At 38.4% G+C, this 259,943-nt stretch overlaps 5 protein-coding genes and 3 long non-coding RNA genes across 14 annotated transcripts; 5 read left to right on the top strand and 3 right to left on the bottom strand.

The window, feature by feature from the left end:
- Positions 1-21,092: 21,092 nt before the first annotated feature.
- On the bottom strand, positions 21,093-50,384 carry C15H8orf88 (chromosome 15 C8orf88 homolog). Of its 6 annotated transcripts, none has more exons than XM_070477420.1 (8): positions 50,275-50,381; positions 47,823-47,867; positions 42,809-42,883; positions 42,203-42,301; positions 38,879-38,952; positions 33,247-33,319; positions 29,297-29,403; positions 21,093-21,507 (listed from the first exon to the last, which is right to left on the bottom strand). In XM_070477420.1, the coding sequence occupies exons 4-8, from the start codon at positions 42,279-42,281 to the stop codon at positions 21,484-21,486; spliced, it is 357 nt and encodes a 118-aa protein (XP_070333521.1). In that variant the 5' UTR covers positions 42,282-42,301; positions 42,809-42,883; positions 47,823-47,867; positions 50,275-50,381; the 3' UTR covers positions 21,093-21,483. The 6 variants fall into 6 exon arrangements, with proteins under 6 accessions (XP_070333521.1, XP_070333519.1, XP_020725688.1 ...); XM_070477418.1 differs by having other exon boundaries at positions 42,814-42,883; XM_020870029.2 differs by lacking the exon at positions 42,809-42,883.
- Positions 50,385-50,561: 177 nt separating this feature from the next.
- On the top strand, positions 50,562-118,411 carry LOC110122491 (uncharacterized). The gene is made up of 4 exons (XR_002309244.2): positions 50,562-50,728; positions 58,511-58,659; positions 117,114-117,247; positions 117,962-118,411. It is a non-coding gene; the product is annotated as an uncharacterized lncRNA (long non-coding RNA).
- On the bottom strand, positions 63,739-128,148 carry PIP4P2 (phosphatidylinositol-4,5-bisphosphate 4-phosphatase 2). Its single transcript, XM_020870010.2, has 7 exons — positions 127,936-128,148; positions 98,370-98,518; positions 91,260-91,366; positions 89,899-90,022; positions 81,572-81,624; positions 66,333-66,423; positions 63,739-65,653 (listed from the first exon to the last, which is right to left on the bottom strand). The coding sequence occupies exons 1-7, from the start codon at positions 128,039-128,041 to the stop codon at positions 65,510-65,512; spliced, it is 774 nt and encodes a 257-aa protein (XP_020725669.2). The 5' UTR covers positions 128,042-128,148; the 3' UTR covers positions 63,739-65,509.
- Positions 128,149-150,266: 22,118 nt separating this feature from the next.
- On the top strand, positions 150,267-157,939 carry LOC139038499 (uncharacterized). Its single transcript, XR_011491538.1, has 2 exons — positions 150,267-154,239; positions 156,701-157,939. It is a non-coding gene; the product is annotated as an uncharacterized lncRNA (long non-coding RNA).
- Positions 157,940-159,472: 1,533 nt separating this feature from the next.
- On the bottom strand, positions 159,473-160,036 carry LOC110122498 (uncharacterized). Its single transcript, XR_002309245.2, has 2 exons — positions 159,866-160,036; positions 159,473-159,757 (listed from the first exon to the last, which is right to left on the bottom strand). It is a non-coding gene; the product is annotated as an uncharacterized lncRNA (long non-coding RNA).
- Positions 160,037-160,172: 136 nt separating this feature from the next.
- Positions 160,173-176,937, top strand: OTUD6B (OTU deubiquitinase 6B). 2 transcript variants are annotated; one of them, XM_020870012.2, is made up of 7 exons: positions 160,173-160,365; positions 161,008-161,159; positions 163,365-163,445; positions 168,938-169,250; positions 170,804-170,865; positions 173,521-173,627; positions 174,332-176,937. In XM_020870012.2, the coding sequence occupies exons 1-7, from the start codon at positions 160,284-160,286 to the stop codon at positions 174,414-174,416; spliced, it is 882 nt and encodes a 293-aa protein (XP_020725671.2). In that variant the 5' UTR covers positions 160,173-160,283; the 3' UTR covers positions 174,417-176,937. The 2 variants fall into 2 exon arrangements, with proteins under 2 accessions (XP_020725671.2, XP_070333518.1); XM_070477417.1 differs by lacking the exon at positions 160,173-160,365 and adding an exon at positions 160,416-160,671.
- A 103-nt stretch (positions 176,938-177,040) lies between these two features.
- On the top strand, positions 177,041-259,681 carry LRRC69 (leucine rich repeat containing 69). Its single transcript, XM_020870011.2, has 8 exons — positions 177,041-184,019; positions 212,805-212,931; positions 218,775-218,847; positions 221,705-221,900; positions 224,808-224,879; positions 240,946-241,047; positions 246,064-246,243; positions 259,392-259,681. Exons 1-8 carry the CDS (start codon positions 183,837-183,839, stop codon positions 259,500-259,502), a joined length of 1,044 nt encoding a protein of 347 aa, XP_020725670.2. The 5' UTR covers positions 177,041-183,836; the 3' UTR covers positions 259,503-259,681.
- On the top strand, positions 188,777-191,085 carry LOC110122494 (actin-like protein 6A). The gene has a single exon (XM_020870014.2). The coding sequence runs from the start codon at positions 190,210-190,212 to the stop codon at positions 190,876-190,878; it is 669 nt and encodes a 222-aa protein (XP_020725673.2). The 5' UTR covers positions 188,777-190,209; the 3' UTR covers positions 190,879-191,085.
- Positions 259,682-259,943: the final 262 nt, after the last annotated feature.

The following is a 259,943-nucleotide window of genomic DNA, read 5'->3' as shown; positions in this document are numbered from 1 at the left end:
GCAAATTTGGCCTTGCAGTACAGGATGAAGCAGGGCAAAGGCTAATAGAGTTCTGCCAAGAGAACGCACTGGTAATACCAAACACCCTCTTCCAACAACACAAGAGAAGACTCCGCACATGGACAACACCAGATGGTCAACACCCAAATCAGATTGATTATATTCTTTGCAGTCAAAGATGGAGAAGCTGTATACAATCAGCAAAAAACAAAACTGGGAGCTGACTGTGGCTCAGATCATGAACTTCTTATTGCCAAATTCAGACTTAAATTGAAGAAAGTGGGGAAAACCACTAGACCATTCAGGTATGACCTAAATCAAATACCTTATGACTATACAGTGGAGTGAGAAATAGATTTAAGGGACTAGATCTGATAAACAAGAGTGCCTGATGAATGATGGAGGAAGGTTCGTGACATTGTACAGAAGACAGGAATCAAGACCATCCCCAAGAAAAAGAAATGAAAAAAAGCAAAATGGCTATCTGAGGAGGCATTACAAATAGCTGTGAAAAGAAGAGAAGCCAAAAGCAAAGGAGAAAAGGAAAGATATACCCATTTGAATGCAGAGTTCCAAAGAATAGCAAGGAGAGATAAGAAAGCATTCCTCAGCAATCAATGCAAAGAAATAGAGGAAAATAGAATGAGAAAGACTAGAGATCTCTTCAAGAAAATTAGAGATACCTAGGGAACATTTCATGCAAAGATGGGCTCAATAAAGGACAGAAATGGTGTGGACATAACAGAAGCAGAAGCTATTAAGAAGAGGTGGCAAGAATACACAGAAGAACTGTACAAAAAATATCTTCACAACCCAGATAATCACGATGGCTTGATCACTCACACTCACCTAGACATCCTGGAATGTGAGGTCAAGTGGGCCTTAGGAAGCATCACTACAAACAAAGCTAGTGCAGGTGATGAAATTCCAGTTGAGCTATTTTAAATCCTAAAAGATGATGCTGTGAAAGTGCTGCACTCAATATGTCAGCAAATTTGGAAAACTCAGCAGTGGCCACAGGACTGGAAAAGGTCAGTTTTCATTCCAATCCCAAAGAAGGGCAGTGTTGAAGAATGTTCAAACTCCCCTACAGTTGCACTCATCTCCCACGCTAGTAAAGTAATGCTCAAAATTCTCCAAGCCAGGCTTCAGAAATACGTGAACCATGAACTTCCAGATGTTCAAGCTGGTTTTAGAAAAGGCAAAGGAACCAGAGATCAAACTGCCAACATCCACTGGATCATGGAAAAAGCAAGAGAGTTCCAGAAAAACATTTATTTCTGCTTTACTGACTCTGCCAAAGCCTTTGACTGTGTGGATCACAATAAACTGGAAAATTCTGAAAGAGATGGGAATACCAGACCACCTGACCTGCCTCTTGAGAAACCTGTATGCAGGTCAGAAAGCAACAGTTAGAACTGGACATGGAACAGTAGACTGGTTCCAAATAAGAAAAGGAGTATGTCAAGGCTGTATATTGTCACCCTGCGTATTTAACTTATATGCAGAGTACATCATGAGAAACACTGGACTGGAAGAAGCACAAGCTGGAATCAAGGTTGCCAGGAGAAATACCAATAACCTCAAATATGCAGATGACACCACCCTTATAGCAGAAAGTGAAGAACTAAAGAGCCTCTTGAGGAAAGTGAAAGAGGAGAGTGAAAAAGTTGGCTTAAAGCTCAACATTCAGAAAACTAAGATCATGGCATCTGGTCCCATCACTTCATGGGAAATAGATGGGGAAACAGTAGCTGACTTTTTTGGGGCTCCAAAATCCCTGCAGATGGTGACTGCAGCCATGAAATTAAAAGATGCTTACTCCTTGGAAGGAAAGTTATGACCAACCTAGACAACATATTAAAAAGCAGAGACATTACTTTGTCAACAAAGGGTCTGTCTATTCAAGGCTATTGTTTTTCCAGTAATCATGTATGGATGTGAGAATTGGACTATAAAGAAAGCTGAGCACAGAATTGATGCTTTTGAACTGTGGTATTGGAGAAGACTCTTGAGAGTCCCTTGGACAGCAAGGAGATCCAACCAGTCCATACTAAAAGAGATCAGTCCTGGGTGTTCATTGGAGGGACTGATGCTGAAGCTGAAATTCCAATATTTTGGCCACCTGATGCAAAGAGCTGACTCACTGGAAAAATCCCTGATGCTGGGAAAGATTGCAGGCAGGAGGAGAAGGGAAGGACAGAGGATGAGATGGTTAGATGACATCACTAACTCAATGGACATGGGTTTGGGTAGACTCTGGGAGTTGGTGATGGACAGGGAGGCCTCACATGCTGTGGTTAACAGGGTCACAGAGAGTAGGACATGACTAAGCGACTGAACTGAACTGAATATATCAATCGACAGATCTTTCAGACAGAGAAATAATATGGAAACAGAGATCCTAAGCGATATAAGAGAACAGTTAGATTTAATTGATATTTTCAGGATATTACATTTAAAAAAAAACAGAATAGAAATACTTTTCAAGGATATATGGAACATTCTCTAGGATTGACTACATACTTGGGCACAGAACTAACCTCAACAAATTTAAGAAATTATTTCAAGCCTCTCTTCTGACCATGCATGCATGCTAAGTCGCTTCAGTCGTGTCTGGCTCTGCCTGACCCCATGGACAGCAGCCCACCAGGCTCCTCTGTCCCTGGGATTCTGCAGGCAAGAATACTGGAGTCAGTTGCCATTTCCTTCTTCAATGCATGCATACATGCTAAGTCACTTCAGTAGTGTCCGACTCTGTGTGACCCCATGGGCAGCAACTCACCAGGCTCCTCTGTCCACAGGATTCTCCAGGCAAGAATACTGGAATGGGTTGCCATTTCCTTCTCCCCCCTGACCATAATGGTATTAAATTAGCAATTAACCACAGGAAATGAGAAAAAAAATGCATTTTTTGGACACTATTAACAACACGCTACTAAAATTCCAATGAGTCAAAAAGGAAATCAAAAAGGAAATTAAAAAATACCTGCAGAGAAATTACAATGAAAACACAACCATAAAAAATCTATGGCATGTAGCAAAAGAAATTCTTAGAGGGAAGTTCATAACAATACAGGCCTTCATGAAAAAAACAGAAAGGTCTCAAGTTAACAACCAAACCTACCATCTAAATGATTCAGAAAAAGAACAAACAGAACTTAAAGACAGTAGAATGAAGGAAATAATAAAGATCAGGGAGGGAAGAAATGAAATAGATTTAAAAATATAGAAAAAAAATCACTAAAACCAAGACCTGGTTCTTTGAAATGGTAAATAAATTTGGCAAACCTCAGACCAGGATCACCAACAAGAAAAGAGAGAACCCAAATCAAATAAGAATTTAAAAAGGAGAACTCTCAACTGATACCAAGACATACAAAAACCCTCAGAGCTTACTATGATCAATTATATGCCAACAAAATTGACAATCTAGAAGAAATGGACCACTTTCTAGAAAGATAAAGCCCATCAAAATTGAATCAAGAATACATAGATGATTTGAGCAGACTGATCACTATAAGTGAAATAGAATCTGTAGCAGTAAAAAAAAAAAAAAAAGCCCTTCAAACAAAAGTCCAGTTCCAGATGGCTTCAAAGGCAAATTCTACCAAACATAGAAGAAGTCATCCCAATACTTTTCAAACTCTTCCAAAAAACTGAAGAGGAGGGAACACTCCCAATGACATTCTATGAAGCCATCATCACTCTAACACCAAAACCAGAAAAAGACACCACTAAAAAAGAAAATTACATGTCAATATCTTTGATGAATATACATAAGGGAATACTACTCAGCCACAAAGAAGAATGAAATAATGCCAGTTGCAGCAACATAGAGATGTCAAGAGATTATCTTACTAGTGAAGTAAGTCAAAGAGAAAGACAAATACCATATATTACTTATATATGGAATCTAAAATTTGGCACAAATGAACATATCTACAAAACAGACTCATAGGGAACAAACTTTTGGTTGCCAAAGGGAAGAAGGGTAGGGGAAGAAAGGGCTTGGGAGTGTGGGATTAGCAGATTAAACTATTATATATAGGACAGATAAACAGCAAGGTCCTACTGTATAGCACAGGAACCTGTATTCAATATCCTGTGGTAGATCATAATGAATCATAAGGAATCATAATCATAATGAATCATAAGGAATCCGTATAACTATATGTGTATAACAGTCACTTTGATGTACAACAGAAATTGGCGCAACATTGTAAATCCACTATACTTCAATTTAAAAAATTATAACAAGAAGAAAAGAAGGGCAAACATTTTATATATGTTTTAACAATAACTATTATATTAAGTACCAAGAAATCATATGAACACTTTTAGTATATTTGTCAATTCTTCTGTTCTTTGGAAAACAGTTCTTCAATAATTGGTCAAATAAAGGTAAATAGGTCTTGAATTTAGTTAATAACCATCAATAAGTACAGGAACTAATACTGCCATGTATAAGAAAACCAATGTTTAAAATACTATGGTTAAATTTTTGTTGGTTTACACAAAATAATCTGACCTATCTCCTTTAAAATTGAATACAAAAGAATAGAAGTTAGGTTTATTGTGGATCTGGACTCCTGTTTTTGTATATTTGTTCTTACAAGTTGATGAAATACCATTCCCTTCTAACCAGTGAAAATATCCAATTTAAGGTTTAAAACTGTTTAACAAAGAGAATTTTTCTTAAGTGAAGGAATTATTGCTAATTCCTCCTCACATCCCAGTTTATAAAATCCACCTTTTAATATTTGGGCCTTCCCTCATGGCTCATATGGTAAAGAATCTGCCTGAAATGAAGGAGACCTGGGTTCGATCCCTGGGTTGGGAAGATACCCTGGAGAAGGAAGTGGCAACCCTCTCCAGTATTCTTGCCTGGAAAATCCCATGTACAGAGGAGCCTGGTGGACTACAGTCCATGGGGTGGCAGAGTTGGACACGACTAAGTGATTAACACTAACATATTTACTGGAGCCATTCTTCAGGTTAAAACAATGCAACAATTTGTCCTGTGGTTACAACTGGAAGAATGCTTTGAGCATTATACCTTGGGCTGCATTTAGACTTTTGTATGAGCAATCCAAGATTGTCCCCCATATTAGTTTCATGTCAGGGCAACAGGCTACACAGTACCCTAAAGAATGATTTCCTTCCTGGTATTACAGATAAACCACTAAACAATATGGAATCTATGTCAAAGTCACCTCTAAATTTTATTTTGGAACCTAAGATCACTACTAGGTTCTTTTATCGGGAAAGGCATTTTCCTTCAATACTCTCACTGTCTTCAATGTGGCATAGGTAATGTGAAGATCTAATTCTACCCCCTCACCACTCCCCTAGTATTTTAGTCTATTTAAAATTTTGACCCACCTTTAAGTTTTCCTTTAATGCTGAACTTGTACAATATTCTTTTCTTACGCTAGGCAGTCTTTAGTTCAGTTCAGTCACTCAGGCATGTCCAACTCTTTGTGACCCCATGGAATGCAGCATGCCAGGCCTCTCTGTCCATCACCAATCAACTTCCAGAATTTATTCAAACTCATGTCCATGAAGTCAGTGATGCATTCCAACCATCTCATCCTCTGTTGTCCCCTTCTCCCACCTTCAATCTTTCCCAGCATCAGGTCTTTTCAAATGAGTCAGATCTTCGCATCAGTGGCCAAAGTATTGGAGTTTCAGCTTCAGCATCAGTCCTTCCAAAGAATATTCAGGACTGATTTCCTTTAGGATGGACTGGTTGGATCTTCTTGCTGTCCAAGGGACTCTCAAGAGTCTTCTCCAGCACCACAGTTTGAAAGCATCAATTCTTCAGCGTTCAGCTTTCTTTATAGTCCAACTCTCACATCCATACATGCTGCTGCTGCTGCTGCTAAGTCGTGTCAGTCATGTCCGACTCCCTGCGACCCCATAGACGGCAGCCTACCAGTCTCTGTCGTCCCTGGGATTCTCTAGGCAAGAGTACTGGAGTGGGTTGCCATTGCCTTCTCCACACATCAATACATGACTACTGGAAAAATCATAGCTTTGACTAGACCTTTGTTGGCAAAGTGATGTCTCTGTTTACCATGACACCAAAATGAAGACATACTATGTAAGAAATAAATACTGAAAATAACTGTCATAAAAATACTAGAACAAAATACACGAAAATGCTCTCCTTTGGGTGTTGGTTGTGAGTGAATTTTAAAAATCTTAATGCTTTCTGCTGCTGCTGCTAAGTCACTTCAGTCGTGTCCGACTCTGTGCGACCCCATAGACAACAGCCCACCACGCTACCCCGTCCATGGGATTTTCCAGGCAAGAGGACTGGAGTGGGTTGCCATTGCCTTCTCCATAATGCTTTCTATCCTCTCAATTATAAAAATTTAATTGGTTTTGATGTTTGTGTTTATTTGCAATTTAAGGTATTGACCTTATTCTACACATGTGAATAGGCTTAAGGAGGTTGCAGTGGGGTTGCTAAAGTTCCTCCTCAAGTGAAGACGCTGAGACCACGGTTGTCTTCACCATGACCGGATGGAGAGACGGGAGGACCTTTTCTAGGGAATACATTCTAAGAAATTTATACTTAGATGTGTTCATAGGACAAAAGTAGCACTGAAGAGCTCCTTTTCTTCTTACCAATCCTAAGGCAAGCAGGCAAAAAGAAACCAACATTCTAAACATTTTTTACTCAATTCAAATTCATTTTAAGCAATAAATATTCACAAGGATGTTCAGAAACTGTAATCTCAATGGAAACAAGTAAAATGGTATCACTGACATATTCAACTTTAAGATGAATTTTAAAGATAGTGCTGAAATTATATTTTTATATACATGCCTAGGTATTTACTTAATGATCTTAGAAAGCCATAGAGTGGTTAGTAATTTATTAGGTAGAGACTTGGAGTGTATTTGTATACATTTGTAGATGAGTGTCACTTTTATTGTCTTTTGGCCACTAAATTTTGTATAGAGCTCATCTCAATAATAGGGCTTCCCTGCTGGCTCAGACAGTAAAATGTCTGCCTGCAATGCAGGAGACCTGGGTTCGATCCCTAGGTCAGGAGGATCCCCTAGAGAAGGGAATGGCAACCCACTGCAGTATTCTTGCCTAGAGAATCCCATGGGTGGAGGAGCCTGGCAGGCTACATGGGGTTGCAAAGAGTTGGCCATGATGAGCGACGAACACTTGCACTTGCATCTCTGTAATACTGGCATTTCATAATACAGTGTTTGATAAATTGTTAACCTCTTTGGAAAGGTAACATGAAATCCACATTCTATGAAATTAACACAGCTAGGAGTACTTTTTTTTTTTTAATAAAATTAAATTTTTTTTTTCCATTTATCTTTATTAGTTGGAGGCTAATTACTTTACATCATTGCAGTAGTTTTTGTCATACATTGAAATGAATTAGCCATGGATTTACATGTATTCCCCATCCCGGTCCCCCCTCCCACCTCCCTCTCCACCCCATCCCTCTGGGTCTTCCCAGTGCACCAGGCCCGAGCACTTGTCTCATGCACCCAACCTGGGCTGGTGATCTGTTTCACCCTAGATAATATACATGTTTCAATGCTGTTCTCTTGAAGCATCCCACCCTCGCCTTCTCGCAGAGTCCACAAGTATGTTCTATACGTCTGAGTCTCTTTTTCTGTTTTGCATATAGGGTTATCGTTACCATCTTTCTAAATTCCATATATATGTGTTAGTATACTGTAATGGTCTTTATCTTTCTGGCTTACTTCGCTCTGTATAATGGGCTCCAGTTTCATCCATCTCATTAGAACTTATTCAAATGAATTCTTTTTAATGACTGAGTAATATTCCATGGTGTATATGTACCACAGCTTCCTCATCCATTCGTCTGCTGATGGGCATCTAGGTTGCTTCCATGTCCTGGCTATTATAAACAGTGCTGCGATGAACATTGGGGTGCACGTGTCTCTTTCAGATCTGGTTTCCTCGGTGTGTATGCCCAGAAGTGGGATTGTACTTTTTAAACAGTACGCAGGTAATGAGAAACCACAAACTCGGTTTTGTGTTGATGTTTCTGTTTTTTCACTCTAAGATTTTTGTTGGAATAAAAACCATTTTGCTTCTTGGAATGAATTTTCTCACATTTTTTTCAGCCAACTTTTCATATGGATGATTTCAAATAAAATATATGACTAGAGAAATATGAAACTAGTAATATTGCTTTACAAACGTCAAGTTTCAAACTCAAAATACAAAAAAGAAAAATTCAAATGGGACAAAGAACAGAGTTTTTGTTTTTAAGACTTAAAACATCCACTTTAAAAACACTCATATTCTGAGACAAATTGAAAAAAATGCTTTACTAGGTGAAACAATGATTGCTATTATGATACATTGTTAAATGAAAATACGGGCAAGCATAGACAAATACTAAAGAAAAACTTTATTGTGCAAATACATATTTTCTTGAAAATAACCTTGGAAGATGTACCTCCCAGGTGAGTTTACACAAAAGTGTTGTCTATTGAAGCCAGTAGGAGTTATGATCATAAGATTTTGAAGGATTGTTAAAACCTCATAGAAAGGTCTATATGATTTTTTGTCTTACTTTAAACAGGAGTTCCTGTTTCCACATTCAGTTTTTTTGCTAATTAATTTTTGAAACACCAGTTACCTAAAAATTAGGGGATGATCATTATTTTGGTTGTAAACTATCAGTTACCCTGTTTGCTTTTGCACCTGCTTTGCAATTATTTTTTAACTATTTACACATTTTAGTATACCAGATAACCTCATGTCATGTTTTGGTAATGTCTATATAGATATTTCATCTATGGGAGGGTTACTGGCCATGGTGGATCAATCAGCTGGTAAACTGTGCTTATTTCAAGTTTTCTGTTTTTAGCCTCATGATTTATTTACCTGACTTTTGGGGACTGTTAAAGAAAAAAAATAACGGAATTAAAAACAATTCATAATACTTGGCACAAATAGAGGAAATATATTTTAAAGAATAAACTAGTTTTAGTGTATCATATTTGATGTAGGCCCTATGCTTTGCTGCCTGTATAAATTGCCTTCTTTAGCTTACTTATCTCCAGATGTTGCCAAAGAACCTCAACCTGTCAGACCAGCCCCATTTATACCTTAAGATAATATGAATCAAGCTGGCATTTCCCCCACCCAGAGAGTTGTTCAGCAAGCAAATGAAAATACCAGTTAGAAGATAAGAGAGAAATTCAGCAAGGGGATGCATACTTTAGAAGGCCATGCCAGTGAATGAGATCATCTAGGAAAAAGTAAAACAATTGTTAGCTAAATCCACGCTCTTTTTGAATAAATACAAAACCACCTCACCTCATTACCTGATCTTTATCATAGCCTCAATATCCATATGGTTCCAGCTTTAGTTTGTCTGGTCTATTTTATAAAACTAATATTTTTGCTTCACTTTCAAATTACTGTAAAATTTAAATGCATTTCCAGACTAGAAATGATAAATGAGAAAAGCAGCCAGCTGAGCATGGCAGCTTTACTAAAGGAATAGCCATGGCTTCCTACTCACCTCATAGGATTGCTAGGAGCAGCAAATAAAAACATATAGGTTGAGAGCTCTGAGATTCAGTATACAAAAGTCAGAATTTACAGGATGCTCTTGCTGGAAGCAACTATTTCTAAATATATGTGCAATGGATAATCTTTAGCATTTGTTTTGGGAAACCCTGGCATGTTATATTATAGCAATTGGTGGTTTTATTCATTATACGGTATCAATCATATGGCTGTGACATGACTCAAGATACATTTTATTACTGGTATTCAAATCATTTGCATCTAACTTAATGGGTAATAGTTCTCTAATTCTAAGCCTAGCGAAGCAGATGGAGTGGCTCATGAACAGTTGTGGGTAGTAGCATAGGTATCATCTGTTTGGTATGGGGAGTCTTAAGTTCATTATCAAGATTTTATTGAACTTTATGGACTGGTTTGTAAAAATTTTACTGTTCTGTATACTCTGCAGTTGAGGTCTTTACAGGGACCAGTATCAGTAAAATCCTGCAAACAAAAAGAGCATTTTAATGAATTTAGCTGCACCGCATCTTGGCTGTGGCACACGCGAACTTCAGTTGCGGTGTGAGAACTCTCTATTGCAGCGGGTGGGATCGAGTTTCTCAGAGAGGGATCAAGCCCAGGCCCCTTGCATTGGGAGCACAGAGTCTTAGCCACTGGACCACCAGGGAATTCCCACATTTTCACTTTTAAATCATTATTCATGCTTACTTTGTTTAGAAATTTGAATGAGATTGGCGTGCTAGATACCAATCATGAAGTTCAGGGGTACCGTGGAACTTAGCTCAACCAGTGAACTCCTTCCCTCATACTTCTGAGAGGTATCTTCTTATAAAGCAGATTTCAAGGGCAAAAATGACCAAACAATAGTAAAAAAAAAAAAATTATATTAGCTGGGAACTTGGCTTAGAACCAGAGTACAAAGCTCTAGTAAAATAAATTGGGCTGAACACATGAAAGGTCTCTATTTCTTTAGCTTATTAGGCCTAAATAACCTCAAGCTAAAGCAGGCTCCAAGGATTGCTCTCTCACTGTTAATGCTGCAAAGGGAATCCTAATACGCCAGTGGGCACTAATGTAAATGGCAAGAATGCCAAACAAGAGACCCCTGTTAGCTCTCCTATGCAATGCCAAGTTAACTTCTTGTGCTCCAAACTTAGGGAGAGTGAGGAGGGGGAGAGGACAGCCCCGAAGTGCCTCCACACCCCTTGCCCTGTCCTGCAAAAGAGGAGAGAACCCTGTGTGAATTGTAGTTCCTTGGAAAACTTTGACTCTTGAACAAAGCGGCTTAATCAATGTTCTGTGATATTATTCTCCTCCCTAAAGGGGAAAAAAAGAGGATGAATGTGGAGCAACAAAATTATTTCAAGTTATTTGGGTATATTTCTTGAAGAAACCAGCATGCTGTTGTTTTCTGTTAGATCTTTGATAAAAAGAGACTTTGGAGGGACCCTCAAGTCCCTGAAAAATCATCCATCTTCTTATTCCTCGGGGACTAGTAGGAAAGTCTAAGCACACACATGCATTCTTTACAATAAATGTTTTTGTCCCAGAGCCCTAGTGGGCAAGACTGAGTCATGGAGTTTTAAAAGGACTCCTTTTGTGCTGTTGGCCTAAAAGCCTAAATGAAAAGAAGGCAAGAGGCCTCTTTGACTCCTCTTCCCTAGGCCTGTACCTAAATTTTTGCTTTTGGGTTTTCTACTTCAATAAGAAGGGAGAAAAGACAATTTTGAGAAAGATAGCAACAAAGGTAAAAGAGTCTTTATGTTTAGAACTTTAGAACTGATCTTATCTGTTACTGTCTTTTAGGCCACTCAATATTTGACGGTGTATGTGTTGGGAAGCATTTTAATACCAAAGTCACGTGAAGGAACACATTGTATATGAGACAAAGAGGAGCAAAACTGAGATCCTCGTAGAACCCCAAAGATACCAAAGTCATAGCTACTGACGTACCTAAAAATCTCTTGGAAACCTTCAGCCAATGGCTGACTGGCTTTACTTCTTGATTTTATTTCCCTTAGCTCCAACTCTTGAGACACTTATCACATTTTGTTATTCTTTAACAGCCAAGACATGACTCTGTCTTCTATTCTCTTGCACCTAGCAGGCCTTCAATTGGTTTTTTACTGTTGAATGACATTTGTGCTCTTGACTAAAACTCTTTTTAGAACACCATTGGGGAAGGTATTTTGCGGAAGATTCTCTTCACCTCCCCCAAAGCACAGACTGCTTACCCAACATTAGCTCTAGAAGTGTTATTAGTTGATTAACTAATGATTTTAAGAAAATTAAATCTTATACTTAAAAAAAAATTGCTAACCCCTCAAGCCAGGTAGTATGTGTCCTTACTCCCATGGACATCCTTCTTTCATACACTCACTTCATAAAATCTGCATTTGTAAACTACAGGAGCATAGAAAACTGTGTCTAGCTCGGGCACTGTTGGATTCCTAGTTTATCACTTGGCCTAGCGTACATTAGGTGTTCAATTGCATTTGTTGAATGAATGAAACATTTAGAAATCTCTTTTGTAGATATTGATCATTAAGTGTGAAGTCACTTTGCTCATTTGATCACTTCCATGTTTTTAGTTCATTAGAAGTCTAATGTGTATGCTACCTATTGGATTTACTGCAGATATCCATGTTCAAGACAATTTTAGGGCTTATGCTTCAACAATCCTTACATTTCATTAGAAAGAAAAAGGAAAAAGTGTTACATCGATATTTACTATAGCTGAAATAAATTTTAGAAGACTTCTGAAACTCTAAAACACATCTCTAATTCTTAACGTTATAAATTGGTGTACAGATTTGTATAAATCTGGCAGTATAATATAGTTTTTACTGCATAAAAATTTGTCTATATGTATATAATTAAATTTTTTTAATTTTTTCATAATTAAATTTTTAATGATAGATAAAATTCATTTTTATATGTGGCCACAAATAACTGTTGGCTCAAAATGGTATTTGTATTTTAGATAATCCTCACTTATACCTTTATCAACACTATTTTTCAGTACTGAATCTAAACATAGATATGAAAAATGACTATTAGACTCTTGAACTATTGAATTTCCAGCAGATCATACCTTATGTTTAATCAAAAATGGTAAGTTAGAACTTGGAAAGTCAATTATAAAGCCAATTGCTTCCTCACACAAATTTTCCTATTTCTTTAAGTTGGAAAATGGAGACAGAAAAGATGGTGGTAAAATCAAATTTATAAACTACATTCTCTTTAAAAATTTTGCTTTCTATATTTCATGTTAAGTATGTTTTAATTAACACTGTCAAATTAATAAAGCCCTTAGAACTCAAAGCAATCCAGAAATATTTTTCTTCTGAGAAAAAGTTGTTAATGAAAGCATGTTGTTAACATTTAGTCTAGGAAACCTCAACTTTATTCAACAAATATTTAAAAATTAACTTATTTCCATAATAGGAACAGCAGTGTGGAGGAGGAATGATAAATAAAAAGCAGGAAAAAAAAGAAAGATATAGACAAAAAATAGTGAATTTCACACAGAAGCAAAGGAGCAGAGGGTGATTTGAGTAAAATACTTGTTATAACTTGTTAGTCACTTGAGCTGTAATATTCAAGATGTGACATAATTTCCTATGCATTTTGAAGTACTAATTGCATGACAAAGTACTTTTAACCTTGACCCTGGAAGTTCTATGGGCTTTCATTTATTACTCATTAATGGGTTCAGACTCTTCTGTATCTGGACATATAAAGATGACTCTTAGCCTTCAAGGAAAATGCAACCAATTAGAGCAGAGAAACAAGTAATTAAAGTGTGGGCTTTCCTGGTGGCTCAGAGGTTAAAGTGTCTGCCTGCAATGTGGGAGATACGGGTTCAATCCCTGGGTTGGGAAGATCCCCTGGAGAAGGAAATAGCAACCCACTCCAGTATTCTTGCCTGGAGAATCCCATGGATGGAGGAGCCCAGTAGGCTACAGTCCACGGTCCAAACAGTCGGACACGACTGAGCGACTTCACTTCAATATAGCTTAATTTATGCTATAATACCAGAAATGCTAGTTTTCGTCACAAAAACATGCTAGAGAAATGATGCAAAAACTCTTCCTCAGGTTTTCATATGCAGATCCGAAAACAGTAATCAGATCCATTTTTTTTAAAACTGCTGTTAGTTGTGCTTATAAGATATGCATTCTATAGCAATGATACTTAAAATTATTTTTATATCTTCTCCCATATAATAAAGGGCTTCCCAGGTGGTGCTAATGGTAAAGAACCTGCCTGCCAATGCAGGAGACTCAAGAGATGTGGGTTCAGTCTCTGTGTCAGGAAGATCCCCTGGAGAAGGGCATGGCAACCCACTCCAGTATTCTTGCCTGGAGAATCCCACGGACAGCGGAACCTGGCAGGCTACAGTCCATGGGGTCACAGAGAGTCATACGTGACTGAAGGAACTTTAACAGGCACACATGCATATAAGAAAAGTAATACTGCTTTAGTCAGATTTTACTTGAAGTTAGTGTAAAACTTGGTTCTTTTCCCAGAACTAACGTGTGACCAGCCTGTTTCGCAGTTGACATCTCAGAGTAATTGCACAAGAAAACAGGGAAACAGTTAATTTAGCACTTAATATTGTTGGGGGAGAGTAAACCAGCCAAGATGGCGTGTTCAGGCTCTCTTGTGCCATGTTTTGTGGTCCATGAGCTGGGCTTCAAAAGATAAGATTTGGACAAATAAAGATGGAGAAGAAGGGCCCTTAGAGGTGAATCGTAGACATGGACAACAATTCCAAGAAATGTTAAATGTGCTACATTAACTGGTGCAAAGATATGACTAAAGCATAAGGTTTATATATGGTACACGTGCAGGGAGAGGAGAGGAGGAAATGCGAATTGAAAATGTCATAATGTGGATTTGAACAACTTCTTGCAGTAATAAAATGGAGTCATTAAAGATTTTTGAGAGGGATAGTGAATGCTCTAATAGTGACTGTGACAGGAGGGGAAAAGGTGAATGTCACAGAGAGGAGAGAAATTAGGTAGGTAGGACAATCATCTAGGCATCTGAATCAAGAAGATACCTATAGAGTTCCCCTGCAGATAAAGGGGACTGAAGCCTGATGATGACTGAAGCCTGGGATTGGTGACAAAGTGTGTAGGTAAGAAGAAAATACCTAACAGAAGGCTGGGGAACTGCCTTTTCTTAAAGGGCTGGAAGAGAGAAGCCTCCTTTCATTTAGGAGACTGAGGAGGACCAGTCAGAGATAGGAGAGTCATACAACTGAGCCAGAAGGCAAGCCCAGCAGAGTACCAAGGAAACCACAAGAGGGTAACATGCAAGGTACAGGGCTTCTCAGGGGCCTCTATAGCAGAGCGTGACTGAAGAGTATGGGACTGCAAGTTGGACTTGACAAGAGAAGTTTTAATAAAACGGTAGCAATTTTAAAATTAGGGTGGATTTTGATGGATTGGGTAATAAATTGTAAGTGAAAAAGTCAATTCTTAAACTGAGGCTAGGTGAGGTGGTGGGGGAGATCAGGTGTGAATGCTTTCAAGTTATCTGACCCTGACAGTCTCAGCCTGAGCTTTAGTTATGTGTGTACTCTAGATCTAAAGGACATGCTGTGAGAGTTGGACCATAAAGAAGGCTGAAGAATTGATGCTTTGGGGGTTTTTTTGTTTTATGTTCTTTTAGAGGTGATGCTTTTGAACTGTGGCGTTGGAGAAGACTTTTGAGAGTCCCTTCGACTGCAAGGCAATCCAACCAGTCCATCCTAAAGGAGATCAGTCCTAAATATTCATTATAAGGACGATGCTAAAGCTGAAACTCCAATACTTTGGCCACCTGATGCGAAGAATTGATTCACTGGAACACACCCTGATGCTGCAAAAAATTGAAGGTGAGAAGGGGACGACAGAGGATAAGATGATTGGATGGCATCACCAACTCGATGGTTTTGAGTTTGAGGAAGCTCAAAGACTTTTGAGAGTCCCTTGGACTGCAAGGCAATACAACCAGTCCATCCTAAAAGAGATCAGTCCTAAATATTCATTATAAGGACTGATGCTAAAGCTGAAACTCCAATATTTTGACCACCTGATACGAAGAATTGACTCACTGGAACACACCTTGATGCTGCGAAGATTGAAGGTGGGAGAAGGGGACGACAGAGGATGAGATGATTGGATGGCATAACCAACTCGATGGTTGTGAGTTTGAGTAAGCTCTGGGAGTTGGTGATGGACAGGGAGGCCTGGCATGCTGCAGTCCATGGGGTCGCAGAGTTGGACATGACTGAGCAACTGAGCTGAACTGAACTGAAAGGACATGTTTATCTGGCCTAGAGATGGTAAACTTTTAGAATCTCTTTCTGTATATCTTAGATTTAACCATCAAATAAGAAAGCCAAGAATATGGTTGAAATTTCTCATGATTAACAATGTGACTCATGCAGTTTAAATTAGGATGCACCACAGCTTTAGGAAAGTTATGAGTTCGTAACAAAGGCTGTTAAGGAAGACCTCAGTGACTGCCTTAAAGTTACCCAAGAAAGTTTTAGCTTAACATCATGCCAGACTTGAACGGTCTGTTATAAATGAGATGAAAAGAACTAACTCAATAACCTCTGTAAATATGACTGCTACAGCTGTTGTGCATAGAAATGCAGAGAAACAAGAGGCACGTCTTATTTTCACATCCCCTATCCCAGTGCAGGCTCCTCTGTCTATGGAGTTTTCCAGGCAAGAATACTGGAGTGGATTGCCATGCCCTCCTCCAGGGAATCTTCCCCACCCAGGTACTGACCCAGGTCTCCCGCATCGCAAGTGGACTTTTTCCCAGCTGAGCTGCCAGGGAAGCCTGAGAACAGTGGAGTGGGCAGCCTATCCCTTCTCCAGGGGACCCTCCTGACCCAGGAATCAAACCAGGTCTCCTGCCTTGCAGGCGGATTCTTTACCAGCTGAGCCGCCAGGGAAGCCTGAGAACAGTGGAATGGGTAGCCTATCCCTTCTCCAGGGGACCCTCCTGACCCAGGAATCAAACCAGGGTCTCCTGCCTTGCAGGGGGATTCTTCACCAGCTGAGCCGCCAGTGAAGCCCCAGTCTACTCTCTACTTTTGTTTAAATATATTTACTCTTCTTAAATGTCTCCTATGACTTTATCTTTGATGTGTCTTTTAGCTCAACTTTCAAAGTTCACTATTACTCTCAGTATTTGCTGTTACATTGCTACATTGTAAACTAAAACCCTTTAGTCACAAAATCCTAATCTATGAAAAAGTATGCATGTATATGAAAATATATGAAAAAATATACATAAAGGAACAAAATTGAAAAAATATCTAAAGAGGTAACTTTTAGACTATTACTTCATAAGACAGCTTTTGTCAATGTCATAAGTTATAAAGGTTAAATAGGTGCTTTGTGATTTTTAAGTATCTGATTTTCCGTGAGTGGAATTTATTCTTCAGTAATACCTACTCCATTCCCAACTCATGATGCTGTAACTATTCACTTTATGTTACTTAAAAAGCTAATGTATGATCCAATATGGCTGAAATCCTTATAAACAGAGAGAGACAGCAGGGATGCGCGGGTGCATAGAGAAAAGGCCACAAGGCCACAGCAAGAAGGCAGCCAATAGCAAGCCAAGGAGGAAGGTCTCAAGGGAAGCCAACTCTGCTAGCACTCTTATTTTGGACTTCTGGTCTCTAAAACTGTGAGAAAATACGTTTCTGTGTATAAGCTTAGAAAAGTTAGTATAAATACATGAGCATATACCAGCCTTCACTATAACTGATAGACTCTTTATCCATCTGTCAAGTTATAAACTTTTTCAACAAGTGAAAAGTTTTGTGAAATGGTACCATTTAGTAATGCAACACCATTATACCATGCATTAGTATCACCATTCCATGCATGTAAGTTAAACATACCAAGAAAAGAGGGCAGCTTTAAGAAAATGTGGTTCAAAATTTTTGGCACATGACCCAGAAGTCTAAATTTTCTTATGAAAAATAGACATCTGCATTTAAGTAATAAACTCAGCAGTGGCCACAGGACTGGAAAAGGTCAATTTTCATTCCAATCCCAAAGAATGCTCAAAGTACCATACAATTGTACTTATTTCACATGCTAGCAAGGTTATGCTCCAAATCCCTTAGGCTAGGCCTCAGCAGTATGTGAACCTAGAACTTCCAGATGAACAAGCTGGGTTTCAAAGAGGCAGAGGAACCAGAGATCAAATAGCCAGCATATGCGGGACCAGAGAGGAAGCAGTGGAGCCCCAGAAAAACCTCTATTTCTGCTTCACTGACGACAGTAAAGCCCTGACTGCCCCTGGAGAAGGAAACAGCAGCCCACTCCAGTCTTCTTGCCTGGAGAATCCCAGGGACAGAGCCGCCTGGTGCGCTATAGAGTCGGACACGACTTAGCGACTAAACCACCACCAGCACAAAACCTTTGACTGTGTGGATCACAACAAACTATGCAAAATTCTTAAAGACATTCCCATCTCTTTAAGAGATCAGACCACATCACCTGTCTCCTGAGAAACATGTATACAGTACAAGAAGCAACAGTTGAAACCAGACATGGAACAACACACTGGTTCAAAACTGGGGAGGAGGAGGACAACGCTGTATGCTATCACCTGCTGTTTAGCTCCTATGCAGACCACATCATGGGGAACGCTGGGCTGGACGAGTCACAGGCTGGAATCAACACTGCCCGGAGAAACAATCAATAACCTAAGATGTGCAGATGATACTCTTCCAAAGGCAGAAAGTGAGCCACTTGATGAGGGTCAAAGTGCAGAGTGAAAAAGCTGGCTTAAAATTCAACATTCAAAAAACTAAGATCATGATCCCATCTGATCCCATCACTTCATGGCAAATAGAAGGAGAAAAAGTGGAAGCAGTGACAGACTTTCTTTCCTTGGGCTCGAAAATCACTGCAGATGGTGACTGCAGCCATGAAATTAAAAGACACTTGTTCCTTGGAAGGAAAGCTATGACAAACCTAGACAGCGTATTAAAAAGCAGAGACATCACTTTGCCAACAAAGGTCTGTATAGTCAAAGCTGTAGTTTTTCCAGGGGTCATGCACAGATCTGAGAGTTGGTCCATAAAGAAGGCTGAGTACTGAAGAATTGACGCCTTCAAACTGTGGTAGAGAAGACTCATGAGAGTCCCTTGGGCAGCAAGGAGAACAAACCAGTCAATACTAAAGGAAACCAACCCTGAATATTCATTGGAAGGACTGTTGCTGAAGCTCCAGTACTCTGGCCATCTGATGCAAAGCTCCGACTCATTGGAAAGACTGATGCTGGGAAAGATTGAAGGCAAAAGGAGAAGGGGGTGACAGAGGATGAGATGGTTAGATAGCAACACCGACTCAATGAATATGGTTTTGAGCAAACTCTTGAAGATAGTGGACAGAAGAAACTAGGATGCAGGTCCATGAGGTCTCAGAGAGTCAGACATGACTTAGTGACTAAACAACAACAATAATTTCAAATATTTTAAAACCAAAACTTTAAGCTAAGTGAACAAAGAATTATAAAATATGTATAAAACTTCAGGGAAATAATAAAATATGTAGTGGACAAAAAACATCTATTTTACAGTTTCAACCCTAGAATGACTATCTCAGCATCACTAGATCAACTAAGACTATGTACCTTATATACTCTGCTGTACAAGCTCATAAATGAAATATTTTAAATATAATTTCTTTATTCTGCTAAATAATGCTAATGAAAATTCAATGTATATAGAAATTTGTTACTATGTTATTCTCTAGTCCAAATTCCTTTGAAACTACAGGTCCTCTGGGAAGCAAATATAAAGTGAATTTTTCCTATTTTTTTAACTGTTAGATAACTCAGACAAAAAGAAAGGTTAAACTAAAATTTTACTTTTTAAATGTAAAAATTTATATAACATAAACTAATATAAAGTCTAACAAAGAACTTTATATACCCTCAATCAAACCAAATAAAATTAAAGAATTTTCCATAGCTTCTACTAGAAGTAGGTAGTGAATACTGACATACATAGTCATATTGTGTATGTGTGTGGCTATTTCTAAATGTGAAAACACTATGAAACAACACCTGGCTCAACTCTTTTAATTTATATACAAAGCAAAGAACAATATGAATAGAGATATACAATGATTATTTAAATACGCTATACATATGTACAAAGGCAAAGAGATAATAAAACAGTCTCTGCAGTCTCACTCTGATTATATACAGTAAGAAAGGATCAAAAGAGTTTGAAACCTTGGGGACTTCTGATATACAAACTCTTCTTGAAAATGTTGGTTATAAATGATTACAAAAGTACAAATTATAGCCAATCAATATATTGTTCTGGCTGGTCCATTTCAGTAGATTCAGAAAATCCATCAAATCCTTTGGATACTAGGTAGTTTCCAAGTGGAATGGTAGTATGACTTTAAAAGGGTTCTGCCCTCAGTAACAGTGCTAAGTAAAGGGCACTTTAGATTCCAAATTGGAATAGGTTCTATCACGTTTTTTAAGCAGAGTCAATAGCCTCTAAGAATAGGTAAATAATAAAGCAAACCAAGTTAATTATATGGTAAGTCTTTTTTATTACCATTTTTATTGAGATGACCCTAGCTCTTCTATAAATTACATGTAGTTTTGTGTATATATGTGACAGTGTGTGTGTATCATACACATATAAATACTAGAACCTATGATATAAACAGAAATAATAGGGCAAAAACAAGTGAAAAAAATTGGACCGTAGGTTTAAACTCATTTTTAAGTAAACCAATAAATTTATGGCTAGTAAAGGCTTTTTTTCCTATTTAAAGAGCAATCTTTTTCTGGGGAACAAAATAGTGAAAAGTAGTATAATAAAGACCAAGATGGGAAACCTTGGACTAAAGTTTGAATCCGGGTAACAAGCCCAAAGACATGAGAAGAAAAAGGTCATGGTTTTAGGAGTTCAGCATGCAGTTTATGATAAACTTTCTGACAAATGATGTCCTTGGATTCCTTGCCAATGGACCCAGGGATCCGAGAGATTCAAACCAGGGAGAGTTTACACTTACCTTTATATCAGCAATTTTCAGTATCTGTGACATTGCACTAGAACTTTTTTTTTAAAGAAGAGTAATATCCAGAATGACAAATTGCAGATTTATTGTATAAAATTTCTAGGAGCTTTAAGTTTAAACCCCCAGATTCTTCATCCATACATGTTCTTGCTATAAGAAATTACAGAATTGAAATTTAATGCACCTCAATTATTTGCAAATGCCTCAGTTATTCCTCTTTTGGAAATAAAAGAATCTTAGACAATGTTGTTATTATCACAAACCTAGAGATCAATCATATATTTGAAAAGAAATACCTCTTAAAATATTTTACCTCCTGTCACTGAGAACTGTTCATTGAACATCCTGAATTATTCTAAGCCTCTAGGGAGATTATAAAGATCCTTTCAAGTGCTAGTATGAAATCAGTGGGAAACAGAACAAAAGCAACTTTAAAGCAACAAGAAATTATGTATCATATATACATCGTAGCAAATACTTTATATTTGTGAATCTTTACAGCTTACATTTCCATTCCATTATTACAAGTGGTGAAAAACAAAAAATTGAAAGTAGCATTCAAATTATAAATACACAGTCTTCCCATTTCACTAACCAAATTCTTACTTTCCAGTGTTACTTCCCAATTTATTCAGGAAACTGCCTACAAAGCTGAAAATGATTAGAAAATTTTTAAGTTTTAAAATCTCTTTCTCATTTTAGGAGAAACCAAATACCCAACCATCAAAATTAAAAATAAATTGAATTGGCACAGTCCATTACAGTTATTGTTACTAGATCCACTTCATTTGCAGGTGTCCAAAATAGAAAATGAATAATTCTTTATCTTCAAATACGTATGTTCCTAAAATGCTACTTAAAGCTTTGGTTGTTTTCCTGTAATAAAGAAGAAAATGTTAATTTACCAATTAGGTTGAATGAATGTAGCTTTTAATAATTATTTTATTGAACAAGTTCTGTGGCTTACTGTTTGCAGATCTAAATGCATGTTTCTATAGAAACTATTAAAGTAACCGGCATTTGTCAAATAAAACAGTTTTTCATAGAAGAACATATGCAATTCATTTTAACACAGATTATATTCCAAACCAGCTCTGTTTCTGTAGTACCTAATTTTTTAACAATGTTATTAATGCAAAAAACAAAAGTAAACTCGATTTGAGTGTATATCATTTGTCCAAAATAAAGTGAACCCTGTAGGTTCCAAGGCTGGGTAGATTCAGGCCAAACAGCTAACAGTGAGGGACAACATCTCTCATGGGACAACAGCCCCAACCATCAGCAGAAAAGCAAATTAAAGCTTTAGTGAGCATGGCCCCTGCTAACCATACCAAGATCCAGTTCTAACCACCACCAGTCCCTCCCATCAGGAAGCTTGCACAGCCTCCTAAGTAGCCTCATTCACCAGAGGGCAGACAGCAGAGGCAAAAAGAACTACAATCCTGCAGCCTCTAAAACAAAAACCATAACCACAGAAAGTTAAAACAAGAAAGGGAGAGGATCATAAACAGATGAAGAACAAGATAAAACCTCTCCAAAAAAATCTAAATGCAGTGGAGATAGGCAACCTTCCAGAAAAAGGATTCAGAATAATGACAGTGAAAATGACCTGGGATCTGGGGAAAAGAATGGAGGCAAATTGAGAAGATGCAAGAAATGTTACACGAAAGCTCAGCCAATAAAGAATCTGCCTGCAATGCAGGAGACCTGGTTTGATCCCTGGGTCGGGCAGATCTCCTGGAGAAGGACATGGCAACCCACTCCAATATTCTTGCCTGGAGAATTCCATGGACAGAGGAGCCTGGTGGGCTACAGCCCCTGGGGTTGCAAAGAGTCAAACACAACTGAAGCAACTAAGCAAAAGCACTAAAGAACAAACAGAGATAAATACAATAACTGAAATATAAAATACACTAGAAGGAAACAACAGCAGAATAACTGAGGCAGAAGAATGGGTAAGTGAGTTGAAAGAATGGTGAAAATAACTGCTGATGAGCAGAATAAAAAAGGATGAAATAAATGAGGACAGTCTCAGAGACCTCTGTGACAATATGCAACACACCAACATTCAAATCACAGGGGTCCTAGAAGAAGAGAAAGGGAAAGGCCTGAAAAAATATTTGAAAAGATTACAGTCAAAAAATTGTGTAATATGGGAAAGGAGACAGTCAATCAAGTCAAGGAAGCACAGAGTCCCAGACAGAATAAACCTGAGGAAGAACACATTGAGACACATAGTAATGAAATTGACAAAAATCAAGGACAAACATAAAATATTAAAACAACAAGGGAAAAAGGACAAAAAATATACAAGAGGAACTCCCATAAGGTTATAGGTTCAATTCTCAGAAGAATCTCTGCAAGCAGAAGGGAGTGGCATGATATATTTTAAGTGGTAATAGGGAATAACCAAGAATAATCTACCAAGGAAAGCTCTCATTCAGAGTTGATGGAGAAATCAAAAGTTTTACAGGCCAACAAAAGCTAGGACAAATAAAATGATAAACAAAAGCACCAAAGCAGCTTTGCAACAAATGTTACAGGAATTCCTCTAAGGGGGAAAGAGAGTACCAACTTAAAAAAAAAAACCCAAACTTGTAGATATAGGTACTGTTATATCAAAACTTCCTTAAAAAACTAGGAATAAAACCAACATACGACCCAGCAATCCCACTACTAAACATATACCCTGAGGAAACCAAAATTGCAAAAGGACATATGTACGCCAATGTTCATTGCAGCACTATTCATAATAGCTAGCACATGAAAAGCAACCAAGATACCCATCAACAGATGAATGGATAAAGAAGCTGTGGTGCAAGTAAGCCAGAAAGAGAAATATAAATATCATATACTAACGCATATATATGGAATCTAGAAAGATGATACTGAAGAATTTATTTCCAGGGCAGCAATGGAGAAACAAGACATAGAGGAGAGACCTAAGGACATGGGGGCAGGGGAGGAGGGAGAGTGTGGGATGTATGGAGACACGAACATGGAAACTTACATGACCATGTGTAAAACAGACAGCCAACGGGAATTTGCTGTATGGTTCAGGGAACCCAAACAGGGGCTCTGCAACAGTCTAGAGGGTGAGATGGGGAGGGAGATGGGGGGAGGCTTAGGAGGGAGGGGACATGGGTGTACCTATGACTGATTCTTGTTGATGTTTGATAGAGAACAACAAAATTGTGTATAGAAATTATCCTTCAATTAATTAAAAACAAAATGAACTAAAAAAACTTCATGTGTGCTCAGTTGCTCAGCTGTTTTTGAGTCTCTGCAACCCCATGGACTGTAGCCTGCCAGGCTTCTCTGTCCATGGGATTTTCCAGGTAAGAATACTGGAGTGGGTTGTCATTTCCTATCCCAAGACCTTCTGGAAATCCGAAGACAGAAAGAAAAAGCTACCCAAACATAACAATAAAGATGGTCATCAAACTACAAGAGAACAAAAGAGGGGGGAAGAAAAAAGGCCTACAAAAACAAACCCAAAATAATTAAGAAAATGGCAATGGAAATATACATATTGATAATTATCCATAAATGTAAACAGATTAAGTGTGCCAGTGAAGAGACAAAGACTGGTAGGGTGGATACAAAAACAAGACAAGTATATATGCTGTCTATAAGAGACCAACCTCAGACCTAGAAACACAAACACAGGGGAAGTGAGGGGATAGAAGGTTTATCACACAAATGGAAATCAAAAGAAAATGGAATTATCAATACTCATATCAGAAAAATTGACTTTAAAACAAAGACTGTTATAATAGACAAAAAAAGATACTTCCTAATGATAAAGGGATCAATCTAAGAAGATGTAACAATTGTTAAATATATGCATCTAACACAGGGGCACCTCAATATATAATGGAAATACTAACATCCATAAAGGAAAAAAATTGACAGTAACACAATAATACTGGAGGACTTTAACTCCCCCACTTTCATCAATGGAGAGATCATCCAGACAGAAAATCAATAAACAAACACAGGGTTAATGACACGTTAGACCAGATACATTTAACTGATATTTATAAAACCTCCCTCCTAAAGCAGCAGAACACACAGAAGCAGAAGCTGAAGTGCACACAGAACATTCTCCAGGACTGACCACATGCTGAGCCATGTGAAGTGAGCCTTGATAAACTTAAGAAAATAAAGTCATATCAAGTATTTATCCAATCACAGATCACAGCACAATGAGATTAGAAGTGAACCACAAGAAAAAAAATTATAAAAATACAAACAGGAGGAAGCTAAGCCATATGTTACTAAACAATGGGTCACTGAATAAATCAAAAAAGAAATAAAATATGCCTAAAGACAAATGAAAGTGAAAGCACAATGATCTAAAGCATACGGGATCCTGCAAAAGCAGTTCTAACATAGAAGTTTATAGTAATACAATTTTACCTCAAGAAATAAGAAAAATGTCAAATAAACAACCTAACCTTACAACTAAAACAACTAGAGAAAGAACAAACAAAACCTAAAGTTAATAGAAGGAAAAAATCATAATGTTCAGAGCAGAAATAAATGGAGACAAAGAAAATAATAGCAAAGAATGATGAAACTAAATGCTGATTCTCTGAAAAGACAAACAAATTTGATAGACTTTTATCCATACTCATCAAGGAAAAAAAAAAAGGAGAAAACTCAAATCAATACAGTTGGAAAAGAAAATGAGAAGTGACAACTGTCACCACAGAAATACTAAGGATCATTAAGAGATTACTACAATCAACTACATGCCAATAAAATGGACAACCTGGAAGAAGTGGAAAAATTCTTAGAAAGGTAGAGCTTCTCAAGACTGAACCAGGAAAAAAACAAAAAATATGAACAGACCAATCAAAGAACTGTAACTGAAACTGTCATTAAAAAAAAACTTCTAACAAACAAAAGTCAAGGACTGGATGGCTTCAGAGGTGAATACTATTAAACATGTAGAGAAGAGCTAATCCCTATCCTTCTGAAACTGTTCCAAAAATTGCAGAGGAAAGAAAGCTCACAAACTCATTTTATGAGGCCAGCATCACCATAATACCAAAACCAGACAGACACCGTAAGAAAAGAAAATCACTGATGAACACAGATGCAAAAATCCTCAACAAATCCTAGCAAAAAGAATTCGACAACACATTAAAAGGATCATACATCATGACCTATAGTGGGATTTATTCCAGGAATGCAAGGATTCTTCAGTATACACAAATCAATCAATTTGATATACCATATAAGAATAAAAACCATACAATCATCTTAATAGATGCAGAAAAATCTTTTGACAAAATTCAGTACCCATTTATGATAAAAACTCTTCAGAGAGTGGGCATAGATTGAGTATACCTCAATATAATAAACACCATATACGTCAAATCTGCAACTAACATTGTACTCAATGGTGAAAAGTTGAAAACATTTCCTCTAAAACCACGAGTAAGACAAGGATGTCCACTCTCACCAAGTTTATTCAACACAGTATTGGAAGTCTGAGTTACAGCAATCAGACAAGAAAAATAAAGGGAATTCAAATTGGAAAAGAAGTTAAACTTCTCACTGTTTGCAGATGACATGACCCTATACATAGAATATCTTAAAGATTCTACCAAAAAACTACTGGAGCTCATAAATGAATGTGATAAACCTGCAGGTCACAAAATTAATACACAGAAATCCACTGCATTTCTATATCCTAACAATGAAAGATGAGAACTAGAAATTCAAGAAACAACCCAATTTATCACTGTAGAAAAATGAATGAAATACTTAGGAATAAACTTACCTAAAGAGACAGAGGCCTGTATTCTGAAAACTATAAGATGCCAGTGAAAGAAACTGAAGACACAAACAGAAGGGAAAACATACCATGTTCATGGAATGGGAATATCAATATTGTCAAAATGACTATACTACCCAAGGCAATCTACAAACTCAATGCAATCCCTATTAAATCACTAATGGCATTTTTCACAGAATTAGAACAAAAAATCTTACATTTTGTACAGAGACACAAAAGACCCCAGATGGCCAAAGCGACCTTGCGAAAGGGAAGCAGGGCTGGAGGTGTCAGGTGCTGACTTCAGACCGCATCGCAGACGCAGCAGTCACAGCAGCGCAGCACCGCACACAGGAAAACAGGTCAACGCCACAGGACAGAAAGCGGAAATAAACCCGCGCACCTACGGTCAATTCATCTGTGAGAAAGGGGATGACCACACACCGGGAAAAAGACAGTCTCTTCAACAAAGGATGCTGGAGAAACTGGACAGCTATATGTCAAAAAATGAAATTAGGTCATTCTTTAACACATACACAAAAAAAATCTCAAAATGCATTAAAGACCTAAATATGAGACCAGACAGAATAAAACTCCCAAAGGAAAATATTGGCAGAATACTCATAAATCTCAGTAATATCTTTTTCATTCCATCTCCCATAATAATGGAAATGAAAACAAATATAAACAAATGGGATCTAATTAAACTGAAAAGCTTTTGCACAGCAAAGAACACCAGAAAACAAAGTTAAAAGACAACCCCAGATTGGGATAAAATATTTGCAAATAATGTGACCAGCAAGGGTCTCTAAAATGTACAAACAGCTCACAAGGCTTAATGTCATCAAAACAAACAACCCAACAAAAAATGGGCAGAAGACCTAAATAGATGTTTCTCCAAAGAAGACATACAGATGGCCAACAAACACATGAAAAGATGTTCAACATCGCTTAGTTACTAGAGAAATGCAAACCAAAAATACAACGAGGTATTACCTCACACCCGTCAAAATGGCTATTATCAATAATCCACACTGAAATGTTGGTAGGAATATAAATTGGTACAGCCCTAATGGAGAACAGTATGGAGGTTCCTTAAAAGACTAAAAGTAGCATCTGGTCTCATCACTTCATGGCAAATAGATGGGGAAACAGTGACACATTTTATTTTCTTCAGCTCCAAAATCACTGCAGATGGGGACTGCAGCCATGAAATTAAAAGATGCTTGTTCCTTGGAAGAAAAAGCTATGACAAACCTAGACAGCATGTTAAAAAACAGAGACATTACTTTGCCAACAAAGGTCCATATAGTCAAAGCTATGGTTTTCCAGGAGTCACGTATGGATGTGAGAGTTGGACCATAAAGAAGGCTGAGTGCTGAAGAATTGATGCTTTTGAACTGTGGTGTTGGAGAAGACTCTTGACAGTCCCTTGGACTGCAAGGAGATTAAGCCAGTCAATCCTAAAGGAAGTCAACCCTGAATATTCATTGGAAGGACGGATGCTGAAGTTGAAGCTCCAATACTTGGGTCACCTGCTGCAAAGAGCCGATTCATTAGAAAAAACCCTGATGCTGGGAAAGACTGAAGGAAGGAGGAGAAGGGGATGACAGAGGATGAGACGGTTGGATGGCTGCCGTCCATGGGGTTGCAGAATCAGGCAGGACTGAGCGACCGGACAACAGCAACAAGAGCTGCCATGTGACCCTACAGTCTCACTCCTGGGCATACATTCAGAGAGAATCATGGTCTGAAAGGATGAATGCACCTCAACGTTCAGTGCAGCAGGGTTTACAACAGCCAAGACATGGACACAACCTAACTGTCTGGTGATAGAGGAGTGGGTAAAGATGATGTGGAACATATATACAATGGACTACTACTCAGCCATTAAAATAAAGAAACAATGTCATGTGCAGTAACATGGATGGACCTGGAGATTGTCAATAGTGAAGTAACTGACAGAGAAGAAGAAGAAATATCATATGACATCCTTTATATGAGAATCCAAAAAGAAATGATACAAATGAACTTTACAAAACAGAAACAGACTAACAAACTTAAAGAAAAATTTATGGCTGCCAGTGGGGTGAAGATGGGGTAAGGGGTGGTTAGGGAAGTTGGGATCGACATGTACACACTGCTATATTTACGATGGATAACCAACAAGGTCCTACTGTTTAGCACAGAGAACTCTTCTCAGTGCTATGTGGCAGCCTGGATGGGAGGGGAGTTTGTGGGAGAGTGAATATATGTATATGTATGGCTGAGTCCTTTTACTAGCCACTTAAAACTACCACAGCATTGTTAATTGACTATACACAACAAAATGTTTCAAAAAAATAAAGGCAAAGAAACAGCAAAGTCATGTTGCAGAACATGTTGTTCTACTGTATAAAAAAGTACCTGAACAGGACAGATAGCCTGTAAACAGACCACACATAAACATAAAACTAGATGGCAGATATTCTGCTAGATATTGCTAGGATGACTGGATATCCATGCAGTAAAAAATAAAACTTCATCTGTATCTCATAATATATAGTAAGATCACCTGTGTATCTCACAACCTATAGTAAAACCAATCATAAGTTAGTTGAAAAACAAAACAATAAGACTTTTAGAAGATAATGTAGGATCTCCTTCCATGACCTTTCAACAGAAAATTATTCCCTAAAATGTAATTCCATCCTATTTGTTGACAAGAGTGGTGATTAGTTACATAATTGGTCATATATTTAGATTTATGTACTTTTCTGAATTATATTTCACAATGAGAAAGATTAAAAATGTTTAAAAGGCAAATATTTTAGAATTAAAATAATATGGAAATCTCTGGTATATATTTAAAATGATACAAAATTAGAAAATGCTTACTGGTTTCTGAAGGACAATAGGATGATCAGGTAGAAAGTCTGGTTTTTTCCTGCAGATGGAAACACTTGAGAGCTTCAACAGGAAATCTCTGCTGTATTTGATTCTCTCTGTAGATAGGGAACATCAAACGTAATGTTATAAAGCACAGAGTCTCTCAGAGCACCTTTGACTCCTTTCTCACTAGATGTCCGTTATCAGTCCATTATTTTATAAAATGTAAGTAGTTTTTAACATAAAGGAGAAGGGAGGAGCATAAACTCTGACAAACATCTACTGCCTCCCATCTTCCTTTTACATGGAAACAAAGCCAATTAGCCATGGAAAAATTTCAGAACATTGGAAATGCATGGCTTCTTTAATATGGTTATTCACAAGCAGTAGAGAAATCTTATAAAATATAGCAGGTATAATACCTATTGGGCAATTCATATCCTGCCAAAGTGGAACTCTAATAAGCCTATCTTTATGTTTTTGAATTAACTTGTGAAAAATTTATACAATCAACATGAATTCAAGAAATATCTATTGTATACCTATTGTGAATCAAGGACTATTTGAGGTAATGGTGACAAAGCTCCAAGATAGGATCCCTAACTTTAAAGGGAACAATGATTCAAATACCTGCAGATTTCTCATTAGAGACTATCACTGTCTTGGTCTATACTGGACATTTTCTGGGCCAGAAATAGTGGAGCTGTAATTTTTAAAATGTAACAGAAAAGGACTGGCAACCGAGATTTCCATATTGTGAAATAAAGACTATATATTGCTCTGGTTCCTGGTACAGAGATTCTTTTCCTTTTAATTTCCTAAGTGATAAGAACACTAAGAGCATCTTTCATTCTAATATTTCTTTATTGACCCTGGACTCCTAACACAGAGCTCCTAAATTCCTTAAAAATTTCTGGGTGATTTGGTCTTCTGTTCTAGTGAGATGATTCTTGGTGGGATCCTGGGTAGTGGTTGGTCAGCTAAAAGACCAAGCAATGATGAGAAGCGTGGACCTTTCAGCCACAAAACTATATCCTCTGAAGGGGACAGGGGTTGCAGATTGAGTTAAAGATAGATTGTGCCTATGTGATGAAGCCCCCAAGAAAATCCCCAAATTACAAGGTTTGGGGGACTCCCTGGTGGCTCAGTGTTAAAGAATCCACCCATCAATGCAGCAGATGTGGGCTTAATTCTAACCCAGGAAGATCCCACAGCCCGTGGAGCAACTAAGCCCGTGCACAACTACTGAGTCTGTGCTCCGGAGACTGGGAGCCACAACTGCTGAAGCCCCTGCACCTCGGAGCCCGTGCTCAGCAACGACAGAATCCCCGCAACTAGAAGCCTACGCACTGCAACTCGAGAGCAGACCGAGCTTGCCGCAGAGAGAAAAGCCCATGCAGCAGTGAAGACCCAGCACAGTGAAAAATAAATAAACGAAAATTTTAAAACAAACCTGTTTAAGAAAAAAAGTTCAGGGTCTGGAAAGTTTCCGGGTGGGTGAACACATCCATCTACCAGAAGAGTGATATTATCAAATCTGTGGGGAAGAAACTCTTGCACTTCGGGTCCCTTCAAGACTTTGCTTCATGTATCTGCCTGCTTATTTGGCTATTCAGCTGTTTTCTTTTCTTTTTAAAATATTTTGTGGTTTTAAAACTGGAGGATATTTATGTTATAATATTGTGATGATTTCTGCCATATATCAACAGGAATCAGCCATAAATATACATATGTTCCCTCCCTCTTAAAACTCCTTCCCACCTCCATCCCCACCCCACACCTGCAGGCTGTCACTGATCACAGGCGTTGGGTTCCCTGCATCATACAGCACGTTCCCACTGGCTATCTATTTTACATATGGTAATGTATATGTTTCAATGCTACTCTCTCATATCATCCCACCCTCTCCCTCCCCGACTATGCCAAAAAGTCTGTCCTTAAAAAACTTGACTTAAAACTCAACTTCAAAAAACTAAGATCATGGCATCCAGTCCATGATGGCAGATAGATGGGGAAACAATGAAAACAGTGAGAGACTTTTTGGGGGGGGCTCCAAAATCACTACAGATGGTGACTGCAGCCATGAAATTAAAAGACACTTGCTCCTTGGAAGAAAAGCTATGACCAACCTAGACAGCATATTAAAAAGCAGAGACATTACTTTGCCAATAAAAGTCCGTCTAGTCAAGGCTATGGTTTTCCAGTAGTCATGTATGGATGTGAGAGTTGGACTATAAAGAAAGCTGAGCACTGAAGAATTGATGCTTTTGAACTGTGGTGTTGGAGAAGACTCTCGAGACTCCCTTGGACTTCAAGGAGATCCAACCAGTCCATCCTAAAGGAGATCAGTCCTGAATATTCATTGGAAGGACTGATGCTGAAGCTGGGAAGTTCCAATACTTTGGCCACCTGATACAAAGAACTGATTCATTTGAAAAGACCCTGATGCTGGGAAAGATTGAAAGCAGGAGGAGAAGGGGACAACAGAGGATGAGATGGTTAGATGGCATCACCAACTTGATGGGCATGAGTTTGAGTAAGCTCCGGGAGTTGATGGACAGGGAAGGCTGGAGTGCTGCAGTCCATACAGTCACAAAGAATCAGACACGACTGATCAACTGAACTGAACTGATGGTTACATGATACTGTACATTTATAATGGCTTAAATAATGAGTTTTACTTCAATAAAAGAGATGAAAAAAGAAACCTAAGGATTGTAAAGAGGATGTCTCCAGATAAAAACAGTAAAATTCATTCCAGGACAACAGTTTCAGAGCAGTACTGAAGAGGAATTAATCCGTACTGGAACCAGACAATGGAGCAGTCTAAAAGAAAAGTCATCTCCAGGGGAAAAAATACCAATTCATACATTTTACCATAAGGAAAATATAGATAAGTGTGGCAGAGTTGCTGGAGTTTGCCATCAGTTGATGGCAAAATTAACAACAGTTACATAGAAAAACAAGGTGAACATGAGCTCCAGAAAAAAGGATGGATTTTATGAATCAGGTATGTACCTTTCAGCTAGGCTACTGAAATTACACAGTTATATATAATATAAAGAGTGATGATACTCTAACTGAAACTTAAGTAACTATATGGTGGAGAGGGGGTAGATAGAAGAGCTGAAGAAATGAGGGGACTGATGTGGAAGATATAAGGCCTCATCTTCCAAAAGAGGTTTTCAAAATATAATATAGAAATGAAAAATATAGAAACAATTTAAATATTTTATTTAGAATACGGAGTTAAGTACTAGAAGAAAATGTTAACAGGGTTTAATTACATATAAATTACATATACAGACTGGTTGACAAAATTTGGAAACTACATTAATAAAAACCTTTATTTTACTAAAAAGTAGCTGGTGTGGGAGAGACTATGGGTTTTCCCCAAGAGCAGTTCTTCCTTTCTGCTTCTGTGATAAAGTGAGCTGGTTGCAAAGCTAAAGGTTACATTTTCCAGTCTGCTTTGTACAGCATGACTAAGTTCCAGCCAATGAGACATTAAGTGGAAGTTATATACGCAACTTCTGAGTCATAGTTTTAAGAATCTTCTTCCTCCCTACTTCCTTCCTGATGGCTAGAAAGAGAATGTGATGGCTGGAGCAGAGGCATTCATCTTGGGCAGTAAGATAGAAGCCATGTATTAAAGATGGTAAAACCGTAGGACAGTTTAATACTGGGGCTAGTAGCAACTTCACAGAACAGAATTAATATACCAGCTTAAAATTTTACATATTACAGAAGATATAGAAATCAACTTCTATCTTGTTTGTCACTGTAATGATAGTCTCCTCTTTAAAGCAGTCAAACCTATAATTTGTAATATACAGAAATCAACCAAAAGAATATAATAAAATTTCTAATGTACATAAGGTTTGCAGGTAAGCAAATATTAACTGTACATGAATGCTAAGAATCTCTTATGAAAATTGGTAATTATGGTAAAAATTTACCTTTTTTAACTGGAGAATGATGTTGTTGTTCATTAAGACCTTGAGAAAAGGCTTGCATTCCATTCGTCTTACACTATTTATAGAAGAAAAAAAATACACTTTTTAGCTAAGGTTTTAAAATTTTATATAACACTTTGTTTTTAATCCATTTTGAGTTTATTTTTGCACACGTTGTTAGGGAGTATTCTAATTTCATTCTTTTATGTGCAGCTGTCCAGTTTTCCCAGTACCATTTATTGAAAAGACTGTCTCTTCTCCACTGCATAGTCTTGCCTCCTTTGCCACAGATTCAGTGACTACAGGTGCCTGGGATTATCTCTGGGCTTTCTACCCTGTTCCATTGATTTATATGTCTGTTTTTGTGACAGTACAATACTGTTTTGATGACTATAGCTTTGTAGTATAGTCTGAAGTCAGGGTGCTTAATTCCTCCGACTCCATATTTCTTTCTCAAGGTTGCTTTGGCTATTTTGATCTCTTGTGTTTCCATAATACAAGTTAACTTGATTGTGGTAATCATATCACAATGCATATGTATATTAAATCATCAGGTTATATACCTTTAAAACAAACCATGTTGTATAGCCTAAGTGTATTCAATTTGTATTTGTCAACATATCTGAATAACACTGAAAAACAGTAAATTTATTCTATCATGCCTGCACATATTAGCCACTGAAAATGGAGATAATTTCAAATCTTTCATAGTATTTAAGAAAATGCACCTACTAAAATTTTCTAAAGTGTCTTACCTCATTTAATTGTCTTATCTCATTTAATTGTCATAGTCTTACAAGGAAATAAGGCAAGCATTACAATCACTGTACTACAGGCAAGGGAAATCAAGACAAAAAGTATTTAGTAACAAATCCCAAAGTACACAGGTAAGAGGTAGTTGAGATAGCTTTTGAAACTGATGGCTACTGCATATAGTTATTAAGGATGTGCATCTGAAGGGGTACCACTCACAGCATGGATATAGCAGATTTCCTACCAGCTGGCAGCAAATTATATTCTTTTAACAAAATCTGCACACTTTTGTATAATTTTCTGTTCCTCTTCTAATTCTTGTAAAGGCACCAAGTGGGCAGCAGTAGACTTTTTAAACCCACTCATTTATCAAAAACAAAGTGCTTGTTACATGACTGACAGTGTGCTTTGTATTGGGAAGACAAAGATGAACACAACAGCCCAGGATTCATTTTTGGAGGACTCATAAACTAAAAGGTAGGCAGAACAATAAAATACTAAATCATAATAAAACTTGAGAAGTTCTCTAAATAAAGATATGCAGAAAGTACAATGGGAGGAAGGGGCATCAAATCTGACTTAAAAATTTCAGGAAAGGCTTTACATGGGAAATGATGCAAAAACAATACTTATAGGGTTAACAGGAGGTAGAACTGGATGACGACTGAAAGATGTGTGTTTATTGAAGAAAAGCAGCCTTGAGTTGGAAAGCATGGTACTAAATAGCTAGCTCAGGGAATGAAAAAAGTTAAATAGGCTTGAGTAAATCAAAATAAACACCCGGCTTTTTTCCCCAAGGCAAGGCATGTTGCAATTTGCAGTAAAATACCCCATCTGCATGCCCAGGTATTCTATTGAGCCTCTTCAATTTTCTAGCAAAAATGTTTCCAGCCCCTCTCACTCATTTTACACAAATGCACACAAGAGACAAATTCATATCAACATCCATTTCAGGGTGAAAATTTAAACAGGAAGATTTATAAACAATATCAAAAGACAAAATCTAAACAGGAAAAATACTCTTAAAGAGCTAATTTCTGTAGTATGAAAGAGCTCCTAGAAAACAATGAAGCCTATAAAAAAGGAAAGGGCAAAGTCCTTAAATTGGTAAATACAGATGAAAGGAAATTCATATTACTCTTAAACAGATCAAAAATGGTCACAAATTCTTGACATTCTTTCATCTCTCCACTGAATCTGAGCAAGATCCGTGACTGCTCAAGACCAATCTAAAAATGACAGGCTAAAAATGACCATCTAAAAATGACAGGCTGGTTTCCAGGCCTCAGTCTTGAAGCCCAGACACTGTGCTGTGAAGAGCCCAAGGCCTTTGGGGAGGCCGTTTGTAGGGGCTGCCTCCAGTCTACAGGGCAGATAACTCTGAACCGAGAGCCAGCATCAACTACCAGCCGTGAGTGAGCCACCGGGCCATCCAATCCCGTCAAGACTTTAAAGCACTCCAGGCCTAGACGCTATCTGACTGCAGCCACATTACTGAGAAATGGCCACTGAAACCCACTAAGACCACAGACCCATGAAAGAGAGTAATAAGCAGTTGTTAAGTCAATGTTTTCCAGAGAAGGCCTGGAGGGCTGCCGTCTATGGGGTCACACAGAGTCGGACACGACTGAAGTGACTTAGCAGCAGCAACAGCAAGTCAATGTTTTCAAGTAATTTTTGTGAGGTAATAACAAAAAAGAACAGACTAAAAGAAGTCGTTCAGGCAGAAGGAAGGTAATGCCAGACATAAACATGGATTTACATAAAGAAATTAAGAGTGCTGGAAAAGGAATAAATGAAGGTAAAATAAAATTCATCCTTATATTTTAAAAAATTATTTTAAAAGATAGTATACAAAAGCAAAAATTAGTAACAATGTACTGTGTATTTATAGTACAAACCATAGTAAAATTCTGACAATAGAGGAAAATGGGAGGGAAAATGCTATAAAAAGGTTATGAGATCTAAGAAGTGAGTTTAACAAGGTCAATGTACAAAAATCAGTAGTATTTCCGTATTCTAACATCCAAAATGTGGAATTTGAAATTTATAAAAAAAATACCACTTACAATAGTATAAAAAAATACAAAATGCTTATAAGTTTGACAAGAGTTCAAGACCCCTATGCTGAAAAATACAAAGCACAGAGAGAAATGTTTTGCTTATGGATCAGAAGACAATATTAAGATGGTAATTCTTTTCAAACTAATTTTCAAACAATCAGAATTCCAATAAGCCTTTTTGGTAGAAATTTACGGGTTCATTTAAAACTTCTGTGGAAATGCAGAGGATCCAGAATAAGAGAAATAAGTCTCAAAAACTATAAAGTTAGTGAATTTTCATCATCTGACTTATCAGAAAGCTACAACAGTCTGTAAAATTTGATGTGGACCTAGAGATAGGTAATCTAGGTAATCTAGTGTACAGCAAGATGGCTATAGTTGACAGTATTGCAATGCATACTTGAAAGCTGCTAAAAGAACAAATCTCATACTGATGTCAACAAACTCTCATGATTCAGTGAAAGAAAGGTATACAACCCAAACAGTAAAAACATGCAAAAGATTTGAACAGACAATTCACCAGAAAGAAAAAAAGAAAAGAAAAAGACAGATGGCAAATAAACTCATGATAAAATGCTCAATCTCATTAATCATTAGGAGAATGCAAATATAAAATACAATGAGATACAACTACTCACACACTAAAATGGCTAAAAATTAAGACTGACTATACCAAGTGTCAATAAGGATGTGAAGTAACCAGGACACTCACACACTACTGGTGGTACAACCACTCTGGAAAACATTTTAGCAGTTTCTAAACTGATTTAACATGATTCATCAATTCCACTCCTGGTTATTGTGTGTATGTATACACAAAGACCTGAACACAACTATCTACAGAGCATTATTCATAATATTTATCATAATAAATAAACTATCCTATATTCATACAGCAGAATACTATTCCAAATTTAAAAGAAAATCACTACCAATATTTAATCTCAAAAACATTATGCTGAGCAAAAAAAAATCTAACACCAAAGAATATATTGTGTGATGTCATTTATATGAAGTTTTAGAGCAGCCAAAACTGATTTATAGCTAAAGAAAGCAGATGAGCAGTTGCCTGGAGCAGGAGGGAGCACTCGGACTAATGGAAGTGGAAACAGTAAGTGACTGAAAAGGAATAAAAGAGCACTTCCGGGGAAGCTGAAAATGTTCTATGGCTTCATTGTGGGGTTGGTTACATGAGGTATATATTGATATTTGTCAAAACCCATTAACGAATGGATTCATTTTACTGTATGTAAATTATGCCTTAACAAAGTTGGTTTAAAAAACACAAAGAGTTGGTAACAAGTGTCCTTCATTACAAATCATGTGATATCTCTGACATAGGTTCTGGTAGCTTTTGCATTACACTTGAAGAAGCAGACAAAATTTTAAGCTTAGAAGTAAATCTAATTAATTTATTTTTTATAAGGTTTTGCAATATTAACATACTCCTTTTTACTTACAAAGCTTTCAAAAGAAGGTCAAGGGCTCCAAAGAGAGTTGTTATACTATACAATATTCTTACTGTATTAAGAAGGTAAATTTTAACTGCTGGGACAGATTAAACAAAACATTACAATGGCTTAAAAATTTATATAAAACAAGAATAATTAAGATATCAAGGTACTGACACAGAGATACACAAATAGATCAATGGAAAAGTAAAGTCCAGAAGCAGTCCCTATTTATATAAAGATTTATACAGTAAAGGTGGCCTAAATCTATATGGAAGGAATATTCAATGAATTGTACTTTACAACTGACTATATGAAAAAAATTGACTCTATTTATATCATATAAAAATTAATTTCAGGTAGATTATACACCTAAATATTAAGGCAAAACTTTAAACTTTTTAGAAGAATATGTAGGGAAAATGTCTTTTGAGCTTAGGGAAGGGAAGACTACATAAACAATGACACAAAAAGTGAAATCATAAAAAAAGAATTGATAATATGCCTACATAAAGATTTTAAAATTTGAAAAAAGAAACACACAAAAGTAAACAATTCTTTCACAGACCAAGAAAAATTGGAAAACAATATGCAGTCATATATCACAAAAGAGAAAATCCAAATGGTCAAATTAAACATAAAAAAAGATGCTGCCTTTCAAAGTAATAAAGAATTAAAAATTAAAACCAAGAAAGATACATTTCTCACACATTAAACATGAAAAAAGTGAAAGTTTGCAATAATAAGGTAAGGCTGTAGAAAAATCAGAGTATTTAAATGCATTGTTTGTACAAATTATTCTGGAGAGTAATCTGACAGTATATAGCAAGTCTACTCCAGGTTTATATTGCAGAAGACCTTTCAAACATGTATAAAATATAACATATAGATGGATGTTTATTATATAATAGCATTTATTATAAAATATTTATATTTCTATTATAGAATATAAACAAGTATCATACCCCTCAACAAAAAAATGGAACAAGAAATGTGGTAGCTTTACACACACACACATACAAACAAGTCTGTTTGTTATAGCAAAAGTACTAATACATTCATGGAAACAATGACAAATTGAGGATACTTATCCTGGGGAAGTACAGGAAGAAAATGGATATACAGGGGTTTTTAACTATATATGTAGGATCTTTTAATTTTCTAAAATAAAACAAAATATTGAGATTTGAAAATGGTGAGCAATGGGCATAATGAGTCGTTGATTCTCTTAAGTGTATGCCTCAAGTATATCATAACTTTTTAAAGTATATGATGCATTTAATATAGTATCTGCCACACAAGAGCCATCTAACAACTGCTACTTTCCAGTCTGTAATGCTTCATTTTTTTAGAACTTCTAAGACTTACTCTGCTAACTCCACTTTGTAAGTACTGGGTGTTGCATGGATATTCATTCTGAAAGTTGAAAGGGAATACTGCTCCTGTTAGGAGAGAAAAAAAAAACTGTTTTAAATACTTATTACTTCAATAAATGGTATAATACCACCTAAAAAACCCTATGCATCTAGGATATGCTAGGCACTGTTTTGAAATGTTTTCTGAGAGTTCATTTACTCAACACAATGAAATGTCAGCTACTGTGTTAGGAGATGGGTTTATAAACATGAAAAAAGTTCAGAGATAAAAGAATTCATAGCCTATTTTTTAAAACAAGCTCATAAATAATGATTATAATAAAAATAAGTTATGTGACAGGTACAGAGAAGATACCAGGGGAGAGAAGATTGGGCTTTGGGCATATCAACTAAGGCTTAACAAAAGGAAATAATTCAGTTTGGGTCTTGAAGAAAAAGTAGATTTCTTTAGGGATGTGAGTTTCCCAGAGAATAGAGAAGTATGCTTTAATGCTAAAATTAATTTCTGATTTACCTAACCTTTCTGCTTAATAAACCCCTACTCCTGTCCACATCTTAAGAGGACATAGTGAAATGAGAGATGAGGGCTACCAGCTCACTCCTACCTACTGCTAAAATAGCCTTCGAGGGAAAGAATCCGTGAAAAATGGAATCTGTACAAATGAGGGAGGGAGGGATACTGTAAAAAGGCTAGTCACAGAAACAAGTAGCTGACAATGGTTTTATTTCCTTTGCTTTAGGACAAAATGAGACTTGGCCCTACACAACTGCTTCTTCAGTGTACCAGAAGAATGCTGAATCACATCAGCATTGCTAAACTATGGTCCAGAAGATCTCTTCATTTCATTTTGTCTGTCCTAAGTCATGGCCATCTTCAGAGGAAACATGACCCAAGTGTAGACAATCTTCTTTGTAGGAACCAAAGATGGAAGAACAAGTAGAGGACTGAGGAACCGTATCATTTCTATCTTTTCTGCTTCATCTTTGTGTTCAATAAAAGTGCTATGTTTTCCCTTTTCTAGGTAGCCAGTTACTCAGTTGAACATACGGACTAAGCAGAATTAAAGTAACTTTTATACACATATATGTAAAATATAAATATATATAGCTAGTAATGAAAAAATAAAAAATTATTATTCCAATTTGGAATTAAATACGAAGTATTTCAAGAATTTGTCCAAAAGTTTAGTATTATGACCAAGGGAAAATATTTTAACTTTAGAAAATTTCATTTTAGATTTCCTGAAAAATTAAGACTTTCTGTTCAGCTAAAGCACAGCCCTAATCTGTAAGTGTTGCTTTGCAATTAATTTTTTTAAATTAGGTATTTTATTAAAGGCTAATGCTCTCTCCAGCATGACTGTTCGGCAGTGATCAAAATCACAGGACATGGTTTGCATTAAGAGTATCATTCTGAGCATAAGCCAGTTGTTAACCATGAAAATGAGACATTAAAAAAAAAAATCCATGAGTTGCTCTTAAGCAAAAACTGTTCTTCCCATCTTTGCTGGTCTGGTAGACTATGGACTAGTAGACCATTAAGAATCCATTTCTTAACACAAGTCAAAATCACAATGAGGTACCACTTCACAGGTCAGAATAGCCATAATGAAAAAATCTACAAATAATAATTGCTGGTGAGAGCAATTCCAATCACTGTTGGTGGAAATGTAAATGGGTGCAGCCACTATGCAAAACAGTATGCTGCTGCTGCTGCTAAGTCACTTCAGTCATGTCCGACTCTGTGCAACCCCACAGATAGCAGCCCACCAGGCTCCTCCGTCCTGGGATTCTCCAGGCAAGAACACTGGAGTGGGTTGCCATTTCCTTCTTCAAGGCATGCATGCATGCTAAGTTGCTTCAGTCATGTCCAACTCTGTGCGACCCTATGGACAGCAGCCCACAAGGCTCCTCCATCCACAGGATTCTCAAGGCAAGAATACTGGAGTGGGTTGCCATTTCCTTCTTCAAGGCATGCACGCATGCTAAGTTGCTTCAGTCGTGTCCAACTCTGTGCGACCCTATGTATAGCAGCCCACAAGGCTCCTCCATCTACAGGATTCTCAAGGCAAGAATACTGGAGTGGGTTGCCATTTCCTTCTTCAAGGCATGCACGCATGCTAAGTTGCTTCAGTCGTGTCCAACTCTGTGCGACCCTATGTATAGCAGCCCACAAGGCTCCTCCATCTACAGGATTCTCAAGGCAAGAATACTGGAGTGGGCTGCCATTTCCTTCTCCAATGCAAAAGAGTATGGAGGTTCCTTAAAAAACTAGAGTTATCTTATGATCCAGCAATCCCCCTCCTGAGTATGTATCCAGAAAAGAGAAAAACTCTTTAATTTGAAAAGATACATGCATTCCAATGTTCACAGCAGCACTATTTATAATAGCCAAGACATGGAAACGACCCAAGTGCCCATTAACACATGACTGGCCTAAGAAGATGTGGTATATACATACAGTGGAATATTACTCAGCCATAAAAAGCATGAAACACTGCCATTTGCAGCAGTATGAATGGACCTAGAGAATAGTATACTTAGTGAAGTCAGTCAGATAAAGACAAATATTATGACACCATTTAAATGTGGAATCTAAAAAATAATACAAATGAATCTATAGACAAAACAGTAACAGACTCACAGACACAGAAAACAATCTATCTTATGGTTACCAAAGGGGAAAGGGAGGAGCTGAGGGATAAATTAGGAGTATGGGATTAACAAACTATTATACATAAAACAGATAAGCAATAAGGATTTGCTATATAGCACAATTAACTATACTCAATATCTTGTAATAACCTATAATGAAAAACAATCTAAAATATATATATATGTATATACATGTACATGTGAGTGACAGTCACTCAGTTGTGTCTGACTCTTTGTGACCCCATGGACTATACAGTCCACGGAATTCTCCAGGCCAGAAGACTGGAGTGGGTAGCCTTTCCCTTTTCCAGGGGATCTTCCCAACCCAGGAATTGAACCAGGTCTCCCACATTGCAGGCAGATTCTTTACCAACTGAGCTATCAGGGAAGCCCATACATAAATATATATAAAACTGAATCCTTGCTGTACACTTAAAACCAACACAGTATTATAAATCAATTATATACTTCAATAAAAAAAGAATCCCTTTTCATTGGTAATACTTCTAAATTCTTCAGAGATCATTGGTTTTCATTATCTTTAAATATCTACCATAAACTATTTATGTATTTTATACATATTTATGTATTATTTGGCCTTTCAAATACTAATGAACTATTAGCCAATTAATTTTTTAAATGTGGATACCAGATTACTCACCAGGGGGAGAACTCAGATGACGAACAGGTCTTGCTGGTTGAAGCGGTTTACCAATCAACTTTTTGGTTTCCATTTTCATAAAGATCTTGAGGTTCCATACTTTAGGAGGGAAAAATACAAATTGCTTTAACACATATACTAACAAAACAATGACATTACCACCATATGACCCAGCAATCCCACTCCGAGGCATATACCCTGAGGAAACCAAAACTGAAAAAGACACATGTATCCCACTGCTCACTGCAGCACTATTTATAATAGCTAGAAAAGGGAAGCAACCTAGATGTCCATCAACAGAAGAATGGATAAAGAAGTTGTGGTAAATAGACACAATGGAATATTACTCAGCCATAAAAAGGAACACATTTGAGTCAGTTCTAATGAGGTAGATGAACCTAGAACCTACTATACAGAGTGAAGGGAGTCAGAAAGAGAAAGATAAATATCATATTCTAACACATATATATGGAATCTAGAAAAATGGTACTGAAGAATTTATTTACAGGGCAGCAGTGGAGAAACAGACATAGAGAATAGATTCATGGACATGGGGAGAGGGGAGGAGAGGGTGAGATGTATGGAAAGAGTAACATGAAAACTTACATTACCGTGTAAAATAGACAGCCAAGGGAATTTTCTGTATGGCTCAGGAAACTCAAACAGGGGCTCTGTATCAATCTAGAGGGATGGAATGGGGCGGGAGATGGGAGGGAGGTTCAGAAGGGAGCGGATATATGTATACCTATGGCTGATTCATGTTGAGGTTTGACAGAAAACAACAAAACTCTGTAAAGTAATTATTCTTCAATAAAAAAATTAGTTAAAAGAAAAGAGGACTAAAAAAAATAGAACTTACAATTTAAAAAACCACGGCATTCATTTGAATATAACTATTTTATAAATTAAAGTGGAAAACACAAAACAAGAATTTAAAACAACCTGCAACCAGAGACCCATTTCAGCATCTGTCACAACTGAATATTCCCTCTTTAAAACATTTCCCTCCCTTAACTTCCCTCTTTTCTATAGGTTTTATTTCCTATTTCTTTGACTGCCTCTTTTAACTTCCTTAGATGATTCCTATTTTTCTCTAGTTAAATTTAGGGATTAGTCCAAATTTGGCTTTGATTCTCCTAGCTAATTTCATCTATTCTCATGACTGCAACTACCTATTTACATAAGTATGCCCTTATTTACACATTCAGCGTCTACCTCTCTTTTTAAATAATGTGACGATGATAAATGGTTTACTGTGCATGACACATGGATGTTGGCTTCTGTTTCTATTGTTAATAATTCGGGAGGTGATGAATCACCTCCTGAGTATATTATTATATTAACTATCTTTCTAATTGCCAAAAGATATTCCAATTTATATCTTACAGTATGTACCTCAAATTCAACATATCCAAAATTAAATTCATTACTTTGACTCCAAAGATGTCCCTCCTGTTGTATTCCTTAAATTTATCTAAATTAGAGCCCCTCACCATAATCAGTCTCTAATTCCATTCTACTACCAAAACCTCACTCAGATCTATTTTCTTCACTCCGACCACTACCCTTTTAGGCCCCCGGTAGTTCTTACTGTATCTCCCTGAACACCTGCTGCTGCTGCTAAGTCGCTTCAGTCGTGTCCGACTCTGTGCGACCCCATAGACGGCAGCCCACCAGGCCCTCCTGTCCCTCGGATCCTCCAGGCAAGAACACTGGAGTGGGTTGCCATTTCCTTCTCCAACGCATGAAAGTGAAAAATGAAAGTGAAGTCGCTCAGTCGTGTCCGACTCTTAGCGACCCCATGGACTACAGCCCACCAGGCTCCTCCGTCCATGGGATTTTCCAGGCAAGAGTACTGGAGTGGGGTGCCATTGCCTTCTCTGCCCTGAACACCTAGTCTGATTTAACTAAATACTGCCTTTCCCTATGTACCTATGTACCTGGGACAAAATGAATATGGCCACATCATGGCACTTAGAGAACACTGTACTATACTATATACTGAACTGTGATGGCTGATTTGTCTTCCATACTAGCAAAAGCGAGGGACAGATTCTTCTCAAAGTAAGGAACAATATTTTCATTCCTCCCGTGTCCCTTGCAACTAACTCAGTACTTGGACTGGATCCAAAGTAGGTCCAAAACAAGCATTTGCTGAACAAAAAGGAGAATATAGCTTCTTTTCTCTCCAAATTATGATCCCTTTACACACATATCTGCTTCAAAAACTTTAGTTCCCCATCACCTGCTGAATTATTAATAACAGAAACATGAGCCGACATCCACGTTTCATGCACAGTAAACCATTAACTATGCCACATTATTTAAAATTCAGAACAATTGTATAAATTAGGCACTATTAACAGTTAGAGCTCAGGTCTTGGGTCAACCTACCTGGGTTCTTATCACAGCTCTACCACCTAGTTATATAATTATGGAAAACAATAACCCCTACCTCCTAGGTTTGAGGACTACACAAGAACATCTGTATACATCATTAGCACAATGCCTGTTACATCGTAAGAGTTCAATAAATGTTAGTTTTATAATTTTTTAAACCTCATTTTCCAGATAATGCTTAGAGAAATTAGGTAACTTGTCCCAGGTCATGAGTCTAGAAAGTGGCATTTATGCTCATCCCCATGCTTCTAGAGTGAACACCCTACAGTCAAGCTAGCCCCTTCCTCTCTCTCCACCCCTGACATAGGCAGAACTGTCCAGGTTTCGTTACGTACCCTTCTTTTATGTTCACAAAACACCCTTGCAGCCTCTTCCAGTGTGGTATTTATTACATTAGCTGACTATAAAATCATAGCTCCATCACTCTCTCTAAGAGCCAGAACACTATCTAATATACAGCATCTCTCTAAGGGCCACCACAGTGTCTAATACACACTACATGTTCAATAAATTGCTGAATTCATAAATGTCATTATGCTTCACCATATATCTATAAACTCAGGTTTTCTGGAGTTCCCTCACTCTTTCTGCTGCTCTTCTTTCAACGCTAACATTAAATAAAATAGTTCATGTGAAGTTCTCTGTGTGAGCTTACTCGCTCAGTCCTGTCTGACTCTTTGCAATCCCATGGACTGTAGCTGCCAGGCTCTTTTTTCCATGGGGATTCTCCAGGCAAGAACAGTTGAGTGGGTTGCCAAGCCCTGTTCCAGGGGATCTTCCTAACCCATGGACCAAACCCAGGTCTCCTGTATTGCAGGCAGGTTCTTTACCACTGAGACACCAGGGACGCCCAAAGATATGTGCTGTGCTGAGTTGCTCAGTTGTGTTTGACTCTCTGTGACCCCATGGACTGTAGCTCGCCAGGCTCCTCTGTCCATGGGGTTCTCCAGGAAAGAATACTGGAGTGGGTTGCCATGCCCTCCTCCAGGGGATCTGCCCAACCCACGGATCAAACCCAGGTCTCTTGCATTGCAGGTGGATTCTTTACCATCTGAACCACGAGGGAAGCCCTCAAATACTGGAGTGGGTAGCCTATATCTTCTCCAGGGGAACTTCCTGACTCAGGAATCCAAATGGGGCCTCACATGTTGTAGGCAGATTCTTTACCAGCTGGGCTAACAGGGAAGCTCAGATGAAGCTCACAAGAAGTTCTCTAGTTTCTAACAAATGGTTAATAGTAAAATAACAAGAATAATAACAACAATAATGATTTTCTTTCTTCCTCCAGTGGCCCATATTGTATTCTGACTATTTTTCTAAACTATATCATACAAAAAATCTATCACAAGCCTAACAGATTAGACAGTTGAAGTAAAAAAAAAAACTGGTTTTGTGTATCTTAGTAGCTGCAACACAATCAGTTTTACTAAATACATCTATAAATTTAAATGTCTCTTATTTAATGAAAATTTACTGATGTTTGAATGAATCAAGTTTTCCAAATTTTGATGCCTATCAAGACGAAGTCAAAAGTAAAACTCTACCAGATTTTCATTTAATCTTCCAGAAACTGATTCTAACCATATGATCTTGAGCAGAAGTTGGTCTAAGTGACTGTTTCCCTAAGTATAAAATGGGGTCAATCACTTTCTTTACACACCAAAGAAATGCTTTCATCTAATTCTTTTGGACATAATTCAAGTGTTAAAATCATAAATTTATAAACAACCTCTCAAAGTTAGCAATGATAACTAAGCACAAAATAGTTACTTTTTTTTGAAGTTTGGAGATAAACAAATCTGACTCGAAGAGATGACTCACTGGAAAAGACCCTGATGCTGGGAAAGATTGAGGGCAGGAGGAGAAGGGGACGATACAGGATGAGATGGTTGGATGGCATTGCCAACTCAATGGACATGAGTTCGAGCAAACTCTGGGAAACAGAGGACAGGGAAGCCTGGCATGCTGCAGTCCATGGGGTCACAAAGAGTCAGCCACAACTGAGCAACAACATCCCAAGTTAGCACCCATCTAGATCTGTAACGGGGATGCTAACTAGTATTTCAGCATGGTGAGTAACAACCTTCTAAACGAAACAAATGCTGTATGTATTTGTTGACATTACACAAAAATAGGATATAACAGGAAACAAAAAAAGTATATGAAGAAAAAAAACCACTTTATTGACTGAATATTTTCATATGAAAGAGATATTTTAACATGGACCTAAAAGTAGTCTAGCATTTCATTATTTAATATGTATCCTAACCACTTTAATTAGGACCCTAATGTCAATACCAGTAGTAGTAACTTTCCACCCTGTTCCCCATGAAAAGAATACAATAGACTACTTTGGCACACACTTTTTTTCCATTGCTCAGCTGAAATTGAGTTGGTACGTTGTAAAGTGTATTCCAGTTGCTGAGCAAAGCAAATCCACAGTATTCAAACCAGGGATTTTCAAGAGTTTAGGAGTTACAGAACTATTATATCAGTTTGCAATACAAGTAAATAAACAAACAAACAAAAAAAACCCACCAAAGATATTTCTGTACCCTCCTACCCTTTCCCTTTTCAATCTGTAGTGGGAAAACTACTACAAATTGAGAGGCCTGGCGGGCTACAGTCCATAGCATTGCAAAGACTCAGACTACTGAAGCAATTTAGCAAGCACGCACTCTTTCAAAAATTTGTAGTAGGGAAACTACAGCAAAGGCTCCAGATATATAAATTCACATTTCATACAATATTCTATTCAATATGATTTTTTAAAAGTAAACTATGCCTGCATAGAGACTGTGATATTATAGGAAGTAAGTTTGGGATGCATACTACATAACAGCATCCTATCTTAAACAGTGTTATTAATGGAAAGGCAAGTACTTACCTTATATAATAATAAGCAATTATTATTGTAAAACTGATCAAGCACCATAATTTATGAAGGACAGGGCTCCACAAACCAAAGCTTAATTCTCTTAATTTAATTCTTAATTAAGAATTAATTATCTTAAAAATTAATTCTTAATTCTCTTAATTTTCATTGCGTTAAAAATAAAGACATCTGAACTATAAAGTCATTATGTAAAATAACTTCAGTCTTTAGCAAACTCTAATGTAGAACTCCAAAAGTTTCCTTTGAAGCTACTGGTCCTACCTAGTGTAGGCATTTATGATATCAAGTGTTACAAAGAACAGTTGTAAAAAAATATAATCCTACCTACACCACTGGGTAGCAAGTAGTGGGTCTGTCATACAGTTGTCTCTGAAATGTAAATATATAGTTTTGTGGTATAAATGTTTTTTAAAGGACATTTTGATCCAATATCTCAAAAATTAATAGTATTAACTAACACATGCTGAGAAATGGTTATTAAAGTTTTTTTCAAGTTCACACATATTTAACAAATCATCTTAAAAGGCCAAGTGATATGTTGAGGTAGGTCCCTTCTATGCCCATTTTTTTTTAAAAGAATTTTAGTCATAAATGGAAGCTGAGTTTTGTCAAAGGTTTTTTCTGGATCTATTGAGATTATCATATGGTTTTTATCTTTCAATTTGTTAATATGGTGTATCACATTGATTAAGGCCAAGTGATATGAATAGAACACTGGTTTGCAAGTCAGGAAATCTGTGTCACTGCTATTCTACATCTAGAATACTAACTATATCTTAGGTTATTTCTTTTTTTTAAAAAATGTTGAACTAAATATGAATCCTAAGGGCCCACTAACTCTGAAATTATAAGTTAACCTAAAATTTTCTAAAATATAGTACCATGCTATAATAAGCATATATACTGATCAGATGGGGACACAATTTCATTACCCAATATATGCTTTTCTTTTTTTAATTAAAACTTCATTTTTTTGAGATCTTACTACATATTAAATGCTTTACATATACTATCTCATTTAATTTTGAGCCATACATTAACTGTTGCAGAAACTCATTATTAAGTTACTTTACAGATGAGAAACCTGAAGCTAAGAAAAATAAGAGAACTGCACAAATTCACACAGTTAGTAATTGGTAGAAATGAGGTTTTGACTGTAAAGTTCATGCCATCGTCTCTAAACTTGTGTGCTTGGCAAGTAAAACACACTTGACTCTTCACTACTCCATGTGTATGGACAGTACTTGTATAGAAAAAAATTATGAGAAGGAACATTTATATGTATAAAACCTTCTGAATCAGTTGATGTGTGCTAATAATTTTCATTTCCTCAATTTTCAATTTTTCTTAGACTACTAAATATATCGTGGGATTAATATGCTTTCCTCATTCTGCAGACATGGTACACTGCCATTCTAATCCATTAGATACTATACTTACTATGTACTATACTTAGAAACAGCATTATACTTAAAATATACAACTTAAATGCTAGATTTCTTCAGAAATTGCTGATGGTTCTGCTGAACTTAAGAAATAAGAGCATATAAAATTTAATAAGCTGAAAGGAGAAGTGAAAAGACATGCTTTCATTTATCTCATGTATATTTCCCATATAGGATTATATCAGATAAGATTTAATCTCAGTTTTCAACTTCAAAATACCTCTTTTACTAAGTTATGATTCCTTAAAGCCAAATGCTGATGTAATTAAGCAGCATAAACTGATAAACTGATAGAGGAAAAATAAGGAAATATAGAGGACTAAAGGATAAACTAATTGTGACTTGAAAGACATTTTATATTCCACAAACTAGGTTGTCATATTTAGCAAAAATTAAATATTTAAACTGAAATATCAAAAAGTTATAAGCCAAGAGTATTCTGTTTTCTGTTTCATGCTTTCTGACCAAAAAAAATTTTTTCCCTGTGAAGCATCTTTTAACACAAATACAATTTAACATTTAAGTGGGATAAATTGTCCAGGTAATGAATGTTGGTCGTTGTTATAACTGATGTAACTGTCCTTTTTCAGCTTTTATTTTTACAGCTTGCGAAAATGTCAGCAACTATAAAGTTTTGATAAAATATTATGCTGTACATCTGAAACTAACAAAATGTTGTATGTCAACTTTCGTAAAAACGCGTATCCTAACATACAAGTTGCACAGAATATCTTCAAATACGGTTCATTAGCCATTCGATTTACTTCTGTGAAATGACCACGTATGTCTTTGGTTTCTTTATTCTTACTGGGTTTTCTTTTCTTACAGAATATAATTTCGTGTAATTAATTATTCGTTTGCTCTTCATTTTATTATTAACAAAAACAACTAAAGTAATCTCAAAAACAAACTGTCGGTCACAATTAGTACGGACGATGCCAGGATACGGGAAGCAGTCTTCAAACCATCCCACTTACCTACCACCAGGTCGTGGTGTCTATACACACTTAACTTCTGGGGGCATTTTGTTTTATTTTATCAACATTCCTTCAGCAGTGTAACTCCCCGGGCCACTTGCCTCTCGCCCGGTTTCCCCCGCCCCAGTCCCCGCGCCTTTCCTGCCGATCTGCTCGCCCACTTTGAGCCCTAAGAGCCGCATCTTGGGGACCCTGTGGAGGCCTTGCTCGACTCATCCCAGACCCCAGCCAGTTCTCTCCCCGACACCCCAACTTCCCCCACGTCCGTCCTCGGAGACGGCGCCCACTCGCCGCCTCACTCCCCGGAGTCCCGATTTCTGTTCGCCTCGCTGCCCGTCCTCCCCGGCAACCTACCGCCTGAAGATCCTGGAGGAATTCGGGGCCGGCAGCCGCGTCGCGGCGCTCAGTCCAGACACGACCGTGGAGCGCCGGGGGTGCCCGTCCGGGAACGGCTACGGCGGCTCTCTCGAGGCCCCGATTGGCAGCAGCGGGGTGGGGCAGACGGCGGCCCCCAGAGGCTCGGGGCGGGCGCGGGGCGCGCGGGGGGCGGAGCCTCGGGCGCCCGACCTACGGCGCTGCCGCAGTCGGGCGGGAACTGAACCGTTAAACTGGCGGCGCGCGTTTTCCTGGACGTATGGGGCGCGAGGGGCCGACGCTCCCCCTCTGGAGGTCGCGCCTGGCGAGGAGGAGGGCGCGGGAGGCCTCTCTGAGGTGCTCACGGGCTCTCGTTGGACGGGGCGTGCCCGCATGAACAGCCTTCAGGACCCCAGCCGGCGGTCCGACCTGCCTGAGACCCGGAGGGGGCGAGGTGAGCCGCCGGCTCGGGGGGCCGGGCGGGGGCTCCAGGCCGCCTCTGTGAGCCAGGCCTCGGGCGCGCTGAGGACTGCGCCCCTTCCGCGTCAGAGCCGCCGGTAGGCCCCGTCGGCGCTGCCCGCGCTGCCCCTGGCCTGGGCCTAAGCAGTGCTGAGATTTAGGGCGGTCAGGGAGTAAGGGACATGGTTAACTTCAGACAGGCGTACACAGCTCACACAGACCGCCATGTTGAACGAAACTGGTTGAAGCGACTTCATCTGAATCCCAGTCCTCTGTTTTTAATCGTCACCTTTAGTCTTTTCACTCATATTTTTTCACCGTTGTTTTTGAGAGTCCCCTCTTGGTCCTTTCACTCTACTAGGGGACGTGGAGGCAGAACACAGGTGAATAAGAAAATTCCTGTCATTACCCGGCTCACAGTCTGGTGGGCCATGGGCCATGTGTGCCAAGTGTTGGAATAGATTAAAGTTGGGAGCACAGTGCAAGGAATGCCTGAATTGACTCTTAGGCTTGGAATGTCAGCTGTTTTCTAAGCAGCTTATGCTTGGTTTGTTGTGGCTGGCTGCGGGAGGAAGGCGAGAAGAGATGGTTCAAAGGGAAAAGAAAACTTGCCTAGTAAGCAGTAGTTGGAGTTGGGGCAAACAGCAGTGAGGAAAGAAAACAAGCTTTCTGTTTGAATCTTTCATAGCTTACCTTTTTGAATACTTGGAAAGGTCATTCTCACAGCACAGTGAAGGGTAGATTTGGGAGGAGGGAGTGTAAGGTATAGCAATATTTGTTAATGAAAAACGCATAATATGAGAGTTGTGAGTGAAGTTTTATTTGGGGCAATAGGAGAACTACAGTCCAAGAGTCAGCACCTCAGATAGCTCTGAGAAACTAATCCAAAGAGGAAGGGAGGAAAGATAGTATATATGTGATATTGGTAAAGACTGGTAAAGGGGAAGTGCATGCTATCAAGCATATATTTTTTGTTTTTAGAAAGTTTCTGCTGGTCTCATGAGGCTTCTGCTAGTCACAAGAAACAATCATCACCATGAAGGATTTTAGTGCTTTTCTAGATCTGGGGAAATATAAGAATTGGGCTCGTAAGGTCAACTCCTGAGAATATCTGTCTAAAGACCTGTCCTGCCAGTTTCCTGGAGCATAAAGTGCCTCGTTTCTGCTTTCCACCCAAGCTTCTTCATAGGGTGTTGAAGGTCAGCAGCTGCAGCGGCACATGATTTAATCCCTGTAGAAGTAGATGGCAAGCACCCATGACAAGTGCCAACTTGTGGTTGACATATTAAACAGGCCACAGAAGTCTTCCTCCGGAGTGTCAGTTACTGTCAGCTTAAAAAATATTCACAATCCAAAAGTTGAGAGTTATGTTTTATTTGGTGGGATTTTTAGGACTTAAGCCCAGGAGACAGCATCTCAAGTTGCCCTGAGAGATCTGCTCTGAGGAGTTGGGGTCAGGGAGGAGTTATATAGAACTTTGCAATCAAGAGCAGGTAGTCTGAATGTCAGAAGTATTTTTATTAATTAAAGAAAATCAGATATCCCAAGTTAAGGAATTTAGTGCTTTTCTATGTATGGTAAGATGAGAGAGTCTGGGATCACTGAAGTCATTCCTTTCATATGCATCTCAGCTATCCGGGGCCAGTATCCTGTATTTTTCACATCCTGACTTCCTCTGAGCTCACTGTAGGGAGTGGCTACAGCCTGATGACTGCCAGATCACAGGTATTAGTCTTCTTGTGTATCCTTAGGGCTCAGGAATTTACATTTGGAAGGCCAGAACTGCTGATGACTGTGACATGGTTGGACTTCCCTCATGGCTCAATCTTTGTTTACTGTTATGGCAGGAAATACTCCATTTCTCAACTCCAATAGAAATAATGATATATGAGATAAGTAATGAAGTATAGGGGATAGATCTGAGAGATGTTGCTGAAGTGAAATCAACAGTTTTGTGACAGATTGGACAGAAGGATTGAGTGAAAAAGAAGAGAATCTATGGGGTTTCTGAGTTGGGTGAACAAGTGAATAGGTGGTGATGACATAAGATAGGGAACTCAAGAGGTAGAACAGTTTTGGGGAGGGAAATGATGAATTCAGATTGGAACTTGAAAATGTGAGATTATAAAAGGATATTTAAGTTGAGCTTTTTTATTTATGTACACACACACAAAATATATACCCATACAGAAATAATGTATACAACATGTCATAGATAAATTAGAACATTAAGAAAGGATGTTGATTAAGAAACATATCCATTCCAGAAAGAAGAATTTAGAAAGGGGATTCAGAAGGCCAGTCATCTCCAAAGGAGGCTGTGTAAAGGCAAGCAAAGAAAACTTGACTAGAATGGTACAACTGAAGATGGAATTCCTCTTTGAAAAGGAATCATCTAAGCTAGAGGTGGATGCTGATGTAGGATAGGAAAAAGGTATTTAGGGAAAAGGAAGTGTAGGTATTAATGTCCTGAGGTGAGAAAAAAATGAAGTTTAGCAGTAAGAAGAGAACAATAGTCTTAAGAGTATAAATCAATAAGTAAAATATAGGTAGTATATGTAGCAGAAGTATTTACATGGAATAGAAGTAGTATGAGGAAAGAAATAATGCTGCTTGTGGGTGGAAGGGAGGAAAATATCATGGAAGGGTTTACAGGGGAGGTAATGCCTTAGCAGGATTTTCAGGGATAAAAAGGAGGTTACCAAGTTAGACAGGGCTATTCCTTGCAGGCAGAAGGACCTGTCCAGAAGCATATAGAATTGAAATACCAAAAAAAATCAGTAATTCAGTACTGCAGAAACACAAACTACGAGATACTGCTATGGTAGTGGTTCAATATTAGGCAGAGAAAGGGAAGAGCCTTTTATCTCCTTTCTAAGGATGTGGAGAGAGCTGAAGGACTTTAGGGTATGATAAGATCCTATGTGTATATGAAAACTGATCACCTAAGAGACTAACGTGGAAAACGGAGTGAAGAGAGGTACAGGCAGGCAAGGCAGAAACAGAAGCAGAGTGACCAGTTCAAATAGGCTTTTACATGCACTGTTGATGAGAGCCACAAGATAGGGGAGGAGCCATGAAGAAAAGTGCACACACTTTAGAGAACAGGGAGAGCTAATGGATTGTAGAGGGTGTGAGAAAGAAAAATGAAGATGATGATGCCAGTTGTTGATTTAGGCAGCCAGATGGATCTCAGAAATAATGAAAAAATATTGTGAGTCCCCTGAGGAGGAATGGGATGAATCTAGAGGGCAGGTGGAGGGAAGGAACAAAGGGCAGAATAGATGAACTAAGGAAACAACCACTGTAAGAGGAAGGGGGTCCGCTGTGCAAAGTGTGGTAAGGGGCCTTAGGACTCAAGTTTTCAAGTGGTAAGTGTGGGAAATTTGCAGAGAGAACTGAAGACAGGTAAGCAACGTTGAAGAGTAATTGAAGGTAAAGATCAAAAATATGCAGTGGCATTTATCTTTGTGGTTATGGGATTCATTGCTAAATACAGATGACAGACTGGAATAATCAAGAAATTGGAAGTGTTAAAGGTGATATTTAGGAATGGCAGTACAAAGAGAATTTTGTAAGGACAGAGGACACATACAATCAGTGCCCATCTGAGGATTAGTTCGGAGATGGAGTAGTTCTAAGTATGGGCACCAACCGTGCAACTACAGTGGTAAGTAACAGACATGTAACGGAGATAAAGGTCACTGAACTTGAGGGAATCAAAGAACTGAGTCCAGACCGGAGTACTGGAGAGGCCATCCACACTGACATGTGATAAGAATGAAAATCAGGTACTGAAGTCTGCATTATGTGGGAGTAAAAGAAGACCTGTGGATGGCAGACAGTAGGCAGAAACTTTCAAAGAAAGGAATCATGTAGCAGATGTGTAGGAAGAGACCAGAAAACAATAAGGCATTGCATAACCTGAGGAGTTCTCTACAAATCTCCTGAGCTTACTCTTGATAAAGGCTGAATTACTAATAAAAATTTAATGCGTTTTCTTCAAGATTATTTAAATACCAAATACTTGAAGCCAATGATATATTTGGTGTAGAATATCAGACACTGTGGCAAGGTTTTTCAGAAATTATTTGAATACTGGGAACTTATAGTAGTTCTATATCCAGACGTTACACATATGCATAAGACACTTAAAAAGAGCAAAATCTGTGATCACTTCCTATTTTGTAAACTACCTTAAATGAGATTTATTTACACTTAAAAAACTGAAGACTGTCTCTGTGATAGATCAAAGACTTACTTGTTAATTGCAAACTGTACTCAGATCTTTAGCCTTATCTGAAAACTTAATAGGCTTTTTTCCCCCCCATTTTTCACATGGTATTCCAACTTAAGGTCAAATGTAGATACGTTTATCAAATATAAAGAATCTTAGTATGTATTTAAATTTGAAACTGAGTATGTAAAATAAATATAAAAATTAACTGTTTTTTTTTTAGCATTTGGTGCTATTTAACAATCATTTAAATAAACTGCCATTACAAGAAATAAGTTATTTTAATAAAAACTCATTGCAGGGACTTCCCTGGTGGTCCAGCAGCTAACATTCCATTTTCCCAATGCAAGGTGCCTGAGTTTGATTCCTGGTTAGGGAACTGGATTCCCACATGCCACAACTAAGTATTTGCATACCACAACTAAGTTAGCAGCTGCAACTGAAGATCCCAAGTGCTGCAACTAAGACTTAACAGAGCCAAATAAATATTTTTTTTAAAAAGCAACTATAAAAACCCATTGTATGTCAATTTCCATATATTTAATATGTAATATTCCTGTAATAATGGTTGTTACCCTATGTATTTATTTCATTTTTTATAATTGACAAAATCACAGAAAAATTAGCAGAATTATGCTGTAAAGAACAATACTGCATAACAACCAGGAATGTTAGATTTATGAACTAAGGTAAATTGGACATGGTCAAGCAGGAGATGGCAAGACTGAACATCAACATCTTAGGAATCAGTGAACTAAACTGGATGGGGATGGGTGAATTTAATTCAGATGACCACTACATCTACTACTGGGGGCAAGAATCACTTAGAAGAAATGGAGTAGGCTCATAGTCAACAAAAGAGATCAAAATGCAGTTCTTGGGCGCAACCTCAAAAATGACAGAATAACCTTAGTTTGTTTCCAAGGCAAACTATTCAATATCGTAGTATTCTAAGTCTATGCCCCAACCTCTAAGGTTGAAGAAGGTGAAGTTGACTAGTTCTATGAAGACCTACAACACCTTCTAGAACTAACACACAAAAAAGATATCTTTTTCATCATAGGAGATGGGAATGCAAAAGTAGGAAGTCATGAGAAACCTGCAGTAACTCGCAAGTTTGGCTTTGGAATACAAAATGAAGCAGGGCAAAGGCTAACAGTTTTGTTAAAAGAATACACTAATCATAACAAACACCTTTTTTCCAACAACCCAGGAGAAATCTACACATGGACATCACCAGATTGTCAATACTGAAAACATTGATTATCCTCTTTGCAACCAAAGATGGAGAGGCTCTATACAGTCAGCAAAAACAAGACTTGGAGCTGACTGTGGCTCAGATCATCAACTGCTTATTGGAATACTCAGGCTTAAAGAAAGTAGGAAAAACCACTAGGCCCTTTAGGTATGATTAAATCAAATCTCTTATGATTATATAGTGGAGGTGATGAATACATTCAAAGAATTAGGTCTGGTAGAGTGCCTGAAGAACTGTGGACAGAGGCTTGTAACATTTTACAGGAGGCAGTGACTAAAACCATCCCTAAGAAAAAGAAATGCATAAGGTGAAGTGGTTGTCTGAGAAGGCTTTACAAATAGCTGAGGAAAGCTGAGAAAGAAGGCAATGGAGAAAGAGAAGTATGAAATTGAATGCAGAGCTCCAGAGAACAGCAAGGAGAGAGATTTTCTTAAATGAACAATAGAAAGAAATAGAGGAAAACAAAAGAATAGTAAAGACTAGAGAGCTCAAGAAAATTGGAAATTTTAAGGGAACATTTCATGCAAGGATGGGCATGTTATGGGATAGAAATGGTAAGGACCTAACAGAAGCAGAAGAGATTAAGAAAAGGTGGCAAGAACATACAGAAGTATTATACAGAAAAGGTCTTAATGACCAGGATAATCATGGTGTGATAACTCACCTAGAGCCAGACATCCTGAAGTGTGAAGTCAAGTGGGCCTCAGGAAGCATTACTATGAACAAAGCTAGGGGAGGTTGATGGAATTCCAGCTGAGTTATTTCAAATCGTAAAAGACGATGCTGTTAAAGTGCTGCACTCAATTTGTCAGCAAATATGGAAAACTCAGCAGTGGCTACAGGACTGGAAAAGGTGTTTTCATTCCAATCCCAAAGAAGGACAAGCCAAAGAAAGTTCAAAGTACCATATAACTGCACTCATTTCACATGCTATCAAGGTTATGCTTAAAATCCTTCAAGTTATACTTCAGCAGTACATGAACCAAGAATTTCCAGGTGTGCAAGCTGGGTGTTGAACAGGCAGAGGAACCAGAGATCAAATTGCTGACATTATTGGATCATGGAGAAAGCAAAGGAGTTCCAGAAAAACATTTACTTCTTCTTCATTGACTATGCTAACACCTTTGTGTGGACCACAACAACTGTGGAAAATTCTTAAAGAGATGGGAGTATCAGACCACTTTACCTGTCCCCTGAGAAATCTGTATGCAGGTCAAGAAGGAACAGTTAGAACTGGACATGGAACAACTGACTGGTTCAACACTAAGAAAGAATAAAACACTTTATGTTGTCATCTTGCTTATTTAACTTACATGCATAGTACATCATGTGAAATGCCAGGCTGGATGAATCACAAGCTGGAATTAATATTGCCAGGAGAAATATTAACAGCCTCAGATATGCAGATGATACACCCTAATGGCAGAAAGTGAAGAGGAGCTAAAGAATCTCTTGATGAGGGTAAAAGAGGAGAGTGGAAAAGCTGGCTTCAAACTCAACATTTAAAAAAACTTAAGATCATGGCATATGGTCCTATCACTTCATGGCAAATAGATTGGGAAACAATGGAAACAGTGACAGACTATTTTCTTGGGCTCCATAATCACTGCAGATGGTGACAGCAGCCATGAAATTAAAAGATGCTTGCTCTTTGGAAGGAAAGCTCTGACAAACCTAGACTGCATATTAAAAAGCAGAGATATCACTTCACCAACATAGGTCCATGTAGTCAAAGCTATGTTTTTTCAGTAGTTATGAATAGATCTGAGAGTTGGACCATAAAGAAGTCTGAGTGCTTTTGAATTACAGTGCTGGAGAAGACTCTTGAGAGTCCCTTGAACTCCAAGGAAATCAAACCAGTCAATCCTAAAGGCAATCAACCCTGACTATTTCATTGGAAGGACTGATGCTGAAGTTCAGGCTCCAATATGTGGGCCACCTGATGTGAAGAGTCAACTCATCAGAAAAGACCCTAACGCTGGAAGAGATTGATGGCAAAAGGAGAAGGAGGTGATGGAGGATGAGATGGTTAGATATTATCACCTACTCAATGGACATGAATTTGAGTACTCTGGGCAATAGTGAAGGACAGTGAAGCCTGGGTCTCAAAAGGTCAGATACAAATTAGCAACTGAACAATAGCAACATGTATTGTTAAGATAAAATGAAATAAAATTAATAAAGTTTGATATAATAAAAAATAAAAGTAAAAAATACTTTTAAGCTATAGTATTCTATTCGTGAAATAAATATGTAGGACAAGTATTTTCTTTTCTTTCCAGACTTGAGTTACACACAGTGAACAGCAGGGGACACAAAATTCAGAAGTTATTCTCTACATAGCAATGCACAATGAAACCTCAAGTTGTAGTGGAAAGCAGATGAACTTTGGAGGCAGACAGACTGCTTGATTCACCTTACTCCATCACACGTAAGCTGTGTTTGTTGTGCTGTCTCTTAGCCATTTCTGACTTTTTGTGACCATTTGGACTGTAGCCTTCCAGGCACCTCTGTCCATCGGATTTTTCAGGTAAGAATACTGGAGTGAGTTGTCATTTCCTCCTCCAGGGGGTCTTCCAGACCCAGGGATGGGACTTGTGTCTCCTGCACTGAGAGCAGACTCTTCGCCACAAACCACTGGGGATGCCCACATATAAGCTGAGTGACCTTTAATTATTTAACCTCTCTGACTTCTTAGAATCATGATAACTATAACATGGAGATTAAGTCAGTATATGTAAGGCAGTTCAGTAAATATTAGGGTTTTTTCTTCAGTGCTTACTGTATAAATATGTGCATGTAAACTGAAATCACACTGAACAAATGCACATTTAGATCTTATAGTCAGTTTTCCAAACCATGAACATGGAAATGGCTATAGTTTCATGATAGAATAGAAACACAAGTATAGTGAGATCAAAAATAAAAGCTAAGCAAAAGAAATGGGTTGTGTATGAGTTGCTACTCACAGCCAATCAAGGTTTTTTCTATATTTGAAAATGTGAATGCTAGAGAAAGTGCACCTGAACATGTGCTGTGTACATTTTCAGCATGGTTTAGTAAGAGTATGTTTCTCAGAGTATGATCCAGGAAAAACCAACATCAGAGTTAACGGGGAGTGCTTGTTGTCTGCAGTTGCATGTTCTACACAAAATCTTTTTCAGATCTACGGGAATGGCACCTCAATATCCTCTGGCAAAGGAGAAACAAGAGTCCTTGCTTCTTAGGATTCCTGTGAATATTAAACAGCACGTGTTGTGAAACTAGCACCGTACTTGCCACATATCATTAGAATTCTTTCCTTTCTTCCACATTGACACATGTATACTCACAAATGACTTGCTCAAAAACACCTGATCATGGTTCCATCTTTTCCCTCTTTAATAAGAAATAAGGCTTTTTTTTTTTTTTTGCTACTTTGGTGCACAGGGGACAAATAAATCCTTCCTTTTCTGACCAGTGGCTATATTCTCTCCAATAATGCTTCCCCAGCACTTTGTGTTCCACTTCTGACTCGTCACCGGAAGACATGTTCTATTGTAAATAACACTAGTGTAAGGTGCCATAAACTTGGATGTAGTTAGTGAAACATACATGATAATTCATACAAGACTAAGCTTGAATACATAATGTGTTCATTTTAAACTTAAGGTTTTAGGAATGAAATTCATTGGCTTGGATTTTAATAAATTTAACTCTAAGAATTTAAATGACAATGTAACAAATATTGATGTGATCATCACTTAGCATTCTTATCTGTTTATCAAAAGGAAACTTATGACTTTCCAACTATTAATTTAGTACAGAAATAAAGTAAAAATCAGTTATCTTTTGTCACGCACAGAAAATGAATTCTTACATTTAGTGTTTAATTATTCTTAGTTTCTTCAACACATAATATGTAAAATTATTTTTAAGAAATGAATTATACTCTACATATTGTAACCTGATTTTGTCTCACAATATTTTGTAAACTATTCCAATTGGACAGGTGAAAACTTTAATTGCTGCCTGTTGTTTTACAGTATAGATACACCATAAATTATTCCACCTGTGCATGCTTAGTTACTAAGTCATGTTCATCTCTGTGCAACCCCATGGACTGTAACCCACTAGTCTCCACTGTCCATGGGATTTCCCAGGCAAGAATACTACACTGGGTTGTCATTTCCTCCTCTAGGGAATCTTCCTGCCCCAGAGATTGAACTGGGGTCTCCTGCATTGGCAGGCAGATTCTTTACCACTGAGCCACCTAGGAAACCCTAATTTATTTCACCTAGTCCACATGATTGAATTTTTAGACATTTTCTTCTTTTTAACCCTCATTATAAATAAAGATGTGATAAACATTGTTGTACATACACATTTAATATTTTATCCATAACACCTTTAGGATAAATTCTTAAGAGACAGAATTGCTAGGTCCAAGGATGTGTGTATTTTCCCATATCTTCAAAACTGCAGGAATATTCCAATATTTCTGCTTTATTTTACTTTTGTTATGGTAGGTTAAATTTTTTTCATATAGTTTTTAATATATAGCCTTTGAAAGCAAATTTTTAAAAGATGATGTATTTCTTCTTTTTTGAATGGCTTTAGCATATTAAAAAGCAGAGACATTACTTTGTAAACAAAGATCCATTTAGTCAAGGCTATGGTCTTTCCAGTAGTCATATATGGATGTGAGAGTTGGACTATAAAGAAAGCTGAGCACTGAAAAATTGATGCTTTTGAACTGTGGTGTTGGAGAAGACCCTTGAGAGTCCCTTGGACTGCAAGGAGATCCAACCATTCCATCCTAAAGGAGATCAGTCCTGGGTGTTCATTGGAAAGACTGATGTTGAAGCTGAAACTCCAATACTTTCTCCACCTGATGCGAAGAGCTGATTCACTTGAAAAGACCCTGATGATGGGAAAGATTGAAGGCAGGAGGAGAAGGGGGCGACAGAGGATGAGATGGCTGGATGGCATCACCAACTCAATGGACATGAGTTTGGGTGGACTCTGGGAGTTGGTGATGGACAGGGAGGCCTGGCATGTTGCTGTTCATGGGGTTGAAGAGAGTCGGACATGACTGAGCGACTGAACTGAACTGAACTGATGGTAGCTCTATTTTTAGTTTTTTGAGGAACCTAAATACTGTTTTCCATGTATCTGTACCTATTTGCATTCACACCAACAGTGATCAGTAATTCCCTATGATTCACATCCTCACCAATACTTATTATCTTTTTTATAATAAATATTCTGTGAGTTGGTATCTTGTAGTTCTGGTTTGCATTTCCCTGATATTAGCAATACTGAGCATCTCCTCATGTGTCTGTTGACAATTTATATGTCTTCTTTGAAAAATGTCTATTCAGATCCTCAGCCCACTTTTTAATTTTTTTTGATGTTGAGTAGTATGAGTTTTTTGTATATTTTGGATATTAACCCCGTATCAGATATATTGTTTGCAAAGATCTCCCATTCAATAGGTTGCCTTTTGTTCTGTTGATAGTTTCCTTTGCTGAGAAAAAGCTTTAGCTTGATGTGGTCCCATTTGTTCACTTTTGACTTTGTTTCCCTTGCCTGATGAGACATATCCATAAAAATATTGGTAAGACTCAACTCAAAGAACATACTGCCTATGTTTCTTCTAGGAGTTTTATGGTTTCAGGCCTTACATTTAAGTCTTTAATCCATTTTGAGTTTATTTCTGTATGTGGTATGAGAAAGTAGTCCAGTTTGATTCTTTTACATCTAACTGTTCACCATTTATTGAAGAGGTCGCCTTTACCCATTGTATGTTCTTGCCTTCCTTGTTGTAGATTAACTGACCATATATGTGTGGATTTATTTCTGGCTCTTGATTCTTGATTCCATTGATAATATGTTTGTTTTTTTTGCCAGCATCATACTGTTTTGATTACAGCAGCTTTGTAGTATAGCTTGAAATTGGGCAGTATATCTCCAGTTTTATTCATTTTTCTCACAATTATTTTGGCTATTCAAGGTCTTTTGTGTTTCTGTAAAATTTTAGAATTATTTGTCCTTAGTTCTGTGAAAAATGCCATTGGTGCTTTGATAGGGATTACACTGAATCTTATTTTAGCAGTATTAATTCTTCCAATATATGAGAATGGCATATCTTTTCATTTGTTTGAGTGGTCTTCAATTTCTGTCATTAATGTTAGTTTAATGAGTATAAGTCTTTCACCTCTTGTAAAAGATTGATTTGATTTAGTCCTAGGTATTTTATTCTTTTTGATACAATTGCAAATGGATCGTTTACAAATGATCCATTACAAAAATGGGGTTTTCTTTCTGATAGTGTATACAATTCAACAGATTTCTATATATTAATTTTTTGTCCTGCAATATACTGAATTCATTTATTAGTTTTAGTAGTTTTTCGGTGGTGTCTTTGGCACTTTCTGTATTTATATATATAGTATCATATAATTGGCAAACAGTGACAGTTTTACTTCTTCCTTTCCAGTTTGGATTCCTTTTATTTCTCTTCCTTATCTGATTGCTGTAGCTGTGTGTGTGTGTTCGCATCCGATTCATTGCCACTCCATTGACTGTAGCCTACCAGGGTCTTCAGTCCATGGAATGTTCCAGGCAAGAATACTGGAGCGGGTTGCCATTTACTACTCCAGGTGATCTTGGGAGCAAATCCACCTGGCCTGCATTTCCTGAATTGGCAAGCGGATTCTTTACCACTAGCACCACCTGGTGGCGGAAGCCCCGACTGCCATAGCTAGGACTTCCAATACCATGTTGAATAAAAGTGGCAAGAGTGGACACCTTGTCTTTTTCCGGACCTTTGAGGAAAGGCTCTCAGCTTTTCACTCTTGAGTATGATATTGCTGTAGGCTTGTCATATATTGCTTTTCTTATGTTGACGTGTGTTTCCTCTACACCCACACTATCGAGAGTTTTTTTTTTTTAATCACAAATGGATCTTGAATTTCTTATTAATATCTGCTTTGAGGTTCTACTTGGAAAGTCTTTCCTTAGCACAAGTCTACACAAATATTTACCTATACATAGTATATAAGAATTTAACATACCAATTCACTCAATCATTTACTCACTTGTGCAACAAGCATCTATTGAACACATACACACTAGGCATTGTTCTAAATGCTGGAAATAAAGCAACAAATAAGACCAAGTTTCTTGCTATCATGGAGTTATATTCCAAAAGAAATATGATCATATAGGATATAATTTAATGTGGTTTAAAGTTAATGGGGAAGGAATGTATTATTCAGTATACAATGCTGCTACTAACTAGTCAACCATTGAGAAAAAATAGATTATTTCATACCTAGGATCAAGTATATTACAAATAAATTAAAAATCTTTATGTTTAAATATTTAAAGCACAAAAATACTGGAAAAAATGTAAGTGAATATCATATAAAGGAACATCATATGCACTCTTGAACATGACAACTTTAGAGTAAGATCTCAAGGCAACTTTGCAAAGACCTCTTTTTTTTTAACGGAATAGACAAGGTAATTTTTGAACAATAATCTTTATTAGTGTATTTTCAAAGATACATATAATCCTGAGCTAGTGCATTTATACATTTATCATTTACTCCTTGAAGTTTATGAGCATTTTGCCCCAAACTCTCTGATGAGTACATTGTTATACTAATCAGGAACATAATTAAAAATATTATTCTTATCCCTGGAACAGCCAATTGATTTACTCAGATCACCTCATTCTCTAATTCTATTCAGTACTACTTCAAAAGCTTTACCTTTCAGCTAAGTGATTTCTTTTTAAAACTATAAAGATGGGCAGTGCAAGAGGTGATTCTCTAAATTCTAGTGAATTCCTAGAAAACGACATTGCTTTTTATCTTTGATCTGTATTTGGAATAAATTTGGCAATCATTTGACCAGCTATCTTTGAGAAGGATGACAAAAGTAACTACATCTAATTTTAATATTTTAGCCAGTGTAAAATGTCACAGGTTTCCTTCACATTTTAGTATTCCATGCGTGTGTGCTCAGTTGGGTCCGACTCTTTGTGACCCCATGGACTGTAGCCCTCCAGGCTCCTCTGTCCGTGGAATTTTCCAGGCAAGAGTACTGGAGTGGGTTGCCATTTCCTCCTCCAGGGGATCTTCTCGACCCAGGGATCAAACCCAAGTCTCTTGCATCTCCTGCATTGGCGAGCAGATTCTTTATCACTGTGCCACCTGGGAAGCCCCAAGTATTCCATAAATTAAGGGCATGGCAACCCACTCCAGTATTCCTGCCTGAAGAACTCCATGGACGGAGGAGCCTGGCAGGCTACAGTCCACGGGGTTGCAGAGTCAGACATGACTGAGCGACTAAAACACACACACGCGCCCCAATAAGAAAAATTAACCATGATCTAATGAAGGGGAGGACAACCTAATATAGACACATTTTTGTAAATGGTTGAATATTATGAAACATGTTATGTGAAACACTTTCTTCAATCCATAAAGGAATACATAGAGCTGGTTAATATTAAATTTCATAAATCTAGGCCAGAACTTTTATAATTAGTACATTTTCAAACAATGACAAAAATGAAAGACAAAAGTCCTGTGATCTTTGAGAACAAACATTTATCCGACATATCTCCAGCAGTGGACAAATAAATATTTTTATTCTTATATTTTAAATTACTACCAAAATATTATTTATTTCTACAAACAACATAAAACAAGCATACAGTATCTAGAAATGGTCTTTATCTGACAAGAATGTCAAGTCTTTGAAGGTACACTAAACATTTTTTTTCCTGAACAATATCACTATGATCTTAGGTTAAAGTTACTATAAGCACTTCAAGCAAAATGCATATTGCTTAGATTTTAAAGCAAGCAATTGTGACACTGTTTAATTAAAAAGTGAGTATAAATGTGAAGCTATTACATCAATATTTATAAACACTTCTTGGGAATACTCACAGACCAGCAAGTAATAGAATAATTGATTTAAAAATAATGAAAGCGTGGTGTTATGTGTAATGTTTGGGAACAAATCAAAAATATCTTTAAGAGATGTAAAAGAACATGAAGACCAAGCTTTATTATTTGGAGCTTGAAAACTTAGCAGCAAAACAAACTATTTGCCTATAATGTAGTACAATAAACATTTGTTCATATAAGGCTCCCAAAGTCTTAAAACTTCATACATAAATGAAAATGAAATCCATTAGGTAAGTGATCTAAAGATGTCCAGAGTAGCTTATCAAGAACTGCTAGATACCCTCAACTGCATCACACAGTCATAAAATAAGCTTATGCAAAACTATGTTCTGGATAACTCACTCTTATGGCTCCCCAGTAACAAGCTCGGATAAGGCAGACCAAACCTAAGAGATAAGCAATTGCCCAAGAAACATAGGTTGCATGAAATCGTCTTGCAAAATCTTGGGTGCCAACCTAAAATAAAAAGCAATATAAAAATAAAAGGTTAGAAACTGAGAATTTGTGTTGGCTTTTTTGGTGATTTTTATGAAACGTATTCCCGAGATGACAAAATATGACTTGCTGCATTTGTTGACTAATGCTGACAGAGCAAAATTTCATAAAATGACATAGCAGGTTATGTTAACTATAAATTTTATGAAATAAAAATTCCATTAAAACATTTATAAAGGAATTTAATTTATAATCCTGATGCCGTTCCCATATTGATAATAAATCTTTGTTTGACTTGAATAAAAAGAAGAATTTTTAAAATTTTATTTATTTTTAAAAGAAGAATTTTTTTTAGACCATCGTAGCTAAATGAGTATTGCTTCATCTCTGGCCATGGCAAAACTGGTTCTGGCACTAAATAAAAACAAATGGGGCTTTTTGTTAAATGGATGATAAAGTTCCCAGTATCAAGAACCTTCAGAGGGATACCAAGACACGACTTCACCTGGATGAGCAAATTCCACTGAGAACAAGCCCATGGATTGCCTTCAGATTGCTCAAAATTTTTCAGAAGCTTCTGGCCTGGTATGTCAGGGAGGCAGGTTCTTTAGGGGTCAATGAAAGTTGTTCCAAACCTCACCATTTACTACTGATCAAGTTAAGAGGAAAGAATTCTAACAATGAATAGAGTAATACTCACAGTTAATCCAATTCCAATGAAAATACATATCATTCCAATGGTAATATATACACAGCAGCGTCTTCGAGGAAGTGCACTACCCACTGAAGAACTGTAAATTCATGAGAACAAAAAAGAATATTAAGTATTTACATGAAGGTTCTCCATATCATCTTTGTACTAATCCATGGCTTTGGTAACACATATACTTCCATTTATTTCTTCAACTTGAGAGACAAGAATGTGCATAACAAGAATGATATTTTGGGGGACATTCCTGGTGGTCTGTTGGTTTAGAATTCACCTTTCAATGCAGGGGACGTGGATTCAATCTCTGGTCAGGGAACTAAGAACCCACATACCGCAGGGCAATTAAGCCCTCGAGCCAGAACTAGAGAAGCCTGCAAACTGCAACAAGAGAAGCCTACTCACTGGAACTAGAGAAAGCCCATGTGCCACAGCAAAGAGCTTGCAGGCCACAACAAAGACCCAGCGCAACAAAAATAAAAATAATAAAAAAGTGATATTTTTAATGAGTTATCTAAATCATAATTAGTGAGTTTGTGTGTGAATCATTGTGGCTTTAAACAAAATTCAAGTCTTGGTCATTGACAACATCCACAAAAACCCACAATAGTCAACGATGATTTTCCAAGATAAAGTTTTATTTCCAAAACACTCTATTTCAGAATGGCAAACAGGTGCTATCTTAAAAATAGCATTTGATTCTCCTACATTTATAACTGTTGGTATAAGTTTAGTGTAGAAAATTTGAATATAAGAATAAAGAATAAAAAGGAAAATTACCTATAATTCCACTACCATGAATACCACTGAACATTTTGGCCTATTTTTCTACAGCCATCTTTTCTAACTTAGTAATTTAGCATAAGCGTTTTTCTACATGATTAAGTATTCTCAAACTAGAATTCTGAAAGATGAATATAACATAACGAATTCCTTACTATTGGACACTTAGCATTTTCCTTCTTGTAAATGATGCCAGCCAAGCTTCCTGCAATGTGGGAGACCTGGGTTTGATCCCTGGGTTGTAAATATTCACTGGAGAAGGGAAAGGCTACCCACTACAGTATTCTGGCTGGAGAATTTCATGGACTGTATAGTTCATGGGGTAGCAAAGAGTCGGACATGACTGAGTTACTTTCACAAGCAACATCTAAAATCATTGTGCTTCTTAAAAAATGAAAGTAGAGGTGATTTACAATGTTTTTTTAAAATTTCTGCTGTCCAGCAAAGTGATTCAATTTTACATATATATATGTATATATATATATATATATACATATATATATATATACACATATAAATTCTCCAATATAAATATAAATTCTTCAATATAAATTCTTCTTTACATTCTTTTCCATTATGGTTTATCACAGGATATTGAATATAGTTCCCTGTGCTACATAGTTGGGCCTTATTGTTTATCCATTCTATATATACTAGTTTGCATATGCTGACCCCAAACTCCCAATCTATTTCTCCCCTACCCCACCACTATGGCAACCAACTTACACTCCCAATAACAGTGTAGGAGGGTTCCCTTTCCTCCACTCTTCTCCAGCATTTGTTATTTGCAGAATTTTTAATGATTTCCATTCTGACCAGTGTGAGGTGGTACCTCATTGTAGTGTTGTTTGCATTTCTCTAATAATTAGCCAAGCTGAACATCTTATAATGTGCTTTTTGGCCATTTGTATGTCTTTGGAAAATGCCTATTTAGGTCTTTTGCCCATTTTTCAATTGTGTTGTTTGTATTGTTGCTGTTGTTTCTATATTTTGGAAAATTTAGCTCTTGTCAGTCACATCATTTGCAAGTATTTTCTCCCAGCCACTAGTTTTTTTATCATTTTCTTCATGGTTTTTTTGCTGTACAAAACGTTATAAGTTTCATTAGTCCCATTTGTTTATTTTTGCTCTTATTTCTACTGTCTTGGGAGACTGACCTAAGAAAATATTGGTACAATTTATACCGGAGGATGTTTTGCCTATGTTTTCTTCTAGGAGTTTTATGGTGTCATGTCTAATGTTTAAGTCTTTAAGTCATTTTGAGGTTATTTTTGCATACGGTATGACAGTGTTTCTAATTTCATTAGAGATGTAGCTGGTCAACTTTCCCAACACCCCTTGCTGAAGAGACTGTTTTTTCCTATTGTATATTCTTGCCTCCTTTGTCGAAGATGAATTGACCATAGATGCATGGATTTATTTTGGGCTCTCTATTCTGTTTCATTGATCCACATATGTTTTTGTGTCAATGTCATGCTGTTTTGATTACTGTAATTTTGTAGTGTAGTCTGAAGTCTGGGAGCATTATGCCCTCAGCTTTGCTCTTTTTCTTTTCTGGGTCCTTTATGATTGCATATGAATATAAAATTATTTGTTCTGTGAAAAAGGTCATGGGTAATTTGATAGGGGTCTCTTTAAATCTGTATATTGCTTTGGGTAGTATGGCCATTTTAACAATACTAATTTTTTGCATTGTTAGAATTAGGATTAGAAAATTAAAGATATTAAACTTTAAAAAAATCTTAAATACATATGCAAGAAGCCTATGGAAAACTCATAAAATATATCTTTCAACTGAAATTCTAAATTCAATAGTTTTCAGTTCTCTCTACTTCTGATTTTTAAAAAAATTTCAGAAAAGTATAGCAAAGGTCAAAAAGCCAAACTAGTACTTTATCCTTTCCTAAACATACATACATTAACATATATCGTATATCACATATTGTGTTAGTGGATGATATTGTTGTTTGGTTGCCCTGTTGTGTCCGACTCTTTGGGACCCCACAGACTGCAACACACCAGGCTTCCCTGTCCCTCACCATCTCTCGAAGTTTGCCCAAGTTCATGTCCATTGCATCAGTGATGCCATCCAGGCGTCTCATCTTCTGATGCCCTCTTCTCCTTCTGCCCTCAATCTTTCCCAACATCAGGAACTTTTCCAATGAGTTGACTGTTTGCATCAGGTGACCAAAATACTAGAGTTTCAGCTTCAGCATCAGTCCTTCCAATGAGTATTCAGGGTTGATTTCTTTTGAAATTGACTTGTTTGATCTCCTTGCTGTCCCAGGGACTCTCAAGAGTCTTCTCCAGCACCACAGTTGGAAGGCATCAATTCTTTGGCTCTCTGCCTCCTTTATGGTCCAGCTCTCACAACTACACAAGGCCACTGGGAAGACTATAGCCTTGATTATATGGACATTTGTCGGCAGAGTAATGTCTCTGCTTTTCAGCACACTGCCTAGGTTTGTCATAGATTTCCTGCCAAGAAGCAATCGTCTTCTGATTTCATGACTGCAGTCACCATCTGCAATGATTTTAAAGCCCAACAGGAGAAACTCTGTTATTATTTCCACCTTTCCCCTTCTATTTGCCATGAAGTAATGCAGCCAGATGCCATGATCTTAGTTTTTTTAATATCTAGTTTTAATCTGGCGCTTTCACTCTCCTCCTTCACCCTCATCAAGAGGCTCTTTAGTTCCTCTTCACTTTCTGCCATTAGAGTGGTATCATCCATATATCTGAGGTTGTTGATGTTTCTCCCACCTATCTTGATTCCAGCTTGTAACTCATCCAGCTCAGCATTTCTCATTTTGTCCTCAGTGAACAGGTTAAACAGGGTGACAGCAGACAGCTATATATATATATATATATATATATATATATATATATATTATCTGATTTGTCTGTGTACAGCCAGTGTTAACATTATACCATGTGGTAAATTACTCATAGAATGTCTTTTGAATAAATGAAATATAGAAATGCATCACTTACTAGGCATAATTTAGGAGTGTGCTATTCCATAAAGGTTACTTTTGCATAACAGAAAAGTAACTTCCTTTAAGTCCCAAATATTTTTAACAATTGATGAATATTGTTGCAAATATGTATCATAAAAATTTCAGCATACTTGAACCAAAACAGAAACATCTGGATGATCTGGGGGTGGGGGGTGGTTATCATTAATTGCGGTAGTATACAGCCTATTATCTGGAGTTAATAGGGAATCTATGATTCACTGCCTGTATGTTATATTTAACCTTTGACTACTTTTAATAACCATGTGTGCATTTGGTGATTTCTCCTGTGTTATACCTCACAGCTGGCCATCATTTCTCATTTACCTACGTATCTGCCTCTGGCGGTCTAATGTACAATGGAAGTGAAAGTAAAAGTCGCTCAGTTATGTCTGACTCTTTGTGACCCTATGGGCTATACAGTCCATGGAATTCTCCTGGCCAGAATTCTGGAGTGGGCAGCCTTTCCCTTCTCCAGGGGATCTTCCCAACCCAGGGATTGAACCCAGATCTCCCGCATTGCAGACGGATTCTTTACCAGCTGAGCAACAAGGAAAGCCCAATCTACCATGGGTTAGAAGGCAACTAAATTAAGTCAAAAGTTTCTAAGTGAATACTGTAGCAGCTTTTCTACGAGCCAAAGGAACACACTTTTGTGTTTAAAGTGTGTTTAAAAACACACGTTAGTTTTCTAATACTTAGAAAACCCGTGCTCATTTTTCATCACTCAACGTAAAGTCTCTACCTCTGGAAAATCTCCACAGGAAAGAAAGAATTTACCGCTACTTTACAACCCAAGTGCCATCTTATCACAAGGAAAGGCAATGACCAAAAACAGCTATTGCATGGATAATAAAATCTCTTATACATTTAATACAAATGTGGTATTTGTATGTAACACATAATATTGTTTTGCAAGTGTTAAAATTTTTTACACAAGCGTGTTAAACTGTATGCTTCTGCGACTTGTTTTTCTCCCCTTGATACTCTACATGACTTTTCTGTATTCACATGCAGAAATTTACTTCATTCATTTTCACAACTATCTTCCATTACACACACACACACACACACGCACACGCACACACACACGCACAACTTGCTCATTCTTCTTGTTGATGGACAGTCAGGGACTTTTGAAAAAAATTTTTTTGCTATTATAACAAGACTGTTTCAAATACACTCTAAATGTTTCCTTATGTAAATATGCAGGAATTTGTCAAACATACACCTAGGAAGAGAATTGCTGGGTTGTACTGTAGACATATCTTTAGTTTTAACAAATGCCAAATTTATATCTCCACCAACACTATATGAGAACTTCTATTGTTCTACCTGTATCTTCATTAACACTTCAACACTTGGTAATGTTCTCAGGTTTGAGAATTTCATGAGTGTGAAAGGTATTTCATTGTGGATTTATTATGTATTAATATATAACTAATTTGTAGTGAGGTTGGACATCTTCTCATATGCAAGTTGACTACTGATTTTTTCTATTAATTGCTTGTTCATACCTGTCGCCTCTTTGTCTTGGGCTGTATTTAGATAATTCATAGATGATACTTATATAGTCTGCATACTATTCCATGCAGCTATATATAACACACATATCTCTTTTTTTAAAGCATCTTTTTATATGGACTATTTTTAAATTAAAAGTTTTTATTGAATCTGTTACAATAGTGCTTCTGTTTTGCGTTTTGGTTTCTTGGCCACGAGGCACGTGAGGTCTTAGCTCCCTGACCTGTGATTGAACCCACAGCCCCTGCACTGGAAGGCGAAGTCTTAGCCACTGGACAGCCAGAAAAGTCCCTATACATATCTTCTTATGGTCTGTTTTTACAAATTCATCTTTAATAATGCATTTTGATATGAGTATTTACTAGTGATACCAATGTAATACAAAGTACTTCCAGTATAGTCAAAATACCAATATACCAATCTTTTCCTTTAAGGTTTGTACTTTTTTAGGAAATTCTTTTCTACTTCTGTCATAAAAATATTTTTCTACCTTTTCTTCTAAAGGTATTACAATTTTGCTTTTGGCATCGCCAGCTACAAATTGGCACTTGCCAGCTACCTCTACAAGGGTTAAATCACAAGCCACTGCATCTTACTGACCTGCAACACTCCCTGAAAGGAGTTCAGGGCGGAGTTCAGGAATGAGACACTTCGTTCTCTGAGAAAATCTGGCAGACCAGGTCTTCAGATAAGATATTTTCAGGAGAAGATTTTATGGGCCCAATTCTTGCAGCTCCTCATTTCTAGAAAAGCACTCATGTCTACTCCTCTTACGTCTACTAGGGGTAGTAAGAGTCACTAGCAGCACCTAATGACTTCATAAGACCAGCAGCAACCTTCTGCAAAAATCGGTCCTTGATTGCATGTACTGCCCTTTTACCAAAATCACACATATACTGACCGTCCTCCCTACCCCTCTGGAGCAGTTGCTATTCTCGATAAAACTTAACTCCCAACTCACACTGTGCCTTTCTTTCTAGTTGACAGCATTTATGTTGATTGTCAAGAGCATAGTTCTTATAATTATTCATTTTTATTTTACATGTATCAAAGTTAGATTACTTCTTGCACACAAATTTATATTTCTGATGAAGTGACCATAATGATAATAATACCCTAAAGCAAATGAGATAATTAAGGTATATGCTAAAATGCTATGACAGAGAAATCTACAGTAGCTTTGTTTCTCTTGCACATAAGAATTCAAAGGTAAATGGACACCCAAGGGCTTGTAAACAGTTCTGTTCCATGACTGCCACTGACTCAGTGTGGTAACAAACGTCCTGCCGCAGTTGCCTTCTCCAGGCAGCTGGAAGAGGGGAGAAAAAGGCAGGACAAGTGGGTTTTGTCTTTAAAGAGAGGACCAGGAAGATGTGTTCAGCACTTTTGTTCATATCCCATGGTCCTCAACACAAACACATGCTCACAGCTATCTGCAAGAGAGGTTAGGAAGTGCAGTCTCTAGCTGAGCCGCCATTAAGACGGACAGTTGCACTGCAAGGAAGAAAAGAAGAGCAGTCTGCTGTTTCACCTGGTATCACTACTGCTTCTTTACTCTCGGGGAGCGTTCGCCTCGTATTCCTTTCCTTTCGGTTAGCGTTCACGGCTTCACCTTTTACTTTACTCTATGTTCTCATATTTTATGTGTTTCTTCTTCAAATTGCATATAGATGTACTTAAATCTAGTCTGATAATCTCTCACAAGTTTTATTAAGTTAATATATATTCTGACAGCTAATACACATTGATTATTTATTTTGGCTTTTCTACTCTCTGTTTTCTTTGCCCTCCCATCCCCTTTTCTAGATTTCTTTTGGATTGACTCTGATGCTCTTATTTCATTTGGTACCTCTCTTTTGAATTTTAATGATGTATATTTCTATTGAATTAGCAGTGGAGCTTAAATTTTAACATGCATACCTTTTAAAAACTAAAATCATTTGAAAAATCTATCTTCCCAACAAATGCAAGGATCTTAGAAAGCTTTAACTCCAAATACTCCACTCCCATGTTACGTGTTTTTGTTCTTCAATATGTCAGTTCAGTTCTATTTTTGTTTCTCTAAATTTGTTAGCATTGACACAGTATTACTGTTATTGTTTTCTTAAATTTATTAAACTAATAAATTTATTAAAATTTATAGTAAATTAAATTTATTAAAAATAAAACTTTCCTTTTTATTATTTATTTTATTTTTTATTTACTTTGGCTGCTCTGGGTCTTTGCTGCTGTGTGGGGTTTTTCTCCAGTTGTGGCAAGCCGGGGCCACTCTCCGGTGGCAGGGCGCAGCTTCTCACTGCGGGGGCCTGGCCTGTTACAGAGCAGGACTCCAGGGCATGTGGGTCTCAGTCCTTACAGCGCACGGGCTTACTTGCTCCATTCTCCCCGACCAGAGATCGAATCCACGTCTCCTGCAACTGACAGGTGGACTGTCTACCACTGAGCCACCAGGGAAGCCCGTTATTGTGTTTTTAATGTATTTTCTCTGGCTGCGCCAGGCCTTCGCTGCCACGCGCAGGCGGGCTCTCGCCGCAGTGAGCCGGATCCACGCTCTGGCTGCGCGGGGCAGACGTCTCACCGCCGGCTTGGGCTTCCCCTGCGCGGGAGGACAGTCTCTCGGGCGTGTGGGCTTCAGCATGTGCCCTGCGGGCGCTCAGAAGCTGGGGCTCACGGCCTCCAGAGCACAGGCTCAGCACCGTTAGCGCTCGGGCTTGTTTGCCTCCCGGCATGTGGAGAAGGAAACGGCAACCCACGCCAGTATTCTTGCCTGGAAAATCCCATGGACAGGGGAGCCTGGCAGGCTACAGACCATAGGGTCGCAGAGTCGGACACGACAAAGCGACTTCACTCACTCACTCATGTGGGACCTTCGCTCCCAGATCAGGGGTCAAAGCCGTGTCCCCTGCACTGGCAGTAGGGTTCTTAACCACTGGACCTCCCGGGAAGTCCCGCTGTTACTGTGTCTGCTACGTTACACTCAGTGCTTCTGAAATGTTCAGCATTTCTTGGTTTATACTTTCTTTACGCTTGTGCAGAAATTTCTTCAAGGATATTTTCCCTAAGTTCATCTTCCATCAGTTCCTTTGGTGAGGGTATCAGAATGGTAACCACTCTCTTTTGGGTTTTACTGGTGGTGAGCTAGGGTTTCCCTGGTGGCTCAGCTCGTAAGGAATCCGCCTGCAACGTGGGAGACCCGGATTTGAGCCCTGGGTTGGCAAGATAGTTCTGCATTTGCAAATATCTTTTTTTAAACGTCATTAGCCTGTGATGGTTTAGATAGGTCTACAACAGCAGTTTGACAATTGATTTCTCTTAGAAAGTTGAAGTATTTTCAAACTTTCTGGCTTCCCTTGTTGCTATTGAGAGGCTTGCTGCCAGAACTGCTATCTTTTTCATACTAAAAAATCTGCCTTTTCTGTCTCTGCTTTTAATATCTTCTATTTATCTTAGTTGTCTGCAATTTCCCTATAACTCATTTGTTTATTCTGCTTGGATTTCATTGTGCTTTCTGAATCTACAGGATCATATCTATCATATCTCTGAAAATCCTTAGGGATTCTCTCTTCAAAATACCTCTATTCCATTCTCTAGTTTTTCCTCCTAGATTAGAAATATATCAGATGTTCTTACATATATTCCTTTTAATTTTATTTTTATATTTCTCTCTGATGGATTCTGGGTAATTTACTTAATTCCGTCTTCCAATCCACAGCTTCAACTGTCAAATAAATCTCATCTGCTGTTTAGCTTGTTCTACTGTATTTTCACTTCTGTAATTCTTAATTTCTAGAAGTTTCATTGTGTTTTTAAAAACCTGCCTGCTTATTGTTTGGTTTAATTAATGTTTTTTGTTTTAGACAAATGTCGACTCAAAAGCAGTTATAAGAACCAATACAGAGAGATCTCATTTGTTCTCTACCCAGTTTCCCCAATGGTAACATTTATACAATATTATAACCAATGTTTGACAGTAATACAATCCACTGATATTCATATTTCCTGTTTTATTTATATTCATTTGTGTGTCAATACTGAAATCAGATTGATTATATTATATTCTTTGCAGTCAAATATGGAGGAGCTCTATAGAGTCAGCAAAAGCAAGTCCAGGAGCTGACTGTGGCTCAAATCATGAACTCCTGATTGCAAAATTCAGACAAAGTGAAGAAAGCAGGGAAAACCACTAGGCCATTCAAGTATAACCTAAATCAAATCCCTTATGATTATACAGTGGAAGTGACAAACAGATTCAAGGGATTAGATCTGATAGAGTGCTTGAAGAACTATGGACGGAGGTTCGTGACATGGTATAGGAGGCTGTGATCAAGACCATTCCAAGAAAAAGAAATGCAACAGGCAAAATGATTGTCTGAGGAGGCCTTACAAATAACTGAGAAAAGAAGAGAAGTGAAACGCAAAGGAGAAAAGGAAAGATATAGCCATCTGAATGCTGAATTCCAAAGAAGAGCAAGGAGAGATAAGAAAGCCTTCTTAAGTGAGCAATGCAAAGAAACAAAAAACAATAGAATGGGAAAGACTACGGACCTCTTCGGAGAAGGCGATGGCACCCGACTCCAGTACTGTTGCCTGGAAAATCCCATGGACGGAGGAGCCTGGTAGGCTGCAGTCCATGGGGTCGCTAAGAGTCAGACACGACTGAGGACTTCACTTTCACTTTTTACCTTCATGCACTGGAGAAGGAAATGGCAACCCACTCCAGTGTTCTTGCCTGGAGAATCCCAGGGATGGCGGAGCCTGGTGGGCTGCCATCTATGGGGTCGCACAGAATCAGACAGGACTGAGCGACTTAGCAGCAGCAGCACAGACCTCTTCAAAAAAATTAGAGATACCAAGGCAATATTTCATGCAAAGAAGGGCTCAATAAAAGACAGAAACAGTATGGACCTAACAGAAACAGAAGAGATTAAGAAGAATACGTGGAAAAACTGTACAAAAAAGGTCTTAATGACCCGGATAACCACGATGGTGTGATCACTCAGCTAAAGCCAGACATCCTGGAGTGTGAAGTCAAGGGGGCCTTCAGAAGCATCACTACGAACAAAGCTAGTGGAGGAGATGAAATACCAGTGGAGCTATTTCAAATCCTAAAAGATGATGCTGTTAAAGTGCTGCACTCAATAAACTGCTAATTTGTTCATTATAATCACATCTGGAACTTTTGAGAAAGTAACAGTACCTGGGCATTTGTATTTCTTAGAAAATTCCAAATAATTCTAATGTACATCTGGATTTTAAAGAGTGATTATAGGTTTTTGTATAAAATGGTAGTTATGATATATAATTCTGATATATAATTAGATACATATATAGTGATATATAATTCTATTATTTAATTCAACATATTAAAATGAATAATAGTTACATAATCACTATAGTAAGAGATATTCATCCATTTTCACAATCAATAGCCAAAGAAAAAACAAAAGATAATTACAATTGCAAGCCGTAATGGAAACATGATTAATCCAACAGCACTGAAACATGTACATTACCATGTGTAAAACAGATGGCCAGTGCGAGTTTGATGCATGAAGCAGGGCACCCAAACCCGGTGCTCTGGGACCACCCAGAGGGATGGGGTGGGGAGGGGGCTGTGCGCAGGGTTCAGGGTGAGGGGCACGTGTATACCTGTGGCTGACTCATGATGAAGTATGGCAACAAACACCACAATATGGTAAAGTAATTGTCCTCCAATTAAATAAAAATTTTAAATATTTAAATACAATTTGGGGGGGTAAGTAGAGTGATGTGGTAAGTGGAAGTGCATACATGTACATGTTTTCATCTACCCAGCCAGTCTATGTCTTTTGGTTAGTGTGTGCATGCTAAGTTGCTTCAGTTATGTCCAACTCTTTGTAACCAATGGACTGTAGCCCGCCAGGATCCTCTGTCCATGGAGAGTCTCCAGGCAAGAATACTGGAGTGGGTTCATGCTCTCCTCCAGGGGATCTTCCCAACCCAGGGATCGAACCGGTGTCTCACGGCTTCTGCATCGCAGGTGGATTCTTTTTCACTGAGCCACTGCGGAAGCCCTTGGTTAGTGCATTTAATCCATTTACATTAAGGTAATTATCAATATATATGATGCAATTTTCTTAATTGTTTTGGCTTTATTTTTTGTAGGTCTTTTCCTTCTCTTGTGTTTCCTGCTGAGAAAAGTTGCTTTAGCATTTGTTATAAAGCTGGTTTAAAGGGCTGAATTCTCTTAACTTTTGCTTGTCTAGAAAGCTTTTGTCTTCTCTGTCAAATCTGAACTAGAGTCTTTCTGGGTAGAGTATTCTGGGTTGTAGATTCTTCCCTTTCTTCACTTTAAGTATACTGCATCACCAGTCACCTTTAATATTCCTCTTTCCTGGAAGCTTCCTTTCATATTCCCTTTCCCTCCAGTCTGGATTAGGATTGCTTCAGAGCAGAAAATGCTAGGTATAACCTTCCAAAGCACTTTATCATACAACTTTATTGTAATTGTCTGTTCTCTTCCACACACCCACAAGACAAAGACTCTTGAAGGCAAGGTGATATCTTTATTTTGAGCAGCTAGTACCCAGCACCGGAGAAGGCAATGGCAGCCCCACTCCAGTGTTCTTGCCTGGAGAATCCCAGGGACGGGGAGCCTGGTGGGCTGCCGTCTACGGGGTCGCACAGAGTCGGACACGACTGAAGCGACTTAGCAGCAGCAGCAGCAGTACCCAGCACAGGACTGTTGAATTAATGAATAATTGTAAAGAAAGCGCTAATTTATGAGAATTTGTTGTTGTTCAGTTGCTAGGAGGTCTTTAAGTCCTTTGCAGCCCTGCAGATTGTAGCCTGCCAGGCTCCTTCATCCCTGGGATTTCCCAGGCAAGAACACTGAAGTGAGTTGCCATTCCTTCTCCAGGGGGTATCTCTGATCAGGGATCGAACCCATGTCTCCTGCACTAGCAGGCAGATTCTTTACTACTGAGGCACCAGGGAAGCCCCAGCTTATGAGAATAAGAAGTTTTAAATTGCTCTTGTTTAAAATGGCAGAAAGAGATTCCCATAAAAGTACCTCAGTGATGTAGAAGGAAAGATATTTATTGATAATTATCATGGATTAAGTCATCATATCACTAATTGTAAACCCATTAAAACATTTTCATGGAAAAATGGTCCAGGCTGTCATTTCAGAATGCTAGGACTACAACTCCTGTCCAGCATTAGTCACAAGTTGCCTAATCGAAAGAGAAACCTCACCATTAGCTGTAATAGCCTCAGTGATCGCATGAATAAGAAACAATGAGATTCAAAAATGTTTTACGGTCTCTGGAGCCCTGGGGGAAGGTATTTCCCCTACTTGTTTTGTGAGATATAAAAATAATGCTAGTTCTATAGCAATGATTTATTAATTTCTATAACAAAAAATAATTTTAGGATATTTGCTACTTGAGTTTAAAAAATAAAAATCTCAGAATCTTACTTCAATAGATGACTCATCATTTTGTTAAGAAAAATATTCAAAGAGAAAAGAAATCTAGACATGACCCATGAGTGTTCATGTGATAACATGATCTTTCCTCAAATAAGTAATGAATGTCCTAAGTCCTCTCGTGTTCAGCATGTGATTCCAATTCTATACACATTCCTCTAAGAATGACATTTAAGCTGATTTATTTCAAGTGAATTTCTAGGCAAATTGTTTCTTAAGAAAGAGATACAAATTCTTCTTACACTAAAACACAGTCTTGTGGTAGAGTATCTAAGCGTTCAATACTTCTTTCTTATTAGCAAAAAATGCTATTGTTCTAAATAATAAACCAACCAAACAAATCACTTGAGCAAAATCATCATCCTTTTTAACAGCTCCTCATTTATAAAATGAGGATAATAATTCCTGCTACCCAGGACTTGTAAAGATTACAGCTAATATATGTGCATACAAAGGAACGATCACCATGGTTAGCACACAATCTGCTAATCACCAGACGTCTCCGTTTTTTATCTTCTAAAAGATTTTTTTTAATCCAATTTAATCCTTCTGGTGACGATGCAATTTAATTGTCTTCATTTTAGGGAAAATATAGGTAACATACAGAAATATGGATTATTCACACACGTATTCACACACATGTGTGTTTGGTATGTCCCTGAAATATCCATTTTCTGTGCACTTATCTGGGGTTATCCACTTTGCTTCACCATGTGCAGACTTGTCCTAGATTCAGCTAAGTTACACATTCAGATGATTAATTTCACAAATAAATAAAAAATGAAATATCTGTTCCTTTGAAGCTAGAAATATGCTGTAAAGAAGTTATTCTCATAGGATTATATTTAGCTGGAATCATAGCAAGCACAAATAAAAGGAGATATCTCGTTACATATGTTCTACTTCTCAGACATTTTAAAATTCTTTCCTCCTATAAACCATTCTTAGAATTACCTTACTCTCAAAATAGATACAGTATTTACTTCATTCAAAGGATCACTAAAATTTAACTATGAGTTCATATTTTTCATTTTAAATATTGAATTACCAAAACATTCCAGTTTAATTTCCTTTGCTTACTTTCCACACATGTAAGTGGAAAACAGTAATTTTTGAATTGAAATTTTATTATCAAAATAAAATTTTGTTGTGTAGAAAACAGTTAATACAGCTGGCCAAAGATTGCTATCCTTAGACAAGCTGGCTGACTCCTGGGAACTTAGATTTCAAAAAAGTTCTAACTATTCCCTTTCTGATGAGTGGTTTGCTAGGCCTAAACTGCTTGTAGAAAGTAAACTATGGCTTATGTCGAATACCTGTTTTCCTTCTGGGAGTATGGAATTGTGGTATGTGCTATGCAACAGGGGCCTATGTGACCAGCTCCAATTATACCTTGGACACTGAGTCTCTAATAAGCTCTGGTCAAAAACACTTCACATGCATGTATGCTCAATCGTGCCCAACTCTAAAAGACCTCATGGACTGTATGCAGCCCACCAGGCTCTTCTGTCTATGGAATTTTCCAGGCAAGAATACTGGAGTGGGTTACCATTTCCTTCTCAGGGGATCTTCCCGACCCAGGGATATACAACGCACGTTTCCTGCATTGCAGGCAGATTCTTTACTGCTGAGCCAAGGGGAAGCCCCCCAAAACATTTCACGTGTTTTGTAACAGTTTACTGATGGAGGAATAAGTCCTATGTGACTCCACAGGGAGAGGACTCCTGAAAGCTTGCTCTTGGTTCCCTCCAGACTTTGCCGCATGTGCCTTTTCTCTTTCGCTGATTTTGCTTTGTATACGTTCACCATAAAGCTGTGAGTACAACTGTATACTAATTCCTACTAGTTCTCCTAAAATGTCAAAAACTCTTAGGGTGACTTGGGGACTCTCAACACAGATGGCGTAAAATGTTATTAATCAAAATATCTTCTACTTTTTCCCATTTTTACATTGCCTTTTGTTATTTCTCCTAGGTACACCATTTAGGAACACAGAGAAACTGAACAGTTAAGAGAGATAAATAATCATAAAAACGTTGCCATCCAACTACCTAATTATTAACCCCCCGAAATTTGGCTTTCTTCTAGATTACAGCCCACTTTAAAAATACAAATTTTAGATTATTTAAAATAAATTATAACTAATTAGAACATTTGAAAATTCTTAATAGGTTACAGTTAGTTTTTGTAATTTCCACCTTCTTAGAAACTGATTTACCTTTAGACAATAGGTTAAATCCAACCATTTTAATTGCAAAATGGAATATATTAATCAGTTCAAAGATGTCATTTTTTTTTAGTTTTGAAAAGCATAAACATGTTAATCATGCATACATTCTGAACTATATTTTAAAATCGAAATTGACGTCAGTGAAAATTTTGAACTGTTTAAATTGTTCTCAAGTATTTCCCAGTAGTATTTCCAGTGGTACAGAACTTACATTTTTTTGCAGTGTGGGCATTTTGCCAGAGTGTTGAACCTCAATTCCATCCACTGTAAAATAAATAAGAGAGGTTGAAAAGAAAAACAACTGAAAACTATCCAATCTAGTAAGCTGTTTCTTTCAGTTCAAATGTTCTCAGGGATCACAACAGAAGCCATCAATCTTTTCATGTTTATATGAGCTTTCCCCCTCCAACTCATCTCCCCCTCCCTTAAAATAAAGGTTACACTTCCCTTCTGAAACAGTTCCCAAAGTTTTCCCAATTTTCTGATGCAATCTAGGTTTGCTTTACAATGAAAACTGAATGTCATGTCGTAATTGGGGTCATTTTATTCAGTTTATGTCTCAGTCCACTGCCAGAAAATAAAAACATATTTCATGTATCTTCCAAATTGTTTTTTCTCTGAATATTAATGCCCAGCTTTTAAAAATACATGAATATTTAGACTCGATACTAAAATACAATTATCCTATTTATGTAGAAAATGCACAAGGTAAATAAATGAAACAAATTAGATACAAGTAGAACTAATGGCAACCTGATGTGAAGAACTGACTCATTTGAAAAGACCCTGATACTGGGAAAGACTGAAGGCAGGAGGAGAAGGGGATGACAGAGGATGAGATGGTTGGATGGCATCACCGACTTGATGGACATGAATTTGAGTAAACTCTGGGAGTTGGTGATGGACAGGGAGGCCTGGCTTGCTGCAGTCCATGGGGTCACAACGAGTCAGACATGACTGAGCGACTGAACTGAACTAAGAGAGTAACTCAAAATCCAAGTTTGAAGGCTAATACATTAGCAAAGAAATTCTAGAATTTTTAGAAGACCAACCTACAGGAGATTATTTAGTCAGGTTCTATCATTTTAGCACAGATTATGCATGATGAATTTGATTATAACTGACAAACAACCAAGACTCTGTTGTATAATTAGTAACTTATACAGGCGGCAACTTAGCATATCTGGTTTTGTTGTTATCTATAAGAATTCTTTTAAATGTAGCAAACTAAGACTAGAAAAACATGTATTAGTAGAAATAACTTTGTCATACTCTATCTGAATGAATGAAAATACCCGTCCTTTTGAAAAGATTTACCACTGTTCTCTTATCTAAAATGCAGCCTCTGTGCTCTTAAGTTTTATTGCCAAACCTTGAAGTATCAATAGAAAAAAAAGTCTAATTTTTCCTGTTTTTAACTGGATAAATTTGATAGGTAACATTGTATAAATGTAACGTGTACTGTCTACTTCTTTCATACATTGATATATTGTAACATAGTTGTCACTGTAGTGACATTTATCACATTTATAATTATAATACAATATTACTGTCTATATTCATTATACATTCCAGGAAATAGTGAAGGACAGGGAAGCCTGGCGTGCTGCACTCCATGGGGTCGCAGAGTCAGACACAACTGATCGACTGAACTACAACAACTATATTCATTATACTGTGCTTTATTTAGATCTCCACGACTTATTTACTAATTGCTACAAGTTTGTACCATGAGTCTTATCCCCCACCTCCCATATTCTGATATCTTCTGGTACCCACCATTTTCCTGCTTTTAGAGGTTTAATTTTTTTCAGTTCTATATATAAGGGATATCATGCAGTACTTCTCTTTCTCTGTCTGACTTACCTTGTTTAGCAAACGTGCTCAAGGTCCTCTGTGTGTCACAAATGTCAGAATATCCCCCATTTCTTGTAGGAGTAGTGTTAGTGGCTCAGTAGTATCCAACTCTTTGTGACCCCATGGACTATAGCCCACCAGGCTCCTCTGTCCATGGGATTCTCCAGGCAAGAATACTGGAGTGGGCTGCCATTCCCTTCTCCAGATCATTTCCTGTGGCTGAATAATATTCCACTGTGTATTTCTGCTTGTGTTCAGTCGCCCAGTCAGGTCCAACTCTTTGTGGCCCCAGGGACTGTAGCCCACCAGGCTCCTTTGTCCATGGAATTTTCCAGGCAAGAGTACTGGAGAGGGTTGCCATTTCCTATTCCAGGGGATCTTCCAGACCCAGGGATCAAACTCACGTCTCTTGCATCTCCTGCACTGGCAGGCAGGTTCTTTACCACTAACACCACCTGGAAAGCCCCACATCCTTTTTATCCATTCATCCATTGTGGGCATTTGCATTGTTGCCATATTTTGGCTATTACGAAAAGCATTTTCTTTCAGAAAGGTTAAAAGCAACTTCTCTAAAACCGAATTGTTTTAGTAGAGGTCTTCCAATATTTGGCTTATTTCTAACCATTCTATAATACATAATAGAAAAACTGAGTTTCCCCAAGGTATATTTTTAAATCGATCTTAAGAGGCACATAGAAAGTTACACTACTAAAAACTAGTCAGCTGATAGTACCCAAGTAGATTTTATTTTCTAATGGGTACAACAGATGACTGGGGTCATTCGATCCCTGGGTCGGAAAGATCCCCGAGAGTAGGAAAAGGCAACCCACTCCAGTATTCTGGCCTGGATAACTCTATGGACAGAGGTGCCTGGGAGGCTGCAGTCCATGGAGTCACAAAGAGTCAGGCCAGCTGGGCGACGCAGCCTGCACACACACGTCATCACTTTAAAGTGTGTTCACTGTTGTCACTCTCTGCTAAGCAATCAAACTACAGGACCCTATGAACAAGTGAAGAAAATCGGAACCTGTCTGAAGGTACTATATTGGCCCACTTGATGTTTGAACTATCATTTATGGTTCAGGCATGTATGATAGGTTGCATTAGATTTCACTGGGAAATGCCAACCCTACCCAGCATGTGGAACTGCCTTCCATCAGTAACAGAAAACACCTACCCAACACAGATGCAATATTAAACTCTCTGCTGTTTGTTTTAAGAAACCTCTTTACGTTCATGGAGAACTAGTCTGTAATGCTTTTATTCTTCTGGAAAATTATTTTCTAAACAAAGTCCCCCAAAACATTAGTCTGGTTAGACAATCCCCTCAAAACTGTTTCGACATCTTAAAATGTTTACACATACTACATAAAACTTCCTCTTGGATCTTAATGTTATTTAATTATTTATATGAAATTAAGTTTAATTAATTTAATTGTAATAATTATTTAATGGTTTAACATTAATTATTATTATTTTAACATTATATATTAAAAGTGCTGAAGAATATACCTATAAAAATTCTGCTTAATTTTTTTATCCTAGCAATTCCTTACAATTAAATGAGCATTCTAATGAATATGCTTTGGAAAACACAAATTTAGCTTTTCTCAACACTATCCACGGTTCCAGACAGGCTGTTAAACGAATACTGTGAATAGTGTGAATATTCACTAGTAAATATAATTTTAGCATTATGGCAGTGATACTACAGTATACTGTATTACATTATTTGTTATAAATGAAAAATATCATTGAGGACACAGTCCATTATACTTTTAATCCATGGGAATGATTTTCTGTTAGGTCTCAGTATTCCAGTAAAAGCTGGGAACTTTTCAGAAAATATCACAAATATCTTGTAATAGATCATGTTTTCCTCTTTTCATTAACCATACAAGTTCAGTTCAGTTCAGTCGCTCAGTCGTGTCCGACTCTTTGTGACCCCATGAACTGCAGCACGCCAGGCCTCCCTGTCCATCACCAACTCCTGGAGTCCACCAAGTCAATGATGCCATCTAACCATCTCATCCTATGTCGTCCCCTTCTCCTCCTGCCCTCAGTCTTTCCAACCATATAAGGCTCACTGCTGAAATCCAGTCTAATTTTAACAACTGCACAGGACTATTATGCATACTTATATTCTTATATATGACTTCATCATATTTCTGCCTTAGTTTTCATCTCCTTGATTTTGCATGTTTTATTTTCAAAGCTACTGGACTTTGTAACTTGTACTGGGCCTTGTAAACCAAGGCTGAAACAAGGTATGGAATAAGTAGATGAATTATCCTGTTAGATAAAAGTTTGAAGGACAAAGACTACTACAGAGAATCTAAGATTACTTGGATTGGCATAATAGTAAGGACGAGCTGAAGTTCTCAAGGGAGAATGGAGAGTTTATTCTTTGTAACCCTCAGCATCTCTCATTAGTCTGAAACTCTCAAAGGTTAATAGCCACCCTAAAGGTATGTACTGTGTTCTCTTAATCGCGAAAAACTTTGTTTTCTGGGAATTTTGAAATCATCTTTAAATACCATGGGTGTGAACCCAAAACACCCTTTCCTGCCAAAGACATAAAATTTTAAAATCATAATTACTATGCTAATAAGATTCACGTGCTTGCACTGAATGTTAAGTAAGTTAGAAGTTCATTTCTGGCTTACAGAAAATTTAGTGATTTTCTTCTGAGGGGAAAATATTTAAACCCCCAATTTTTTATGCATAAATGTATAAAGTCATGTCACCTACATCTATCTAACCTCTTAACTTAGATCATTTTCTAGAATTCATTTCTAGATGATTCCAAAAATTAAATATAAAGCTTTGTAACAGTTGCCTTTAATTTTATTTTTTTCTCATTCCCTTATCTATCATAATATCAGTTTGGCAAATTCTCTCTCAAATTTTTTATGCTATTCATAACCACTGTCATCATTTTTCTGAATAATAAAGCCTAAATATCTTATGTTTCTTCAGACTTGCCCATATGCAGTCAATTTTATAAATAACATCCACAAATACATCTTAATTATAAATCTCTGCTTTAGCTTTCCATTACTCTTAGGATAATGTCACTTCATCTAGCCTAGATGTTTCTGTATATACCCTGAGAACATTCTGTATTTCTCTGCCGTAGCCTAAATAGATTTCACATAATTCCTGTTTTAACTGTCTTTCTCCTGCTATTATTGGAAAATCCCATGAGGTCAGAGACAGCACTTTCCTGTTTCCCAAGCATGTAACCCAGTGTCTGGTACACACTCAATATTTATTTTTGAACAACTGAAGTCAGCTCACTTATAGTGTGGTTTATAAGGATTATCCATGTCAAGGATTTGGATAACCCAAGGAAGAACTATGGATGTAGGTTTGGGACACTGTACAGGAGGTGATGATCAAAACTATCACCAAGAAAAAGAAATGCAAAAAGGCAAAATGGCTGTCTGAGGAGGCCTTATAAGTAGTTGAGAAAAGAAGAGAAGGAAAAGGCAAAGGAGAAAGGGAAAGATATACCCATCTGAACGCAGAGTTCCAAAGAATAGCAAGGAGAGATAAGAAAGACTTCCTCAGGGATTAGTGCAAAGAAATAGAGGAGAACAATAGAATGGAAAAGACTAGAGATCTCTTCAAGAAAGTTAGAGATACCAAGGGAACATTTCATGCAAAGATGGGTTCGATAAAGGACAGAAATGGTATGGACCTAACAGAAGCAGAAGGTATTAAGAAGAGGTGGCAAGAATACACAGAAGAACTGTACCAAAAAGATCTTCATGACACAGATAATCATGATGGTGTGATCACTCACCTAGAGCCAGACATCCTGGAATGTGAAGTCAAATGGGCCTTATGAAGTATCACTATGAACAAAGCTAGAGGAGGTGATAGAATTCCAGTTGAGCTATTTCAAATCCTAAAAAGATGAAACTGTGAAAGTGCTGCACTCAATATGTCAGCAAACTTGGAAAACTCAGCAGTGGCCACAGGACTGGAAGAGATCAGTTTTCATTCCAATCCCAAAGAAAGGCAATGCCAAAGAATGCTCCAACTACCACACAACTGCACTCATTTCACATGCTAGCAGAGTATTGCTCAAAATTCTCTGAGAGGCTTCAACAGTATGTGTACCAAGAACTTACAGATGTTCAACCTGGATTTAGAAAAGACAGAGGAACCAGAGATCAAATTTCCAACATCCACTGGATCATAGAAAAAGCAAGAGAATTCCAGAAAAACATCACCTTCTGCTTCATTGACTACATTAAAGTCTTTAACTGTGTGGATCACAACAAACTGTGCAAAATTATTAAAGAGATGGGAATACCAGAGCATCTTACCTGCCTCCTATGAAACCTGTATGCAGGTCAAGAAGCAATAGTTAGAACCGGACATGGAACAACGGACTGGTTTAAAATGGGGAGAGAAATACATCAGGGCTGTATATTGTCAGCCTACTTATTTAATTTATATGCAGAGTACATCATGCAAAATGCAGGGCTGGATGAAGCACAAGCCGGAATCAAGATTGCTGGGAGAAATATCAGTAACCTCAGATATGCAGATGACACCACCCTTATGGCAGAAAGTGAAGAGGAACTAAAGAGCCTCAGTGAAGGTGAATTAGGAGAGTGAAAAAGCTAGCTAAAAACTCAACATTCAAAAAAGAAGATCATGGCATCCGGTCCCATCACTTCATGGCAAATAGATTTGGAAACAATGGAAACAGGACAGACTTTATTTTGGGGGACTCCAAAATCACTGAAGATGGTAAGTGCAGCCATGAAATTAAAAGATACTTGCTCCTTGGAAGAAAAGCTATGAGAAACCTAGATAGCATATTAAAAAGCAGAGACATTACTTTACCAATAAAGGTCCGTATACTCAAAGTTACGGTTTTTCCAGTAGTCATGTATAGAGGTGAGAATTGGATCATAAAGAAGGCTGAGTTCCAAAGAACTGATGCTTTTGAACTGTGGTGGTAGAGAAGACTCTTGAGAGTCCCTTGGACTGCAAGGAGATCAAACCAGTCAATCCTAAAGGAAATCAGTACTGAATACTCATTGGAGGGACTGATGCTGAAGCTGAAACTCCAATGTGAAGAACTGACTCACTGGAAAAGACCTTGATTCTGGGAAAGATTGAAGGCAGGAGGAGAAGGGGATGACAGAGGATGTGATGGTTAGATGGCATCACTGACTCAATGGACATGAGTTTGAGCAAGTTCTGGGCATTGGTGATGGACAGGGAAGCCTGGCATGCTGCAGCCCATGAGGTTGCAAAGAGTTGGACTGAGAGACTGAACTGAAACGAACTGAGTTTATTCCTTTAACTTCAAGTTTCATATTTAAAAATCAGAAAAATTTTGATAAATTATAATAAGAATATTTCTTGAATCTAGAATCAAGCAAGGCCACTGCCTGAGACTGTATGTTTTGTGCTCTACTAAGGAGGTGAGAAACGCTGGGCTGGATGAAGCACAAGCTGGAATCAAGATTGCCGGGAGAAATATCAATAACCTCAGATATGCAGATGACCCCACCCTTATGGCCGAAAGTGAAGACAAACTAAAAAGCCTCTTGATGAAAGTGAAAGAGGAGAGTGAAAAAGCTGGCTTAAAGCTCAACATTCAAAAAAGAAGATCATGGCATCTGGTCCTATCACTTCATGGGAAATAGATGGGGAAACAGTGGAAACAGTGTCAGACTTTTTTGGGGGCTCCCAAATCACTGCAGATGGTGATTGTAGCCATGAAATTAAAAGACGCTTACTCCTTGGAAGGAAAGTTATGATCAACCTAGAGAGTATATTAAAAAGCAGAGACATTACTTTGCCAAAAAAGGTCCATCTAGTCAAGGCTATGGTTTTTCCAGTGGTCATGTATGGATGTGAGAGTTGGACTGTGAAGAAAGCTTAGCACTGAAAAATTGATGCTTTTGAACTGTGGTGTTGGAGAAGACTCTTGAGAGTCCCTTGGACTGCAAGGAAATCCAACCAGTCCATCCTGGAGGAGATCAGTCCTGGGTGTTCACTGGAAGGAGTGATGGTGAGGCTGAAACTCCAATCCTTTGGCCACCTCATGCGAAGAGTTGACTCATTGGAAAAGACCCTGATGCTGGGAGGAATCGGGGGCAGGAGGAGAAGGGGATGACAGAGGATGAGATGGCTGGATGGCATCACCGACTCAATTGACATGAGTTTGAGTAAACTCCGGGAGTTGGTGATGGACAGGGAGGCCTGGTGTGCTGCGATTCATGGGGTTGTAAAGAGTTGGACACGACTGAGTGACTGAACTGAACTGAACTGAAGGAGGTGAGGGTAGGAGGTAGATTCAATTGTTCACTAAGCCAAGATACCCAAGTTGCTCTGCCTAGAGGACAAGGTGCTTGTTTATTATTGACCTATCCAGAGAGGCCCTTTTTGCAAATGAATAAGTCAGATAATATAAATTATCTTATATGTAATTAAGTCATATAAATTACCTTATATGTAATTTACAAATAATGCAGTATATTTTTAACTGCAGTTCTGATTAACTATCTTTCTTTAAAAAAGGCTTTATTTTAATCCTTTGGTCAATTCGCACTTGGACCAAACTATAAGACTTCAAGCAGTGGTCAAATCTGTGTGATCATGACCTACATTGAAGAGATCGATGCTTCTGACAAATGTCTTGTTACATACCAGGAATGTGTTTCCACAGTGCCCACACACGACCCTTGTACCTTCTGGTTGGACGGGCAATGCAGGTTGAGCGGGCTGCTCTTCAGAAATAAGCATTACTGGGCCAAGGTTAATTATGCGTCTACTGCGGAAAGAGAAAGGGAAAACCTCATTATCCCACAAATGGAGAGAGGGCAAAACCTACAATGTAGGGCCCAAACATGTGATATAGCATTGAAAATAAGATAAACTTGCTTATAAATTAATTAAGTTTCAGCTTTTAGGGCCAAAATCATAGAAAATAGCAATAGTCAGTATTTTTAAAGTAACAAAACAAGATGGAACTGGACCTAATCAAATCATCTTAGGAACCATTTAACTGCTCCATATAATTTCAAACTTATTCCTCATCTTACCTTATCTTATCTTATCCTATCTAGGAAGACAACTTGAGTTTGATAAAAGACTAAAGAAGTTAAAATATTTTACATTAACATTTATATGTGTGCCATGAAGATACCAAAGTGCTGAGTCAAACCAAAATTTTCTGGGTAGGCTGGTACTCCTTAATATCTATTTCATAAGAGTTGGACAGAAAAGAAAATGGTAGGCTCCTTTCCTTTCTGTTTCCCAAGTTACCGTTAGATAGGGTTTCAACTAACTAACATTCAAGACAACAGAAATCACAGGGAAAAAATACAGTTAAGGTTTTGATATACTCCTGTTTGGGCACTTCCATATGCATTTGGCAGGGGCAAATAACTACAGAATTTATTGTGTAGATTATACTTAGCAAGGACTTCCCTGGTGGCTCAGATGGTAAAGCATCTGCCTACGGTGGGGGAGATTTGGGTTCAATCCCTGGGTCAGGAAGATCTCCTGGAGAAGGAAACGGCAACCCTCTCCAGTATCCATGCCTGGAAAATCCCATGGACAGAGGAGCCTGGTGGGCTACAGTCCATGGGGTCGCACAGAGTTGGACACGACTTTACTCACTCACTCACACTTAGCACAGACTAGTATATGAACACGCAGTAAAGTACACATGATTACTAAAACACTTCCAAATTAAGATGAAATATGTCAAAGATTCAAAGATAAACTAATTGGTTATTTTTAATTAAATATAATGAGTCACTGATTTATTACAGTGTATTAGTTATATAACATTGTTCATTCAAGAATAGGAGTTTATGAATACCTGTAACCATTAATTTCAAACTAAGCAGTATCATTCCTTTAACAAAGAAAAAATACTGTAGGTCTTATAATTACTTTGAGGATAAAGACTCTGTTTAGAACAAAACCTGCCACATAATCAATCTTTAATAAGCACTTGTCAAATGAACAAATGAGTGAACAGATGGATCTTTATGTCTTACCAGTTGGGTCTTGGACATCCTATTCGCCGTGATGTGTCCTTACAAATGAGGAGACAGTTACAAGGGCATCTAACATATTTCTTCCCTGTTGGGGGATTTTTGATTGGCTAGATAAGAGAAGAAAATACAAAGCAAATAAACTGAAGCACAGATTGCCAAAGCTTGTTTGTGTATAAAAAGGAAATGAATCCTAAAAATCTAAGGCTCCACATAGTTCTACCAAAGTACAGATTAAGGAAAATTACATCATAAATGATTTATTTTATTGAAATATAGTTGATTTGCAACATTGCACTAACTTCCACTGTACAACAAAGTGACTCAGTCATACATATATATATTCTTTTTCATATTCTATTCCATCATGGTTTGTTGATGGAATGTTTCATATCTATTCCATCATGGTTTATTGACAGACTATTGAATACAATCCTTGTTGCTATACAGTAGTGCCTTGTGTATCCATCGTATATATCAGAGGTCCCCATCCTTTTTGGTACCAGGGACTCGTTTTGTGGAAGGCAACTACTCCACAGACCGGGCAGGGTGGGGGTCGGGGGGAGGTGCGCAGTGCCAGATGTTTCAGGTGTATTACATTTATTATCCTGCTGCTGATCTGACAAGGGGTGGGATTCAGGCAGTGATGTGAGCGACGGGGGGCAGCTGCAAATACCGACGGAACTGTGCTCACTCTGCCCCCACTCACCTCCTGCAGCCTGGCCCGGTGACCGGCCACAGACCAGCCCCGCCCATGGCCCAGGGGCTAGGGATGCTCGGGACCCCTGCTGGACCTAAGAGTTCGCATCTGCTAGTCCCAACCTGCCAGTCCGTCCCTCCCCGACCCCCTGCCCTCTGACAACCACAAGTCTGTCCTGGATGTCTGTGAGTCTATTTCTGCTTTGTAGGTAGCTTTGTCTGTATCATATCTTAGACTCTCCACATGTAAATGGTGTCATATGGTATTTGTCTTTGTCCTTCTGACTTACTTCCCTTAGTGTGATAATCTCTAGGTCTAGATATTTGTACATCTCACATCTTCTGCATCCATCCGTCAGTGGACATTTAGGCTGTTTCCGTGTCTTGGCTATGGTGAGCAGTGCTGCTGTTGAACCTTTCCAATTCAGATATGTGTGCAGATATTTGCCCAAGAGTAGAACTGCTCGATCATATGGCAACTCTGCTTTTAGTTTTTTTTTTGAGGAACCTCCCACACTCTTTTCCACAGTGGCTGCACCAGTTTCCATTCCTACTAACAGTGCATGCTGCTGCTGCTGCTAAGTCGCTTCAGTCGTGTCCAACTCTGTGTGACCCCATAGATGGCAGCCCACCAGGCTCCGCCATCCCTGGGATTCTCCAGGCAAGAACACCAGAGTGGGTTGCCATTTCCTTCTCCAGTGCATGAAAGGGAAAAGTGAAAGTGAAGTCGCTCAGTCGTGTCCGACTCCTAGCGACCCCATGGACTGCAGCCCACCAGGCTCCTCCGTCCATGGGATTGTCCAGGCAAGAGCACTGGAGTGGGTGACCATTGCCTTCTCCAAACAGTGCATGAGGGTCCCTTTTTCTCCATACCCTCTTCAGCAATTATTATTTGTAGTCTTTTTAATAATGGCCATTCTGACTGGTATGAAGTGGTACCTCATTGTAGTTTTGATGTGTATTTCTCTAATAATTAGTGATGAATCATAAGTGATTTTAAACAGCTCAAGTATTTGGAAACACTCTATAAAATCTGGGGGACTGCAGAGATTGAATTATGAAGGGCATGTTTCAAAATTAGTTTGTATTGGCCTGGAATTGTCTTCCATTTGAAGTTCACAAGACAGGGTCATCCATCTGCCTGGCCAGGGGTTTCTGCACATGTCTGAGGAAAGCCAGTTCAAGAATAATAGGGGAAGAGAAGCACATAACAAGTTTGAAACTTATTACAGCTCTTAATGCTAGTATTTCTTCACAGTGAAGTTAAAAGCTAGACTAAGTAACACTAAAGAAAACACTCCTTTCATTACTAGGATATAAGCTTGTTAAAGTAAATAAGCTATGCTGCAGTGAGAGGAACAGAACACCACTCCTGCGGCATACTTGCCAAAGGTGTATAACCTGCTTCTAATCATGAGAGAGCATCAGACAAACCCAAACAAGGAACATTCTACGGAATATCTTACCTATACTCTTCAAAACTGTCAAGGCAATAGAAGACAAAGACTAAATTTCTGATTAAGGAAGATTAAAGAAACATGATAACCAAATGCAATATATAATTTTTATATATTTTTATAATTTTAATAATATTAAATATATTTATATTTATTATATCTAGATGTTACATAATATGTTAAATACATTTAAAATTTTAAAATAATTTTTAATTGACTTCTGGATCCGATTTTCTTTTTTCACTGAAACAATTGGGCAAATATGAACTAACCTGGGATATTCCCAGCAGTCCAGTGGCTAAGACTCTGCACCCCCAATGCACAGAGCTGGGATTTGATAACTGGCCAGGGACCTAGATCCCACATGCACAACTAAAGGTCCTGTGTGTTACAACTGAGACCCAGTACAGCCAAATAAATAAATAAAAATAAATATTAAAAAAATCATGAATTAAGTCAAAAGATTAGATAACAGCATTATATCAATGTTTATCTCTGATTTTATAACTTACTATAATTATATAAGTGAAAGCTCTTTTTATTTTTTTAAGGAAATTCTCATTAAAATGTTCAGGGGTTGAAGTGCACCATGTCCACAATTACCTTAAAAGGTTCTGAAAAAATTATTTATTTATTTGGAGAGAGAAAGCTACTTTGTAAAATATCAATATTTACAGAATGTGGGTAAAGAGCCTACCCTATGGGGATGCTCCATACTATGTACTATTATTTTTCTAGCTTTCTGTAAGTCTGCAACATGTATTTTTTTTTAAGATTTAAAAATTTTAAGTAAATAACCTTGGTAGAAATATGTATAAGTTATCAATAAGTCAACTGTAATTTATTAAACTATAATAGAATCTGACAATCTAAAATATTCAGAATATATTGCTATACAATATAAAGTATCAAGAACCAGAATTTGTGTTAATTTCTCTAAATGCATATTTACCATTAAGTAAACATGTTGACAGAGCTTCCTTGGTGCCTCAGACAGTAAACAATCTCCCTGCAAGGCAGGAAATTCGGGTTCTATACTGGATTGAACCAGGGGTTCTCCATGTGTTGGGAAGATTCCCTGGAGAAGGGAATGGCAATCCACTCCAGTATTCTTGCCTGGAGAATTCCATGGACAGAGGAGCCTGGTGGGACATGACTGAGCAACTGACTGACTGACAATGGAATATTACCCAGTCATAAAAAAGAATAAATAGTGCCATATGCAGCCATATGGATGGCCCTAGACAACATTATCATTCTAAGTGAAATGTCAGGCAAAAAAAAAGACCCATATCATATATTATTGCTTGTACATGGAATCTGAAAAAAATGATACAAATGAAGTTATATGCAAAATGTAAATAGACCCATAGACATAGAAAGCAAACTTATGGTCATCAAAGTGGAAAAGGTGGAGGAATGAAGGGTAAATTAGGAGTTCTGGATTAAACACACATACATACCATATACAAAACAGATAAGCAATGAGTACCAACTGGATAGCACAGGGAATACACTCAATATTTTATAATAACCTATAAGGTAAATGAAGATGAAAAATTATATATATATATATGAATCACTTTGCTATACACTTCAAAGTAGCTCAGCTGGTAAAGAATCCCCCTGCAATGCCGGAGACCCCGGTTCGATTCCTGGGTCAGGAAGATCCCCTGGAGAAGGGAAAGGCTACCCACTCCACTATTGTGGCCTGGAGAATTCCATGGACTCTACAGTCCATAGGGTCACAAAGAGTTGGACACAACTGAGTGACTTTCACTTTCAAACTAACACAACATTGTAAATCATACTTCAGTAAAAAAAAAATTGCAAGCTAAAGTAACAAGTTCTGATGTAGAAACTGCAGCAAGCTATTCAGAAGATCTAGTTAAGCTAATTAATGAAAGCAGCTACACTAAACAACATAGTTTCAACATATTTTCTTCTTCCCTGTATAGGAGAAACATGTCATCTAGGATCTTCACAGACAAAAAAGAGAAATCAGTGCCTGATTCAAAGCTTCAAAGGACAGGCTGACTCTCTTGTTAGGGGCTAATGCAGCTGGTGACTTTAAGACGAAGCCAATGCTCATTTACCGTTCTGAAAATCCTAGGGCCCTTAAAGAATTATGCTAAAACTGCACTGCCACTAGAACAAAGTCTGGATGAGAGCACATCTATTTACAGTATGGTTTATTGAACATTTTAAGTCCATTGTTGATGCCTAATGCTGAAAAAAAAATTCCTTTCAAGATGTTACCTCCTATTGATAATGTACCTGGTCACCCAAGAGCTCTTACAAAGATGTACAATAAAATTAAGTTGTTTTTCACGCCTGCTAACACAACATCCATTCTGCAGCCTATGGATCAAGAAGCAATTTCGACTTTCAAGTTTCATTTTATAAGAAATAGATTTCATAAGGCTACAGCTGCCAGAGATAGCAATTCCTCTGATAGATGTGTCACTGTGGATTTAACCAACAGCCTAAATCTGGCTCTTTGAAGTGATGAGTTCATACTGGATCAATAAAATTCGGCTATAATAAGCTACTTCTGGACATAAAATTGGGCTGGAATTTTTATATGATTTGTTGTTGTTCAGTAACTCAGACGTGTCTGACTGTTTGTGACCCCTTGGACTGCAGCACACCAGGCTTCCCTGTCTTTTACTGTCTCCGAGTTTGCTCAAACTCAAGCCCATCGAATCAATGATGCCATCCAACCATCTCATCCTCTGTCTCATCCTCATCTCATTCCCTTCTCCTCCTGCCTTCAATCTTTCCCAGCATCAGGGTCTTTCCCAATGAGTCAGCTCTCAGCATCAGGTGGCCAAAATATTGGAGTTTAGGCTTTAGCATCAGTCCTTACAATGAAAATTCAGAGCTGATTTTCTTAAGGATGGACTGGTTTGATCCCCTTGCTGTCCAAGGGACTCTCAAGAGTTTTCTCCAACACCACAGTTCAAACGCACCAATTCTTTGGTGCTCAGACGTCTTTATGATCCAACTCTCACCTCCTTACATGAATACTGGAAAAACCACAGCTTTGACTAGAGGGACCTTTGTTGGCAAAGCGATGTGTCTGCTTTTTTAAATATGCTGTCTAGGTTTCTCATAGTTTTTCTTCCAAGAAGCAAGTGTCTTAATTACATGGCTGCAGTCACCATCCACAGTAATTTTGGAGCCCAAGAAAATCAAGTCTGTCACTGTTTCCATTTTTCCCCCATCTATTTGCCATGAAGTGATGGGACCAGATGCCATGATCTTAGTTTTTTGAATGGTGAATTTTAAGCCAGCTTTCTCACTCTCCTCTTTCACCTTCATCAAGAGGTTCTTTAATTCCTCTTCGCTTTCTCCCATTAAGACGGTAAAGGATCTGCCTGCAATGCAGGTAGACCCAGGTTTGATCGCTGTGTTGGAAAGATCCCCTGGAGAAGGGAATGGCAGCCCACTCTAGTGTTCTTGCCTAGAGTATTTTGTGGACAGAGGAGCCTGGCAGGCTACAGTCCTTGAGGTGGCAAAGAGTTGGACACGACTGAGCAACTAACACTTTATATGATTACTACCCCTAACAAGCAAAGAAATATAAATAATTGTGAATATTCTGGAGAAAATGAATAGTATTCAATTAGATTGCCTTGTATGGAATTAGTAATATTACAAGGGAGGAAAATAAGGTGGAAAGAAACGCGAACACTTTAAGGAATGTTCTCAGGCTTCCCAGGTAGCACTAGTGGTAAAGAACCTGCCTGCCAATCCAGGAGAGGTAAGAGATGCGGGTTCAAACCCTGGGCAGGGAAGATCCCCTGGTGGAGGGCATGGGAACCCACTCCAGTAGTCTTGCTTGGAGAACCCCATGGACAGAGGAGCCTGGTGGGCAACGAACAGTCCATAGGCTCCTCTGGAAAGAGTCAGACACAACTTAACATGTACATACATTCAGCTGAACACTGAAAAACAAAATAGCTAGTTTTGTAGGTATCATCTATTTATACAATAAAGTTCCCTAAATAATATCTCTTATGAAAATGAAATACATTGCTTCATGACTTAAGGTTTCATTTTATAAATGAAATACATTGCTTCATGACTTAAGGTTTTATTTTATAACTTTTCCACAAAACATATAAAGTCCCCCATATTCATCTTTTATGGTTCTTAGAGACACAATAATCATTGGTTGACTTTTTAAAGACTTTTTCTAAAGAGAAAAAAATGCAAATGCCCAAAATAAAATTATTAATTAATTTCAAATTTTGAGAGATTGAAAATTTAAAGCTAAAGCCTAACCATGAAAGCAGAAATATAATTAACCAGTATACACTTAACCAGTTTATTACTTAAAATCTTAAAAATCTTATTTAAAATTGAGCTGCTCTTCCCAAAGTTCAGTAAAAATTAAAAAAAAATAATTTAGTGATATTAATCACTAAATTAATATAAAAATGGAATAATATACAAGTTGTTAATAAGCACTTCAACACAAATGTCAGTAACAAACTCACAGTCACAAAGTCCCAGAAAAACCATACTTATATCCTACAGGTGTAAACAAGTTTAAATAATTTTCCACATAAGAAGTACAAAGTCCACATTCATAGGGAACTTCAGTATATTTCATTTTGGTAAAAACCAGAATAGATTCAGTTGAGATGTGGATAATACTAAAGATAATTATAAATGATTGCTCACATTCAGCCTCATTTTAGAAAATAGAGAGCCAAATGGCATTACATTTAAATTCATCATGAAATTTTCATAATGGAGCTAGCTTTAAACACTGGAGGCATCCTTGTATGATAAAAGAGAAACAGAGAGAAGAAAGAAACGTTAAAAAAAAAAAAGGCCATTTCTGTATCCAGCCCACATCTAATTTAAGTAACATTATTGATACACTCTCTTACGGAGAAGATTTTAAATAATAATTTGGGCTTTATTAATGAAAATATCCACTTACCGTAGCTTCATTGCAAACTGTGCACTTAACCACATGCTGGTGAAGCTTGCCATCCAAATTGATGAGAGACTGGCACACACGGCAGTTTATGACTGGAATACCGCTGGCATCTGGGCTGACGATGGCTGTATACGGAGGCGGGAGTTCCGCTAAAAAGATAGTAGCCACTGAATCAGTCTCAGAGTTATTACGACTGATTTGAGCATATGAGCAATAGAAGTAAAGCAGAAAACTATTAATAAGTATATCTCCTGTTCTTTATGTTTTTAAAGTTGGCCAACATTATATAGTTTTAGAACAGAAACACACATAGAACTATCACAAAGTAGGATAATTCCTAACTCCTAAAATCCAATTCATGCTTACCTATGTTCACATCTTTTATTAGCCTACACTCAAAAAATCCACTCCATTCCTATGTGCAAATGCCTAGAGTTTATAATAGGAAAGTGATGATTTATGCCTAAGGTAAAAAATCTTACACTAATGATCTGACTCCTATGAAACAGAAATAGTCAATGAAGACAGAGTTTTAAAATCACTTATATATATATGCATAAATTGTATAGTCGCTGAGGTCTGTTTATACTAGAACCAGTGTAATAACTGCTGAATATGATAAGAACGAAATCGAGGTTTGGTGGCAGTCAAGAAGAGACAAAAATGAACTTAGGAAAACTAAACTTACCAACAAGGAACATGTTCTAATTTAATGGAACTATGCTAGTTTCAGACAAAAACAAGAATGAAGTAAATTCAATAATTTTTGTCTCAAACTTTCACCTAACATTAAAATTCTAGGAAATGTTTCAAAGTATTTATGGGTAAAAATAGGTTACCTGGGATTTAGTAGAAATGCTGCAAGAAAAAAATGGGTTAATAGATGAAACAGAAGCAGCAAAATGATGATATTAAAGACACAAAAGATATTTTGTTATTACTACTTTGTGTGTGTTTGAAAATTCCCAGAATACAAAGATACACAAGCGCACACACACAAACATACATGCACACACACGGACACACTATTTTTTTTGAGAGTCCTTAAGATGACTCATTGGGTGATTGGGTAAAGGGTAGAAGCCCAACTTCAGAACTGTGTTCCTCAACCAGAAGTATTATTTGTTACAAAGATCAGAGAAAAGGAAGCTAAATATACTATACCAGGATGGAATTTCTAAAGGGGACTTGCCTAACCTCATTGTGTGGCTATCTTAACTACAGGCACAGGAGGCCCTTTCAAGGCAAAGTATTGTCACAGGCCACCTAGAAAAGTCTACACCTCAATACACGATTGAATCCCCACTAAAGAGAACTGATAGGTTCAGAGGCTTCTGTGACACTACAAAATACAATCACAGTAGCTAATCACGAAAAGAGATATTTTTGGAATAGAGATTTTTCTATCCAATGGATTAGATTCTGAACTCTGTGATACTTTGAGCTGATAGAACTGAATTAGAGAACAGCACATTATGGTATGTTCAAAAATACCACATATTACCACCTGGCAGGCTTGGGGTACATCATGGAGATATATTTAGACTTAAAAAGGATTAGTAACAAGTGATATTCATTCAAATATTCATAATAAGCCAAATTTCTGTAGCAGTTAAGTCTTTGAAAGAGGCCACATTGGAAATGATAATATGCGCACATCTCTGGGAGGCTTATACCAGGATGCTGCCAAACACTGAACTTAAAAAGAAGCTGTAGATGTCTAAATTATAAAAATAATTTTAAATCCTTGGAAGAATTTAAGGCTGATGCGGTGACCTGTAATGTATTAATCAAGAAGAAAAAATGAGTTAAAGGATCAATGTGTCAGCAGTACATTTGAGCCCCTTGCAATTTGCAGATTACTCTATCAGAACTCAATAAAGACAGTATTGTCCTGGGAAATAGAATACACACCTTACTAGAAATTCAAGACACACTGCCTGGTATGCAACAATAAATATTGCTTTAATAACAGTTAGCAATAGCATTATTAATAAAAGCTTCCTCTTTTGCCTTGAGGATGAGGGGGAAAGGCCACATATTAAAGCCACAAATAATGATGGTAAAATCCATCCATTTCAACAGGCAAAAGTTTTGCTCAATGGAATCTTGTAAAGATTTCAATGGTTGATCTCTGAAGCATTTGAAGTCTATCAGAACCAACAAAATCCTGTGAACTTTTCCTCTAAGATTTGCACTACATAATTTTTAACCTGTAAAAAAAGAAAAGCTTTCAATGACAAAATTATGATCAAACCTTCTGGAGGTTTGGGAAATTGAAGGAGAGGGGTAAAGAATGAGTGAGGATTAGAAGTCTAATGGGACTTATGGGAGAGACTAAAGCCTCCATGAGGCCAGGGCCATGTCTGACTTGCTCAGGTCAGATTCAGCGCTTGTCACAGTGCCTGATCTATGGCAGATGCTCACTACACATTTACGGAATGAATGGTGGGTGAGTAAGTGAATCGCTGAAATTTAATGGACTCGTCTATTTCTCTTGGGAAAATGACACCGAAGTATTTCACCACCACTCTCCTTAGAGAGGAGCTGGGACGCTAGCAGAGGAGCACAGCTTGACTGTGAAAAAGGCTTTCTCCTGTATGTAGACTAACCGCTCCAAAACACCCACAGGTGTTTTGACAGGGCGGGGATTAGGAGACATTGGCCTGGTCCGCCAGATAAGTGCAATCAACCCAAGAGATCAATAGAATGACAGATGTTACAGCCTAATCGCTCCACTAAACAGTGCTTTCAGGCCTACCGTTTCCATTTTCTGTCCATTACTTCAGCCCTAAACTGATTTAGAGATATATCTTGTACTTTTATCTCAAGGAAACCTTCACCTATAACTATAATCCCTCTTGAAAAGGACTTGTAATTCTAGAAGTTTGTTTCACAGTCAGTAAACCTGCAGTAATTAGCAACTTAGATTGTTCATTTTATTTCTTTTCACTTTAAAACAGCCAACAGATCACCACTATTATATCTATTTTAAATGTTTGCCCTGTGTCTAAAAAGTCCACTGCAATCTCAGAATGTGGGATCGCTGGATATTAAGAGACACAAAAGTTCTTCATTTTGGAAGAGTCTTACCTGTTATTTAAACAATAATCATTTTTTCTATGTGGGTTGCCTAAGTGAAAAATTTTTTTCCTCCATGTGAACAATATTTATTAAAGCGGTAGTCTTCAAACCTGAACCACTCTGCACAAAGTTCCAGAATTGTACAATGTTAGAAATTTATGCAATCTTAGCCTAATACATAGCCTAATTTATTCATTTTATGGAAGAGAAAACTGAAGCCCTAAAATTCTAACTTTTGGATAAACTTTTATATAGCACTTCAGCAAAACCAAGAGCTGAATCTTCCCCAGGGGTCTCTTCATGATGAAAGCTGCCTTTTTTAAAGAGTAATGATTTAATATATGGAAAAGATTTAAGGACTAGTTAAAGGGGACTGGGGGATAAGAAAGAATAGTCAGGGAAAATGAAGATTAGAATATAATATGAAGAAACAATTCGTTCATGATAAAAATTTCATAGAAAAACAGACTCATAAAATAGACAAGATAAAATAATATAGACCACAAGACACACATAATGGTCTTCCTTAAAGCACTCAAAAAGAGCCATTATTATTCTGTAAACCCAAAGTGATCAAATTACACTTTCCCATCATAAACACTGACCTGAAATTTATCTATTTCAAGCCAAAAAAGTCCCTATTTCCAGCTAAGTCATTCTGGTACAATAATCCATACTTCATTCTTTACCAGATGTACTCAGATATAGCATTTTAAAGGTTGAAAATGTTTTGCTGGATAACTCTGGTCTTTATTACCTCAGTTATCCCTTTATAAATCTCTGCAACGGCAATATTGTCCAGTTTAATCCACTTATTTCACTAATATACTCTTCATATGCATTTGTTCAGGCTCTTGACAAAGATACTGTATCAGAATTGAAAAGTGACATCAGATTAAACTAAGAGGTATTTTATAACACCATGATTATAAGATGAGCAAGAAAAGTATAAAGAACCAGCCTGCAAGGAAAACTCTGGCTTTTTCTCCTCCATAGGATCTTTGTAAACAGCATAGTCAGGGGCAGGGTGCACCCAGATGCTATGGAATATGTAGTTCCTGTATAAAATGTCTCCAGTCCAGCTCAACACAAAGAAAGAGAAGACCACCTTCTGTTCCTACCCTCTCTGAAACCAAAGGAATAAGATTATTCCAGGAGGCTCCTGGGTTCTTCTAGAACCATCATACCCTCAGAAGGATCCATCTGGCTGAAGCCAGTTTGCACGGTAAATGTGCTAGCTATTAGGTTACCAACTCTCAGCTCCAAATTCACATTCTATGCTTTGTCATACCGGAACTAAAACTCTGCAAACCACATTTTTTCTTTGCCAGTTGTCTGCAGGTTATATTCTGTTAATAGGAGGGGATAAAACAGAAACTGCAAGGTTGAAGAAAAAAGAAGGGACTTGCACTATTTTCCCCAGGTATATAAAATCTTTCTTCAGAGCTCAGAAAAACATCAGCACCAGCTGGTTGGTGCCTCTTGGAAGTCATGTTTCAATTATGTTCCACTAAATTACTAAATTTTATTTTTTTATTTTTTTAATTGGAGGAAAATTGCTTTACAACATTGTGTTGGTTTCCGCTATACAACAATGCAAATCAGTCATAATTATATACATACACACATATATATGTATATATATCCTCTCCATCCATCCCAGCTCCAGACAGGGCTCCCTGTATCATACAGCAGTTTCTCACTAGCTATCTATTTCACGCATGATCTTGTATATATGTCAATGCTATTTTCCCAGTTTGCCCCATCCTCTGCTTTCCTTGCCACAAGATCATTCTCTACATCTGTGTCTCCATTTCTTGCATGGAAATAGATTCAACAATTCAACAATACTCTATTTCTAGATTCCATATGTATGTTTTAATATACATTGTTTTTTTCTTTATTATTCATTTCACCCTAGGTTCATCCACCTCTCTACAACAGACTCAGATTTGTTCCATTTTATGGCTGAGCAGTATCCCAATCCTCTTCATCCATTCATCTGTTGATGGACATCTAGGTTGATTCTGTGTCCTGGCTCTTGTAAACAGTGCTGAAATGAACACTGGGGCACATGTGTCTTTTTGAATTGTGGTTTTCTCAGGGTATATGTGCAGTAGTAGGATTGCTTGGCTACATGGTGGATTTATTCTTAAGTTTTTTATGGAATTGCCATACTGTTCTCCACAATGAGTGGAGTTTGTATAAGTTTGTATTTCCACCTGCATTCCCTTTTCTCCACATCCTCTCCAGCATTTATTATTTGTAGAATTTTTAATGATGGCCATTCCAATTGATGTAAGGTGACACCTCATTTTAGTTTTGACTTGCATTTCTCTGATAATGAGTGATCTTGAGCATCATTTCACATGTTTTTTGGCCCTCTGTATGTCTTCCATGGAGAAATGTCTGTTAGTTCTTCTGACAATTTTTTAAATTGAATTATCTGTTTTTCTTATATTGAGCTGCATGCATGTGTATTTTGTATATATTTGGGGGATTAATCCATTGTCAGTGACTTTGTTTACAATTATTTGCTCCCAATCTGAAGGTTGTGTTTTCACCTTATTTATAGTCTCTTTTGCTGTGCAAAAGCTTTTAAGTATAATTAGGTCTCATTTGTTTATATTTGTTATTATTTACATTATTCTAGGAGGTGGCTCAGATAGGATTCTGCTGTGATTTATGTCAAAGAGTATACTGCCTATGAGCTTCATGTGGTGATTTAGTTGCTCAGTCACGTCCAACTCTTGCAACTCCCAGGCTCCTCTGTCCATGGGATTTCCCAGCAAGAATATTGGACTGGGTTTCCATTTCCTTCTTCAGGGGATCATTCTGACCCAGGTATTAAACCCAGGTTTTATACTTTATGGCATTACATTTAAGTCATTAATCCAATTTGAGTTTATTATTTGTACATGGTGTTTGGAAGTGTTCTAATTTCACTGTTTCATATGTAGCTCTCCAGTTTTCCCAGCACCACTTATTGAAGAGGCTGTCTTTCCGCCACTGTATATTCTTGCATCCTTTTTCAAAGATAAGGTACACACATATGTGTGGATTTATCTCCAGACTATATATATTGTTCCATTTGTCTATATTTTTGTTCTTGTGCCAGTACCATACTGCCTTGATGACCGTAGCTTTGTGGTATAGTCTGAAGTCAGGAGGGTTGATTCCTCCAATCTGTTTTTCTTTCAGAAAAATTGCTTTGGCTATTCGGGGTCTTTTGTGATTCTACACAAATTGTAAATTTTTTTCTTCTAGTTCTATGAAAAAACTCCATTAATAAATTGATAGGGATTGCATTGAATATGCAGAGGGCTTTGGGCAGTATAGTCATTTTCACAATATTGCTTCTTCCAACCTAAGAACATGTTATATCTCTCCATCTGTTTATTTTTTATTTCTTTCATCAGTGTCTTATAGTTTTCTGCATACAGGTCTTTTGTCTTTTTGAGTGAGTGAAGTCGCTCAGTCGTGTCCAACTGTTTGTGACCCCATGGACTATAGCCTACCAGGCTCCTCTCCAGGATTCTCCAGGTAAGAATACTGGAGTGGGTTGCCATTTCCTTCTCCAGGAGATCTTCCCAACCCAGGGAATGAACCCAGGTCTCCCGCATTGTAGGCAGATGCTTTACCGTCTGAGCCACCAGGGAAGGATTTTTTTTCTTTTTTTGTCTCTTCATATAGAATTATTCCAAGCTATTTTATTCTTTTTGTTACAATGGTGAATGGGATTATTTCCTTAATTTCCCTTTCTGATTTTTCATTGTTACTGTTTAAGATTACAAGGGATTTCTGTGTATTAATTTTATATCCTGAACCTTTGCTCTATTCATTGATTCATTCTACTAGTTTTCTGGTGGCCTCATTAGGGTTTTCTATGTATAGTATCATGTCATCTGCAAACAGTGACAGTTACATTTTTCTTTTCCAATCTGGATTCCTTTCTTTTTCTTCTCTGATTGCTGTGGCTAGGACTTTCAAAACTATGTGGAATAATAGTGGTGAAAGTGGGAAACTTTGTCTTGTTCCTGCTCTTAGAGGAAATGCTTTCAGCTTTTAACCATTGAGAATAATATTTGCAGTAGGTTTGTGGTATATGGCCTTTATTATGCTGAAGTAGATTCCTTCTATGTGGTTTTCTAGAGGGCTTTTCTTAAATCACAAATGAGTATTGAATTTTGTTGAAAGTTTCTCTGCATCTATTGAGATGATCATATGGTTTTTGCCTTTCAGTTTGTTAATATTGAGTATCACAAAGATTGACTTGGGTATATTGAAGAGTCCTTGCATCCCTGGGAATAACCCCACTTGATCATGCTGTATGATCCTTTTCATATGTTGTTAAGTTCTGTTTGCTAGAATTTTGTTCAGGATTCTTACATCTATGCTCATCAGTGATACTAGCTTATAAGTTTATTTTTTGTGATATCTTTATCTGGTTTTGCTATCAGGGTGATGGTGGCCTCATAGAATGAGTTTGAAGTTCTCTTCCATCTGTGATTTTTTGGAAGAGTTTAAGCAGGAAAGGTATTAGCTCTTCTCCAGTCATTTGATAGAATTCACCTGTGAAGCCATCTGGCCCTGGACTTTTGCTTGTTGGAAATTTTTTTTATCACAGTTTTGGTTTCAGTGCTTGTGACTGGTCTGTTAATATTTCCTATTTCTTCCTGGTTCAGTCCTGCAAGGTTGTAATTTTCTACAAATTTGTCTGCTTATTCCAAGAAGTCCATTTAGTGGCAGATAGTTGCTCATAGTAGTCTCTTATGATCCTTTGTATTTCTGCATTGTCTACTGTAACTTCTCCTTTTTCATTTCTGATTTTATTGATTTGAGTCTTCTCCCTTTTTTTTCTTGATGACTGTGGGTAATAGTTTGCCAAATTTGTTTATCTTCTCAAAATTCCAGTTTTCAGTCTTATTGATCTTTGCTATTGTTTCCTTCATTTCCTTTTGCTATGGTTTCCTTCATTTCATTTATTTCTGTTTCACCTTTATGATTTCTTTCTTTCTACAAACTTTGGGGGTTTTTTGTTCTTCTTTTTCTAATTGCATTAGGGGTAAGATTAGGTTATTTATTTGATGTATTTCTCATTTCTTGAGGAATGCTTGTATTGCTATAAACTTCCATGTTAACATTGCTTCTACTGCATCCTACAGGCTTTGAGTTGTTGTGTTTTATTGTCCTTGGTTTTTAGGTATTTTTTATTTCCTCTTTGATTTCTCAAAACACATAACTGGGCATGGCACTACCCTTCAGAGAGACAAGATCCAGCCCCACCCACTACAACACGGGCATCGTCCTCCCCACCAGGAAACCTTCACAAGGCACTTGTCCAACCCCACCTACTGGGGGCGGACCTCACGAACAAGAGGAAGTATGGCCTTGAAGCCTGCAGAAAGGAGACTTTAAACACAGTAAATTAAACAAAGTGAAAAGACAGAGAAATAAACAGCAGATGAAGGAGCATGGTAAGAATCCACAAAACAATGAAGAGGAAATAGGCAGTCTACCTGAAAAAGAATTAAGAGTAATGATGGTAAAGAGGATCCCAAATTGGAAATAAAATGGAGGCACAGATGAATGGAGGCACAGATCAAGAAGATACAGAAATGTTTAACAAGGACCTAGTAGAAATGAAGAACAGAAAATCAACAATGAACAACATAATAACTGAAATAAAAAATATACTAGAGTGAACCAAAAGCAGAATAACAGAGGCAAAAGAATGGATAAATGAGCTGGAAGATATGGTGGAAATAAATGAGGCAGAGCAGAATAAAGTATGAAAAGAAATGAGAACAGTGTCAGAGACCTCTGGAACAACATTAAGGGCACCATTATTTGAATTATAGGAATCCTAGAAGAAGAAGAGAAAAAGAAACTTGGGATGGGGCCATCTAATTATACCCAGACAGACCTGACAATGTTAAACTCCTGAGTCACTCTGAGCCTCCTCTGTGAGTGAAACACAACATTCCTTCTTATGTCTGAGAATATGAGCCTCCCTTAAAGGAAAACTGTAGTAATCTCACCTGAAGCAATTATCTTACAAGGAGACAACCACTGGCCTTGAGATCCATCTAAATACTTTGGTGCCTCAACACTTATAAACTAGGATCAGATCTCAACAAGCTTTAGGAGGACAGGTACAAAGTGTGACTCAGAAAGAAGCAACTTGTGCATCAAAAGAATTGCAATGTTTTGATAATATATATTGTTAGAAAGCTAGAGAATATATGTGGGAGTGAATCTTATAGGGGTTAAAGCAAAGATGATGGAATACAATACTGAATCAAACCAAACTTAATAATACAGAGTACCTGCCAGATATCTGGATTCAATGCATTTTTAAGCTGGAAGTGGCTCTATCAGTTTACTTGTTGATTGGTGAGACCTGGTCTTACATTTAATGAGGCTGAAATGTCAAAACAGCCCCAACATGATGCAGAAAAAGCAGTCAAAAGTTTTAAGAAGTCAGGAATGTTAGACTGAATTTATCATAGGATATCTGTACTCCACACCACACTGCATTCCTTGAGAGAAACCCAAAGTTAAAGTTATACCTTTAACTATGGTACTGATTTATACATTACTTAGGAGAACAAAAGTATTCTGCTGTGGTGGGTCTCCTACCACAGCATTCTCTAGGCCACGCATTCCAGTGCAGGGTGACTCCCACTGAGATGATGTAATTCCAGAGTGAAAGTGGTCAAAGGGCAGCATCTAAGAGTCAAAGACAAGGTGGGTGCATTTATTCTAATGGGAAAGAGTGGATATTATAAAATTTTGATCCACAAGGGCCTTTGGCTCATTAAAACAAGCTTAAGAATGAAATGGACTGGTAACCTAGACAAATGCTATTTTTTCGTTACATAAAATAGAAAAATTGAGGTCTTAAAACCAGCAACCTGACTTGAGTAGCCACAGTGGCGAGTCAGTCTTGCAACCAGTTTCCAACAAAGGCATGTTCACAGATCCAGAGAATCTTTATTGAGGGTTTGTTGATGTTTCTGAGAAATGAGCCAGCAACACTACTAAAAGTATGTATTAGAAGTCTCCGAGTCTTCCCTAAAGAGACCTGAGACCATTTACTAGAGTGACTGTTCACTGGGGAAAAAGAAAATACCCAGATATTTCCATTATTACTAGAAATTGGCTTGTAAATGGTGCTGATTCCTCAAGACTCAAAACTCCATTATGGCCCACCAGGTTATCGATGGCCATCGGGTTATAGATCAAGGGTCCCCTGGGCCACAGACTGGTATCATAACAGGCCCATAGCCTGTTAGGAACAGGGCCACACAGCAGGGGGTGAGCAGAGGGCAAGCAAGCGAAGTTTCATCTATAGTTATAGTCACTCCCCATTGCTTGCATGACCGCCTGAGCGGTAATCCAATGCTGCCACCTCCATCAAATCAGAGGCAGCATTAGATTCTCATGGGAGCATGAACCCTACTGTGAACTGTGCATGTGAGGGATCTAGACGCTGGAGAACAAGCTCAGGGCTCCCAGTGACTTGCGTCTCAGTGAGTTGTATAATTATTTCATTATATATCATAAAGCAGAAACACTGCACACATAATAGAAATAAAGCACACAATAAATGCAATGTGTTTGAAACATCCCAAAACCAATGTCCTGCCCCCCCCCCCAAGTCCATGGAAAGACTGTCTTCCAGGAAACTGGTCCCCGGTGCCAGAAAGGAAAAGGACTGCTATTATAAACGTAGTCTTACCCCAGATCCACCCCTACTGGTCAAGTGGATCTGGGCACCCACTTTGAAGTTATTTTCCTGGTTCCTGAATATATTATTGGGACAGACCTTGCTGTCAACCATCAAAATACCTAAATTGACTTTCTGGTCCATAGAGTAAGGCAGGAAGGGTCACAAAAAGCAACTACCAAAAGCAACTCCACATTCCTAGGAGGACTACAGAGAGAGTGCCACTCTGAAAGATACAGGAGTGGTGATAACTGTCACATCTTCGTCCAACTCATTTATTTACTAAGTTTGACTGTTGCTGCAAGGAAATTCTAGTTTTGGAACTTAGGAGAAATGATATAAGCCCCCTCGATGAGCTCTGATGCTAGAGAAAGTCAAGAGGGCTTCAGCTATAATTAGCCAAAAAGCAGCAGTAGCCAGCCAGGCCCTCTATGATGGATTTCCAGGAGTCAGTAAGCACTCAGTCACAAGTACTTAAGCATCTGTTCTGTATCTGGTACTGTACTGAATGTATTTCAGGGGTATCACCAGAAGAAGACATACTCCAGGGCTCAAAGAGCTCACATTCTTAACATGTAGAAAGACAGTTAAAATGGCAAGTAGATTTTGGTGTGGTAAATGCTCTAATTAGGATGCACACACAGGGGATGTGGGGGGGGGTGCTACAGAATAGGGCATATAAATCCAACGAAGGAACAGTATGTCAGGAGTGAGGAATAGAGGAAGGAAGAGTGGTGACAAAGTCACTTTAGCACAATCTAGCATTCAAGTATTGCAACTTTTCTATGTATTTAACCGTTAACTCCCTTCTTCAAACAAAAGCCCTGGAAAAACAGCTATACCTTATTAAGTTTGGTTGTGACATCAGCTTGGCATTAACGTCATCAATCTACATCCTAGTGCCTCAGGACTGTTTGTAGGTAGGTGTTCATGTGGGTCCATGGTAGACTCCGGACTTCTCCGGTAGCTCAGCGGGAAAGAATCTGCCTGCAATGCAGGAGCTGCACAAGACACAGGTTCAGTGCCTGGGTCGGGAAGATCCCCTGGAGGAGGGCATGGCAACCTACTCCAGTGTTGTTGTCCGGAGAATTCCATGGACAGAGGAGCCTGGTGGGCTACAATCCATAGGGTCGCAAAGAGTCAGACACAACTGAAGTGACTTAATACACACACACATGCACACGGCATAGACCCCATGGCAACAACAAACCAGGCATTCTTATACAGCCGGTGATGATGAGTACTGAATTCCACTATGGGCAATTGATCTGCTGTTTTCCCCTCCCTGAGTGTTCTTAGGCACTTGGGTTGTATCCTGCTATATAACTGGAGATACTGGCAAGAAATGCCCAATGATCTGCCAATGACCAATTCCTGGATGACAAAAGTTTCTGCTCCTTCTATTTCTCATTAAGCAATATTTTTACCTCATTCTAGTGTATTTCATCAGTGGCACTAGTACTTCCTTCCAGTATTGACAGTTGATAAATTACATATTCTTCTCTCATTTCATCAACTACTATGCTTATTTTTATTGAAAAAAGGAATTTTTTCTGACCCTATATATGTGAAATCATATTGTTTGTATGCATGGCTCCATTCTTAACTTGTTGTTTACAATATTGCTTCCAAGAAAGTATGTGTTTCAAGAAAAATAGAGAGATACTCTTTTTTAGTACAGAAAAATAGTTTCCAAGGCAAAAAAATACTTGCCGAGAAATTCAGACGCTTCTCCTACAGCATGAGAAAACAAATTCCTACTCTGCCACTCTTCCTAGACAGCTCATTTTCACTGTCACAGATTGTGCTCATTTTCTGAGAGAAAGCAAGCCACTCCTTTGCATATAACTAGGTATACACGCTAAATGATCACTTGCAGGTTACAAGTATTCATGAATCACAGCTTTAAAATACATTTAAATATAACTGAACCCAAAATTTGCTTTAAAACATTCTAGATGAGAAAATGTGGGGAGATCAACTCAGTGTATGTGGAAGGGAACAAGCTCAACTGGATTTGTGATGTGTTATTTGCTTAAATACATGACACAGCACAGCATAATGTTAAGCTCTGATAAAATTAGATGATACAATACATGAAGGATTATGTTACACTCAATAGTTTTCTATTTTGAAATACTTCACTCATTAAAAAAAAAATGACCTAAGGATTAATAGATTGTAGACAAAAGCTGTTGCTGTTGTTTAGTCACTAAGTGTTGTCCAACTCTTTGTGACCCCGTGGACCGCAGCACACCAGGCTTCCCTGTCCTTCACTATCTCCTGTAATTTGCTCAAACCCGTGTCCATTAAGATGCCATCCAACCATCTCATCCTGTCACGCTCTTATCCTTCTGCCCTCAATCTTTCCCAGAATCAAGATCTTTTCCAATGTGTCAGCTCTTTGCATCAGGCAGCCGAAGAATTAAAGCTTCAGCTTTAGTATCAGTCCTTCCAATGAATATTCAGGGCTGATTTCCTTTAGCATTACCTGGTCTGATCTCTTTGCTGTCCTAGGGACTCTCAAGAATCTTCTCCAGCACCACAGTTTGAAAGCATAAATTCTCTGGTGCTCAGCCTTCTTTGTGTTCCAACTCTCACATCCATACATGACTACTGGAAAAACCACAGCTTTGACTATACAGACCATTATCAGCAAAGTGATGTCTTTGCTTTCTAATATATTGTCTAGGTTTGTTGTAAATTTCCTTCCAAGGAGCAAGTAACTTTTAATTTCATGGCTGCAGTCACCGTCCGAAGTGATTCTGGAGCCCAAGAAAATAAAATGTTACTGCTTCCACTTTTCCCTTTCTATTAAAATATAAAAAATGAGAAACCACTGAGAAACAGTCCAGAAGTTAGTCCATTAAGGGGCAGGGGGTGGAGCTCCTCACTGTAGCCAGCTGGAAGCACAATGTGGAGCGCCCATCCAGCTCTTGTTCTCACGTCCTTCCAGCTCCTTATAAACCCTTCACTCCCTAAGTAACTTCAAAATCACCATCACGCATCCTTCTTTGTTTTCTCATTCATTCATTCATACAACTGATAACTTGATCAATGCCTAGAATTACACGATCCAGTGCAAAGGACCATGTAGAACTTGGAGAGGAAAGATACAAGAACCCTGTCTCCTTCCTTGTCTTCCTTGGTAAGGTCATGAACACAAATTAAGTTTTAAAATATATAGTAGAAATGTTGAGAGATACTGGTTTGTAAATAAATGTTGTCCAGTAAGAGATTAGAAAGGGTTAAATGGAAAGAAAGGACTTTTGATGAATGGATAGAATTTGAATGTTTCAGTTTCCAAAATCCCTTTCATACTAACCTACCCACAGGAAGCAAAAAGTAAATCTTTGTCTAGAGTAGATTAGTAGTGGCTAATAAATGCTAGTGGTATGAAGCAGTGAGTACGGTCTTAGGAAAAACATACACTTAGCGATACATGTGCGTCTGCATCATTTCCCATATGAAAACAGGATACTTCCTATTAAAGTCTTGACAGTTGGAGTAATGGACCAAATCAAACACAAAAAAATGCAAGGTTCTGCTCCAGGGACCTGTACAGAGATGTAGGGATAGGGTCTAAAAAATAGCATATGTTAAAGTACTCAGGGTCCCAGTCAAGGATAAAATCTACAAGAATCAATAACATAATGTGGCCAAAGTGCTTTCTAATACATTAAATTTTTATAAGGAACATATTTTCATGACTCAAAAATCAATATTCATGCAAAAAATGTAGCTTAGAATTGTTACTCCAATTTCTGTGCTAATTCATTATGTCCCATTTAAAAGATTTCCATGTAAATCATTTTTTTAAAGTCCTTTCAGTGTTTTTTAAGCCTAGTAGAGGTAATAGTAATATACACATGCACATATTCTCATTTCTCCATCTTTTGTACAAAAAAAAGTCTTCGTCGTTCTTCATCTGACGTTTTTCATTTTATTTTATATCCTGGCAATCTTTCCATAAAGGTATGTAGAACTTCCTCATTTCTTTTCCAGCTGCATAGTGTTTCAGTTTGTGTATATATCACAGATTATTGTGGTGGTTTTAAATATGGCTGCAAAATTCTTTGACACTCTTCCCATTAGAATTGAAGTCTACATTTCTTCACCTTACATGCTGCTGCTGCTGCTGCTGCTAAGTTGCTTCAGTTGTGTCCGGCTCTTCACGACCCCATGGACTGCAGCCCACCAGGCTCCTCCGTCCATGGGATTTTCCAGGCAAGAGCACTGGAGTGGGGTGCCATTGCCTTCTCCGCACCTTACATGCAGGTGGCTTATAACTGTTTTGACCAATTAAGCGTGGCAGAAGTGACTTCTTAGACTAAGTCTTAGAAGACTAGGTCTTCCATGAAGCTCATCTTATTTTCAGGCATGTCTGGTAGATTTAATAACCACCTATGTTCTCATTAGAGATTGTCAGTAAATGTAAATACTACTTTTGTTGTGCAAGGCATTGCACAAAGCATTCTATCTATATAGAGAACCAGAACAGGGGCCCTGAATTCTGAAAATCTGGAAAATAGTTTATAGAAAATATTTATAGAAATATAAATTTTAAAAATAATTTTGTATTAACTGGTAGAACCTACACAGCTCAGTAGAAATCAGTGTTTATTTGGGAAATTCTTATGCTCTAGGATTAATAACAACTCAGGTGTCTGTGAAAGTCTCTTATTTTAAATCTGTTCACTATCATTTCTAACTATTGCTTTTCCTCTGGATAGTGAATCTTAGCACTTTAATCTCTGAAATTTTAAAACTTCACCTGTTCAGATGCTGAACTATTAGGAGCTTTCTGTATACTGGTTTTAAATCCATATTATGGATGTGCAAAGCTTAAATATATCAACTTGACAAAGCATGGGAAGAAAAGATATTTTTCCACTACCTTTAGAAATATATATTTTGAATCGAATACTCTAACTGGTCATGTGGCACAGAAAAAATATCACATTCTAGTTGGGCTTCTGATGCTTAAAAGAGCTATGTAACACTCCTTAATGTTCAATATACTGTCTTTGCAATTTTCAAAACTATACTGGAAGAAATAGTAATTTAAGTTAGAAGGGGGCATTGGAAGTAAAAGAATGAGGTAAAAACAAAGATAATAACCAGTCCCTTGGACAGTAAGGAGATCACACCAGTCAATCCTAAAGGAAATCAATCCTGAATATTCACTGGAAGGACTGATGGTGAAGCTGAAATTCCAATACTTTAGCCACCTGATGGGAAGAGCTGACTCATTTGAAAAGACCCTGATGCTGGGAAAAATTGAAGGCAGGAGGAGAAGAGGACAACAGAGAATGAGATGGTTGGATGGCATCACTGACTCAATGGATGTGAGTCTGAGAAAGGTCTGGGAGTTGGTGATGGACAGGGAGGCCTGGCATGCTGCGGTCCATGGGGTCGCAAAGAGTAGGACACGACTGAGCAACTGAACAATGACAAAATTTTAAAGTTAAAGATATTTTTATCTTAGGTATATCTAGATTCCTTACCAAGAACAATTATGTCATGAGATATAAAAGCAAAAGGGAACCACTATATTACCCTTTCTCAAGTGGGAGATGGAGGCCTAGCATTCTAAATTAACTACTCTGAGGTCACAGCTATTAACTGGCTAGAAGAATTCAGAACGGTCCCTTTAGGCCAAACCACACCTGGTGGCACATCATCTCAGGCTATCCAGGGATTTAGTTACACAATGCTTGAGGAACTTACCTGAAGACCAGGAAGAAGAGACACATTTTTCATTTCTTTTTCACATATTTATTTGTATTCTTTCAGAGAAAAAGAAAATCACTTTATAATAGGAAAGGAAAAAAATCTAGGGAAGTGCCAAAGCAACACAAACTCTGATGTACTCTCCACCCAAACTCAAAAAAAAAAAGTAGAAATTCTCTCAAAAGAACAGAGTAGCAGGCAGAATGCATTCCCTTTTAAAGCTGATTAAAGAGTTGTCATTCTTAGGTTGTACAATATCTCTTCATCCTTATAAAAAGGAAACTCATAACAGCTGAGCATAAAGCTGTATTCAGGGTTGTCTGCTTTCCTCCAAAGTGGAAGGCTTAGGGTTTCCACTGATCACTTCCCAGACAGTTGTTTACTGCTCTGAAATATAGTTGTGAACATACATCCTGCTATAAGTCTCCTCTCTAACATCTGTATGTATCTATCTAACATCTGTATCCATCTGGCAAATCTTGCAAAATTTTAACAGAATGCTGTATCCTAAAAGTCTGACATTTCTGAAGAGTCTGAAGAATCCTTGGGAATAAATGAGAAGCTGAAAGTATCATCTCCCACTACAGCAAAGGCTTACCATACATCTAATAGGTAACTGTTAAGTGAAATGTATTCCTCAGGCCTGATCTCTCCCTAGATTCCAGACTTGCATATCCAACTGCATACTGGACATTTCCAATTGAGTGATGACTTGAAGGTATTTCACACTCAACTTGTCTGAAACAAAATATTTTCCACTGCCCTTCTTTATTCTGGTCCCCCTCCACACACCAAACTCTTCCAGTTTTCCCATTTATTTTACCTAGCTATTTAGGTCAGATTTGGAAATTTGTGATTCCTTTCTTTCCACTGATTCAATCCTTCAGCAAGTCCTGCTGCTCTTTGCTTAAAATATGTCTTGAATCAAACCATATTCTACTGCTTCCATCACCTCTACCTTGGTTCAGAGCACATTACCTCTTGCCTATTCCACTCCAACAGCCTCCTGATTAGCTTCATGTCTTATTAGCCTCTTCTCATTCACACACCCCCCATGATTCATTCTCTAAACATCAACCAGGATGATCTACTTAAAGGTAAAGCATTTCACATTTCATGTCTCTCTTTTGCTTCAAAATTTTCATGGCTCCCGTTACCCTGAGCACACACTCCCATCTCTGATGGTGGCCGACAAAGCTGCTATGAAACCCATTACCCGCCATCTGCCTCTACAAGTCCTAGCCCCTGTAGCTGCCGACTTTCAGCACGCCCTGAAAGGAGTTCAGGGAGGCAATCAGGGATGAGGCATTCTCTGTCCAGGGGAAAAAACTGGCAGAACAGGCCTTTAGAGAGGTAGGTATTTCCAGGAGAAGATTTTACAAGCCCAATTTCTTGCATCTTCTTTTATTTAAACAGATAATTTTATTATTTATTTATTTATTTTGACCGCTCTGAGTCTTCGTCGCTCTAGTTGCAGTAAATGGGCGCTGCCCTCTAGCCGCGGTGCAGGGGCTTCTTGCCGTGGCAGCCCCTCTGGCTGTGGAACACGGACTCTGGGGGCGCAGGCTTCAGCAGCTGGGGGCCCAGGCTCTAGAGCAGATGCTCAGTAGTTGTCCACGGGCTAAGCTGCTCCAAGACATGTGGGATCTTCCCAGCGTGTGGGATCTTCCCGGCCCAGGGACTGAACTTGCATCTCCTGTATTGCAAGGCAGATCCTCTACCACTGAGACACTAGGGAAAGCCCTTTGCATCTTCTCATATCTAGAAAAACACTAAATTCATTAGTGTAGGGACATCTGCTCCTCATGACTAGTAGCAACATTCTGCCAAAATGAGTGCTTCATTGCATGCATACCCCTTTCACTAAAATCACATATATGCTGACTGCTCCCTTACCTCTCTGGAGCAGTTTCCCAGGGCTATCTGAGGGGCTGTCTCCCAAGCTATGTTCCCCATTTTTCCCCAAGTAAAGCTTAACTCATAACTTTCACTTTGTGTATTTTTTCATCAACAAAGCTCTTCTGGTCTATCCTAGTCTAGACCTGTAACACTTTCTACCATACTTCCCCCAAGTCACTACACTCTGAACAACTGTCCTCTTTGTTTTAAAACAGCATGTTTTCAGCCTGTTGTTCCAGCTGCCTGACATACTCCTCCCTTAATCTTCCAACAACTGATTTCAACCTCTTTTTCAGGTGTCTGAGCAGTTGTCATCTCTGAGATATCTTTTCTGAACACACTGCCTGAAATACTCCCCACACGGCCAGTTAACTATCCTCGTGACCTGCTTCATTCTCTTCAGTTTCTGGAATTGTAAAGCTTGCCAAAGGTATCTTTCACTGAAATGTAAACTCCTTGTCATCTGGATCAGTGTAACAGGTGCTCAAATATTTGAAATGGTTGAATGAAATATTCCTTGATTAATGTTTTCAAGATGTTCGGTAGAGCCAGGAGGGCAGGCGGGCATCATAAAATAGAACCATGGAGCTTTATTCATGGAGCCTGCTGAATGGGATTATAACAGAAAAGGATTGTAATAGGAAATGGGCTTGCCAGAGTATTGGGAACCTGGAAGAAGATACACTTCAGTAATGTTTGGGCTCTATTTTCCCTTCATATGGTCTCAGTGAAGCAGATTTTGATTCAAAAACTGTTTTGTACAAGTAGAGCACAGGGAACTACATTCAATATCTTGTTAATAAATTATAATGGAAAAGAACCCTAAAATGATATAAATATGAAACTGAATCACTTGGCTATACACCTGAAACAACATTGTAAATCAACTATATTTCAGTTAAAAACAAACAAAAAAAGAATTATTTGGAAAAAAAATCTCCTTAAATGGAGGATGAGCTTCAGCACAGCACAAAATCAAGCTTGCCTACCTTCCCAGTATCACAGCAGGTACAGACCCTTACTGGGAGCTTCAGGAGCTGCTTTCAAATATGCTGCATCCATTTTCCCTCACTGTGAAAACTGGTTTCTGGTGGGTTTTCAGAAACCTTGGCAAATAAAATGAGAATTGAATTTAATCTTGCAGGTGGTAAGTGTAGATCCCTGGGTTGACATTATCTGTTCCTGCCAATCCACAGCCAACCTTAAACTCTGCAAGGATGCAAGGAGGTTCAAAAATTTAAGACTGCCCCAAGAGATTAAAGAATGCCAGCTCAGTGCAATGGACTGAATGTCATGACCCCCTCAACATTCATATGTTGGATCCTACCCCCCTTCAATATGATGGTATTAGGAGGTGGGGACTTTGGGAGATAATTAGGTCATGAGAGTGGAGATCTCATGACTGAGACTGGTGTTCTGAAAAGAACTCAAGAGAGCTCTCTTGCCCTCTTTCCGCCACATGAGGATACAAGCAGAGGTCGGGGGTCTGCAATCCAGAAGAGAGCTCTCACTAGACACTGAATCTGTTGGATCCTCCATCCTGGACTTTCCAGACTCTAGAACTGTGAGAAATAAATGTTTGCTATTTAAGCCATCCAGTCTATGGTATTCTGTTATAACAGCCTGAATCAAGACACTCACTCTATAGCATCTAGTGAAACTCTAGCCGAGTGTAGGACGTAGCTCTAAGTGAGATAAACTTTGCCCCACTGTAAAGACTTTAAAATGAGGAACTATTTTCACTGACATTTCTTTAGGGAGAGGACATAAGAGAATCACTGAAAACATACCTTGCTTATTGTACAATTTCTAAGTAAGATGTACAAAGGCTCATATTAAATAACTTACCTCTCCAGACAGGAGTCAATTTACTTTCTAGTCACTGAAAACATTTCCTCAAGCAACTGTGAATTTACGCACTTTTTAAAGTGAAACAAGGTGAAAAGGAAATGTCAATGCCTTCTAAAATGTTTCATAGGTAATCTAAGTTTGTTCTCTCAATAAAGGAGTATTAACCTCTTCATTGAAGTTGATTTGAGGTAATTTTACGATTAGGACAAATGTACATGAGCATATTACATTAGATGGAAATGAACAGTTCTTCAGTTCTTTTAAAAAGGATTTGCCTATAAACATATCTAAACAATTCTCCACAAGGTCACTGATAACTTTCATGACACTAAATTCAAATGACATTTTTTAGATTATATCTGTTTGTTCTTTCTTGTAGCTTTTTACATGTTTGATCATTCCCTTCCTGAAATGTTTTCTTCCCCTTGATTCTGTGGTAGGACAGTCTCCTGGTTTTTACCCTACATCACTGGAAGAAACTTACCAGCCTTTTTGCAGGTTCATCTTAATGTAATTGGCCATTGAATGTGGGAGTTTCCCAAAGCTTTGTCCGGGGCTCTCTCATTGCATGCTGTTCTTTCCCTCTAAGTGGGCTCATATAAAGCTTCCAACTTTTTAACATTTTGTACACAGAGAAAATGATAATCATTGTATATAGATACTCAGAGCTGGAGGCCATGGTCCTAAAGGCTTCTGCTACTCCATGGATAGAGGAAAGTTAACATTTCACACATGTATGCTCTATCTCATCACAATCCATGGAACACTGGTGGGATCTGGGCAACTCTAAATCAAGATCCACGTATTTGGCTATCACCAACATGTAACACAATTTTATATTTTCAGCCCAGGCCTCATGATTAGCCCTGCACCCCTAGATCCAGTTGCCTATCTGACATCGCTTTTTGGATATTTGAAAGTACCTTAAATATATCATGTCTAAAACTAAGCTCATGATTTATATTTTTCAAAACTTGGTCCTCTTCTGGTGTTCTCTATGTCTCAGTGTAAGCAATCATACCAAGTTGTACAAGCCAGAATTCTAGGAACTATCCTGACACTTCCTTCTCATTCCTACATTTAATCTATCATCAGCCCCTCTTCAGTAATTCCTAATGCCTTCTTATCTATCCACCTCTACCACTACCTGAGTCCAAGTTACCATCCTGGCATCCAGTCCCATCATTTCATGGCAAATAGATGGGGAAAAAATGGAAACAGTGACAGACTTTATTTTCTTGGGCTCCAAAATCACTGTGGTTGGTGACTGCAGCCATGAAATTAAAAGATACTTGCTCCTTGGAAGAAAAACTATGACAAACCTAGACAGTGTATTAAAAAGCAAAGACATTACTTTAAGGGCAAATGTCCGTATAGTCGAAGCTATGATTTTTCCAGTAGTCATTATGGACGTGAAAGTTGGACCATAAAGGAGGCTGAGCACAGAAGAATTGTTGCTTTTGAACTGTGGTGTTGGAGGAGACTCTTGAGAGCCCCTTGGACTGCAAGGATACCAAACGAGTGAATTCTAAAGGAAATCAACCCTTAATACTGGAAGGATCAATGCTGAAGTTGAAGCTCCAATACTTTGGCTACCTGATGCAAAGAACAGACTCATTTGAAAAGACCTTGATGCTGGGGAAGATTGTAGGCAGGAAGAGAAGGGGATGAGAGAGGATGAGTTGGTTGGGTGGCATCACTGACTCAATGGAATTGAGTCTGAGCAAGCTCCGGGAGAGGGTGAAGGACAGGGAAGACTGGCGTGCTGCTGTCCGTGGAGCTGCAAAGAGTCGGACACAACTGAGTGATGGAACAACAAATGCTACAGGAGAAGAGCAAAGAAATACCTCCAGAAGGAATGAAGAGTCTGGGCCAAAGCAGAAACAATGGCGAGTTGTGGATGTGTCTGGTACTGAAAGTAAACTCTGATGCTACGAACAATATTGCACAGGAATTGGAATGTTAGATCCATGAATCAAGGTAAATTGGAAGTGGTCAAACAGGAGATGGCAACAGTGAACACTGACATTTTTTAAACCAGTGAACTAAAATGAACCAGAATGGGCGAATTTAATTCAGATGATTGTTATATCTATGACCATGGGCAAGAATCCCTTAAAAGAAATGGAGTATCCCTCACAGTCAACAAAAGACTCTAAATGCAGTACTTGGGTCCAAACTCAAAAATGACAGAATGATTTCAGTTCATACCAAGGTAAAAAAACTCAACATCACAGCAATCCAAGTCTATGCCTGAACCACTAATGAAGATGAAGCTGAAGCTGAACAGTTCTGTGAAGACCTACAACACATTTTAGAACTAACAGGAAAAAAAAGATGTCCTTTGAAACACTGGGGACTAGAATGAAAAAGCAGGAAGTCAACAGATACCTGGAGTAACAGGCAAGTTTGGCCTTGGAGTACAAAATGAAGCAGGGCAAAGGCTAACAGAGTTTTGCTGAGAAACACTCATCATAGCAAACACCCTCTTCCAATAACACAAGAGAAGACTCTACACATGGACATCACCAGATGGTCAATATTGAAATCTGACTGATTATATTCTTTACAGCTGAAGATGAGAATCTCTATAGAGTCAGCAAAAACAAAACCAGGAGCTGACTGTAGCTCAGATCATGAACTCCTTATTGCCAAATTCAGACTTAAATGAAGAAAGTAGGGAAAAACCACTAGGCAATTAAGTCATGAACTAAGTCAAATTCCCTATAATTATACAGTGAATGTGACAGATAGGTTCAAGGGATCAGATCTGATAGAGTGTGTCAGAAGAACTAAGGACAGAGGTTCGTAACATTGTATAGGAGGTGGTGATAAAAATCATCCCCAAGAAAAAGAAATGCAAAAAGGCAAAATGGTTATCTGAGAAGCCCTTATATATAGCTGAGAAAAGTAGAGAAGTGAAAGCTCAAAGGAGAAAAGAAAACATATACCCATCCGAATGCAGAGTTCCAAAGAATAGCAAGGAGAGATAAAGTCTTCCTAAGTGGACAGTGCAAAGACACAGAGGAAAATAATAGAATGGGAAAGACTAGAGATCTCTTAAAGAAAATTAGAGATACCAAGGGAATATTTCATGCAAAGATGGGCACAATAAAGGACAGAAATAGCATGGACCTAACAGAAGCAGAAAAGTTTAAGAAGAGGTGGCAAGAATACTCAGAATAACTATACAAAAAAGGTTTTAATGACCCAGATAATCATGATGGTGTGGTCTCTCACCTAGAGCCACTGACATTCTGGAGTGTGAAGTCAAGAGGGCCTTCAAAAACATTACTCTGAACAAAGCTAGTGGAGCTATTTCAAATCCTAAAAGACGATGCTGTTAAAGTGCTGCACTCAATGTGCCAGCAAACTTGGAAAACTCAGCAGTGGCCACAGGACTGGAAAGGGTCAGATTTCATTCTAATCCCAAAGAAAGGCAATGCCAGAAAATGTTCGAACTACCACGCAATTGCACTCAATTCACATGCTAGCAAGGTAATGCTCAAAATCCTTCAAGCCTGACATCAACTGTATATGAACTGAGAACTTCCAGACGTACAAGCTGGATTTAGAAAACTCAGAGGAAACAGAGATCAAATTGCCAACGTCCATGGATCACAGAAAAAGCAAGAGAGTTCCAGAAAAACATCTACTTCTGCTTCACTGACTACACTAAAGCCTTTTACTGTGTGGATCACAGCAAACTGGAAACTTCTGAAAGAGATGGGAATACCAGACCATCTCACCTGCCTTCTGAGAAACCTTGAAACCTTGAGTATGCAACTCAAGGAAGCAATAGTTAGAACTGGACATGGAACAACAGACTGATTCAAAACTGGGAAAGCAGTATGTCACCCTGCTTATTTAACTGATATGCAGAGTACATCATGCTGGACTTGAGGAACTCAAGCTAGAATCAAGATTGTTGGAAGAAATATCAATAACCTCAGATATGCATATGACACCACCCTTATGGCAGAAAGCAAAGAGGAACTAAACAGTCTCTTGATGAAAGTGAAAGAGTAGAGTGAAAAGCTGGCTTAAGACTCAACATTCAGAAAACTGAGATCATGACATCCAGTCCCATAAGTTCATGGCTAATGGATGGGGAAAAAATGGAAACAGTGACAGACTTTTCTTTCTTGGGCTTCAAAATCACTGTGGACAATGAATGCAGCCATGAAATTAAAACACACTTGCTCCTTGGAAGAAAAGCTATGAGAAACCTAGACAGTGTAGTGTAGCAGGGACATCACTTTGCCGACCAAAGTCCATCTAGTCAAAACCATGGTTTTTCTTGTAGTCATGTACGGATGTGAGAATTGAACCCTAAAGAAGGCTGAACAGCAAAGAATTGATGCTTTTGAACCGTGGTGCTGGAAAAGACCCTTGAGAGTCCCTTGGACTGCAAAGAGATCCAACCAGTCCATCCTAAAGGAAATCAACCCTGAATATTCATTGGAAAGACTGATGCTGAAGCTGAAACTCTAATACTTTGGTCACCTGATGTAAAGAACTGACTCACTTGAAAAGACCTTGATGCTGTGAAAGATTGAGGGCAGGATAAGAAGGGGATGACAGAGGATGAGATGGTTGGATGGCATCACCGATTCAATGGACATCAGTCTGAGCAAACTCCAGGAGATGATGGACAGGGAGGCCTGGCGAACTGCAGTCCACGGGGTTGCAGGCAGTCGGAGGCAACAACAACAAAGCAAAAGCCGGAAGACCTCTCGTGGCCTAGTCTCCAAAGTCACCCAGGTCTCTATTACAATATTCTGTTGGCTGAAAGCAATCACAGTATCAGTCCAGATTCAAGGAGAAGAACTGTCCAAGGAGTTGAATATCAAAAAGCATAGTTCTTAGAAGAGGAAGGAAAGTCTCTGGAGAACACGAGCCACACCAGCCTGTCCACTCCCCTCCTGCAGCACCTCTCCTATTGCAGTTTGCACTCTCACCACACTGGCTTCCCTCAGGTCCCGGTACTCACCATCCTCTATCTTGCTAAAGGCTTTTGCACATACCTTTTTTTTTTTTTTTGCTTAGAGTGTTCTTTTGATCCCCAGTTTGCCAAATTAACTACTGTGCAGCTTTCATACCTAAATTAAGTCTGAGGAAAGCCTTTCCTGACTTTCCTAACCAGGCTAAATCTTTCATGATATCTTCTATACTCCCAGGGCACGGGGTATATTTTTAGCACGGTCCTCTTCCCCACTGCACTCTATTTGTCTGAATGACCACGTAATTCTTGTCTTAGTTTCCCCCACTAACCTGGAAGAACAGCCACGTCTGTTTTGCCTTTCTTACCACAGAGCCTGGCTAGTATTCCAGTATTTACTTTCTGAATAAATAATAAACAGAAATAAACTAAACAAATGAAATATCTCTGTATAACAAAGTACCCTTTTCCCTACAGAATTATAGTAAAGTAGATAACCACATTCCCATATTCAATGCATAAATAGACAACCCAAATATAAACCATTTTTTCACAGATGACGTCTCATGAATTTAGATGTCATATTCATTTGCCACATCCTACCTATAAAATTAGCAGATGAAAGCTAGTAAATATAGCTAAACAGAGTAAGTTTTGTGGTATTTTTCTAATCTCCTTTCAAATGAGGCTAAAATGCTTCAATTTTAATTTCTATGATTTAAAAAAAAGCAGAAAAGTATACCAAATGGAGAGGTGATTTCCTACTCTACACAGGAAGCCAGTACTGATAGCAAAGACCACTAGAAGCATTCCACTTAGAAACGCAGTGGGATTTGATACATAAATGAAATGAGACAGGAATGTGAACTGCCTCCCTCTATGTTATCAATAAAGAAGTGAAACTGTCAGTTGCTCAGTCATGTCTGACTTTTTGTGACCCCATGGACTGCAGCCTCCCAGCTCCTCTGTCCAGGGAATTCTCCTGGCAATAACACTGTAGTGAGTAGCCACTCCCTTCTCCAAAGGATCTTCCTGACCCAAGGATCAAACGTGGGTCTCCTGCATTGCAGGCAGATTCTTTACCATCTGAGCTACAACTTGTCTATAAGTAAACGCTCTATCAAGTTTCCATTTGAAATGAAATATTTCATCTTGTGGTGAGATCTCACATTCCTGTTCTTAGAAAGTTACACGAATAGTGAAAGGTTGAATTGAAGGAAATATTCACTGTGCTTAGTCATTCAGTCATGTCCAACTCTCTGTGACCCCATGGACTGTAGCCCACCAGGCTCCTCTGTCCATGGGGATTCTCCAGGCAAGAATACTGTAGTGGGTTGCCATGCCTTCCTCTAGGAATTGAACTCAGGTCTCCTGCATTGCAAGCAGATCCTTTATCATCTGAGCCACCAGGGAAGCCCAAATATTCACTAGTTATGGCTATTAGCCCACTTATAATTACCTAGACTTAAAAAAATTTTTTTGAAGATTGGTTAATAGCCATAATATTCACTAGTTATGGCTATTAACCACTTCTACAATTTTTTTTAAAGTCTGGGTAATTATAGATGGTAATTATCATAAGCTAAAGTTCTTTATCAAAAAGTACATTTTATTTCTGGGCTTTTGAATCCCAAGCCTCTCAACTCTAATTCTTGTCAACTACTGAAAATATCTAGTCTAGGGAAAAACTGTTTCTTGCAATCTGAAATGATTCAATCATGTCTTTACTTATTCTTTCTCCACATGACAATGTGGATTCCATGAAGGCATGAATTTAGTTAGTTTTGTTTACCTAGAGCAATCTCTGGCACATTGTCCTGACCAATGAATTACTGAATGAGTGACTCGCACTGGTCTTCTAGAATCAGATCCTATGTATTACTCAAAATATTTATCAATATTCTTATTTGTTATTTATTAAGAAAAATATTTTGCCAAAAATGCAAAAAAAATGCCTTTTACTTATCATTTATGCTTCTTGCTTCCTGGGTATTATGCCATATGAACTCAGTGTCTCTAATTATCTAACCAGTCTCTATGACCAGTTAAGAAAAAAATTCTACAATAGGTGGAAAGAGCTTTTGGCTAAGTCCATTGTTAAGAACAAGACAACAAGCCCAAATTGGAATCACTTATGCAGACCTGTGTTCAATCTCTGGGTCAGGAAGACCCCCTGGAGAAGGAAATGGCAACCCACTCTTGCCTGGAAAATCCCATGGTCAGAGGAGCCTGGTAGGTTACAGTCCATGGGGTCAAAAAGAGTCAGACATGCCTGAGCGACTTCACACTCACCTTTCACCTTTCATGCTTCCCCCAGAAATGGAATGCTAACCTAATCAATCAGGAATCTCCTGATCAGTGAGACAACCCGCCTGAGAGAGACCTAAAGAAAAATGACCTTGCCACGATCAATCCACTTTTTGCTAGTATAATTTCCTTGTCCCACTACCTTTCGCCTATATTGGTCTTTAAGCTTTGTACTGATAGCTCCTTGGAGTTCCTTTCTATATGCTAGGCGGGATGCTGCCTGATTCATGAATCAATAAATGAAGCCAATAAGACTTTCAAAGTTTACTCAGTTGAATTTTGCTTTATAACACATTGAATTTCTTTGTTTGTTAGAAGTTTTCTGGAATAAAACTTCATTTTCTTAGTGACGGAGCTGGAATTTGTACCTTATTGTGTGATTTCAGAAGTCTTATCAGATTAAACAACTGCATGGCAAATGCTAAATAAGTCTACAAGCAGATCCATGAGTATGACCATTTTTGTGGGATAATTTAGCTATTATTTGACTAAAAATTAAAAAAAAAATACCAGATAGAGGGCATGAAAATCTGTTATAAAACAGTTTCTTGAATCTAAACTCTGTCTCTCAATAATTTGTCAAATATTTTGTCTTAAAAAGGTGACTTGATAAGTTGAAACAGTCATTAATAAGTATTGAAACCTATTGGAGGCTATAAAATTTAGATAATAGTAAATATATTTACATTAAATTTGCCCGTTAAAGGAAATTCCCCCAAGTGGTCCTCTAACACAACTTTAATGCTGGCCAACAAACATGACTTGTGGGTTTTCAATATGTGAGTATCTGTACCATTTTGCACCTTATTTCTCAACTCATCAATCACACTGAATTATTGATGACTAAACATCTTTTTCCTTTGTGCTGCTTCTTGTTAGGTGTGGATTAAGATCTAGTTGCTGTTTTTTAAAGTTATAAAGTGCTCAACAGAAATTTTAAATGCTCGACAAGTTCAACCTGCTCCACAGATGCTCCAATTTCAGACCTGAACTTAGAAAAAGTTGTGTTACAAGAAACATGATCCAGTCACATTTTCAAAAGCATTAATGTGTGCATCCTTAAACCACTCACATTTATCCAAAACAGAGATACACAACCTACATTTGCAAGAGCCATATTTGACCAATCTTTTCACTAGTCTAGCCTTCTGTTTTTTCAGTCTAGCCTTCCATTTCCTATAACCCCTGACTCTGCTTTCCAGTTATCTTTAACTCCTGACTCTGCCTTATTTCTGCTATAGGCTTAGAACAAGGATAGTTACTGGAATAATTGAATAGTTTGCTAAATAGATATCCCCTCATTTTCTTCAGATCCCACTGCCATCAAATTTCTTGATTCCACCTTGAGAAGAGAAATAAAGAGAAATATGCTATGTTATCCAGTCCATTTCAGTCTCAGATATGCACCAAAAATATTCCATCTTGCCTTCTATTCCTTTGCATTTACCACTCAAACTAACATACTCCTTACAAGCAGCAGTAATAAGGGCAGAGGTTTCAGATGCATCAGTAACGTCCATTTTTTCTGGGAAGGCAACTCCCTGATTGAACGGAGTATGGTGGGAGATGCATATTTTTCAAACTAAGCCCTTTCAAGGACAGACGCCAAGGTTGAGCAGTACTCTGGCTTCTCGGCCACCCGAAAGGAACTGTGAATGACTACGGAAGATCTGCACCAGACCATCCAGATGCAGTTGAGGAGCTGCTGCGAAACAGCAAAGCCCAGCCTGGGAAATTCATGTCACATCCCGTACGTGGGTCAGAAGGGGCGAAATGCAGACCCACAGAGCAGGGATAAGACAGGCTGCAGACACATACATCCCTTATCGGTGGGGAAGAAGGGGCGAAACACACACAGACACACACACACCCCAAACTACACCCCGAGAAAGCCCTTGGGGCGGGGGGCTCCAGGGCAGGCTGCCTCCCACTTCCCCAGCCTCCGCCTCCGAAATCGCGGTCTATTGAATGTCCGAGGCTTCCCCCCTGTGAAGTGCAAAGGGCCACGCCGGCCTTACCTCGGGGGCTGCTGTCCTGGAGGTACGGGGGCGCCGTGGGAGTGACACTCCCCGAGTGGGACGCGGACAGCAACGGCGAGCGCTCGTCCACGCCGTCAGCAGCCATGACTGCGGCAGAGGCGGCCGCGCAGGCCGAGTCCGCGGCCCCGGGAGGCGGTGTCGGCGGCGCGGCCGCTCGGAGGACCGGGCTGTGTCACACGGTAGGAGGCGGCGGGGCGGGGCGGGGAACGGGGGGCGGAGGAGGGCGGGGTGGGGAGAGGGGAGGGCCCACTGGGGAAGACCGCGGGGAAAGGGCCAAGTCACCGCCAGCACAGAGGAGCTAAGGGATGCAAGGGGTACCGCAAGCGCAGAGGAGCTAAGAGATGCAAGGGTCACCAAAACGCAGAGGAGCTAAGTGGGATGGAAGGGTCACCAAAATCACAGAGGAGCTAAGTGGGATGGAAGGGGTGCCAAAATCACAGAGGAGCTAAGTGGGATGGAAGGGTCACCAAAATCACAGAGGAGCTAAGTGGGATGGAAGGGTCACCAAAACCTCAGAGGAGCTAAGTGGGATGGAAGGGTCACCAAAACACAGAGGAGCTAAGTGGGATGGAAGGGGTGCCAAAAGCACAGAGGAGCTAAGTGGGATGGAAGAGTCACCGAAAGCACAGAGCAGCTAAGTGGGATGGAAGTGTTACCAAAAACACAGAGGCGCTAAGTGAGACGGAATGGTTACCAAAACCTCAGAGGAGCTAAGTGGGATGGAAGGGTCACCAAAACCTCAGAGGAGCTAAGTGGGATGGAAGGGGTGCCAAAAGCACAGAGGAGCTAGGTGAATGGAAGGGTCACCGAAAGCACAGAGCAGCTAAGTGGGATGGAAGTGTTACCAAAAACACAGAGGCGCTAAGTGAGACGGAAGGGTTACCAAAACCTCAGAGGAGCTAAGTGGGATGGAAGGGTCACCAAAAGCACAGAGGAGCTAAGTGGGATGCAAGGGTTACAACGCTTTCCTTTTTGTACTTGACATTTTCTTAGCTAAGGAGAAAGAAGGGGAAAGAGGAAGCGTGAAAGAGGATAAAAAGGCCTGTGGCTTGATGACAGGAAAACTACAGCCAACACAAATCCACGTTTAACTCCTCCAGCGCGGAAAGAGGAGTTCTTTGCTGTCAAACTTGCTGTGGTTACATGAAGAGAGCTTATTTAACCCTAAGAAAGCTTAGGGTTATGAATTCCTTCTCGAGGGCTGCTGCTTTTGTCGGGAAATCATTTTTCAACCTCTGTTGTCTAAGAGGAAGTAGATTTTTGGAGCATCAGTGCCACTCCCTGCTTTTCTTTGTTAATTTTTAAATATGTTTGGCGCGCTAGTAACAGTACCTTATGGAGACGATGCTAGTGTGTTGACTTTTACAAGTTTCATTTTACAAAATGGATTGTCATGTTAGTTTTGTTTTTGTACTGTGTAGTCTCTGACACACATATGATAATAAGTTTATGAATAATGCAAGACAAAACTGTTTTCTTTAGCTAATGGTTTAAAATAATCTTTCACATGTACAAGAGAACATAAAAAACAAGCTAGGTCACAGTTCTCATTTTGATTTTTATCTTTTTCTTTTCTTTTTTCAGTGGCTTACTAGAATGGTTTTAAAATCAAAATTTTGACCATGCCCAGATTAAAAGAAAATGCAATGGGAAAATAGTCATTGTCTCAAACCAATGATTTTTCTGCAACAGTTCTGAGTCATTCATCACATATTATCATGTGATCACTGGTCTGCAAAGATGAGTAGGGCATGGCCTTGGTCTTCAAGATGCCCATGAGGCAGCAGAGTCAAAAACAAATGAAAAATGAGGCTAGTAGTCTTTAAATGGGCTGTGGCTTTAAAGGAGCAAGGGGGAAAGCGAACTGTAGACATTTGAAACTACCTCTTATATTACATGCCCTCTAAAGATGTTCTTTATTCTGAAAAATCCATTTAGGCGTCAGCCAGAAATTCTAAGGGAAAATCAAAGTATAGTATTTTCTTTTATGCAACATCTTTCGTGGGTCAGTAGTATCAGAATACAATAACATATAAGGATTCCTATAGGATATAATCAAAGGTCATTTATACATCTCCAAAACCTGGAATATGAGGGCTCAAGATATAGCACTCCCTGCAAAAGTGAACAATTAACAAAAGAAACAGCACTGTTTTTACATTTGCAGCCTAGAAGCTATGGAGATAAAGAAAACTTTAAGACGAATCAACAAAATCCTATTTCTATAAAGTCGGTCCTCCATATACATGGGTTTCCACATCCAGAGATTCAACCACAGTTCAAAAGTTTTTGAAAAAAAGATTTCAGAAAATTGCAAAAAGCAAAATGTAAATTTGTCAGGTTTAGGCAACTGTTTGCATATCATCTACATTGTGTTTATAAATATTTACATATTATTTACATTGTATCAATATTAGGTATACTGCAAGCAATCTAGAGATGATTTAAAGTACATGGGAAGATGTGCACAGGTCACATGCAATACTGTGTAATACTGTGCCATTTTATGTAAGGGACTTGCACATCCAAAGATTTTGGTATACTTTAGGGTTGGGATGGGATGGTCTGGAACCAATCCCCCAGGGACAGAGAAGGACAAGGGGCGGCTGTAGTGTCTTATCCTGTCACCTGTCACACTTTATTGTAATACTGTGTTTACATTTTCATGACCCACTCACGTTTTACCCCCAGCTGACTTTGTGAGATCAGAAACCAACTCTATCTCATTCACTATTAATCTCCAGTATCTAATACAAGGCACAGCACATTAATAAGCACTCAGTAAATGCTTGCCAAATAAATAACAAGTGAGTGTATGAACAAATCCTTAACAGTCCCAGAATCTTACTAAAATAAATCATTAACAGGAAAAAAGTTAAGAGTATTTCATGACATTTTGATATCAGAAGACGAGAGTTTTGCCATTTGACTAAGTTATTGTTCAGTTTTGTCTTTACAACTAGAGTTCCTTTATTGCCCAAGTATAATGATCAGTATCAATTTTTTTTCATTCTTTATTTCTTTATGTGATTTCTCTGTTCATTTCAGAATTCATTTGAGGAAGATACAGTTAATGGGTATATTGAGATTATATTTGCCACAATGTCAAATTTTACCAAAAGTAAAAAAGACTTTTTTTAGATGAGTATCACTTCATTCTAGTTTAAAGATAATATTATAGTTTATGGTTACTGAGTAAATGTTATTTGGTGGTGGTTTAGCTGCTAAGTCGTGTCTGACTCTGGCAGCCTGGTGGACAGAGGAGCCTGGCAGGCTACAGTCCGTGGGATTCTCCAGGCCAGAATACTGGAGTGGGTTGCCATTTCCTTCTCTAGGGGATTTTCCCAACCTAGGGATCGAACCTAGGTCTCCTGCACTGGAGGCAGATTCTTTACCAACTGAGCTGCCCAAAATACTGAAGAGAAGCCCAAAATACTGATCAATCTAAGGCATTTTATGATTATGATATTTTGCCATCACTATTTACTTTCACTTTGGAATAATAGCATGGTATAAGCAGATATGTATGTACTAACAGTATGGTATAAGCATCTTTGTGCATCTTGTCATCTAAATCAAGTCCAGGTTTAGACAAAGTTCTTTGAATATGATTTTGCAGATTCAGCTCCTTGGGTGCAGCACCCGTTTAATCAGAGAGCCATGAACTGAAAGAAGACAAATGATATGCCTTCCTCGTCTCCGTCTGCCCCAGTCTCCAACATTTAATAGTGAAACTGAAGAGGATGACAGCCATAAACACGCCCGTTTCATCAGGGGAGGGGAGGGAGATGACTTGCATTTAGAATGGAAAAAGCATAACATACGCTGAGCCACAGAATTCTGAAATCCAGTTGAGCATGTGTCACTAGCCACCTTCCGCTGGAGCCAGGGAACGCTGCTTTATTAGGGGTGATTCTGCTCCCGGCCCCCCCGCGCCTCTCATCTCTTGCTCTCCTTGCCTCTTTGCTCTGCCACTGGGTTCTTTCTTGTCCACAAGGTATGGCTCTCTTCGAAGCCGAGTAGCTTCTCAGCCTGCCTCCTAACACTGGAGGCCCAGAGGCCTCTTTAAAGCTGTGAACTGTCTGTTTTCCTTTTAATCCAAGTTGATAAACTCCATTAAAAACTTTACAGGCTTCTTATAAATCTGACTAGGGTTTACTTCCTACTCCCACAGCCGCAGACATAATTCTTTGTGGAAGTGAAGGCAGGCCAGATTTGAGACCCTTTGGATTTGCAGAAATTCCTTTTCTTAGCTAAGGAAGTCTTCAGGTCACTGCTTGAATCTTTCCCATGCCTTAACAAGGGATTTTATAGCCATCCCTTGGATTAAAATTTTATCCTGAGGCCATTTCTTATTAAAAATCTCTTACCAGACTTTTCTGAGCCCTCTGCTTTTCCTCTAAATACTGTTGTAAACTCCAAGGTCTTTTTTTTGTTCCTCTCTGTGATAGGCAAAACAATGACCCCTCAAAAGATGTCTATGACCTGGAACCTGGGAAACCTTACATGGCAAAAGAGATTTAGCACATGTGATTATGGAATGCAGATCTTACCATAGGGAGGCTATCCTGGATTATCCAGGTGGGCCAGTGAGTCTTTAAAAGCTGAGAACCTTCCTGGTCATAGTTAGCAGTATTCACAGAAGAAGAAGGAGGAGAGATTAGAAGTGTGAGAAGGATACAGCCTACCGCTGCTGACTTTGCGGGTGGAGGTAGAGTGTGGGTGGCCTTTAGAGCTAAGAGTGACTCTCAGCTGACAAGCAGCAAGGACGTGGGGATTCCAGTCCCACAGCCGCAAAGAAGTCGAGTCTATAAACAACTTTAATGAGCAAAGAAGTCGTGAGCAAAGAGGAGCAAAAAGCATCACTCATCACCCGCCTCTGCAAGGGTTAAGCTGAAACCCACTGCAGTCTCTCCTGAGAGGAAACCAAAATGAAAAGCAGGATGAGGCACTCTGTGCTTTGGATAAACAGGCCCCTAGAAAGACACACATCTAGGAAGAATTTCAATGACCCCAGGTTCTTGCATCTTCCATATATAGAAAAGCACTAAAATCATTAACCTGAGATGTCTGTTCTTTGTGATTAGCAATAATCTTTTACCAAGATTTAAGCTTGACTGTTTGTATTTCCTAGTCCCTCCTCCCCACCCCACCCCCCAAAAAAATACATATTCTGGCTCCTCCTCTACCTCTTTGGAGCACTTCCTCAAAGCTGTCTCCCAGGCTAGAATCGTCAGTAAGACTCTGAATAAAACTTAAACTCACAACCCTTTATGTCCTGTGTTTTTTCCAAGGTGACATATAGAGCTTCCCCTAGAACTTGTAGGTAGAACACAGCCCTGCTAATCCCTTGACTCTGGTCCAGGGAGAAGTACTGAACTTCTGACCTACAGAACTATTAAGTTAAAGCAAAATAGAAACCAGGCTTGAAAATCCCACAAGCAGACAAAAGTCATTTAAGTTCCATAAGCAAGATAAATCTAGCTTATTTCATGGACAAAAGTAAAAATCAATTTAGGGTTTTTCTTATAAGTGACTTATAATCATCTTCCTAAAATGGTATAAGATAATTGCTTTAACCAATCCTCTACTACCTGGAAACCCCCATTGTAACACCCAATCACTGTAAAAGTTAAACAATGTTCTTGCTTCCACTTTATAAGATCACCCTGTGATGTCATGCCTCTGAGCTTCATCTCAGTGTTGGATCTGAAGACTCCCAGTTTGCAAACTATCCTTTTGTACAACAAAAACTCTACTTAATATTATTTTAGTTATCTAGTTTTAATCTTTATTATCCCTAGACGTTGACATAATTATAAAATGATAAACTTATGTTGTTTAAGCTGCTACATTTGTGATAATTTTTATGGCAGCAATATAAAATGCCACCTCTTATCAAACACAGATAAATGAAGCTAATTTTTACTTTCTGTATCATGGATGGAAATTAGCGAGATCAACAAGTTCATTATGTACATTTTCTACCTTCCAAGTTACCACAAGCAGTAGTTCATTAGTAAACCTCTGTTATCACGTCTTTGGAGCAGTTTCCTCCCTGCTTTTGTAGCTTCTACTAACAATTTCCTCTCTACAGCTTCCAGCATTTTCAGTCTCCCTGGTCCTGAAGATGGTGGCACACCATATACTTGGGTTTTGTTAGAGCAATACTAATTTCTGTTACATTTGTTTATTTATTTGCACTTTAAGTACCAACCTCTGTTGGATTTATCTTTTGCTGTGTACTTCCAGTACCACTTTTTATTGCTTTGTAAGAATCCACCATCTTAAAACCTAGTTGGTTAAAACAGCAATGTTTTACTTTTCAGAAAGATGCATTCACCTGGTGGATGAGCTGGCTACTAAGAAAGTTGCATTGGGTGAATCCCTGTCTCCAGATGCACTTTTACCCTGGGCTTCTTCATTCCATGTCAGTCTCAAAACAGTGAACCAGGAGGGCAAAGGCACATGCCGCCAAGGCTTCACAAGCCCAAGGTTTTGGAACAAGTACAGTGTTATTTCTACCATATTATATTGGTCAAAGCAAAGCACAAGGCCAGCCCACATTCAGACAGGCAGAGGGATAGATTCAGTCTCTTGTTGGAAGATGCGGCATGTTACATGCAGAGGAGCATGGATGCAGAGAGGTGTGATTCACTGGAGGTCATTTTACAATCTGTTGCAAACACACAAAATATTTTGTGTAAAAGAAAAATCCATTAAGAAAGACAAAGGAGAGTTCTTCAAGGGACATGATGCTTTGGAGAAGTTCGATTTGAAACTCTTTGCTTCTCTCTCTCTCCACAAGTCGGCACTGAGGAAAGACCATGTGAGGAAGCAGCGAGAAGACAGCTGCCTGCAAGTCAGGCAGAGAGTCTTTATCGGAAGCTGAGCTCCTGCTCTTAGACTTCCATCCTTCATCTCCAGCTGTGAGGAAAGAAACTTGTTGTTTAAGCTGTCTGTGGCATTGTGTGGTGCTTGAACGAATGCAATCTACTAGAGTAAAGCTGCTTTGTAAAAATCCTTCTAGCCCTTGGAGGCACACATACACACATTTCATAGAGAAACCTATTTGAGACCATAGAAGCAGTTGATTCATGTAAAAACACATTTTATGATAAGAAACCTACTTCTCCCACAGCTTCAGAAGCCAGCTGTGTTACTGAGCTGGACCCTGTGGGACCTTCCCCACCATCCTCTGCTTTAGCTTTTCTCTGAAGCACCTAGGTAACCGTATTGGCTGCACAATTCCTGAGTTGTTCTGCAGAAGTGAAATCCCCCCACCAAATGGAAGCTGGTAACCACTCGATGACAAGGAGCACACAGCCCTGGCCTCCTGCAGCCTCAGGACCGATAAAGCTAACCCCACCACGCTGTTCCCTCACCATCAGCCAGGCAGGGAATTGGGCATGAGCTGATCAGCTGATCACAAACCCTGTGACCACACCACCACCTGGCATTTAAAAGTGTTTTGCCAAAACCCTTTGGGGAGCTCAGGGCTTTTTAGGGCGTGACCCACCAGTCTCCTTGGTTGGCCCTGCATTAAACCTTTCTCTGCTCCAGACTGACGTTTGGATTTGTTTGACCTCACTGTGCATCAGGGAGTGTGTGGGAGTGTGTGTGTGTGTCCCCAGGGGCCTAACATTGCACGCTGGTCCCCTGCCCTCCCCCACCCCTCACCTCCCTGCATCCCCTGCACCCCCCATGTCTCCCGTCCACCCTCTGGTGTTTGGGGTGGTCCTGCTTCAGCCTTCCTTTTCAAGGGGAAGCAGGGAAGCCGAGCGGAGGATCGGGATGAGCGAGTCTCAGATTTCAGCAGTGATTGCGACAGTTCACAACTCAATAAATGGTGATGAGGTTAAAAAAATACAAGAACTTGAACACATGAACTCACGAGAACAGTTCTGGTGAACGAGTAAAAGTCTGGTTCTGTGCCTGTGGCAGATCGACCTTGGCCGGGGACAGGCCCTTCCCTGAGCCCCCTGCAGCTGCTGGAACCCGTTTTGCTCCAGGGATCTCAGAGGGACTATCCCCAGCGGGCACCAGCCACCCGTGGCATGAGGCTGTCTGGAGCCGGAAAAGTCTGGATCTGCAGGCCACGTTTGGTGTCTCTGGGAGTGACTTGTTCCAGCTTGCTCAGGTTGGGAATTCTCTCCACTCCATTTGGGCTGCTTCCTTTGCAGGAAGTGGGCAACTTGATCCACGCTTGTTCGCGAGCTGGGCCTATGTGTTTGGAGGCCTCCGTCTGGGAATAGAAGTGGTATTTGAGATTATGCCTCCTTTGATTTTTTGTTTTTGTGACCATAGCTTAGTTGTTGTTTGTTTTTTCTGTGTATCATTTTGGGGTGAGCCACTTGTGCTTCATTCTTTTTTGGGGGAGCCAGACTACTCTGGAGCCTCTGTTTACTTTTAAAAAAGATGCACAAAGTAAGATTTATGAAAAGCTTTATTTGGGGCAAAATGAGGATTGCAGCCCAAGAGACAGCACCTCAGAGAGCTCTGATGAACTGCTCCGAAGAGGTAGGAGGGAAGGTCAATATATGTGATTGTGGTGAAGGGGAGGTTCATGCGATCAAGCACTTATCTTACAAAAGATTTTCTGCTAGTCACGTGGAGCTGAAGTCACCATGAAGGCGTTTAGTGCTTTTCTAGATGTGAGGCGATGCAAGGATTGGGCTTGTAATGTCAGATCCTGAAAATATCTAACCGTTCCACCAGTTTTCCTGGAGCACAAAGCGCCTCATTCCTGTTATCCACCCTGAATTCCCTTCAGGGTGTGTGGAAGGTCATCAGCTGTAGCAGCTTAAGAGTCGATTCCCCTCAGAGGTAGATGGCAAATGCCCTTGGCAAGTGACCATTTGTCATTGACAGTGCCCCCTCGTGTTCACAAATTCAACCACACTTTGGGAAGCATTTCGTGACCATTCCCTCCCATGGGGCTAGGAAGGCTCTTTCCTAGGTCTGGTGAAGATTTTTCTGATAGGCCACTACTGGACTAAGTCTTAATAGTCAAAGATCTCTGGACACCTATCTTCTAGTTATAGAACAGGGAGATGTTCCCTCATATTGCTTCTTCCCATATCTAGAGTTGCACGACTATAATCGTTGATCACATACCTAGCTGTATATTTGATCAGCTGCTTTAAGTCACCAAGTCATCATTAGTTTTCTTGGAGGCTCAGTTAGATATTTGGTAATTGCAAGAAACAACAATCTTGTAAAACAAGTAAATACCAATAACACAGCTAGCCATATTATTAAAGTCATAAATGAGAATTATGCCAGGAACTTCCATTAGGTGGGGCCCAGTATATCCTTAGGTTGTCTGAGTTAGTCTATTCTGTACCAATCTTTATTTTTTATTTTTTTAGGGAAATTATACATTGGCACTCCCAGCCCAATTTCCTAGTGTTACTAGGCTGATTATATTTAGTATAATTTAATTGTTCCCAAGACAAAGGAGAGGGACCTTAAAATGTAAATGACCACAGTCAGGTGTTAACCACATCAATCAATCCCATAATGGTTGGAGGTTTTATTCCTTGTCTGAATTTTTGCTTATTGTTCTGACTGAGCTTGAGTAACTTTGGAATAAAATTCATATTTCTGGCCATGGTCAGAACAGGCATTACTAATTGGCCAGGTGAGAGGATCCTATCCACTAATAATCAAGAGAAGCCTAAACAGAACTGAACTTTCTTTCTGCTAAATAAATTTCCTAAAGGCTGTCTTCTAATTAGAGCCTTGGAATTGAGTGAAGCACCAAGGTAATTTAGAAACACTTGACACAGGTAACTGGCCAAAAACTCAATGACTGGCTTCCCTGATAGCTCAGTTGGTACAGAATCCACCTTCAGTGCTGAAGACCCTGGTTCAATTCCTGTGTCAGGAAGATCCCCTGGAGAAGGGAGAGGCTGCCCACTCCAGTATTCTTGGGCTTCCCTGGTGGCTTAGCTGGTAAAGAATCCACCTGCAATGTGGGAGACCTGGGTTCAATCCCTGGGTTGGGAAGATCCCCTGGAGAAGGGAAAGGCTACCCACTCCAGTATTTTGGCCTGGAGAATTCCATGGACTATATATATAGTCCATGGGGTTGCAAAGAGTTGGACAGAGTGAGTGAATTTTACTTTAACTTTTAAACAAATGGATTGATTTTTTTTAATTAGGATAGGTTCATGTTCATGATGGAAAACTTTTGATTCATATGTAAAGGTCCAAGAAGTTAGGAAAATGTTGTAAACGATCATATGAGTGAGGTTCAGCATCTTGGGTAAGCTGTCTACTTCTGATGTCTTCTCAGTTCTTTACCAAATTACTCTAAATCATAATTAGTTTGAAGAGAAGGCTTTCCTTACACCTGGAAAGCACAGATTCAAATCAGTAATTTTTCAGATGGAAACCATAAAAGTTATAAACCTATTCACCAGTTCATTCAATCCTTTTGTTAACCTTTTGTGAAGCCATCAAGTTTCACATTAGTTTCCCTTATTTTCTTACCCAGGTCAGCATTATGGTCTGAAAGTTAGAAACTTGTATCTATGTAAAAGTCCTTTCTATAAATCTTCTTGAGAGTAAGCATTTTTGCAAAGGAATCAGAATAAAACAATAACTGTATATAATGACAAAAGTCTTAAGGCATGTTTAAAATCTGATTATAATGCAGTTGACAAACTTGATTACTGTAGTGACAACACTTTAAGATAGTAACTATAATTATGACTGATAACATTTTTAACCAGGATATATCAGAATTTTAAGAACTCCATATAGTTCTAGGATATCTATATTAGTGACATTCACCATTTAATGTAACCTGAGATTTATTAACTCATTTTACAATCCTTCCTGTGCAATTAAACATGCTAAATGAACCTAATCAGTTTAATATCTCTCTTTCGGATGTTTCTGGGGCCCTTTGAGGCATCCCAAGTTAGCTAGAGGTTAAAAGCGCTTCATTAGAATTTGATTTAGGAAGTTTTGTCAATAAATATCAAAAAGGGTTTATAACACTCAGTCAGACAGGATCACAGGCCATTGTGAAGTAGTATTTATTGCTTAGCCAGAATAACAATAAAAGATTTCAAAGGCATATACATAACAGATCATTTACGAGGTAACAAAACATAAAATCTATTATTGAAGACAGTTCAACATCTGAAGAAAGCTTGTCCTCTTCACAGACAGAAAAGCCAAATTCAAGTTTTGCACCAGCTTACTTTTAAATTCATTTACTCAATGAAATTTATTTTAAGCTTTGTCAATCCTGACTACGCACAAAACTCTTTTATTAGGGTCAACTGCCCACAAACATTTTTATCACTTTCTGTATTCATAACTTTGTTTTTCCATTCAGAAACAGACATCCATGTCAAACCCACTTCCGTTTCCCTTAACAAAATGCATACCTTCATACCTTTACTAAAACACACATTCTACTTTTCTTCAGCAACCATGAACAATCCTTTAAACTAACATTCCATAGACTGGTCAACATAAATACCACTGATAATTTCTAAAAAAACATTTGGTTTCTTATAGAGAATGTCTCAGAATGGCACCAAACATATTATTAATAGTTCAAAGTCACTTTGGTTTCTCTGTAAGAGAAAGTTAGTGTTCAGTAATTAATGTGGCAGGGTCTTATTATATTTGGAAATGACCTAGCTATTCAATAATCTTCCATCACTTAGTTTAGGATAACCCTAGCAATTCAAGTTACCAAAATCTAGATAGCATATTAAAAAGCAGAGGCATTACTTTGCCAACAAAGGTCCATCTAGTCAAGGCTATGGTTTTTCCAGTGGTCATGTATGGATGTGAGAGTTGGACTGTAAAGAAAGCTGAGTGCTGAAGAATTGATGCTTTTGAACTGTGGTGTTGGAAAAGACTCTTGAGACCCTTGGACTGCAAGGAGATCCAACCCGTCCATCCTAAAAGAGATCAGTCCTGGGTGTTCATTGGAAGGACTGATGCGAAGCTGAAACTGCAATACTTTGGCCACCTCATGCGAAGAGTTGACTCGTTGGAAAAGACCCTGATGCTGGGAGGGATTGGGGGCAGGAGGAGAAGGGTACGACAGAGGATAAGATGGATGGATGGCATCACCAACTCAGTGGACATGAGTTTGAGTAAACTCTGGGAGTTGGTGATGGACAGGGAGGCCTGGAGTGCTGCGATATATGGGGTCGCAAAGAGTTGGACATGACTGAGCGACTGAACTGAACTGAACTGAAGAGAGACTATTTTAGGCAGAAATTTCTGTCCAACATTCTTAATAAGGCTTATCTGAAAGTTCTTATCTCATTTACATTTTCTTTCCTAAGAAGTTTCTTCACTTTGGGTTACTGTCTTTGGTGACAAATTTATAACAGATATAACAAGATTTTATTTGACATATTAAACCTAGGAAAAATGAAAATACTATGCTTGATGTTAATGGCTCTTAGACATATCTATATTAATTAGGTCAACAAACAAACTGATTTGCTGTTGTTGTTCAGTCACTCAGTTGTGTCCGACTCTTTGCAAACCAATGTGACCACACGCCAGGCTTCCCTGTCCTTCACTGTCTCCCAGAGTTTGCTCAAATTCACGTCCGGTGAGTCAGTGATATTATCTAACTATCTCATCCTCTGCTGCTCGTTCCTCCTATGGTCCTCAATCTTTCCCGGCATCAGGGTCTTCTCCAATGAGTCAGCTCTTCACATCAGGTGGCCCACATATTGGAGCTTCAGATTCAGTATCAGTCCTTCCAATGAATATTCAGGGTTGATTGCCTTTAGGATGGACTGGTTTGATCTCCTTGGTCTCCAAGGGACTCTCAAGAGTCTTCTCCAACACCACAGATTGAAAGTGTTAATTCTTTGGTGCTCAGGCTTCTTTGTGGTCCAACTCTCACATCCATACATGACCACTGGAAAAACCATAGCTTTTACTATACGACCTTTGCTGGGAAAGTGATGTCTGCTTTTTCATTTACTTCTAGGTTTGTCATAGCTGTTCTTCCAAGGAGCAAACATCTTTTAATTTCATGGCAGCAGTCACTGTCTGCATTGATTTTGGAGCCCAAGAAAATGAAATCTGCCACTGTTGCCACATTTTCCCCTTCTATTTGCCATGAAGTGATAGGAGTAGATGCCATGATCTTAGTTTTTTGGATGTTGAGTTTTAAGCCAGCTTTTTCACTTTCCTCTTTCACCTTTATCAAGAGGCTTTTTAGTTCCTCTTCACTTTGTCTTTAAAGTGGTATCATCTGCATATTTCAGGTTGTTGATATTTCTCCTGGCAATCTTGATTCCAGCTTATGATTCATCCAGCCTGGTATTTCCCATGATGTACTCTGCATATAAGTTAAATAAGCAGGGTGACAGTATACAATCTTGACATACTCCTTTCTCTATTTTGAACCAGTCCATTGTTCCATGTCTGGTTCTGTTACTTCTAGTCCTGCGTACAGATTTCTCAGGAGGCAGGTCAGGTGGTCTGGTATTCCCATCTCTTTAGGAATATTCCACAGTTTGTTGGGATCCACACAAAGGCTTTAGCATAATCAGCAAAGCAGAAGTAGATTTTTTTTTTTTTGTAATTCCTTTGCTTTTTCTATGATCCAAGGATGTTCGCAGAGATCAGATTCTCTGGTTCCTCTGCCTTTTCTAAATCCAGCTTGCACATGTGGAAGTTCTCGGTTCACGTACTGTTGAAGCCTAGCTTGAAGGATTTGGAGCATAATCTTCTGGCATGTGAAATGAGTGCAATTGTACTGTAATTCAAACATTCTTTGGCGTTGCCTTTCTTTGGGATTGGAATGAAAATTGACCTTTTCTAGTCCTGTGGCCATCGTATGGTAAAATGATAGTGTAGTTTTCTCTTTAACCTTTGTTGGAATGTAATTGATTTACAATGCTGTGTTAGTTTCAGGTGTCAAGCAGAGTGAATCAGTTACACATACACCCACTTTGTTTATTATTTTTTAACTTTTTATTTTATATTGGAGTATAGCCGATTAACAATTTTGTTAGTTCTAGGTGCACAACAGAGGGACTCGGCCACGCATATACACGCATCCGTTCTCTCCCAGACTTGCCCCCCATCCATGCTGACACATACCTCAGTAGAGTTTCCTGTGCTATATGGCAGGTTCTTGTTGATTATCCATTTTAGATACAGGAGTGTGTACATGACTCTCTTATAAACCCTAAGTATCCATTCCCCCCACCCTTCCCCAGTAACCATAAGTTCCTTCTCATAGGCTGTGAGTTTGCTTCTGTTTTGTGAATAAGTTCATTTGTGTTATTTCTTTTTAGATTTTACTTACAAGGGATGTCATACAATATTTCTCTTTCTCTGTGTAACTTACTTCACTCAGTACAACAATCTCTAGGTCTACCTGTGTTGCTGCAAATGACATTATTTCATTTTTTTAATGACTAATAGTCCATTGTATATATGTACCACATCTTCCTTTTCCATTCCTATGTCAGTGGACATTTAGGTTGCTTCTGTGTCTTGGCTATCCTAAACAGCATACAATGAACATTGGGGTGCACATATACGTTTGGACAATGGTTTTATGTGGATATACACCCAGGAGTAGAATTGCAGGGCCATATGGAAGCTGTATTTTCAGCTTTTTAAGGAACCTTCATACTGTTCTTCATAGTGGCTATACCAATGTACATTCCCACCAACAGCGTAGGAGGCTCCCTTCTCTCCACATCCTCCCCAGCATTTACTGTTTGTATTTTTTCACAATAGCCAATTTGACTGATGTTAGGTGATATCTCATTGCAATTTTGATTTGCATTTCTCTAATAATTAAGACTCTTGAGAGTCCCTTGGACGACAAGGAGATCCAACCAGTCCATCCTAAAGGAGATCAATCCTAGGTGTTCATTGGAAGGACTGATGTTGAAGCTGAAACTACAATACTTTGGCCACCTGATGCGAAGGGCTGACTGATTGGAAAAACCCTGATGCTGGGAAAGATTGAGGGCAGGAGGAGAAGGGGACGACAGAGGATGAGATGGTTGGATGGCATCACTGACTCGATGGACATGGGTTTGGGTGGACTCCGGGAGTTGGTGATGGACAGGGAGGCCTGGTGTGTTGTGGTTCATGGGGTCGCAAAGAGTCGGACAAGACTGAGCGACTGAACTGAATAATTAGTGATATTGAACATCTTTTCATGTTTCTCTAAGCCATCTGTATGTCTTTTTTGGAGAAATGTCAGTTTAGACCTTTGGCCATTATTTATATATTTATTTTATTGAAGGATAATCGCTTCACAGAATTTTGTTGTCTTCTGTTATTTTTTTTATTGGATTGTTTGTTTTGATAATATTAAGCCCCATGAACTGTTTGTAAATTTTGGAGAATATTTTATCCCCGTCTTTTGGTTGTTTTTTCATCTTGCTTGTGATTTCCTTTGCTTTGCAAAAGACTTTGAGTTTAATTAGGCCTCATTTGTTTATTTTTTGTTTTTATTTCTGTTATTCTGGGAGATGGGTAAAAAAAGATATGATTGCAATTTATGCCAGAGTGTTCTGCCTGTATTTTCCTCTGGGAGTTTTATACTGTCTGGTCTCACCTTTAGGGCATCCCTGATAGCTCATTTGGTAAAGAATTTGCCTGTAATGCAGGAGACCCTGGTTCGATTCCTGAGTCGGAAAGATCCACTGGAGAAGGGATAAGCTACCCACTCCAGTGTTCTTGGACTTTCCTTGTGGCTCAGCTGGTAAAGAATCTGCCTGCAATGAGGGAGACCTGGGTTCAGTCCTGTCCCCTGGAGAAGGGAAGGGCTAAACACTCCAGTATTCTGGCCTGGAGAATTCTATGAACTATACAGTCCATGGGGTCACAGAGTCAGACACAACTGAGTGACTTTCACTTTTCTATGTATTCCTGACAGCTTTTCTTAATGTCTTATGCTTCCATTAGTTCCTTACCATTTCTGTCCTTTATTGTGCCATCCTTGCATAAATGTTCTGTTGATATCTCCAATTTTCTTGACGAGATCTCTGATCTCTAGTCTCTCCTATTCTATTGTTTTCCTCAATTTCCCTGCAATGTTCCTTTAAGAAGGCCTACTTATCTCTCCTTGTTATTCTTTGGAACTGTGCATTCAGTTGGATGCATCTTTCCCTTTCTCCCTTGCCTTTCACTTCTCTTCTTTTCTCAGCTATTTGTGAAGCCTTCTCACACAACCACTTTGTCTTCTTGCACTTCGTTTTGGTCGCTGCCTCCTGCACCATGTTACAAACCTCTGCCCATAGGTCTTCAGGCACTCTGTCTACTGGTCTATTTCCTTGGATCTAGTCATCACCTCCACTGTAGAGTCATGGATTTGATTTAGTTCATGCCTGAATGGTCCAGGTCTTCTCTGGTGGCTCAGTGCAGTGCAGGGAACCTGGCTTCCGTTCCTGCGTAGGGAGGACCCCCTGGAGGAGGGCATGGCAGCCCACTCCAGTATTCTCGCCTGGAGAATCCCATGGGCAGAAGAGAGTGGCAGGCTACAGTCCATGGGGTCACAAAGAGTAGGGCACGACTGAGTGGCTAAACCTCCCTACCTGAATGGCCTAGTGGTTTTCCCTTCTTTCTTCAGTTTAAGCCTGAAGTTTGCGATAAGGAGTTCATGATCTGAGCCACAGTCAGATCCAGGTCTTATTTTTGCTGGCTGTATAGAGAGTCTCCATTTTCAGCAGCAAAATATATAATCAATCTGATTTTAGCACTGACCATTTGGTGATGCCCATGTGTAGAGTCATCTCTTGTGTTATTGGAAGAGGGTGTTTGCTATGACCAGTGTATTCTCCTGAAAAAACTCTGTTAACCTTTGCCCTGCTTCATTTGATACTCCAAGGCCAAACTTGCCTGTTACTCCAGGTATCTCTTGACTTTCTATTATTGCATTCCAATCCCTTATGGAGAAATGGACATCTTTTTTTGGTGTCAGTTCTAGAAGTTCTTTTAGGTCTTCATAGAATCAATCAGCTTCAGCTTCGTTTGGCATTAGTGGTTGGGGCATAGACTTGAATTACTGTGGTGTTTAATGGTTTGCCTTGGAAACAAACAGATCATTCTGTCATTTTTGAGACTGCATCCAAGTACTGCATTTTGGACTCTTGTTGACTATGAGGGCTTCTTTGCTTCTTCTAAGGGATTCTTGCCCACATTAGCAGATATAATGGCCATCTGAATTAATTTTCCCATTTCCATCCATTTTAGTTCACTGATTTGCCATCTCCTGCTTGACCACGTCCAATTTTCCTTGATTCATGGACCTAACGTTCCCGGTTCCTATGCAATGTTGTTCCTTACAGCATTAGACTTTATTTTCAACACCAGACACATCCACAACTGAGCATGATTTCTGCTTAGACCCACCAGATTCTTTCTTTCTGGAGTGCTTAGCAATTGCCTTCCACTCTTCCCCAGTATCATATTGGACCCCTGTGACATGTCAGGCTTATCTTCTGGTGCCATAACTTTTTGTCTTTTCATACTATTCATGGGGTTCTCATGGCAAGAATCCTGGAGTGGGTTGCCATTCCCTCCTCCAGTGGACCATATTTTGTCAGAACTCTTCCCTATGACTAGTGCATCTTGGGTTGTGCTGAATGGCATGGCTCACAGCTTCACTGAGTTATGCAGGTCCTTTTGCCACCATAATGCTGTGATCCACGGAGGGATTTTTTTTAATGAAAGGTTAAAGAAAAGATTTCATGAAAGAAGAAGAACCGTAATTTAGCAAAAAGGATTTGGAAATGGGTGAGAAACGAAAAAATGTGAGATTTTGAAACATTGTAACTTAAAATATTTGAACAAAGTGAAATAGAATATAAATCAGAAGAAGTCCTAGAAAGTTAAAATACCAAAAGAGAAAGTTCTTTAAGGTGTTTCTTTTTATTTATTGACATTCTATTATTTGCCATTGGATAAAAGCTCATCGAAGAGACAAGATCTGATCTTTCATCTTATAATCTCGGCTGAGAAATATTGAAGGTACAATGTAAGAAGATATTTCTCTAACTGTTGAATTCAAATATAAAAGAAACCTTAAGTACTCTTTTATCTGCTTTTACTATTGCTTAGTGATTCTCAGCTCAGGTTTGATTTATTAAAATGTTTACTGAAGGGCTTCTGTATACGAGGCACCATACCAGGTAATGAGAACACACATGTGAAGAAGACAGATCTAGTTAGTCCGGCTTCATGGAAGTATGTCCAGGTGCAGGATGCAGAGAAGGCAAAAATACTACAAAGAAGAAAAATAAGACACTTGCAATAGAGAATGAATGTAGAGGATTGTGAATTACTTTAGATAGAGTGGTCACAGAGTGATAACAGATCTATATTTGCAGTGTTGAGAAATCACTGTTTCCAAAGGTATCCATTCCTGGGAAAATAGCATGGTAGTTTAAAATACCAAATTCCAGATAGCTTAATCAGATTGTAACAGAATGTGGCATGTGATGAGACTGGTGATGGCTCTGAGATGTATACTAAAAGCTGTACACTTCTTGAGAAACTAAAGGGTTGGAACTCTTAAATCCGGCTTGAATTTTTAAAGATCATTCCTATTGTGTTATAAAGAATGAACATGAGAGAGGCATGTTTTTGTAGTACAGGTGAGAAATGATTAAGGCTCAGACTTAGACAGGTGCCAGTGAATGGTGAAGAAAGTGGATTGATATAAGATAAAATTAAAAGGTAGGACTTAATGATTTGTTGTAAGTAAAGTAGTCAAGAATGATACCCAGGATTTTTTTTTTAATGTATTTATTTTTAATGGAAGGATAATTGCTTTACAATATTGTGTTGGTTTCTGCCATGCATCAAAATGAGTCATACGTATAGGTATACATAGGTATACATAGGTATACCTATACATAGGTATACATATGTCCGCTCCCTCTTGAAGCTCCCTCCCACCTCCCACTCCATCCCCCCCACAGGCTGTCCCAGAGCCCCAGTGTGTGTTCCCTGAGCCACACAGCGAATTCCCATTGGCCGTCTAGTTTACCTACGGTAGTGTATATGCTGGGTGTCCCAGGTGGCACTAGTGGTAAATGCAGAAGACTTAAGAAATGTGGGTTTGATCCTTGGGCTGGGGAGATCCCCTGGAGAAGGGCATGACAGCCCACTCCAGTATTCTTGGCAACAGAATCCCACGGACAGAGGAACCTGGCGGGCTACAGTCCGTAGGGTCGCAGAGTCGGCTGAAGTTCTTCATGGACACACGCAGTGTATATGCTTCCACGCTACTCTTTCCATTTGTCCCACCCTCTCCGTCCCCCTCTCCCCCCATGTCCGTAAGTCTGTTCTCTATGTCTGCATTTCCAGCCCTGATGATAGGTTCACCAGTGTGTATTCCTTTTTATAGCTGAGAAGTATTCCATCAGATCCATGTACCGCAGCTGCTTTATCCATTCATCTGTCAGTGAATATCTAGGTTGCTTCCACATCCTATCTATTGCACTATTGCTGCAATGAACACTGGGGTACATGTGTCTCTTTCAATTGTTCAATGGTTTTCTCAGGGCATATGGCCAGGAGTGGGATTGTTGGGTCATATGACAGTTTTAGTTTTTAAGGGAATCTCCATATTGCCTTCTTAGTGGTTGTATCAATTTACCTTCCCACCAAAAGTGCAAGAGGGATACCCAGGATTTTGATGTAAGTAACTGAGGACAGTGGTGTTATTTATTGGTTGATTTGTTATAATTTACTGTATGTCAATTATACCTCAATAGATAAAGCTTTGGAAAGATAAAAGGCTAAAAGAAGGTGCTATCAGAGAGGAAGCAGGGCTGTGACGGTAATTCAGCAGGTAAGGCGATTGGCAGTGTCTTGAGGCAGGTGCTGTATACTTGATGGCAGGGGTGCCATGTAAATTTTGAGGCACCTTTGACAAGGTGAAACATGTGAATTTTTACCTGAATAAAAGACAAGCTTTACAAAATTTGTGAGTATTTTCCCCAATTCATAAAAGTACCTTGAGAAAAACTTCTGTGGCAAGAAGAAACAGAAAAAAAGACCAAAATTGCTAAGGTCTGGGGTTGGGAGTCGATGGGATCAGACATGAATGCAGGAACAAAAATAGGTGGGGTCTTCTAAGATATGGAGTGATGCCATTTAGTGGGTTCTTAAAAAATCCTGAAAATATGTAAACTTTTTCAAAAAAGAACAAAACCCAAAAAATCTGGAGAAAAATTTAGAGGACTTTAAGTACGTTAAGTCTGAAGTACCTGTGGGACAATCTCAGTGAAGTCAACCGGTAAGCTGTATATATACGTCTGACCCTGGCACTTGGAAGAAAGGTTCCGTTGGCACGCAGATGTAGTAATTGCAGCCATGGGAAATAAAATTGGCAGAAAGTGTAGAGAGTGATAGATGTGCTTGGGCCAGAGCCCAAAGGGATCCAGCAAATTTTAGTGAGTGATGCAGAAAAAGCAGGAGAGGGTGTGTCACGGAGGCCAGGAGAGGAGATACACTGAAGAAACTGTATACATGTGTTCCAGATGGTGAGAACTGTTAGCATTAAGCAGGTTAAACAAGGCAATAGGAAAGCTAGGTGGGGCGGGCACATTGCTGTTGGTTTGGTTTTGTATAGAGGGACAAGGGCAGGCTTATTTATGTTTGAGTAGAAGTGTGGACAGAAGGGATACTCAATGGTGTCCAATGTTACTTAGAAAGTAACAAGTTAGAGGCTGAAAAGTGGTGATTTTGACAATTGCCTTATGTGATGGGAAAATATGCAGCAGTTAAAAATGTTCCACTGCAAGTGAAAAAAAAGCAGACATATATATATATATATATTTTATATAGTCTAAATATGAAAAGTAATTCAAAAGTAATTTCCAGTAAGAAATGTCCTATTCTCAGGACATCCCTGCATGGTGGTAACACTTATCATCATCTACAATTTGTTCAAAATTTCTCCAGAAATGTTTTAATTAAAAAAGGTAAAATAACATTATTTTTCTGTTAACATGAACATGCTGATGAAAGATAAAGAAATAATTATCCAAAAGGCTACCACTCAGATGTAAGTACTGTTCAATTTGCAATATCCAAATAGTTTTCTACATTTTCAAGATAGATGGAGAGACGAAGACATTGAACATTTTCAAAAAATGTAAAAGAAGTATTATTATTTTTGCTTTTGACTTTTATTTTGACTTTTTCCTTCCTGTATGTCGTGAGACCCTTTCCGTTATCAATCAGTAGAGATCTCACTCTATTTAATAGTTACACATTAATGTATTTAACTAACATCTTATAACTTATATACAGATTGTTTCTAAGCTTTACAAATTGTTTCATACTCTTCTATTGCTATGCAGGATACATTTCAAGAAATTAAATAGTTGGTTTTGGTATGAATTATTATGCTACCTTCAAAAACGTAAAAGGTTAATTACACTGAAAGAATTTATTGATCATTTCATCACTCTTGTATTATTTGCTCCATTTCAAATCTCTTGGACCCTATTTTCTTTATCTCTAGCATAGGACTGATGATGGCAATAGCTTTTTTCTTATCTTAATGAACTGAGGTTTTAAAGTAGTAATAATATACAAGGACTTTATAATCATAGAGCACTGTGACCGTTTTAGCAAAAGTAGAAGGCATATTATGGAAATCAATTGAATATCTGCAGTTCTTCTTTAAAGAAAACTGTGTAGAAGTTCAGTTAAAATATTAGACTACAGAAACCTCTCAAACTCAAACTTCAAGTTGATTTTCATTCCATGTTTTTATTATTATAAAATATTTAGCACACAACAGCTGAGTAAACAGGTTGCTGCCAAAGAGCTCGGTGTTGTAAACTAGTAGTTGCTTTAGGCTGCGCGTCTCAAAACGTATGGCCTTCCCATTTTGCTGTAGGTTGAACTGGTGGTGGTGGTTGTTTAGACTCGGTTTCCCCCCAAATTCATATGTGGTGGTGGTAGTTTAGTAGCTAAGTCATGTCAGACTCGTGATTCCATGGACTATAGCCCGCCAGGCTCTCTGTCCACGGGATTTTCAGGCGGGAATGCAGGAGTGGGTTGCCATTTCCTTCTCCAGGGGATCTTCCTAATCCTGGTACGGCTGCGTAAGGAAGTAATTTAATGAGGTCATAAGAGTGGAACCTTAATTCAATGAGATTTGTTATTTTGCTGTTCAGTCACTAACTCCTGTCTGACTCTTTGCGACCCCACGGACTATACAGTCCATAGAATCCTCCAGGCCAGAATACTGGAGTTGGTAGCCTTTCCCTTCTCCAGGGGATCTTTCCAACCCAGGGATTGAACCCAGGTCTCCTGCATTGCAGGCGAATTCCATAGCTCTGACTAAATGAATCTTTGTTGACTAAGTGATGTCTTTGCTTTTTAATAAGCTGTCTAGGTTTGTCATACCTTTCCTTCCAAGGAGCAAGTGTCTTTTAATTTCATGGCTGCAGCCACTATCTGCAGTGATTTTGGAGTGCAAGAAAGTAAAATCTATCGCCACTCCCACTTTTTCCCCTTCTATTTACCATGAAGTGATGGGACCAGATGTCATGATCTTAGTTTTTTGAATGTTGAGTTTCAAGCCAATGTTTTCACTCTCCTCTTTCACCCTCATCAAGAGGCTCTTTAGTTCTTCACTTTCTGCCATTAGAGTGGTGTCATCTGCATATCAGAGGTTGTTGATATTTCTCCCAGCAACCTTGATTCCCACTTGAGCTTCATCCAGCCTGGCATTTCACATTATCTACTCTGCATATAAGTTAAATAAACAGGGTGACAATACACAGTCTTGATGTACTCCTTTCCCAATTTTGAACCAGTTAGTTGTTCCATATAAAGTTCTAACTGTGGATTATTGACCTGCATACAGGTTTCTCAGGAGACAGGTAAGGTGGTCTGGTAGTCCCATCTCTTTAAGAATTTTTCACAGTTTGTTGTGATCCACATAGTCAAGGCTTTCTCGTAGTCAATGAAGCAGATATTTTTCTGGAATTCCCTTGCTTTCTCTATGATACAATGAATGTTGACAATTTGATCTCTGGTTCCTCTGCCTTTTTTATACCCAGCTGGTACATCTGGAAGTTTTCAGTTCACATACTGTTGAAGCTTAGCTTGAAAGATTTTAAGCCTAACCTTACCAGTATGCAAAATGAGTGAAATTGTTGGGTAGTTTGAACATTTTTTGCCACTGCCCTTCTTTGGGATTGGAATGAAAATTGACCTTTTCCGGGGCCCACAGGGGCTTCCCTGGTAGCTCAGCTGGTAAAGAATCTGCCTGTAATGCAGGAGACCCCGGTTCAATTCCTGGGTCAGGAAGATCCCCTGGAGAAGGGATAGGCTACCCACTCCATATTCTTGGACTTCCCTGGTGGCTCAGATGGCAAAGAATCTGCCCACAATGCGCGAGATCTGGGTTTGATCCCCGGGTTGGGAAGATCCCCTGGAGGAGGGCATGGCAACCCACTCCAGTATTCTGGCCTGTAAAGTGAAAGTGAAGTCGTTCAGTCTTGTCCGACCCTTAGCGACCCCATGGACTGCAGCCTACCAGGTTCCTCTGTCCATGGGATTCTCCAGGCAAGAGTACTGGAGTGGGTTGCCATTGCCTTCTCCATTCTTGCCTGGAGAAGAACCATTTACAGAGGAGCCTGGCGGGCTACGGTCCATGGGGTCACAAGGAGTTGGATACAACCCAGCGGATCCCACTGACTAAGCACAGCACAAGAAGATGGCAGAGAGCATGTTCTCTCTCCCATTTCTGAATCTTGCCCGCCCTTCTCCTCACCCTGAAACACATCAGGAAACAGTGAGAAGGCTGCTGCCTACAAGTCAGGAGAGAAACAGAATCTGTTAGCATCTTGACCCGGGACTTGTCAGCCATCCAAAACAGTGAGAAATAAATTTATGTTGCTTAAGCTACACAATCTTTAGTATTTTGTTATGGCAGCCCGCATAGACTAAAAAACATATAATTTCATTTTTTTCTTTTTATCATTATGATGTTCTTTAGGATGACTGGCTCAAAATTGCCAACTGATAAAAACTAAGTCCCTCTGCTGTGTGTAACCCTGCTGAGGTAATTTGTGACCCTTGAATATCAATCTCATTTCATAAATAGTTGCAGTCTTGCCAACCAAACAGAAAATGGAAACTCTGAATTTTCCTGTATTTTTTCTGGAATATAGATTCGTAACATCATTTAATCCTCCTGAGAATTCTTTGAAATTAACAGTTGGGAAAAGGTATTTTAGATTTCAACTCTTCCTGTTTCATATTGGGAATATTCTCCTGCTGTCCCAGAGAGGACAATGAAATGATGTTTCCAGTAAGCTAGATTTTCTGGCTCAGTACCAACAGAAAAGAATGCAGCAAAGTCTGCTGAGCAGATCATGGTGACCACGTACAAGTCCTTTAGAACCTTTGTATTGATCCTTGAATCTGTGGCAGTCATTTTGGACTCTCTTAAAAAAAAAAAAGCCAGAATTTTTAGGCTTCATTAGTAGAAATATGACTTCCCAAACTCAAGTTGAAAAAATACTGAACAAAGCATGTTGAGTTAGTTTATACTTATTTTTCACAGATTCTTTGTGAATTCATTTACTGAAATTAGTAACCTTGAAATAAAAACTAATGGCCCATTGATGTGCAGAGCAGCCAAAAAAAAAAAAAAAAGTCACCTGAAATGTGTAATCCCTGATGAACTGGAACAAGGTGACACCTTACCTTGTCTCAGTTCTCATACTGTAAACAATTGTCCTTTTCAAGATATAATTACTGTGATTTTTGGAATTTTGTGCTTTTTATGAGTGATTTTGCTGTTTAAAATGGTCTCTAAGGGTAGTGTATTGTTCTTAAGTACTTCATAGACAAAATATGTGTTAGGTAAGATTAATTGTCTAGAGCCAGATCCTGGAATGCAAAGTCAAGTGGGCTTTAGGAAGCATCCCTACGAACAAAGCTAGTGGAAGTGATGGAATTCCAGTTGAAATATTTCAAATCCTAAAAGATGACGCTGTAAAAGTGCTGCACTCAACATGCCAGCAAATTTGGAAAACTCAGCAGTGGCCACAGGACTGGAAAAGGTCTGTTTTCATTCCAATCCTAAAGAAAGGCAATGCCAAAGAATGGTCAAACTACCACACAACTGCACTCATCTCACACGTCACAGTAAAGTAATGCTCAAAATGCTCCAAGCCAGGCTTCAGCAATACGTGAACTGTGAACTTCCAGATGTTTGAGCTGGATTTAGAAGAGGCAGAGGAACCAAAGATCAAATTGCAACATCCGCTGGATAATCGAAAACACAAGACAGTTCCAGAAAAACATCTACTTCTGCTTTATTGTCTATGCCAAAGTCTTTGTGTGTGGACCACAACAAACTGGAAAATTCTGAAAGAGATGGGAATACCAGACCACCTGACCTGCCTCTTGGGAAATCTGTATGCAGTTCAAGGAGCAACAGTTAGAACTGGACATGGAACTTTCCAATTTGGAAAAGGAGTACATCAAGGCTGTATATTGCCACCGTGCTTATTTAACTAATATGCAGGGTATATCATGTGAAATGCTGGGCTGGATGAAACACAAGCTGAAATCAAGATTGCTGAGAGAAATATCAATAACCTCAGATATGCAGGTGGCACCATCCTTATGGCAGAAAGCGAAGAAGAACTAAAGAGCCTCTTGATGAAAGTGAAAAAGGAGAGTTAAAAAGTTTGAAACTCAACATTCAGAAAACTGAGATCATGGCATCTGGTCCCATCACTTTATTGCAAAAAATGGGCCAACAGTGGAAATAGTGACAAACTTTATCTTTTTGGACTCCAAAATCACTGAAGATGGTGATTGCAGCCATGAAATTAAAAGACTCTTGTGCCTTGGAAGAAAAGTTATGACCAATCTAGACACCATATTAAAAAGCAGAGACATTACTTTGCTGACAAAGGCCCATCTAATCATCGCTATGGTTTTTCCAGTGGTCATGTATGAATGTGAGAGTTGGACTGTGAAGAAAGCTGAGCGCCAAATTGATGCTTTTGAACTGTGGTGTTGGAGAAGACTCTTGAGAGTCCCTTGGATTGCAAGGAGATCCAACCAGTCCATCCTAAAGGAGATCAGTCCTGGGTGTTCATTGGAAGGACTGATGTTGGAGCTGAAACTCCAATACTTTTTCCACCTGATGTGAAGAGCTGACTCCTTTGAAAAGACCCTGATGCTGGGAAAGATTGAAGGCGGGAGGAGAAGAGGACGATGGAGGATGATATGGTTGGATGGCATTACCACCCTATAGACGTGAGTTTGAGTAAACTCTGGGAGTTGGTGATGGACAGGGAGGCCTGGTGTGCTGCAGTCAATAGGGTTGCTAAGAGTTGAACTGAACATTAATTGAGGCCATTAGTCACAGTTCTATTGGCCATAGGTTCAATGTTAGTGAATCAACAACAGATACTAAATAAGGTATCTTAAAACAAGGTTATGCATACATCATTTGGTGACAATAATGTGATCAGAGGCTTGCAGAAACCTAATTCTGTATTTCTTCTAGGGAGAATGATATGGTATTCACTACTTCAGTGTTTAAGAAACTTGAGAACATAACTACCACCAGTTTCAAAAATCAAATAGATACAGACATGTACTAGTGAATCACAAAATTAGAATCAAATGGAATAATTGTGCTATTACAGATTTTTTATAGTTCATAAAGTATCAGTTAAAAAATCTGAAGTATTAGTTGCGCAGTCATGTCTGACTCTTCATGATCCCATGGACTGTAGCCCACCAGGCTCCTCTGTCCGTGGAATTCTCCAGGCAAGAATACTGGAGTGGGTTGCTATTCCCTTCTCCAGGTGATCTTCCTGACCCATAAATTGAACCCGGGTCTCCTGCATTGCTTGATTCTTTAAAGATAAAAAGTTCTCCTACTCATTATTCAACTCAAAGTGACTGTAGTGCATTATTTTTGATGTTTAATTCAGTTGAAACTATAAATTTCAATATATTTCATTCTTCTTTAATACATACCCATCAAATATAGGTGAGTCCCCTAAGGTTTAATGTCCATTTCTTTTTTCTTCTATTTCCTATCATTGTTTCCAGGGTGATTTCTCATGGATGCAAATGCCATCTTTAAGTCAGAAAACTAAAATCTAAATTTCCAATCATGACATCTCTTCTGGCTCTGGACCTAAATACCTGTCTGACTTATCCACAAATGTCCCTGTCACAAATAATGCTCAACATGTTACAAACAAAATTCATTTTCCCTTCCATGAACCATTGTTTTCTGAAACTATGTACCTTACCTAAGGTACATAGGTAATGTAGTAATGAGCTTTATTCATTATTATTTTTTCCTCACAACAATCTTCTACATAGTTGTAGTATGGATGAAGACAGGATTGTATATATAGATGGTATAAACTGACCTTGAGATCAGATTTGGTTGTTACTATGTGGTCTTAAGCCAATTACCTTTTTTGAGCCTCCTTTTCATGGACAGTAGATACAACACAGATTTTATTTTTCTACTTGAAAGTGTGGTAGGTACTCAAAGTGGCAGCAACAACACCCCATCCCAGTTGAGATTTGCAAGAAATCTCAACTTTACCCTAAACTTAGTGAATCAACATTTGCATCTTAGTATGATACTCCCAGGCAACTGGCTTGCGTATTTAAATTTGAGCATCACTGGTCTGGTTTTCCCTTGCTAATAGAAAGCTGTTATATCACCTTCAGGGGAGTAGATCATTCACGGATCAAAAAAGTACTGTAACTTACTAAAGCTACCATTACAATTATTGCCAATGCTCTTATCTACCTGTTATCAATTATATATATCTGCTGTAAGTGGATCTTTGATTTTATTCAGAAACCTTGAAATATCTGATTTAAATCTACTTCATGGTTATTCACTACATTTTTTGGCTGTTTGGGGTCTTTGTTGTGTTGTGGAGGCTTCTCCTGTTGCAGTGCAGTGCAAATATTCCCTTAGGGCTTCTCTTGTGTGTGGGCTGACTGAGCATGCATGCTCAGAAGTTGTAGCATGTGGGATCTTAGTTCCATGATCAGTAACCAAACCCAGGTCCCCTGCATTGGAAGGTGGATTCTCAACCACTGGACCATAGGGAAATTGCCTTTCTACCATTTTAAGTTGTACTCCTTCAACATTTAAAAATTTGGATTGCTCAATCTGGTTTTCCTTGTGTTCCATCTTCACAAAGAAAAACAGAAGCACTAGTTCTCACCTGAAATATTTAGAAAATGAGACCAAATCATTGATTTAAAGAGGGATGCTGCAATACCTTACAGTTCAAGCACAGAATCTCTCATACAATAACACTGCTTGAGCAAACCTATTTCTAGATTCTAATACTGTTTAACACTTATTAAATATTCATAATGTACAATGCACTGTGTGAACTGAGAAGGCTTATAGATGCTTAATAATACATTTTATAATATAATCTGTGCCACTGTTACCTTGACATACATTTCTCACAAGCTCCCAGGTAGTGCTCATGATGCTTTTCTGAGGATGATACTTTTCAATAAAGATTTTAGAGCAAAAAGAATTATATAGATGTCTGAGAAAGGAATAACAAAAGTGACGGGGAGAGGGGTAGTAGTTGGTGATGAGAGTTGAGAATTTAGCTTCTCTCTCTTTAAAGAGTCAGCTGTTAAGTCCTTAGAATTCATTATGGTAAAATTCAGTTATTATGTTAAAAATCTGCCACTATGGTTTTTCCGGTAGTCATTACAGAATGTGAGCATTGGACCATAAAAAGTTTTGAGCACTGAAAAAATGGATGCTTTTCAATTGTGGAGCTGAAGACTCTTGAGAGTCCCTTGGACTGCAAGATCAAACCAGTCCATCCTAAAGGAAATCAGTTCTGAATATTCATTGGAAGAACTGACGCTGAAGCTGAAACTCCGATACTTTGGCTAGCTGATGCGAAGAACCTGGAAAAGACCCTGATGCTGGGAAAGACTGAAGGCAGGAGGAGAAGGGGGCTTTGGCCACCTGATGTTTAGAACCTTGGAAAAGACCCTGATGCTGGGAAAGATTGAAGGCAGGAGGAGAAGGGGGGCTACAGAGGATGAGATGACTGGATGGCCTCAGTGACTCGAAGGACATGAGTTTGAGCAAACTCCTGGAGATAGTGAAGGACAGGGAAACCTAGTGTGCTGCAGTCCATGGTGTTGCAACTGAACGACTTAGCAACTGAACAAGAACTGTGGCAGTTAGAATAATTTATATTGAAGTAAATCCACTTCTTAGAATTGGAAGGTAGCAAAATCTAGAAAGTTCAGTAACTAGGTCTTTCCTAGGTGCATATGCCATCCTTCATCTAGTATTCTCCTTCCTAGCTTCCTGCCTTTTGTACATCCACCCCATAATATACAACTCATAATGTCCTTATTGTTGCAGTTTCTAAATTATCAGCATTTATTATAATCTATTTCATAACAGTAAGAATTTTTAAATGTTATTTTTCAGCATTTAACTTAGCTCCTAGGCTTTTTTGCAATGTGATCATTTGTGATTTCTAGAAATATATTAAAGTTTTCTCTGCACCCTAGTATAAGATTACTTAAGAAATGTTTCAGGACAATTTGAAAATAATCTGAATGCACACACACCTCTGAACTATTTACTTCTTAATTATCTCAACTTTTCATTTATTTGGCTTACTAAATTGTTTAAGTATTGAATTCACAGTCCAACGGTTTTCACGATGTGTATTTTCTTTAAAGGATTATTTTATTAATACTAAGCACATAAAGTGCACCAATTTTAAATGTACAATTTTTAAAAACATGTATACATCAGTAAAACTATCACTCATAGGAAGGTATTGAACATTTATTTTATAATGAATGCCAGGTTATCTACCACATAAAGCATCCTAAATATTACAACCTGTACTGTATATTTTATAAATATGTTATAGCTTGAGTTGTCTAATAAAAATATTGCTCCCTACTTGCATTTCTATGACTTATTGTTTTCATTATCTTTAAACTCTTACAGTTTGTTTTCTACAAATTTGAGTATCCAGGGTTATAGATTGATTTTTGACCCAGTTTCAATCTTTTAAAATAGGAACATTTAACCAGTTTGAGTGTGGTAACTCAGCAGTACCTGTATCAATCTATCTTATGCCAATTTTAATGCTTCCTTGCTCTTTTTCACCAATTCCTCTACAATTTGAATATGTACTCTCTATTTGTAACATTTATTGTCAAATTTACCTACAATGATCTACTACATAAAGCAGTAGGTACTGATTTTCCACAGACAAGATGTACTTTAAACAAGGTTTCAATCCACTACCACACCAGTTAATAATTTATAAATTTTCTTTTCACTTTACTAGTATTAGCATTACAAGTTTGCTACTTTCCCCCTTCTGTAACTAAAACTAGAGGAAACAAAACTGTACTATTGGTTTTCCCATTTTCTCAGGTTAACATTTGATATCCCTTTATTCTACAGGTTCTGTCCACAGTGACAAAGTCCTTTTATTTTACATGTTTAACTTAAGAACATGCATATCTTTACATGCTAAAAATAAAGCAGTATGTTTTTGTTTTACATATTGAACATTTAGCATGCCTTTTAAGCTTATAAGCTGAAATTTTAGACCCAGTTCACGTATTTATTTTTGCATTTAGTTTTATAATTCTACCTAACACTGTAAACTTAAGGCTGTTTAACTAAACCTTACCACCAATTTTTTTATACTATTGCCTCCTCACTCTTATTATTTTAATCCATGTTTTTTGTTGGCTGCAGTACATCATTTAACAAAGTTTTCAAGGGCAGTACTTAAAAGATACACTTTCTCAGCCTCTGCATATCTGTGAATGCTTCCAGTTGCCTTGGTACAGAAATAACTTGTCAGGATATTGAATTGGTTCAAAACTATTCTCCCTTAAAACCATAGATGGGCTTCCCAGGTGGTAAAGAATCCGCCTGCCAATGAATGAGGGAAAAGAGACACCTGTTCCATCCTGGGGGGGGGAAGACCCCTGGAGGAGAAAATGGCACCCCACTCCACTACTCCTGCTGGGAGAATCCCACGGTCAGAGGAGTCTGATAGTCCATGGGGTCGTAAAGAGCAGGATAAGACTGAGCCTCTGAGCAGAAACTGTAGGTATTGTTTTCTGGCATTTACAGTTGCAAGGGAAAAGTATGAGGTCAGGCTAACTTTCATCCCTTTATAAGTGGCTTGTCTTCTCTGGGATACTTGTGGACTTTTTTTCTTTACCTTTCCAATTTAAAAATACTAGCAGGATATATCTAGGTACTGCTTTCTTTTCACTTAAACTTAATGGTACCCTGCAAGCCTTTTCTACTTCTAGATCTAGTTTCTTTTTTAACTCTGAACATTTTTCTTCAGTTAGTTCCTTAATTACAGTTTCAGCTTCATTTGCTTTGTCCTCTGTTTCAGGTATTCCTATTATGCGTAGATTTTACCACAGGCCATCGAGGTCTTCCTTCTTCTCTTTACTTGATTTCTCTTTTTTTTTTTTCCTGCATGCTGTGAAAATTTCTCGTTTTGCGTTCACTTCAGTAATTCGATTTTGTGCCCCATCAGACTTGAACATTTCTGTTCTCTCAGCTCCCTCACACTTTTCAAGTGCTCCGACAACAGCACTTTTTATCATCAAGCATAGGTCCTTAAGCTCTGGTGCGATATGATACTTAATCCTTGCTATCTCTTCTGTTTCCACCGCTATATTCGTTTCAAGAGGCGGCATTTTCTCAATTGGCTGTTTTCCTTCGGACCTGCAGTATCAGGACCTTGAAAATAAGAAAAAGAACTTAATTCCCTACTGTTTGAATGAATCAACACAAAGATTCCCAAAGAGAATATTCAAGGTTTTGTTGAAATGTTTTTTTCTTTCTTACCTTTTGAACAACCTTTCTGAGCAATGGAACCAAAAGAGAAAAATGTTCCGATTAACGAACAAAACAAACGTCCAAAACGGTTCCCCCTACGTCATCTCTGCACGCCTCAAGCTTCGTCATCTGCACGCCTCAAGTCAGGGCCAATAGACTAGCGCTCACTCGCAAACTTCAGCCGACGGAGCCACACCCACATCCGGCCGACGCACGCCACCCCGCCGCTCCGCCGCCCCGCCCTATCAGCGCGGGTCAAATGAGTGCGCACGCGCAGCTCTTTGACTTCCGATCCGGTACCGCCTTAAGGCGGGGCTGGATGCCAGTCGCGGCCAATGGCGCGCGGGGTGAAGGTTGAAAGGTGGAAGGTGGCGCTAGGCCGTGGCGCTGATTTTCCCCAGCGCGTGTGCTGGGTTCCCTACCTGTCATGGAGGCAGTCTTGACTGAGGAGCTTGATGAAGAGGAACAGCTGGTGAGACGGCATCGCAAAGAGAAAAAGGAGCTGCAAGGTGACGGGGGAGTGGGAACCCAGGAGTCGCCAGGATCCAGGGAAGGGAGCGTGGCGGGTCGGTTCTGGGGAACGTTGAGGGACTTCTGAATCCTAGGCTTCTTCAGGGTTGCCAGTGACCTGCATCTCCAAGCCCCCTAAACCCCCTCGACCTTCAAAAGCTTCCTCTTTTCGGATGCGCCGCGTAACCCCCTTCCTGCGAGGACCCCGGGGTGCGGATTTCTGAAAACCCTTGGAAGCCGCCGTCTTGGACCCAGGCCCCCCTTTGCTGTTCCTGCCCTAGTTGACCGACACTTGGCCCTAATGGGTGCGTTTTGAAATATCTCACCTCAGTTTTAAGGACTCGGAAAGGATAGTTGAAAGGTTTAAACATTTAAGTCTCTTCCCCGCCCCCCCCACCCCCCGCCCTTTTCCTCATCCCACACCAAACTCACGGTTATGTTATTATTATTATTTTTTTGAGAGAGGGTCTTAGCTTCATCTGGACTCTTCTCTGTAACTGTCTGTTTTGTAATTTCTCTTTTTGCTTTCATAATTACTTTCTTCCTATACTCTTTTCTTCTTACCATCTTCTTATTGCTATTATTTCTTACTTCCTCTTATTCCCTGGGTTTTTGACGTAATGATTTTGGTGGCTTTTCAGCCAAAATACAGAGTATGAAGAATGCTGTTCCCAGGAATGACAAAAAGAGGAGGAAGCAACTTACAGAAGATGTTGCTAAGTTAGAAGCAGAAATGGAACAGAAACATAGAGAGGAGCTGGATCAGTTGAAGCTGACTTCCAAAGAGAGTAAAGTATGTGAAAGTAATGTTTCTCCTTGTCTACAACATCGGAAAGCAGTTGACCACTTCTGTAACACAGTGAACTATATAAAATCGTAAAACTGGAGGGAAAGAGGGAACTTAGTCATGCTCAGGTGTCACTTTTCATTGTTACTTTTCTGATCAGATTTACATGGTAGTGTGTTTTTTAAGGAAGGTCAGCAAAGAAAGTCTTAATGCCCCAGAGATGAACAGATTGATAAAATGGGCTAGAGGAAGCTTTACCAAAAGAAAGTGGAAGACCAGTTTCTTAGTGTCAGAATTGCTATTAAATAGGATTTGAACCTGGGCACATTTACTTGATCTTCTCGAGCATCAATTTCTTCACATATATGATACAAATACTACTGTTTAAGCACAAGATTTTTCTAAGAAATAGAATAAATGTGAAAACATTTTTTAAGTTATGAAAATGCTTTATGAGCAAGTTGTATTAAATAGAAATTTACTGATGTTTCTTGGGTAAATTGGAGCATGTTAACTGTCATCAGTTTAGCTAATATTTATTTGATCATTGTAGTTGCACACGATGTATTGTATGCCACATACTTTGTTTAACATATTATTCATTTTCTCAAGTAATTCTCACAATAACTAGTCAGTGTTACCTCTGAAGTGTCGATAATCCCATTTTTAAAATGGGAAACAGACTCAGAGAGATTAAAAACTTCATTCTAAATTTATAACAACCATTGAGTACCAAAGCCTGAATTCAAAATTAGAGCTGTCTTACTCCAAAAGGTGAATGCTGAATTGTTATAATTTTTATCTAGAGTGATAGCTTATGGATTTTAGATGTCAAAGACCATAGACTCCCTAACCTCACTCTCATTTTTGATAGTTGGAAAGTTCTTATGTCTGTGCAAGATTTTATCTACCATAAATAAATTTTATTTTACTTGGTTTATTTTTGGTCTGCTGTTGACAGAGAAAATAGCTTGTTTATACTAATTTATAAGTATGTTTATTTTCTTGAAGTTCTTTTGCCATTCTTCAAGATCCTGGCCTTCCTTGCCTTTAACATATTTATTGAAATCCAAGTAAGAAGGCATGCTTCCAGGTGTTTGTATTGTTAGAGTCATGGCATTCCTAATTATCTCCCTATCTTTTCTGTTAGTGAGATAGTTTAGTCTCTCAGGCCCTTCAGTTGTGAGATTTCTTTTCTAGGTTTTCAAGGTCAAAGTTGTTTCTACATATTGTCCAACTGTTAAAATACAAACTCTTCTCATACTTTGAACTATTATCTTTTTAAATTTTAACTGAAACTTGTTTTCTTCCAGAATGTCACCTGAATTCTTTTGTCATTTCTTTCTCTTTTTTCCCCTAGTTGTTGCTTTGTATCTTGCCTGTTGTCAGTATGGCAGTTTGTAAATTTTAGCACATTCCTCTGAAAAAATATAAGAATCCTATTTCACTAAAGTTGATAACCACTCTTTGAAGTCTTAATCTTATTTTGACATTTTGATTATTTGGGCCAAAGCCTTAGAGACTGCTGACTCTTGTTATCAGAGGCTTTGATATGTTTCATGTATGTGTCACCTAAAAACTAGCTTAATATATAGTTGTGGTAATAGAATACTAGCTGTTAATCCTGATAGTAAATAAGTCTAACATCTTTTTTCTTCAGCAAACACGTAACAGTCATTTGATGATTAAGACTAGTTGTAATGTCTTTATGATAACTATAAATTAGCAAATTTCTGCTAAGGTCAAGAAACAGTGCTCATCAGGTTCTGGCTAATTATGATGGAGGAAGGCCTTTGCCCCCACTTTTGAGGTTATGAAAGTAATATAAACTGAGCCAACACAGGATCTTATGTATTCTATAAAGTAAAACATTTAGAGACGGGAAGGGTGGCGTGCTGAATGAATTGGCACTTGTAGGAAGTGTTTAGAGGAATGGAGTAGGCATTCTGAAAAGGAAGGAAACCATACAGACATGAGCTTTGTCTTTGTAGAGCTGTAAGGAAAGTTCTTGGGAACCTGACAGATTCTCCCTAAAATATAAAGTAGATACAACCATGTCATTTAGTATTGTATCTAGTGCTGTTATTCAGATTTGAATTGTGGAATGACAAGTAATATGTGACTTGCAATAGTAATTTAATAATCTTATACTTTGAATAATAACTTAAAGGTATTTTTCCTTAACTTGGTAATGTTTTTTGTTTCCTTTAGATAGATTCTGTTGCTGTTAATATTTCAAACTTGGTTCTTGAGAATCAGCCACTTCGGATATCAAAAGCACAAAAGAGACGGGTATGAAAGTCGCCTAGTATTTGTTAGTGCTATGTGCGTAATTCTGTCTTAGGTGTTGTATTGGAAGGGAATAAAAAAAAAAAAAAAATGGGAGTTCCCTTGTCAAAGGACCTAAACTAACATTTATTAGGCTTTAGATTATATGAAATCTCATTTAGTCTTGACAGTAATCCTGTCAAGTAGGATTTCTTGTCCTTATTTTATAGATAAGAAAACAGGCCTATGTCTAGTCTGCAGTTCTCATAGGAAGGTGGATCTAGGAAAGGGGGTGTGCAAAGGATATTTTTTACAAATATATTATTCCAGACTTGATTTAGAATCTGAAGAGTGTGAGCCCAGGTGATTCTGATGTACAGCTTTGGTTAAAAACTATGGTATTAAGTGGTAAAAGAGGAATTTGAACCTAGAAGTTAAGATATATAGGCACACAAAATTAACAGGATTATGTAGTTATATATGTATTGGTTAGTAGTGATGAAAATTTAGAGAAGGAAAAATTCACTGTGCTAAGTGGTAAATAGTTGGTATTTTAAGAAAATATAGTTATTTAGTTAGGCTATGTGGAGTAAGTAAGACAGCTTGCACAAAAACAAATGTGAGAATGAAATTTTGCATCAAAGAGCTATAAGGAAACTGATTTATTGGATGTAATAAGTTTATGACATCAAAATTATGGGAATGTGATTAGATAGGAAAGGGCTTTTCACTTTGAAAAAGAACAAGAAGTTTAAATCCAGTCTTTTTATGCTCAAATATTGTTTTATTAACACAATGTTTTCTATGATTTAAATGTTTATTTTTAAACTAGCTTGTATCTTATGATTTAGTAGTACATATAATTTTTTTGTATTTTTTTATTTTTATATATTTTTTTAGTAAATATAATTTAGTATGTACATTTAATAAAGCATGGAATTGGTGTCAGTCAGGTGGAGATTTTAATCCCACTGTGGTGGCTTTGGATAAGATTCTCAACCTTTTTAAATCTTAGTTTCACATGTATGAAATGACAGTGGAAGTGTTAGTTGCTCAGCCGTGTCTGACCCCTTGGACTCTTTGAGACCCCTTGGCCTGTAGCCCGCCAGACTTCTCTGTCCATGGAATTCTAAAGGCAAGAATTCCAGAGTGGGTTGACATTCCTTTCTCTAGGGGATCTTCCTGACCCAAGAATTGAACCCGGGTCTCCAGCATTGCAGGCAGATTCTTTACCATCTGAGCCACCAAGGAAGCTTATGTATAGAACAGGGGAAAATAATACTTCATAGAGTTATTGTGAATGTTAAATAATTTACTGTTTCCAAACCCCTAATACAAGGCCTAAAGAACTGCTAGGTCAACAAATGATACTATTGTTCACTGTGTTTAAGTACTGCATAGTACACCGCTTAAGAAATTCAACCTAAGACAATTTGTTTGAAAGTTGCTTAAGTTGCAAATTGTCAAGCATTTCTTATACTAATGTAAAATTTTATTCTTGAGTAATTATTATAATTGTGAACTTCATAGACTCATGAAATTTAGGTTTTATGGTATCTTAGAGGTTATCTAGTTCACCAGCTCTCTACTCACGATATGTGTTCTTTCTGTTATAGTCTTATAATTGTCATCTATTTTCTATAGGTCAGAAGTGAAGGGCAGAAATTTTGCATAACAAAATATTTGTTGGAATTGACTCTGCTTAGTGTATAGTACTATATAGTGTTACCTTAGAGTGTGTGTGCTCATTGTTGTGTCCAGCTGTTTGCAACACCATGGGCTGTAGTCTGCCAGGCTCCTCTGGGATTTCCCAGGCAAGAATACTGGAATGGGTTGTCATTTCCTTCTCCAGGGGATATACCTGATCCAGGTATTGAACCGGGGTTTCTTGAGTCTGCTGCACTGGCAATAGATTCTTTACCACTAGTGTCACCTGGGAAGCCCATGTATTTTAGAGTGAAGTTGCTCAGTCATGTCCGACTCTTTGCAGTCCCATGGACTGTAGCCTGTAAGGCTCCTCTGTCCATGGGCTTTTCCAGGCAAAAACACTGGAGTGGGTTGCCATTTCCTTCTCCAGGGAATTTTCCCCTTCCAGGGATCGAACCCGGGTCTCCTGCATTGCAGACAGATGCTTTACCATCTGAGCCACCAGGGAAGCCCCTGTATCTTAGAGTAGCAACTCTTTAATCCTGCAACTATTTAATTCTAGAAAAGGACACAACTCCTCTATGTCTGTCAAAACTTGTTCAGTCTACCTTGTCCCTTAGGCAACAGAACAAACTTAACCTTTCTTAAACATTTTGTTACTTTTCTCCTAAAATATTCCATAGCTGAAATCATACTGTTTTCCAGCTATACTGTCAAAAAATGTATATTTTTATAGTCAGTAGATTGGCTGCACTTCTCTGCCAAGTCAGTACTTGGCAGAGAAAACACCCTTGTAAGTAATGCCCAAAGTTTCTTATTGCTTTGTTATGTTAACAGGATTTTGGAACAGAAAACACTGTGAGTTTATAGTATTTTAAGAAAATGGGACCTAAACACAAGGGTAGATAATTGGGTCTAAGACTTATCTTGAACCATTTCCCACCCCGCCTCCCACCCCTGCTGGCCCAGAGGCACCAAGGAATGAAAAGTCAGTTAACTAATGATGTTTGTCTTTGGGAGAGATACAGCTCTCTAGTAGAAAAACATGACAAAACTTGATGAAGTTTCATTACTGGAATATTTTAGAGCAGATCCCATATTTTTAATCTAGAAAAGCATAGGAAGTATTTTTTTTATTTCAGAGAGCTTCAGGGAAAACTCACTGGTATGGTAGAAACAGCCTGAAGTAGAACTTAGAAGAACTGGGTTCCAAAAATGTGAAATTTGAGACCTGGAATGGGATCTCCTTCAGTTTCTTTATATTATAAATGAGAAAGCTGAGGCTCACGTTGTCTCAATGGCATGGTAAAAGTTTACAACTCCTGCACCAGTTCCCAGCTCTTAAGATTTATCTTCAGACTTGTTTTTGCTGTTGCTATACCAAAATGACTCTAGTTTTACTGGCAGTGTATTTTTGAGTTGTTGTGCTATTGTGCTATTTTCACCTTATGTACGTTTTCATTAGAGTTTATTGATGCCATTTCTATCTCCAGGACTAGGGTGGTAAAATGGAAATTGCTCATGCCATTGGAAAACTGGTTGGGAAAACAATCCGATGTGTTTTCTACCTAGTGTCCTGGAAAGGAAATACAATTGCTTTGTAATATTGAAGCAGAGCATGAGGGGGAAAAAAATGAAATTCTTGGATGAGTATTTTAGAGGTTTTAAATTAAGGTTTTACAGATAGTGTAAAGTCCCAGTTTTCCAGTAGTTCTTGACATCATTAACTTCAGCTCCCATCTGCTCCAACTTTTATTCTGATTCAGGTGCCTGGATAGAAGGAGCTCTCTGTCCTTGGTCCCTGCTCTGCTTCTAACCAACTGTATGGCCTTTGGAAATCTTTCTTCGTGCTGTTTCCTCAGAAGAGGAAAATGAGGGGTTTTGGATTAGATGATATTCAAGGTGCTTATTCTTCCCCCCTCTGAAAAATGTTTTCTGTAGTCTTTTAAAAAGTAATAGTGCCATCTTGTGTTTTAAGGTTTTATGCCACTGTGATCCAGAGTTGTAGATAAGCAGTGAAATAAATTGTATCATGTTACTTTTGGCATGGTTTGAGTTGGAAAGAAAAAACTTAAATTGGTTTATGTTTATTAAGATAATACTGCTTTTGATTCAGGTGACTTAGAAAGCACTAGCTTTATCTGGCATGGCACATAACAAGAACATAGTAGAAGCAGGTGGCATTAAGTGAAATTGAAATTTGCCTTTCCATTCATATTTTCTGCTCTTAAGGAAAGGTTAGAGCTGGGGATATAAAAATTTTTACCTGTATCTTCTTTTTCTAGGTTTATCCAAATCCTTCACTGTAGCTTGTTACCAGTACATCAAGATTTATAGAATGTAGTTTAACTTTTTATTCTCTTAAATTAAAAATACTTGCTCTCAGCATACGAATAAAACATACCATGGACAACTAGAGAGACGTTTGCACAGACAGGCAGGCACATGTGCTGCGTGCTCAGTCGTGTCTGAGGCTTTGTGACCCCATGGACTGTAGCCTGCCAGGCTCCTCTGTGAAATTTTCCAGGCAAGGATACTGGAATTGGTTGCCATTTCCTCTTCCAGAGGATCTTCCTGACCCAGGGATCGAACCCCGTCTCCTGCATTGACATTTTACCGTTGAGCCACTTGGGGGGATACTGTGGTACCTAAAAGATACCATGGAGATTCAGAAACATGTTCACACACACACACATGCAGGCTCACACACAAAACAAAACTTATTTTGTAATCCTCCCATCCAGAGAAAAGCCCAATTTTATGTATATCCTTCTAGTGCTTTTTGAACTATGTATGCATAGACTTTCATATTAAGAACTATGTACCATCTTTTTTGCCTCCCACTCATCTCTTGATCCTTTTCTCTGGTGTTCTAGCTCTATGAACTGTGTTCAGCCACGAATGAGACATACAGTGCTTTCTGTCCTTTCATCCTTGTTATTCCAAGTGTCAGGGATTTTCTCTCTTTTCCCTAGCCTTCCCAGTCTACTTCCTATCCATCCTTCATATCATAAATCTCTCATTACCTTCTCCCCATCCCATCTTTGCATATGTTGGCATGGGAAGATTTCTTAGAAAATTTGAATAGAAGGAAAGCAAGTTGAAGAATGTAATGTATGATAGCACTTTTGTTAAAATACTGTTTTCTATAGATTTTCTATGAGTACATCTGTATTTATTAAAATGCATAGGAAAAAATCTGGAAGGATACATATCAGATCTCTTGAGCAGGCACTGAGAGATTGGCAGTGGTCCTTAAAGGGGACTTTGCGTTATCTGTAATAGCTTTTTAATAAAGAAGAATGTTTTTATCTGTTACTTAAGCTAAATGTGTATGTGTGTTTGTTTGTGCACATTTTTTTTTTTTTTTTAAGTACTGGATAAATAGAGCTCCTTTACCCTTCTAAAGACCTAAGCAAATTAATGCCTTGCTCATGAATTGGTCATTTAGCACATTAAGACCTCACTGGTGGGGTGATAAGTTATAAAGCTTGGACTTAAGTATGATAATGATGTTACTTTAAGGCCTAGGACAACTCAATCTAACATAGCACTTTGAAATCAGTAAGTCAAGTTTTTAGAAACTTGGCATGTTGTTTTCAAACACACCTCACAGAAAAATTTGAGAGCCTTGTTTTGTTCCAAGACAGAGCTTGGTGCTGGGTACACACAGATGAGAAATATTGGTTGTCTTTAGAAGAGTTCACAGTATAGAAAATTCTTCAGGTGATGAGATCATCTATCTGATAGTGCTTGTGGGAGAAGGGAGAAAAATGTTTTTGAGAATCTTATGTTTTTGTCCCCATGATAAATGTAAACGAGTCCTAATTATTAGGAATTAACTTTCCTACATTTTACCCTCTGCATAGGACAAAAAGGCTGCGTTGGAAAAGGAGCGGGAAGAAAGGATAGCCGAAGCTGAAATTGAAAACTTAACTGGAGCTAGACATGTAGAAAGTGAAAAACTTGCTCAAATATTGGCAGCCAGACAGTTGGAAATTAAACAGATTCCATCTGATGGCCACTGTATGTATAGAGCCATTGAAGATCAGCTGAAGGAGCAGAACGGCGTTCTGACTGTGGCTGCCTTAAGGTGTCAGACTGCTAGCTATATGCAGAGTCATGTGGAGGACTTTCTGCCATTCTTAACAAATCCTAATACCGGAGAAATGTATACTCCAGGTAATTTATTTTTTTCTGTTATGTCTTGTTGCTGTTGTAGCTGTGATGGTTATTAAGTAAAGTGATTTCTGGAACTGAGAATGAAAAAAAGGAAAGCCTGAATAGTCCTATGGGGGAAAAAATCTCAACATTTAGGCAAGATTATTTTCTATGACTTTAGTAGATGATAGCACATTTTGGTTTATCAAGATCTTCTAAGCACTTAACTACTTTGTAGCCAAAAATATTAATCTTAAGATAAAAATAGGAATAGGGTTCACATTACTAGTCTAAAAAGTGTGTTAATAAGTTCATATTTCACAAAGTTAAACTTTGCCTAGTCTCTGCAAATATCGGGCCTGAAGACGATCAGTAGAGAATGGTTAGGGAAACTAATTCCTCTTTTTATCCTGTATTTTGGAAGATTTAATTTTATTCTCAATAAGGCATAATATTCAGGCAGAATTTGACTTTGCAAAACCTGCCTTATTATTCTGTATAATAACTTTGATAGTTGGGAAGGTAAAAAAAAAATGCACAACTTGTAAGTAAAGGAGGAAACAAGTAAAAATCTGAAAAAGTTTCTGAAAGCAAAAGGGGAGTAAGGGAGAAAGTTAGTTCTTGAGATAAGATGGCAGATGTGGCAGTATGCACATATGGTCAGGGTGGATTGAAGAGGGGAAGGTTAGGGTTGACTTTTGTTTGATGAAGTCCCCAGCTGTGCTAGTTGTTGGGCAGGGGAGAGGAGGTGATATCCTCAGTTTGGTGAATCAGAGAAAAAGACTAAAGATGTAATTATCACGTCCTTTAGTCAAATGTTTATTGAAGGCTGCAGTGTGCTGATGTACTGTTCTCATCACTGGGGCTATGAGACAGTGAATAAGAGAGGCATACAGGACGTATTTTCTCCTAGATGCCCGTAATTTTTTTCCTCTTCCTCTAAACAGGAAGGGTGTTAGTGTTTTATCTGACTTTAACTTTCTGTGTAACATCAGTGGGTGTGCTCAGGATAAGCCACTATAAACTCTGCCGTTAGGTCTTTTATCTCCTCTCAAGACTAATACAGGAAGACCTTTCTTTGGCTAGAACTGACACAAATAAACATTTCCAAAATATGTAGGCACTATTTGAGTCACTGGGAAAGGAGTTTCAACTCATTTGTACTTTAGTCTCTTCTCACATTTCTTACAGGGTTTTATAGTGAAGCCCGTTTTACAGAGGATGCATCTTTTAACCTTTTAGCATATTCTTTCAGATGCAGATTTGGATTTTACAGTGTGAATGTGGTGGAAGTTTTGGGGTCAGTGCTTGGATCAAGAGAGGTAGGCTTATAATTTAGTTGAGATTGCTAGACCTCAGGTTGAGGGAGAGAAGCAGAGATGAATTGCTTTGCTCTTGGATGGAAAGTTGGAGTGAGTTAAGTTTGGATTTGGGAAATGGATTAAATTCTGGAGGATATAGCTGGAGAAGGAGGAAGTTCATAACTTGGGCATTTTCATCAGGCATTGTGGGAGTTATAAAAGGTATCTAATATGAGTTCTAAAAAGTGCTGTATTCTGATCTGTTTCCTACAGAAGAGTTTGGAAAGTACTGTGATGATATTGTAAACACAGCTGCATGGGGGGGTCAACTTGAGGTAAGTTTGTTATTCATCATGAAATTGTTAAATTATTTTTAAATCCCTTCTGTAGTTTTCAGACATATTTTTCAGATGATCCAAATTTTTCTTTGACAGTTCCTTTTCTTTATATATTTGCTATTTCTCTACTGAAAAAACATTGATGTAGGGAGTTAATATTCTTAGGCCTTTAATTTAATTATGTGCCTTTGGGAGCTGAAGCACTATGTAATTTTAAATAGCCCAGTGTTTGATTTGTGAGTTGGTGAAGGTAGTGTTGTGTCTGCATATTTACATTTGTGATCTTGCTACAGGCAACATATTTGAGTTTATGGACTTATGAAAGTGAAGATTTTCTCAAATACAGTAAAATATTACCCAAGTGGCTCAACTGATGAAAATCACATTGGAAAATGTCAGAAATAGAAAACAATATTTTAATGTGAGATTACAGGTCAAATCCTACCATAACACATCTATTACAATTGTGTCTTGAGTTCCTAGTTGATACTGGCTGATTTGAAAGCAGTATTTAATGCATTAAAACTTACTTGCAAGAAAATATGTTTAGTCTTTTTTAGGAAGTTAATCATGATTTTTTTTAAAGCTCTAATTATGTATCTTACTGTTATCTTGTTTCATTAAAGGAAGATAAAACACGTTGAGTGTCCGGGTGGTGATGCGGTAGCCTGGAGTGTTAGGAGTCAGGGAGTAACAGGGGAGTCTGGGGGCTGGTGCCTCCTGCTTCTCGGTTTTCTGACTTTGGGGAAGTCAGCCAACCTCCTGAGCTCATTTCCTGATTATTGAATGAGGATAATAAAGCCCCATGTGCACGTGTTAGTCCACTTGTATATATTAAATAAGACAAAGGCTATATGCATTGAAGTTTGAAGCTGAGGTGCTACATGGGTGAATCTAGCAGTGTTATTAATATTACTGCGTAATGATGATTGGCCATCTCAAATAGTCTGTGGCTCTGCGTATTTCACTTCAAGAATTAAGTTTGAAGATATGACATGATTGCTTCATCAAAGTGTTTTTATTAGCAGTGCTATATTTGTACCTCTTAGCCACCAGGGGGAACTTGTTTTATATGCCTTAATGATTTACATGCCTCTCCTGGGTCTTTGAAACTTGGGAAGATTAGCTTTGTGACTACATTCAGTTCAGTTCAGTCGCTCAGTCGTGTCCGACTCTTTGCGACCCCATGAATCGCAGCATGCCAGGCCTCCCTGTCCATCACCAACTCCCGGAGTTTACTCAAACCCATGTCCATCAGGTCGGTGATGCCATCCAACCATCTCATCCTCTGTCGTCCCCTTCTCCTCCTGCCCCCAACCCCTCCCAGCACCAGGGTCTTTTCCAGTGAGTCAACTCTTGCAATGAGGTGGCCAAAGTACTGGAGTTTCAGCTTCAGCATCAGTCCTTCCAATGAGCACCCAGGACTGATCTCCTTTAGGATGGACTGGTTGGATCTCCTTGCAGTCCAAGGGACACTCAAGAGTCTTCTCCAACACCACAGTTCAAAAGCATCAATTCTTTGGCACTCAGCTTTCTTCACAGTCCAACTCTCACATCCATACCTGACCACTGGATAAACCATAGCCTTGACTAGACGGACGTTTGTTGGCAAACTGATGTCTCTGCTTTTTAATAACGCTGTCTAGGTTGGTCATAACTTTCCTTCCAAGGAGTAAGCGTCTTTTAATTTCATGGCTGCAGTCACCATCTGCAGTGATTTTGGAGCCCAAAAAATAAAGTTTGACACTGTTTCCACTGTTTCCCCATCTGTTTCCCATGAAGTGATGGGACCAGATGCCATGATCTTAGTTTTCTGAATGTTGAGCTTCAAGCCAACTTTTTCACTCTCCTCTTTCACTTTCATCAAGAGGCTTTCTAGTTCCTCTTCACTTTTTGCCGTAAGGGTGGTGTCATCTGCAAATCTGAGTTTATTGATATTTCTCCTGGCAATCTTGATTCCAGCTTGTGCTTCCTCCAGCCCAGCGTTTCTCATGGTGTACTCTGCATATAAGTTAAATAAGCAGGGTGACACAGCCCTGACGTACTCCTTTTCCTGTTTGGAACCAGTCTGTTGTTCCATGTCCAGTTCTAACTGTTGCTTCCTGACCTGTATACAGGTTTCTCAAGAGGCAGGTCAGGTGGTCTGGTATTCCCATCTCTTTCAGAATTTTCCACAGTTTATTGTGATCCACACGGTCGATAGCTTTTGCGTAGTATTAGGAGTAATTAAAGATGCTTGAACTTTTAATAAGAATCTCAAATCAATGTGAGTTCTAGGGACATAAGTGACTCTTTTTAAATTGAGAAAAACTTTTAAACATCTTTTGAAGGACATTTTCTCTTAAATTCATTTGAAATAAGAGTTGCTGTTTTCACAATGGAGTAAATTTAAATTATTAAAGGGAAATTCTGTGTATGCTTTCTGAAGACTTAGATGGGATGCTAAGATTTCCAGAGCTTGTTTTGTACCCTCCATTCCATGCCTTTTACTGAACTCTTGGTGTGTATTAAGGAATAGAAGTAGATCCCTGCTCTGACTGGTTGCCCTGTTCATGCATCAGCTCATCAGTTTATGATGTGAATAAGATTTACCTCTATTTCTCTTACAAATATATATATGTATATATATAGTTTCCATTTTGTCTTTTATAGCTAAGAGCCCTGTCTCACATTTTACGAACACCGATAGAGATAATACAGGCAGATTCTCCTCCTATAGTAGTTGGTGAAGAATATCCAGAAGATCCATTAATACTTGTGTAAGTACCTAGAAATCCCTACTGTTAATATTTTTCATAATTAAGACAAAAGGGATTATGAAAAATTTTAGTTATGTATGTTGATTAATCAAAACAAGTCTATTTTCAGCAACATTAATTATGCTTATTTCATGTTAAAGGCAATTACAGAATTAGCATTGTCAAAATACATGGTTTAGATACTTGTTTAAACCTTTTGTGATTTATTGTTATGTATGAGTTAAGAATAAAGTAATTTCTAAAGGTTGCAAAATTTTAGGATTATTTTTCATGTTTTTCTGGTTTGACATTAATAATGCTAAAAGTTTCAGCAAGTGTAAAAGCTGAAATACATTCATGCTGCCTTATTGTTTATTCTTTAGAGATTTTTTTTTTCCTTTATATTGTAAAAGTATTTTACATAATTGAGAGTTCTCTGAAACACAGCATGAAGAATTTGCCATCTCAGTCTTGTTTTTCACTCTAATGATTGTGTTTTACCGGACAAACTCAGCGGAGTTATTGAACCATGTTTTACTCACTGGTGATGCTTTTTAAATGGTGTTAAAGTTTTAAGTAATGAAGTCTATTGAATGATACCCCTGTGAAGTCATTAATTCAGAGTACTTGGTTTTAGATACATAAAACATGTATAAAAAAAAAAACATGTATATACAGTGAAATACTTTTGTCTAAATTACTTATTTCTCCTTTTTTCATTTCAGTTATATGAGACATGCATATGGCTTAGGAGAACACTACAATTCTGTTACACGGTTGGTGAACAGAGCTACTGAAAATTGCAGCTAGTCTATAAAATGTTGCTGTTATGTCAGTGTGCTGATCTGAGAATTAATACCAAGTATTGGATTATTCTCAGTGTTTCTGAAAAAACACAACTACCTTAAATCAGTTTTATGGCAAAGCTACTAATAGGTTTTAAAAAAATGCGCCTGAGAGAAACTATAACCAGTGTCCCCTTAATGGTGTTTTAAAAACACTTGTAAGTTCTTTGTGGAGAATATCATTTATAGACCAAGATGGTACCCTGATTGTTGATATTTTTATTAAATATAAGATTCTGAACATTCTATTCTATGTTAAAGTTGTTAAAAAAATTTTTTTTCTCATTACTGAAAGCTTTCAGTAACCATATCAATGTAATTTTTCGTGAGGAAGTGAAATGGCTCAGTCTCTTTGACATTGCAATAATGTGATGGTGATAGAAAATTTAATTAATGTTTATAAATAATTTGATTGCAGTAACATTGCTGTTGATGGGATTAATGTTGTGACTTTTTAAAAAATTTATTTTTAATTAGGGGATGATTGCTTTACAACGTTGTGTTGGTTTCTGCCATATAACAACATGAATCAGCCCTGAGTATACATATATCCCTTCCCTCTGGAACCTCCCTCCCTAAGCCGCCCCTGCAGGTTGATGCTGTGACAGTTTTGTAACCCCATCAAAGTGCAGCTAAGAAGGTTGCTTTAATAAAAATCAAAATAAGTCTTTTATTTGTATATAACTTTAAAAGATGCAGCACATTATTGCTTTTCTAATTCATTGCTTATTCCTTGTTATTTCTCAACTTCAGAATGGTTGTTACATCATTTCTTGATTATCTTAACTATAAATTTTTATATTCTTTGTTGTAATTTCTCTATCACTACTCAGCTGCTTTGCTTTCCTTGTTCCCTTTTCCGCTGAGAAATAGTTATTAGCTTCTGTTATTCTTTAACTTGTGCAAATTGAAGGAGTAGCAATGTAAGAGGGTCCAAGGCCAAATTTACTTCGAATTTTTCTTCTTTTTCAATTTGTCTTATAAGGTTTCTCTTTTTGCTTCATTCTCTAGGATTAGGGAAAGTCTTTTTTTTTTTATTCCTTCCCTCTTTTTTTTTTTCATTTATTTTATTAGTTGGCGGCTAATTACAGGGAACGTCTTTGTTACTTATTATTTTATTAGCCTTATTAATTTCATCTTTCCTCAAATATTTGAAAATATTTGTTTCAAATATCTGGGAATTTTTATGTTTTATATATATATATATATATGGATAAAGCTGAAAGCCACTGTTGAGTCAAGACTGTATAATAAAATCAGTACAGTATTTTTCAGTTGAATGATTTGTCAAATCAGATTTTAGGTTATTTATAAAAATATTTTAAGAAGATAGTACACCCATATGTACAAATGTGTGTAATAATTTGTTATGTAAGGGATTTTATGATAATGAGACCTTTTTGGTTTGATCTGTTTTTCTCAGATAAATAACTAGTAACATTTTACATCAAGTGTATATAAAGTTTGAATTTTTTCTCCATAAATGCAACTGATTTTTCTAAGTAAATACTGGGTTTTATGAGCTTCCCCAGTGGCTCAGTGGTAAAGAATCCACCTGCAATGCAGGAAATATGGAGACCTGTGTTTCATCCCTGGGTTGGAAGATCCCCTGTAATGGGAAATGGCAACCCACTCCAGTAATCTTGCCTGAAAAATTCCATGGACAGAGGAGCCTGGTGGGCCGTATAGTCTGTGGTGTCACAGAGTTGGACTCGACGGAATACCTAAGTAACAACTGGGTTTTATAACATAAAAAACAGGGTATCAGTATTATGTATTCAGCAGGCGACAGTGTGGGGAACTATTGAGCAGATAAGTAGTGCATGAAGGCATTAACACTTGCAGATTAAGAACCATTCTGCCTGCTGATCAATTCTGAAGGCCGCTTGTTTTGTAATGCTGGATCTGGATTTTTTGTGCAAGGGGGATGTGGTGGGTAATCTGTTACTTTAAAATTAAAAGAGAAGCATTAAGCAATAAAATAAGATGCAGTGAAATCTAGTTATTGTAAATTCTCACTATATTTAAAGTATTGTAAAATAACTTATTGGCTATTTTTTTCTAGCAGAGTAAATAGAATTTTCTTGATTATAGGTATATTTTTATTTTTAAGTGGTTATGGACAGGATTTGTATGTTGCAGCTTCTGTTCCTTCATAAAACTTGAGATAAAAATTGTTTTAGCTGTAACCTAAAATTAAAGTCTGAAAAATGGCACATGTTAAGTTAAAAGCAGCATATACAAGTTTAGTTTGCTGTATGATGCTGATCTCTTAGGGAAATCTGATAAGCTTTCTTTTGTCCTGACTTAGAAAAGTACATGTCAGAGTTATGGAATATGTCTAATTTACTTCAGTGAATTTTATCTACTTAAGTATGTTTATAACATATAAAGCAAATAAGGATGTGTAACTATAGTGAACAGTACAGTTTTGTTCATATTATCTAATGTTTGCTAAAAGAAAAAATAAAAGATGAATTAAATCAGCATTGTTCAAATTGTTATTCTTTAATACTTTTAGAATATAGAACTAGAGAAAACTTTTTTAGAATTTTATTTAGTTTTTATTTTGTCCTCATGTATAATTGAAAATAATAGAGATTCTAATATTTATATATTATTTTGTTGTTTTAAAATAATGAAGGGCAAATTAGAAGACTATCCAAAACTCTTGGATGTTAAAGAAAAATGAATACACATGAGTAAGAAAATGAAGCAGTAAGAAAGAAATCTGTACAAGTTACTGCTGGCACACACTTGTTAATACATTGTCTTGGAAGAAGTTGTTAGGAACTAGCTGAGGCAATAGGTCAGGGGTTTTTTTGAAATTTAATTTGTAATTCCATACTGTTTTTACTTTTCCTGAACAAATGAGCTTTTTCTTCCTGTCTTGTGTATTTACATACATTGATTTTTCTAAGTCTTAACTTGAAATATATCTTTTTCCATCTTGTGGAAAAGTAGAACTCACAGGATTCCTAATTCTTTCTTTAACGTAAGTTTCAGAAGCAGCAGTCCTTTATGTTACCCCACCTTGTTCCTTCCCACAAGGCCTTTGAACTAACACTGAAGTTGGGTCCAGCTTGCTTCACCTAGTTTATTGTCCTCTTGGTCTCAGCTTCAGTAGCTCCGACCTAGGTAAGCTCCCCAGGCTTCTCCCATCGGGGCTAGGTTAGGCACCCCGGCTCATACATGTTACTTTCTACTAGCTCTACACTTATAATAGTTATTTACATTTAGTTGTTTATTATTATTGTTATTATTTCCCCTTAGTCTTTTAAGTGCTTAGAAGCAAGGACCTCACTATTAAAATGTCTATCACATTGCTGCTGCTGCTGGTAAGTCACTTCAGCCACATTGCTAGGCCTATATATTATAAAGTGCTTTAAGGTTTGTTAATAATTATAAGATCAATTAAGTGGATGGGATATGACTTTTAGGAGTTTCATTAGGCTAATAGACTGTTAAGAATAAATGAGATAGTGACTTAGAATCCTTCTTGCTCACAGAATGGTTGTCTTTTGATTTATATTACCCTTGGTGAATTCTTAAGTCTTCTGGTTCGTTGAAGAATGGAACCCAAGAATTTTCTTTTTTTAAAACTTCTGATGGTGTGTTACAGTTAATTTACCTTCATGTGTCGATTAGGACAATCTGATTTTAACAAACCTGAAAAATAATGACTTCTGAAGTAAGTGTGGGTATGTATGTCTGCTCAGTTGTGTCTGACTTTTTACGACCCATGGACTGTAGCCCTCCAGGCCCCTCTGTTCATGGAATTTTCTAGGCAAGAATACTAGAGTGGGTTGCCATTTCCTCTTGCAAGGGATCATCCTGACCCAGGGGTTGCTGAAAATAAATATACAGACCCAAAACAAAAAAAAAAAATTTGCTAATATACTGACCAGGAAGAAGTGTACGATTGTCTTTCAGTATACTTGGGTGACTAATATGGCTTACTGAAGCAAACTATTGCTTTTACACAGGCTGCTGAATTTATTAATTTTTTTAACAGGAATGACTTAGTCTTGCTCCTGATTTAAAAAAAAAATACCAAGCCCTGCCTTCTATAAGGACTAAGTCAGTTCATTTACATAAAGAAGTAGCACACTGCTTGATATGTAATAAATGCTCAGTAAAAGTAATTTTTTCTATTGTGCAGTTTCATATAGATGTTTAAATAGAAATCTTCAGCTTTTGTTAACTCTCAAGTGTGCAAGCACTACTCTTGGGACTTAGAGAGGTGCTGACACCATGTAGCACTGAGGCACTTGGGACATAGTAATGAACAAGATAGGTCACTTTTTTCATGAAGCCTGTAGCTTCTCCCACTTCTGGTGGATCTGTTGCTTGAGCATCTCCGAATTCTGGGGTAGGCACAGCACCAGACACAGATGGAACAGACCTACACAGATGACTTCCCCAGCTTCTATAATTACCTAAGGTCAAACTATATGGTTCCTAGTCGGTCTTTTTCTCTGATTGAGCCCTGAAAAGAATTTGGTACTATAACAAAATGCTTAAACCATGTAATGAGCTTTGGGACTGGGCTTCAGGTGTAAGGTGTAAGTTAAAAAGGCCTTGAAGAGATTGTTAGCAGGAGCCTAATGTTGGTAAGGAATATGAGGAAAATGTTATTAGAATTTGGAAGAAAAGTAACTCCTGTTACATAGGAGAAGAAAGTTTAACAGTGATGCTAGTAAGCATTAACATGGAAAATAAGTGTATCTCATCAGCTGAGTGATCTCCCTGAGGAGATTTCTAGAGAGTATTGAGGGTGCTATCTGGGTTCTTCTAGCTGTCCATAGTAAATGATGGAGGAGAAAGACAAGCAAGAGGAAAAAAATGAGCTGCAAACTTTGGGGTTTGAAAAGCAAAGAAAAATTTGCTCATTCTTAGCCAGTCCAGACAGTTCAGTTCAGTTCAGTTGCTCAGTCATGTCTGACTCTTTGCAGCCCCATGGACTGCATGCAGCACACCAAGCTTCCCTGTCCATCACCAACTCTAGAGCTTGCTCAGACTCATGTCCATTGAGTCGGTAATGCCATCCAACCATCTCATCCTTGGTTGTCCCCTTCCGCCTTCAACCTTTCCCAGCATCAGAGTCTTCAATTGAGTCAGTTTTTTGCATCAGGTGGCCAAAGGTTTGGAGCTTTAGCATCAGTCCTTCCAGTGAATATTCAGGACCGATTTGCTTTAGAATTGACTGGTTTGATCTTGCAGTCCAAGGGACTGTCAAGATTCTTCTCCAACACCATAGTTCAGAAGCATCAATTCTTTGGTGCTCAGCTTTCTTTATAGTTCAACTCTCACATCCATACATGACTACTGGAAAAATCATGGGTTTGACTAGATGGACCTTTGTTGGCAAAGTAATGTCTCTGCTTTTTAATATGCTGTCTAGGTTGGTCATAGCTTTTCTTCCAAGGAGTGAGCGTCTTTTAATTCCATGGCTGCAGTCACCATGTGCAGTGATTTTGGAGCCTAAAAAATACTCTGTTACTGTTTCCATTGTTTCTCCATCTATTTGCCATGAAGTGATGGGACTGGATGCCATGATCTTAGTATTTTGAATGTTGAGTTTTAAGCCAACGTTTTCACTCTCCTCTTTCACTTTCATCAAGAGGCTCTTTAGTTTTTCTTTACTTTCTGCCATAAGGGTGGTGTCATCTGCATATCTGAGGTTATTGATATTTCTTCCCGAAATCTGGATTCCAGCTTGTGCTTCAGCCAGCCAGACAGTAAATGATGGTAAAATTAAGGAGTGAGTTTCAGATAGAATCCGCCTGCAATGCAAGAGACCTGGGTTTGATCCCTGGGTTGGGAAGATCTGGAGAAGGGAATGGCAACCTGCTCCAGTATTCTTGCCTAGAGAATTCCATGGATAGAGGAGCCTGGTGGGCTACAGTCCATGGGGTCACCAAGAGTCATATACAATTGAGCAGCTAAGACTTTCACTTTCAGATAGAGAGCAAATCAGGGAACTGTCAGGAAAATGAACTCCAAAGATGAAGCCAAGGGAGTAAAACCCTTTGTTAGGACCTCAGGAAAATGAAAGACATTTCCTAATCAACAGACTAGAGAGCTTCTAAAATTCTTAAAGCTACTGTCCCACAGTAGTTTCGCTTGGGAACCTATAATAGAGAAAGGCTATTACAAAGAGATTTGGGGTGTGGCTTTTGTCTGAAAGAGTGAATTATGAACTGTTTCAAGGCAAACTTAACAAAATTTTTTAAAGGGATTGACTATCAATTTGGGTCAAAAGTGAGTACAAAATGAAAAGAGCTCTTATACATTGCTGGTAGGAACATAAACTGATGAAGCCACTTTGGGAAACAATCTGGCAGTTCCTAAAAGGGTACCATATGACCTCTCCTAGGTATACGCCCAAGAAAATTGTACATAGCACTATTTGTAGTAGCCAAAAAGTAGAAACAATCTAAATGTCCATCAACTGATAAGTGGATAAATAAAATATAGTATAGCTATAGGATGGAGTATTTTTATTCAATAAAAAGGACTGAGGTACTGATACATGCTATAACTCTGGATGAACCTTGAAAGCATTATGTTGAGTGAAAGACACATATGTTCTCATCTGTATAAAATGTTTGGACTAGGCAAACATATAGAAAGGAGATTAGTGGTTACCTAGGGCTGGGGTGGGTCTTCCTGGTGGCTCAGTGGTAAAGAATCTGCCTGCAACGCAGGAGACCCGGGTTCAACCCCTGGGTCAGGAAGATCCCCTGGAGGAGGGCATGGCACCCACTCCAGCATTCTTGCCTGGAGAATCCCATGGACAAAGGAGCCTGGTGGGCTACAGTCTATAGGGTCGCAGAGAGTCAGTAGGACATGACTGAAATGACTGAGCATGCCTGCACAGGGCTGGGGTAGATGGGAAGGATGCGAGGGTAAATGAGTCCTGCCTAGATGGTAAGTTTTTGAATAAAATGTTTTAAGCCATTAAGTTTCATGGTATTGTTACTCAGCAATAGATAACTGAAACAGGCAGTATTAATAGAACTGATTACATATTGGAAATAAGAGAAGGAGAAATTAAAAATGTTTACCAGATTTTCTAGGTTAGGAAAATTTAATAATAATAATAAAAAAAAGCAGTACTAGATTGTATTGGCCTGTTTACCCATTTAAAGCAGGACAAAAATTACCCATTTAGACAGTGTCAGCTGGGGTCCTAGCCATACAGCATTACTTTATAGAGGAGATGAGTATCTATGAGACTTCTTTTTTTTAAACAAAGCTTTATAATTAGTTTGTTCAGATAGTAACATCATGATTGTTCTTAGGAAACTAAAATAGTATCAAAATAAAGACACTGGAAAATAGGTTTGGAAGGTTTGGAAGAGATATTTCAATAAGAGCAGTGATTAAGTACCTAAAAAATGATCTTTCTAGCAATTGGAACTCTATTAATCAGCACCTTTTATTTTATTGTTAGGATGATACTGATGTTCATTATAATACCCTGTATAAATTTAATGATTCTTCTTTGGGACTTTGGCACTTGCTTCATCATCTTATTTGGAAAAGCTCCTGTCTCTGATAGCACCCCTGCAGTGAAACCTTCTCAGGTTACCCTAAAATTGCAAACTCCTTACCTGTTTTATTATTTTTTTCCTTAATATCTAATGCCATCTAACACGCTAGGTATACTTATTTGCTTGTTTTTTCTCCTCCTTATAGAATGTAATTTCATTGAGAGATTTTTGTCATTTTAATTCACTCTCTATCCCCAGTGGAACAGTGTTGCACATAGTAGGTACTCCTAAATGTTTGTTGAATGAATAAGGGGAATTATAGAGGAAGATGGCACTGTGTCCTAAGTACTTTGAATGCAGAATGCATTTTATAGTGTTCACGTTTTTGGAAATTAGCCCTCCAGGTGTGATACATATATGTAGCCCAAATGCCTCCAAGCCTCATAACTGGCCCAAGTGGGGCTCTCATCAAATATCTCTGCCCTCATCTCTTTTCCCTTACTCTTTTGCCTTTGTCTTAATCACTCATTTGGAAATTTTCAAAGATTATACAAAAAATAGTAAGAATAATATAATGAACCCCTATTGCCCATTACTGATCATCAATAATTACCAATGTTTGGTCAATCTTATTTGATCTATTTTTTCCGCTCACTTTTCTGCCCCACTTATTAAAAAAAAATCACCTGAAAATCCAGATGCATTTCTAAATGTTAGGTACATTTTAAGAAAATAGTACCATCATGTCATTGTTATACATAACAAAATTAGTAATTCCTGATACATTGTCCATGATCAAATTTCCTCAGTTGACTCTGAAATATTTTCATTCAAATCAGGATCCAAATAAGATTCACAGATTGCATTTGACCGTTGTTTTTCTTAAGTCTCGTTTTTTTATAACAGTTTCCCCATCTTTTTATTAATGACATAACTTGTTGGTTAAATATTGTATATCATTTGCCTTATAGAATTTCCCAGTTTCGAGATTTGGCTGACTGCTTCCCTGAGATTAATTTAGCCTTTTTTCTATTCCTTATATTTTCTGTAAATGGTATTTAGATACAGAAGCCTGATTAAACTCAGATTCAAGAATATTTAATATTGGTAATGTGTAATTTTGATTGTATGACATCATGATAGACCTGAAAACAATATATGATTGTCTCAATTTTAGCGATGGTAAAATTGATTAGTAGGTAATTAACCTGATTTCATACTTGAAAAGTTCCCTGTCAACCTCTCACCTAATGCATTTAGCATCAAATTATGATCTGTATATTTATATCCATTATTTCATTAGGTTTGCAAAAATGGTGATTTTCTAAATCTATTTTTTCTTCCTCATTTATTGGCTTCAATTTTTCTATGAATAAGAACTTTATTAGGTTACACAGAAATATGATTTGTACTGGAAAAGCAGAATAAGTGCTTCATTTTTTTCCATTTATTATTTTTCAGTCTTAAGAGTTGGTTCCCCAGCAAGTTCCAATGTAATCAGTGGCTTTCTTTTATTTTTATGATACCATGAGCTCTAGATTTTAATTTATTTTGGTCCATTCATCATTCTTTCTGATTCTCAAATTTTCCCATTTTAGACTAATGGAAGCCCTTAGAAGTGGCTTGTATGTTCTTTTGATGTGATCTCATTAGTCCTTGGTAACTTCCTGTTTCTGGTATAAGATATTCTAGGCTCATCTTGTACATTTCCTGCCCCAAACCTGGAATCAGTTATTTTCCTTCCCTACCTTTTAGACAGGAAATTAGCCAATGCTCCCACCTTCAGCATGATAGATCTAAGAATGTTTTTGTTTCCATGACACACCAATTCTGCAATTAGAGATTCCAAAGATGGGTAGTAAGGAACCTGTTTCTCTTCCATACCCATGGCTGAAAGGTTGTTAATAAGAGCACTGAAGGGTGGTAAAAACACTAAAGTCGTTAGCTTAATTGGAAAGAACATAACAAAGATGCCCTCAGCATTAGAAAAACTGCCTGGCCTGAAAACACTGTACCTTCAGAATAACCAAATTTCCAAAATGTGCCCAGAGATAAGCAACTTGACCAAGGTGAGAAACAGCATTATCTTTTTCAACTAAGGATGGAAGATAGGAAGAGAAAAAAGAGTTAAGAGAAGAAGGCTTCAGTCACTGGAGACGGCTCCCTGGAGAATTAATGTGGATGGTTGCTGGAAAGGCATCAGAAGGCTTTCTCCTTTGGTGAATGACATATGGTAGGGGGAGATGTTTCAGTTTATTCATACGCTCTGTGGTCCACACTTGGAATCAGAGTGTTAGATCTCTGCAACACTCATTTTTCTGGGGGCTGACATTTGGAGAGGGCTTGGGAGCCTGGATCTACTTGTCTACCTTGGGGCTCCATCTCAGAGTGGGTTTGAAGATCCCTGGGGACTATCCTGAAGCTGTTGCGTATGGAATGAAGAGATGTTTCTGATGTAAGAAGGGAATTCTTTTCAATTTGCTAGAGCAGGCTACAGTTTGAAATGGAGTGTTGGCAGGAAATGGGAAGGACAGAACATGGATTTCTTATGAAGTAGTCTTTAAAAGAAACTTAGCATTTTAAATAAAGAGCATCCTTTGTAAAGAGCAACAGAATGAATCCCAGATGCTTGTGTTAAGTATTTCTGATGAATGATATTTCTGTGAAACTCCAGCTGCTAAAAATCTTGAAGTTGGGAGAAGGCAAGGGATATTAACTTTGTAGTTTTCTTTTTGTTCATTTCTAAACTGTCATCAGCACTGAAAGAATCTATAGCCAGCTAAGTAATAGTAATTCATTATAGTTCATTAGTTTTGAGTTGAGAGTTACTAAAAACAACTCTTATTTTCTTACCTTCACCTACTTCATTTCTTAGGTTTACCAAATTATTTGAGTTTGTAATCTGTGCACATGTCTTTCCAAGAAATAGGGGAATACTCCAAAACTCCCCCTTTAATAACTTCCCAAAGTACCTTTGAGTTACAGAACAACAGTAAAGATTTGGACTTTTCTAATGTGACAGAGGAGTTTTATGCAGAAGAATCTGGAATTTGAGTGAGCCAATTCTCCACCTCTGTGTGATTTTTTTTTCCCCCTTAGAGTAACAGTGCATTTGTTCTTAAGAAATCACAATTTTGACCTCCATATATAACTGCTTTTAGTTCTTTTCTTGATATGTCCATTTTAAATATCAACCTTTGTCATCTTCCAAATATAATTTTATTAATATGTTGAGTTTCTCCATAGTTATCTTTGAAATTTAATATTGTTGTACCTTTGTTTCTTTTTTAATTAATTTTTGCTGGAGTATAGTTGATTTATAACACTGTGTTATGTTCTGCTGGACAGCAAAGTGAATCAGTAATCCATATACATATATCCATTCTTTTTTAGATTCTTTTCCCATATAGGTCATGTACAGAGTATTGAGTAGAGTTCCTTGTGCTATACAGTAGATCCTTACTGGTTATCTGTTTTATATATAGTGGTGTGCATGTGTCAATCCTGATCGCCCAACCTTTGTTTATTTTTCATCAGCTACAGTCTTTACTCTCTACTTGGTAAGATGACAGTGTTAGCATCTGTAATCTACTTTCAGCTCACATTTTCTCTTCCTCTTCACAAATTATAGACTTCTTACTTTTATGAGGTGTATAGTGTTTACAGTGTACCCAGTTATAACCATGATTAAATCTTTGTCTCACAGAATTCTAAAATTCTAAAATGTATATTGTTAATAAGTAAATATCATTTTGTTCAGTGGCTCAGTTGTGTTGGACTCCCTGTGACCCCATGGACTGCTGCATGCCAGGCTTCCCTGTCCTTCACTATCTCCTGGAATTTGCTCAAACTCATGTCCATTGAGTCAGTGATACCTCCAACCATCTCGTCCTCTGTTGTCCCCTTCTCCTCCCACCTTCAATCTTTCCGAGCATCAGGGTCTTTTCTAATGAGTCAGCTCTTCGCATCAGGTGGCCAGAGTATTGGAGCCTCAGCTTCAGCATCAGTCCTTCCAATGAATATTCAGGATTGATTTCCTTTAGGAAATTTACATGGAGCCAATCAAAGTACTATGGTTATATTTTGTTCCTTATATACCATTTTGTAACCTTGGAGTTCCTAATTGTCTTTCACATGTTCTTGTGCCTTTTTCCTTTGTCATGGCCTCATTTTATTTTAAACTTGGTCATATTACATATCCTATCAAATGTGCTTTTTCCTTGAGTGACTTCCTTCCAGGAGCCTCCATCCCCCTGCCCCAGTTTAAGCTAATCTAGGTTAGGTGGATACTGTCAGCTCGAATATCCTTGTGCAGTTTTTCTGAATTGGAACCAGTGTTTCCTATAACCATATTTTCTTCTTTTTCTTTGGTTTACTCACTTATTTGCTAGAAATAACTCTCCAGGCATCTTCCTGGTCTGCGTGTATGCTAAGTCTCATGTCTACCTCTTTGTGACCCCTTGGACTGTAGCCTGCGAGGCTCCTCTGTCCATGGGATTCTCCAGGCAAGAAAACGAGTGGGTGGCCATGCTCTCCTCCAGGACATCTTGGCCCAACCCAGGGATGGAACCTGAATCTCTTGTCTCCTGTGTTGACAGGCAGGATCTTTACCACTAGCACTACCTGGGAAGCCCCACCCTAGACTAGGCATGTGGTAATTTGATTTTTTGAACTCTTGCATCTTTGAAAACATGTGTATTCTTATCTCCTGTTTGGTTAATAGTTGTTTAGTAAAAAAGTATAGGTTGCAAAATATACTTCTGCAGGTAAAAAAAACGTGATGAGTCTGATTATTGGTTTGTCTTCCCGTGGCTCACTCCTTACTTTCCTCCTCGTCCTTTGACTATTAGAAGAGACTCAGAATTTGACTTCCCAGCTCAGTTTCCTTTGACAGGGTGCTGGCTCAGCTCAGTTCTTAACTTTTAAAGAAGAAATCACATCTTACTTTTAAAGAAGAATTCAGCTGATTAGAAATTGGGCTTTACAAACAGATGCAGGCTCATGGCATTATTGTTTGACTGTTATGAATTAGCCAATATTTTTCATATACAATCTCCAATGTTGTGGAATTTTGGAAAAAAAATGTATTTCCCCTTTATAATGGGAGTTCTAGAAGCATCTCAAATAAAATATGCTAGAAACCCTCAAATGAGGGATAGAGATTATTTACACAGTTCTTCTCCTGGGGATCTTCCCAACCTGGGAATTGAACCCAGGTCTCCCATGTTGCAGGTGAATGAACCTTCTGAGCCACCAGGGAAGCCCATTCTAGAAGCACCTCAAATAAAATGTGCTAGAAACTGCAAATGATGGATAGAGATTATTTACACATTTCAGAAATACTGGTCATTCTGCCAGTTGCTAACAGAGAAGACACAACTTTCAGAAAAGAGAGCGCTTTGAGAGCTGAAAAGAGCCCTGGATGAGTACCTGGAAGTCCTGGGTACTTCAACCTGTTCAGCTATTCACCAACTAAACATAGGTATTTAATCTCACTGAGCCTCATTTTTCTGCTTTCATTTATTCAAAGCCACACTTAAGTGTTGAGTACCGTCTGTGTCTCAGGTAACTTAGCAATTAAAAGCAGATGAAAATACCTGCCTTCATGGAGCTTATGCTGTAGTCAGAAGAGATGCGAGAAACAAACAGCGGAACAAGTAGGAATGTGAGGTCGTGATTAGTGCTAAGGAAAAAATACAACAGAAAAAGCATGTTGCGCCTTTCAGGTAAAATGCTGCGAGAGTCCTTGTGGTCTTCATAACTTGGTCATGCTTACATCATAGTTCAAAGATGGTAATTTTTACTCTTAACAATTTTCTGTAAAATCCAGGAATGTGTTTTTCTAAAGTTAATTTGAATTCTTTCTTGTGTTGCCACAGGTTGTAGTTTTATTAATAATGATTGAAAATCCCCCTGTCCCCCTGTGATATATATATACATAAACACTTACATGGCAATAAAATAGTCTTGATATTTAAGTTCCTAATTCAAAGGTAATATTTCAAAATTTTTGTACCATTTTGATACAAAATGGTATCAGATAGGATAACAGCATCCCTCATATGTTGAGAGCTGGCACAGTGCTAGGAACTCTGTCCATTTTCAAGGAAGTTATTATCATCACTCATATGATAATAAAATTTATGATTCAGAAAGAGATTAAGTCACTTGTCAAGGTCAACCAGTGAATACATGTATAAAATGAAGTCTTTTTTGAGGTGCTCTCAACTCTGTTGTTTTATTATTTTATACACTTACAAAACCTGAGTTGTCTGAAGATGGCAGTTTTAAATACTATTAATACATATATTGTTTCAACTCTCCGTTTTACATGTCCATTCTTTGACAAATATTTATCATTCATCATCTTGTGTCTATGCTGGTCCTGAGGATACAGATGTGAAAAAAACAAGGTCTTTGTCTTCATATTTGAGGATTAAATTAAATGTTAATATATATAAAACTCAGTACTTGACATTGGAACTATTAAATAAATTTGTGTTGCTATTAAAATTATTATTACCTTTATGGTCTGACTAGCAACACAAGGATAAAATGGAAGCAGTCTTTAGAGAATACAGATTTTATCTCTTTTTTCTTTGCTAATTGACTAGTGAAACTGGAAATTTTCAAATTGCTTCTAATGACTTGAAAAAAATAGTTGATGTCCTATAATTTATTTTATATTTTAATTGGAGTATAATTGGTTTACAGTGTTCTGTTAGTTTCTTTTGTACAACAAAGTGAATCAGCTATATGTATGCATACACCCCCTTGCCCTTAGACCTCTGTCGCCCACCCATCCCACGCATCCCACCCATCTGTATCATCACACTGAGCTGAACCAGCTCCAGGTTCTCACTAGCTATTTCACAAACATGGTGTATATATGTTGTCCTAATCTCCCAATTCATTCACCCTCCCCACCCCGCCTTTGTTCTACATGTCTGGCCCCTATATCTGTTGCTAGTCCTGCCCTGCAAATAGGTTTATCTATATCACTTTTCTACAGTCCACATTAATATAAGATGTTTGTTTTTCTCTTTCTGACTTATTTTACTTTGTATGACAGGCTCTAGTCCATCAGCATCTCTACAAAGGGTCTGATTTCATTTCATTTTATGGTTGAATAATATTCCATTGTATATATGGACCACAACTTCTTTATCCATTCATCTGTCAATGGACATTTATGTTGCTTCCATGTTCTGGCTATTGTAAATAGTGCTGCAGTGACTACTGGGGTACATGTTTCTTTTTGCATTATGGTTTTCTCAGGGTATATGCCCAGTAGTGGGATTGCTAGGTAATATAATAGTTCTAGTTTTTTAGTTTTTTAAGGAGCTTCCATTCTGTTCTCCATAGTGGCTGTATTAGTTTACATTCCAACCAACAGTGCAAGAGGATTCCATTTTTTCCACACTCTCTCCAGCATTTTCTGTATGTAGATTTTTTTTCTTGTATGTAGATTTTTTGATGATGGCCACTCTAATCAGTGTGCGGTGATATCTCATTGTATTTTTTTTTTTTTTTGGAATGGCTAGTAATTTTTATTTAATTTTAAAAGCCTAATGTAAAAAGCATAGGCAGTAAGTTTTACTAGTCAATAAAAAGCAATTCTACCAATCCACTGGTAATATACTAAACAGAGTTGTAAAGCATTTTACTGAAAGCAAAATATTTAGAGAAAATAGACATTTATACAAAATTATAAAATGCTTGTAATAAGAATAAGTGCATTTCAAGGAAAGCACAAACTTATTTTAATTTATAGAACCAGTTAAAGCCTTAAAAAATTTAAGTGGAATTGAAATATGCAAAAATGTATAAACATTCTACAAAAGATGGTTGTTCTTTTCCTGAGTATACTAAAGCTATGAAACATAAGGTGACATAGAAGGTAGAGGTTTGGGAACTTATCAAGGGCATTTCCTTTCTACACACTGCTTCCCTCCTTCTTCATATTCTTGTTTGGAAATCCACATCTGCTGAAAGGTGCCCAAAGAAGCTAGAATGGAGCCACCGATCCATGAACTAAACCTCCGTTCCACTGTCGTATTATTTGCAATCAGTTTCAGCCGCATACTTGGGGGTGTTTTCTGAGAGAGTTCTCTGTTCAACCTGTCGGTAAAGCTCTGTATTAGCGTGTTTCCTCCTGCCACTATCACACTGCCATAGAGACCTGGTCTGATATCAATATCGCACATTCCAACACTTGTAGTGACAACATGACTGGCTATTTTGGATCATACCTACAAAATGCATGTCAAATCAGAAGCCAGCCTGCATCCTGTTCTCATGTCAGAAGCACCGTGGAATACCAGAGCAAAGAGAGAGAAGCTGACAGAGCTGATGTTTGAACACTACAACATTCCTGCGTTCTTCCTTTGCAAAACTGCCGTTTTGACAGCATTTGCTAATGGTCGTTCTACCGGGCTTATTTTGGACAGTGGAGCCACTCACACCACTGCAATTCCTGTTCATGATGGCTATGTTCTTCAGCAAGGCATTGTGAAGTCCCCTCTTGCTGGAGACTTTATCACTATGCAGTGCAGGGAACTCTTCCAAGAAATGAATATAGAACTGATTCCTCCATATATGATTGCATCAAAAGAAGCTGTTCTTGAAGGGTCTCCAGCAAACTGGAAAAGGAAAGAGAAGCTGCCCCAGGTTACAAGGTCTTGGCACAATTACATGTGTAACTGTGTTATCCAGGATTTTCAAGCCTCAGTACTTCAAGTATCAGATTCAACTTACGATGAACAAGTAGCTGCACAGATGCCAACTGTTCATTATGAATTCCCCAATGACTACAACTGTGATTTTGGAGCAGAACGGTTAAAGATTCCTGAAGGTTTATTTGACCCTTCCAATGTAAAGGGGTTATCAGGAAATACAATGCTGGGCGTCATTGTAGTTTTGATTTGAATTTCTGTAGTAATTAGTGATGTTGAGCATCTTTTCATGGGCCTGTTAGCCATCTGAATGTCTTGTTCAGTGAAATATCTTTTTAGATCTTCTGCATATTTTTTTCCTTGGGTTTTTTGTTTTGATATTGAGTTGCATGAGTTGTTTGTATATTTTGGAGATCAATCCCTTGTGAATTTCTTCATTTGCAAGTATTTTCTCCCATTATGAGAGTTGTCTTTTCATCTTGCTTATACTTTGCTGTGTAGAAGCTTTCAATTAGATCCCATCAGTTTATTTTTATTTTAATTGTGCTAAGAGGTGGGTCAAAAAAAATCTTGATGTAATTTATATCAAAGAGTGTTTTACCTGTGTTTTCATCTAAGAGTTTTTATAGTCTCTAATCGTTTTTGAGTTTATTTTTTGTGCATTAGGGAGTGTTCTAGTTTCATTCTTTTACATGTACTTCTCCAGTTTTCCCAGCACCACTTTTTAAAAAATTTAATTTTTTGCCTTTTATTTATTTTTAATTGAAAGATAATTGCTCTGCAGTATTGTGTTGGTATCTGCCAAGCATCAACGTGAATCAGCCGTAGGTGTACCTACGTATCCCCTTCCTCTTGAAACTCCTTCTCTTCTCCCACCCATCCCACCCCTCTAAGTTGTCACAGAGCCCTGGAGTTGAGCTCCCTGATTGATCCAGCAGATTTCCACTGGCTCTCTGATTTTACATACAGTGATGTTTGTCTTAATGCTACTGTCTGAATTCCTACCCTCCGCACCTTCCCCCCATGTCCACAAGTCTGTTCTCTGTGTCTGTGCCTCTGTTGCTGCCCTGCGGGTAGGTTCATCAGTACCATCTTTTTAGATTTCATGTATGTGCATTCATATACAATGTTTATCTTTCTCTTTATGACTTTATATAATAGGCTCTAGGTTCATCCACCTCATAAGAGCTGAGTGAAATGTATTCCTTTTTATGTCCAAGTAACATTGTGTGTATGTACCATAACTTCTTTATCCATTCTTCTTTCTAGGTTGGACATCTAGGTTACTTCCATATCCTGGCTAGTGTAAATAGTGCTGTGATGAACATTGGTGGTACATGGGTCTTTTTCAATTATGGTTTCCTCAGGGTATATGACAGATAGTGGGATTGTTGGGTCATATGATAGTTTTATTCCTAGTTTTTAAAGAAATCTCCATGAATTCTCCATAGTGGCTGTATCAATTTGCATTCCCACCAACAGTGCAGTACAGTTCTCTTTTCCCCACACCCTCTCCAGCAGTTAGTTTGTAGATTTTTTGATGATGGACAGTCTTACTGGTGTGAGGTGATATCTCATGGTAGTTTTGATTTGCATTTCTCTAATAATGAGCTTTTCATGTGTTTATTAGCCATGTGTATATCTTTTTTGGAGAAATGTCTATTTAGGTCTTCTGTCCTAAACTTTTTGATTGGGTTGCTTGTTTTTCTGGTATTGAGTTGAATGAGCTGCTTGTATATTTTGAAGATTAATGCTCTGTCTGTTGTTTCATTAGCTGTTATTTTCTCTCATTCTGAGGGATGTCTTTTCACCTTGTTTATAGTTTCCTTTGCTTCCAGCACCAGTTATTGAAGAGACTGTCTTTTCTCCATTGTGCATTCTTGCCTCTTTAGTCATGGATTAGGTGACCATAAGTCTGTGGCTTTATCTCTGGGCTTTCTGTCCTGTGCCATTGATCCATATTTCTGTTTTTGTGCCAATACTGTACTGTCTTGATGACTGTCGCTTTGTAGTGTAGTCTGAAATTGGGGAGCCTGATTCCTCCAGCTCCACTTTTCTTCCTCAAAATTGTTTTGTCTATTCAGGGTCTTTTGTGCTTCCTTATAAACTAAAATTTTTGTTCTAATTCTGTGAAAAATGCCATTAGTAGTTTGATAGAGATTACATTGACTCTATAGATTGCTTTAGGTAGTATAGTCATTTTCACAATATTGATTATTCTGATCCAAGAACATGATATGTATGTCTCTCCATTTGTGTCATCATTGATTTCTTTCATCAGTGTCTCATAGTTTTCTTCACACAGGTTTTTTGTGTACTTAGGTAGGTTTATTCTTGTGTATTTTATTCTTTTTCTTGAAATGGTAAATAGGACTGTTTTCTTAATTTTTCATACTGATCTTTTGCTGCTAGGTTATAGGACTACAAGAGATTTATGTGCATTGATTTTGTATCCTGCAGTTTTACCAAATTCACTGATGATCTCTAGTAGTTTTCTGGTGGCATCTTTAGGATGTTCTATGTATAGTATCATGTCATCTGCAAACAGTGACAGTTTTACTACTTCTTTTCCAATTTAGATTTAAAAATTTTGTTTTCCTTCTCTGATTGCCTTGGCCTGGACTTTCAAAATTACATTGAATAGTAGTGGTGAGAGTGGACATTGTTGTCTTGTTCCTGGTCTTAGACAAAATGATTTCAGTTTTTTACTCTTGAGAATGATATTTGCTGTGGGTTTGTTTTAATGACCTTTATTATGTTGAGGTAGGTTCCCTCTATGCCCACTTTCTGGAGAGTTTTCATCATAAATGAGTGTAGAATTTTGTCAAAAGCTTTTTCTGCATTCATTGAGATTAGCATATGGATTTTATTTTTTGTTAATATGATGTAGCACACTGACTGAATTGTGTAAATGTTGAAGAATCTTGCATCCCTAGGAAAAATCCCATGTGATCATGGTGTATGATCCTTTTAATATGTTGTTGGATTCTCTTCACTAGTATTTTGTTGAGGATTTTTGTGTCTGTGTTCATCAGTAATATTGACTTATTATTTTATTTCTTTGTGTGTGCTGTCTTTGTCTGGTTTTGAGATCAGCATGATTGTGCCATCATAGAATAAGTTTGGGAGTGTTCTTCCCCATGCAATTTTTGGGAAGAGTTTGAGAAAGGCATTAGCTCTTCTCTAAAGGTTTGGTAGAATTTGCTTGTGAAGCCATCTGGTCCTAGACCTTGATTTGTTGGAAGATTATAATTATAGTTTCAGTTTAATTACGTATGATTGGTCTGTTTAAATTTATATTTATTCCTGGTTCAGTCTTGGAATGTTGTACCTTAGTATGAATTTATCCATTTCTTCTGGCTTATCCATCTTGTTTGCATATAGTTGCTTGTAATATTTTCTTAGGATCCTTTGTATTTCTGCAGTGTCAGTTGTAATTTTTCCTTTTTCAATTCAAATTTTATTGATTTGAACCCTCCCCACCCCCCCCCTGCTTTTTTTTCTTGAGGCATCTGGCTAATGGTTTATCAATTTTATCTTCTTAAAAATCCAACTTTTACTTTTATCGATCCTTGCTCTCATTTTCCTCATTTTTGTTTCATTGATTTCTCCTCTGATCTTTATGGTTTCTTTTCTTCCACTAAGTTTAGGTTTTAATGTTCTTTCTGTGGTTGCTATAGTTGTAAGGTTAGATTACTTACTTGAGATTTTTCTTGTTTCTTGAGGTGAGGTTGAATTGCAATGAACTTCCCTTTCAGAAGTGGCTTTTACTGCATCCCATAAGTTTTGGGTCATCATGTTTTCATTGTCATTTGTTTCTATGTATTTTTAAAATTTCCTCTTTGATTTCTTCAGTGATCTCTTGGTTATTTAGTAATGTATTGTTTAGCTAGCATGTTTTTATTTAAATATTTAATCTTATATTTGTTTTCTAATCTCATAGTATTGTGGTCAGAAAAGATGCTTGATAAAATTTTGATTTTGTTAAATTGACTGAGGCTTGATTTGTGACCCAAGATGTGATCTATCTTAGAGAATGTTCCATGTGCACTTGAGAAGATACTGTATTCTGTCACTTTCAGCTGGGATGTCCTATAGATATCCATTAAATCTCCCTGATGTATTATGTCATTTAAAGGTTGTATTTCCTTATTTATTTTCTGCCTTGAAGATCTGTCCATTAGTATATTTGAGGTATTTTTTGAGGTGTTAAAATACTGTACTATTTTGTTTTCACCTTTTACTGTTGTTAGCATTTGCCTTATTTATTGGGGTGCTCCTATGGTGGGTGCATAAATATAATTGTTAAATCTTTTTTTGTTTTGCTCATTTGCCCAGTGACCTTCTTTGTCTCTTGAAACAGTCTTTATTTTAAAGTCTATTTTGGGGAGGACTTCCAAGATGGAAGAAGAGTAAGATGGGGTGATCACCTCCCTCCTCACAAATGCATCAAGAATTGATCTGCATATGGAATAGCTACTTCCAAACACCTTCTGCACGCTGGAGGGAGAACCCAGACTTCCAAAAAGGCAAGCCAATCTCCTTAGAATGAGGTAGGGCAAAAGATAAAGATTAAAAAAAGAGGAAATTTCGGGGTGGGGACCTGCATTCTGGGAAGGGAGTCGTGAAGGAAGAAAGGCTTCTGTGCACTTCGAAGCCCCTCATGGACAGGGTGGAGGGAAGTGCAGCAGTGTGTGCTCAGAAGGCAGGGAGGAGAGAGCTCACCAGAGATCGTTGCTGAGCAGCACTTAATGGCCAGAGAGCGGCTCGCGTGCCTGTGCGTGCAGGGGCGGGGGCCGGGGAGCTGAGGCTCAGGCCCAGGCTTTGGGCCCGAGAGAGAGGACTGGTACTGGCTGCCGAAAGGGTACTCTGAGGGGTCTAGTACCACACAGTTGGGAGAGTTGAGGGAAAAGACTGGGCATCCCAAAGAGGAAAGAGATCTTTTTTCCCAGGCCATTCTTAAGTCCATGCGGTCACAGACAGTGGCTGTATGCCCAGCGGTGGCCACCAAAACTGGCCAAACCAGTAGGAGTGCTGCTGGCATTAGATATGACTGCTGTTTATGATCCCAAAGCAGGAAGCAAGCCACTAGCTACTGCCAAAGCTAGGGCAAGTGCCTGACAGCAGACAAAACACTGCTGCTGGGGTCCCAACCCCAGGTAACATCTGCCGCCAGGTGGTGAGCAGGCACAGGTTACCGCCCACACCTTGTTCAGAGCTTGAGCAGCTTGGCTCTTCCTAGGGACCCATGACCCAAAGCCAACTCCTCTGGGAGAGCACGTGTGATGTCTCAGACTGTAACAACATACCGCAGGTTCTACTGCTGCAGACCCTCATTGTTATATCACAATGAGTGATGCCATATACTGCCTTCTCCCCAGCCCAATTGAAAAAGTGGCCCTAATAAGCCTTAGTCTTTGCCCCGTCTTGCCTAGGTGGGAAACAGACACTGGAGGGTGGTCTACCAACAAAGGCTACCCCAAAACCAAAGCTGAACACCAGGGACTATGTGACTGAAGAATAGAAAGGGAATTAGCTCCTGCAGCTTCAGGTGGAGCAGACTAAATCCTCACAATTAGGCTGAGACTGTGGATTTTAGGGGCAACTGTGGCCTTTGGGAGCAAGTACAGACTGGAGTAAGGCCAGGTCTGAGACTGCGCTGACCCTACTCTGCCCACACAGGTCGAGAGACCTTCCTAGAAATACTAGAGAACTTTCTGAGTAAGCAGATTGACTGGAGCACACTCTGTGGGATGGAAAACACAGGAATCATGAGGACATCCCTCTTTCTACCACTCTATATAATTTTTTTCTTTTTCATATTATTCTAGTGTTCTTTCTATATTATTCCATTTTTATTTTGTATAACTTTTTACTTTTTAAAAGCTATCTTATTTTTAAATAAATTAATTTTATTTCCCTGTTTTTACAGTTGTTGTTATTGTTCAGTTGCTAAGTCATGTTCGACTCTTTGTTACCCCATTGCAGCACACCAGACTTTCCTTTCCTTCACTGTCTCCCAGAGTTAGCGCAAAGTTATGTCCATTGAGTAGTGATGCCATCCAACCACCTCGTTCTCTGATGCCTGCTTCTGTTCCTGCCCTCAATCTTTCCCAGCATCAGGGTCTTTTCCAGTGGGTTGGCTCTTCACATCAGGTGGCCAATGTATTGGAGCTTTAGCTTCAGCATCAGTCTTTCCAATGAATATTCAGAGTTGATTTACTTTAGGATTGGCTGGTTTGATCTTGCTGTCCAAGGGACTTTCAAGAGTCTTCAGCACTACAGTTCGAGAGCATCAATTCTTTGGCACTACGCGTTCTTTATGGTGCAACTCTCACATCCGTACATGACTACTGGAAAACCCATAGCTTTGACTAAATGGACCTTTCTTGGCAAAGTTGACAAAGTAGTACCCTTTAGTTATGTTGCATTTTTTGCTATGCTTTTGATTTTGTGTTCTTGCTAGTCTAGTTTTGTTATTCATTTTCATTTATGGGTTTATTGGCTTGATTGCTCTCTTTTTTGACTCCTGTTTTTATCGCCTCCCCCCCGCCCCTTGTTTCTTTTTCCTCTTTTTCTCACTTCTTTTCTCTTTGTAAGGGTGTGAGTTTCTTTGGGTTTTCTGGGCTGTTCATTGTGCTTTCACCATTAATCTTGGGGTCTTATCTTCTATGCTGTATGGCCTGTGAAGTCTTGGTGCGACAGTAAGGGGTCAGACCTAAACCCCCAAGGTGAGAGACCTGAGTCCAGGATTTTGGACCACCAGAGAACTCCCGACGCCATGGAATGTTAACTGGCTTGAGCTCTCCCAAAGGCCTTCCTCTCAGCACTGTGACCGGGCTCACCCAAAGGCCAGTAAGCTCCAGTGCCAGACACCCCACACCAGTCCTTCAGGAAAACAGGAACACAGATCTGCACATTAGCAGACAGGCTGCCCAAAGCCATACCAAATACATAGACACACCAAAACACACTTCTGGACATGGCACCACCCTTCAGAGATACAGAAGCTAGCTCTATCCACCAGAACACAAGCAAAAGTCCTTCCAACCAGGAAATCTTCACAAGGCACTAGTCCAGCTCCACCCATGGGGGACAGACTCCACAATTATTAAGAACTAAAGTCTTCTAGCTGACGTAACGAAGACACAAAACACAGTAAATTAAGCAAAATGAAGAAGCAGAGAAATGTGTAGCAGATAAAGGAACATGAAATCTTGAAAATAAAATGGAGGCAGAGATAAATAGACTAGATGCATATATCAAGAAGATAAATGATTAACAAAACCTAGAAGAAATAAGAGACAATCTGCAATGTGCAACAGAATTACTGAGATTAAAAATACACTAGGTGAAACCAATAGCAGAAAAATTGAGGGAGAAGAATGGATAAGTGAGCTGGAAGATAGAATGGTGGATAAAGGAAGCAGAGCAGAATAAAGAAAGACTAAGAATAAACAAGGACTGTCTCAGAGACCTCTGGGACAATATTAAGCACACCCATATACAAACTGAAGAAGAAGACCAAAAAACAAAAAACAAAACAGTATTGAGAAAATATTTGAGGAGGTTTTATTCTAAATGTCCCTAACATTTGAAAGGAAATAGCCGTTCTAGTCCAGGAAGCACCGAGATTCCCATACAGGATTAACCCAAGGATAAACACGACAAGACACATATTAATCAAGCTAATGAAATTTAAACACAAAGAACAAATATTAAATGCACCAAGGGAAAAGCAGTGAATAGCATACAAAGGGATTCCTTTAAGGCTAATGGCTCATCTTTCAATAGAAACTGCATGCCAGAAGGGAGTAGCTTGATATACTCAAGTGATGAAGGGAGAAACACTACAACCAACATCATGCTATCAAGCAAGGATCTCATTCCTATTTGAAGGAGAAATCAAAAGCTTACAGACAAGCAAAAGTTAAGAAAATTCAGCAGCACCAAACCAGCTTTAGAAAAAAATACTAAAGGGATGTCTTAGAGAAGAAATTCAAGAGAAAGAAAAGGCCTACAAAAACCTCCAAAACAATAAAGTAAGTGGTGATAGGATCATACATATGAATAATTGCTTTAAATGTTAAGTTGAATAAATGCTACCACCAAATCACAGAATTACTGGATGGATACAAAAATAAGACCCCTATATATGCTGTCTACCAGAGATGCAATTCAGAGGTAATGATGCCTATAGAATGAATGTGAAAAAGATAATCATGCAAATGGAAATCAAAAGAAAGAGTAGCAATACTCAGATAAAATGGACTTTAAAATAGTTACAAGAAATAAGGAAGGACACTACATAATGATTACAGGATCAATCCAAGAATATGTGACAATTAAAAATATATATGCACTCAGCATAAGAGGACCTCAATACATAAGGCAAATGCTAACAACAATTAATGGGGAAATCGACAGTAACACAGTAATATTGGGGGGCTTTAACACTTCACTCACATCAATGGATGGTTCACCCAGATAGAAAATTAATAAGGAAACACAAACTCTAATGGATACATTGGACCAGTTGGACCTAATTGGTATCCACAGGGCATTTCATCCACAAACAGCAGATTTCACTTTTTCTCAAGTGCACATGGAGCTTTCTCCAGGATAGATAGCCTCTTGTGTCACGAATCAAGCCAAGGTAGATTATAAAAAAACTGAAATTGTTTCAAGCATGTTTTCTGACCACAGTCCTCTAAGATTAGATACCAAATACAGGAAAACAACAACAACAATAAAATAAAACTATAAAAACACAAACACACACACACACAAAAAACACAAACACATGAAGGCTAAACATCATACTTCTGAATGAACAAGAGGTCAGTGAAGAGATAAAAGAGGAAATAAAAAACACTCATCTCAAGACTTATTGAATGCAATAAAAGCAGTGTTAGGGAAATTTATTGCAATACAAACCTACCTCAAGAAACAAGAAAAACATCAAATAAACAACCTAACCTTGTACTTACAGTAATGAAAAAAAGAAGAACAAAAGCTCCAAAGTTAGTAGAAGGAGTGAAATCACAAAGATCAGAGCAGAAATAAAAAGAAATGAAGGTGGCAATAGCAAAGATCAGTAAAACTAACAGCTGGTTCTTAGAGAAGATAAAATTGGCAAATCATTAGCCAGACTCATTAAGAAATAAAGGGAGAAGATTCAAATCAATGAACTTAGAAATGAAAAAGGAGAAGTTACAACAGACAATGCAGAAATACAATGGATCATATGAGGCTACTACAAGTAAGTATATGCTAATAAATTTCACAACCTAGAAGAAATGGACAAATTTTTAGAAAAGTATAACCTATAATTGAACCAGGAATAAATATAAATTAAGAACAGACCAATCACAAACATGGAAATCGAAAGTAGTAAAATATCTTCCAACAAACAAAAGCCCAGGGCCAGAGGGCTTCGCAGGCAATTTCTACCAAAATCTTTCAGAAGAGCTAACACCTATACTGCTCAAACTTCTCCAGAAAATTGTAGTGAGGAAAACTAAACTGAACATACGATGCCACCATCACCCTGAATCCATAACCAGTCAAAGATGCTAGGAAAAAAAACTATAGGCCAGTATCACTTATGAACACAGATGCAAAAATCCTCAACAAAATTCTAGCAAACAGAATCTAACAGCACATCAAAAGGGTCGTACTTCGTGATCAAGTGGACTTTATCCCAGGGATGCAAGGATTCTTCAATATATGCATATCAAACAATGTGATACACCACATAAACAAATTGAAAGCTAGAAGCTGTATGATCATCTCAATAGATGCAGAGGAAGCTTTTGACCGAATTCAGTACCCGTTTGTGATTAAAAAAAAAAAAAACAATAACCTCTCCAGAAAGTATGTATAGTAGGATCATACCTCAACATAATAAAGGCCACATATGATAAACTCACAGCAAGCATTATTCTCAACAGTGAAAAACTGAAAGCATTTCCTCTAAGATCAGGAACAAGACAAGGGTACCTACTCTTACCACTATTATTCAACATAGTTTTGGAATTCCTAGCCACAGCAATCAGAGAAGAAAAAGAAATGAATCCTGATTGGAAAAAGAAGTATTAATAAATTTCTCATTGTTTGCCAATAAAGTTCCACATAGTCAAAGCTACGGTTTTTCCAGTAGTCATGTATGGATGTGAGAGTTGTACCATAAAGAAGGCTGAGCGCCGAAGAATTGATGCATTGATGCTTTTGAACTGTGGTGCTGGAGAAGGCTCTTGAGAGTCCCTTGGACAACTAGGAGATCAAAACAGTCAATCCTAAAGGAAATAAATCCTGAATATTTACTGGAAAGACTGAGGCTGAAGCTGAAGCTCTAGTACTTTGGCCACCTGATGTGAAGAGCTGACTCATTATAGAAGACCCTGATGCTGGGAAAGACTGAAGGCAGGAGGAGAAGGGGACAACAGAGGATGAGATAGTTGGATGGCATCTCTGATTCAATGGACATGAGTTTGAGCAAGCTCCAGGAGGTGGTGAAGGACAGGGAAGCTTGGAGTGCTGCAGTCCATGGGGTCACAAAAAGTCAGAATGACTGAGTGATTAAACAACAATCAGAGGTGTGAGCAGGTGAAAATAAAACCCTTAGAATGGAAGAGAATAATGGCAAATGAAACAGCTGACAAAGGAGTAATCTCCAAAATATACAAGCAGCTTGACAAACAACCCAATCAAAAATTGGGCCAAAGACCTCAACAGACATTTCTCCAAAGAAGAAATACTGATGGCTGATAAATACATGAAAAGATGCTCAACATCACTAGGTATTAGAGAAATACAAATCAAAACTACAGAGTATCACCTCATACTGTTCAGAATGGCCAACATGAAAAAATTTACAAAGAAGAAATGCTGAAGAGGGTATGGAGAAAAGGTAACCCTCTTGCATTATTGCTGGGAATGTAAATTTATACAGTCACTATGGAGAATGGTATGGGGATTCCTTAAAAAAAAACTAGGGATAAAGCTACTATCAGTCAGTCAGTCAGTTGAGTCACTCAGTCATGTCTGACTCTTTGCGACCCCATGAATTGTAGCACTCCAGGCCTCCCTGTCCATCACCAACTCCCGGAGTATACCCAAACTCATGTCCATCAAGTTGGTGATGCCATCCAGTCATCTCATCCTCTGTCGTCCCCTTCTCCTCCTGTCCCCAATCCCTCCCAGCATCAGGGTCTTTTCCAACGAGTCAACTCTGCATGAGGTGGCCAAAGTATTGGAGTTTCAGCTTCAGCATCACTCCTTCCAATGAACACCCAGGACTGATCTCCTTTAGAATGGACTGGTTGGATCTCCTTGCAGTCCAAGGGACTTTCAAGAGTCTTCTCCAACACCACAGTTCAAAAGCATCAATATTTTGGCACTCAGCTTTCTTCACAGTCCAACTCTCACATCCATACATGACCACTGGAAAACCATAGCCTTGACTAGATGACCTTTGTTGGCAAAGTAATGTCTCTGCTTTTTAATATGCTATCTAGGTTGGTCATAGCTTTCCTTCCAAGGAGTAAGCGACTTTTAATTTCATGGCTGCAGTCACCATCTGCAGTGATTTTGGAGCCCCAAAAATAAAGTCTGACACTGTTTCCCCATCTGTTTCCCATGAAGTGATGATCTTAGTTTTCTGAATGTTGGGCTTTAAGCCAACTTTTTCACTCTCCTCTTTCACTCTCATCAGTAGGCTTTTTAGTTCCTCTTCTCTTTCAGCCATAAGGGTGGTGTCATCTGCATATCTGAGGTTATTAATATTTCTCCCCGGCAATCTTGATTCCAGCTTGTGCTTCCTCCAGCCCAGCGTTTCTCATGATGTACTCTGCATAAAAGTTAAATAAGCATGGTGACAATATACAGCCCTGACGTATTCCTTTTCCTATTTGGAACCAGTCTGTTGTTCCATGTCCAGTTCTAACTGTTGCTTCCTGACCTAGATATATGACCCAGCAATCCCACTACTGGGCATATACTCTGAGGGAATCATAATTAAAAAGACATGTACCTCAATGTTCATTGGAACATTGTTTACAGTTGCTAGGACATGGAAGCAATGTGGATGCCCATCAGCAGATGAATAGATAAAGAAGTTGTGGTACCTATATACAATGGAATATTACTCGGCCATAAAAAGGAACAGATTTGAGTCAGTTGTAATGAGGTGGATGAACCTACAGCCTATTATGTAGAGTGAAGTAAGTCAGAAAGAGAAGAATAAATATGGTATATTAATGCATATATATATGAGATCTAGAAAGATGGTACTGATGAACCTGTGTTTAGAACAGCAGTGGACATGCAGACATGGAGAGCAGACTTGTGGACACAGGGAGGGAGAAGGAGGGATGAATTGAAGGACTGATGTTGAAATACATACATTACGGTATGTAGAATATTCAGCCAGTGGGAGTTTGCTGTGTGATTCAGGGACCTCAAACTTGGTGCTCTGTGTCCATCTGGATGGGTGGGATCGGGTGGGAGGTGAGAGAGAGATTCAAGAGGGAGGGAACGTATGCATACCTATGGCCGATTCATGTTGATGCATGGCAGAAACAGACACAATACTAGAAAGCAATTATTCTCCAAGTAAAAAATTCATTAAAATATTGTCTATTTTGTCTGATATGAGTATTGCTACTCCAGATTTCTTTTGATTTCCATTTGCATGTAATTTTTTTTTCCATCGCCTTACTTTCAGTCTGTATGTGTCCCTAAGTCTGAAGTTGGTTTCTTGTAGATAGCATAGATACAGGTCTTATTTTGGTATTGAATCAGCCAGTCTATGTCTTTTGGTTGGAGCATTTAATCCATTTACATTTAAAGTAATTATCAGTATGTATGTCCCTGTTGCCATTTTCCTAATAGTTTTGGATTTGTTTTTGTGGGTGTTGTCTTTATCTTTTGTCTAATGTCTAGATAAATTCCTTAGCATATGTCAGAAGGCTGGTTTCATGTGCTTAGTCTTCTTGGCTTTTGCTTGTCTATAAACCTTTTGAATCTGAATGTGATCCTTGCTGGGTAGAGTAATGTTGCTTGTAAGTTTTTCCCTTTCATCACTTTAAATATATCCTGCCATTATCTTCTAGCCTGCAGTTTCTGCTGAAAAATCAGATGATAAACTTATGAAGACTCCTTTGTATTATTTTCCTTTGCTCCTTTCAATATTTTTAAATTTTAATTTAGTTTTTGTTGGTTTGATTAATGTGTGATTCTGTATTTCTTCTTGAGTTTATCCTGTATGGGACTCTTCACTTCCTGGACTTGGTTGACTATTTTCTTTCCCATGTTAAGGATGTTTTCACTATAATCTCTACAGATATTTTCTCAGACCCTTTCTCTTCTTCTTCTAGGACTCCTATGATTCAAATGTTCGTGTGTTTAATGTTGTCCAGAGCTGTCTGATACTGTCAGACCAATTTTTTTTTTTCTTTATACTTCTCCTTGACAATTGTTCCCACCATTCTATTAATATCTTCCAGGTCACTTATTTTTCTGCTTCAGTTAATCTGCTATAGATTCCTTCTAGTGTATTTTTCATTTCAGTTATTGTGTTGTTCATTAGTATTTGTTCTTTAGTTTTTGCTTTTTTGTTCAGTCACTAAGGTGTGTCCGACTCTCTGTGATTCCATGGACTGCAGCACACCAAACTTCCCTGACCTTCACTGTCTTCCCGAGCTGGCTCAAACTGATGTCCATTGAGTCAGTAATGCCATCCAACCATCTCATCCTCTGCCACCCCCTTCTCCTTCCCTCAGTCTTTCCCAGCATCAGGGTCATTGCCAGTGAATTGGCTCTTCATATCAGGTGGCCAAAGTATTGGAGCTTCAGCATCAACATCAGTTCTTCCAATGAATATTCAGTGTTGATTTCCTTTAAGATTGACTGGTTTGATCTCCTTGCTGTGCAAAGGACTCTGAAGTCTTCTCCAACACCACAGTTCAAAAGCCCTAATTCTTTGGCACTCAGCCTTCTTTTAGGTCCAACTCTCACATTTGTGCATGACTACTGGAAAAGCCATAGCTTTGATTATATGGACCTTTGTTAGGAAGGTGATGTCTCTGCTTTTTAATATGCTGTCTAGGTTGGTCATAGCTTTTCTTCCAAGGAGCAAGCATCTTTTAATTTCATGGCCAAAGTTAATTTCAAGTCTGCAGTGATTTTGGAGCCCAAGAAAATAAAGTCTGTCACTGTTTCCATTTTTCCCCCATTATTTGCCATGAAGTGATGGGACCAGATGCCATGATCTTAGTTGTTTGAATGTTGAGTGTCAAACCAACTTTTTCACTCTCCTCTTTCACTTTCATTAAGAGGCTCTTTAGCTCCTCCTTTACTTTCTGTGATTAGGGTGGTGTCATTCGTTTATCTGAGGTTATCGATATTTCTCCTACCAATCTTGATTCCAGCTTATGATTCATCCAACCTGGCATTTCATATGATATACTCTGGATATAAGTTAAATAAATAGGGTGACAATATGCATCCCTGACATACTCCTTTCCCAATTTTGAACTAGTCTGTTGTTCCATATCTAGTTCTAACTGTTACGTCTTGTCCTGCATACAGGTTTCTCAGGAGGCAGGTAAGTTGGTCTGGTATTCCCATCTCTTTAGGAATATTCCACAGTTTGTTGTGATCCACACAGTCAAAGGCTTTAGTCAAACATTTTAGTCAAATGTTAAACATTTCTTATATTTTCTTAATATGTGCCTCCATTTTATTTTCTGAAGTTTAGGATCATCTTTACTATCATTACTCTGAATTCTTTTTCAGTAGGTTTCCTATTTCCTCTTCATTTATTTGGTCTTGTAGATTTTCTCCTCATTCCTTTGTCTGTACCACATTTTTTTGTAATATAATTTTTTTGATTTGGGATTGTATTCCTGTCTGGTTGGTTGTATTACTTGAGGCATCTGGCATTGGAGTTTGCAGGCAGTTGGGTGAAGTTGAGTCTTGGTGAGGAGATGAGAACCTCCAGAATAGCTGACACTGATTAATATTCCCTTGGGTCTGAGGTTCTCTGTTAGTCCAGTGGTTTGAACTCAGCATTTCTGCCACAGGAACTCAGGCCTCACAGCTGGCCTGGGAACCAAGACCCCACAAGCTTCATGATGGGAAAAAATAGAAAATAAAAGGCAACAAAGAAAAAGGGAGCAGACAAATAACAAAGAAAAAAATAAAATTAAGAGAATTAAAAAATGTATTAGAAAAAGTAGAAACACAAGTGAAACAACAAAGCAGAAGAGAATCAGAAGAGCAAAGGGAAGGAAAAGGTCATGGTGGCAGGGGCAGGCATAGGCTCAGGACCCTTGTGGTCAGAGGGGCCCAAAGGTTCGGGCTGGGAACCCAGCAGGCTTGGGACCCTGGTCCCGTCTATGTGCCACTCACGTCCCACCTCCACTTCCCGCCCTCCTCTCCCACGTTCTGCCTGGTCATGGGATTCCTCCTGTACCTTAGAGGTCTGAGGTCCCCTGCCCATGCTGGCAGTTAGCCTCGCTGTGAGGAGATGTGAACTCAGCATCCTCGTACCCTTCCATCTTGACTCTGCCTCTGTCCTGTAACATAGGATGAACGCATTTGGCCTGGGACTGTTGATGTGCTGGGATATCAGCAGTGTTCAAAGAAGCACCATATTTTGACTTGAGGGTGGAGGCCTTGTCTTGCCCCTGTTGACTGCAGTAAGTAAACCATGGAATGTGGACTTGAATGGGATGAGGTGTGAGCCGTTCTCAGAGGCCAACTTCATCAGGTACAGGCTGTCATGATTATGGCACCGTCTAGAAACTAAGATCCTTTATAGGCAAGTCACTCAGAGTTTTTAAATCCCGAAAGAAACAAATAGCCTTTATTTCTAATTCCGTACAGCATATTTTGACATGCATCATAAAGTGCAATGGTAGTACAGCAATGATCTCCTTGGGTGGCTCCCATGTGTGGCTGCCCAGGACAAAGATATGGTCTGTGGTAGCTTTTTATTTGACCATAAATAATTGACAGTAAATAAGAGCAACTCTCAGCAGAGTTGGGTAGTTTGTAAATTGTCATTATAGCCATAGTTTTTTTACGGTCCTTTTGGATGACCTCTAACCCAATCACCTCCCTCCCTGAATGCCTCCCTCCTTTCCTGCCATCCTCCTTTCCTGTGTTTAGCAAATAGTTCTTGTGCCTGCTAGTAGACTAGCACTCTGCTAGATGCTGACAATACGAAAAGGAATGAAAACATCCGTGGGTCCCTACTCTTAGGTTTACTGGGGAAAGGTAATCAAATATACAAATAGATATAAAATTATAATTGTGAAAAGTGTCATGAAGAAGAATTATATTGGTCATGAGGAACTGTAGTCAGAGAAATCAGGGACGGTAGACCTGCAAAGTGCAACTGAGGTGAGATCTGAAGGGTGGGAGTTATGCAGAAGGACACAGGGGAAAAGCTTTTGCAACACCTTTCCTTATCTCACCTTCTCTGGGCATTCTGGGTCTCGCTAAACCTGGCAGAACAGTGAGGACCTGATGTCGTTTGTACTGTTTGTCCACATCAAGCCTGTCCTTTGTCCTGTCTCATTCACTGGACATGCAGTCTTCCTCCTTCAAGCATAGGCAATGCCTTCTGTGTTCCAAGCCTGGCTTTGCTATCAAAACAAGGCCTCCTTATACTGTGTGCCCTGTCCTGGCACACAGGCACCTAGTGAATTCCTTCTCTCTGCCCTAGTGTGACTCCTCCTTCTGCCTCTGCTTGTATGCCCAAGGCGGCATGAAGCCTCTTGAACCCCCACTGGAACTTCTGCTTCTTCCTCTGGCTGTCCGATCTCCAGAAGAGCACCAACCCTCTTCTCACTTTGCTGACTGAGCACATAATGTCTCTGTGCCTCCCTTGACTCATCTTGTGCAGAGTGCCTTACGAGTGTTGGCTATTCATAGAATTTTAGCCCCTATCCCCACTCAAACATCCAAATGCTTAGCTCTTCCAAACATTTAAAGATTTACATTTTAATGGAATGAGTTTTGTGTTGTAATTCCTCTTTTTCAGGATTTGGAACTCTTATTCTTGCTTCTTTAGTCTTTTCTTTAGAAGCTTTGGACAGTATGATAAAATGCCTTGTTAACGCTTGTGGTAAGACTGCCAGAGATTCTTTCCAACTTTGTTGAATAAGAAATGCCAGTTCCCATAGGATTAGCTTTGAGCTCTAAGTGAGTAGTTTTTAGAGGTCAAAGGAATCCTCTAGAGATTAGATGTCATGCTTGACCTTGAAATGATTTCCAATGAAACTATAATTGTTCTGAGAAATCTGACTTGATATATTAAGTTACTGAAAAATTACATAATAGTTTTGAAATAAGCAAAGTTATTCAAATAAACATTCTTTCAGGAGCAGCTGGACTCAGAAGATGCATTTGGCAGTTGTACTGAACTGAGGTGCCAGATTCCTAAAAAACAGTGGGGGGCATTTATAAGAATTAACATGTAGTAAACAAAGATGGTTCCTAGGGGGTAAGGGAGGGAGAGATGAATGGGGAGATTGGGACTGACATGTGCACATTACTATAGATAAAATAGGTAGTAAATAAAATAAGAACCTATTGTGTGGCGCAGGGAGCTCTACTCAATACGCTGGAATGGCCTATGTGGGAAAGTGTTGAAGCTGAAAAGTATTAGTCCCTGAGTTGTGTCTGACTCTTTGCAACCCCATGGACTGCAGCCTGCCAGACTCCTCTCTCCATGGAATTTTCCAGGCAAGAATACTGGAGTGGGTTGCCATTCCCTTCTCCAGGGCATCTTCTTGACACCAGGACCAAACCCGGGTCTCCTGCATTGCAGGCAGCTTCTTTACTCTCTGAGCCATCTGGGATGGGAAGAGGATTTTACACAAAGTGGATATATGTGTATGTATAACTGGTTCACTGCGGTACACCTGAAATTAGCATAACACTGTGATTCAACTGTCCTCCAATACAAAGTTTTAAAAAGCAAAAAAGAATTAGCAAGCTGAGTCCTAATTATGCTGCCCTCTTCCACATACCTTGGCCATACACATACTAATTAAAAAGTGTAAAAATTTTATTTTTCTTTTATTAATTTGATTCAATTATTTTTATTAAATAGTTTACAGAACCTGACATGTACTATTTAGGTATAGTGAATGGAAATATTTACTGTCCTTTAAGAAATTTAAGGACTGGTGTTTCAAATACCAGCTCAAACATATTTGTACATGTTTCAGGTGAATGATTTAATAGTTTATTCCAAAATGGTGTTATCAAGTCCATGATTTAGTTTAGAAAGACTTCCAGATAAAAGTGGATGTTTGAGTTGGTTTCTTTTTCCCAGTTAGTCTTGGATATCATTTTAGAAATAATAAAATTAATTGAAAGATATAATAAATAGCATAGAATTTCCTAGTGGTATTTAATAGGTACAAGCACAGAGTTGAACATGACTTAGCAACTGAACAACACACACGTAGCATAATTAAATATTAGGAGAAGCTTCCTGGCCCACGTTCTAGGATACATATTTTAGGCACTACCCTGAATTGAAGATAGGATTTAGTGAGAATGAGTAGATGGCTAGAATAAAGCAAGCATGCCACCCATTAGAAAGGAATACATCCAGCTAGGTAGATTGGTGTTGACTGAGCTCAATAGACTCTTGATTTTGGAAAAAAACAAGTGATGTGGAGCCATCATCACAGTTTTATCCACTGGCTTTTTAAAGAAATGATCTAAGGAGGCAGCATTCAACTAATATTTGTTGGACAGCTATCATATGCCAGACACTGTTTTTGAATGCTAGATGGATGACAATATTGTGAAGAGGCCCTATTTTTGCAATATTTCCAACTTTATAGTAAAGGTAAGATATACACATGCTGCTGCCGCTGCTAAGTTGCTTCAGTCGTGTCCGACTCTGTGCGACCCCATAGACAGCAGCCCACCAGGCTCCCCCGTCGCTGGGAGTCTCCAGGGAAGAACACTGGAGTGGGTTGCCGTCTCCTTCTCCAATGCATGAAAGTGAAAAGTGAAAGTGAAGTCGCTCAGTCGTGTCCAACTCTTTGCGACCCCATGGACTGAAGCCTACCAGGCTCCTCCGTCCATGGGATTTTCCAGGCAAGAGTACTGGAGTGGGTTGCCATTGCCTTCTCCATATATGCATGAGTTGCTATAATACAAAGCAGAAGATAATAATTGGTCATAGGAATTACACAGTGCTATGCAACCTGACTTCCCTGGTGGCTCAGACGGTAAAGCAATGCGGGAGACCCGGGTTCGATCCCTGGGTGGGGAAGATCTCTGGAGAAGGAAATGGCAACCCACTCCTGTATTCTTGCCTGGAAAATCCCATGGATGGAGGAGCCTGGTAGGCTACAGTCCATGGGGTCACAAAGAGTCAGACATGACTGAGCAACTTCACACACACACGCAACCTCAAAAGGAAGGTAGCTTGCTGTTGAAAGTGATACATGAAGGAGAAGCAAGAGGGAGTATTAAACGCAGATATCCATTATACTAATTGGAGAACCAAGGTATAGTAATAGTTTAATGGAAATTCTGAACACATTCAGTTCAGTTCAGTCACTTAGTCATGTCTGACTCTTTGCGAACCCATAAACCACAGCATCCCAGGTCTCCCTGACCGTCACCAACTCCCGGAGTCCACCCAAACCCATGTCCATTGAGTTGATGATGCCATCCAACCATCTCATCCTCTGTCGTCCCCTTCTCCTCCTGCCCTCAATCTTTCCCAGCATCAGGGCCTTTACCTGATAATAATATATAATATATATATATATATATATATATTATATATAATATAATAATATATAATGATAATCTGAACACATTATCATTGTGGAAACAATAAAGTTTCCAGCAAAATTAACTGTCATTATTCTGTGGTCAACAGAATAACAGATATTTTTCTCTTTCCTGAAAATGTCATTCAAAATTGGCTGTGAATTTAGAAATCTTTGGGAAAATGAGTTAGAAATCATTAAGAAAACAAACAGGCTCAAAATTTGAAAACTGAGTCGAAGTGTCAACATAGAAGCATTCCTAGATGTATGTCTAACATCTTGTTCCATGGTCTTCTCCTAAGTCTAAAAGATTACAGTTAGCATTCTGTAATATCCATTATTTGCCAGGTACTTCATTGTATTGTCTCTAATCCTTAAGACAGCCCTGAGAAGTAGATGCTTGTATCTCCATTTAAAAAAATAGAAAGGGCGACTTAGGAGTTTGAGTGACTTTCTTGTGATCCCAGAGCTAGTACATGCGTAGCAGATGGTCTCCAAAGCCTGTGCTTTGCCTACTGCAAAATACTGACTAGATGGTGTAACATGTAGAAAAAGAATAAAATGAGAGATCCATATAGTGCATACAGTTCCATTGTGTGTGTGTGTATAATGAGTGTATGTATGTATTATGTGCATATATATGATCATTCTGAACAGCAATAAATTCTTTTTAAAAATAGTTTAAAATTGCTTTAAATACTGTATATGTTATAGAAATTAAGAGTATAGGCCATTGAGTGAAGTAAAACTGCCTAGCGAAATAAAAAGCTACTTATTACCATGTTCATGAAGAAGATATACTAATAGTTGCTCACTTGTATTTTATCTGCTGCACTAGGGGACTTATAAAAGTTTTTTTCTTTTTTTAATATTTACTTGGTTGCGTTTCCTTGGAGCTTCAGAGTAAGTGATCTGAGAAGGACTTGACCAGCTATTGCTGGCTTTGAAGACAAGAGGGGTATCAGATAGATATCAAGGAGTGTGGGCAGCCTCTGGAAGCTGGAAAAGGCAAGAAAACAGATTCCCTCCTAGAGTCTCCAAAATACACACACCCCTACAACACATTGATTTTAGGTCAATGAGACCCTTCTGATAGCTGATTTGCAGAGTCGTAAGATAATATATTTGTATGGTTTTAAGACACTAAATTTGTGGTAATTTGTCATAGCTGCAATTGGAAACTAATATAGTCACTGACTCTGGATTAAGTCTTTCAGTGGCATGGCTACATGAATATATTTTAACTTAAGCTTCACAAAAGAATAAGGCCTCCAGGATGGATGCATTATTTTTTTTGCTTATAGGATAATTGTAATTCTCAGAGGAAAGCATGAATTTCTGAAATAATATCTTTTCCATGAATTCTAAGGACAGGGAATTTCATTGTAAATATACCTATGTCTACTTTATATTAATTTAAATAATTAACATACATCCATACCAAACACCAGGTGGTATTTAAATATAAACCACAAACTGCCTTAATTTTCTTTTTAGTTATTTTTCTTGTCTTATGTAAACTCAATAATTTGTCAAACTCCCATGATTCTTTTTCTTTTACCCTTTAATATTAAAATTCTGAAGTATGGAAGTTGTATTGCAACCTGAACGATAAGCTGTGTTTAGGAGTAAAAGAAGAGATTCCAAAGCTTGAAAGATACAACTAGATTTCAAATCAGTGAAGAATCCCATCTTTAGGGAATAATCCTGTGTCAAGGATCTATTGGATTAGAGGATCTTTCTAACTCCTCTTATGTATGGTCCTTCCTGTGTCTGACCAATCTGATGTTAGTAGGTACGTGTAGAGCAGATCTCCCTTACCCTACCTATCATGTTAATAGTTTCTGGTATGAACTTTGTGATCACAGTGATGTTAACAGCTACCTTCCTACTCCACCCCCACCCATGTCTTACTGGCCTAAGTGAAAAAGTTCATTTGGGGTTAGTATGACAGAAGGACCTCAGATCTTTGGCTAATTTCTGATTTCAGGAAATCAGCCCCTTTGCTGAGTTTTAAATGATTCTCCGTCTATGAGTCACAGTGTTAGGATACTCTTGAGTTGCTCAAGTGAGTTATGAATGGATCGTTAATTGTGTTTTTAAATACCCTTGAAATGGTTTGTAATAAAATTTTAATGAAATTAAGTACTTTAATGGAGAACTTGTGCTTAAATAAAGTGAACATGAAACTCAAGTGAACTTTATTTATAAAGGTAATTTTAGGTATATGTGAAATAATTAAGGTTATGGTGATTATTTTTTAGGTTATATGGATCTCAGAAAAGTGGCTTAATTATTTCTTTTGTTCTCATTTGAAGGTGGATAATGTATGAGTTTATTAATAATCTCTATATGTTTGCAGTTGACAGCACTAAATCTGGGAAACAACCTTTTAGAAGAAGTTCCAGAAGAAATGAAATATCTTACATCCCTGAAGAAGCTTCATTTGTTTAGAAATAAGATACATAGATTTGCATCTGGAGTATGTGGTAAGTTAGTCAAATAAGAACATATTTATAGTGCCAAAGTTAATTTCCTTATATTGAACAATTTGGAACTAAAGTGAAAAAGGAATTTTAGTCTTTTTTGGTTTGAGATATTTACACTTGAAATTAGGGAATTTGGGGAACAGCTTTTTAAAACTACTGTGTTATATATTTCTTTACATGTAAATCTAAGGAAATAAGTAAGTGTTAAATTAATGTTAGCAAATTTTCCCCTTTTCAGAATCAGGGTACACATAGACTGTCAAGTCCGAGCACCCTTTTTTCTGGACCAGTGAGAAAACTAGTTGAAAATCAGATCAAGAAACATCTCCACAGTTCTTCTTGTTCTTTATACTTTTTACGCCATCTTAACTACTAAGTCACTATCTTTGTTTAAGATGTGAAGCTGCATTTGAATCAGTTCTAATGAGGTAGATGAAACTGGAGCCTATTATACAGAGTGAAGTAAGTCAGAAAGAAAAGCACCACTACAGTATATTAATGCACATATATGGAATTTAGAAAGATGGTAACAATGACCCTATATGTGAGACAGCAAAAGGGACACAGATGTAAAGAACAGACTTTTGGACTCTGTGGGAGAAGGTGAGGGTGGGATGGATGATTTGAGAGAATAGCACTGAAACATGTATACTACCATATATGAAATAGATCTCCAGTCCAGGTTGGATGCATGAGACAGGGTGCTCAGGGCTGGTGCACTGGGACGACCCTGAGGGATGGGATGGGGAGGGAGGTGGGAGAGAGGGTCAGGATGGGGGACACATGTACACCCATGGCTGATTCATGTCAATGTATGGCAAAAACCACTTCAATATTGTAAAGTAATTAGATTCTAATTAAAATAAATACATAAATTTAAAAAAAAAGATGTGAAGCTTAACTCAACTTGGGGAGAATTTTAAAGAAAAGATATGAGGTTAAATAAATCACATTTCTTCTTTGTGTTTCCCTTAAGCTAATAATTTCTCCATTTAATATGACATTTTTCCTATTTAATATAGGTAGAATATGCTTAAGGATAGAACACATGACAAAGAGATCCAGATAATCTTTATAGCTTCATTGTCTCATCTAAGGCACTTCACCACTTTATGTGTCCCCAGTGGTAAAATCAGAGCTGTAGAATTCATGACGCCCTGTGAACTTCTGAGGCATGGGCACTCTATACTGTCATCATTGTCACCGAGCGGTGTCTATTAAAGGTGCAGTGTCAGGGGTCTCAGGTGTGGGCATATAACAAAAGCACAAGTAGGTTCTAGCATTACCTCTAAAGTGTTTTAAAAATGTTAGATCATGTGTCTTGGAGAAATATTTTTTCACAAAATAATAGCTGTAATAAACTTATTAATGGCATGTACATTATATATACAAGCTTATAGACACAGGGTTCAATTATAATTTACTTACAAAGAAAACAGTTTATAAATTAGAAAATATTAAGGGCATGCAAAAAAGTTCATAATAATATTTATGAACTACACTGAGGGGCAAACAGGTAAAATCTGATGTGTATAAATGATATCAGGCAACCTGGTTCGTGCTATTTTAGGCTTCTGCAAAGAAATTTTTTCTCATGTTGCTCTTAAATTTGAGGCTTAAAAAAATATATGTAATCTGTGTACAGTACCTTACCCCTGAAAGTCTGTAGTTTCTCTGTTTCTTCATCTGGGGCTGTCGAACTTTGAAAATCTCATATGAGTGACACAAACTGTGTTCTGTGCCAGGTCTTATCCAAAGGCAGAAGCAGGTTGGTGTCCAACATGTATTGCGTGGTGCTGTTCTTGCCCCTGTCCCTACCCCATCAGAGTAGACTGGACCAGGGTAAGACATGTGCCAAGCTGAGTCAGTCACATTCTCTTTCTTGGGATTTATGACAGAATCCAAAACAGTTTTTCTGGTCTGAGCTAACCACATGAACTAAGAGAAAAGTTGCAAACTGGTGACCTGTGTGGTGAATCTGGTTTACAAATAGGTTGGTTCTATTTTGTCTGTCTCTCTAAAATTCTGAATTAGGGTCAAAGCCAGCTTAAAACTCAATATTAAAAAAATGAAGATCATGGCATTTGGTCCCGTCATTTCATGGCAAATAGATGGGGAAAAGGTGGAAGAGGTGACAGATTTCCTCTTCTTGGGTTCCAAAATCACTGCGGATGGTGACTGCCGCCTGGAAATTAGAGGACGGTTGCTTCTTGCCAGGAAAGCTATGACAAACCTAGACAGTGTGTTAAAAAGCAAAGACATCATCTTGCCAAGAAAGGTCCATATGTCAATACTATGGTCTTTCCTGTAGTCATGTACAGATGTGAGAGCTGGACCATAAAGAAGGCAGAGCACTGAGTTAGAACTGTGGTGCTGGAGAAGACTCTTGAGAGTCCCTTCCTTGTATAGCAAGGAGATCAAATCCATCAATCTTAAAGGAAATCAACACTGAATACTCATTGGAAGGACTGATGCTGAAGTTGAAGCTCCAATACTTTAGCTACCTGATGCGAAGAGCCAACTAATTGGAAAAGACCCTGATGCTGGGAAAGAGTGAAGGCAGAAGGAGAAGAGGGCAACAGAGGATGAGATGGCCGGAGGGCATCACTGATTCAGTGGACATGAACTTGGGCAAACTCAGAGAGATAGTGAGGGACAGGGAAGCCTGGTGTGCTGCACTCCGTGGGATCGTGAAGAGTCAGACACAACTTGGCAACTGAACAACCAAATTTGCAAATTAAGAGAGTTCATATAAAAGTCTGGATCTCTGGCTCTTTTTTGTTTCTCTGAAAAAGAAAGATTAGACAACGATGGACTCACATTCCCACATGACACCAGTTGTTGGGAGCTGGCCGAAATGCAGGTCCCCTGTGGCAAAAAGCATGTGCTCACTAGTTCCGTGCACCCCTGCCAGGTAAACCCCTGCTAGGCCCACTGTTGTGTTTTGAGTTATCTTCTCGGTTCCTGTAGGCGTTTCAGCCTGAGAACTCTGTCTACTCCATAACCACTCAAACGCAGGAGTTGTGGGATGGCTATATGGATACATGGAAATGTAGAGATAATATGTTTAAAAGTGAAAGAATGAGTGAAGGAATGCGGGAGAGAGAGAATATGAATGTGAAGCTTAGAGAAGCTATAAAGAAAAATGAAACTGTATTCTGCAGAGATTCCCAGAGAATATAATCTCCCAGACTTGGAGAATCTCCTGGAGAGAGACAGACTGTTAGCCTGGAGCTGGTGTGGGGGTCTCCTTGACCATCACAACCCAGTTCAGTGATTCTGAGGACACACCAGAAGCCCAGGAGACCCTCTGTGACTACCAAGAGAAGTCAAAGGACTGTATATATGTGTACTCAATACATACAGTTGGCCCTTGAACAACACAGGTTTGAATTGTGGGTCCACTTATACCAGGGTATTTTTTCAATGGTAAATTCTGCTGTACTGCAGTTTCCCAGGTTGGTTAAATCCTGGGGTACAGAGGAAGAACAGATGGGAGCACCCACTGGAAGTTATATGTGGATTTTTCCACTGGTGGAGGACGGGTGCCTCGAATGCCCGCATGTTGTTCACAGGACTGTGATATATATAACACACACACACACACACACACCCCAAAGCCTTTGACTGTGTGGATCACAATAAACTGTGGAAAATTCTGAAAGAGATGGGAATACCAGACCACCTGACCTGCCTCTTGAGAAACCTGTATACAGGTCAGGAAGCAACAGTTAGAACGGGACATGGAACAACAGACTAGTTCCAAATAGGAAAAGGAGTACGTCAGGGCTGTATATTGTCACCCTGCTTATTTAACTTTTATATGCAGAGTACATCATGAGAAACACTGGGCTGGAGGAAGCACAAGCTGGAATCAAGATTGCCGGGAGAAATATCAATAACCTCACATATGCAGATGACACCACCCTTATGGCAGAGAGTGAAGAGGAACTGAAAAGCCTCTTGATGAAAGTGAAAGAGAAGAGTGCAAAAGTTGGCTTGAAGCTTAACATTCAGAAAACTAAGATCATGGCATCTGGTCCCATCACCTCATGGGAAATAGATGGGGAAACAGTAGAAACAGTGTCAGACTTTAATTTTTGGGCTCGAAAATCACTGCAGATGGTGACTGCAGCCATGAAATTAAAAGACGCTTACTCCTTGGAAGGGAAGTTATGACCAACCTAGACAGCATATTAAAAAGCAGAGACATCACTTTGCCAACAAAGGTCCATCTGGTCAAGGCTATGGTTTATCCAGTGGTCATGTATGGATGTGAGAGCTGGACTGTGAAGAAAGCTGAGCACCGAAGAATTGATGCTTTTGAACCGTGGTGTTGAAGAAGACTCTTGAGAGTCCCTTGGACTGCAAGGAGATCCAACCAGTCCATCCTAAAGGAGATCAGTCCTGGGTGTTCATTGGAAGGAGTGATGCTGAAGCTGAAACTCCAATACTTTGGCCACCTCATGCGAAGAGTTGACTCATTGGAAAAGACCCTGATGCTGGGAGGGATTGGGGGCAAGAGAAGAAGGGGACGACAGAGCATGAGATGGCTGAATGGCATCACCGACTCGATGGGCATGAGTTTGAGTAAACTCCGGGAGTTGGTGATGGACAGGGAGGCCTGGAGTGCTGCGATTCATAGGGTCGCAAAGAGTTGGACACGACTGAGTGACTGAACTGAACTGAACTGATACATACATGTGTACACACACGTGTAAAATTACGTATTATGTGTGTTTATACACATGTATTCTTATTAACGTGACTCTCGCTGCACCGCAGGGCTTAGCATGTTGGAAACAGGATAGGGCGGAGAAGGCCCAGGCAGCAACGGATTGTCTCCTGGGGAGGTCTGAGGCCAAGTCCAACCAGGGAGACTGCTGGGGAGACGAAGATGTACCTAGAAATGGGGTACACTCAGTCTGGAATCACCGACTTCAAGTTCAAGGCGCTGGTAGTGGGGCCTGGGAGATCGACCTCCCCCAGGGGCTGGGAGGCATCGGCGCGACGGCGTCCACGGCGTCCACGGTGTCCACGAGTAGCGCGGGCAAGCCCGGCTCCCTGCACGCAGGAGGGGCGCCAGAGGCAGCCATCACAGTACTCGGCGCGGAGAGTGGGGAGAGCCCCCGAGCACTCGACTTCGTTTGGCGCTCCGCGCAGATGCTGGTGACCGAAGAGGACCTGTTTTCCACGAAAGACCGCACAGCATTTCCCGGGTCCTTCCAGTCTCCCGGGAAGATCAGAAACTGTTTCACAGGCTAGTGCACATCTGCTCCTTCCGCTCCAGGGAGACCCTGGCTCTGGACTTGAACGTCGTGGAGCACGCTCTGCGTCTGCTTCGCTTTCTTCCCTACGGAGTTCTGCCTGCCTACTCCCCAAGAGACTGCAGGCCCCTGGCGGGAGGTCTGCAGACCCCTGCCGGGGCAGGAGGTGCCTGCGGGCCACGGGGCCTTTGATAGGTTTTCTGTTGGGTGAATGAGTTTTGCGGGTCTAGAAGACCCTTTGGGCTTCATTCATGGCGCTTTGCAAACGTTTATGGGGCTCCTCTTGCAGGTCTCAAAAGTAGAACTAAAGCAGCCCTGGGTGCCGGTGCCTTTGGGTTTCTGCTGCGTTTGTTGAGTTTGGCAGTACTGCTGTGTCCTCAGGGGCCACAATTTAGCTCTGTAACTTTGTGGTCAATTGTAGCTTTTTGCTTAAACTAATTTAAGAGGGTATCAGTTACCAGCACCCAAAGAACCTTGGCCAAGGCAAGAAAACAAGGAGAACAAAGGTATATGGAAAAGTGACTAAAAATTATTTTCTAACAGATAGCTAAAGTGACCGAAATTATTTTCTAACAGATGGTTTACAAAGTTTGATCCAGCTTAATCTGAACAACAATCAGCTTACATGGATTCCTCGAGAAATTGGCAGGTAATTTTGTTATAATGATAGATGGTTGCTTTTCCCCCTCCCCCGTCAGCTGGTGTCCTCCCAGCTGGTCTTAGAACATGATATGCCCAGACTCAAGTCCTTCTGAGATTTATACATGGCAAAGAGCAATTGAAAGACTGAGGCAAGCCACTAATTTTAAGCAGATGATTCTTTAAACACTTCAGAAAAATGAGAAACAGCATGATTTGGTCGTCTAAGTATAAAAGTGAGGGTTTGAAACAGTTCTAAAGTTGATTGTTACTGATTTCCTAACTGTGGGGGTTCTTGGAGCTTGCTCTGCTATAGAACTGGGGACTTTAAACTACAGTAAAACATTTTCAGCCTGATGGAATAGGTAATGTGCGAATAAAGACTTTTAAATCAGTATGTCATTTTCATGGGGAAAAAAAACCACATTTTATATCACTCACATTTGCATGGATGAGCTGCTGTTATGGTGGCTCTCTGGAGCCAGCTGAGGGCCTTGTCCTTCTGTTGGCAGAATACCCCCTTGGGCTTTTCTTCTGACTGTTGGAGAGAGAAACCTAATCAGGGTTACTTTGGAGACTCCTATTCCCTGTTGAACAGAAACAGATGTATTACAACATAAGAACATCCAGATTTTTGAAGGAAGGATCCAATACTATGAATAGTTCTCAACAAAAGGCTTTCTGCCTTACCTAAAGTTTATTCCAATTTACTTGTCTATACGTCTACCCAATGTATTTTTCCAAGATAGATGTTTACAGAAAAAGTAATGTTTTAAATAAAAGCACCTAGAAAAATATTTGAAGCTATCTCATTTCTGAAGAAAAGGAATGTTTATAGTAATAAAATGCCAATAGTTGTCTTCTTGCTTTTTCATTCATTCAGTTTATCAGTTGATTTATATGTTGGTGATGTAATGAAAAAAGACACTTTGGAAGATCTGGTGAATTAGGTTCAGGTCGTAACTTTGTGCAACTAGCCTTATGACGTTGGCCAAGTATTTTAACTGTCTTGGATCTTGGTTTTCTCATCTCTAAAGGAAGAGTTTTGAGAAGATGAACTTCAAAATTCTTGCAGCTATAACATATTATGAGTTCACAATTCAGTAAGCTTAGCTCTGTTTGGAGAACAGAGTACAGTATTGTCTTTCATTAAATGTATTCTTAACTATTTTGTGTGTTTTTTGATGTAAATGGAATTTTGAAAATTTTATCTTCCAGTTGTTTGTGGCTACAATATACACATAAAATAAATTTAAAATAGAGACTTTGTAGTCTGTGACCCTGCTTTTAGTTCTAGTAGGTTTCGATTTTTTTTTTGGCACTACTTCTCTTTAATATTTTAATGTTTAAAGTTTTGCCCATCTTTTTAATTTTGAAATACTCTTCTCCCATACCTTTAGAAATTACTTCTTAACCTGGTTTATATATTCTTCTGCTTTTGCCTTCTCTGAGTGCCTTTTGGGAGGGGATCAGATGTTCATATTTCTCAAGAATCTTTCCGTTGGCTTCCTCTCTGTCTCTCTCTGCCCTTTTGTTGTTGTTCTTTCTGTCGGCCTTATCTATTCATATGACTTCCACAATCGAGATCATAGAGTCTTTCCATAAATCTCTTTCACTCGCACTATTATCCTAAGCTCCAGGCCCCATTATAACTGCCGAGAAATGGCACCTCATTCTGTTATTACTTTAATACCTTTAGAGCATTATAAATCCTCATTCTTAGCTTTGCAAGAAGACATGTCTACATTTGAATCTTGACACTATTTTCTGATGGTTAAGTTAAACAAGTTATTCACTGCCTCTGATCCTTTATTTTCCTTATTTCTGGATTAAATGTGATAATTCCAACCTTAGGGTTGTGCTGTTGATTAAATTTAATGCACAAGTACATAGCTGGTGCTCAGTAATGCTTATTTTACCTTCCCTGGTGGCTCAGAGAGTAAAGTATCTGCCTGCAATGCGGGAAATCCAGGTTCGATCCCTGGGTCGGGAAGATACTCTGGAGGAGGAAATGGCAACCCACTCCAGTACCCTTGCCTGGAAAATCCCATGGACAGAGAAGCCTGGTGCAGGCTACAGTCCACAGGGTTGCAAAGAGTCAGACATGACTGAGTGACTTCACTTTTCACTTTCAATGCTTATTTCTTCTGGCTTCTTTATTCAAAATACACTTAATGTTTTCTGAAGGAGAATATTACTCAAGGCATGTTTACTATGCCTCCCTGTTGCCCTACTTGTTTCAGGCCAAGTTCACAGTGTTGGTTATCCAAAGTGCTTGTGAACCTCAGGTACTATATCTGCAATTACAGGCTCAAACGTTAATCCTTTTCTCACTGTTTGTTGGTATTTGCTCTCCTTATTTTGTGTCTCTAAGACCTCCTTCTAGACAGTGATATATATATAAGGGTAGAATTGTGGTCAACCTGTCTTTGCATATTACACAGCATCTAAGTGGTACAGAATATATGATCTATATCTAAATCTATCCCTATCTATATCTATATCCATATGTGTATATATGGCATTTGATCTCTGGCTTCCTCTTCAATATAACTATTAATAAAGTATATGTACAAAGACTGAAGACAGAATTTTCTTTCTTTTAAATCTAGGTTTTGATTACATAAAATACTTTAAGCATGAACCATCTGATCATAAATATCTTTAAAAGTTAAATTACAGCAAAGATTTTTTTTTATCCTCAAATGATTCATTGTAGTTGTGAATACTTGACTGGAGAAAAGCTCAGATGAGCTACAAAAAATATGAATTGATACGTGGCTCTGATAAATGGTATGTGTACATAAATGTACAATGGACTTCCTTATTCTTGTGAATTTCATTCATATATTTTGTTTATTTTTTAGATTAAAAAATCTTAGATGTTTAAGTGTAAATCATAACCAGCTAGCCAGCATTCCTAGAGAACTTTGTTTCCTTGAGAATCTTTCTGAACTTCAACTTAACTACAATCAGCTTGTGTGCATACCCAAAGAAATTAAGTTCTTGAAGAAGCTCCAGCAGCTTCTTCTGGCCAGGAACAACATTAAATCTTTGCCAGAGGTAAGCAAAAGAAGGAATCAGATTTTCTTTTGTTGGTGAAAAACTCATTACACCGTGATAGAGAGCAGTTATAGACTGGATTAGGGCATCTGAGTACAAGCCATCATCTGCTTTCTCTCTGATTACGTATGATAAGTTCCCAAATCACTGTGACAAAAGAAGGTTATAACTTGGATTTCTTTTTTACAAGGCTAGGTATGCTAGACTTTGTAAATAGAAATACAAAATGCTTTAGTTTGAATTTCAGACTACCAAAGAAGAATTCTTTTAATTCTTTTAGTCCCAAATATTGCATGGGACATACTTATACATTTAAAAAATGTTATCTTTTTTGTCTGAAATTTAAATTTAAGTGAGTCTCCTGTATTTTTGTCTGGCAACTTTGTATATAGCACAAAGTATAAGTACTTTTTGATTTTGGAATATATGCTAGATACCTTCCATTTTTCCTTTATATCCACCGCCCATCCTTTTCCGACCTGCGTTCTTCTCCATGTCTGGGAGACTGGCGTGTATGAGCATTAGTGACCTCCTCTGTCTTCTGATTCCCTCTAGGACATGTGAATGAGAGGCGGTATCAGGAGGTGAAAGGGCGGGAGAAGATGAGTGCGTGCATGCGCACTTGCTCAGTCATGTCTGACTCCTTGTGACCCCGTGGACTGGAGTCTGCCAGGCTCCTCCGTCCATGGGATTTGCCAGGCAAGGGTACTGGAGTGGGTTGCCATTTCCTCCACAAGGGGATCTTCCTAACCCAGGGGCCAAACCCACATCTCCTGTGTAGGCAGGCGGCTTCTTTGCCACTGAACCCCCTGGGAAGCCCTGGAGACTGAGCACCAGATGGTTTTCCCCTGGTGCTGTCTCTAGAAGGTTGCTGTGAGCTACCTGCATGCCTCTCTGGAGGGTCATAGCTAATGTCCTGTGATCATCAGAACATTACCATGTGAACATTCTTACATTCCCTTGGCTCTTTTGAACTGTGGTGTTAAAGAACTCCCTGCTGTTGCTAGCTTTTGGGAACTTTGTAAGTTTAGGGAACAACATTTCTTGGCTTAGGGAACTTTGTTGGTTTTCCTAAACCCTGTCAAACTTTTTATAAACAGTGACTTTATTAAACTCTCCTCAGTTTTTCCAGTTTGAGAGTACTGTTTCTTATTAGGAACCTGTCAACAGGTTTACCTTCCTTATTTATGCAAATTAGAATTAAGTTGATAGGAGGAAAGGCATGGCATGCAGTAATCTGAGGAATAAAAATAGATTAATTCCTACTATTTCACTTTTCTCTAAAGAAGATGTTTCCTTTAAAAATTCTGTGCACACTGTAATATGTGTAAAAATATACCAAGGTATAGGCTGTAAATAAGTATATGTTGAAAATTTTATTCTTATATTCCTTAAAATCCTACTTAGTATAAACAAGTAAAATATCTTGAATTTATAGAATAAACCTGTTAAAAGCATGCCTCTCTTATTTGAAGGAAAGCAACAGCAGCAGCAGCAGGATCATCATGAAGCATTATGTTGTGTTTATAGCAACTTTATCATATATCTCTTATTATACTCATTTTAGAATAAAGATCAGGGTGGTTATGTGACTCAAGCATAGTTTGCAAAGGTCAAGGAAGGATCTTAGATCCATGCCTGTCTAACATAAAAGTCCATATTTCAAATCAATAGTCTTACTACAAATTTATAAACCCTGAGGCTTTTAAACTTTAAAAAAACTTGAATGCTAGTAAATCCTATCCTGAATTATCATGCAAAGAATGCCTGTAATCATTTATATCCTTGTACTTTTAATATGATTTAGTCTATCATTGTTCTTTTTGGTCTGCATTATAAATGATAAGGCATTGCAGAAACTAGTCATTTGTTTTGATAATTAACATATTGTGAATCATTTTCTGGTCTGTTGTAAATCATGTGTATATCTGCACGCATGCGTCTGAATGTATATGCCCATCCAGTCCCATTGGGCATGTGGCTAGACTAACGGGTTTCCTTTATGAGGAAAGGGTTGTGTCAGCTCAGTGCTACACAAGAGGTAGTTGTGAAACAAGTGCCAGTGGAATTACGTCTGTTTTCTGTCTCCCAAAGAGTCTTTCTATTTTAATGGTAGAAATGTCTACTAATAGATACTCAGTATCTATTAAACCCTTTAGTGAACACTTTCTGATTAGTAATTTGTTTAATGCATTCAGTGTCCATATTGAAGGTCAGTTCAGTTCAGTTCAGTCGCTCAGTCATGTCCGACTCCTTGCAACCCCATGGACTGCAGCGCGCCAGGCCTCCCTGTCCATCACCAGCTCTCGGAGTTTACTCAAACTCATGTCCATTGAGTCGGTGATGCCATCCAACCGTCTCATCCTCTGTCGTCCCCTTCTCCTCCTGCCTTCAATCTTTCCCAGCATCAGGGACTTTTCAAATGAGTTAGTTCTTCGCATCAGGTGGCCAAAGCATTGGAGTTTCAGCTTCATCATCAGTCCTTCCAATGAACACTCAGGACTGATTTTCCTTAGGATTGACTGGTTGGATCTCCTTGCTGGTATATTGAAGGTAGGGGTTTCCATTAACATTTTCACTTTACAAATGGAGAAGCTAAAGTACAAAGATTAAGAAATTTGCCCACAGATACATAGTAAGTATCCGAGGTGAATTTGAACCTACAGATATTTACTACAAATAGTTTAGCTCTTGGCCACCCTGTTATGTCGCCCTGGAGTGGTCAGAGGAGATGGAGAATTCAGAGAATCTGGTGCTTCATTCGTCGTGATTTCCTTGGGGAGAGTACTGATCAGGTAATTAGGAAAGGTGATCAACATCATCAAGTTTAAACTTACAAGAGATATTTATGATGCTACATATTAGATTTGTAAAAGCTCTCTTTCTCTCTTTTGTTTCCTGACACAGGGACTTTGTGATCTTTTCAACCTGAGAATTCTAGATGTAGCTGGAAATGTTATTCAGATGTTTCCAACAGGAGTAAGTAGAGTCAAGTTGTATTATAATTGAAAAATAATTTTGTTTATTGGGAATAGAAAAAATAGCGTCAGTCACTCAGTCATGTCCGACCCTTTGCAACCCTATGGATAGCCTGCCAGGCTCCTCTGTCTCTCTTCTTCAGGGCATCTTCCCAACCCAGGAACTGAACCTGGTTCTCCCACATTGCGGGCAGATTCTTTACCGTCTGAGCCAGAGAGAATCACGTGTGAAAAAATAGGCAGGCAGTAAAACCTATGGTAACTGGAACCTTGAATTAATACAAATGACTGAAAGATTTGCTTTGTTCTAGAACTGCAGAACTTGTTCTCTCTTATTCCTACCTTTGTGTTCTGTGCTTGCTGAGCTTGTTTGAACTGAGTGAACTCTGGTTGTTATCATAAATATTTTAATATATTATCTATGATTTACTGTTTTTTAAGAAATCATATACTGTTTTTGGTCACTTCAGACTTTTTCAAAGTATTACTTTCCAGAGCATAGATTTTTATCCCTTGCAGTTGAGAGTCCCTTGGACTGCAAGGAGATCAAACCAGTCCATCCTAATGGGAGTCAGTCTGAATATTCATTGGAAGGACTGAGGCTGAAGCTGAAGCTCCAATACTTTGGCCACTTGATGCAAAGAACTGATTCATTAGAAAAGACCCTGATGCTGAGAGATGGTGATGGGGAAGCCTGGTGTGCTGCAGTCCATGGGGTCACAAAGAGTCAGATGTGACTGAGTAACTGAACTGAGTTCATCCAAAGAAGATATTTATTAGTTGCTTTTAAGCCATGGACAATGAGGAATGCAGCTTTTTTCACTTGGAGATGAATTCTGACTTTGCTTTAAGTAACTGGTCTTAGCAACTTGTAACTTTTCGGGAAGAAGCTACAGTTTTTCATGCTGGAGTGAATGTGTTTCTACTTCATGGTAGTAATTAGAAGCCCAACAATCCAGGAGGTATTCAATAAATAGTTGTTGATCCATTAATTACTTTTCTGATTAGTCAATACAAAATTGAGATTATAGTCCTTTTTACCCTCTGTGATATTTAATAAAGCTTATCATTTTAACCATTTTTAAGCGTATAGTTCTAAGTCACTATATATATATTCATGTTGTTGCAGCACCATTATCACCACCTATCTCCAGAAGTTTTCTATCCATTCCTTGCTCCCTCTGACTCCTGGCAACCAGCATTCTACTCCTTGTCTCTAAGAATTTGAGTACTCTGGGAATCTCATATAAATAGGATCATACCATATTTGTCCTTCTATGACTGGCATATTTCACTTAGTATAATGTCTTCACAGTCCATCTATGTTATAGCTGTGTCAGATTTTCTTTTTTATGGCTGAATAATACTCCATTATATGTAATGTATATGCATTAAATGTATATACATTTTGTATTTTCATTCGTCTGCCCACGGGCAGTGGATTGCTTGCTCTTTTTGGCTATTGAGAATAATGCTGCTGTGAATATGGATGTACAAATGTCTGCTCAAGTCCCTGTTTTCACTTCTTCTGGGCATATACCCCGCAGAGGAATTGCAGAGTCATAGTCCATATTTTAATTATTTTTAAGGAATTGCCAAACTGTTTTCTAAAAACATGCGGTTTTGAATGTTTAATAAGCGTTGGATGTTAATACTGACCCTGCAAATCCTACAGGATTTTATTCGCCCTTCTACACGGTATTATTCATGTCTCAGTATGACTCTTCTGCCCTATGATACCTGCCTTGATTGCCAAAGCCGCCTATGTCTTCTCTGGCACCTCTGTGGTTCGTATGTACCACAAAATAGAATAATACTTTTCAAGTTGGTCTTGTCAATAGACTGTAATCTTCCAAAGGAAAAGAGTACTCTTTTTTACCTTTGTACCAGCAGAGTTTTGAATTTCAATCGAATGCATGTGTGCTAAGTCACTTCTGTCATGTCTGACTCTTTGTGACCCTGTGGACTGTATCCTGCCAGGCTCCTCTGTCTGTGGCGAGTCTCCAGGCAAGAATACTGGAGTGGGTTGCCATGCCCTCCTCTATGGGATCTTTCTGACCAAGGGATTGAACCCATGTCTCTTATTATCTCCTGCATTGACAGGTGGACCACTAGACTACCTGGGAAGCCCTTCAATTGAATAAATATTTGTTAAACATATAAATAAAAATAATTTTCTTTAACTGTATTCGGTATTTGACTTAGTAGTACCATGAATTCAAAGTTCCTTCTATAGTGATACTGTAATTACAATTCTGCTGTTTTTATAAAATATCAGCCCATTAATTTAGGGTAATTTTGAAAGAATATGACTTAGTGTTTTATTTGGAGCACCTATTTCAGAATTTTCTGGAAGCATTGAAGTAAGATATTCTGTGAATTCATCTGAGGTTTGGTCTAACTAGTTCAAATGAATAGAATTTTCCACATTTGATAGATAAGGCCACTATTGTGGTAAATGATGAACACAGAGGATGAACCAACCCTAGGCCATTCAGGTATGACCTAAATCATGTCCCTTATGATTATTCAGAGAAAGTGACATAGATTCAGCCTGATAGTGTTTGAAAAACTAAATGGATGGTGGTTTATAACATTGTACAGGATGTGATGATTGAAACCATCCCCAAGAAAAAGAAATGCAAGAAGGCAAAATGTTTGTCTGCAGAGGCATTACAAAGAGCTGAGAAAAGAAGCGAAGGCAATGGAGAAAGGGAAAGATATACTCAAGTGAATGCTGAGTTCCAAAGAATAGCAAGGCGAGATAAGAAAGCCTTAAGTGACTGATGCAAAGAAATAGAGGAAAACAATGAAAGGGGAAAGACTAGAAGTCTCTGCAGAAAATTTAAGATATCAAGGGAAGATTTCGTACAAAAATGGGCGCAATAAAAGACAGAAACGGCATGGGCCTGACAGAAGCAGAAGAGATTAAAAAGAGGTGGCAAGAACACACAGAACTACTGTACTAAAAGGTCTTAATGACCCAGATAACCACGATGGTGTAGTCACTCACCTAGAGCCAGACATCCTGGAGTGTATAGTCCAGGGGACCTTAGGAAGCATCACTATGAACAAACCTAGTGGAGGTGATGGAATTCCAGTGGAGCTATTTCAAATCTTAAAAGATGCTATTAAAGTGCTGCACTCAATATGCCAGCTAGTTTAAAAACTCAGCAGTGGCCATAGGACTGGAAAAGGTTAGTTTTCTTTCCAATCCCAAAGAGGGATAATGCCAAAGAATGTTCAAAGTACCTTACAATTGAGCTCATTTCACATGCTAGCAAAGTAATGCTCAAAATCCTTCAAGCTAGGCTTCAATAGTACGTGAACCAAAAACTTCCAGATGTACTAGCTGGATTTAGAAAAGGCAGAGGAACTGAGATCAAGTCACCAACATCTGTTGGATCATAGAAAAAGAAAGAGAGGTCCAGAAAAACATCTGCCTCTGCTTCATTGATTATAATAAAGCCTTTGTGTGGATCACAACGAACAGTGGAGAATTTTTAAAGAGATGGGAAATACCAGACCACTTTACAGGCCTCCTGTGAAACTTGTGTGCAGGTCAAGAAGCAACAGTTAGAACAGGACATGGAACAAAGGACTGGTTCAAAACTGAGAAAGGAGTATGTCCAGGCTGTGTATTGTCAACCTGTTTATTTTAACTATGTGCAGAGTACATCATGCAGAATTCTGATCTGGATGAAGCTCAGGCTGGAATCAAGATTGCCAGCAGAAATATCACTAACCTCAGATATGCAGATGACACAACCCTTATGGCAGAAAGTGAAGAGGAACTAAAGAGCCTTTTGATGAGGGTGAATGAGGAGAGTGAAAAAGCTGGCTTAAAGCTCAACATTCAGAAAACGAAGATCATGGTATCCATTCCCATCACTTCATGGCAAATAGATGGGGAAAATAGAAACAGTGGCAGACTTTATTTTCTTGGGCTCTAAAATCACTGTGGATGGTGACTGCAGCCATGAAATTAAAAGGTACTTGTTCCTTGGAAGAAAAACTATGATAAACCTAGATAACATATTAAAAAGCAGAGACATCACTTTGCCAACAAAGGTCTGGATATTCAAAGCTATGGTTTTTCCAGTGGTCATGTATGGATTTGAGAGTTGGGTCATAAAGAAGGCTGAGTTCCGAAGAATTGATGCTTTTGAACTGTGGTGCTGGAGAAGACTCTTCAGAGTTGCTTGGACTGCAAGGAAATCCAACCAGTCCATCCTAAAGGAGATCAGTCCTGGGTGTTCATTGGAAGGACTGATGTTGAAGCTGAAACTCCAATACTTCGGCCACCTGATGTGAAGAGCCAACATATTGGAAATGACTCTGATCCTGGGAAAGACTGAGGAGAAGAGGGTGACAGAGGATAAGATAGTAGGATGGTATCACTGACTCAATGGACATGAGTTTGAATAAACTCTGGGAGATGGGGAAGGATAGGGAAGCTTGGCGTTCTGCAGTCTGTGGGGTCACAAAAACTCAGACGTGACTTAGCGACTGAACAGCTGTATGTTATTATCATTTTCTTAATTGTTTGGGATTTATTTTGTGTAGGTCTTTTCCTTCTCGTGTTTTGTGCCTTGAGAAGTTCCTTTAGTATTGTTGCAAAGCTGCTTTTGGTGGTGCTGAATTCTCTTAACTTTTGCCTGTCTGGAAAGCTTTTGATTTCTCCATCAAATCTGAATGAGAGTCTTGCTGGGTAGAGTATTCTTGGTAGTAAGTTCTTCCTTTTCATCACTTTAAATATATCATGCCCTTCCCTTTTGGCTTCTAGAGTTTCTGTTGAAAAATCAACTGATAATCTTATGGGAGTTCCTTTGTATGTTATTTGTCCTTTTGTCCTTGTTGTGTTTTATATTTTGTCTTTGTCTTTAATAGTTATCATTTTGATTACTATGTGTCTTGGTGCGTTCTTCCTTGGGTTTATCCTGCCTGGGACTTTCTGTCCTTCCTGGACTTGATGACTATTTTCCCATGTTAGGAAAGTTTTCAGCTATTATTTCTTCAAATATTTTCTGAAGTCCTTTCTCTCTCTCTTTGGGGACCCCTATAATGTGAATGTTGGTACTTACAATGTTGTCCCAGAGTTCTTTGAGGCAGTCTTCATGTTCTTCATTCTTCTTTCTGTGTTCTGTTCTGTGGCAGTGATTTCCACCGTTCTGTCCTCCAGGTACGTATCTGTTCTTCTGCATCAGTTATTCTGCTATTGATTCCTTCTCGCGTATCATTCATCTATGTGTGTGTTTGTTCTTTAGTTCTAGATCTTTGGTGAACATTTCTTGTACTTTCTCAATCTTTGCCTCCATTCTTTTTCTGAGATTCTGGATCACCTTCGCTGTCATTTTTCTGAATCATTTTTCTGGAAGGTTGCCCATCTCCATTTCATTCAGTTGTTGTCCAGGGTTTTATCTTGCCCTTTGATCTGGGACAAAACCCTCTACTTTTTCATCCTGGTTAACTCCCTGTGGTGTGTTTTTGGTTCTCGCCACTGAGGGATTGTGGTTCTCGCTTCTTCTGTCTGCCCTCTGGTGGATGAGGCTAAGAGGTTTGTATAAACTTCCTGATGGAGGGGACTGGTGGTGGGAAAAACTGAGACTTGCTCTCGTGGGTAGAGCCTGCTGAGTGAAACTTTAATCCAATTCTCCACTGATGGGTGTGGTTGCACTCACTCTGTTAGTTGTTTGCCTCTGTTAGAGGCAACCCAGCCCTGGGGTCTACTGGCTCTCTGGTAGGGTTAATGGTGGCCTCCAAGAGGACTCATGCCAAGGGGCCCCTTCTAGGACTACTGCTGCCGCCACTGCCCTCGTCCCCGTGGTGAGCCCCTGCCGACCCACGCCTCCACAGGAGACCCTCCAACTCTAGCAGGTGGGTCTGGTTCAGTCTCCTGTGGGGCCACTGCTCCTTTCCCCCGGGTCTCCATGCACGCAAGATTTCGTTTGCCCCCGCCAAGAGTGGAGTCTGTTTCCCTGTGGAAGTCCTGTAATCAAATTCCATGGGCCTTGAAGGTCAGGTTCCCTGGGGACTCCCAGTCTCTTGGCTGGATCCCCAGGCTGGGAAGTCTGACATGAGGTTCAGAACATTCACAGCAGTGGTAGAACTTCTTTGGTATTTATTGTTCTCCAGATAGTGGGTTGCCTACCCAGCAGGTATGGGATTTGATTTTATCGTGTTTGCACCCCTCTTACCATCTCATCGCTGCCTCTTCTTTGTCTTTGGATGTGGGGTACCTTTTTTCGGTGGGTTCCAGCATCCTCCTGTTGATGGTTGTTCAATAGCTAGTTGCGATTTTGGTGCTCTTTCAGGAGGAGATGAGTGCCTGTCCTTCTACTCTGCCCATCTTCAACCAGAAGTGATGTAATCTCTTAAACATGTATTCATCAGCTGATCTAAGCAATGGAGAGGTTTTTAGCGTGTGATTTTAGACAAGGATATTAATAAACACTTGTATCATAACATTGTTGGGTAAGTATTTGACACAATAGCTGGTGCGTAGCACATACAGAATGAATGAATAATTAAATTAGATAATGTATATAAATTCTTTACTAATGCTTGGCACATGGTAGATATTAAATGTTATTTTCGTTTCATTTTAAAGTTTTGTCTGAGCTACCTGCTGCTGAAACTATACCAAATGTAGGGATGTCTTTCAAAACTATGAGAACACCTGAATGATTCTAATGTGCAATTTGTAGGGTATCCACTGTTTTGTGTGCAAGGGTGAATACTGTGTTAGCAGCACAATGTTTTGGGTTATTTTCCTCTGCAGATCCATTGACATTCTCTGGCCTACCTTGGTTAATCAACAAAACAGTACTAATCAGCTGTCTCCCTGAAAGAGTTCCTTCTTTCCCTGGATCTTCACCTTTCATTCTGTGCTTATTTCTGTCTCATCCTTTCCTGCCTTCCTCCTGACTCACTTGGTTTCTGATTGTCATGTGAGATCCCTGTGAATATAGGACGCGTTGTTAACTGAATTCCCCTTTCCTTAGATGGTCACAAATGGTCACCTACTACTTATCTTGATGTCCTTTATTTTCTTGAATACTTTTAATTTAAAATTATTTTTCTGTTTATAGCTGATGCTGATTTTTTTTTATTGAAGTCTAGTTGGTTTACAGTGTCGTGACAATCTCTGCTGTATGGCAGAGTGACTCAGTTATAGACAGATAGACATTCTTCTTTTATATTCTTTTCCATTGTGGTTTATCACAGGGTGTCAATATAGTTCCTTGTGCTATTAGTAGGACCTTGTTGTTTGTCCATCCTATATGTAATAATAAAAATATAATAATATATAATAATAGTAATATAATGATCATTTATAGCTGCTAATTCCACATTCCTAGTCCTCCTCTTGCCCAGCCCTTTCCCCCTTGCAACCACAGGTATGTTCTCTGTGTCTGTGAGTCTGTGTCTGTTTCGTAGATAGGTTCATTTGTGCCATATTTTAGATTCCACATATAAGTGGTGTCACATTATATTTTTTTTTCCCTTTCTGACTTACTTTCCTCATTATGATGATCTCTGGCATCCATGTTGCTGTGAATGGCAGTGTTTCATTCTTTCTAATAACTGAATAGTATTCCAATTTGTATATGTACCACATCTTATGCATCCATCTTCCAGTGGATGTTTAGGTTGTTCCCATGGTTTGGCTATTGTGAGTAGTGCCACTGTGAACACAGGGGTGCATGTATTTTTTTTTTTTTTCGAATTACAGTTTTGTCTGGGTATATGCAAAAAATGGGATTGCTGGATCATATGGTAATTCTATTTTTAGTTTTCTGAGGAACTTCCACACTGTTGCACCCATTGACATTCCCACCAGTAGTACAGGAGGATTCCCTTTTCTCCACACCCTCTCCAGTATTTCTTCTTTGTAGACATTCTAATGATGACCATTCTGACCAGTGTGAGGTAGTACATTATTGTAGTTTTGTTTTGCATTGCTCTAAAAATGCAATGTTGATTGATTTTAATCTATTCCAGTGAAAGCATATCTTATATTCCCTTGATTCCAGACCCTTCCCTGATATCTAGCAGATAGATCCTGGCTTAGTGTCACTCTTGGCTTCTTATTTGTCGAATTTATAAAGCCTAAATATTTCACTGATGTTCCCACTGCCTTCTGTTGTTTTACTTTTTTTGTGCTTCATCCAAAGTCAAGTGATGATAGCCATTTTATATTTGAATGATTCTTATAATTTCCAAATGAACTCACTTGCCTTCAGTAAAATTATTCCCATGTATGAGCAGTTATTCACAGATACGTTCACATACACTCATGGAGGTCATTCAGCTTTGGATTAAGACAAGTATTTTTGTGAAATTGATTGTACACTTAGAAAATGATTCTATATAGTTTCAACATGTCCATGACCAACAGTGTCCTTGGGTGGTAACTTTTGTACAGTTTTGTGAAAGGAACTTGGGAAATGAAATTATGATGTCAGACTAGACCCAAAAGTTCTATCAAAACTTTTGAAACTCTTTTGAAAGATGATTAAAAATTACCTAAAAGTGAAAAATAATACTCAGGGAAATGTTCATAAAGCTGTAGACAAGGATATCTCCAAATATCTCCACATTCTAATAATTTGTTTTGAAGTATTTTGAGTATTCCCCTTTGCTCAAATAGCCATGAGATATTCCAGCTGTTTACCTCCATCTTGCTTTTCTGCCTCTATTGAATGGCAGCATTAGAGATCCACTTTTTACCTGTGCAGTATCTATAGTTTATCTTCTGTCTAGGCTGAGTATTAGGAAACACTGTGCCCTATTCTTACAGCTTATTAGAGCCTCATTAAAATTTGACCTTAATTTGAAAATAGTGTATTTTTCTTTGGTTGTCAGTGTTCAGTTTATTAGGAGTGTGTGTGTGTGTGTGTGTGTGTGTGTGTGTGTTAGTTGCTCAGTCATGTCCGACTCTTTGCAACCTCATGGGGTATATAGCTCTGTCCATGTGATTTTCCGGGCAAGAATACTGGAGTGGGTTGCCATTTCCTTCTCCAATATTTATTAGGAGATATACATTTAAAACAAGACTCAATGGCCTTTAAAAAATGGGACACAAGCCAACACTTACCTAATGAAAACCACTTGTGGGATCTATGGTTTAATGTAAATGATGTAACAGTTCCTGATCTTGTTTTTTCTGACTGTATAGAGCTTCTCCATCTTCAGCTTCAAAGAATATAATCAACCTGACCATCTGGTGATGTCCGTGTGTAGAGTCGCCTTTTGTGTTGTTGGAAGAGGGTGTTTGCTAGTATGCTTAAAGGACCTCAAATGAAAACAAGGCACTTTGATTTCTGATTCTATCTTCTCTTTCTGTAACATTTTATATTACATACTAAGCCCTGTACTAAGAACTGGGTATGTAACAGTGAGGAAACAAGACAGGGTCTCTGCTCTTTCCAGTGCTGTACTATAGGGAGGAGAACATATTAATCTATAATTATCATTATAAATGTAAAATTGAAAGCTGATATCAGTACACTAAAAGAAAGGACCATTGGCCTGAGAAGGAGAAAAAGAACTTGATTAAACAGGTAGGTAAGGGAAGACTTCTTAGAAGAAGTGACAAAACTTGTCTGAAGAATGGTAGGAATCAATTAGGGGAAAAATGAAGGGGATCAGTGAAGGGGAAAGATGCTTTCCAGACACAACGAACAGCATGTGGAAAGGCCCTGGTGTGGGAGGGACCTTGGATATTCAGGGAACTGGAAGGAATGAAGGGGGCCATGACCAAGGAATGTAGAGTATGCTGAGGATTTTGATCTTTATTTGAAGAGCAATGCAAGTCTAAAGGGTTTTAGGAAGGGGTTGATATAATCAGATCTATATTTTGAAAAGATCATATTTATGAACTGTGGAGTACACAACAGAAGGGTTGACAAAGGGAACGGGGTGGACATCTGCTAGACTTTTGCTGAGGTGAAGTAAAGGATTGTAAGTTGGTTTAAGGTGGTGACAATTAGGATAGAAATATCTGAACGAATTTAAGAGTCATTTAAGAGGTAAATTTAGACATGGTGATGAGCTAGTGAGCTTTCTATAGAGTAAGATAGAAGACACTGGAAAAATACCAACTTCAGGAGGGCAGATCCTGAGTTCAGTCTTGGATACAGTGAGTTTAACATGTATTTATGATATCCAAGTGAAGATTTTGAGTAGGCAGTTGGCTATAGGGTGTGGAACCTGAGTCATCTGCATAGAGGTTTCACTGAAGTCATGGATATGGTTCAGATTGCCTAGGGAAAATATAGAGTGCAAAGAGAAAGTGCCAGGCTTAGGGGAGAACTATTTCATGGTTGAGCAAAAAAGATGAGCCAGCAAAGAAAACATGGAGTTGTGTTGACTAGCATGTTGACTAGAGGAGAATTTCCGGTGACCACTGAGGGCATGTTGGAAGTTGGTGAAGATGAGTTTATTGTGGTTCTTGCATGCCCTAAGGCGTAACTGCAAATAGCGCTTATTTGCTTCGGCGCCGAGACAGGAAAAGCTGATGGTAGGGGTGATCTCTATACACAGACAGGGATAAGGCAGAGTACCTGAGTATCACATGTATAATGTAACTTGTCGTACATTGTTTAATATAGGAAGGCATTTTAAAATCCTAAATAATTCTGAGAAAATTGTATATACATATTTTCTCCCATTTCAAATATTTTTGGATGACATAGTCCCAATACTTAAAATCTTATTCTTCTCACAGGTTACTGTTAGCATATTTATCATTTCCAATCTTGCTAAAGGGTTACCCTGTGAGCTTTGAGATGGTCTAAAGGGTACATGGTTATTTGCCATCACTTACTTATCAGTTCTGTTTTTTAGTTCATTTGAAATTTCAGCCTCCATTCTCTCCTCATTTACACTAACAAATTTCTTCCTAAATTAGTCCCCTTCTGATCTCCCCCATTACTTAAGACTGGTCTGAAGCAAAAGAAGGGCTTGCTGAACTTCGACATTGTCCATAGGCCTGGGACTTTTCAGAAATGCTTGTAACAATTGAACAAGTCTAGAGAAGAAGGCCTTCGCAAATTTTGAGTATCCAGGGGGAGCTGTATGTGACTGATTATTTATTGGGCCTCAACTGTGTACTAGGTACTATTTAGAGCTTACATTAAATAGTCACTTAAGATGCAGCTCTTAAAAAGACCAAAACCTGATAAATGAAGACAGACTTTTCAACAGTGATTGCCTCATAGTATTTACAGGTGGTATGATTAATTTGGGAGTTCCCAGGTGGTGCTAGTTGTAAAGAACCCACTTGCCAATGCAGCAGATGTAAGAGACCTGGGTTTGATCCCTGGGTTGGGAAGATCACCTGGAGAAGGGTATGGCAACCCACTCCAAGATTCTTGTCTGGAGAATCTGATGGATAGAGGAGCCTGGTGGGCTACAGTCGATGAGGTCACAAAGAGTCAGACACGACAAGAGTGGCTTTGCATGATTCATATATGACTTATATGATTAATTTACATATAAGGCCTAAGGAGATATGAGAATATTTGGTAGGAGTTGCAAAAACTTGAAAGTGCAAATGTTAGTAGCTCAGTCGTATCTGACTCTTTGCGACCCCATGGACTGTAGCCCATCAAGCTCCTCTGTCCATGGGACTTTCTTGGCAAGAAGAGTGGAGTGGGTAGCCATTCCCTTCTCCAGGGGATCTTTCCGACCCAGGGATCACGACCAGGTCTCCCACCTTGCAGGCAGATTCTTTACCATCTGAGTCACAAGGAAAGTCAAAAAGTTTACAGGGGTGATATTTTAGTCATGAAGTGGTGGTCTGGGAGTGGATTGAGTAGGGGGCACAGCACAAGTAATAATTACAAGACATTGGCCTCTTATGAGACCCCTAAGTTCTACCCCTAAGTTCTGTTTTATAAGTTACCTTTATAACCTACCAGGATATATGGTTGTTAAAACAGGCTAAGGAGAACCAAATATGATATACTAGGACTTTTGAATTTATCCTATAGACATAAGGGAACCTTGATAATTTTAAGCAAGGATGTATTATGAATAAGTTTTCATTTAAAAGACTACTTTGGGAGCAAAAGTTTGTAATTATACGAACTATTAGAGTAGTTCATATGAGATGAGGCCTCAGTCAAACCAGAGGGATTAGAGGCTGGGGCAGGGAGCAGGAGAAAGGATGGTGCAGAGGTGCTGAGGAGGTGGGTAGGTGGGATGGGGGGATGGAAAGAAAGGATAAATTCCAGAAGTTTTAAGAAGGTAGAATTGATAAAACAGGAGGTTGATGACAGAAGATTTGATGTGGGTAATAAGGAAAAGGAATGAAGAAAATCTGGGAGAAATGGATTCGATTCCCGAATGTTAGAATTTATGGTGACTGTGGGACTCCCAGCTGGAGATGTCCAGGAGACAACCAAATATTTGAGAATAAATATTACTCAAGTTGTTTTATAAATGTGGTCAATATAGTCAACTTAGGCTCAAAGTCCCTTGATTCCTTGACTCTGATGATCTTTTCAGGTCTTCACTTTACCATCACAGTCATGTCCGTTCAGCTGCTCTCAGTATGAACAAGTAAAGTCCAGTTTGGCGGTTTGACCTCTGTTTTCTCCCACAGCCTAGTTCTCCTGTTGCTTTATAGCGGTATCTCTCCTTTGAGATCACCGAGACTTCATGTCCCTCCACACCGCCTTTTACTTTCAGTCCCTCAAAACTTTGTACTGTTATTTCTTTTTCTATCTGGTCCAAATGCCAGAGAACCCAGTCCAGTTCACTTATGTTTTAGTACGTATGAGCTCATCCCCTTGCTTTCCAATATATCCTTCTGCAGACTCTTAATGCATCTGGACTGCTGGGTGCCGAAGGAGCACACGGTCTATGGACAGGGACTGCTCCAAATGTGTGTGGATTCCAGTGGGTCCCTCAACACCCCTGTATAATGTTTTTGCTTGTACTATGCCAGGTTCCTTTTCTAAAACCTATAGCATATCCCATACTTTTCCATACTTTTAACACCTTCTTCATGACTTCTCCTACGTTAGCAACTTGCTATTAACTTCATAACTCAGTTAGCAGATGGTCTTATTCTCTATTTCAAAGGCAAAATTGAAGGGATCACATCTGATTCCTTCACATCCAATTCCATGCCTTCAAATGTATTCATGCCTGCATCTTTTCTTCTAGCCATAGAGGACAGGATAATTCAAATATGTTAATATTCAAAGGTCTTTCTGTGTCTTTCACCTGATCATTACTCTTTCAATTATTCTTTCTTCTCTAAAGAAAGAGTCTGTGTTGGTACTTCTACTTGATCAAGTCTTCTTTATATTAAAAAAATAAAACCCCTCATTTGAACCTTCATTTTCCTCCAGCTGCAAATCCCCTTTCTAGATAAGAGGGTCAGTGAATGTTTATGACCTTGTACCTCTAAACCAGGGTTTTCTCAACTTCAACACCACTTTGGACCTGATAATTCTTTATTGCGGGGGCTGCCCTGTGTATTATAGGATGTTTCCTAGCATCCCTAATATTTACTAAATAGATGCCAGTAATACTGCCCCTCCCCCACTTGCAACAGTGAAAAATATCTGTAGACCCCTGAGGGGAAGGGGAGGGACAAAATTGTTCCAGTTGAGATTAAAGTCATGACAGTGTTTATTCAAGCAGGCCTATGCAAAGAGCCTCTGAACAGCTATAACAATATTTTATTAGCAGGTGAGATTATGCTATTGGAGTGATGACACCAGCAAAGAATATTGTTGTGTTAAAAAGTTAGACTGACAGGAAGGGCTTCTCAGCTGGCGCTAGAGGTAAAAAACCCGTCTTCCAGTGCAGGTAGACGTAAGATACACAGGTTTGATCCCTGAGTCAGGAAGATACCCTGGAGGAGGGCAAGGCAACTTATTCTTGCCTGGAGAATCCCATGGATAGAGGAGCTGGCAGAGTGCAGTCCATAGGGTCTAACAGAGTCAGCCACTACTGAAGTGGCTTAGCACGCAGGCTAAGTAGTGCATGTAGAAATAGGGTGTTAAACATGCTGCTCTGGGGAAGATTCAGACATTGTGTGACTTCAGGTTGCTGAAATTTACCTGCTGCAAAACACATGCTAATGATATTCATTATTAATTAATTTCCTTTCATTATTTCTTTCTGATATATTATGTGTAGTAAGTTAGCAAGCTGGATAACTCATTACCATGTTTAATGGAAGAATAATGACAGGATTTGAAGGAAGGAAAAAATGACCCCTAAAGAAAAATGTGTGCTCTTTGGACCATGGTCAACTTTGAAATGAGGTTCACATCTGTTAATGCTTTTGCATATACCAAGATACTCAAGTTTGTATCAGTTTTTTAGAAAAAGACTGAGTTTTTAAGTGTAAATGAGGTGTGAAGTCGCTCAGTCGTGTCTGACTCTTTGTGACCCCATGGACTGTAGCGTACCAGGTTCCTCTGTTCATGGGATTTTCCAGGCAAGAATACTGGGTGGGTTGCCACTTCCTTCTCCAGGAGATCTTCCCAACTCAGGGATTGAACCCAGGTCTCTTGCATTGTAGGCAGACGCTTTACCATCTAAGCCACCAGGGAAGTCTTAGAATGTTATTCTCCAGGACCAAAAGGAAGAAAGGGTGATTCCATTAGGCACAAGAAGTGCTCTTTTCATTTTAGCCCACCCAGCACTTACTTGGGGCTACCATTGGATTCAACTCTCTGGGTTGCTCCTTGTTGATGGATACCAGAGGAAACTGAATTAAGAAAGACAGAGTGTCTAAAGGTGATCCCAGCGAGGTCTTGAACCTTGTATTTTATTTTAAAACCTTGTCTATGTTGTAGAAATTTCATGAGACTTTTGAGACCTGATGACATGCTGCCCTGGAGAGATATTAAAATCAATTATTTTTTTTAAACCCTGGGCTGAAATCAAGGAAATACCTCTAATTCTTTCGTAAGTGTGAAGTGCAGTGGTGTAATGGCACTGCTCATCCTGGCTCACAAGAGTCAGTTTTCCGTATCTCTTCCCAACTCTGTTCAGTGACGGAATCGGCTACTGTGGGAGTGTTGACACCTTTGAATCAAAACATGCCACAAATCAGGGCTTTTTTTCCTTTCCAAAGAACCATTTTATCTGCACACCACTGAAGACAGGTCTTATTTTCCGTTGGACAGTCGAATCTAAGGCTCAGAAAAGTAAATCCCTAAATTAGTTTAACTTTGAAAACCACATGAGTTCTTGGGAGTCAAAGTATAATATTAATATAAGAGAATTCCCTATTTTTCTATGGAAAGGGTAGAATCCAGCTGAATTTAGGTTTTCTTCAGAGAAGATTTAGTACCCTTGTGAATTGTATATTTTCTTTTCTTTTTTTAATTTTCATTGTGCACAACAGGTAAATCAACTGTACTTCAATTAAATGAGAATTTTTTGATATTTCTCTGTTTCCCTTACCTTCCTCCCTGATCATAAATGAATGGATCATATGACAGGATGTGATACCTAGATGTTGGCATGTGTTAGAGTGTTATTTTTCATCATGCAGGAGTGCGTGCTAAGTCGCTTCAGTCGTGTCCGACTCTGTGCAGTCCTATGGGCTGTCGCCCTCCAGTCTCCCCTGGCCATGAGGATTCTCCAGGCTAGATGACTGGACTGGGTTGCTATACCCACCTCCAGGGATTTTTCATCATAGTTGGTTCATAACAAACATATTATTTGCAAACTGTACCCAGCATTTGATTAATTAACCCTTATTCTATTAGTAACCAGCTCTATGATCCTGAACAAGTTTTCTCAGCTGTCTAGTTTGGGGATTGCCACCAGTGACCTCTAAAGTCATTGCCATCCTTGGTAATGTGAAGATTCTTATGCTTATAGTAACTTGAGTATACCTTGCTGTTAAAATACTAATGTGGAATATAGATCTTAAATAAAGTAATGTTTTTAAAAAATATTGATAAATATTTAATTATTTTAAATTTTAAAGTAGACTTTTTAAAAAGTCTAGTTTTATTGATGATGAAGGCTCCAAAGTGAAGTTTATTTTGTTGAGTAATGAAGTTTTATTTTGTTTTTGAAAGTTTCAAGATTTGAAGCTGAGGGAGTTCTACTGTGAGGGAAACCCATTGTTCCTGAAGCAGCCAGTTAGTGCTATAAAACGGGAGGACGTCTGGAGTTTACAGGTGAAACTTTATGTCATTCACACAGGTCTTTGAGCTAAAGCCATGATTTAAAGAGTTTTCTTCTAAAGGATTCTTACCAAGCCAGCAAATGATTAATATAACCATAATCCATTGGCGTTGTGGACCCTAGTCATAATCTTTTTTACTTGCTTGCAGAATCCAATGTAATCCTATCTGATTTCCAGATATTTTGAACATTTTATTGGATCAAAAGAGAGGAATTTGTGTTCGCTTTAGTGTTCAAGTATTTTTCAAGTATTATCTAAAAATATATTTGATTTGTTCTTATTGGGGTCTTTTGCCTCTTCCATCCCCTTATCATTTATCCCCATTCCTGAAAGAATATGATCCAGAAATTGTGTTCCCTTTAGTCAAATAAGTTGATGATATTAAAAGAGGAATAGGCTGATTCATGTCAATGTATGACAAAAACCACTACAATATTGTAAAGTAATTAGCCTCCAACTAATAAAAATAAATGAAAAAAAAAAAAACTCAATGAGGGATGGGGTGGGGAGGGATGTGGGAGGGGGGATCGGGATGGGGAATACATGTAAATCCATGGCTGATTCATGTCAATGTATGACAAAACCCACTACAATATTGTAAAATAATTAGCCTCCAACCAATAAAAATAAATGAAAAAAAAAGAGAAGGAATAGGGAAGTATATTAGAGGACTGGCTGTGTATGTCTTTTGGTGATAGACACATTAAAGATTGCAGATTTTACTACATTTGAGTATGAGTCTCTATTGTGAATATGGATTTCTCAGGTCCTTTTAGCTGAACATGCAGAATTGTCTTAAAACTTTCAAGTATTGGGGAGGGTTCAAGTTTCCTGACTATAGGAAACAACCAACATTGTTTAATGGTTTAGCTTTAAAAGAAAAATAACATTTTCCCCTTATTGAACAAGTAATATATGTTCAATACAGAAAACTAGGAAATACAGATGAGTGAGGAAGAGAATATTAGTTACAATGCCCTGTGTGTCAGTCACTCAGCTGTGTCCACCTCTTTGCGACACTGGACCACAGCCTGCCAAGCTGCTCTGTCCGTGAGATTCTCTAGGCAAGAGTACTGGAGTGTATTGACATTGCCTTCTCCAGAAGTTTTTGATATCAAGGCTTTGTTCAAGCTGTGTACTCTTTAGGTCCTTCATTTTTCACTCAAAATACTGTGAATATTTTTCCAGTTGGTAAAAAATAAGTCCATGACATCTTTTTTGATGATTACATAATAATATACTGGTATACGATTATACCAGAATATTTTAAATTACTTTCCTCCTGTTGGCAGTTTAGATATTAATAAATAATCTTATAACTTTTTGGCCTTTATAAACAAGGCTGTCCTCTTCTCATGTCCATATTATCCCTGTGAATGAAATCACCGAGTCAAAGGACTTTCATCTTTTCAAGGCTGATTAACTCTTTTCCAATTCTCTTCCAGAGACTCGATCTGTATTTCCATTAACAGTATTATTTCCCTCTCTTATGTGAATAAAAACTTATTTGAAGTTTAATTATAAATGATTTTAAAATTGGAGTATTAAATTTGTTTAATTCCTCATAACCTAATTGTTCTCCTTGAATCAAATATTTCAGAACAATGGTAATAAAATAATATTGATAGTAATAATAAAAAATATTAATAGACAACTAATCCTTATTATGCTTACCCTGGGCAAGGCATTGTTCTAAGCACTTAATGGAGATGAACTAATTTAGTCCTCCATTAGCCCTCAAAAAGAAGACACCATTATTATTCCTCTTTTATGGATAAATTGAGCCTGGGAGAAGTTAAATAACTTGTCCAGGTTCACAGGTCTAGTAAGTTTTAAAATGCTGATGCCATTCTGAGCAGTTGGCCTTCAGACTCCATGCTGCAATATTGCCTCAGAAAGGGGCTGCCAGAAGTGAGGAAAAAGGGAAACAAGGGTAGTCTCTTGTTGGAAGAAATTCTGGTTTGTGGAGGGGACTGGATAAGCAGTTAACCCAAGGAGGGGTCTTACAGGGAGCCCATGAAAGCAAGAATGTTACCTTGAGTCTGGGACCCAGGTGCAGGGTGAGAGAACAGTTCTTCCCTCTCCTTTTCAAAACTTTAAGGACCCAGGAGCACAATTTGGGGGTTTTGTTTTGTTTATTTAGTAGAAGCAATGATTTTTACTTATATAAATGATTTGGGTGTTTTTGAAACTATCTCTAAGAATTTTTCTTAGAAAGGTGACCAATTCACTATAATTTTGTATTTATACTTAAAGTAAAAGTCATTTCTACTGGATATTTGGTTACCATTATAACATTACTGATTAAACCACTTGGACTTTCAAAAACTATAAGGACTTGTTTCAGGATATTACTTGGTTAAGATTTTTAAAGACTCTTCCTTATCTCAAAGATTTGTGAACTAAAATTTAATATTGATAACTGTATTATAACAAAATATTAACCAGAGTTTATTCTGTCAGCAGATGCTAGACAGAGTTTTACCTGTATTATATAATTTAATTCTCTGAACTCTGTGTGGTAGGGTTGAAAACAAAATTCCTATTTTATAGATGGGGTATTCCAGATCAGAGAATTTAAGGACTTGTCAAATAGGGTCACACTAGTAAGTCCTAGAGCCGCACGATTTGCACTTATTTATGTATCTGACTCTGACTCAGTGTCTTTGCTCTCGATGCTGTGTTTTACCGTCTGTCATACAGTAACAGTTGATCATACAACAGCTCCAAAGCTCATCATTCCTTCTGATTCACATTTGTTTTTGTTTTATAATTTTTAATATTTATATACAAAATATGTAAGGATAACTTTATTATTCAAATCAAATCAACATGTATAAAGAAAACTAAAAGAAACACCTTAAACTAGTTTTAATCTATGATTGTTTAAACATATAAATAATCTCTGACCTACATAGAGTTAGCTAACAAAACAGAATAGCATATAAGCTGTTCAAAAAGAGTAATTTATTTTTCCATAAATGATTTCTTGACTTTTAAATAACACTGAGATTAAGCCATCATGAAGTAGTATATTCTCAAAAACTGCATTGCGTGTGTCTTCATGGTACAAACTTCCTAAGATTTACTATTGGTCATGCCAAAAGTATCTTGTTTTATATATATATGTGTGTGTGTGTGTGTGTTTCTTCAAGTAATAGCTTTATATTTCAATGATATATGTTAGTCTTCCAAAGCAACACATTGGCAGCAAGTAGGAGAAAGATATAAATAATGGGTAATAAAAGAGTTGTGCAACAATTCCAAGTGCAACAAACATGATTGGCTCCAGAAATCATAAATGGAAAATGTCAGCTGTGTGAACTGTTGTTCAGTAGCTAAGTCATGTCTGACTTTTTGTGACCCCATGAGCTATAACACGTCAGGCTTCTCTGTCCTCTGCAATCTCCCAGAGTTTGCTCAAATTCATGTCCATTGAGTTGGTGATGGTATCTAATCATCTCACCCTTTGCTGCCCCCTTCTCCTTTTGCCTTCAGTCTCTCCCCATCATCAGTGTCTTTTTCATGGGACCTATTCATTGGTCCCGTGTATTTCAGCAAATTCCTCTACTGTCTGCTATTTTGGGTCTGAATTCTTCTCTATTTTCTGTGGCTTTATCGTGAAACTAGCCATTGAATTCTGGTAGCTAAAACTTAACCTCTAAAATCACCATTTCATTCAGAATCCCAAGCTATGTTCTGTGTAATTAATTAGAGGGAAGTGATAATAGACATTGAATTTAGGAATCCTGTAATATTAGTGTGAAAGGGCAGTTCTTTCAGAAAGGATGACTTCATCATGTAACCATCCCAGAGAGTAAGCTGAAGTATATAGGAGGTTATGGTGCTGAAAGATCAGGCAGTTAAGGAACCCATGCTCAGGGCTGTTTCTGTACAGAGGCAGCTTTCCCAGAAGTTTGCTGAGTGGAAGGGATAGAATAATAAGGAACAGGGAGACAGATTTATAGGATTTGTTATTATTTTTAGATATTTTAATTGGGATAGATGAGTGAAAGGTTATGCTTGTATGTGTGTATTTATGTATGTATGTTTGTATTTTCACACAGACTATCTTAATACCACTGAGAAATCTTTTACTTTGGCCAAAAAAAGGTCTTATACACTATTAAAAATTCATACAGTGTTTTTGTAAAATTTACATAGAACTTCATGCTCTTGGCACAAGGGGGGCATTTAGTGGAGTGAATCAAATGTTTGTTTTGTTTGCTTGGTCAGTGAAGAGATAATTATGTATTTTATAATTTTTTATTTTAAGATGGTGATATTGTCATAGTGACCATTCTCACCACCTATTTTATTGTTTAATAATGTTATTATCTAAAGTGTAGTTTCTGTATGTGTTTATGTGGATAGGTTTAATACATACTGAATTCAAAGATTTGATTAATAGAAATCAATACTTTTTACTAATTTGGCTCAATTCAGGTACTCAGTTTAGTAGATAACTTAGTCTAGTACCTCTCAAACTTTAACAGACATACAGAATACCTGGGGAACCTTGTTAAATTGCGGATTCTGGCTCAATAGATCTGAAGTGCGACTAAGTCTGAATTTCCAATAAGCTTCTAGGTGATACAGATTCTACTGATTATCTGCAGCTTAAGTAGCAAGGATTTAGACCTTAGTAAATATGACAGACTCAATTTTTGAGTCTAGTCTGAATATTTGTACAGTCCTTGCCTATTGTGATGAGAGGTACAAAATTTGAAGCAACACTTTAATAATGTAAATTTATTATAATTTGCATTACTATATGTCAGAGACAGAAATATTACAATGGAAGTAAATTGCTTTTTGTATATGCTGAAAACTAAACTTACAATGCCAGTTATTGACAATATAACTCATTATGTATACCATGGAAAACTAATTTAACAGAAACTGTGAGGAATAAGCCAAAAATATAAATTAGTGAAATGGGAATCAATGTAATATAAAGCAGTTATTTTGAGAATAATCTGAGGAACCATATTCTTTTTTAATCTAGGAAATAACATCAAGATTTATAATGAATCAGCTAGCAGAAAAGAATCCTTTCCTAATGAAAGCCATAAAATGGTACCCACAGGTCAGGAGCATAATCTCCCAGGGAAGAAAATGTGCAATATGTGGGAAGTTCTTTTTAACTACATGGCTGGAATGTGTTGAGTTTGTTCCTCCATCAAAGGTAAATTGTGTTTTTTGTATGAATATGAACATAAGACCGCCTCTTATTCTTTGTTCTTGTCTAAGTTGACCAATATAAACTACATTTGTATCTAAGAATTGACATCTATGATGATATAATGGGTTTTTCACCAGCTTTATTGATTTATCATTGATAGATAACATAGTATAAATTTAAGGTGTACAACATGTTAATTTGATACATTTATAAATGCAAAATGACTACCACCACAGTGATCACCTACATCTCCATCCTGTCATGTATCATCAATTTTTATTTTTGTGGTGAGAACACTTAAGATCTACTTTCTTAGCAACACTCAAATATGTGATACATATGAAATATGTATTCTAATATAATATATGTGTATTTGACTAATATATATCATATATATGTATGATGCATATGTATCCATGTATATAATAAGCATGATACATGTATATTGTATTAGCTATAATCACCATGCTGTACATTAGACCCTCTAACTTAATCTTATAACTGAAAATTGTACACTTTGACCACTATCTCCCCATTTCTCCCAACCCATCACTTCAGGTAACTATCACTTTACTGTTTCTCTAAGTTTGTATTTTTTATATTCCACATATAAATTATTGTGCAGTATTTATTTTTTTCTCTGTCTGATTTATTTCACTTAGTGTAATTCCCTCAGTGTCCATCTAAGTTGTCATGAATGGCAGGATTTCCTTATTTTCCTTGGCTGAAACAAGGTGGTGTATAACATTCAGTGGTGTATAGATATACACTACATCTTCTTTATCCGTTCATCTGTTAACAGACATTCATAGCTTGTTTGTATATCCTGGCTATTGTGAGTAATGCTGCAGTTAACATGAGAGTGCAGATATCTCTACGAGATCCTGACTTCAGTTTCTCTGGATATGTAATAAAGTGGAATTGCTGGATCTTATGGTAGTTCTGTTGTTAATTTTTTGAGTGACCTACATACTCTTTTCCATAGTGGCTGTACAAATTTGCATTTCCACCAGCAGTGCATTCAGTTCAGTTCAGTCACTCAGTTGTGTCCAACTCTTTGCAACCCCATGAACCGCAGCATGCCAGGCCTCCCTATCCATCACCAACTCCCAGAGTTCACACAAACTCATATCCACTGAGTCAGTGATGCCATCCAACCATCTCATCCTCTGTTGTTCCCCTCTCCTCCTGCCCTCAATCTTTCCCAGCATCAGGGTCTTTTCAAATGAGTCAGGTCTTTGCATCAGGTGACCAAAGTATTGGAGTTTCAGCTTCAACCTTAGTCCTTCCAATGAACACCCAGCACTGATCTCCTTTGAGATGGACTGGTTGGATCTCCTTGCTGTCCAAGGGACTCACAAGAGTCTTCTCCAACACCACAGTTCAAAAGCATCGATTATTCAGTGCTCAGCTTTCTTTATAGTCCAACTCTCACGTCCATACATGACTACTGGAAAAACCATAGCCTGAGTAGGTGGACTTTGTCAGCAAAGTAACGTCTCTGCTTTTTAATAAACTGTCTAGGTTGGTCATAATTTTTCTTCCAAGGAGCAAGCGTCTTTTAATTTCATGGCTTCAGTCACCATCTGTAGTGATTTTGGAGCCCCCCAAAATAAAGTCTGTCATGGTTTCCCCATCTATTTCCTGTGAAGTGATGGGACCAGAGGCCAAGACCTTAGTTTTCTGAATTTTGAGTTTTAAGCCAACTTTTTCACTGTCCTCTTTCACTTTCATCAAGAGGCTCTTTAGTTCTTCGCTTTCTGCCATAAGGATGGTGTCATCTGCATATCTGAGGTTATTGATATTTCTCTTGGCAATCTTGATTCCAGCTTGTGCTTCATCTAGCTTGTCATCTCTCATGATGCTCTGCATATAAGTTAAATAAGCAGGGTGGCAATATACAGCCTTGACGTATTCCTTTCCCAATTTTGAGTCAATTCTTTGTTCCATGTCCGGTTCTAACTGTTGCTTCTTGACCTGCACAGGTTTCTAGGGAGGGAGATCAAATGGTCTGATATTCCCATCTCTTTAATAATTTTCCATATTTTGTTATGATCCCCACAGTCAAAGGCTTTAGTGTAGTCAATGAACCAGAAGTAGATGTTTTTCTGGAATTCTCTTGCTTTTCTATGATCCAGTGGATGTTGGCAATTTGATCTCTGGTTCCTCTGCCTTTTCTAAATGCAGCTTGAACATCTGCAAGTTCTTGGTTTACATACTGTTGATTTTGAGCATTACTTTGCTAGCATGTGTAATGAATGCAGTTGTGCGGTAGTTTGAACATTCTTTGTCATTGCCCTTCTTTGGAATTGAAATGAAAATTCACCTTTTCCAGTCCTGTGGCCCCTGCTGTGTTTTCCAAATTTGCTGGTATATTGAGTGCAGCATCTTAACCACTTCATCTTTTGGGATTTGAAATAGTTCAGCTAGCATTCCATCACCTCCATTAGCTTTGCTTGTAGTGACGCTTCCTAAGGCCCAGTTGACTTGGCACTCCAGGATGTCCGGCTCTAGGTGAGTGGTCACACCATGTGCTTCTCTGGGTCATGAAGGTCTTTTTCGTGTAGTTCTTCTTCCCTGGTGGCTCCGCTGGTAAAGAATCCGCCTGCGATGTGGGAGACCTGGGTTTGATCCCTGGTTGGGAAGATCCCCTGGAGAAGGGAATGGCTACTCACTCCGGTGTTCTGGCCTGGAGAATTCCATGGACTGTATAGTCCATGGGGTCACAAAGAGTCAGACATGATTTAGAGACTTTCATTTCACTGTGTATTCTTGCCACATCTTCTTAATATCTCTTCTTCTATTGGGTCATATTGTTTCTGTCCTTTATTATGCCCACCTTTGCATGAAATGTTCCCTTGTTATCTCTAATTTTCTTGAAGAGATCTCTAGTGTTTCCTATTATCTTGAAAAAGGAGACACAATCACAAATGGGTCTTATTCTTGATATAAACATCTAGAAATAACCAAATATCAAATTGTAATGCTTCTATTCATGTGAATGTGAAATTATGCCATAATTATTTTATGAATTAGTGAGATAAGGATTGGAAAATAGTTGATGAAAAATTTTTTGAATCTCAAGTGTTAACTTTTACCATAATTCATTCAGATGCCTTTGACTTTTTCGTGTGTTATAGCTCTTGCCATCTGAGTTTTGTTAGTCCTCAGCATTTACAGAATCATCATGAACCTCAAGCAATTGATACTGAAGTATTAACTACTAAGGATATAATGCTTCAAAGCAACAGCAAAAGTTAATCCTTTTCAGTTACCACCAACCTGGGTCATAACATCTATGTTGATGGTGCTTGGTACTACCAATGAAATAGTCTCATAAAATTCTTTCCAAATAGTGCCAAAGATATGCATTCAGTGTTTTCATTTTGTATAGTTACATTAATTCAACTTAATATTTTCCTAGATTCCTTTAAAGTTGAAGAGTTTAGGGAGGGAATAGTTTGGAATATGAACTGTCAGTCCTATAGTGATGTAATGTAATTAGGGCTTTCTTCTAAAGAGTCTCAGTTGAGTAGGTTTCACTACACATGAGTGAAAAAGCTGATCTACTTTATGAAAATAATGAAAATTTCAGTCTTAATTCCTTTTTTATAACAAGCTGTCAGTAATGAAACATAAGATTACATTTAATAATTTTACTCGTTACATATAGAGCAAAATTCTACTTTGCAGTAAAAAGTTATTATTGTTTATATACCACTGACATTCATTTATGAAACTTATCATTTTAACCAGTCAGCTGTGAAAATGAATGTTAGTTTTAAAATATTTATGCAGTGGTTAGTTAATTTAAAGTAAATTACACACTTAGGAGATCAAAGATATCACATTTCTAATTCTAAATAATCATGACAGTAATATGTATTTATTCAGAAAATTGAAATGGCATGAATGTTTCTTACCACTTTATTTGGAAAACAATAAAACAATTAGAGTATAGATGATCTCGCCATCCATGGCCCACAGCTTTGTTGTGGCAGAGGGGATAACTTAATGAAACTATGACTCATGCCCTGCAGTGCCACCGAAGATGGATGGGTCATGGTAAAGAGTTCTGATAAAATGTGGTTAACTGCAGAAGGAAATGGCAGCCCACTCCAGTATTCTTGCCTGGAGAACCCCATGGACAGTATGAAAAGGCAAAAAGATGTGACACTGGAGGATGAGCCCTCCCCTCCACCCCCGGGTCAGAAGGTATGCAGTATGCTACTGGGGAAGAGTGGAAGGCAATTACTAATAGCTTTAGAAAGAGTGAAGGGGCTGAGCCAAAATGGAAATGGTACTCAGCTGTAAATGTGTTTGGTGGTGAAAGTAAAGTCCAATGCAGTAAAGAACAATATTGTGTAGGGACTTGGGATGTTAGGTCCATGAATCAAGGTAAATTGGATGGAGTCAAGCAGGAGATGGCAAGAGTGAACATTGAAATCTTAGGAGTCAGTGAACTAAAATAAATGGGAATGGGTGAGTTTAATTCAGATGACCATTGTATCCACTACTGTTAGCAAGAATCCCTTAGAAGAAATGAAGTAGTCCTCACAGTCAACCACAGTCCAAAATGCAGTACTTGGGTGCAGTCTTAAAAATGACAGAATCATCTTGGTTCTTTTCCAAGGCCAGCCATTCAGCATCACAGTAATCCAAGTCTGTGCCCCAACTATTGATACTGAAGAAGCTGACCAGTTCCAAGAAGACCTTGTAGGTCTCACACCAAAAAAAGATGTTCTTTTCTTTATAGGGGATTGGAATGCAAAAGTAGGAAGTCTTGAGATACCCAGAATAACAAGCAAATTTAGAGTACAAAATGAAGCTGGGCAAAGGCTAACAGTTTTGTCAGGAGAATACACTAGCAACAGCGAACACCGTCTTCCAAAAACACAATAGATGACTCTATGTGGATATAAATGGTCAATACCAAAATCAAATTGATTATGTTCTTTGTAACCAAAGATGGAGAAGCTCTATAAGATCACAAAAATAAGACCTGGCTGACTGTGGCTCAGATCATGACTAAAGTTCAGGGTTAAATTGAAGAAAGTAGGAAAAACCACTAGGCCATCCAAGTATGACCTAAATCAAAGCACTCAATATGTCAGAATATTTGGAAAACCCAGCAGTGGCCACAGGACTGGGAAAGGTCACTTTTCATTCCAATCCCAAAGAAGGACAATGTCAAAGAAGGTTCAAACTTCTGTAAAATTGTGCTCATCTCACATGCTGGCAAGGATATGCTCAAAATCCTTCAAGGTTGGCTTCACCAGTATATGAAACAGGAACTTCCAGATGTAAAAGCTGGGTTTTGAAGAGGTAGAGAAACCAGAGATCAAATTGCCAATTTTTGCTGCATCATGGAGAAAGCAAGGGAATTCCAGAAAAATATCTACTTCTGCTTCATTGACTTTAAAGCCTTTGACTGTGTGGATCACAACAAACTGAAAAATTCTTTAAGAGATGGGAGTACCAGATCACCTTACCTGCCTCCTGAGAAACCTGTTTGTGGGTCAAGAAGTAACAGTTAAAACCAGATGTGGGACAACTGACTGGTTCAAAATTGGGAAAGGAGCATAACAAGGCTATATGTTGTCACCCTGCTTATTTAACTTACATGCAGGGTACATCATGTGAAATGCCAAGCATGATTCCAGCTTGATGAATTGCAAGCTGGAATCAAGATTGCCAGGAGAGATATCAACAACCTCAGATATGCAGATGATACTAGTCTAATGGCAGAAAATGTAGAGGAACTAAAGAGCTTCTTGATGAGGGTGAAAGAGGAGAGTGGAAAAGCTGCCTTAAAACACAACCTTCAAAAAACTAAGATCATGGCATCTGGTCCCATCACTTCACAGCAAATAGAAGAATAAAAAAATGGAAGCAGTGACAGATTTTTATTTTCTTGGGTTCCAAAATCACTGTGGATAGTGATTGCAGCCATGAAATTAATAGATGCTTGCTTCTTGGAAGGAAAAATATGACAAACCTAGACAGTGTATTCAAAAGCAGAGACATCACTTTGCTGACAAAGTTCCATCTAGTAAAAGCTATCTATGGTTTTTCCAGTAGTCATGTATGGCTATGAAAGTTGGACCATAAAGAAGGCTGAGCACCAAAAAATTGATTCTTTTGAACTGTGGTGTTGGAGAAGACTCTTGAGAGTCTGTTGGACAGCAAGGAGATCAAACCAGTCAATCCTAAAGGCAGTCAACCCTGAATATTCATTGGAAGGACTGATTCTGAAGCTGAAGTTTCAATACTTTGGCCTCCTGATGTAAAGAGCTGACTCATTGGAAAAGACCCTGATGCTGGGAAAGATTGATTGGGAGAAGGGGGTGGCAGGATGAGACGGTTAGGTAGCATCACGGAATCAATGGATGTGAATTTGAAAAACTGGGAGATGGTGGCGGACAGAGGAGCCTGGTGATCTATAGTCGGGATACGACTTAGCTACTGAACAACGACAGCATCATGAATGATCTCATATACTATCTCTTGATTGCTTCTACTTCTATGGGAATTCATTGAATTCTCTTTTTCCTTCGAGGAGCTCTTTTCTTAAGCTGCTAGGTAGAGTTAACTATTGTATTCAGTATACATGATCTTTTTTTTCCTTCTAAAGAATCTTGAATTGCTTTCAACTGCAGCACATCTATCTGCTGTGCATAACCAAAGTGTTTGAACCTCCCGCGTGAAACGCAAAAGCCATTGGTTATGCTGAGGTGGTGATGAGAGGGCAGTATCAGTCTGTCCTGGAGAGAGTGTTGCATAGCTAGGTGGGTCGCTGAATCAGGAGCAGGATTTTCTTTCTGGTTTCTGCCCTGCCCTAAGGTGGGATGACCATATATAATATATGTAAGTCAAGATTACTTTGAGAGTGAAAGTAGACAACATTCTTAATAACTGAAAAGTTAGCAGGAAACCAGAATGGTCCTAAGCAAAACTTAATGTATCGCTACACTTCCTGACTGAAGCAGTTAACTTTAGAGGACTGGTCATTCCTGGTGCTTATGTGGAATAGAGGAGTTGTCATTCTAAATGTTCATCTTGTATTTTTAAACTTATTTTCAGTCATTCCGTAAATATTTGAGAGCCTGCTTTAAGCAGGGAAGTCTGGGGGCTAGGTACCATGCAAACAAATAGGGAACCTAGTTTGTCTCAAATGGTTAAAATCTAAGTGTTTGAACTCTGTGAAGATGTAAAAGACACTAGCTATAAAATCAAAATGTTAAATGAGACTAGTTGCTTTAGGGATTTAAAGTGTCAGATGAGATTGCTATAGGCTGTCAGGCCTAGGAGGTGCCTAGGCAGATGCTGAAACTTGTGCAGGACACAGACATAGTTAGAATTCAGATGCATGGAGAAGGAAGCAGAGAAGATATTCTAGGAGAAGAGAACAGTATGGAGGAGAATGAGTCATGTTCATAGGCAGCGAATCCGTTAGGTTGGTTTGTGGCTAAGAGTCGGAGAAAGAGACAAAAATATTAGGGTCAAAGTCTGTGAACATGTAAAAGGATAGAGTAAAGAGTTTGAACTTCATCCTGTTTGGAAATAGAGTTCTCCGGAATGTGCGGGGACAGGTCAATGCTATAGAAAAGAATTTTAGAAGGAATCACTTGGGATTTAGAAGGACTCATTTATGTTAGAGTAATTGGAGTTTGAAGAGAGAGAAACTGAAGAACAGAGACCTGTTAGGGTGCTTGCCTGGTGGAGTGTGAGGGGTAGAAGTAGAAACGCAAGGAAAGGAAGCCCCAGGAGGGAGGAAGGAGAGCAGAACGTGGTGACTGATTGCATGTGGGAAACCTCAGAGGGCTGGGAAACCCAGAAGATTCCAGAGGGATCTGATTTGGGGCGAGACTTCTTTTCATTTTAGACATGTTGAGTTTCATTTGATATGTGGATAATTCAAGTGACTATGTTTAGTGATCAGTTGGAGACAGACTAGAATAGCAAAACAATTAAACTCCTATGCTTTATTTGAAAATAAGTGCACTTTCCAATAACTGTTCATTCTTCCAAACAGTTCTGCAAATTATTATTAAACTCTAATCAAAACACAACATTGGAGAAAGAAGCTGGGAGGCACACTGTGACTAAAACGATCTAGAGTTTAGTGAACTTAGATTCTAGTCATGTCTCTGCCTCTAACTATGAGGCCTAAGGTAAGTCACCTTCCTTCTCTTTGTATCTGGACCAGTTTTCTCATCTGTACAATGAAGTGATTAGATTCAAAATCTCTTCTAGCTCCAGAGCGCCTTGATTCCTTAATGGGGAGAGTGGCTGTCACAGTCATGCTTTTCATGGTCCTGCTTATTCAGAACATGATACTGGTATTAGTTTCCCGTTGTTGCTGTAACACATTTCTAATAATCTTGATGTTTTAACAACAAAAATGTATTATCTTGTAGTTTAGTAAGTTGGAAGTCCAATATGAGTGTTATTGTGCTAAAATTAGTGTCAGGAGGACTGCACTTCTTTCTGGAGTCTTCAGGAGAGAATCCACTTTTTCACTCTTTCCAGGGTTTAGTGGCTACCTACATTCCTTGGCTCATGGTCTCCTCCCTCCATCCTCAAAGCCAGTTTTGGCATATCTACTCCTTCTCAGACCACGTCACTTGGACTTTCTCTTTTGCCTCCCTCTTCCACTTTCAGTGGTCCTTATGATGAAACTGGGTCCACCTGGATAACTCAGGCTAACCTCCCCATCTTGAGATCCTTTTAATCTTTTCTTTCTTTTTTTTTTTTTGAAGAGCCTTAATTTTATCACACCTGCAAAGTCTCTTTTTCCATGTAAGATAACATATGTAGTCACAGGTTCCAGAGTTTAAGAGCTGGTTATTTCAGGGGAGCCTTTTTCCTGCCTACTGTGATACCTTTTCCTGAGAAAAAAGGAAGACATCTGTCTCTTCTTTTCTAGTCCTTGTGCTTCATGAAATACTGAAACTTTATCCAAAGCTTTGCTTTATACTGTATGACATAAATATATAATATTTTGATAATTTTTGATTTCTTATAGCTTAAAATATGGTAGTTGTCACTCAGGCATATTTTAAAAACAACTCTCAATTCCACCATTCAACAAATATAAAACTTAGTAAGCATGCATTTTCAAACTTAAAGTGTAAGATTTCTTTTCCTTAAAATACAGAGAGGATTATAATCATGTTTATTTCCTTTGTGAAATAATGCATTTCACTGTAGACACTAAAGAGTGAAAACTGGACTTTAGTATAGAATTTCACATTTTAAAGCTTTTTGCTAAAAAGATATAAAATCATAAACCAACTCCTTTTCTTCTTCTCTGACTTTGGCTTGATAAAAAGGATGTTTTAGTGTTTCAATTTCTAACTATAAACAACAAAGCAGTATTTATCTTTGATAGAGTTACGAGGTTTTATTAATTGAGGTTTTTGAAGACATGTCTACTATAAGTGTGTGTCATAATTCCTTTGTAAATGCTTATTTCAAATGGATGTATGTTATACAAGTAGAAATATATGTCATATTGGTGCCACAAATGGAAATAGAAACTTAAATGGATATCAAGAGTCAAGGTATTAGAAACTTTCTTTTCTCATGTAAGCCTTACTGAGTTCAATGACTTTAGATGGAAAAGTATATTACTGAGGAATTATATTGAGTCCATTTTTCTCTGTAAAATTTCCAGGAAACAATTAACAGCCATGAGATATGATGTCATAAACAGTAATTATTAACTCAGAGAATAACCACAAGTTGTTCAATACAAAGCTGATAATGGCTTTTGGTAAAATAAGATACTAAAAAATTTAAATAAAATATTGTATTCTAATTAAACAATAAGACCCTCAAGAAGAGGAATGAGGAACACAGACATCTTGCATTCCTGCTTGCAGCAAGTGCCAAGTCAAATTCTGCTCATGCAATTTCTTAAAGACATGAGGGAGAATGACTGAAACCACAGTGGAAATAGAAAATGATTTTAATAGCTTCTGTTATGAACGTTTCACCCATGGAGGCACTGGACAGAGAGAGCCGGATTGCTCTATGGCCACGCTTGCTTCCTCAGTTTGTGTTTGTCTTTCTTTAACCTCCGCCTCTTGGTTAATGGCTCTGCTCTTTGTCCTGGTTTCTTAAACAGAAGCTGAGTGAAGTGCATGTAGCATGGTATATTTTGATAGCCTTTAGTTCTGGATGAGATGTGTTACAGTAGTCGACAGGAATAGCTTGTTAGATGAGAGGGTTATCTATTATGTATATGGAAAGGCCACATTTATTTTTCAGCTTTTGTCATTAGTTCTTTAAGTACCATTTTAACATTTAACCATTATAATCTAATTAATCAATTTGATCTCATATAGAGTAGATTTGAATTATTATACATAATGTGTCTGATACTGTACAGCTACTTATGAATTCTTTTTATCTTTGGACTAATATTTATTGTTGATGTCCCGTGAGTCAAGATTTTATGATCTGTTTATTGTTTATATGTAGAGTATATTGTTTCCCCAATACAAAATGCACATTCTTGAATTACTGCTCTCATAGTTAACCTTTTCTATTAATAAATGTCTTTTTGTATCTTCTCCAGGTAGCCACATCCTAGACATCCTTAAAACCCTAGTTCACTGTTTTGTTATATTGTGAAGTCTTGCTTCATATGCAGCCTATGGTGATCTGTCCTTTCTCTCTACCCATGCAGAACACATCATTGGGTTGAGCCTAATGTTTCTAGTTATTTTTTTGTGTTTATGTCTTACATTTCCAACTAGTTGGTGAAAGATTCTTAGAGGCAGGGATTGTTTCTTATATATCTTTGTATCTTTGATACTTTTGCCTAATGGGGTACAGGTTTTTAGTTGTTTGTAATTTGTCATAACTCCTAGCTGCGAGTAAAAGAAACCCACCTCACACACTAACTCAAGTAATGAAGAAGGTCTAGGGATAAGTCTGGTTGAATATTTAATCATGCTGGATTGGGTATCCAAATTTATTCATCTAGAATTTGTCCTCCTGGTTTCCTTTGTTTTGGCTTTTCTCTCAGATTGAGTGCATGCATGCTAAGTTGCTTCAGTCGTGTCTGACTCTGACCGCATGGACTGTAGCCCACCAGGCTCCTCTGTCCATGGGATTCTCCAGGCAAGAATCCTGGAGTGGGTTGCCATGCCCTCCTCCTGGGGATCTTCCCAACCCAGGGATCGAACCTGCATCTCCTGTGGCTCCTGCTCTGTAGGTGGACCTTTACCACTGAGCCCCTCGGGGAGCCCTTGCTCTCAGGTTAGAGTCTCTCAGTTGTGCCTTCTGGCCGTGGAGGGAGAGCTTCCCTCTCTCAACAGACTCAGGGAAAGCTTTGGGGCTGATGATTACTGGTTTCCTTGGAAGCTCTTGGGTCACGTGCTTACATGGTTGTGGTAGTGGGATCAGTTGCCCTCTCTCCTTTGTGACATTTGCACTGAGATTGGAGAACGGGTAGTTCCTTAAAGGAAGAGGTGGGCTTTTGCACCAGCAGGTGGGAAATGGATGCTGACAGACAAAAAATAAGATTCCCATTAGGGAATTTCAGTCATGTTTCCTGGTTGATCACATAAACTTCTAGGAAATAAGTCAGATTTATAGAGATTCCAATTTTCACCCTCATGCAAAATACTTTATCATTAGAATAGTGCCATATATTCTCTGAGCCTTTGGCTCTTCATTGATTTATCACCAAGATTGAAAGGTTATTACTCTCTTGAGGGTAGATTAATAGCTGTATTTAGGTGCTTTAACCTTTAAATAGGCCTAGGGTGTTCTTTTATGCAACAGTGAACAGAACAGTAATGAAATCTCTTACTGTGGATTGTGATAATGATAGCCCAGTGGGTTGGTTAATGATAAAACTAAGCAGCATTATCAACCAATTAAACTTTGACTCTGTTTTGGACTCTCTCACTGAGAGCTGTGTTGACCTCAGAAGTTGTTTATAAAGCATATAAATGGTAAGTTTTGAGGTTGCCATTATTTCAAATTTAGTGGTCAGGACATGTATACTAAGTGGTCAATACTTTGGCCACCTGATGTGAAGAATTGACTCTTTTGAAAAGACCCTGATGCTGTGAAAGATTGAAGGTGGGAGGAGAAGGGGACAACAGAGGATGAGATGATTCGATGGCATCCCCGACTCAATGGATATGAGTTTGAGTAAACAACTCTGGGAGTTGGTGATGGACAGGGAGGCCTGTCTGCTGCAGTCCATGGGGCTGCAGGGTCGGATATGACTGAATGACTGAACTGAACTGAATTGAAGTGGTTAGAACATGTATACCAACTTAGTGTATATGTTCTAAAATTCCTTATTTAGAAGTAACATTTAGAAGTAACATGAGAGATATTGTAAGTACAAAAACTTAAGTCATATATATATAGGTCAACTTGCCTGAAATCCAGCCCATAAAAATCTTAATGAACATTGCAGACAATAAACAGAGTATTAGGAAGATTAATTTCCATGAGAAATGGATGCTGGGTCAAACTAAGATGTGTATTGAAGTGTTCAGTTAGTCTCTGTTTATTGATCAGTTTAACATCTCTGTAGATCAGAATCAGGTTTGTGTGGATTCTGCATCATTTTTTCGCCTTCATCTCAGATACTTTACAACTAGGCAATACAATAATATCTTTGGATAAAAGCCTAGGTAATCTTTTATCATTTGAATTTTATTTAGTGCTGAGTATGCCCTTCTCAGGGCTTCACTGGTGCCTCAGGCAGTAAAGAATCCACCTGCAGTGCAGAAGACCTGGGTTCGATCCCTGGGTCGGGAAGATCCCCTGGAGAAAGGAATGGCAGCCTACTCCAGGATTCTTGCCTGGAGACTCCCGTGGAGAGAGGAGCCTGGTGGGCTGCAGTCCTTGGGGTCGCAAAGAGTCGGGCATGACTGAGCGACTAAGCACAGCACACAGCAACATGCCCTGGCTAACTAGTTAAGTTTGTTTATTTGTGTGTGGGAAAAGAGCAAATCAAGCACAAATAGTTTAGTGTGTACTTTAGAAATCAATGTTCTGAAATCTCTGAGAAAGTTAATATTTATTTTATTTACTTAACATATTTAAAATATTGTAAATGTTTAAAATATTTATTGAGTAGTGCCTTAATTTTATTTTTAATCTTTACTTTTTAGAACTGGAAAATAAGCAGAAATCTACAGCTGGTACCTCTTCAAATATTAATTTGTTCTTATAAATGTTTTTATCAACGTAACCCTAACCTCTTTGGAATTTGTCAGGTTTAGAGCAGGTAAGAAGCTCATTTAGAGCCTCACATGACTTACCCATCAGCTCTGCACACATAGTCAGATTATGCCCAGCTTATGATACCTTGCTCTTTGTCAATACCTTAAGTAAAAGAAGAAAAGAAAGAAAAGGACCAATTTAAGCACCACAGTCTGCCTTTAGATTGTTTAGACTCTTAAGTGTGCTGAAAAATAAAATAAAAAATAGAAAAATCAGTGTGTGTGGCAATTGTCATTTTTTTCTGTCATTTTATTTTGATGGGGTCAAGTATTTATTTTATGGGTATTTTTCAAGTGAAAGAGAATCACTTTTTAGTGTTAGATAGTTCAATTATGATTTCAGTTGAGTTCTTATTTTCTAAGAGGCACTAACAACTTTCTTTTTCTTTCTTTATTAAGGTAACATTGGTTTATAACATTATGTAAGTTTCATATATTCAA

The sequence above is a fragment of the Odocoileus virginianus genome, chromosome 15, assembly GCF_023699985.2.
Source record: "Odocoileus virginianus isolate 20LAN1187 ecotype Illinois chromosome 15, Ovbor_1.2, whole genome shotgun sequence".
NCBI classification, from domain to species: Eukaryota; Metazoa; Chordata; class Mammalia; order Artiodactyla; family Cervidae; genus Odocoileus; species Odocoileus virginianus.
Note: the sequence above shows the minus strand (reverse complement) of the source record. Positions and strands in the feature narration are given on the sequence as shown.

Bases quoted from the DNA above. Each gene is read 5' to 3' on its own strand.
- OTUD6B (XM_020870012.2), top strand. From the start codon at position 160,284: ATGGAGGCAGTCTTGACTGAGGAGCTTGATGAAGAGGAACAGCTGGTG. The intron at 170,866-173,520 runs GTAAGTTTGTTA...TGTCTTTTATAG, and splicing joins CATGGGGGGGTCAACTTGAG to CTAAGAGCCCTGTCTCACAT. The intron at 173,628-174,331 runs GTAAGTACCTAG...TTTTCATTTCAG, and splicing joins GAAGATCCATTAATACTTGT to TTATATGAGACATGCATATG.
- LOC110122494 (XM_020870014.2), top strand. From the start codon at position 190,210: ATGCATGTCAAATCAGAAGCCAGCCTGCATCCTGTTCTCATGTCAGAA.
- C15H8orf88 (XM_020870028.2), bottom strand. From the start codon at position 42,281: ATGAAAATGGAAACCAAAAAGTTGATTGGTAAACCGCTTCAACCAGCA. The intron at 38,953-42,202 runs GTGAGTAATCTG...CTCTCCTAACAG, and splicing joins TCATCTGAGTTCTCCCCCTG to GAGCAGTATTCCCTTTCAAC. The intron at 33,320-38,878 runs GTAAGTCTTAGA...TTCTATAAATAG, and splicing joins TACAAAGTGGAGTTAGCAGA to TGTAAGACGAATGGAATGCA.
- PIP4P2 (XM_020870010.2), bottom strand. From the start codon at position 128,041: ATGGCTGCTGACGGCGTGGACGAGCGCTCGCCGTTGCTGTCCGCGTCC. The intron at 90,023-91,259 runs GTAAGACATAAA...CTCTTTCCGCAG, and splicing joins GGATGTCCAAGACCCAACTG to TAGACGCATAATTAACCTTG. The intron at 65,654-66,332 runs GTGAGTATTACT...TTTTTATTTTAG, and splicing joins TCATTGGAATTGGATTAACT to GTTGGCACCCAAGATTTTGC.
- LRRC69 (XM_020870011.2), top strand. From the start codon at position 183,837: ATGGCTGAAAGGTTGTTAATAAGAGCACTGAAGGGTGGTAAAAACACT. The intron at 212,932-218,774 runs GTAAGTTAGTCA...ATTTTCTAACAG, and splicing joins ATTTGCATCTGGAGTATGTG to ATGGTTTACAAAGTTTGATC. The intron at 218,848-221,704 runs GTAATTTTGTTA...TTTATTTTTTAG, and splicing joins ATTCCTCGAGAAATTGGCAG to ATTAAAAAATCTTAGATGTT.